The 264,536-nt window shown below is 40.2% G+C and overlaps 12 protein-coding genes and 1 long non-coding RNA gene across 22 annotated transcripts; 8 read left to right on the forward strand and 5 right to left on the reverse strand.

Annotated features, from left to right (window-relative positions):
* Nucleotides 1-205: 205 nt before the first annotated feature.
* zc4h2 (zinc finger, C4H2 domain containing) lies at nucleotides 206-7,846 on the reverse strand. 2 transcript variants are annotated; one of them, XM_035431728.1, is made up of 6 exons: nucleotides 7,692-7,846; nucleotides 6,836-6,848; nucleotides 6,465-6,623; nucleotides 5,146-5,318; nucleotides 4,464-4,626; nucleotides 206-3,191 (listed from the first exon to the last, which is right to left on the reverse strand). In XM_035431728.1, exons 1-6 carry the CDS (start codon nucleotides 7,829-7,831, stop codon nucleotides 3,078-3,080), a joined length of 762 nt encoding a protein of 253 aa, XP_035287619.1. In that variant the 5' UTR covers nucleotides 7,832-7,846; the 3' UTR covers nucleotides 206-3,077. The 2 variants fall into 2 exon arrangements, with proteins under 2 accessions (XP_035287619.1, XP_035287617.1); XM_035431726.1 differs by lacking the exon at nucleotides 6,836-6,848 and having other exon boundaries at nucleotides 6,465-6,636; nucleotides 7,692-7,844.
* A 171-nt stretch (nucleotides 7,847-8,017) lies between these two features.
* On the forward strand, nucleotides 8,018-34,217 carry zc3h12b (zinc finger CCCH-type containing 12B). Of its 2 annotated transcripts, none has more exons than XM_035434969.1 (6): nucleotides 8,018-8,933; nucleotides 25,037-25,821; nucleotides 25,999-26,138; nucleotides 28,553-28,787; nucleotides 28,996-29,102; nucleotides 29,195-34,217. In XM_035434969.1, the coding sequence occupies exons 1-6, from the start codon at nucleotides 8,733-8,735 to the stop codon at nucleotides 30,616-30,618; spliced, it is 2,892 nt and encodes a 963-aa protein (XP_035290860.1). In that variant the 5' UTR covers nucleotides 8,018-8,732; the 3' UTR covers nucleotides 30,619-34,217. The 2 variants fall into 2 exon arrangements, with proteins under 2 accessions (XP_035290860.1, XP_035290861.1); XM_035434970.1 differs by lacking the exon at nucleotides 8,018-8,933 and adding an exon at nucleotides 21,931-22,059.
* A 1,662-nt stretch (nucleotides 34,218-35,879) lies between these two features.
* Nucleotides 35,880-56,618, reverse strand: las1l (LAS1 like ribosome biogenesis factor). 2 transcript variants are annotated; one of them, XM_035434972.1, is made up of 13 exons: nucleotides 56,480-56,618; nucleotides 53,140-53,265; nucleotides 52,119-52,188; nucleotides 51,780-51,861; nucleotides 50,970-51,140; nucleotides 48,937-48,983; nucleotides 46,854-46,963; nucleotides 44,581-44,669; nucleotides 44,273-44,485; nucleotides 43,896-44,043; nucleotides 42,734-43,074; nucleotides 42,471-42,621; nucleotides 35,880-36,859 (listed from the first exon to the last, which is right to left on the reverse strand). In XM_035434972.1, exons 1-13 carry the CDS (start codon nucleotides 56,506-56,508, stop codon nucleotides 36,769-36,771), a joined length of 1,668 nt encoding a protein of 555 aa, XP_035290863.1. In that variant the 5' UTR covers nucleotides 56,509-56,618; the 3' UTR covers nucleotides 35,880-36,768. The 2 variants fall into 2 exon arrangements, with proteins under 2 accessions (XP_035290863.1, XP_035290862.1); XM_035434971.1 differs by lacking the exon at nucleotides 56,480-56,618 and adding an exon at nucleotides 53,787-54,173.
* Nucleotides 56,619-56,736: 118 nt separating this feature from the next.
* On the forward strand, nucleotides 56,737-85,866 carry msna (moesin a). Of its 2 annotated transcripts, XM_035434973.1 has the most exons (13): nucleotides 56,737-57,010; nucleotides 68,823-68,906; nucleotides 72,968-73,063; nucleotides 73,604-73,878; nucleotides 74,802-74,885; nucleotides 77,245-77,391; nucleotides 77,731-77,827; nucleotides 78,020-78,183; nucleotides 78,948-79,078; nucleotides 79,554-79,714; nucleotides 80,355-80,447; nucleotides 81,955-82,185; nucleotides 84,242-85,866. In XM_035434973.1, the coding sequence occupies exons 1-13, from the start codon at nucleotides 56,999-57,001 to the stop codon at nucleotides 84,404-84,406; spliced, it is 1,740 nt and encodes a 579-aa protein (XP_035290864.1). In that variant the 5' UTR covers nucleotides 56,737-56,998; the 3' UTR covers nucleotides 84,407-85,866. The 2 variants fall into 2 exon arrangements, with proteins under 2 accessions (XP_035290864.1, XP_035290865.1); XM_035434974.1 differs by lacking the exons at nucleotides 56,737-57,010; nucleotides 72,968-73,063; nucleotides 73,604-73,878 and having other exon boundaries at nucleotides 68,848-68,906.
* A 3,239-nt stretch (nucleotides 85,867-89,105) lies between these two features.
* On the forward strand, nucleotides 89,106-95,133 carry fdx1b (ferredoxin 1b). Its single transcript, XM_035432584.1, has 4 exons — nucleotides 89,106-89,309; nucleotides 90,493-90,620; nucleotides 94,228-94,357; nucleotides 94,683-95,133. The coding sequence occupies exons 1-4, from the start codon at nucleotides 89,137-89,139 to the stop codon at nucleotides 94,780-94,782; spliced, it is 531 nt and encodes a 176-aa protein (XP_035288475.1). The 5' UTR covers nucleotides 89,106-89,136; the 3' UTR covers nucleotides 94,783-95,133.
* A 5,764-nt stretch (nucleotides 95,134-100,897) lies between these two features.
* Nucleotides 100,898-121,196, reverse strand: arhgap20b (Rho GTPase activating protein 20b). The gene is made up of 15 exons (XM_035432358.1): nucleotides 120,822-121,196; nucleotides 116,326-116,408; nucleotides 114,073-114,237; nucleotides 113,664-113,813; nucleotides 113,295-113,336; nucleotides 113,021-113,105; nucleotides 112,779-112,856; nucleotides 112,371-112,437; nucleotides 111,266-111,448; nucleotides 109,114-109,286; nucleotides 107,859-108,020; nucleotides 106,828-106,937; nucleotides 106,101-106,290; nucleotides 105,306-105,420; nucleotides 100,898-105,214 (listed from the first exon to the last, which is right to left on the reverse strand). Exons 1-15 carry the CDS (start codon nucleotides 120,900-120,902, stop codon nucleotides 103,647-103,649), a joined length of 3,252 nt encoding a protein of 1,083 aa, XP_035288249.1. The 5' UTR covers nucleotides 120,903-121,196; the 3' UTR covers nucleotides 100,898-103,646.
* A 15,024-nt stretch (nucleotides 121,197-136,220) lies between these two features.
* LOC118235262 lies at nucleotides 136,221-137,343 on the forward strand. Its single transcript, XR_004766817.1, has 2 exons — nucleotides 136,221-136,350; nucleotides 136,578-137,343. It is a non-coding gene; the product is annotated as an uncharacterized LOC118235262 (long non-coding RNA).
* Nucleotides 137,344-157,767: 20,424 nt separating this feature from the next.
* gpr83 (G protein-coupled receptor 83) lies at nucleotides 157,768-162,779 on the forward strand. The gene is made up of 5 exons (XM_035432142.1): nucleotides 157,768-158,040; nucleotides 158,223-158,774; nucleotides 159,088-159,213; nucleotides 159,469-159,602; nucleotides 160,379-162,779. Exons 2-5 carry the CDS (start codon nucleotides 158,376-158,378, stop codon nucleotides 160,995-160,997), a joined length of 1,278 nt encoding a protein of 425 aa, XP_035288033.1. The 5' UTR covers nucleotides 157,768-158,040; nucleotides 158,223-158,375; the 3' UTR covers nucleotides 160,998-162,779.
* A 35,013-nt stretch (nucleotides 162,780-197,792) lies between these two features.
* On the forward strand, nucleotides 197,793-207,836 carry LOC118236226 (cationic amino acid transporter 3-like). Its single transcript, XM_035434423.1, has 12 exons — nucleotides 197,793-197,977; nucleotides 201,941-202,388; nucleotides 202,835-202,996; nucleotides 203,102-203,273; nucleotides 203,777-203,895; nucleotides 204,271-204,493; nucleotides 204,852-204,991; nucleotides 205,081-205,183; nucleotides 205,601-205,833; nucleotides 206,364-206,530; nucleotides 206,953-207,061; nucleotides 207,652-207,836. Exons 2-12 carry the CDS (start codon nucleotides 202,022-202,024, stop codon nucleotides 207,795-207,797), a joined length of 1,941 nt encoding a protein of 646 aa, XP_035290314.1. The 5' UTR covers nucleotides 197,793-197,977; nucleotides 201,941-202,021; the 3' UTR covers nucleotides 207,798-207,836.
* A 5,897-nt stretch (nucleotides 207,837-213,733) lies between these two features.
* On the reverse strand, nucleotides 213,734-222,421 carry LOC118235521 (sorting nexin-12-like). Of its 3 annotated transcripts, XM_035432951.1 has the most exons (6): nucleotides 222,170-222,421; nucleotides 220,186-220,281; nucleotides 219,267-219,391; nucleotides 218,617-218,707; nucleotides 218,162-218,172; nucleotides 213,734-216,301 (listed from the first exon to the last, which is right to left on the reverse strand). In XM_035432951.1, exons 1-5 carry the CDS (start codon nucleotides 222,332-222,334, stop codon nucleotides 218,167-218,169), a joined length of 483 nt encoding a protein of 160 aa, XP_035288842.1. In that variant the 5' UTR covers nucleotides 222,335-222,421; the 3' UTR covers nucleotides 213,734-216,301; nucleotides 218,162-218,166. The 3 variants fall into 3 exon arrangements, with proteins under 3 accessions (XP_035288842.1, XP_035288841.1, XP_035288840.1); XM_035432950.1 differs by lacking the exon at nucleotides 218,162-218,172; XM_035432949.1 differs by lacking the exons at nucleotides 213,734-216,301; nucleotides 218,162-218,172 and having other exon boundaries at nucleotides 218,605-218,707.
* A 1,656-nt stretch (nucleotides 222,422-224,077) lies between these two features.
* On the forward strand, nucleotides 224,078-230,326 carry LOC118235519 (forkhead box protein O4-like). Of its 2 annotated transcripts, XM_035432948.1 has the most exons (3): nucleotides 224,078-225,451; nucleotides 225,688-227,087; nucleotides 227,379-230,326. In XM_035432948.1, the coding sequence occupies exons 1-2, from the start codon at nucleotides 225,050-225,052 to the stop codon at nucleotides 227,056-227,058; spliced, it is 1,773 nt and encodes a 590-aa protein (XP_035288839.1). In that variant the 5' UTR covers nucleotides 224,078-225,049; the 3' UTR covers nucleotides 227,059-227,087; nucleotides 227,379-230,326. The 2 variants fall into 2 exon arrangements, with proteins under 2 accessions (XP_035288839.1, XP_035288838.1); XM_035432947.1 differs by having other exon boundaries at nucleotides 225,688-230,326.
* Nucleotides 230,327-239,374: 9,048 nt separating this feature from the next.
* LOC118236490 (cytokine receptor common subunit gamma-like) lies at nucleotides 239,375-256,895 on the reverse strand. Of its 2 annotated transcripts, none has more exons than XM_035434925.1 (8): nucleotides 256,824-256,895; nucleotides 244,463-244,553; nucleotides 243,835-244,010; nucleotides 243,095-243,237; nucleotides 241,927-242,095; nucleotides 241,262-241,367; nucleotides 240,638-240,722; nucleotides 239,375-240,086 (listed from the first exon to the last, which is right to left on the reverse strand). In XM_035434925.1, exons 1-8 carry the CDS (start codon nucleotides 256,882-256,884, stop codon nucleotides 239,859-239,861), a joined length of 1,059 nt encoding a protein of 352 aa, XP_035290816.1. In that variant the 5' UTR covers nucleotides 256,885-256,895; the 3' UTR covers nucleotides 239,375-239,858. The 2 variants fall into 2 exon arrangements, with proteins under 2 accessions (XP_035290816.1, XP_035290815.1); XM_035434924.1 differs by lacking the exon at nucleotides 256,824-256,895 and adding an exon at nucleotides 248,747-249,264.
* Nucleotides 256,896-256,994: 99 nt separating this feature from the next.
* Nucleotides 256,995-262,886, forward strand: cx27.5 (connexin 27.5). Of its 2 annotated transcripts, none has more exons than XM_035434927.1 (2): nucleotides 256,995-257,155; nucleotides 258,698-262,886. In XM_035434927.1, exon 2 carries the CDS (start codon nucleotides 258,712-258,714, stop codon nucleotides 259,429-259,431), a length of 720 nt encoding a protein of 239 aa, XP_035290818.1. In that variant the 5' UTR covers nucleotides 256,995-257,155; nucleotides 258,698-258,711; the 3' UTR covers nucleotides 259,432-262,886. The 2 variants fall into 2 exon arrangements, with proteins under 2 accessions (XP_035290818.1, XP_035290817.1); XM_035434926.1 differs by lacking the exon at nucleotides 256,995-257,155 and adding an exon at nucleotides 258,118-258,239.
* Nucleotides 262,887-264,536: the final 1,650 nt, after the last annotated feature.

A 264,536-nucleotide genomic window follows, 5' to 3' on the forward strand; every position in this document is an offset into this window, starting at 1 on the left:
TTAGAATAATCTTCACCTTTATATTTTAATAATTATTCTATTTTAATTGGCATTTGCTGGTAAATGTCATACCAATGAAGTTGGTTAGTATAAATAAAAATCATACAAATTAATACTTATAAATACAAATACAAATTAATACAAATGAATCCTTTGAAAACCAAGGGCAATCTTGTCACACATAGCAACAAACAATATTAAGTGGTCTGTTTCAAAATGAAAACAAATTCATTTTATTAGGTTCAGAAACAATTACAACATATCCTGGTGAGTGGAGCACAGCACAGATATAAACAAAGCACAGATAACTGAAATACTGTAAACCTGGAAGATTCAGTTTGTACTGAATTAGTTGTTAGAATAATGTCTTTTAGAAGTCTAATTGACAGAAACTGCATTTATTTTATTAAAAAAAGCACAAAGAGCACAATTACATGAAGACATTATGCATACATTAAATAAGGATACCACCGGGATCAGAAAATAACAGGATGGATTGTATATAAAATATAAGCTGCATTGCTCTGGACAGGAGTATTTGCTAAATGCCTAAAATGTAATGTAAATATATTTGGCATTTCAGAAAATGCATATTTCGCTTGAACAGTAACAGGCAATCTGGGTGGGTTTTGCCTATACACCACAACACAGGTAGCCTTCCAGAGTTGAGAGGTGCCAGCAAAACAAATTTGTTTTCATCATCTTTTCCTACCACAATGAATGATAAAGTGTCTTTTTGATTGAGCATTTTATCGACCCTTGCATGGCAACCACATATTGCTTTAGTGATATGTTTGGAGTGAAACTAGGAGGACATTTTCAAATGGCCAGCTGGGGATGTGGCCTTCACAGATAGGCTTCTGTGTATTGTTAGCTTACTTGTAATGAACCTAGAAAATCAACACTGGAAAAAATGGTTTAGTCATAAATTTACTGTATGAACATTATAAATTATATCAATGCTATTAAAAGCAAAACAGGTTTTGGAGCATCAGCATCACTGATTTCTCAACTTCTCATGGGTATATGAACAACATCATGCACACACAGCCTCACTAGTGAGCTAGCGACCTACATATTGAGGCAAGACGTAGGCTGGAGCTTGCACCAGCTAATTAGCCGGCAAAGTTATGCTTTAGCCCAGTTTTCATAGTGCAGTCCGTAAGTATTTGGACAGTGACACAATTTTTGCTGTTTTGTCCCTGTACTGATTACAGAGATTGTGTTGATGATGTGTGTGTGTATATGATTTGTAATCAACCAATTCACATGGTTAAAGAGAACATTCTCAGCTTTTAAGAATATTTTATACACTTTGAATGCATCATGTATTTTTTAGAAATTACAGCTCTTTTTAAACATAGTCCCCACTATTTCAGAGCACCATAATGTTTGGGACATATTAATATTATACAGTAGTTATGTTTAGTATTTTGTTGCATATCCTTTGCATGCAATGGCAACTTGAAGTCTTTGCTGAGTACATTCTCTGGCAATGCTTTTCTAGTTTTTGCCTTTGAATGACACCTTTGTTGCTTTAGCAGTATGTTTGGGATCACTTTCATTGGCTATCAGCAGTAACATCATCAATGAAGACAAGTGAGCCAATACCTGTGGCAGCCATACACTTCCAAACCGTAACACATCCAACACCATGTTTCACAAATGAGGTGGGGGGTGCTTTGGATCTTGGGCAGTTCCTGTTGGCCTCCATACTTTGCTCTTATCATCACTCTGATACAAGTGAATCTTTGTCTCATCCCCCCACAAGACCTTTTTCTACAATTCTGCAGGCTCATTTAGGTACTCCTTCTTAAAATTTAACCCGGCCATCTTGGTTTTTGCAGCTTTGGTTTGCATCTTATAGCGTAGCCTCTATAGCTATGTTTGTGAAGTCTTCAGTGGACAATAATCACTGACACATCCACTCCTGCCACCTGAAGAAGTTTCTGATCTATTGGACAGGTGATTGGGTTCTTTCTTCATTATGGTGAGAACTCTTCAGTCATCAACAGTAGAGGTCTATCTTGGTCTACCAGGCTCTTTGTGGTTACTAAGCTCACCAATGCTCTCTTTCTTCAAAAGGATGTTCTAAACTGTTTATTTTGGTAAGCCTTAGATTTGGCCTCTGTTTGACGGTTTTTTCTTACTTCTTAGCCTCATAATGGCTTCCTTGACTTTCACTGGTACAACTCTGGTCTTCGTGTTGACAAACACAAACAACAGATTCCAAAGGCATTATGAATAGAAATCATAGAAATCAAGACTAGATACTGAAAGCTTATTCCTGCACTAAGGAAGCAAATTAACACACTTGACTAATCAGAAACACCTGTGAAGCCATTTGTCCCAAACATTATGGTGCCCTGAAATGATGGGGGGGACTATGTTTAAAAAAGCTGACATTTCTACATGGTGAAACCAAAATGTATTTAAAAAATATCCTTTAATAAAAGCAGAGAATTTTTAACCACTTGTCAATTATTTGATTGCAAATAATTTGTGGATTACAAAGCCAAAATATGCCTTTGTCCCAAACATTATGGAGCTATATATATATATATATATATATATATATATATATATATATATATATATATATACACACACACACACAGAACACTGGCAAAATAAATATTAGTACTGAACAGTCTTGAAACTTTGAGCAGAAATGGAAACTATTTTGTATTCTATGACAAAATAGAAATAGCATCTTTACATGCACTAGCAATTGGAAAATTAAAAACAAATTTTAAAAGTTTCAAAACAAAACTGTGATTCGCAATTTAAAGCACATGCAAATGTCCAAAAGGCCTTACAAGGTTCACTGAAACACTTGGTACATTGCAGCTGAAACTTATTCTTGGTTGTTCTTTTTTACAGAACCACCCTGAGTGTCCTTTAAAAAGTACGGAAGTTACATGTGTTTCTGAAAAGAAAACACTAAAAAAGCCACTTCCCTTTCTCAAACCTAAGCTTCTCGTTTGTGCTTATGTAACTACACAAAGAAAAGGGTATGTGTATAACGTAACACAGCAAACCAATTTCACCAAACAGAGGTTTGGTTCAGTACCCATTTATTCATCTGGCTTTCTCTTAGGTTTCTTCGGATTTCTGGAGCGACTTTTGGCCTTGCAGAGCGGACATATGGGGGCATTCCGGTGGATTTGTTGGTGACAAGACAGACATGCCTAAAAAAAGTTGGATATTTTTGTCATTAAGAATTTTGTTTTTTTCAACATTACCATTTTGCTTTTCTAATTTATAAGAGCACATTTCAGATTACAAGAAATAATACAAGGCAATATTATACAGTTTTTGACCTTAAGTTTGTATGCACGTCATATTGACATAGGAGCAAATGGTGACCGCAATTTAATTCTCAGAGTGAGCCCTTTTTACCTTTATCAAGTATATACAGCTGTACTGCATGCAATGTATTTCTACAGTAGCTGAAGGATTTCTCAGTGTGTTCTTGCAGTTGTGCTTACAGCACAGAAAAGAAGTCGTGATGCACAACCTTTCATCATTAAAACAGCCTTACTTTTTCCATTCAAACTGATTAGCAGACAAATACACCTCACCACACTTTCATTCTTTTAACAAATCCCCAAATTGGTTTCAAGCACAAGAAGTGCACCGTGATAGCAAAGCCAGTGCTGTAGTTAAATAGCGCTGATCACATTTGAATTTGAGGTTCTCTAATCTTACCAAAATATCTTACTGACTCTTCTCTTGTTAACACAGATTCAGAGACACATACAGATAAAATATGAAAAAGAACTCAAAGCAACTAACATCAAGTAGTTTTAGGAGTACTTTTTAATGAAAAGTACAAACATTACTTTATGAACAAATGGTTAGGAAATAATAACAAATTGAATTAAAATATATTCGGAACAGGAAAAAAGCTTATAATCTCAAATCCCATTATCTGAATGTGACAGACTGTGCACCATTGATGGTTGTCGTAGAGAAGCTCATAACCCAAACAAATTTACAGGTCTGGTAATACCATTCTGCTTAAGGGCTTGCCTTTGAACAGCAAATTAATTGTATAACGTTCCATGTCCCAAAGGTACCATCTGTCTTTTAAAAACCAGAACGTGTTTTTCTCCACACGTAACCCACACTTAATAATCACTGCACTAGACTCCCAAAAATCAAACTGTACCACACATCTTTTTATCTAAAGTCCACAATCCTTCACAAACCAAGAAACACATTTTCGAGTGAAAAACACATTGTGGTTTTGAACCAATATAGCATATAAGAGCAGACTTGAAGTCATGGAAAGCTAGCTATTAGTATTTTCTGGTCAGTATAACACATCAGTAAAAACATAAAGGGATGCTGTCAAACAAGGGTGACCTATTAAGATACAGGACTGTAAAATGAAGCTGCCAATGTGATTTCCGACTGTCCTGGTTTGACCTCATATAGTGCTAACAATGACCACTCACCTTCATTGGTGGAGGTTGCTGTCGGAAAGTGGCAGTCTGTCGGGCATCTTGTTTCCGGGCAACCTGGAGCTGTTGAGCAGCTGCTGCTGCCGCAGCTAGAGACTCTGGAATAGGGGGCTCTGGGGGCTCTGTCTGCCACTCTGCCTTCTGCTTCTCAAAGTAGCTGGACAACCAAGAGGCCAGAGAGCATTACATTTTCATTACAAAGAAAAGCACACGCCTTTTACTTGGGAAGCCACAAGACTTCAGACAGAAGACATCCACACTTACTTAGTTCATCAACGTTAACAGAAAAGCATCTTCTGTACAGAAATGAGATTTATTTAGTAATTACAGTATGTGGTACACACATTTCTGTGTAATGTTTCTGAAATGGATGTCAGACTCACAACTTAGTCTTTCAGAACACATATCTATAAAAATAGAGAGCTCCAGTCTTTTTCTAGTTTGTGCTTAATCCTGAACATTATTATTTTGCAAAGAACAAAACCTGTGCATCACAGGTTTTCCAAAAGCAGAAATATTTTCAAAAATGAGCTCGCGTTACACAACAGCAAAACATATCCCCTGTGTCATCCAGGCGTATTTCACCAATGATAGACAAAGTAATAAAATGATTCAGAAAATAAGGTTAAACCGCAGAAGCCTGAAAGTGAAGATTAGTGCCAAGGTGAAGACGTACTCCAGTGTAAGCTTCTCCTCTTCTTCACACAGGTCTGGCAGTCTCTGTAGGCCTAGGGTCATCCTCAGAGCATCCACATGCTCCTTCAGGGGCTTATACTCCTCGTGAAGACGTCTCGTAGACTCCAGCAGCTTGTTGAGGTCATTCTCCGACTGCTTAATTGTGTTCTCCATCTAGGCCCAACACAAGACAACAAAAACAACAAGTCAGTTTGCCTAATCTGAAAGAAACAAGGTGATGTGGTTATCAGATGTGATTTTAACAACAAACAAACTAGAATGGCTCCTTGGAGATCAATCATAATTTTAAACACTTGCACTGACTGACTGATGCAGGCACTGGGTTTGCATGTACAATTACTGGGTCCTTACTATCCTTGTATAACATGATCTATAGTAATTCCCCTGGAAACAGGATTTCCCTAGCCATATGAACAGCCCCTTTTATGAATGCAGTTCCTAAATAAATAATTATTTTAAAAGTAACAAAACAACACATAAAAAGAGCTACGTATTTGTTTGTCCCTTTCTTTTTGATGCTATGAAGAAAGCTGAACAAAGACGAGGGAGTCTCTCTGTGGGACTCCATTGAGGGGGTACCTATGAAGCACCATGTGAATGGCAGATTGTGCATTATGTTAATACAATGTTATCTGAAGAAAAACATGCTTTTATCATACAAAAATGCCAAGTTACTCACGCATACAATGCACTGCCTACAAGCCATTAATTCAAACATGCAAAATGTTGGCCTGCCATTAAGAGTATTGATTTCAAAATTAGGCCCGGTTAAAAGGAACCATGTTGGCTACCTTAGCTCACACAAATTAAGCAAGATGTATTCCAAAGCAATGCTACCCAAAGTGAATTCTGTCTGTTGAAATGAGGTCAGAAGGTGCAGAAATGAATGTTTTTAAGGGCTGAAAGTCTGTGGTCATAATGGTTATTTCTGTAGAAACCCTGAAGAACTCTCAGTGCTCTATAGGCATGGGGCATGCCGCTCGACCAAGGCGAAACTTGGCGGGATGGCATACCTGCAATCGCAATGGTGCATTAGACATACCATATATTATGGTTCTAGGGTGGTACAAGTCAGCTTATATTTAATGCTTTCTTGGTGTTGCACTAATACTCATTGGTCTGGGAATGTTTGCTCACATAACTTAAATGCATTGACGATCTTTTTCACAATGACTCACCATGGATAAGATCTGCTAAATTAATGTAATAGAATATAACAAATAAAACAGAGCCAGCCTGCAGGTCAGACCCTGTGAGTGGACTTCAACTCCCAGGAACCTCTTGGCTGTCATCACGCACCACATTGATGTCAGCATGGATGAGACGCAATTCCTCCACATGGGCCATCTTCTCCTGCAGCAGCAGGTCCATCTCCTGCTTATACTCCTTCAGGTGCTTCTCCTCTGACTCCAGTGCCTCAAACTCAGTCTTCAGCCTGGATTTAATTTTTTCCATTTGAATGGTCTTGTTTCTGTAGTAGAATACCAAGTGAGAGATCATACTCAGCTGTAAGGACGTCAACTTTCCATTGTAATGTACTTTAAAACCAGCAATTTTTTAAAATTCAAAAATTCAGTTTATGTATTGGACTACTATATAACTTGTCTTAAGGCACTGTTCTAATGCATGGATGAGCCCCATGGTCTGATATAAAATCTGGACCTGAGTTGAATGGTCTTGTTTCTAAGACAGAACACAGTCTGACGACATTGGCAAAGTCTGCCAGCGTCCCCTGCTGGTCAATTGGGCTCCCGCAAATTTCTCTGTTGAGTTGGCCATGAAGCGCCTTCCTATGGCTCGTGGCTGACAGCACAATTAAAAATTAAACATTAGCTGTCAATCTAGCTATATAGACGGCAATTCGAACCCCTATTCATTCAGCACTTGATAATAAATATGTTTTAAAACATAATTAATTCACACAACCCGTCCACTTCATGAAGCAATCCTAGCTACCAAAAGAATACTTGGCTACAGCAAATGGAGGCAATTCCAAAATATAAAAGCTATCTCAGCAAACCATTTATTGTACAAGTAGCAATCTAACAAGCTAGTTTATGCAACAAAGAACGCGAAACAGAACAGCTATGTTTTATACTTTGCTGACTTTGTTTTGGAGAATAGTCTTTCAAGATAGCCACGCAAATAATACTTAAATAATGCAACAATTGCAGATTACTAGTTATCAGAATAGCAATGTCAAAAACACAAATGCACTTAGGTAAGCTTTCGCCAATTTAACTAGCTAGCTAGCCAAACTGACGACAGCTTACCGAAAGCTTACACAGCTAGTTATCACTTTGCATTGCATAGTGGTGAGCTATCATTACCGACAGAATCCAGGCGATTCGTGTCTTTACAAGACTACTGCAAAACTGTTACCATAACAGCAAGCTATAGCTACAAAGTATAATTTTGCTACCTCGCATGCACCACGGCAGTACATCGCCAGTTGGGGAAACTGTTTTTCATACATAGCCTAAATAAAAATAATTTAAACATATTAATGCTTGAAATTATAATTACCTGATTTCCTTTATGTTTTCTAATTTGCACATAATCTCTTGCTCATCCGCCATGATTTCAAATACACACACTAGCCACAAGCCTGCAACAACACAATAGATAGGAGGTCGTAGATGGCTGTAGCAGGAGATTGTGGTCATGTGCAAAATACATAGAATTGTGGTAGCTGCAGTCTAACACAAAAGAACGTCATGCTAATAAAACTACATTTCCCATCTACCACCAGTTTCACTATCGACACATCCTGAAATGACTTAGCCAATCAGAAGAAACCAACCGTCTAAACTCGGTGAGTTACCGAGTAGAGAATTGCACGTGGAGAAAGTGTAATAACAGAAGAACACTAGAGGGTGTATGGAAACCGCGACTGGTCTGTGTCAGAGTACTTCTTGCACTGTCAAACTGCATGCATTTTAACTACTGGCTCTGCCGAATGTAAACGTTTTGCGACAGCTGGACATTGCCAGCGTTTACAATACTAGGGCAATCCAAGTGTTTCGCCATCTCGCTATAGTCTACGTGTTTCGTTCAGTCAAAACGATAGCTAGCTTGCTAATGGTTTACTGACCATCAACTTTTATTTGTATCGCAAGGATGGATAGCAGTGCCTAATTGACGTTGCTAATAATCACGTGTGCGTTATTATATAGCCTGAAATTATATCTAGGGATAGTACATTACAATTGTCTTTGAATAGCCTAGTTGGCAAGTTCATGTGTGTGATGGCCAACTAGTTAGCTGTATTAGTCTATATGTTTGCAGCCGGGTAGATTCAAGAGGACACGAAGTTCTTGTTCGCATGGATATGATTTTGAACTGGCGACAGGGGGCGGCAGACCTGTTGCTAAGATACAGACTGTGGGAGCAGAGTGGGAGGCAGCCAGGATGATGGAGGAAAGGGATGCAGGAGGGTTGCTTTTGCCGTGGTGCCCGGTTAACATATTTTTATAAGTATGTGACCCTTTCAACAAAAAATAAACGGCAACCGTTACTTTGTAAGAGTCGATATTGTGGGCGTCAGTCGCTAATTTATTATAATAAATGGTTTTGGAGCTGGTAGCGCCCGCGAGTGCAGGCCCCTTGCTGCAGCGCTCCATCCCGTATATCGAGCGTGTTTTCCGGGTAAGGGTCAGCCATGGCTCCGGTGAGTCAAACTGCGGCAGTGCCAATGTTGGTGACAGCCGCTGCAGCATAAGAGTGAACATCGAGGAGGGTGAAGGAGGTGACTGCACAAAGGCAAAAGTAAGAATAATCTCTGTTGAATGATGTTCTGTTTGTGTTCTGATGGAAACAGATCTGTTAGCTAGCTTGATAGCTAAATAAGCTTTCTAGCCATATAACTTAACATTTTCAGACGAGGGGACATGCCTGCGTTTGCTACTAGAAAAGCTAGCTAAGTGTTGTTCGGTAAGAACCAGTCTTCATTCATGATCATCACACGGGCTAGCCAACACAACAGTTATAGGTAATCCGCTATTTTCGTTCCAGCGTTCAGTGTAGCTAACGTTAACGTTAGCTAGCTAGCTTGTCAGCAGCATTGACGATTCAAAGTTGGCATGCTTTGTTTTTTGGCAGCGTATTGTTGAAAATAAGTACATTTTAGCATTTGAACATAAGCTATACGTGTCATTTAATGTTGCTGGAATAGACATTGTTCTAGCCACACTGTTACAACTAGTTCTTAATTAGACAGTGGAATGATTATGAGCTTGTATCCTTGGCTACATGGCTAGTTATATTGAATTGAATTATCTCTCCCGACTTTCCAAGAATTCGTTCTTATGAAATGGAAGAAATCAACATATAACGTCACACATTCTAGACGTAAAATATGTTATTTGCAGCGTTCTTAACTTAGCAATACATACCGTATTGCCAGCCAATGTGTGTGAATATAAAAATGTGTTTGTACCCAGCTTTCTCTACACATACCATGGAAACACATGGTTGCAGAACTGCACTCGATATTTCACAGAAATTGCAGTCACAAGTTACAAGCTAAATAAGATTACTTGTACTGTGCGAAAGGGTGTTTTTTTAATTTCACCGGGCAAAATAAATTTACGTTAGCTAGCTAACAAAAAATTCAGTTCACTGGGTACCGTAACACTCTTCAGTGATCCCAAACATAGTACTGCTAAAGCAACAAACTTGTTGTTCAAAGCCAAAAACAGGAAAATTCTTGACTGGCCAACATTCACATTCTGAATACAATTGAACTTGTGTTCCATATGCTGAAGAGAAAACTTAAGGCAACTAGCCCCGAAAGTAGCAATTGCTGAAGATGGCTGCAATACAGGCCTGGCAGGGCATCGCCAGAGAAGATACTCATACTCAGCATCTGGTGATGTCTGTGGGTCACAGACTTCAAGCAGTCATTGACATTGCATACAAAGGATATCCGACAAAGTACTAAACATGACTACTTTCATTTTTATAGCATTAATATGTCCCAAACATTATGGTGCCCTGAAATGAGGGCTATGTATAAAAAGTACTGTAATTTCTGCAGAGTGTAACCAAATTGGATAAAAAATACCCCATAATAAGAGCTGAGAATATATATATACACAACAAAAGTATGTGGACACCTGACACCCACCATCCCATACACAATTATGGCAATTAATATGGACTTGATCCACCCTTTGCTGCTATAACAACCTCCACTCTTCTGGGAAGGCTTTATACTAGATGTTGGATCATTGCTGCTGGGATTTGCTTCCATTCAGCCAGAAGAGCATAAGTGAGGTTGGGCACTGATTGGGCAATTAGGTCTGGCTCGCAGTTTGGTTTTCCAACTGATCCCAGTGGTGTTGGATGGGGTTGAGGTCAGGGCTCTGTGCAGGCCAGTCAAATTATTTCACACCATTCTTGACAAAACCATTTCTATATGGAACTCGCTGTGTGCCCGGGGGCATTGTCATGCTGAAACAGAAAAGAACCTTCCCCAAACTGTTTGGGAAGCACGTAATCGTCTAGAATGTCATTTTATGCTGTAGCATTAAGATTTGCCTTCACTGGAACTAAGGGGCCTTCCCCAAACCATGAAAAACAGCCCCATGATTATATATGATTTTTTTTCATTCTCATGCTCTTTCCCATGTATATCCTTGGATGTACATCAAGAAAATTGTAAAGCTAAACTATTAGTATATACATATGCAGATTCTGACATGGTGAAGCCCACAACCTTCAGTCAAAATGCATAATACTTCAGGGAAAGAACACACTTTAAAACTGGGAATGTTGCTTGTTATTAATGCTGTGATTGCCTGAATGTTGCAGACAGGATATACAGTGCTTTCCATGGATATATCAGCATTTGTCCATTTTCCCTCCTTAGTCATGTGCCATGTTTCCGCAGTGTAGCTACGTTACCAGTGAACTTATGTCATCCAGGATCAATACTGTCGTGTACTCCTGTTCAAATGATAACCGCAAATCCCAGACAATTATGTAATGGTGATGCTTTCTTTTTTCTCATCACAACACAGTATAAGCTACTGTTGCAGTTTATTATTGGAAGCAGTACTGTAGGTGATTTGAGGTTTTCACATTTATTGCAGGTTCAGATTTGTATAGGTGCTTTGTGAGATCTGATCCATGCCGGTGGCTTCCGAAGGGTCAGTCCTGGGTAATCTGTTCCGGTGCTCGGGAGCGACAGGGCTGAGGAACGTACTCTACTTGTTGCTATGAGACAGGCTGCACAAGCCTTTGCATGTGCTCGACAGCTAAGCGGCCTTCCTGGGGTCCTGCCTGTATGGTGGAGGAGGAGAGCAGGGGGCATTTTCTCTTGGTCCTCTGTGCTTTCATCGCACCAGGAAATTCCTGCCCATAGTTTCAAATGAAGTGGCGAGCTTCCTGCAGATACTGCGCACTCCCACATTTTGTTTGGTCTCTGGCCACATGAGCCGTTCCGCAGGGCGGCGGCAAATGGAATGCATGACTCTGCACTCACTGTTTTCAGATCCGCACCTAAAATGCATTGAGAAGGAATTAGAAACATGTTAAGATTACATGAAAACAATGGGGAAACCCAATTGCCGAATTACTCACAGCTTTTTGGCCTGAATAATCTGTAAATTCATTGTATTGCTTGTCTGTCACAGTGATGGAAGACATTTCTTTCCATCATCACAATAGTTCGCTTATTCAGTTTAAATTTATATTAGCCTATAATTTCTTCATATCTTATATTTTCAGATGGTATTTTGTATCACAATAAAAATGCGTTAGACCAGTGTGTTTTTGTAAGATTTCTTGCCAAACATTTGAGCTAGCAAATTCATATTGTTAGCTAGCCGACTAGGGACAGTAACCTATAAACTCAAGTGTTGGTATTTGGCAGACTTATTTTAATTACAGTGCATTTGATGCAATCACTAAAACAATTAATTCTAGACATTATCTGACACAATAATTCATTTAGTTAGCTAAATACATGGCCAAGGATTATATCACTGTTACAATTGTATGAATATTTTCTTCTTTTTTTAATATCTTTTGGCTGATTTATGTTGTCCATTGTTCTTGTAAATTAATCAGTGGTGGATGTTGATGATTAAAAATACTGTTCTGTTAAGGGAAATTCATAGTATATAGAGGTTTAATACATCATCTCAAACATTTGCCACAACACAAATATATTCAATTAAGTAGCCTACAGCTAACGCTATAGGACAAAATAGTCTGTAATTCAATAATTTGTCTGTTTTTTTATAATGCTTCAAAATAGATTTTTGCTTTCCATTTTTCTTGAGATTTTTTGAACCCGGTGTTTTTTTGCAAGAGCGTATTATATGGAGAAAGGCGACAGCCCAGTCAAGTCATCGCTTGGTTTTGTAATTGTACTCCTAACTGAAAATCCTGTTTTTCTTGAACAGGAGTAATCTGGTTCAGGTTCCAGTCGGTGTGATGCATGGTAGCAGTCTTCTTGTTTCATGTCTTGGTATGAAACACCCTGATATGTTTTGCTCTGAGAATTTCTTTGACATCATTTGTTTTCAGTGTTCCTGTTTAAAGAGACCGCTGTGCCTTGGCCACCCATCTGTGTAGCTGAGGGAGGTGTCTAGAACAGTTGGAATATATCCTGCTGTTTACTCAGATCACTCTTTTTTTGTGAGGGCATAGGACCCTAACCATTTTTAAATTATGTGGAAGATATTGCTTATATAACTTTATCTTCTACCCCAGTCACACCCCCAGTTTTACATTTACCAGTGGCCTCAGGGAATAAATGAAATCAGGAGCTGATGAATAATATGATTTTTGGAAATTTGAGTACTTTCTTAAGCTTTAAACTAGTGTTTTATTTCCTCTACACGGAGATGGGTCTGATTTGTTAGGGTGTGGTCTGGGAGAAAGAGGAATGTCCTCTTTCCACAATAAAAAGTGGGACTGATGATTCTTTTGAAAGAAGTTAGTGTGGAATGTCCTTTAGCATTTGCTGGACTGTAGCTTTCAAAATGGCGACAGCTCATATTGCACAATTAATTCACCCATTGTGTATATTCAAAGCCCACAACTTAGGTGCTTACACACAATAACAGTAATCAGTCAGATCATAAAGCTGAAAACCTGCTGCTCACATTGTGCAACAATAATTGGTCGAATATAGGCCTACCGGTCATGTGTCCCACCATTGAAAACATCATGGCAAAAATGTTGTCGAGAGATATGCCTGGCATTGAGCATAAGGTGACCTACTTGTTCTGAAACATCAAAAATGAATGTTTGGTCATTTTGCCGTTTTGGCTCTGTCAGATTCGCCTTTCGGAAAGTCCTGTCACGATTTTGCTCTGCTCACTTGACATGTCATAAATTTATCCGATCGTCCATCAGCTTGTCATGAGGTCTTCAGGGAAGTTGGTGGGGCATCTCTCCCCCTTCTCACACTGCATGTGAAACAATGGTATTCCCATCAGAAACTTTGTCAGCACGGGCAGGACAGGGTTGAAAGCTGGTTGCGTAGCTCTTCCTCATGGAGGAACATAAGCTAGTTAGATATAATTGCAGTAATAGATCACACTAACCGTCCCTAACTTGTCGAAAAGCAGGATGCTCAAAGTGAAATATCTAAGTGGGTTTCCTTTCCATACAAAGCAAATGATAAAGACAAACCTGGTGATAGCATTATTACACCACCCGTTTGCAAAAAATGCTTAAAAGTTTGTCTCATCAAAGTAACAAATCCAGCCTAGTAGGCATGTCATAGTATTTGGCTTAACTGGTGGCATACTGTGTGCCTACACTGTCAATACCTGTATTTTGAAATTACAATTTAAAAATAAAAGTAAAAAAAAAGGTACATCTGCAGAGCTTCAATGTTGACATGTTAAATTAGTATAATCTCATATTCACTTTATACTCGATAACCTCAGATATTGACAGTCCTCAATTAGGCTATTAGGCAAGTGCACATTTTATCAACATTATTTAAAATTGTGGAAACAAATACTCTTTGTTCTTTGCACTCACACTCAGAGAATATTCATTAAACAGTCTTATACACATTGCCTTTATTGCAGGTTGTGCTGAAAGCTAATGTAGTAGCTCTTTACAATGTGATCTCTTTATAAAGGAATGAATGGGAAATGGTTTGGGATTTGGCATTTCTATGCGAATACCTGATTTATGCAATAATCCGTTATGAAATTACGTGAATTAACTTACGCTGTTTATATTGAACTGAGAAATAAAATTCAGAAAAGCCATTAATGTTGTTTAAGGTACAAGTAACACCAGTGACAAAAAGGATGGTGTAAGCATTCTTTGAGTGAATATGTAAAAATAATTTTAATACTGTAAACTGGCATTTGTGAGGATTCATGAAGTTGAAAGGTTAATTGATATTGCACCCCGAGTTTTGAGTGACAAAAATGAAATGCATTTCAAGACATATTACAATTCCAAATACCACTATTCCTGTAGAATAACCCCCCCCCCCCCCCCCCCCCCCCCGGCACTTACAATATATAGCCCTTCAATAAATATTTAAATGGTTCCAATATTTAGCCTACATCTCAATGCATTGTGGTGGTCACTTGTATATTCTAAATGTAGGTAAATATAGGGAGATGGCGTGTCGAGTGGACTGTGACAGTGAAGCCAGACCAAACAAAGTCACTCAAGTCCTGGCGGGACTAACCGACTTTATTTCTGATTTAGCGTGTCAAATGTTTTTAAAGAAATATTTTTGAAAAGTTTACATTTAATTTTATGAGAAATGCTTGGCAATCAGTGGTTTATCATGGTATCATATTTTGTATCGATAATGAGGTTACAAGGCTGGTATCGGTATCAAAGTCAAAATTTTGGTATCGTAACAGCATTAAAAGTAACAGCTTTAGAGATCATGTCTGCAACCACAATTTCACCCCAACCCCCTGGTCCACAATCGCAGTCTCCTTATCCTCATAATCACAGTCGATTACAGGTGATGGTCACATAAAATGTCCTGGAAAATAATGTCTTGAAAAGAATGGGGAACCCTGAATAAATGGTAGAAATATTTTTTGGGAAACGTAACCTTAAACCATTTACAAAGAGGTTCATGTATAAAACCCTTTGATGAATGCATATCCTTCCAGGTGCTTAGTTATGTATGCCTGTTACCTCTTCAGTGTTCACATATAAAGATGCAGGTCTAGAAGACCTTAGAAACCCACTTATTTGTAAGTACAGGCTAATGGTCTCTAACTTAAATTGCTCCTCAAATGTATGTTTTATCTTGCTTTGCCAAGATGCTTGCAACTAGGTAAGAGTAGAGATTAGGCCTGTTTGTTTAGTTTACTCGTTCCTGTATTGCATATCATTTGATGGCATGCTCAAGGGTTTGGTTCCTAAACCTTGGGCTAGGGCCTGCAGTAAATGTTTCTTAATAAATTTAGCTTATATATTTTTCATGCCTTCCATCTTTTTGTTTTCTGTCTTTAGAACAAAAACTTGAATCTGTCTGCACTTTCCTTGTCTACGTGCCGTTAGGATAGGTAACCTAGCAACGGTTATGTTTCTCAGAGGTGTGATTAAACGCTTTCTGATGCATTATTTCATCGGTCAGCTGGACATCAAGTTTGATCCAAGTCGACTCTAAAAATGAGAGAAATGTGCGGCATGCAGTAGCTTATTTCAACCATAACCCAGATGAAAATCATACTTGGATTTTCAGTCATGAATGCTAGGTTTTCAGCCCCAAACCCCAGGGATTGTTTTATTCACATCGTAAAGGAGTTGACTGAAATTATTATACGTGACAGAGGTTCAAGATTTATTCTTTATGCAGTATCACCTGCATACTGGATACAATGAAAGCCTTTTTTTAACCACAGAGCTTCCAGTTGTCCAACGATGGGGTACACTTTAGTTCCTGACCCGTTGGAGTGCATTGATTTTACCCTAGATTTAACATCTCTCCTTAAACACATGAAGTTTGAGAACATGGGTAGATGTATCTGCTTGGTATTTAGTCTGTTCTTTTATGTGGGTTTGGTGTTACATGTGCTGCATCACTCCTGTTATACGACATGCTGTGAAAATCTGCAATTTATCCATCCGCCTGTGTTGATGGTGTTTGTCAGGGCTGCCCTGAGAAAGATAGGCTGTGTTTTGCCAGTTAGTCGTGACTGCTAAAAAGCAGTTAGCTGATGACAAGGCTCCGTTGCTAGGCAACGTATGTCATGGGCTGAGCCTCTTGAAGCTAGATGGTAGTATCCTTCTCTCTGCAAGACAAGGGGAAGCAGTTGTTTCATAAGCATACATCCTGCCCAGTAGATATAATTTAAGTGAGAGTAACGTGTCCCCATGTTGGCCTCTGCATTCAGCTGCTATTATTAGCTTGGTTTATTTTTTAATTAATTTGCGAGTTGAAGGCCTGGCATGTAAAACATTTTTCAGTATTGTGTATCTTAATCATCTCAGAATAGGCATTATATGTGTGTTTTTAAAACTGAAGAAGTGGAGTCTTATTCCCTTAGCAACAGCATTTTAGTTCTGTCGGCTTTAGTTTCGTCCCTCACAAAAATTAGGCAAAGGCCTTACCCTGTGCACAAACCCTATTGAGAAACGAGCGGTAAGCCCCAGCCATATTTGTGTATTTTTATTTGGCTTTTTAAAAACATTTTTATTTCTTATTTATTTATCAATATTTCTTATTTATTTATGCTTTATCTATTTTTGTATGTTTTTGTTGAGTTGTCGTTTTATTTAGTGTGAGGCCATGTATAAGCCCCTCGGGTTTCTTGCCTCTCCCTGCACTATTTCACTGTTTTTGGGTCTCTTCTGTTTCTGATCTGTATTTTATTTGTGCTAAATAAAATAAAATCAAATCAAAAATTTTAAGCATGTCTAAGTACAAAACAACTTTCAGCTCTGACTCAGCTACTTTATTATCTATCTACTATAACATAACAGCCCCAGAAACCATGCTTGCGCATCATTGTTAGTGTTAGCGTGCTATCAGTTATTTCAGATAAAAACGGGGGTTTGCCACATTAATCATGATAAACACAAATCACCATCAATGTATGCAACTTACCTCCTAATTCAAGCTTGTGGATACATAGTATCTATAGCACCTATATCATCTCCACTGTTTTATTATTTGTTAATGTGCTTGCTACACAGAATACGACAAAATCTTGTTTTTAGTGCGATCTGATGTTACCCAATGGCACAAGTGACTCAAGACGTGCTGTTCCTCTGACGACGCGTTTGACCGTAACTAAGCTTGCTCAGCCGAGCTTTTCCTTTCACTCTGACACAGAGTGACACAAGTATCGCTTCCCACAGGGTGGACTCGGTGAGGTCGAGCATTGACAGCTGCAGACAGTAGTGTCGCAGTCAGTATTGTGACATTCCAACTACTGGAATATATTTTACGTTTTGCATGTAGGTGCGGCGACAAAATGTACAGCGGTTCTCACTTGGCTTTAAGGCTCAGGTTCCGATTCTCAGCACCAGTGATTCATTGTTGTTGATTAGCTAAAGAGTTCATGCACCTTGTTCTCAAAGCCTTAATTGGCTGTTGTTTGAAAGGAAACTACAAATACCAACAGACACTGCTGCCCTCCAGAACTGGGGTTTGATACCATTGCTTTAAAGCAATTACACATATGAATGAATGGCATTATGGCACTGGGGCTTGGGAAGCCTGGCATACATCAGATATTACTGATTACTGACTTAATCCTGACTGATGTTAGATACAGACTACCTAATAAAATACTTGTATTCTGATAAGCCTTGTAATAAATAGTTGGCACTGTTCTGGCAAAATTACCGATTTTTCAAATCCAACTTAATTTTAGGAAAGGGTTAACAAGAAGTTTTTTGGCTTTAAGACATTGCTGAGTGTATATTTTCAGGAAGACATGGTACTGAAATAATATTGATTGAAGCTATTTTAAATGCATTCCCTAACAGATTATATGATATGTTAAGGATCTGTGTTTTGGCGCAGTTGAATAATAATTTGTGACCAGAAGACAAAACTTTTTTTCTCATCTGAACTCATCTGGAATAAATGAAATGTACCTTTGTATTTGGAATGACATAACGTGTGCCACCATGACAAAGCATTTACTTGTAATTGCAAATTGTTAGACGATTTGGGTATTTGGATATTTGGCAATGCTGTTTCCTCTGACATTTGGGAATGGTATTTTCAGTGGTAAAGGACTCTTTTGGGTCAGTGAGCAGAAATGGTCAGTCCCTTTTGTTAGACCAACTCTGAATGATATGACTTTTTAGCTTGATATAGAGCTCCAGGGGGTAGAAAGCTCCATATCTGACATTTATTTCCATGAAATGAGAGGTTTCATGTGCAAATGCAATTAGGCAGTGAAATCTGCAAGATCAATTAATTTTTCGTTTTTTTTTTTTTAATTAGAGAACAAGAGTAATTCAGATTCTCTAGATTGTATTTAGTTATTTTGGTAGTATTGTAAAGTCACCGTTCAGCAGTATTTCTGATCCCTCTATAAGGTGGTAAACATCAGAAGCTGATGCCAATGTAAATAGCAGTGACATCCGTGCGATATTCCTGTCATTCAAAACACTGTGATGCTTGGCCTAAATAAATAACACTCAATGAGCTAAATGGAACTGTTTCATGTTTCTTAGATATTCTACTATACTCAAGATATTCAAAGATGTATAAGATTATTAACTGCTTTCTTGTAATAGACGATGTCCCTTTGTATTTTAAATCGCTATGGTTTCACCTCTTCGGAAAAGCCTAATCTGGATGCTTCTGTCGTAAGTATTTGTCGTTCTATTTCTAAACAACCTTTTATGTCCAAGGTCAAATAATAAACCAAATAAAACCAGAATCATAGTAGAGATGTACAATCATGCTCTTGTACAAGTCACAAGCAGTCTTCTTAATGCAGTGCTTCAAGCACTGATGATGGTTTCCTGACCAAAACGTTTGCTGTCTTTCTTTTTGGCACTTTGAGCACTTTTATGTTTTTGCACTTATGATTTGAATAAACAAAGATATTTTTTGGCACATCTTAGCACGTTGGTCGTCATTTAGGGATAAGTTCCCTTCCAATACACAGTGTGCGGGCTCAGCCCCATTAAGGTAATCTTGAACAATAGTAACCATAAATGTAGAAAAAACAGGTTGCTTGTTACCTTTCCAAACAAACAGCCAGATTTTCTAAAACAAGCCAAAAACTTTAACCTTTGACTTCCCATTTTTTTTCAAGTGGCTTCAGGGGGGAAAAAAACCAAGCCCAAAGTCACATATTAGTGGACTAGCCAATGTTCTACTGATAGCTTATGTTGTTCAGCACTGTATGCGCCATTCCTCACATAATGTCCTACATCTAGTGTTCAGCAAATATTGCTTCATACCATGTTTAGAGTTACTGTTTTGTCACGTGATGTTTTTTCACATCCGTGAATTAATTACCTCATTTTTTTTTCCATCCCAAAGTTTTTCTTGAAATGACGCCCATGCAGACTTCCTCTCTTCATGTAGCGTAGTATATTACATTGAGCTAGTAATGATTGCTGTACAAGGAAGGACTGCAATGGCCAGCACTGTGGGAATTAAATTTGTTGACATGTTATTTTCGCGCCTCTTGCGCACTGTCTGTCAGTGTCAACCTGTGTCAAAGATTGGCCAGGGAGAGGGGGTGGGTGCTCCACTGGCTCAGTCCGAGTAATGTGACAAACGAGGCTGAAAAAAAAAAATTCTCCCCTGTCATCTTGAAGGCGTCCCAGGGCTGGTTTCTGATGATCCCAGACATATTTTTTTTATTGTTCCCGGGACTTTGGAACAGAATTAGTCTCAGGCCCTGACTTTTATTTAGATTATACTCTGTGCATTTCAGGTAATCCAGGTAATTTCAGGTAACCCTGTATTGCATGGCTCTATTACATATCAAATGATATACCCTATGTTCTGGAATGTTCTTCAGCTTAATGCTGTTCTACTAGGCTCAGGACCACCAATTAAAATTCTTCCACAAAATCTGGGCCCTCTTCTTTATCTGACGTATGAGGTCAGAAACTTGGGTCATTTTCGATGCAGACATTTACATTACATTTGATAACTTAAAGGCAGCATTTGTTCGAAGGGATAGGCCAACATGGTAAATTCCATCACGAGCAGTTGTGTGTAATTTCCTGTCACAGAGGGAACTGAAAGCAGGATTGGGTATACCTTATTTTCTGTCTCTGTAGATAGAGGGGGAAATAGTTATAGAAAGTAAGAAGCACTCATGTCCAAAGGTAAATATTTGTTTTTGCTGACACAGAAAGAACAATTAAATATTAATGAGCTGTTTTCGAATAGCTGTCTCATATATGGAAGCTTATTTTTGAAAGTCAACAGAATGCCGCTTCCAGAAAATTTCTTATTTTTCTGTTATGAGACGCCCTAAAGGTTTGGTGCCAACTATGCAAAAGGTCAAGGCTTTTCACTGCTTTCATTAAACCTAGAACAAGGATATGCTATAAAGTCATAATTTTTTAAATATTTTTTTTGTTTGTTGCTTTGAAAACTAGATGTAGACGAAGAACTACTACATCAACATTAATGATTTTGGAATCTTTGTGTATAAAAAAGTGTTATTAAAACAACATTTTTTGAATATTGAAAAAAAAAAACACTGAGATGATCACATCTTTATCACCATCTGGTATCTTTTACTGGCCTCCTGTAGGCCCCTGTATAGCTGGTTCCCATCTGGAGAATTGTATGAGGAGTGACATCATTTGAAAATAGTGTTTTATTAAATAGTTTTGGGACCCATGTTTTTGTTTTCTAAAATGATTGATTTACAGTTACCTGGGGATCCTGACCTGCATAGTTACTGATTCTTGATAGCTCTTTGTTCATTAAGCTCCTATCAAGTAGAATCAAGATCTGTTGTTATAGTCTTTGTACTACTGTGTTCATGACTGCTGGGTGATTCCTATTTTTGGTTGTGTTTTTTGGATGCTGTTTTTGACAGTGACTAATTCTTGGTTTTCCTTCTTCTTTTCTTACCACTATTGTTTTATTTTTTTAATATTTGCATTTGTTTGATTAATATTGATCCCGCAAGGGCTCCCCAATTGAGATATTGGCACTGTATAAATATATATAAGCAGTGTGGGATATTAGTACTGTTGTTAACTCTGTGTAGGCTTCATCATTGATGAGGGGTCAAAGTATTTGGCTAGATTAGAGGTGGGCAACAAGGGTCAAATCTGTTTGAGGTTTTCATGCCAACTTCAGGCCTTAATTACTCGATTAGCCCTAACATTTACCCCGTTTGACATTTTAACTACATTTCTTGACAAGTTTCTCAGTATTGCTTGTTCTTGTATCCCTATATGACGCCTTTTACTGAGGTGTAATTTACAAGTGAACCAGTGTTGGTGTATTCAGCCAGTTAGATCATTTAGCCAGGGTAATTGGTGGAAACAAAAGCCTGCATACACACTGGCCCTCCAGGACAAGAATTGCCTACCCCTGTGCTAGATTTTCACCACAATCCCAGGCAGGTTTTTCTTGAGGAGTTTCTCACACCATGCCAAATTGAAGACAAAAGTGCATGTTGGTGTGCAGTTACATAAAATAATGGCCACCACTTGTTTTGTGTTGTGTGATGTTAACAACACATAATACTGAACTTTCGTCATTTTCGGCTAGTAATTTCTTGAATTACTTTTAAGACCAGAGGAGGTGTCACCGGGGCGTGTCGATGGGCTTTCGTCATCATGCTCTGAAAGGGGCGGGCCCGCCGAATGAAAGGCAGCGATACACGTAGGCTACAATAGTAACAGGATGGAATAAACACTAGTAAGATTCATTACACGCCGGTATCACAAGGAGACGTGTGTGTTGCGTTGATCGCATCAACGAGTTCAGGTAAATTACATTTCATTTTTGTAGATACTTTGTGTTCAGTATACATTTGGTAACATTTGTCGACGTTGGGCCTGTAACTAGCATTTTCCCCTTGCCTGGGTCCAGACCTTTGAATCCTGCCCACTGCAGATGGAAATGGAGTGTAACGAGGTGACAATTCTGTCTGATATCAGGCTACTTTCCCCCTTCTTTATAGGTCTATTCGCTAAGACAGTATCTAGCCAAATAGATAGCTAACGTTGACTAACTTAGTTGTTCTTGTGGTTTCGGTAAAATTCTGTTTGGGGATATTGATGCGGCTAAGTTTAGAAGTTAAATGCCTCTATCATTAATATATTTGGGTTTTCTGAAGTATATAAACTTAGGCTACATTAGAAAGGTTTGGACCGTGGTAGTTTGGTTTTGTTGAATCGTGACTCTGATTTTCTTTTGCGGTGTTCATTAAATTCCTACAAAGTGACGTTTCGTCTAGTAAGTTGTTGGTTACACTCACACTGAGTTGCTCATTTAGACGAAGGGAAAGTTGATATCTGCACAGCTGTGGAATAACTGTCGCTTATGAAAGATCGGGTTTTTGTTGATTACTTAATTTGAGAATTTATTTTTTTAGATTCTCAATTTTTGGGAACGCTGTTGACTTTGAAGCGATGCTGTTATTCACGTGTGTTCGTATTTAGTGCTACCACGTTGCATTTTAGGTCTGATTTGTTATAATGTTACGGTACCTCGGTATTTTTGTGTAGATTAAGTTTTCACCAGTGGTGTTAAATCCCTGTCTCTGATTCGTGATGCGGAGTATACAGTCCCGCTTTCTCTTACGGAAGTGCAATGTATATAGCCTATTGTTTCTCGTTATCTTGAGATCACGACTTAACTCGTGATCTCGACTTAAAATGTGTTTTCTCGTGATATCGACTTATTTCTCTCGTGATCTTGACATAACGGAAGTTGTTTTCTCACGATCATCAGATAATTTCTACAGTACATATACACAGTGATTATGTATGCCGGAGTGGGGTTACCAAATGCTACATCACATTAAGATGTATTTTGCTTTGGCCAGGGACTGACACTGGTAGAAATCGCACATCGTTTATCAGTAACAGACAACTTCAGTCCCTGCTCAAAGTAGACTTTCAAGTTGCCTGTTTTGTGATGCGTTATGCCGAAACTTTGCTCACCCTGCATACACAGATAAGCACCATGTGAATCTATAGATGGAGTTATTGCATTTACTGCAGACCTGTCCCGGATACTATTGACATCCTTTCAGATATTTCGATGCATGACTGAGCCTGTACGTAGTAGTAGATGGATGGGGTTTGTACTTATGCAGTTAGATCATATTCACTCTTTCAGTCAAGAACGGTTAACGTTAAACCATTTAAAGTTCATAATTGGGTCAGGTATACCAATTTCCCAACAAAATCCCTGGTGTTTTGTTATTATCTTTTAATTATATATTTGGGACAGTTTGACTTTTGGCCAAAGAAAAAAAAAGCGCAGTGATTGTGTGTGACGACTGGGCATAGCATATGCGCGTTGCCGTGAGGTGGATGAGCACATTTACATTTTACTTTTAGCAGGGACTTACTTAAGGTATGAATCTTGTTGTTTATCAACAATAGACAACTTCCAGGTTTACACCTGAAAGTCTGTCGCTGGTCAGTAAAATCAAGTGCGCTCATACAGTGCAACGTAGCACGCGCTATCCTCAGTCCGTCACTTCACCCATTCAGGTATGTGGTAGAGAGAAAACAACTGAACGGTTTTATGTCTAGATAGCAATCGTCGTGGGCCACTCCAGACTTCCATATTCACTTGATTCAGCTACAATTTTACCACATCGGGATATGTTTGGCAAAATACTTTGAGACTTTGAAAGAGTGGACTAGGATATTGTCTTTGAGTAACTTCAGTTTGTATTAATCTCTATGTTTAGGTTATTACAATGTTAAATTACAGACGCGTATGTCAGAGAAGTCCTGAAGACTAAAGGCAGGTTGTACTAAATGTAACATTGTACACGAAACCAAGAAAGAGAAGTTCAAAGTATTTTGTTAAGTCCCGCTTAGAAACTTTTGATATCATCCTACATGTAATAATCCCCCACTGTCCCAATACCCCACATTGGTTCTGAAAATTTTCATTGAGGCGTCTGTTAAAAATAGATGATTTGTATTCAAATTTTAGGGGGTTTTAACAGTAAAAGCAATTACTTGATTTACCAGGGTTCCAATATCTTTTTATTGGCATGCTTACATTTATGCACATTGCACATTGTGAATTCGCTAATCGTTTCATTGGTTTTGCCAAAAGTAAAAATTTTTTTTTTTTTTTTGCATTTTAGAGAAATGGTTCATTACTCCAGAATGGCTGCTAACCCTATTCGTGGAGATCTACTATCTTGCAGGTTTTCATTTCAACGTTAATTTGGCACACCTGATTCTATGAATTAGCAGCTGAACGAGATCTCTAGCTGTTAAATGAGGTGTGCTTTATTGGTGTTGGAGTAAAAACTTACAAAATGGTAGATCTCAGGGTACAGGGTTGGGCAGCCCTGTTTAAATGAGGACTGTTTATGGTTACACCAGAAAACCTGCTGATGTGTGAATAAACCCTTGGTGGGTCTTGCTCAAAAATGAATTAGACAGAGTATCAGTTATCATCAGCAAATATTAGACACAGTATGAGCTTTGGATTAGTTTTGGTTTTACTGTCAGAATAAAAATACTGGTGAGGAACCTCACAGTTCACCAGTATTAGAGTGATGTGTATGTTTTGCACAAACAAATACTTTGCATATTTGGCCATGCCTTCGAAGGCTTTGAGATCAGTCTCTTGAAAGTAGGTTATGGCTGATATGGTGGGCAGCCTGCCTGTGTGTAATGAACCCTCATGTTACAATAAGGATTAGGGCTGTCACCTAAGGCAATAAGATGGATTTTTCTTGATGTTTTTTTTCTCTCTTTTTCAGGATTATATTGTGTCTCTTATTTCGCCAGCGCACAGAAGGAAGGAGCGGCTAACGTTGGCCCAGCACAAGCAGCTGCTGGCGCTGAAGTCGGCCATCGAATATGACTCGCAGGCCGTGGTGGAGGTGAGGGAGTGCACGGTGGAGATCTCCGGCGGCGAGCGAAACGTGATGACAGCCTGGTCCATGCTGGAGAAGCTGAAAATGGACAAGGGCTCCTCCAGAGAAGACGCCGGCGCGCTGCGAGAGGCCCCGGACGCCAGCGGCGAGTCGGAAGAGGGCAGCAGCTCCGAGTCGGAGGCGGAGCGGGCCGGCGGGAACGGGCGCGAGCCGCTCGTCTCCGCCAAGCCCCACCGGCAGCTGTGCCGCTCGCCCTGCCTGGACCGGCCCAGCTTCTCCCAGAGCAGCACCCTGCAGGAGCCGCGGGCCGACGACGGCAGGGCCGCCGCTGCCGCCGCCGCCTGCAAGGCCGGCGGGGGCCGCGAGTACCAGGCCAAGATGGACTTCGCTCTCAAGCTGGGCTACCCTGGAGAGCAGATCGGGGCCGTTCTGAACAAGCTGGGAGCCAACGCCCTGATCAACGACATCCTGGCTGAGCTGGTAAGACTCGGCAACAAAGGCGAGGGGGAGCCTCAGAGCGGCAGCGGCCCAGCCGCCAATACGCTGGTACCGCGAGGCCCTTGCAGCAAGGAAATCGCCAGCCCCGAAGTGTCCCTGGAAGAGGAGGCGGTGGAAAATTACGACAATCTGAGACCCATCGTCATAGACGGCTCAAACGTGGCGATGAGGTAGGCCTTCAACAGTCTCCTGATTTAAAATAATAATGATGAACACCCAATTAACACATGCGTTACTGAAATGTTCTGTACTGTCAGGACCTGGATGGCACCGTCCCAGTCATCGTTAGGTAGGCAAACTTATCACAAGAAGTGCTTGCAAGTTATTTTGTCATCTTTGTCTTGTAGCCATGGAAACAAAGAGGTATTTTCTTGCCGTGGTATCCAGCTGGCAGTGGATTGGTTCCTGGAGAAAGGACACAAAGACATCACAGTGTTTGTTCCAGCCTGGAGGAAAGAGCAGTCCAGGCCTGATGCCCCCATTACAGGTAATGAAACCTTATTTCCATTTCTTGTACGATCTGTACCTGGAGTAACAGGTACCCTTTCCATATGGGTCAAGACAAAAGTTAAAAAAAAAAATAATAAAAGCACCGTGCATCATTCACACATAGCAAGGGATTAGTGCTCTAGTGCCTGCACAATCATGTGCAGAAATCATCCTTATCCCAGCATGTTACTTTTGCTTGATGCTTGTCTTCTTCTGTGCTGTTTTAACTCAAATACTGTGTGATGGTATGACCATTAATTCAACTGGTTCAGTTTGGTAGCCTATATGCTAACACATAGAGAGTAAATACTTTTGTTTAAGAAAGAAATGCTGATCTGGCTTGAACCATAATACAATTTACCCTCCTTTTTATCTGTCAATAGCCGGTCTTGATTATTCGATTATTTTTATTGGTAGCTAAATTTAATTAACACACATGGCATATAATTTGTTATTAAAACAAGGTTTTTCTCCATTTAAGATTTATTGCTTTATTGAAAAGACAAGTTGAGTGAAACATAATGTTGTAATGTAATTACCTTTGAGTCTCATTTTATAGTCTCTGGATTGTGCTGCGTGCAGTGTCTTATATGTCTTAACGGCATACTATACAGCATTTTTAGCCTTGCTGTGGTCCTGTGTTAACAATCAAAGAAGTCTTCTCCTCCATATTCAACCCCGTCCACTCACCCCCGAGTACCCGACTTTGGCCACCTAGCTAGGCTACCTAAAGCAGTTAGCTAGACAGCTAGAGGTAACGTTACTTACAGGTCCAACAGGAAACAGGCCTGCTCCGTGGCTCTTTCATCTTCAACTTCAGCTGTTACCATTTAAGAAAAGCAATTCCAAGGTTGACTCTGGTTTTTGAACAAGCCCTGTCGGCTTGTCACTTTGCTTTGCTGTGCTGTGCTTCACGTCTGGCATCGCAAGCGCTCTACTTAAACCCGATCCCACAGGCTCAGTAGCAACACCCTCCCCTCCCATCACAGAAAAGAGCGTCACGCTCAGTAATGTCCCGAACACATTTTAGAAGAAAAACAGGCAGAGGATCACGGTTCAGCAAATATGTGCAGATTGAGAGTTATTTTGTGAAAATCCTGCATAGTATGCCTTTAAACAATAATTTTGCACACATTGTGTCCAAAAAATGCAATACTTTGTAGTCAAAGGTGTCATTTTTAAAATTAAGAAACACGTTTATCTCCCTCTTTTTCTCAGCGAGTTCTAGTTTAATATTGGAGCCTGTTTACAGTTTACATAGTATCTTAGAAAAGAAAATGCAGTTAGTCATTCATTCAGTCTGAAAGTTGACACAGGAATTCCTATTGCTCCATGGTGATTGAAGGAAAACCGTCTGCTCTTTTTGTGTACTCTGGTTTGCTTAGCAGAGCTTAAGTACACAAACGGCCATTTGATATGTTTGACATGCAAATTAAGGCTGGGCGATATACCACAAAGATTATTTTATTGTTTATCCTTTATTTTACCAGGGGAGTCCCATTTAGATTTTCATCTTTTTTTCAAGGGAGCCCTGGCCAAGATAAGCAACAAGCAGTCAGTTTATATATAAATCACCACAGATTATACATTCTCCGATAGAAGAAAAACAACTACAAACATATTTTCTTAAGATCTGCAATAACCTCTTAAAATCATCCAGATTTATGTCTTTTTGGAGCTGGTTCATTAAACTGGACTGTTTTACCAAACTAAAGAGCCTGCATGAAATGCTTCTGGAGGAAAAAAATGTAACCACTGTTAACTATTTGGTGTGGATGATAAGGCAGCCAATCAGCACCAAGGTTGTGCAGCGATTATATGATATGTTTTTGTCAATCGCATGGAAGCTACGAGGCAGTCTTATGGCGACATAGCTCAGGAAAGGTATGAGCGCTTGTCTGGCAGTCAGAGGGTTGCCGGTTCGATCCCCCGCCCTGGGCATGTCGAAGTGTCCCTGAGCAAGACACCTGACCCCTAATTGCTCTGGTGAATGCGAGGCATCAACTGTAAAGCGCTTTGGATAAAAGCGCTATATAAATGCAGTCCATTCCATTCCATTCCATTATGGTCACCCAGTAGAGAAGTGATTAGGTTTTTTCCAGAAGAATTTCAAGCAGCCTCTGACGCGTGGTTGTTTACTACCACAGCAAGTATAATTAAAGAGAAAGAGACAAAAATAAAGGCAGTATACACCACAATAGCAACAACCATTATTGCTTTCGATAATTATTGTAGCAGTATATCGCCCAGACCTACTGCAAATTCAGGACACTGACAAATTTTCAAGACTCATATTGAAAAGTGTGGGGAAGGCTTGAAACTTTAACACACCACGTTTAAAAAAAATTTTTTTTTACACTCTACACAACTGTGCTATCTTGATTCTAATACAGAATCTTTACATTTTCTCAGATCAGGAAATCTTGAGAAAGCTGGAGAAGGAGAAGATTCTGGTTTTCACGCCTTCTCGGCGGGTCCAAGGAAGGAGGGTGGTGTGCTATGACGACCGCTTCATCGTCAAGCTGGCCTGTGACTCGGATGGCATCATAGTCTCCAATGACAACTACAGAGACCTCCAGAACGAGAAACCCGAGTGGAAGAGATTTATTGAGGAGCGTCTCCTAATGTACTCCTTTGTGAATGACAAGTGCGTGAGGAGAATTTGCGCCTTAACTACGCATACATGCTCAAGAATGGTATTGCAGATTGACATTTAATCTGGATTCATAATGAAACTTTATTGCATTAGTATATGCTTATTTAAAAGACCATACTCCAACACCATTAAGATGTGACCAGTAAGCAAAGCAGCTTTGATGAATGAAATGGGTTGATGGCATTCATTTTGATTTCAGGTTCATGCCACCAGACGACCCTTTGGGGAGACATGGCCCGAGTTTGGAGAATTTTCTTAGAAAGCACCCAGTTGTTCCAGAGCACAAAAAGCAGCCATGTCCATATGGTAAGTGGATAAAAATAAATCAAAACCATTAACCAGCTCTCATTCCCCACCCCCCCCCCCTTCTGATAACCATGTGAATCATTTTTTCCCAGGAAAAAAATGCACTTATGGACACAAATGCAAGTACTACCACCCCGAGCGAGCCAATCAGCTGCAGAGGTCGGTGGCGGATGAGCTGCGGGCCTTCGCCAAGCTCTCGGCGGTGAAAACGATGAGCGAGGGCGCTCTCGTCAAGTGCGGCACGGGGCCCGCCGCCTCGAGGGGGGAGGGCGGCTCGGAAGCCAAGCGCGTGGCGCCCAAGCGCCAGTCGGACCCCAGCATCCGCTCGGTGGCCTGCGAGCCGGAGGAGAGGCTGTCGGTCGCCCGCAAGCCCGAGGCCAGCTCCGTGCCCTCCCTGGTGTCGGCCCTCAGCGTGCCCACCATGCAGCCCGCCAAGAGCCACGCCGCCGGCGCCCTGAACACCCGCTCGGCCAGCAGCCCCGTGCCCGGCTCCTTGCAGTTTGCCCGCAGCTCCCTGGAGAGCATGTCCAGCGTCCAGTACCCGCCCATCCTGGTCACCAACAGCCACGGCACCTCGGTCAGCTACGGCGAGCAGTTCCCCAAGTACGACTCGGCGGGCGACCACGGCTACTACTCCATGCTGAGCGACTTCTCCAACATGAGCCTGAGCGGCACGCACAACGCCGACAGCTTCTACAGCGTGGAGCACGAGCACGCCGTCTACCAGAGGAACCCCTGCCCCTGCGCCGACCCCTGCCTCAGCCACTCCAACAGCGACTCCTTCTCCTCCTACGGCGACCTGTACCTCAGCTCCGTGGACAGCAGCATGGAGGAGGCCGCGAAGGGGCAGCAGCCCGCCCCTCAGGGCAGGCTGCAGGCCTTCAGCCACGGCTTCCACCACGAGGCCTTGACCAGGGTCCAGAGCTACGGCCCCGAGGAGCCCAAGCAGGCCCCCCGCAAGCAGTCCATCTCCCACCTGGCCCCCCACATCCAGCACCAGGCGGTGGGAGCCAGATCCAGCTGCCCAGGGGACTACCCCCTACCTCAGAACATCCACCCGGGCTCCGTCTCTCAGCCCGGCCGCTCCCTGGGCATGACGCGCATGGACAGCATCTCGGACTCCCGGCTGTACGAGAGCAACCCCATGAGGCAGAGGAGGCCGCCCCTGTGCAGGGAGCAGCACGCCAGCTGGGACCCGCTGCCCTGCGGGACCGAGTCCTACGGCTACCACTCGTACCCCCTGAGCAACAGCCTGATGCAGCCGTGCTGCGAGCGGGTGATGGTGCGGAGCATGCCGGAGAAGATGGAGCAGATCTGGCGGTCCCCCTGGGAAGTCCTGCCCAACGAGCACCAGGAGCGCCACGTCATCCCGGAGCACCAGTACCAGACTTACCGAAACCTCTGCAACATTTTCCCCGCCTACGTGGTGCACTCGGTCATGGAGAAGAACCCGCACATGACGGATCCTCAGCAGCTCGCTGCCGTTATCGTCGCCAAGCTGAGGTCCTGCCGCTAAGTGTTCACTTTCTGAAGGCAAACATCAGCATAATGATATATTTTATGGACAGGAACCACTGTTTTGGGAAGAAAAGATTATGGACAAAGTAGAACATATTATGTATATATTTGTATCCACATGAGCAATGCTGTATACATTTTGTGACTGATTTTAGAAACAATCAGAGGGAAACCTTGAGGAGCATACCTCAGTGCATGGAATATCAACATTTATGGCCTTAGATATAAATGACCTCTCTGTGGCAATGTTGACCACTATCCGTTTTAATGTCGTTGAAGATTTAAGAGGTCACCTTTTTTAAATATTAAGCACTATCCGTGTATGTATGTGTGTATATATATATATATATATATATATATATATATATATATATATATATATATATATATATATATATATATATATATACACATACATACATTTTTTCTCAACAATTTTCCTTACATTACTGCCTTTTTTGGTAGAATTTAGCAAAATGCACACGATCTAAGCCAAACAAACAGCAGAATACACAAACACACGCACACGCACACACACACACACACACACACAGCCATGATTAATCAGTATTTTGAGAGTTCTTTCAAAGCTGCTGAAATAATGCCAAAAAAATCAACTGTGTCAAATAGACACAGAAATTTTATTATTATTTTTGATGCTGATAATGGCTGGAGGCTAGACGTTGCATCAATGTTGAGACATTTCCTTTGGTGTATATCTGACCGCACTGTGTTTAATTATCTTAACAGTGTGTTTGTCTGTGTACAGTTTTGGAGAATCCTTGTGAAAGTGTGCGTTGCTTTTCTCAAGTCTCTCGTGGACCATAATTTGGTACATGAGGAAAAGCCTTCACACAATGGCACTTTGAATGATTTCGAATCTTAATGAGTTGATAGTGTGTAGTTATTTGGGTGTGGTGATGTACTCAGCAGAATGCCACAGAAGGCATTTATTTCCTTATTGATGCTGCAGGACAAGCACCACCCTTTGTACATTAACATATTTAAATCTCTGAATGTTAACTGCCCGAAGGCTCTCGGGCCAAGACTTGTTCACTTCAAGTTTTTTTATTCATGAAAGTGGAGAAGGCCTTTTATGGCCTTTTGTGTCTTCATGAGAAGGTGTGACACACTGCCTAACTGTTTCTTCATGGGAAACACTCAGAATGTGAGGCTGCCGTCAGGGTTGTTTCTGGCATTTGGCTAATGGTTTGCATGCTGCCATTTCCCTCTTTGGTTTCGTACCACTTTCTCCGGCCCAGAAAAGCATGGGTAAATCAGTTACGCATGTAACAAGATGGTAGATTGTGATATGAATAAGTAACAATTGTGGGACACCCCTCAAATATGGCACCCATAGAACATTCCATCAAAGCTGCTGTTGAAGCCAGTTAGCAGTGGTGAAGTGGCTAATCACAACCATTTTGGAATTTCACCAGAGATGCTGTAGAGCAGGGATGTAAAACTCAAGTCTCAATGTTGTTGGTGAATGGTATTAGCAGAGTCAGGAAATAATTTCTCATTTGTATTGTTCATGATTTTTCCTAAGTCTAGATGAAAATATACAAGTAGTTACCAAGACTGCTCATGTTTTGGACTTGATTAAGCCCCTATACTATTGAAACTAAAGCTTCCAACAGTGACTGGAACTTGCCACATCAAAAACCAGCAGTGTAATCTCCATGTCGATAAATGAAAAAAAAACAAAAAAAAACTCTTTGTATCACAGTCTATCCAATTGTTTCCTTGTGTCATTGATTTACTGTGAAATTCTTTCAAACCCCTTGGGGTTTTTATGGAACAACCAGTATCTTCAACAGTGACCGCAACCCCTTCAGGATGGTTCTTGTTATTTTGAAAATCACTTACATTTCTTCTGTGTAGTACATAAACTTTCTATATGTTCATTTGGTTTAGGATGATTACATGATGTAAACTGCATGCTTTATATAATCTGCCTTTCTGGAATCAAACTGGGAAGTATTCTGGTTTGTCTCCTGTCCAAGCATTAACATTTTCGATTTTGTTTCAATGCAGCAAACAGCAAAGCCTCAAATGTCTAGAAATGACCTTTGTTTGTTGATACAAATTGTATCTATTTCTTGATTGTAAAAAAAAAGAGAAAACATGTACAGAATCAAAAATAGAATAATTTTATTTAAAAGAAAAATGCCATAATGTTTGTGACACTGTGTGTCACTGGGAGTAGCCCATGGGTATGTACCATTTCTAACTGGGCACAGTAGTTTATAGACATGGACTCTTTGTTGTGCTACACGAAAAGTGCACAGATCTCTTGTGCATAGTTGTAAGCATTATTGTGTCCTGTGTATTTAATGAAAGTTACAACTGAAAGGAAGCTGTACAGTGACAGTGCTTTTAAAGTGTGTTGCTATGCTAGACGCATCTCCTTTTGATGCCGGTGCGGTAGGCCAAGCTGTACTGGCCAAGCTGGTCATATTCTGGCTATATTGCTACCCTAGTGCCCCCCCCCCCCCCCCCCAACCCCTTACACATACACACACACACACACACACACACACACATTTTCAGTGGTGTCTCTCGTCCACTGCCGGTTATTCTAAAGGCAGTTGATTGGGCATCCAGTCATATTGGGCTTGGGTTACCGCACCGTGCTGGAGAACAAAATTATATTTATTGAAAGTGTTTCACTTGCGATCTGCCACTTTCCTCTGGCATATATTCTCGCCTTAAGTGTAATTTATTTGAAAGCTTTCTGGATCGACTTCTTTCCAGTTGACATTTTAGATTGGAATGGGTGTATGAACTGTAGCCGAAGGTCTTGGTCAGTTGTACAACTGACTGGAAGGACCCACATTTTCAGCACGTTTTTCCAATATGATTGAAATGCTCTCTTGAATTGTTATAAACTTTTATGTAAACACGGTTGTTTATCTACTAAGGGCATATCCTTAAAGATATTGTATTTTTGGATCCTTTAACCGAGTGAAGCTGGCAGACTGATCAATTATCTGGTAGTAAATGCACATACATTTTTTTATCTGCAGTTTGACCCATCAGTGTAATTAATATACCGGCTCACTCCCAACAGGAAAAAGAAAAAAAAAACAAAAAAAAAAACTATTTTCTTCAAGTTTGTGTACTTTTGTACATTCAGTATAGCGGTTCTCAGGTAATACAAGATGTGACAAATGAAGCTTCACTGACTTTGTTCTTGACATTTCCTGATTTCAATGAAAATTGCTCTTTCAAAGTCAGATTTGTGAATCTGTGCAGATCTCTTGCGTCAGAAGATGTGTTGAATCGTCTTGTGTTGTGGTTATACTATGTTAAGGGTTTTAGGAGTGAGTTGACTATTTTAGTCTTGTGTTGTTATGATTCGCAGTAGTTTGTTTTATTCTTTGTTGAATGAAACACATTGCTTTTTAAATTATTTTAAATGACAAAAACCAAGCATATTAATGACCAAAAAAAAAAAACTAAAAAAAAAACTAAAAAAAAAAAAAAAAAAAAAACCTCAACTCTTTGGGTCTGTTGACTCAAACAAAATGTAAGTCTCAATGACAAAGTGTGTCTTTCTTGAAATAAAGCCAAAATGTGATGTTTGTACAGCAATTTCAATGTGTGCAAAATAGTGTTATGTTGACCTTCTACCGTATGTATATGGCATGTGTTAGTACGAGTACATTTTCAGGACAGCCGTGTCTTCCAAATCTGGCTGGGTTCACCTATACCACCTCAATTTACTGAATGGGAAGGACAGTGAGAAATGTGAACCAGCTGTATGTTGGTGGTTACACTCGTCCATTACAGGTATTGCCACTATAGTCTACAAATCCCAGGTCAAATGGCTGCTCACTTAGTTTTTACAGGAGTATCAGAGACTAGAACCAGAACTCGGTTTTTCAACGCAGAAACTGGTACAAATATGCAATTGAATTTTATTATATATTATGGAGGTTTTGAACCATTGAAGTTTGGTAGTTGCTAGTATACTTTTTTTTTAAGGAAGTTGGCCATTCAGAATTACTGCTGTGGTATTTTGTCACGATGGTATGACTGAACTCTCACATTTAATGTGATATCACCATAAACTCCCAAATCAAGTTCCTTTTTTGAGTACTGGAAGTAGCAATACATGAAGAATTCAGAAAATGCTTCACTTTAATTTGTAATTTCTGTTGACCACCACCATGTAAATAACTGAATTACAGATTCAAGCAAAGGAGGCAGAGTGTATGTAGTGAACTCCAACGTGAACACCTGCTTAAGATGGCGAAGTATAACCAAACAGCAACTACCACACAGTTGTGGCCCAAATGTGAAACAAATATCACCGTATGTATAATGAAAAACAGGCCTGGCTCCCCGTAATTATAGGTAGCATGGCAGCAAGAGACCTCTGTGACTTTAAAACGAGTTATTGTTAGAGTGTGTTTGGCAGGAGTTTCAGGTAACCAAGGCTGTGTCAGAATCTGCGCACTTGCCTACTACTGAGTATGCTAGTTGAGTATACTTTTTTAAAAAGCTGTTAAGTACGTGAAATTTCTGAAAATACAGAGTACGTAAAGACACCCTGATGAAATACTTATTTCCATGTTTTCCACAAGTATATTCAGGAGCGTACTATTCAGGAAATAAAAGAACACTTCAGTCCCTTAAATATGTTGTGCAGCTTGACATCGTATTCCATCAAACAAACACTGATGATTACGGGAAATTTGAATGTATGTGGTTTGTTTACTTTTTCTGGTACATTGTTAAGACCTCTCACTGTGGTAGCCAACACTGTTCCTGGAGATCTACCGTCCTGTAGGTTCCAATCTTAACAAAGCACACCTAATTAAACAGCCAGAGATCCTGAGCTAGTCAGGTGTGCCAAATTAGGGTTTAAATGAAAACCTTACAGGACGACAGATCTCCAGGAACAGGGTTGGTTACTTTTGTACGTAGATTTGGACAAAAGCGTTTGCTAAATAAATGTATTGTAATGGTTACCACTAGTTTACAGAGTAACATCAAAATGGCTTGTTGCCTATAGCTGAATCTGAGTGTAAACTACACAGATGCGGGACAATTTATGACTCCTATAGTGCAGTTAGAATAGTATGGTGGTATTTTTCACATACTGCCTCATGCACTAAATAATACACAGCATGCTTAGTAGACAGTATGTACTTTGAAGACACAGTTATGAGGCTGATTTGGACACAGCCAATGGCTTTATAATAATGGTTAGTTTTCTTGTTCACTGCCTGTATCAGAGATGACCAAAGGTATGTAAAAAATTGTTTATTTAACCTTGGGTATTTAAACAAGAATGCTGCACAGCTTAATTCTTTTCCCTCTTTCCACATCAAAAAGCCTTCTAATTGACAAAATAAATATTAATTTAATTTGTTTCTAGACAGCATGTATTGTTTTCAGACAGCTGGAATTAAATTAGATATCTATCTTGTGGTAAATTAAACTTTCATGTGATTAGTTTGCTGCTGAAAATGTTTAACTGTGAATCAGAATATTTTGAGTACTGATGACAAAAAGTGCTTGGAAGGAAATATTAAGATTTCAGTCAAACACCATGACTGCTTACAATACACAGAACCTTTTGGAATTTACATGAACTAAGGTAAAGTGGATGTATTGCTAATGCTGAAAATGTACTACTTTTTTAACCACCAAGAGAATATTTTATTGCAATGTAATTAAAGTGCACACATGGTGATGTGCACTGTGCATTTTCAAATTCTGTAGTTTGATTCTCAGAGGTATTCCAACATGAAGACAGTTCAGGTCTGGAATTACTACTAGGAGAAAGATAACATTTATTACCCTGCAACAATAGCTTGGACAAAACTGTTCAACTGTATGAATTTGTGAATTATTATAGCTTCAACAATACAGCGATGTTGTTTTTTCTTTACAGCACCCTCAATTTATTTATTTTTATTTTTACACAACTACACCTGTTTCTTTCCAACAGCCCTCTTGAATTACACAAAAGAAGTTATTTCACAAAAAAATGTATATTAACAATGTAGTCACTACTGTAAATGCAAACTAAAGGCCTGTCTTCAACAGTTTTCTTGAAGTACATCTCTGGGTAGCCAAGCCGGACACAAAAATGAGGATTTAAAAATGTGCGATAAAGTGACAAAGCTGCCATTCAAAACAACTGTAGGCCAGACTTGAGTTTGCTGAGGTCGCTGTGTGTCCAGAGTGGGCCATCTGAGCCAGGTCGGTGAGGTCCGGGGGTGCTATGGGAACAAAACACAGCGGTTAAAACGAGGTAAGAAAAGTCTTTTGCAGGATTTTATAACATAATATTAACCGCAGTTCCATTTAAACAGATTGGTGCTCTTTGTTGCATTCAAATATTTTCACTTTGTTTGATGCTCATAATAATGTCATGTTGTAGGACCCCAGACTAAAGGCTAAATTTATGCAGTGATTAAAGAAAAAAATTCTAACACATCTCCCAGATGCTGTTTGTCAGTGAATGAAACAACGCATTATTGGGTTGCGTACTTCGTGTAAATTTTTTTTTTAATCCACTGTACATTTAAAATGTACTGAAAGTCATCACGTAAGTATCCATTTTATTTCTATCAGAATCAGTTTATTTCTATCAGTTTACCTAAAATTTTAAATGACCTCTATTTGCAGCTATCCTTATTCCCAGACAACATATTTGACTGACTCTAGCTTACTCCACTACAAACATGGCTCCCTTTGTCCCCCTCTGCCCGGCGGCCATAAACCTGCCCCCTGCCCTTGGGACCTGGTGGTTGTTTACTGAAAATCTTTTGTTCTTCATTTTCTTTAATGCATCCCAATTTTTCTTCACAAAAAACATTCCCCCGAGCTTTCAAAAGGGTTCTCTTTTCACGAAATTGAACAAGCGTTTTATGACAACGTTTTCCTCGCTCACAACTTGCTCAATTTTGATGATCTTATGCAAGAGGATTGCTTTGGTTATTCAGTCGAATTCCCCCAGCTTATCTGACAGCTATGAATTCCTTTTAAACTTAAGATTAATATTAAAGATAAGATTTTCTTTCTACACAAGCTCATCTGAAACCCTTTGTTTCCTCTGGGAACTCCGCTTACCATAACTTGCCCAACATTACCGATGATCCGCTTTCTCAGGTGATTCACATTCTTTGTCTGTCCCTTATATTTTTGCCAGTTTCATCTTACTACAGTCAATCACTGATTTCAAACCAAAAGGCTTACAGGCCTTCTTAGAACAGTGGTTTAGAACATTTCACCACAGGCAGTTTGATTAGTCAGAGGTGGGAACAAGGAGTGCATTAGGCCACCACTAACCAAAATGATGGTGGAAATGCTCACATATTTACACTGCCAGTAATGAGATGCTATGCCAAATTCACTTGGTTACTTATTGTGGACCTTATTAAACAGGATACAAACTGTTTTGAAAGTAAGGAAATTACCTTCCTGGCATGGAAATTGTATGAGCTAAAGGCTACAATTCAGACTTGATTTTCATAACAGTGGATGGCAGATTATGCAATTCAAAATTTATAAATAAATGACCTGTGACACACCAGGGGAAGTGCCAGTCAGATTTAGTTCAGCCCAAGCAGTGCTGTCCAAACAAACTTTTAGCCATTTGCCACTTCATCTAGCATAGTGCAATTGTCTGGGCTAAAGTCATTTACATCTGTTTTTAAATGCCTTTTCCTGTTTTTCTGTGCAATTTGGAATGCCCAGTTATGCTCATGATGTAACGCTCTAGAACTAGAACAGTGCCGTAACATAATGCACAAGAACAGGGCCAGAACAGCTACCAGACCACAGGGCCCATCAAGCAGTACAGCAGTGCCATAACAGATAGCAGATCGTGGGGCCCATCCATGCACTACAACATTGCCATGACAGATCCAAACAATCAGGCCCATACATGCACTGGGCAGTATCATAAAAGACACCAGACCATGGGGCCCCATTGAAAAAGTACCGCAGTACCAAAAATTTTAAATGGTACTATACCAGAATTTTGCTAAATTCAATACTTTCCGCGAACAGGACTCGTTCAAGAACTGCAGTTAACCTTGGAATTGCTTTTCCTTGACGGTGTCAGCTGAATTTGCCAAGGCGAAGAAAACCGACATGGAGTTGGCCTGCTGTCTGTTGGAGCAGTAAGTAATGTTACCTTTACCTATCCAGCCAGCCGCATTAATTAGCAAGATGACTAAAGTCGGCTACTCGAGGTGAGTGGGCAGGGTTGAAGACTGAGGAGGAGACTTAATTTATTGTAAACACAGGAGCACAGCAAGGCTAAAAAAATCATGTATAGTATGCCTTTAAGGTATTTTGATGGTTTAACAAGTGCAGTGCTGTTGTTCACAAAGTGCTCACATCTTAACTGTATTTCTAATTTTGTGTGTCAGATATTTTGTTAAATATTTTTGAAAAGATATGTGAAGTTTACATTTCATTTTATGAAATTCTCGGATATCTCGGTTTTCACAGTAAAGACACACTTCTAAATTAAATATCTGCATCATCTAAAGTAGGGACACCAATACTGTTCCTGGAGATTTGGAGATGGCACATCTGGTTCTACTAATCAGCAGCTCAATGAGATCTCTAGCTGTTGAATGAGGTGTGCTTTGTTAGGGTTGGAGTGAAAACCTACAGGACAGGAGATCACCAGGAACAACGTTTGGGAGCCTTGATCTAAAGTTTTTTTTTTTTTTTAATCTTTAAAACCCCATACGATCATCCACTGTTCCAAATCATCCTTTGCAGTTATGGTTGCACCACTAGTTTTTAGTTTGAACCATATGCATGTCATTTGATTTGATTCTATTTTAACATGCATAGATCAGTTAATCATTATCATTATGATGATTGAATGATAGGTTCGAGAGTGCTGCATTTCAGAAAGGTAGCTGTCACCTGGCAAAGTCAAATTGCATTTAATAGTTTTCTTCCCAGCGTCTGCTTTCAAACTGGTTACACAGGAAACCCAAATTAAAGTACCAATATCAAAATGAGAGGCAATCGACATTTGCCTGTTCAGCCATTTTCTCATGAATCTGTAGAGTAAAATAAATATTCACAACATATAAAAATATGGAGGTTTGTATGAGAACAGCTAAATTTCCCCTCCACCCTGTGATGGACTGTATGAACAGGAATACAGGAAGCTTTGTTATCAAAGAGGAACATGACGTTTCTAAAGGTTTTAACTTTTGTCATATCAGGTTTCTGTGATGAACACAGTTCCCATAGTAACAGTAGCAATATAGCTGGTCCTCACTCTCCTGAAAGGTATGTAAAATCTGTATTTCCAACTGCCAACGGGCTTTTTTACCCCAGTGGAAACGCACCAAGATGACACCTGTGTCTGCAAACGAATGGACACACAATTATCCTACTGTGCCTTTGGCATACTCAGATTTGCATGAAGACAAACTGCTTGGAAAATAGTGTGGCTTGGTTAAATAATTAGATCAGGCATCGCATCACAGGAATGCACGATGACTCCTAACAGGTCGGGGAAGGCCAGATCCCCATGATGGGAAATGTCTCCAAGCAGAATCTCACCCAAGCTCAGGTGAATTGAGTTAACTCCAGCAAATCTCATTACTTTTTCATCTGAGAGGAAGTGAGGAACAAAGCATATAATGATTACATCATTGCATGCTGTTACTTTAGATTAGGATAACTGGAAAAGGGACTGCACACGAAGAGATAAAAGAGTGTAGATTCAGTTATGAAATGTGTGTGAGGGGGTGTCACGGATTTCACTCATGCTGAAAGGCACTTTTGAAGGAATCATAAAATGAAACATTTACTCTTTAAAGCACCTGAAACTGAGTTCCCCTTTGATCCACCGAGTTTACAGAAGAACCTGAATAATTTAAGTTCAGTTAGAACAACCATTGGAACCTGGCCAAGTTAATCTAAGCTCTGAAATCGAAAACCTGTTTAATGTGGTCCTAAACTTGCTGTGAACTTCCCACTTGAATTTCCACTCAGGAATCTCATCTCATGTGACCCTACCCGACTGGAAGGGACTTTGGGTTACATCGTCAGACATCGAGGCCCGTCGAGGGCAGCCCACGTGGCCGAAAAAGCTTCTGGTTGCTTTGTGATTTTTGGGGGGGAAACAGCTGCTAGTCGCGGTCTGAGTTTAACTTCCCCTTTCCTGCAGCCGAAGCACCCGCGTGAATGGAAACGCGAAGGCACGTGACGCCAATACGGGTTCCTCCTGCGGAGGACGTGGGCCGCAGAGAGACCTGCTGATGGGTGCGTGACTATGAGTCGCACGGCGCGGGGATTCCAGAGGGGCGCGCGGCGGGTCGACGAAAGCGGCTCGGGGCGCTGGCGAGGGGGCGGGGAGCGCCAACGCTCCGCTTCGCCTCGCCAAGAAGAGAACGAGGGCCGCGTCTCCTCCGCGTCACCTTACGAGACTCTCGGCAAAAACCTGTTCTGCACTGGCCACCACACCACTGAAACCAGATCATAACGAGCACCGGGGGTGTGTCACAAGGAGGCAAATTCACCCGTCCCCCCCCCAAGTTCCAAAAATAGAGAATCTACAGAGCAACTGTAATAGAAGGTAAACTCCTCTGATTCAGATCTGTAGCTGGGGCCTGCGTCTTTATTTCCTAAATCTTATTAAAATATGATAATTTTACTCGACAATCGGATAAAAAGTTTTAACAGTATCTCCAATTTCTGACATGAATACTAGTCATGTGACCAGGAGTTGGCACTTGGGTCTTTATAAAAACAAATTAGTATGTACAGCTAGGCAGCCCAAGTAAAAAGAGTCAATAAGCTCTTCAGAAAATGTTCAGTGTTTCTAATAAGCTATGTTAAGAAGATGTGCCTTTTTAAGTGATAGTCAGCTTCTTTTTCCATTATAATGAATCAGATAATATACGGGGAACATACTTTGAGTGGAATTTTGTTATCTAAATTCATCATGATTGCTATTTGAATTGAATGGGCTAGTCACCTTCACATGTTTAAAAGTGATGTCACGTGGACAAAGGGTTGACCCCAGTAAACTACTAATCCCAGCCTTCATTATGTTCGTTCTAACATCCATTGCTCTCTCTGGGTATTCCATAAGCTCCTGTCACTGGAGGCTGTCCAACATGAATGTGAAGTTGACAATTCCCTCCTCCTTCCGATGTGTTCATCTGCCTGACATTAGTCAGACTGAAAATGAAATGGCCAGACATGGAAAGAGGAAGTATTCTGAAAAACATGGCCTGCCAGGATTCTGCATCGAGCATGCATAGACACTGGTTCCTTCTTCCCCCTACACGCAGTTGGATTATATTTCAATTCCGGCTTCATTATAACATTTTTCCCTGTGTACCCATTTAAGGGCTCTTTGATGTGACAGTATAGTATAACAAAAAAATGGAAAGCTTATCACTACAAAGGACAACTTTTAGAAATGCAACACATACCTCAAAATCAGCTTATTCATCAAACCAATCTATAATGTTATAGTGCTACATTTAGATCATTTTAACAGTAAAGGTTTTTGTATATGCACATGCTGCATTAAATTCATTAATTCATTTGTCATGTATAAATCGTGGAAAGATGTAAAAAAACCCATAAAATACATCAATTTAATGCAGCATGTGCATATACAACAAAAGCCTTTACTGTTCAAATGATCAAAACGTAGTACTATAGCATCATAGTTATATTTATATTTAATTTATATAATTCATGTATAAATTGTCGAAAGTTGAAAAAAAAACATAAAATTGTTATTTTAGGGTGATGTGGCCTTTCAGCAGCAAGCTTTCTGTGTGGGGCACTTACCCAAATTTCTCAGGGCAGGGTAGAGTGGGAGGCACTTACCATGTGTACACGCTGTGCTGGGCAGACTTGTCCAGGTCCAAGTGCTGGTCGAGCACCGACAGGGTGGAGTAGCTGTCCACCATCAGGCAAGAGGGGTCCTCGGACTGCCCCGGCACCTTCCCCAGGGGGAAGTCCTTCCACTTCACGTTGTCTGTTAAAACACGCAGGGAAGAAAGCCGCGTCGATGTCCAGGAGAACCGCGTGCCGAGTCAGCTTCGGGCCAAGCAGAGCCCGTTAGCCCGTGGGCGGGCGCCCCGACTCACCTGCGCACACCTGCCAGGGCGAGCCCCGGAGGGCGGCTGCCCTCTCCAGCAGGACGTTGGGGCTCAGCTTCTCCTGGAGGTCCTCGGCCACTTCCTCCGAAGGGAGCTGGGGCAGGGACTGGGGCGGGCGGGGCCCCGCGCCGAGGGAGGGGTCGCCGCCGGCGCGCTCCGACTCCCGCCGCATCCTCTTGCGCAGGCCTTCCAGCGTGTAGACGGGCGTGTCCCTCCGCCCCCCGTCGGGGGAGCGGCCGGGGTCGCCGCCCTGCGTGTAGATGCAGCACAGGCGGTGGAGCTTCTGCTGGGTGTCCTGGGGTAAGGGAGGCTCCATGTCCACCAGGATCCTGCCGGGACAGACAGCACCGCTTCCTTCAGATTTCCCAAAGGCAAACTAGAATCCATTAGGCAGCGTGCGTCTCCAACCAATGTGCGTTTAAAAGGGAAAGGGTTACACAAGCCTAACCACCGAGGTTCACAGGAGACGAGATACAGAACACAAATCTGAAGCCGAGGACTGGACCCTACTGCTCTCCTCACGCCCTGTAAGCTGACACCTGCACCATGACACCAGAAATGAGAAGTTAGACGACGCTGAAAGGTTAAATTGCAGCTTAGCGCGTCATGAACTAAAAACTAATTATTCAGCATCATATATTTGTCAGCTAAATCCCTTATCCTGATCCGCCTTTTGCTGAGCTGTAGCTCGTTGCAGTTAGGGGGTCACACAGCGAGACTGTAATGCAGCGCTTACAGACAATCGCTTTCTGCCTGCACTGTTCGGCACATGCTTCCAGGAGGCGTTGGGGCCGATTCACCCCGGGGACTTAACGGACTGCCACATGAAGGAAACGCTGAAATCCGCAGCGAGTCAAGCTGCCCTATGACTCATGCCTCCACGTGAACTTAAGAGAGGCCAGCGGCCGCCTTCTCTTCCCCCATGGGGCTACGCCAAAGCTAGATAAACAGTCTCAGTAAGACGGTCTGTATCTTACACCGAAATAACTCACTGACTAAGCACGTGAATGGCGGTTCTACCACACAAAAAAACCAAGATGCTTCATCTATCCCCCGAGGGCGCACATGCCTCTTCTGTAAATGCATCTTTTTTCTTTTGAACAGAAAGGAAGTGACACGTTATGGCGCGCAAACAGAAAAAAGCACTTACTGCTGGAGGAGGTGTGGCGTGGCCACACATGGTGCTTGCAGGCAGACTGTTAAAAGCTTCTGCCATGGCAGTGGTACGGGCTTCACAAAAATCTTGTCTTTGAGCCTTGCCTTCCTCTGACATTTCGATTCATTCGGATTCCTTTCTCCTATGGATATAGATGTTCGATCGATCAGTGAACAAACATGCACTCAGATGATGGTCTGCTACAGAATTTGAGTCTTATAAGCTAGTCTTACACCAACTCATCAGCTCATCTGAAGTAAATCTTAACCAGGCCCTATGGGTAGATAATGCAAGTGCTCAAACTGCATCAATTGGCCTGAGCTTCAAAGGCACGCCTGACCTCAACAGAATCATAACAGGCCTTGTCGTACTGTGACTGTGACGGTTGCAATCCAAGATCTCGGAGATCCATCCAGCAATGTAGTGAGTCCTGTGCCGGGAGGTCTCTTCCGACAGCTGCAGCTCCATGAACAGCCTCTCCACGAAGACCTGGATGAAGGCCTGAGACGTGAGGGTCTTCAGCAGCGGCAGCCAGAACCGCAGAAAGACCAGGGGGATGCAGGGGGTCGTGGGGTCGTCGTCGCCTGGAACACCATCACAACCAGGCGGGCAAAGTTTCAGCACATTCGTCACAGTGCTTATGCAGTCGTTAATTTAGGCGGGGGGAGGAAAAACTCACCATCGATAGAATCAATGTCCAGGGACTCCAGCTGCTCTGCAGTGGGGACCAAAAATCCATCCGAAAGCAACACATCCATCAGAACATCACTGGGGAGGGGGGAGGGGTGTAAAAAAATTAATCAAGTGGCAGTCCAGTTTCTAGTCATAAACCATCCTATTTAAAATAAGAAAGGGAAGAACACAATCCAAACTCATGGTGCAGGCACAGGAACTACTATTAAAAAGGGAAAATGAAGTTTAAGATTATCCTCTCTGACAAAAGTTGACTTTAATGCAATCTGACAGTTCATCCTCAGCTTCCAGCTGCATGTTACGACCTCAACCAAGCTGTTGGGAACCAGAAGCGGTACCGAGATGTCCAGTTATTTCCTACGGCTAACGCATTAGAAGCACAAGCTTTACCCCAAGGCTACTCACGCGAGCGGAGGCATGTCAACAGTCAGAGAAAAAGGACAAGAGACCATAACCCCAAAGTGCAAAGAAAACAAAAGAAAGAGAATGGCTGGGGGGTCCAAAGTAATAAACGGAAACACAAAGAAGTCGAGCCAGCCTAAAATAGGCAGTCGGGCCCACAAAATAACAAAAATATAACAATTCTAATATTTTAGCACAACACTACAGTCACAATTTCTAGGATATTTACAAAATGTATAGAATTTTCCAGCGTTAGTTAACACAAAAAGCAAATGCTAAATCACAAGCCTCTTTCCTCGGTGAAAAAAAAAAGAAAAAAAAAAAAGATTCAGATAATGCGCCAATCGCAAACCCAATTGCTCAGCTGACCGTTGTGTCATAGATCTCTTCCTGCACGCGTCGGCTACCCGTAACACTGCAGCTGACACCAAACAGCGTCGACCGCCTCGCTCTCAAAGCCCTGATGCGAGTGGTGCTTCCACTTCAGGGAGCGACGCAGAACGAGACGAAGGAACCCAACAGCCAGCTGAACCGCTCGGGTTGCGAGATGGATGCAGTTCTGAAGGCATAGCATCAATGTTACTAATGGAGGGAACAAATTATGCCCGCAGATTTAATAAACAGCAGATGTAATGGGAAATGACCCGCTCTGTTTAATCACTCGAGTCTCCCCGCTCCAGGCACCGGGCCGGCCTTCCCATCTCCTCTGCACCCGCTGCCACGGAGACGAGGGAGGTGGGCGGCGGCTTATTCTGAAGGTCTGAAGCAACGCCTACGCGCAAGACATTCCCCGTGTTCGAGGTCATCGCAGGATTTCGACAGAACAGCACATTTTTTTCAGCACGACCGAGAGAGAGAGAGAGAGGGAGAGCCAGAGAGAATGAGAGAGAGAGAGAGAGAGAGAGAGAGAGAGAGAGAGGGAGAGAGAGAGAGAGCCAGAGAGAATGAGAGTGGGAAACCTTTCACTGGCTGAATGAGTAGAAACAAAAAATGTTCTAAACCTGGCACAGCAAAGTGCTTTTAAGCATGTTCAAGCAACGTTTTTTTAAGGACAAGGAACATGTACATAATGGGCCTCAAAAGTGACAAACCACGCTCCTCACCAGTAACCACATAGAAAATACCTATTTACTCCCACGGCCTTGCCCACAATGCACAGAAATGAATTTCCTGCCACAGGGGTGAGAAAGGAAAAAGTCCGATCCCCTTTCATGACGGCTCCGCTTCGGCAGACAGAATGACCGCGCCGTCTCCTGCCCTGAAAGATGGAGGCTCCGCTCGCCCCCGGCAGACGCGGAGAGTGCCGGCGTGGCGCAGCTCTCCGTTCCGCCGCACGGCCAGCGCAGTCGGGCGGAGGCCGCGTTCGGCGCGAGCGCGCAAGCGTGAGCGCGGGGTCCGCGTGGGCGTCAAACGCGCCGGGGATTCCCCAAAGTGAGTGAGCGGCGGCTCCGGGGGCCGTGGCGCGTGGGCGTGCGCGTATCAAAAATACATCAATCATTACCAATTTAAAAAAGCCATTTTCAGGCATACTACGCATACACAATTTAGATTTTTATTTTTTATCACAGCTATGTGCAATGTATCATGGGAAGCTTTACGTTTCTTACTTTAAAACTTTAGGTAAATTACTGCGGACACGTCACAGGTTTTAGGGGTTCATATTCATTTTTTTTTCAGGGTTAATTACTGTTATAACAGAAACACGAAGATGTGAATTTACACAGAAAAACCACCAAACACTTCCTTTTTTTGCTTTTGTTTTTTTTATGAAGAACATAACCCTTTGTCCAACAAAACCTGCATCAGCTGAGGAATGGCTTGCGGAAAAACCATCAGTGATGACGCACAGGCACTAACCTGGAGTCCACCGGAAAGGCTTTAATTTGAATGAGGATCCCGCCCAGGTCTGAGGAACGATTGAACCATGCCTGCTTGGATTTGTTCTCTTTGTGCAGTCCATCAAAGGCCTTGGAACAGAGCAGGAAGTTCAAATAACCAATCAAATACATCCATGGAAAAATGATTAAATCACACGTAGACACAATGATTAAAGAGTCATATTCTGGCACCACCTGTGTATTCACAAATTTCACTCTGGCCGAGTGCTTGGGCCTCCTAATCACTACTTCGCGTATCACAGTTCTAAAGACTAATCGACAAAAAGGATGATAAAGATCTACGGGCTGAAATCTGTCCAATCCCACACAAAAAAAAAAACAAAGACTGTACAAATTATCAAGCCATATATGACACATTTATCGCTCCATTTACTGCACGCTGCTAGAAGAATTAACACAAGTTTGGGTGGTCAATGTTTTCCAAAAAGCATACTTGCACTGACTAATATTAGTCCCAAATTGTATAACTGGTCACATGTCTGTGCCGACTGCCAAACGATTTCTGGGTTTGGAGTGTCTACAGAGATACCTAGAGGATAACCGGAGAACTTCAGCTAGACAGCCCAGATAGTCAGATGCTCACAATTCTCTCTAGGTCATAGGCATCTGTACAACAGACTAGTAACCACATGGTCTATAATAAATTCTTCACAAAGAGCATTTGGTATACATTACTAGGGTTTTTTTTTTTGCCATAACAAAAAATCCACTGTTAATCCTTTTATTATTTAAAAGGTACATTACATCATAAGGACTTGTATCCAAAGCATGCTAGTTCTTCTCGTCTGTGCCCATAAAAGAATGCTAACACACAGCATATCTGCACTTTATTACAAGAATGCAGCACGAAGGGGTCCATCACTGTCACCGTGTCACTAAAACCACAGTGCTCCAGAGCTTCACTGTCCGTCTGCACCAACTAGAGGTACGAATCGGCTAGCGACACACTGGTAGGAGCGCTCCCTAACAGGGCGCACACAGGACTTCTGCGTAAGAAAAGGCAATGTTGCTGTGCGTGCATTTCCCTGCTGGCCTGCGTCACTGCAGGGGGAAAAAAAAGAAAAAAAAAGAAAAGCAGGACAGCCTCCGATGAGAAATCTCCTCACTCGGCTTCCACTCACGCTCACCCACACAGCTCAGTGGCGTCAGCGGGGAGGCTGGGATAACGAGACAACTACAAGTTAAAAATATCGCACCCGGCCGAAAGGCTCGGCTATTAGGGGGTTACATCGGGCTGGATGACTCTAATTAGGCACCTTTGAAAACTCTATCTGACACAGGCCCTAATTGTGCTGTCATGTGAAATATGGCTAATATTGGCTAGCTCTGCCTAAACAACTGAGGAAAGCTCATAGCCTCCCTATAAAGAAGGGCTGTATGAATGTATCCTCCGCTCCCCCTGAATTAAGTCCACCTGAACCTCGGGGGGACACGGTGTGAGTCAATGTGGCCGCTGGCTACCATCCCTGCAAAGCTTTAAAAAGCAGTGACAACAGCTGGGCACCAATCACAAAACAACGTGGTTGCTTTCTTTCCCCACCGCAAGGCAACTGTGGTGGGCTACAGGGGTTGGGCAACCAGTAGGGGGGCGGAGTTCCAAGAGATAAAACTCATCAGAAGCCATGGATCTCAGGCTGACTAATTAGTACATGTACATTTTAGAACTAGCACGACAAAATGCTCCTTGGTGTCATTTCTGAGTGAGAGCCACCACGTACAGATGCCCGTCATCTATTTTTGTACACTTATGTTCCACTAAAAACAATTTACAACAGGGAAATTCATGTATGCCACTCTGCATGAGAGCCTCTGCTAAATAGCCTAAATGTAATGCAAAGTCACAGTTTGCTTTATTGTATTCAAGCTCACTCTGATAGCAGTTTCCCGTCTCAGCAGCTATGCCTTACATGCATTATGCTTCAATGACACCTGGTGTTGGATTTATGTATTTTCACCAGGAACCCAGACAGAGCAACGAAACAAATCACAGGGAGAGCAGATAACACAGATAACGGTCAAAAATATTGTAAAAAGTGAATTACCTGAAACTGTTCTTTCTCATAGGAAATCAGCAATCTTCTGGCTTTTTCTGAGAAGAAAAGCAAAGACTTCTCTTAAATACAGCTGGAACTACAAGCCTCCATAGCACTGGCCGAAGTGTTGAATTGTGTTAGGCTATTTATTTATCCGTGAGACTCAGATTTGGGACTTGCATTTGCCAGTTTCACCAAATGTACAACAAATCTAATAAAAAAGGGTTTGCTGGCTAGTTGGAAAATATGATTATAATTTTATGGGGGTATCATTCTATTTTGGAGAAATCTGTATTCAAAAATAACTGCTGGACATAACAGAACAAAATGGAAAACTGTTCATTTTAATTGCATAGTACTACCACCAATCAATAAAACATGTTCACTGTGATTGGAGCACATACAGTGAGCTCCATAATGTATGGGACAAAGACAGACATTTTTTTTTCTTCTTCTTTCCCTTGCTTTGGCTCTGTACTCCACAATTTTAGATTAGGAACCCAAACAACAAAAACGTGTGCTAAAGTACGCATTCTCAGCTTTTTATTTATTTTATACACTTAAGTTTCACCATGTAGGAATCACATCACTTTTTATCAGTGTAGTCCCTGACACATCCACACGTGCCTCCTGAAGAGTGCTTCTGATCTTTCAGACAAGCATTTGCGGGTTTTTCTTTATTATGCAGAGAATTCTTCAGTGATCAACTATAGAGATCTTCCTTAGCCTACCAGGCCGTTTGCAATTACTGAGCTCACCAGTGCTATCTTTTTTCTTATTGATGTACCAAACAGTTGATTTAGGTAAGCCTGTCTGAGCCTCATAAAGGCTTCCTTGACTTTTATTGGCACAACTCTGGTCCTCATGTTGACAAATGCCAATAAAAGACTCCAAAGGCAATCAAAAGCCTAGAATCAAGACTAGAGCACTCTTATACCTGTTGAAAGTGAAAACAGCGGACTAATCAGAAACATCCAAGAAATTACAATTTGTTACAAATATGAAATGGGGAGACTATGTATAAAAAGGGCTGTAATTTCTACACGAAGAACCCAAAGTGTATAAAAATACCTGCTAATAAAAATGAGAATGAGCACTTGAACACAAGTGGAGTAGAAAGCAAAATCAAGAAAAAGATATCTTCCCAAACATTAGGAAGTCACTGTACTTCCACCCAACCCCATCTGTGCTGCATATCAGCATTTTATAACATTCATATGTCTGTACTTAGGTACGCATGGGTACAGTAACTGGCAACAGGCTAACAACCTTGTTCGGTTTAAACCCACAATGAGGATGTCTGCACTTTTCCCTGGCTAGCAATCCCAGCAAGCTAGCATGCTATAACAAAACTAAACGATCCGTTAGTTGCAAAAAGACTGTTTATGATTACATACATTTGGATTCCTTGACATACACACACAACACAGTAGCCGAAAAACCCTTCACTTGTGAGTTTTATCGATATCTCCCGAAATATTTCTTGAGCTCTCTTGCCGTTCATTGGAGACAAAGAGATTCTGCGTGTTTAACCTGAAATACGTTGTTCACGCTCGATGAATCTACCTAAACAGTATGTGTTACATTTTACCCCGTGTTAGGTTTTGCCCGCTCGCCCCAAAAGTAGTAAAGACAATTGGTCAGTTAAGGTGACTTCACCAGCACTCCTTACATTATGAACACATGGAATAAAGCACTGACCAGTACTAGTAACAACAACCTTCTTTCGATCGACTTACTTGACTCACCACCTACTATGAGGACTGTGGACAACATTACTCTCTTCCCATAGTGTTTTCTACATTATGTATTGTCCAGTGCACATCACCAGAAAAGAGCTACAATTCAAATGCCTCCGTTATGGTATCACAATCAACCCAGTACCAATATCCTTGCTGAGAACTTAGGTGAATTACCACTTACACCCAGTACCAATATTCTGGGTGAAAACTGAGGCCCATTACACTTCTTGATGTCATATCTGAAAGCAGCCCTGAATAATCTGGATAAACCATTTGGTAGCAATTAGAGAACAAGCTTACGGTGGGCTTCTCTTTTTCTTTGTCTCACAGTGAACTCATCTTCCTGCCCAAGCCCATCCTCATCTTGTTCCTCTTCAGACTCTGACTCGGAGTCCCAGTGTTCAGCAAGTTGGCTACCCAGCTGCCTGGACCAGTATTCCTGCTGTAGCCACTCAAGAACAAACTGACATCCTGTGAGAAGACAAAACAATAGCAATTACCTGTGTGAGACTCTGTGTTTCACAGACCATGTCCTCCAATATTCGGTCTTCTATAATAATAGACATGCAACTGTTGTTTTTTTCAAAATAATCTTTACATAATAAATAATGACATAGGATGAACAATTGATCTAATTAAATGCAAGTGTTCAATGCTCAACACATTTGTATTTTCTCATTTACAGAGATAAAAGATTCCAGAAATTCTAGAAATAAGGTTGACAACCCCCTTCCAATTAGTCACGTCAAATGACTTCATGCAACAGAAACTGAGGCAAGAATGGGCAGCAGTTTTTAGTTAAGAATTGGGAACTAGGGTATAATCAGAGACCCGAAAGGTCCATTTCCTGTAAAAACCTGCTGTTCCACCCTATAACACTGCCATCCAGCCAAACTGCTTCAGTATATTTATATCATAACTGAACATGTAAAAACATTACGCGTAATGTAAAACTGCACAACATAGAAGCATTTAAGCAGCCAATCAACATCTACATTGTTAGTGATCAACTTCTGACGGCTGCACACCAAAGTGCAGCCTAGCATTGGGATGGGAAGACATGACACGTACAAACAGAACGTTTTATTTAGAAAAGCTGGACTAGTTCACCTTTACGGCACCATTTTAAGGTGGGGAGCCTGCGGTGAGTTATGTCATGCCTGAGGTTGACAATCCACTCAGGAATGTTCAGCTGGAAAAAGACAAGGCAACTGCTAGGTTACTGTTCACACCAACAAAATATTTTCCTGAAAAAGTAACCACTAATAATCAGATTTACACTATGATCAGATATAACAGTATTTCATTGTCACTGATGCAGATGTGAAATGCTTGAAATGCGTCAGGTTTATCATTTCAGGGAGCGAAGTAAAATCAACAGGAGTTCAATAGTCATATTAATCATAGAACGCTGACATCAAGTGATTTCTTAACATTTACAGGACATACCTTATTGGCCAAACGTCTCAGAGGAGCAGCTACTTTCCTCTGTTTCCTTTCAGTGATTAAATTAACAAACCTAAAATGCAAGCAGATTTACAAAAACCTCTGAAGACTGAAGAGATCACATCACATCTTCCAACTGCATACATGGCTATTTATTTTGCTCAATATAAATAAATTAAAAATAATACAAATCATTGTTTTTTTAAAATGACTAGTATTATCACATCATCATTATAATCTTAGTTTCATTGCAAAATATTGATTTTCACAGCTATTGAGATATTTTAACTATATATATCAGAGTGTTTTCAAATGCTTCATGGTAAAAACAGAAGTCAAAGTTATTTAGAAAAGTTTTAAGTAGCATAGCAGCAAGAAAACTAATTTTCACAAATTATGGAATTTTTGCTTTAGAATTTTTCATTATTTTTGGTATTCCCAAAATAATTTTAAAAGGAACCTTGAAATGAACTTCCATGTCAACATGTTATTCCATTAATTTTAAAAAGAGTCCCAGCAGAGCCTTTGTGATAGACTAATCAGCAAAATATGCTCAATTGTCAGGGAAAAAAACAGTAAAAAATAAAAAGAAAAAAACATCAATTTTTAGGGTGAACTATCCCTTTAAAACTTGACTTGGAAGTTCTCTGGGCCCTACACAACAAAAGCTGTGCCAGCCTTATTCTTCAACATAATTTGGGAAAACATAAAACCAAACACTCCAAAAAATGCCTTCTGTGTGGAGAAGAGGTAATGTGACATAACCTCTCTAAAGAAAATCTGTACAAAGAATGCACAGTACTGTACATGAGATGACTACATTTAATCCACAAGTGAAGGAGTGCAAAACTCTCAACCAGTTTTCAAAAACGTGTCAGACACTTCCACTGGTTCATCAGCACAATAAAAGCATCATGTAATGAAAGTGAATTACATTATATAATTTACAAAGAAACAGAACAGCTAAATATGTTTTCACGTTACTGTTTGTTTTAAAATGGAACAAAACGACACGAATCCCCACCTTACAAGCGCTGTTCCGTAGAGCAGGACCAGATCATCTGTTTCTAGGTGTCCTGAACGATCAAGTACCTGACATCGCACCAGGTCTGCAGTGCTTTCCACAGCTACAGGAGTACTATTTCCAAACCTTGAAAAAAAAAAAAAAGACTCAGTTTTCCAAGTAAAGCTTTGTCCAAGTCGAATTGCAATGTGTAACACATGATGAATAAAAAAAACAAGGTTTTTGACTTTGTATTATTAGGAACTTTATCACGAGTTATTTTAATCATTACTTTCTGTGTCTTTATGACTTTCAGGTGGCCATGAATTATGAACCTGATTGATTGTATTGTTTACAGTATAGAATACATACTTACAAAACATATAGACCGGACGAGCAAGTAACTACAGCTGGTAACCTAGCTATATTGCTTGCTATATAATAAACAAGATCACATCCATTACTAACACCTACAGTCAGTAGTAGCTAGCTAACCGCACAACTATGTCAACGATAGCTGGATAGCTAGCTGGCACATCACCTGTGTATGCTTACCGGTAGTCGAAATGAGCTAATCAGCAAATGTGGCTACCTACATGTATAAGAACGAGAAGCCGATCTAGACGTATTTTCTAACTACGTCCAAGTACTGTGCTCGAGTTGCTCACCTGCCTTTCCACGCAGAGATTCTGTGCAATGCAAATTTTTGTAAAGCACAATCCTTCGAGTACAAATATTCAAGAATCTGGTCCCACTCTGCTTTGTTAATCCATGCGACAACATGGGCAGACTTTTCGAATGATTTTCTTTTCATGTTCAACTAATAGTACCCAGTTAAAACGAAACAATGTATCAAACTCTACGGGAAATGCTAGAAAGTCGTTCTTCAGACTGAATAGCAACAATAACAAGCAAGTCGGATATCATGTAAACTAACGTTAGTACTAGTACCATAGACTGTGACTAGTACAAATCATGCTAACGTTAACCCACGCCCCGCGATTCGCGGTGCAGTGTCTAAAGCAGTCCTACCTACACGCTGAAATTCAAAGAAAGGTTCCGCGTGCACCCGAAAGCTGATATCACGTATTAGCAAGGATTTCACTGAATCTCCAACGTTTTCGTCATAAGTAACTCACGGTCAGCCACATCTCCATACATATGTAAAAACACAGTTCCTAAAATGTGTCTCCGTACCACATGACTAATTGCGAAATGCTACCAAGTAGCTAGGCTGACCAAAATTTAACACAAGCTAAACATACAGTGATAAAACGTTTTTCTTCTAGTTTGGCCCTCAGATGGCGATTACGCAACAGAATGGACAGCAAAACGGGGCCACATCTCCAACAAATAAAATATACATATTTGTGCGGCAGTGGGGCGTGCATCCCACTGTGTGGCAGTAAGGACCAAGGAAACTGAGCGTTTGTTGGGCTCTGATGCTCTCGAGAATGCTGATAAAAACGACTTTGGGCGTGTTTTGATTTCACATTCTGAAGCTCTCAGGAAGTGTGCCGAAGGCTCTCTCCCACGTTATCAGCAACCCAGTAACCAGAGTTAGATTTTGATCTCGCATATAGCTGTGGGACCTGTATAAACTCCCTGCTCCTGCAGTCCATTTTTGTTGATCAGTGAATATATCTAACTACGTGCTTGCTGAAATGAATCTTTTGGATTATTGTTATCAAAATAAATCTGCAATCTCACAATCCGAGCAGAATTTGGTCATTCAGATTGTGTGTAGTCTACAATCCATGTGTAGAATTTTGGGAGGTGTCATAAATGGATACTAATATCAAGATGGAAATAAAATTGAAAATACAGTGCAAAAATGCTAAAATGTAAGCATTGATAGTAAAGCTGTGTCAAGTTGTAAACAGAGACTGGTATGGAAAGATGTTTTATAATTTATTGATAAAAACCAAAATGCACCGCACAAATGAAAACACTACCTCTGACCTTGTTATTGACATTGATTTAGGCTACTAAACAACGTTCCTCTTCATATCCATCTTTACCCTCCCCAGTAAGCAGTTTGCTGTATAAACATGTGTAGTGCACACCCATTCCATCAACCACATAATGCATTATGCATGCTATAAAAAGGCTGATATCACTGATCATTTTTTTTTTTTTTTTAACATTTTCATATCAATGTGAGCTTGTGTGGAGACCAGGAAACCGCATATATGCGTGGTAGGACCATCTCATCTTCCTGTCCATGTTTGTGTAGCTTTATATTGTCCATGAGGATGCATCGGCTGACAGAGAAGCAGTTAGCCTCAGACAGTACTGGACAATATCAAGCGTCTGGTATACCTGTGCAGATGCAGCTAATATGAAAACATCAATTCTAAATGGCTTTGAATACACATGGTGTCAGCCACATTAACTTGAATGCAACTAGTAAGAACACAGTATTCCCTTGTATTGGCACTTGTGAAATTACTAGCATATGCATTTAAGATTAGATCAAATGAAAGAAAAGGCAGCATAGATCATAGATTTCTGCAAAATGAATGGAAAGCCTGGTAAGCCCGGAGGTACAAGGAAACATTCTTAAAAGTGTACAATTGTACTGATGGTACGGTACTTTTAAGGCTAGAATAACAGGAAATTACTAAGTATTTACCCTGTCTTGGCTATCTGCTTCGGACTTAAAAAAAAAAAAAAAAATGTAGAAAAGAACCACAAGGGCTTATTTAAAATGGGAAAAAAAAATTATGCTAACCTATTTATATTTGTCCAGTAAAATAAAATAATAGGGCATTTTGGGAATAGTTTTACTCAAAGTTTAAATCACCAGAAAACCTATTTGTATTTTACATATTAATAATGATTAAAAATGGAAGCAGCAACAAAAAATGTGCATTATAAAATGTCTTTGGAACAGTACATGATAAAGGACGGAACCTATTCACTCATCAGTTGTCCAGTACTTATACCTGTGTTTGCCCCAGTAAGAACTCCTGACCTGCTCCTTTAACTTGCATGTAGGTCATCACCCATCTGTGCAACAATCAAGGGGTTTTGATTTCAAAAGAACAAGGTTGAGAATATGTATTGACAATTACTGTAACATCCCCCAATGTATCTAGTGGCTCCCCACTCAGTGCTAAGGTACTGTTGTTGTTTGACCGAGGGTAAATGAAGGCTGACTAAGATAGATCTGGCACATCCAATGTGTTTGCTCTCCACTCCAGTAACCTACAGCTAAGTTATGGCATCCTTGAACGGATCGTGCACCCTCTAGCCTGCAGTAGCCTAAAATATTTCTATGTTTTTCGACCATAGTTGTGACTAACGATAATAGTAGACACTGGGTTAATGTAAAACTGAAATAACAAGAAAGACTAACCATGGGAATTTTGATGACTGGTCGCCCATTTTGTTTACAATGATGTTGCACCTCAGGAACTAAAATCAGGTTTCTTGGACTAAGATTTTACGTAGACGGCGGGACGGAGAGGTAACCCGTGGTAATTCTAAAAGTAAAGGAATTTCTGGCCGGTGGCTCATGTTAAACTGAAATTTGACAAAGGCACAAAGGGTCATCGAAAATGCAGGCGGAGTCTGCTGAAAACTGGGCTCTTCAGTATGTCTTCATTTACTGGGTGTGGTTTTCAGACAGAGTTCCGTTAACAGGAAATCAGGCTTTAGATTCAGTCATTGCGGACCAACGTAACTCTGGCGATATTAGAGGATTTTTATATTTAAAAGAAAAGACTTCCAGGAAAACTCAAAGATTACTTTTTTGCTGATCGTGACGGTCAATTTTATGTCCCCGTAGTTTATCTGATGGAAAAAAGTTTTTGTTGAAAGTTTCCATTGAATCGCTACATTTCTGAAATCTTTGACCTGACAAACCGACTGAAAAATGCCGAAAACGGTGAGTAGCCTATCCTTTTACGTGGTGCATGTAATAATTTTTAAAAAACAATAGCCTGTTTTGTCAGCATTAAAATGTTAGCGTTTTGTAGCTGTACAACCGTGCAGACTGTGGACAACTCTGATGGGACATCTTAACATCATATTTCTACACTAATTTAAACTTTACTAATTTCAAGTTGTATGTTGGCAGATAGGAATTGAAACCATGTCTTCATAACCACAGTGGCCCATAGCCTTCTATTCTATTAAATTAATCATATTTTGAGAACGCTGTGAGTATATTAATTTCTTAAACAAACGTTAATGTAGTAGGATAGTGAGTTACACATTATAACGTACCTACAGAAACGTGTATGGGGCGGCCTCAAAGAGTAGGGTACAATTCAAGTAGCATCATACATTTTGGGATACAGTTGTTCTAGTTAATGCAAAATGATGGATTCTAATGTCCATGTTTCACACTGCCTCACCGAAGGGCAACAAATGTTGCCACGGACATTTTACCATAGGGAGGACAAAGACTAGCCTAGTTGTAGCATACTCTGCATTCAGTGTAATAGCGCTACTGCTGTTTGTTGCGTAGGCTTGAAACCGTTATTCTGTGTTAATCCATGCGCCTCAAAGTCCTCTATTCTGAAACGTGATTGGCTGCTGAAGCTGCTTCCCTACAGTTGAATGGTCTGCGCAGTGTCAGTTTACCAACCTAATTTTCAGACTAGGCCTGCAATTTAGCCCGCTTTTCGTGTCATGCAAAATTCTAAGAGCTTCAGCTTCCTGTGTCATTGTGATGCAGATTTTTTATTCATTTGAATGGTTATTTCTTCTGCTTCACGGGGACGATCAATTTTGGGGACTATCACTTTCATTTTAAACTTGTGGATCTATCATATCTGCGAACATTTATGAAATAAATGCTAGTAATCGATATTTAAAAATTACTCTTTAAGTTTCTCTATACCTCTTTATCCAATGCAAGAGACCATCACATTTTTCTGTGCTGGTGTAGCAGAGGCCTCCTACTGACTGTGTCCTGTTGCAAGTCCTAAAATCATCTTAATTTTTAAGTAGTAGCCTACATTTATTTTAGGTTATTGCAGATATTTTTAGATGAACTATATGCCTGTTGATTAAGGCAATGAATTAATTATATATTGAAATGTTTGATAAAGTGTAGGCCTGTATTTGTTGTATAACCAATCCCATTCGTTTCCATACTGGTTTCCTGTATGGACTCCTGTGTATGGAACAGAGGTGAACAGGGTGAATCCACATTAGTAGGTTTACTTCATTTATGAAAAATCATTATCAAATATGTGTGAGTAATAACGGTTTTCAATGCTGCCTTTTTATGCTCCAGTCCTCTTGAATTACAGAAGTTTCCACCCCACTTACATAATATCTTTGCCCATAAAGTAGTTAATCTATGAATGTGAGAAATCAGAATGCTCCGTCTTCACTTTTGGCGTTGATTCAAATTCCCAAGAAACTTCAGTCGAATGACTCAAGGATTCTGGGTCTACGTCAGCTCCCTGATGACTCCTTCCTGGCTCTCAGTCGCTAGACGTTGCCTCTGACTGCCTTATTTGGCCTTAAAGAGCACAGGCTGCCCCCTACTCCATCCTGTCTCTGCCGCCTGTTGCTTTGCTATTATCGCCAGTCTTGAAAGTTTGAAGCACTTACCCTCTCAGCTGGGATAGAAGTCTTCTACTGCAGTGTACCTTACATCCTCTCAGATTTACATGTTCTTAGAATCAGTGATGCATGGGTTTCAATTTGCTGAACATCTTGAGCCTTTAAGATTAAACTGACCACCCTTTACTGTGACATTAATAACCATGTGATTATTTCTGTTTCAGAAAACAGATGTGGCCTTGTGCGAAACTTGTATGTCTGATGTGCTTTTTAAAGTTTTTCATTTAGGATACATTTTCCTTATTTGTACAGCATTTTATGTAGTGTAGTTGTTGGAAAGAACTCATTCTCGTGTGAGACCTTTTATGGTTTCCTTACTGTTACTGTTCTCCACAAATTACCTTTATATTTTCAGACTTGTTTCCCACAAGAGTCCGTTCTGTAGAGCATAACTGAAATTATGTCAGAGCTTTGGCCAGACTGTTGATTAACACTTTGAGGGGACATCCTGCTAATTGAAATATTAACTCAAAATAAGAAATTCAAAACAAAAATCCACTATCACAGTAATATTACAAATATTAGATTCTCTAACCAGCAATGTAGAATAAACTTTTATTTACAAACTGTCGAAACAGGAGTATAGAAAACAAGTAATATGTCAATAATGGGATTTTTTCCTTTTGGCATGAAATGTATTTTTATAAGCACCTTGCATCTATCTGCTTTTAGGTTTATGGGAGACAAATTTACTCTTTAAAGGGAAATTCCAACGCAAAACAAAATTAACATCATTTAACAAATGAAGGCGTAACTGATTAAGTCCCTTTTACTGGCTGGCCAAAGCATGTTAATATCTGTCATGAAAGGTTCAAATTTGGCAGAGGTGTACCGTGTACGTCATAATGACATACATGTTCCCTTTCTCATTTTTGAAAAAACTACAATGGGCGGATAATTTGAATTTGGAAATACCGCCTCCTTACCTCCATACTAAGCAAAGGGGGCATTGACTGAGCTAACAGACGGTCGCTTGGTATGTTCAGTGGTCTCGCCTGAACATTCTCCTCAAAATCATCTGGGCGAAAGTGCCTGCGACACATATAGGCCTATAGCATTCCCAATTGCAGTCAGCCTTTGGTTTTGCTCACCCTCATTATACTAGTTTTGTAAATTTATTCCTTCATCCACATTAAGCCCTTGCTATTTGTCACACTACAGCAAAGTGGCATTTTCTTTTCAGCAGAATTTAAGGACGAAAGTAATCTGAACTAAACACCATAAACCTAGACTTTCTTTACTAGCTAGCTTGCTAGTGAGTAGAAGAAAAGCTTCCAGTCCAAGTAGGAATGCTTAGCCTCTACGTTTCTTATTCAGTAGAAGTGGAAACGTGTTGCTGGCATTGTCTGATGCCTGCCAATAGACTTTAAGCGCCCCCCAGATTGCAGTCTATAGTAAAGCAGGTGCCTGGAGCATGCACAGTACTTTGGGTCTGTATCTCTACACACTACCGGTAGAGAGTTGGCTAAGAGCTCATTTTATTCAGGACAACTGCTCTTCTGCAAATGAAAGAAAAGCCCTTGGTGGAATTCCCCTTTTAAAGTGAGGGCTAAAACATCCAGTCCTTGAGTCAATAAGGGTAGCTATAATTAAGGTAAAATAATTTTCTAATTGTAAAAAGTGCATGTTTATTTATTTTCAGTTGGAGCAGATGGTTGCTTACAGTGTCCTTACCAGTCAAAACAAACACAGAACACATGAATGGACACAACAGTGATTAGAACTCAACTGAAATTAATTAAATCAAACGTCTCTCCTTACCCTTCCAGTCAAGTCAGTTTTTTAACACTTTTAAACCTGTGATCCTCTTTGGTATGTGTAAGGTCTAGAGCACTTGGTTGTGTCCTGGGGACTGTCTGCCATACTGTGAAAGGGGCAGTGTTATTTCAGATCAGCAGAGTTTATAATTATTTTTGCTTTTTCTGTCATATAGCACTTGATTCTCTCACTCTACATTCAGCTGCTTGAGGTATTTGCACAGTAAAGCTGAGCACAAGGGAGAGTTTGTAAACAAAGAAGGTATATCAGTTGAAGTCAGTCAGATTACTGGAATGCTGAAGAGGATTAATTTGATTATTTGAGTACTGTCATCTGCATTTAATTGGATGCTCAAGGGTTTATGTGTTTGCTTGCCACACTCTTTCCTGAAACCCTTGGTTTGAAGTAGGATAAAAGACAAAATAAGTGAGATTCAAGAGGAATTCTGCCACTACACCTAACAAATGAAGAGGTCAATCTAAAAACACTATGGAAGGAAACATTTTCTGAGGCTGAGAGAAGAGATACTCAGAAAGCAGGCCCCTTTTTGACAAAAAATGAAAGCAAAAAGGCAACTGAAAAACAGATTACACAATCAAGTGGTGTGGAAAGGGCAGTGGTATGTGAGAGATTAAATACCTCTCCAAGCACACACAGCAAAGCACAGATTAACAGTTTGTAATAAACTAAGCTGCAGGCGGTAGCCTGTGTGAAAGGGTAAACTATCCTGGTTTTTCACATAAATGGAGGGTAACTGTGCAGCAGGTCTGAAATTCATCTTCCTCCCTCCTGAAGTTGAACTAGTGAGTTGTTTGTTATTATGTACACGTGTGTCTCTACAGTCGTCTGTGAGCATGTTTGTGTGTGTGTGTGTGAGCTCAAAGGAATTTTTCTATAGATTGTGAGCATGAGTTTGTGGTGTTGGTCTCAGACCAGACACCATCTAAGGTTCACTATTTTGCATGGTGGGGTCCTAGAACAGCTAATCTTTTTCATAGTTATAATGGAAAAAAGCGCTAATGAGGACAAGGAATTTTGATTATGCTATTAAATTAAAAGCTGTGGTATGGGGGTTTTATAAAGTTGTATAGTAAATAAGTTGGGGAAAAGGCACACTGAGTTCTGCATTTTGACTCACTGCTCAGAACATGTGTGATTTCAGCATGTTCCGTCTTTCCATGGCCATTCCATGACAGTCTTGTGCACTTTGTGATTTGTTTCTGTTATAGAGAATGTGAATGTTGAGGCAGATATTTCAGTCAAAGGTTGTGCAGCTATGGTCATTTTACAACTTACATTTCAGTTTCGTACTGAACTCTTCCTATTGCAAAATATTGTTATAGCCACACCTGTTTTTCTACTTCGTGTTATGCAGTTCCCGTTATGATGTGTAATTGGGCATTCTGTTCTGCGGTATTGTGCTATTCGTTAAGTACAGTGTCCTCCAAATAAAATGTTGTGCAGTAGAAATACCTCAGTTCTCAATAAACTTTTCCACAGTTTAGGATCAGGTTCATTGGATAAATATATGTGTTAAATAGCCAGCTTATTGTTTAAATATATTTTCTTTATAAACACGACAAAGAACTGAAATACCAGCATAGTCACATGATTGGATTTGCTTAAGTTGGTTTCCATTTGAAACAGAATTGCTTGAGAGAAAAGTAATCTTAGGATTTGGCAAAAGACAAAAGTTCTGTATCCAGGTTATCATAGTGATTGAAATCATAATTTAGTGTTTCAAGTATAAATTAATTGCTGATTTACACTCAAATGTAATGACTTTAAAAGGAAACTTTGTTTCTCATTCACAGTTTCATTGGTTGATGTAATATAATTAATGTGTTCATAAATGGTTAAAAACAAAGCTGTGGATTTATTCTTTAGCTCTTCATATATCGCAGTTCCACATACCATTGTTGGTATTACAGAACATCAAACACAGCTGTGTTTTGCAAATTGTAGTATGTCCAGCATTTAAAATGTACAGTTAGTGAATGAAAAATGCTGGACATACTACAATTTGCAAAACACAGCTGTGTTTGATGTTCTGTAATACCAACAATGGTATGTGGAACTGCGATATATGAAGAGCTAAAGAATAAATCCACAGCTTTGTTTTTAACCATTTATGAACACATTAATTATATTACATCAACCAATGAAACTATCTTATTGGGTACAATGAGGTTATCTAATAGAGTATATCATGTATATGCCATGCCAATGCGATGGTGATATTACAGTTTACTGCTGTTGAGGGAGAAAGACACTATTCCACAGACAGTGAATCATCAGTTGTGCATAGAAAAAAAAACTGATCTCACACTTAGTTCATTAAAATGGAAAATTCTGTTTCAGGCATCATTACACAATATCTGTTGAGTTCAGATCTGGTGACTGTAATGGTCACCATTGGCAACTGCTCATGCTCAGTTGGCAAAGGCACCTCTTTCTGCAGGAAATAAATCTGAGGTGAAGATGATCACTCAGAGCGATTAAGTAAGGACTGACATTGACCTTGAAGTCCGAGTGTATGAGAGCACCAAAACATGCCAGGGAAATGTGCCCCACACCATTACACAACAACTGGAAGCTTTTACTGTTAGAATGCTTTTACATTTTATGTCCACTACTTGTATGTATTCAACAACAGTTCTCTTGCCAATTATGGGGTAAATGAAAGTACATTAAAATCTGCATGGATATAGACCCTAAATTGCCATTAAAATGAAAACAACAGCTTTAAGCAGATAGATAAGACATTTATATGGAGATGGTAATTCATCTTCCCCATCTACATGGGCACATTTTTTTGCATTTGAACTCACTACTTCCCAAAACCTTTTTCATCATCATTTTCCAAAAAACTAAAACGTGAATCCATAACTTTAATTTTGATATGAACATCACACTTAGTGAATGTTAATTAGAGATTAGAACACATCCTTTGTTGCCCACTATTTTTGTAAAGTTCAGATTTTTATATATTATATATTATTGTAGTGTGTTGGTCTAGGTCTAAATGTAATTCCTCTGTAAACTAATGTCAGTATTGTATTTCATATCAGACTCAATGACGTTGCAGTTTACATTTTGCAGTACTAGAAAAAGTAGCTGTGAAAAGCAGTTAAACAGAACTATGAAAGCACAGGAAGACATTATTTAAATTTTATTCTAGTCATATGTGGGCCGTTGTCAACACAGCACCTTGTGTGTTGTTATGGAAACCTGGCAATGCCTTGGCTGGTAAACTCATTAGGATTGGTTTTTGTTGCTTAAGTGGACTTGAAAGACCTTACACCTGTAGAAGAGAACGTGAGTCGTTGAGGCAAGAGGTAGTCAACTGTTGGTCAATAAATTGTGGTCATATTTGTGGCCCACTGAAAAGTTCTTGTTTCACAGTTGTGCTAAGAATAACTTGTGAGAAACACCCTGAGCACTGGCCTCAATGAGATCCACCCTTACAGGCGTAACTACTTTGGTCTTGGTTCCCTTTTCATGTTGAAATGAATTATTTTTACCAGTAAAAGTCACAACCGGGCAGCAGTTGACAGGCAGCTAGGGATCTGCTGGCTTCAACAGTTTGGGTGTCTGAATTGCAGAGCATTATGTTCAAGACGTCTGCTCTCAGAGTTAAGAGAGGGCACGTTATGACTGGGGCATTCACAGTGCAGACTGTACGAGCTGACTCGCGGCAGAGATTAGATTTTCAGGGAACAGTTTTTTGATTTTTTTGATTTTCAGGGAACAGTTTTTATTTGTTTTCATTGGGTGATAACATTTATTTTTAATAGTATTTTGGAACTTTTATTTTCCACAATTCAGTTGAGTGATTAGAAATCTGTCCGATTGGTTAGTAGGTTTTTTTTTTTTTAACATCCGTGTCCATTATTTGAAGAACAGATTAAACAACAGTTCCCTCTGGTTCATAAAACTGTTCCCTTTGGCAGGTTCCTTATGGAAAGTTCACTATAGTGTAGTTCACTTTACTGTATGATAAACAAGCTGCATTTGTCTTCAGCAATTTTCTTATTTAGGTTTGCCTTTTACTACATTGAATGAGCCAGAAGGTTTATGTTATATAATAAAAAGGGAATTAATTCATTGTACATATTTAATTTATACCAGATATAAAAGTAAAAATTGTAGGACCTGAAATGTCTGCGACAGCTTTCAACATGCAGTTTTCAAGGTCAGAAATGCCTAAAAGACCAGTGGTTATGCTAGTCCGTGGAATTCTGCCTCTCTGGAACACTAATTCACTTGCAGTCTGATATAATGAATTATTTCTGGTAATATGTCATGATATGCGTACTTACAATAATAGCACAATAAATGTAAGTTGTTCATAATTTTATTATGACACTTGTAAAAGAAGCAGAATGGAATAGAGGGATTAGCGAGATGAAATAAACTACAATCAATATTTTGGCTTTCTGATCAAAACAAATTTTTGCCACACAGGCTACTAATATTAAAATACCCTTGAAGTGATTTATGTTTTAATTTACTCATATTGAGCAATCCAGCTTGAGCATGACATTCAATTTTTCATTCAAATTTAAGAACCTTCTCTCTGAATCTCGCACAAAAACCAACGGCTGTGTTACTATGATCAATAAACAACAGAAATGTCAGACGCTGAAAGACAGTTGGGTCAAAGAAACAGGAGTAATTGTTTTGTGGTTCAAGTCTAGGTCATCACTCGCTGTAATCTCGAAAGGAGAACAACCTCAGAATATCTACGCTTATAGAACGCAGTGCATTTTTTTGCCTACATTTTTTGTTTTTTTTCTGCGTAAAAAACGCGACCACTGAAGGAACTTTGTGGTTAATCCATACCTGCAGTCCTAAATGCATTTGATGTCACCAGACCTGTAAACCAGACTGTACCCTAGAAGCCATTGGCCATGAATTACAATCACGCAACAGCCCGTGCCAAAGAGGCCTGTATCCTTGCTTCTTTCTTTTTTTGCTTTGAAGAGGATACATCAGTACAAACCAGGACAGCGGTGATCCCTCTGTAGCACTGCTTGGGCTGGTGAGGCCCAAACTGGGGAGGAGCATGCCAAGAGAAGCCCTGGCATCGTGGCCCTTTGCTAGACTGCCGCTGGTGACAGGAAGTGGCGCTGTAACAAGTGGCCTGGATAGCGAGCGCAGGCTGCTGACACGTAGAGAAAGGAACGCAGGCTCTAATCAGGCACACAGCTGTGACATAATGCACGCCATTATGGCTCTGTGGGGGCGCGGCCCCGTCTGCTCGCATATTTCCCATAATGTACGGGCTAATTGTGTGTCACTGGGGACAGGACAAAAGATGTTGCATTATGAGACTCTGTTTGGGGCATAATTTGTATAGATAGTGCAGTGGCGGGAGTGGCGTTTGAAAGAGGATGCATGCTGTTCTCTGCTGTTGGACTGCTGTCATCCTTGTGCACTGGCTTCGCTTCTTACAAATTTGATCTTATTGAAGCACAAATGTACCAATTGAAACAAAGAATACAGTTGTTAAAAGAATGTAATCAGATTGAAAGTTCACATATCTAGATATCCAGAATAGGAGAGTTGACATTTAATTTGTCTGTAATGAGCTTAATTACCAGAAGGGAAACTAAAATGATGAAATGCTGTGTAATCCAGTGTGACTCAAAATGCAGGGATGGAATTTAAATAAATGTATCTTTCAGATGGCCCTCCACATTTGTTCAGTCGTGTATTTCTAGCCAAATAAGCACTGAGGATTTGCATAGCCGTTAAGAATGGGCAGCTCTTTTTCAGGCCCAGAGGCCTAGTTTCAAGAGGATGTGGTGACTTCCTGTTGTAGAATCACACGTTTTGCAATGGAGGAGATGACAGAAGCATTTTCATGTAACTGTCCCTCAACGTGTAAGAGTCACAGTCAGTTTAGCAGAATTCGTAGACATTGCAAAACTGCAAATGCCCTAGTTTTCCAGTAATTGTTCTGAAGGTATATGTAAACCATTTGCACATTTTTAAATTTTGTTTATGGTCAAAAATGGATGCTTGCCAAGTCCCATGTAGCTTTAGCAGTGACCCCGTTGTTATTCATGTGAATTTACCAGTAGTATTGTATGCACAAGACAATTTCACATTCTTTGTGAGAGTGGGTATTTCTGAAACATCGTTTAGCATACAATGGGAAACATTGCTTTCCAAGAGACTGCACCCAAGTGAGTTTCCTGTGCTCCTACTGGATTGGAAGAAACAAAACCCTGTTAAGCTCTGTCAGAGCCAGAGCCATTTTAGCAACAGATAGTCCTTAAAAATTAGCAAGTGCTTATAACTTCCTTGGAAGTCAGGTAAATACAGTAGGAAAAGAAGAATTAACTTTATGTAACAGTTGATGACTGTAGGAAGCATAACAAATGTCTGTGAGTATTTGCTTCTTTACTTTGTGCTGTTTTGTGGAGGCAGTCCTTGCTGAGGAATATTGTGCTCTGTTGATGGTGGGCTTGATTTGTAAATGAGAATCCAGTTTTTTATTTTGTTTATTTCATTAGTGATGTGGGAGCTTCAGTGATTTGATTGCAAACATTGAGGTTATCTCAGTTTTCATTCACACTGACCTTTATCTTGTTATTGTGACTAGCTTTCCTCATTCGGTAGTTTTTGTTACAGATTTTGCAAATAGAAAATCCATCGCAGTGAAATATATAAAATACTGTATACAGCCTGCATGCCTTTATTATAGTTAAGATCGAACATAGACAGCATGTATATTCCAATTTATATACATTTCAAATGGATGCTTTCTCTGTAAACTGGCACATAACGCTAATATATTTTTATGCGATACTTAAAGCATACACATCATGAGTCCTTCAATCTCAAATACAGAGTATGATTTAGTTTCACCTGTGCTCAGTAAGCCTTACTTAATGTGCTTTATCTTATTTATTGTTTCAAACACAGACTTGGAGTTTTCTGAAGGATAAATAAGTAGCTGGCAGATTAATGTATACCTTCACAATGTTCAGTTATACATATGTGCATTCTGGAGTTTGTCAATTGTGAAAATGGATTTTAAATCTGCATCGCGTTCAAAAAATCACTGATTATTTTAGGAAATAATTATTGGGTTTTATTGGGGGGAGGGGGTGGCAGTAGACCATTATTCACCTTTATCTAGTAAGAATTGTAAGATTAGGCAGGTTTCCGTACCAGGCACAGAAAACACTCATTTTATCTCGTACAGAAGTTTACCGTGTCCAACCCTCTCTGTGCGAGAGTTTATGAATAAAGATACAGACCTTCAAATAAAGTTTTATTTTCATATTCCAGAAATGGTATTACGTTGGCAGAAGCATCATTTTTTGCAAACATTTATGGGTACAAATAGGACTTCTTTTTAAAAACCTAACTCAATACGACAGGTTGTACTGTTGTACTGTGATTGAATAAAATGATTGTTACTCAATCCTTAGTCGCTCAGGGCTCAGGACAGTGCATTATTCTGTTTGGATTGAATGTCCCTGATCATTTTGGACTGCATCATGAATCCATTTTCTCTTTAAATGTCTTGCACCATATAATTAAGTTGCATTGCTGTGCAGTCCGGAGATGCACACCATCGTGACCTTTATCTTTCAGTGTAACAGGCGCACATTTCTAACGCACGTATATGTAATCTTGTTAAGTGGTGTTATTATGCCAATTTGCAGTTAAATCTCTAAAGTAACCCGCTGTAGTTCCATTTTTCCATAAATGTGCTTTGTCTCGCAAATGTAGCTGTCTTACATAACTGCTTTTATGTGCACTTTAATGTGCACTTCATTCAGTCAGTACTTTCTGAAACCTGCTTCTGACTCCACCCTCAAAGGCAGCGATTGTTATTGAGGATCATGGGCTATAAGCTCTGTGTGGCTTACAGCCTATTAATGTCTAGAACTGTTAACCTGGCAGCTTGGCTCCCAAATAAAAATGCATAGTTATGTCACTACTGAAACATAATAATTACACATTCATTTTTTTTTGTTTTGAAATGCAGATACAAATTATCCACACATAATTGTAGCTGGTAATATTTTATTTGCACAAAAGATAGAAGTATAGCAGTTTTTTCACAGTTGCATTTATGGTTAGTTATATTTTTCACTACTCCATCTAAAATCCATGTGGTCATTTAATAGACAGTTTAGTAGAACACATCTTAAAGCACAGTCACGACCCAGAGCCACAATACAACTGCCGTTGACAGCCAATGACTGAAGGACTGCTTTGTGATCCAGTGTGTACATGGATAGGACCAAACACTTTTAAAGCTTACGTACATGGCACTGTTGAGCATTATTAATATCCTCTTATTATTTGTCATTCACTATTTGTTTTGTCAACAGATCAGCGTGCGTGTTACCACCATGGATGCAGAGCTGGAGTTTGCCATCCAGCCGAACACAACAGGCAAACAGCTCTTTGATCAGGTATGTACTGTGTACTGGTGTACTATATATCCTTAAACATGCACAGTTATTTAATTAATATATGAAGACATGTTGTAGTGCTGACTGTTTCCAATAATGTTTTACATCAGTGCATTTTTTTCTTTTCAGATTTAATGCATTTCACAGAGAGGGGTCACAATGGCATAGCACAATAATGCCTAATAATCCCTTATGAGTTCCTTTACATTTAAATTCTTGTAATCCTTTCGTTTTATAATGAATTCAGTTTTCATTGTGTTTTGCCTGGATCCCAGACTCAGGGATTGTTTGTAATCAAACAAGACCAGGTCAAAACCTAGTATATGGCTGGACTTCTCCGGCTGACCAATGGTGTAACTTCATCACTCACTCAGTCACTCAGTCACAGACATTCGCGTTTGTAGGGCTGGCCCCACTGTTGCAGTCCAGCCAACATTTCTCATGTGGTTAAAGTGCACGTTCTCATCTTTTATTTAAGGGTATTCTTATACATTAGTTTCACCATGTAGAAATAACGGCACTTATTGTACGTATTCCCCCCCCATTTCAGGGCACCATAACGTTTGGGACATATTAATGTTATCAGGGCTGTAGTGGAAGGTAAACTCAAGTAATTGCCATTCATCCATCTTTTTAAAAAGTTTCCTATTTTCCATTTAAGAGCGTTGATTAACCTTTCACATTGTTGCAGTTTCCCACAAAGTTAATTCAAGTTGAACACTGCATTACATTAGGATGCTGAAACAGCAACTCCAGTGGCAGATTATGTCAGTACCTTCAGGCTTCAGCCTCCTTCCTCTGTTCATTTGGGCCTGTTATGGTTTGTCTACGTTTACTAAACTCCATGCAAAAGATACAGCTGTTATCAAAAGAACTAGGGAGACAAGCCGCCTCTACCACAGATGAATGAATGAATCATTGCATTTATATAGCACTTCTCCGAAGGCTCAAAGTGCTTTACAGTGATGAGTGGGAACTCACCTCACCAATCTCCAATCTGCAGCACCCACCTGGGTGATATCATATACGTTGTAGATCTACAATCGCTACCAATCAAATCTGTCCCGAGTTTTCCGCTTCAGTTTGTAGTCCTAAAACCTGAAAGTGAGTTAGCATAATTGAACCATGGGCTCCCTGGAAAATGCTGGAAAATGCGCTATATAAATGCAGTCTATTTACCATTTGCTTATACTAATAGCCATACAGCCTGATTTTCAGTGACCCCAAAATAAGTTTTACTTGTGTTGATTGAAAGAACGGGAGTCGTAAAATGATTGTTTTTCTCGTAAAGCATATTTAGCCTGAGGTAGTCATGCAGATGTGAGTACTGTTGTGAGTCACTTTCAAAACCCCAAAGTATCTGTGTTACTGTGTGCCAAACAGGAGCCGGAACGCCGTTAAAATGAGTAGCAGCAGTCTCAGGGCACATTAGGGCGGGGACAGAAATCTGCAGCTGTTTTTTGCAGAACTGCAGAACTTTTGCTCGCTTGCTGTCGCTCCCCCAGGTCCTTGTTTAACTGCTTACTCACTGGTGGCCGTACTTCTCATGCGCTAAAAGGCCTGCTTTGTTCGGGGAAGTGATTCGTTGACTGGCCTCTCACCCCTCCCACGCCCCGTGCTGCACAGTCAGGGGGGAGTCCAAGTGACTCTCTATCTCACTACCTTTTGACCTCCTCGGCGGCCATGCCTCATTACACCTCAGGGCGGGTTTTTTTTTTCTTCAGCCTTGTGCAGGACGCACAAACACTAAATGCGTTTAGAAGGTTTCATTTGAACCCGAGATGTCCACTGGGCATTGCCCAATCCAATTCGTGGATGGAAAAGTAGTCTTGTTTAATAAAGTTGGACTTGTCCAAAAAAAAAAAAAAAAAAAGAAGTGAAATTTCCTGTGAGAAGTGGAAGTGGTTTGCTTTCTGAGCCCTGCCCAGGGTTGTAAGAAGCGGATGACGCCTCGTTCCGCCTGCTGCGCCCCCGGGGCCTGCGAGGCGCATGCTCGCGTCGCCATGGAGACAGAGTAGAGCCTCTCGAGAGCAGTTTGCTCTGCCAACGTAAACATGCTGGGCAGGACTCCCCGAAAATATTTAGTGCAGGAGAAGTCGTCTGTCTCGGGCTATTATGCCTGTGTGTGGGATGGACTCGGTCTGCCATATGTGACCCTGTCACCAGTGTTTAGAGAGCTGTTTAGACTCCCAGGAGTGCTTAAGCACCCTCTGTTTTCTGTGTGCATTGGCCATTGCCTGGACAGTGCTTCTGAGAGAACTGCTCCGCTGTTCGCCTAGCACCACCAGAGCTTTCTGTAGAGACCTTCAGTGCACACGTGGCCGGTCTCACCTCATTGGCCGCAAAGCACTGGCCCTGGGGTCCGTCGTCGAAGGCCTTGCAGCATAAGTGCATTCCAGTTTGCAGGAGGGGAGACCCTAAAGTGGCTGTACTGATTGCACAAATGTAGCACATTTAGCCAGAGAGACCAGGACGGCGTGTGGGCCTCTGTGTGCGGCAGAACTCAGCACAGGCGGTCAGAGGAAATAATAAGAGCCCACCGAACCCAACGCTGTTTGTAAACGTTCGCGGTAACAACGGCCCCGCCCTCATTGGAGAGCATTGTGTTCTTCCTTGCTGGGCCAAACATCAGTCCCAGTGCGGGAGTGTGGATAGCCTCGTCTGCCATTGCTAGATAAGATTGTGTTTTGATGAATGCAGAGAATGCCCCCCTCCCCCACCAGGATGTTCAGTGATAGAACTTATTGTGTTTCGTTTGTACTCTCTCTCTCTGTCTCTCTCTGTCTCTCATAGTGAATTTTACACTAAGTACTGTTGGCAGATATATAAATGGTTCTTACCTCCAAACCAAAACATCTAAAACACTGTACAAACTTACTGAATACATCCAGGAGCACAACGTTTGCGTTTGAGAATGGACTTGGCTTGGCTCATTCAAAACTTTACCCCTGCATGACAGCTGAAGTAGTTAATCATATAATAGAGCATAACATTAGATTACCCTCTGACCGCAAGTCTTATACTACTGTCACATCAATTTTGTGAATGAGTACTAGTTTGTGGGCAGGCTCAGTTCTTACCGTGTTACTGGTATACAGGCGCTATCCTTTCCACATGTCTGGCGTATCGATGCATTCGACGCATGAGCGCTCTACCGTTTCCGGAAACCTGGTCTCAGAAACTTCAACAAGGGGAGGAATGGAGGCCGAGCTGAGATCAGAAGGTCAGGAGAGACAATGGCACGCGAAGCCGAGTCAGGACCAGAAAGGGGAGGTAGACAGGTCCTGGCAGTCAGCCAGGACACAATCACAGTCCAGTCTCTGTTTTATTCCATAAATAACACATTGTTCCCACTCAGGGAAACTCATTTTGTAACTTCAGTGGGCTCACATACTGAGAGACATTAATCATATATACGCCCCACCCCACGTCACCCACATGCGCACATATTGGAATACCACTGAATGGATTGCACCATGACTACTGAAATTGTGTGCGCTGTGCTTGTAAGGTCCCATTCATCCTATGCTAGGGAACCTCTGTAATGGCCTTCTAGTTATTGATCCCTGCATCACTGCTACAGAGATGAAGTTGTATTTCAATGCCGGCTTTGGTCATTTAATCATGTCTGCCAAGTCTGTGATCTGCAGCTAAGTGACAACTGGCATTGTTACAGAATTAATTTGTTTTCCCCCAGAGCCCTGTGGATTTCTTTAGTCGGTATGTTGAATTATGTTGGTGAGATATTTTCAGGGGTATTGTAGGACTGTTCAAATGTATGGAGTTTGACTGTTAGCAGTTTATGTGTTTAACAGTTTAACAGCTGGTGCAGTACACATGTTGGTTTAAAAACCATGTATTCCTCTGGAATCTACTCTCAGCTGAGCCTCGATCCCCGACCCCTCCTTCTGACACCCACCTCTGCGTTCTTCTCAGACCATCCTGCCATTTTAAAGAGCGAAACCAAGTGTTACTTTCATGTAAAAAAAAATGCATACATAGCAACATGTTTCTGCTTAATTTGTTGATCTTACAAAATGGCTGTGATGTTCTGATTCAAGGTGGTGAAGACCATTGGCCTCAGAGAAGTGTGGTTCTTCGGACTGCAGTACCAGGACACCAAGGGCTTCTCCACATGGCTCAAGCTCAATAAGAAGGTGAGTCCTGTGGCACTTCCCCCAGGCCATCGCTTCAGCCTTAACGAAACGTGCTTTAGCAGTTCAAGGATACTCAAAGCTGGCCCTTGATTTAGACCATGGCCAATGTGTGAGTGGGATCTCGGGCCGTTGCACATTTAATCATCTATCAGGTGGAAAGGGAAATCAGCAGCGCTACTGGCTCCTAGTGCTAAATTTGACTATCTGAGCCAGAGATCTCAAACTCAAATCCTGCAGGGCTGCAGTGTCTGCTGGCTTTTGGTGCATTCTCACACTTAAGTGTTTAATATAAGTCATTGATCAGCTGAAAAGTGTCCACACCTTTTTTTCCAAGACTTAAATTTGCAGCTGACTGAAAGGAAACCACAAAAAAAACCAAGAGCTTGTCCCACCTGATCTAAGTAGTTGATGATAGCATGGCTATCAAAATCATGGCCTGCTGTGACTGGTTCCCTGCCCTTGCCTGAGGCCTTAAACCTTTGGTGAAGGCACCTTGCTCTGAATGCTGCGTGGGTCCATAAGACGATCTGTCCTTCTCAGGTGACAGCCCAGGACGTTCGGAAGGAGAGCCCCCTGCTGTTCAAGTTCCGGGCCAAGTTCTACCCCGAGGACGTGTCAGAGGAGCTGATCCAGGAGGCCACGCAAAGGCTGTTCTTCCTGCAGGTGAAGGAGGGCATCCTCAACGACGACATCTACTGCCCGCCCGAGACCGCCGTGCTGCTGGCCTCCTACGCCGTCCAGGCCAAATACGGGGACTACAACAAGGACTCCCACACCACCGGATACCTGTCCAGTGACAAGCTGCTCCCCCAAAGGTACGCCCCTCAGGGCCAATCCAGCAGTGCGGTGCTTCTTAAACTCGGTCTTGGGGCCCCTCGTGTTTGTCAGTTTTTCACAGTTGCAGTCGCTTACGATTGTAGCAAGCCGTTAATTATTCTTAATCGGACACTTTTTATGTAAATGAAGGGCTGATACAGTTTCTCCACATTGTTTACTTTGTCTTTACCTTTCATCCACGGCTGGGCGATAATACTGAAAAAAATTATCCAGTTTATTCGCTGTAGTACATTGTGACGGTTTTCGCAGATATAGGCTAATACATTGTGGCAGTCTTTTTAATTGTAGAACATTGTGATGGTTCATTCAGATATAGTACATTGTGAACTTTTTTTAGATATGGTACATTGTGACAGCCTTTTTAGATGTGGTACACTAGTACATTGTGAAGTTTATGAATATACAGTACATTGTGAACTTTTTTAGATATAGTACATTGTGACAGCCTTTTTAGATGTGATTCACGAGTACATTGTGAAGTTCTAAAGATGTAGTACATTGGGATTTTTTTTTAGATGTGGCTCACGAGTACATTGTGAAGTTCTAAAGATGTAGTACATTGGGATGTTTTTTTAGATGTGGTTCACGAGTACATTGTGAAGTTCTAAAGATGTACATTGGGATGTTTTTTTAGATGTGGTTCACGAGTACATTGTGAAGATCTAAAGATGTAGTACATTGGGATGTTTTTTTAGATGTGGTTCACGAGTACATTGTGAAGTTTATAAAGATGTAGTACATAGGGATGTTTTTTTAGATGTGGTTCATGAGTACATTGTGAAGTTCTAAAGATGTAGTACATTGGGATGTTTTTTTAGATGTGGTTCACGAGTACATTGTGAAGTTTATAAAGATGTAGTACATTGGGATGTTTTTTAGATGTGGTACACTGTGTTCTCAGAGTGCTGGAGCAGCACAAGCTGAACAAGGAGCAGTGGGAGGAGAGGATCCAAGTGTGGCACGAAGAGCATAAAGGCATGATCAGGTACGTCCCCCTTTCACTCCAAACATACCTGCCTCACCCTTTAATACAGTACGTATTTACCTCACTATTTCACAGAGAACATACCTGCCTCAGCCTTTAATACAGTATGTATTTACCTCACTATTTCATAGAGAACATACCTGCCTCACCCTTTAATACAGTACGTATCTACCTCAGTATTTCATAGAGAACATACCTGCCTCACCCTTTAATATAGTACGTATCTACCTCACTATTTCATAGAGAACATACCTGCCTCAGCCTTTAATACAGTACGTGTTTACTTCACTCTTTCATACAGAACATACCTGTCACAGTCTTTCATATGCCAGGTATACAGAAGTAATGGAAGTAATTTAATCATACTATATACTTGACAGAGTCCATTTGTTGATAGTCGCTGTCATAATGGGTGAAGAGTTATAAATCAGGGTTCCCACTCGTCCTGGAAAACCTTGAAAACCTGGAAATGTATCGACTATTTTTCCAGTCATGGAAAACACCTGGAAAATGAGAAAATTTACAAAATGTCCTGGAAATATTTGTGTGGTCCTGGAAAATTGTAGGTTAGGCTATAAGTCAAGCTATTAAACAGTATATTTAGAGCTAAGATTGCATATGTTTCTGTATTTTTCTCAGCTGAGATTACACGGCAGCACAAAGTTTTGAATGGTTATGGTACTTACACATTGCCCCCCCACCCCCCGCCCCATCCACCACCCGCTTTGGGCTACCATTGTCCATGTTTCATGTCTGTAAGTCATGGAAATTGCCCTTGAAAAGTCCTGGAAAATAATTTCCTAAAATGAGTGGGAACCCTGTAAATGAAGAGATAGAACTTCTCTGCGTGCCACTAGAGGGCAATGTCTACATATCTTTCAGTGAAGTGTGCGCATGGAGAATGTCTAAAATATCTTCCTTCTCCTTGCATTAGCAATAGAGTGTACCAGGGTGTCACACTAGTGTACGCAATGTCCAGTTGGGTTGAAATTGTAGTGGGGGATGGCATGTACATTTTGCCAACTTCTTGCATGTTTACATTTCACAGCAAGATACTTTAAGATTGGAGGAAATTAAGTTGGACCATTCAGTCAAATCTTGGCAAGAGTATTTTGAAATGATTAAAAAACACCAACAACAAATAAAGTCACTCACTATATCAAGTCAACTTTATTTGTTTATTTACCTAGACACATTTTCCCTTAGCTTATATAGCAAGGCCGCTAAAATGTAGAAACGTTGAAATTGATACAGTTGTGTCCTTTATTTCAAGAAAATAATCTTGCAACAAATAGTTTTCCGTTCTTAATTAAATCAGGTTGCTGTGGGTGCAGAAATCACCTTCAATTTCTGCACCCACGGTAACCTAATTTCATGCTGAATCTGCTTTATGCTCACCGGTAGAAGGTAGTAGTGTTACTTTTCGGCTTGTGTTCTCAGTCTGTGCTTTTTGAATAGGATGTCTGCCCTGTGTTTATGTCATAGCTAGCAGTACCCCTTTGATCTCTCCCTTTTTTAATAACCAAACTGTGCCCTCAGCTGAACCATCACTGATGTGAAATAACAAATAACCGCATTATGTGTTTGAAGCATCCTTCTTGTATTGAAAAATTTGATTGGGTTTTGATATAAAACCTGCCATGATGCCATCACCTCCATGGGAGCTGATGAATATTAATTCAGTTGCTTTATGGATGCTCTGAAATGATATTTTTGCCCAGTATGCATCTAAATGGCACTGAATGTCACAGAAATGTATCAACCAGAAAAGTTTATTAAATTCATTCATTTGAGTGGCGTAGTGTTAAAAAGGCACACCACTGAACTTTTCTTTGGTTACTTCCATTAATAAGGTAAAACGTCTCACTGGTAAAAAATATATATATATATAACTAGTGTTCGTTTTTATTTGTCTATCTCTGACTCGTATCTGAGTGAGTTTGGCTTGTGGGCCGCCGTGTGGAAATAAGTAACAGGCAGCATCACATGCATCAGAGGAGAGTGCACGCGTGTCTACACTCTCAAACATTAGCAGAGGGAATCAGTGAGCACAGACGTCGCCAACATGATTTCGCGTCTTGAAAGGGGGAGAAGCATAAAAGCTTCTTTTTTTTTCAGTGGTGCTGTAGCATTGTCTCTTCTGTGAAGGCACCTAGGGTGAGCAAAGTAGTAGTGCTTATATCATTCAAAGCATTACTCAGCCCCAAGTAGAGAATGTTAAAGAAAAGACATTCAAATGATTATTTTGTTTTGAAGGAATTATGTAAAATCCTAACTGTACGGTAAATTAAAGCATTAATTTTCTGAGCGCATCTGTAGGGCTCTCTGTAACTCTCTGTCTTTTCGTTGTTCTTCACAGAGAGGACTCTATGATGGAGTACCTCAAGATCGCTCAAGACCTCGAGATGTATGGCGTCAACTACTTCAGCATCAAGAACAAGAAAGGATCAGAGCTTTGGCTGGGAGTGGACGCGCTGGGGCTCAACATTTACGAACAGAGCGACAAGTAAGGCCAGCCGCCCAAATCATCCGTCCGGTTCCCATGGACACCGAGATGCAGTTTCCTCTGCAGAGGGAGTAAAAGTGGGCCAGCCTTTCTTCTTCCTTTTTTCGTCAAAGCGCTGGAAGAACAGCAATAATTGATGACTGCGTTTGCTCCCTAATCTCTGTAGCTCCGGTCTGTACAGAATGGCTCTAATGACAGCCTGATGTATCGTTTAAATAAAGGCTGTCAAGTGCGGGCTACGTGCCTCAGTGTAACATGGCATTCTTTTTAGTTCCATGAATCAGACGCCTTATTTTACACTTATTTTAATTTGGGCCTCACTTCAATTTTCTTTTACAGGATGACACCTAAAATTGGATTCCCTTGGAGTGAAATTAGAAATATTTCCTTCAACGACAAGAAGTTCGTCATAAAACCAATTGACAAGAAAGCACCGGTACGTAAAAAAAAAAAATCTCAATCAGCAAGTTAACCCTTCATAAGTTAACAAAGTTAATTAGACATTTGACACTTGTAGTGATCTGTTATAGTGAATGGCTGGGCTACACCGTAACTCCATGCTGCTGTGAACGGGAATGGGCTCCTGTAGTACGTTTGTTGAAAGGCTGACTCACATCTGGCTCTGCAGGACTTTGTGTTCTACGCGCCGCGTCTCCGCATCAACAAGCGCATCCTGGCCCTGTGCATGGGCAACCACGAGCTGTACATGCGCCGCCGCAAGCCCGACACCATCGAGGTGCAGCAGATGAAGGCTCAGGCCCGCGAGGAGAAGAACCACAAGAAGATGGAGAGGTCAGTGCGAAACGCGCGGGAGGGTTAGACGACGCGACACGGTGTTTCACAGCACGGGGCATTTTTGAGAGCGCGTGTTACAGGCGCACTGTTGCCGACTCTCCCCTACGGTCCAGTGATAGCTGAACTTAAAATGGAGTGGCCAGCTCTGCACAGAAACCTTTGCTGGCTGCACCAGTGGGGGGGCCTACTCTGAGCTATTATAAGCCGCTGCTCTTAGTGATTGCACTTTATGGTTCCTTATTAAAAATAGCCGGTGTGAACACAGTACCTTCTCTTAGAATGTCTATCAGATAAATAAATAAATAACTTTTTTATGTTTCTTAAGAAAAGAGAAAACGTGAAAACTGGACTCATGTAAAGTATATGGTTGAACCTTCTCACCCCAACCAGAGAGCCCTTACAATACTGATTGATATGTGTTTGGTCTTGCAACCTTTGATTTTTTCATTTTTTGAAGAACCATCATATGGTTTCAGATACTCTTGAAAACTGCTGTTGTGGAATTACCTTTTCCAATAGGAAAGACAGAGACAGAGAATAAGGCTGCAATAATATGTGGTCAAGCTTAGTTTCCAGTGACTCTAAGGTTGTAAGGTAGTTCTAAGATTGAGTCAACAGTGCAGCAGGGATAAGGCCTTTGTACTTCTGTTTAGATTGCAGGAGCGCTGTAGAGGGAGTTTGACAATGATAGGAAGAAGCTGTCATTGACAGTGTTATTTGCCTCTCTGTTGATCAAGCAGGCTTTTCTCCTCCTCTCATAGGGCGCTGCTGGAAAACGAGAAGAAGAAGAGGGAGATTGCGGAGAAGGAAAAGGAAAAGATCGAGAAGGAAAAGATCGAGCTAATGGAGAGACTGAAGCAGATAGAAGAGCAAACAAAAAAAGCTCAGCAAGGTGGGAGTCCAGACAGCCTGTTCCAGCCCACACAACTCCCCGGCTGTTTCACTTAAAATGATTTGGCAGTAGAAAATGCTAAGGTGTGATTTTTAGATTTGTTTTAAAGGAGCAGCCCTAGCAGTGGCCATGTGCCTCCCACTCACTGACTGTAGCAGATATATGCAGCCGACGACTGACCGTGTGTGCCTGTGTGTGTGTACTTGTGTGTGTGTGCGTGCATGCATGTGTGTGTGTGTGTACTTATTTGTGTGTGTGTGTGTGTGTGTGTGTGTGTACGTGCATGTATGTGTACTTGCGTGTGTGTGTGTGTGTATTTGTGTATTTATTTGTGTGTGTGTGTGTATGTGTACTTGCGTGCATGTGTGTGTACTTGTGTGTGTCTGTGTGTATTTGTGTATTTATTTGTGTGTGTGCGTGTGTACTTGCATGCATGTGTGCATGTGTGTACAAATTTACAAATGTGTGTAAATAGAATTGGAGGAGCAGACCAAGCGGGCCCTTGAGCTGGAGAAGGAGCGTAAGTGCGCTACGGAGGAGGCGGAACGACTGGAGAAGGAGCGCAGGATGGCAGAGGAGGCCAAAGCTGCTCTGCTGCAGCAGTCTGAGAGCCAGATGAAGAATCAGGAGCACCTGGTACACTGCACTTTATTACGTCCTCCTTTAACTTTATTACGTTCCTCCTTAACCAGCAGAGCCTGTTAGTATGAGGACATGGTTGATCACTTGCAGTGAGCAGTTTGAGGTTCTCATTTTATTAAATAGTATTATAATTATTATAATCATATGTAAAACTAACTGTTGTGGTATTTTTATGTCTCATTTTTGTCAGGATGCTGCTACAAAACTAAATTCCCAAAACCAAAAAAAGTAAATTTTACATATTTTGTGTGTTTTAATGTGATCTGTAAGTTATATATATTTTGAATGCAATTGTAATGCTCACAAACACCAGCAGAGGTAAGTGTAGCCTAGAGAAAACAGGAAGACTGCTTACGTACATCCAGAAATCAAGGAATATTTCCCTGAGGTAGAGACCCCTGATGTGCGGTCCTCTCCACAGGAAATTTTGATTGAGTTCTTAACTGCTAACATTTAAAATCATGGCTTGAAAGGACAAATGGCAAAAAAAGATGATGGAGTGGACGGGATTATCAGCATGGGTTCAGCTACCATGGGGTTCAGTCATGATTTTTCAAGCACTTATCTCATTTTTAAAACGCGTCTCGTCTGCCTTTCCATCGGGGACGTCTCATTGGATGCCATTTCTCCACAGGCCACTGAACTAGCTGAGCTGACCTCCAAGATCTCCCTCTTGGAGGATGCGAAGAAGAAGAAGGACGAAGAAGCCGCCGAGTGGCAGAATAAGGTGACCAATCTCCAAACATGTCACCACCATATATTACATTACATTACATTACATTACAGGCATTTAGCAGACACTCTTATCCAGAGCGACTTACATAATATTTTATATATAACCAGCTTAGGCAAAAGCTTGTTCCTCATCATCATCTCATTGTCGTCTCATTGTAAAATACAGATGAATTCTAAATTAAAATAGAAAATTCTAATTTTAAAATAGAATGAAAAGGCTTCCCCTTTCAGTTCTCCCTGTTTTGTATTTGTATATCACTCCTTGCTGGAACAGAATGCTTAATAAATGGACGAGGCCAGAAATGACCTCTGAACTCCCTCCAGAGGTGGTCAGAGGTCGTGCTGGGTGCCTCCCGGCCGCTTAAGGGTCGGTTTCGCTGTTCCACTGCGGCCGGAAGATCCTGTTTGCCCCGGGAGGACATCTGGTGTCCCATTCTGAGACTTTTCACATGCCCCCGAAAGCATGCTGCTCTGACTGGCCAGTCCCACATGTCCTGTCATTGTGTTTGCTTGAGTAAACACTGATATGTGTGCCCCGTTGCCTGGGGCTGTGGCTGTCTGGTGCCCTGTCACACTGCAGCCCAGTACCCTGCCACACTAGAACAGTGCTCAGCCCTTCAGATAACTACGCAGCTGTGCTATTCTGCAAAAGTGTCCAAAGCAATACAATTTATGTAGAGGTGGGTTTTAACAACAGCACTACCTGTTTGAATCCTGATACAGTCACTGTGAGTTGTAGCTGGGGGCTCAAGAATTAGAGGTGTAATTTCTATGGATGGGTTCCCTTTTTGTCAAGATTTTTGTAGCGGTTTATCTAATTCAGGATTGAGAAGTTCTTGTGTGTGGGCCTGTTTACCCTGGCTCAATTGGCTAATTAGCTCTATGCACCAATGGCAGTTCACCAAATTAGACCACGGTGAAAATCAGTACACAAAAACAGGTGTCAGTTGTCATTCCTGAGCTCATCAGTCAATGCAGCTAAAACATCCGATTTTACATATGATTCATGTAGTTAAATAATTAAGGGCAGGGGGCTGCTGGATGGCTCATCTGGTTAAGGCACTACCCTGTGGCGCGTGAATGAGCCTTACGCCCTCAGATTGAATTCGGGACAGACCGTGCCATTGCGGAATGGCCTATAGCTCTATAGGGCAACACGGAATTGGCGATAGCATCATCCAGGGTACGGGAGGGTAAATTCAGCTGGGGGTCAGTGTAAAGCATTATCTAGCGACCCCCCGCTGGTCAATCTGGTGCCAGGGGACTGCATGCGAAAGCCACATATGAAAGGTCTTCCTCCAACTCTAATCTGCGCAAGCTTGGCTGTAAACTCCCGAATCAGCAGCAGGGCTCGCAGCATGAACCCAAAATGCAGCTGGAGACAGTTGGCCGTTCCAAATTGGGGTGGGGCTCAGCAGAAATTGCCGTGGACTTTGGAAACAGGTAGGGTCCCTCCTTGGCCAGCCCTTCTGTAACGGTACGGTCATTACTCGTTACAGGCCATCATGGTGCAGGAGGACCTGGAGAAGACCAAAGACGAGCTGAAGAGCAAGGTGATGGCGGCCCACGTGCAAGAGACGGTCCAGCCGGAGAACGAGCACGACGAGAACGACGAGAGCAGCGCGGAGGCCAGCGCCGAGCTCACGTCCGCCGCGTCGTACAAAGACCGCAGCGAAGAGGAGCGCATGACCGAGACTGAGAAGAACGAGCGAGTGCAGAAACACCTGCTGGTGAGGGGGCCGCCGTAAATGGAGCAAGTAGAGATTGGTTGGTTTGCAGTGACCGTGTTGTTTTCACCTGAAAATCTGGTGCCGTGTTGTCAAGGTATACGCTTCACATGGTCCTCAAGTTGGACCTATGGCTCATTAGAGAGTAAGAATTGCATATCCTAGGGTTCTAAGGTCCAGTTAGGTCTAGGCCAAATACCCTGGTATCTGTTAAGGCATTGTGCAAGTGTAGTGGTTCCCAGTCTTGGTCCTAGCGCCCTCTATGTATGCTGCTTTTTGTTCCAACTACAATTACAATCCAAGAATTTTAACAAGCTGAATTAATTAGGTGTTTATGTAGGTGCCTTAATTACATGCTTTTTTATGTTTAGAGGGATTATTTACTGACTTATGCCACAATGTTCATATTGTGCTTATTGTGCTATCTTGAAAACAATTGCATAAAAAAGGTTAGAAGATCATGTAACTGATCAAATTAAAGGCTCTTAATTAGGTTGTTGAACATGTGTTTAAATTCTTTTATAAGTTTTTCCTTTAACTTATTTAGACAAAGCAGGTTTGGCTCGTTATCATCTTCTTTCCCAACTAACACAAAACATACTCAAAATGTAACATTGACAAAATATTGCAGTAACATTGTGAGAACGTTTTGTGAAAACGTATTTACACAATGCAGGTTTGGCTTATTATCGTTTGCTTTCCCAACTAACTCAAAACGTTCTCACAATGTAACTGGAATGTTCTGTCAATGTTACATTTTGAGAATGTTTTACGTTAGCTGGGTTGTCTTGAATCCTTCATTGTCTTCCAAATGTTTCTTTTTAGTGGCAATGTGTCCACATCTTAACCACTTATGAGCCTATTGATTCACCTCAATCTGTGATTTGGTCTGTTAAATCATTTTGTTACCTCTTTTATGCAATTCTTTGCTATCTAGCACAATAAGCACTATGTGAACATTTGACTGTAAGAACCTGGCTTAGGCCTACCTCACTCATTTCCCTTGCAGTGCAGTTGCGAACAGGTCACGTACACATATACAAATATGAACATACAGATCATTTTTTCATCTGATGCCAACACGTCTGCATTGGAATACACTGTACGTGTAATTGCACGTTTGCTACCCCGAGTCTTTCCCATTCATCCTCAGAAAATCGAAAGAGGATAACGGCTATAAATGCAACAAGGAAACGTGTATACTTGATTTCCTGTGGTAGGGGTAAAAGTGAATTTGTTTTTTTCTGTGTACCTGATCAACTCCTGACCAAAGTTTGGACGACATTGCAGAGGTATCACTTTTGCTTGCAAATCCTGGTTCGCTTGGTTTGGCGGTATGTGAAAGCAATCTGGACCAGCCAACAAATAAACGTTGTTCCGAACTATGTATTCGGAGTATTAGGTTAAAAAGCACCCTTAGACTCTGGAATACATCATGATTGCTTTCTTTATGCCTCTGCAAGCCATAACAATAATGTATTTTTGTAACAGTTCTGTCCTGATTACTGAACTGTATGATGATGAGGGACTTGAGATGGTGCCCGTCTTTTGTTCTGCATGTTGTGTGCTTCCATCCTACTGCGTGTAACTGTTCAGGAAAACCCGCAATCAATGGAATATGAAACCATTTCATCCAATTACTAATGACTCACCCACTGTATGCAATCATAATTATTTCCATTTGCTATAGTTTATACCTGTTGATTGTGAATAATGGGTTACTTTGCCGTACTGATAACCCCCTTGCAATATCAGCCTGTTGCGTCTATGCAATTGAGGTGAAAATGAAATGCTGAAAATGTACAAAGAACTGTACAAAAATAGTTACCTCTTCAGTTGATGACGTGTTGATATCTCCCCTGAATAATTTCTTTATTGTTTTCCACAAAATACTAAAATATACAGAAAGCTAGCTATAATTTCCTTTTTTGTTTTGAAACTGATGCATGAATCTTTAAGGTTGGAATGAAAAACATTATCAGTGAACTCTGAGACTCCTCTGTGTCGCCCCAATGAGCTACCACTGATCGTCTTTTGAACCGGATGTATCTTCCCCTAGGCCCTGAGCTCGGAGCTGGCCAATGCTCGAGACGAAACCAAGAAAACGCAGAATGACATCATCCACGCCGAGAACGTCCGAGCAGGACGGGACAAGTACAAGACCCTACGGCAGATCCGGTCGGGCAACACCAAGCAGCGCATCGACGAGTTTGAGTGCATGTGATCACCTTCCACGACACCTTCCAAGACACTGCTGGAACCACTGCAGGGGATTCACGACAAGGCCTTTCCATTTCACTGCAAACCTGCCTTAAACAAGCTACTGTTCCTTCTCCAAACAGGGTCAATGTAAGATATCCTACTCCCAAGTCAATAAACTTTCATAATTCCTTCCGAATCCAGAGGACGAACTGCATTGTTAGGTTTTTAGAATAATACCAATATGTTTCAGCATTTCCTTCCCGGCAGTTTTTCATAAGTTGGTCAGTGCTCTCATTCCCAATAAGTTGTGGACTTTTTAGGGTAATGGTTAGTGTGATGTTTGTCCATTCAATATAGTCGTATTAGGTAAGTTAACACCCAGTTCAGGTATTTATATCTTTGTTCATAGAGCAGAAGTTATATTTGGACATGCCAGTTTTAAATGTAAATTTAAATTCTTGGAATGGATACCCATTAACGTGTTATAATTTGTGCATGGCTTTCAGTTTAACCTCAAACACAAATTCCCAGTTTTTAGTTACATTTGATTTAGGTGTTTGAGTAGGGCGCAGACACTAGTCTAACTGCACTGGCCTTAACTGTAGGTTACCAAATTCACCATGTCTTAGAATCGTTATATTATCAAAGGGGATACTTTTTACACAAAGTTATTTGATTTAGTAAGTCATAGATTTGTATGCAATCACATGTAGCAATCAGAATTGAGCAGTTGATCTCAGTTGGTCCAATTACATATAATAATAGCAGGTTTGTTTGTTGCTTGGTGGGCCCTCCACTGTTAGTCAAATCAGCGAATTAAGAAGATGATGTAACAAATTGTACTTATTAGATTTTGCCATATTTTAATTTTAAGCTTTGTTTTTTCATTCTGTTTAAGTTTGTTCTTTTTTTTACTTGGATGGCATGACATTATTTTAATGGCACTCTTTTCCTTTTTTAAAGCTTTGGAAGGCAAACCTTTGCAGTATTATATTCAAAGAGTATCAGAATGGGTAAAACAGTGTTCATTGTTGGAATGTTGCTCTTCTTGTAGTGCCATATACAGAATTTCCAAATGGTCCTTATATTCTGAGTGTATCTGCTATGACTCAGAGCCATGCACCCTAGAAATTAGGAGGTTTTTTTTATATAACAGATCTTTGCAGAATTTTTCATTAATATGAGAAACCGGCTGCTGTAAAGCACACCATTTGTCCTGAGGCTTGCCTCATATTGGTTTATCTTGAATTAAACAACATAAACTCTGTGATTACATAAAAATGGGTGTATTGCTAATGTCAGAGTCCATTTCTAGCTTTTGTTAATTAAATTATGTTTGACCGAAAACCATAATGAAGCATAAATAAGGATGTTGATATTGCATTGCTATTTTAGCACCAAGCAGTGCCTTTCAGCAAAAATACAAGCTGGCTGCTTTAAAAGATTTACATTTCAACTGATAATAAAACTGAAGAAAAAATACTTTTGTATGGGTGAATTATTGCAAGCTTTTATCCTATTACGCACACTGCAATTCTTGGGGTGGGGGTGGGGCCGCAGCAGCAGCCATTGAATTGAATGTGGCATGACAGTGACTGTGCAGAGGATCAGCTGGGGCCTGAAGAGAGAATAGTCAGAGGTCTTATGCAGTTCAGTTAGCGCCATGGATGTCGAATAAAACAGGAAAAAATGATAAAAGGAAGACGCAGATGCGGCTCGAAACATCTGTCACCTTTCACAAGCCAGTAGCTTCTGTGTTCCTTTGGATGGGTTTTGATTCAGATTTTCAGTGTTTCAGAAATGCAATGTTTCCTTTGTGTGTTTTATTCTGTGCAAGTGATTCATATTGCAGAGCATCCTGTGCCTTTTAAAACAGATGAAGTGCAGCATGACAAAAGGAGCCTCTGGCGTGTGCTTTACGTGGCCCTTGTGTGAAGGCATTCCCGATTTGGAAACCTTGATTATGAAGGGCAGACTGCATAGCAATGAGAACCATGACACCTCTTCAACTAGAGGCCATTCAACCAGCCTCCCTTCGTTTTTTTGACTGCTGTGACAGAATTCTCGATGCTGCCACATGACGAGGAATATGGTTTTCTTAAAGAGCTTGTAGCCTTTTAGAATGTCAGGATGACATCACTCAACTACCTGTGCATCATATTCGTATATGCTGTCCTCTATGAATGTCAAAAAATTTAGAAAACAGTAAGTGAACCTGTGAATATATCTATGATGTACAGAATATATATATGGCTTCCTCTTGTCTTTGACTCAAGCACCCAGGTCCGCCCAATAGTTGTCCATCACCTTTGCAGTTCTGTAGTGCAGCGCTGTCTGTGCTGATGTTGGTGACGTCAGCCACCAGTCAGAAGCTCTTGCTTTGGGCTTTGGCAAAAGGCAACAGCCTTGGAAACACCCACAAAAAGCCTTGGCTAAAATATGAGTATGTCCAAATATGCCTTACCACGAGACAACCAACCTGTTTACCTGTAAGTAATGCTGGCCCCACACTAGAGGATAACTGGGCCGATTTTGTGCCCGATTCGCTCTTCCCAACAATCGCGGGGGGGCTCCTGATCCGAGGCTAGTCTGAACCGATTATCTGCCCAAATGATCCTGTAGTGTGAGGGGTTTACAGACATAATCGTAATGTTACCGACTGGATCGGAGTCTCCCCGATCTCGAATCGTAAATATCATAACATGTTTGATATTTACGATTTGAAATCCTGTAGTGTGAAAGGAACAGCAATGGAAGATTGAGCAGAAACCCACAACAGCCAATGAGAGCGAGCTGACCGGGAAGCGTCACCAACCAAATTTATTTTGGCTTGCCTAAACCGAAGAAGTTCTCTGCGGATTATATTGTTTTATGCTCAATGCGGTTAGACAACTGCACGTAGCAACAAAAGTATCAATATTATTGTATTATGTATATATGTAATTATTGTAACGTTGCCGGCAGTGTGGTCTCCATGGAGACGGGGAATCAACTTGCGGAAAAAAAAAAAAGTCCTTGGAATCGCTACTCTGAAATCGTTTAGTATAAACGCCAAGTGTGTGGTCCTGCGTCTTGAATGAATCATCTGGTGTGTGTGTTCTTACGATTAAAATATTAATATTAAAATCGGTTAAATCTGTCTGTGTGTTATGTCTGTGGTCTCCCACGTTTTTAAAATCGGTTAAGATTTGAAAATCCTCTAGTGTGCACCAGGCTTAACATTACCGGCACTATGAAGCTGGCAACAATAAGGACTTTCGTGAGAGTCTGAAATTTTAATATTTAAAGTTCCAACGATAAAACCACTATTACATTCAACAAAATGGAATCAATTAAGCTATGAATAAACTTGTCTTCTTACTATCGCTCACAGTCACTTCTTTGATAGTAAACGCAGGCTAAAAAATCCTGCATAGTAAGCCTTTAAGCTGAGTATAAGCTGATCTTTTTCCCACGTGTGCTATTTTACTAGAGTAAAACAAAACAGTGGTCGGTCATTACTTTTAGGGTTTCAGAACACCTTGTTCTAAAAATTGTACAGTAAGTTTTGTCCCGTCCAATATTAAGTTATGTCCTTCTTTTCATAATGTATACATGACTAAAGAATAATAAATAGAATAATAAATTACAAGACCAAAGTCATTTGAGAATGGAAGTTAGGGAAAATGCATGGATAGTTGGATGTTCTATATCAAACTATTGGTTTTAATATGGGTTCCAATGGCTTGTAATTTGTCATTTCAGTATGCTAAAATGCATTATGGCAAGGGTAGTTTGGAAGCAGAACAGGAAGTTGCATAGAGAAATGGCTGTTATTTGAACTGAAATAATTCTTACATCTGCAAAAAAAAAAACATTTTAGTTTTGTTTGTACTGCAATAAAGATGAACACTATTGAAACATACAGTCTACAGTTCTATATTTGTCTACATTTTCTCATGATGTCAACATTTTTCAAGCTTCAATTTTCTTTATATTATATTTGTAATAATTTATATTTTCCTGCCACAGATGTCATTGGTGTTATTGTATTACTGTGTTAACGTGGCATGGATATGCATGAGAAAGATTAGGTGGTAATATGCTGATTACGTTCTCAGAAGAACAGTGGAAACTTCAAATTTAACCTACGTGCTATGCAATTCGTCATATATTTTTTATCTGATTCCACTCTGATGGCAACATTTTGTTGCTGAGAGAGATGTTTCATAAAACCTTGGATGTGGTATTTCTGTTCCCATAAATTAGCAACAGCTCAAGGTTTCATATCACTACAGTAAGGCTGTGCTCCACCTTCCTGCTCTGTTGTCTTTAGAATGTTGGCTTCTAATTTCAAGCTTCACAAATATTTTTTCTTAAGAATAATAAAAAATAAACATTATTTTGATAAATTACACATTAAACAAGATTAGAATATAATGCCAAAGTGCTTACAATATTGATGTTATACCTTATTATTTTGGCAAAACTTGGTGTCTGATTACTTGAATCCAGCGTAACCAGATTGCGTTGCTGAAGATTTCACTCGCTAATGCACCTAACTGACTGAATGGCATTTTTTACAGAACACTAAAATCATTCGCAAATCCCTGCATAAATGTACAACTGTGTGTGGCCATGTGCTGTTCAGATGAAACTTGGCTGTAGTAATCTCTGCAAAACTTTGACCCTGTCTTGGGGGCCAAGGCTCAGGTGCTTTATCTTTCAGAGGGTCCTCTGTTCAAAGCCGGCTCGAGGACAGATTTGGCCAACATGGCGAGATGTGTACATCTCCAGTCTCTCCTCTCTGGCCTGGCATCCAGAGCCTTGTTCTCTCTTAGTCCTCGGGTCCAGTCGGGTCCCTGCCTCCCCCGGGTACTAGGAGGCCTGCAGAGCAGGGGGTTTGGCTTGTACCACGTCCTGAGCAGCACCTCTGAGGGCAGCAGGTAAGCATTTCAGCTTCCATACTTCTGGCCATTGAATATAAAATAAGAATTTTATACCCTAAATATAACTTGGAACATCTCAGAATTGGAAATTGCCTCAGCAGAATGTGGGCGGTGGGAAAGATAATAAAAATGACAAAAATAATGACTCAACTACATGCAAGTCCTTTTTTTGGATACATAATGACTTAAATACTTGTGCTGGAGATAAGTACTCTGACTAAGTGTGGTTAGGTTGCCAATTCAGAGATTAGTACATAGGGTATGTACTTTTTTTGCTGTTGTTAAAGCGGTACAGCATGTCTATTTTTCAGTGTTATGCACATTCTAACCTGACCTAATTTAATTATATTTAGCGCGTTCCAGAATAAACCACTCATTTCAGTGTTACACAGGTACAGTATGGGCAAATACCTGTATTTGAAATATGTATTAGCACATATGTATTTCATATGTAATAATATATCATATCTACTTACACAAGGTTTATAGTTCTATGCTGCCTGCAATACAATATACCGCCACTGTTTTTATCATTATTATTATTATTATTGTTGTTATTATTATTATTATTATTATTATTATCCCCATTCTCCCCGATTTTGCATGTTTCCTCCGGGTACTCCGATTTCCTCCTGCAGTCCAAAGACAAGCAAGATACAAGATACATTTAGTTTATTTTTGCCCATTCATGCACAGGTGGCTATCTTTGGTCAAAATATTCTCCAATGTTTGGATAGTCCTGATACACTGCTTGCATAGGGGTGAGGTTTTTTTCTGGCTGGAACCAAATCACTAATAAAATAGATATACACATGTCACTGATGTACTTCAGTACACGCTGACTGATAATGCATCAAAGTGAGAATCACCTTAAGTGAGAATTCAGCCCAATTCAGTCAGAATTTTAGCAGGATATATTTACAGCCAGATCAATTAACAAGAAAACTGCTTATGACTGGGGAAAATGATAATATTCAGGGAGTAAGTTAGCTTTGGGAGTTTATTTCTGATGGCTAGATTGAATAGTCAACCCTAAACATTCTAGACTTTTAATTTTTCATCAAGAATGTCTTTATAATACTGTATCAACAAGACGCATTACATTGAAATCATAACTTCAGGTCAATGTGATCCCGCCACCAGGGATGGAAATATTTATTGATATCTGTCTTTATAACAGCCTGCCAGAAGACAATGTAACTCTCCACTTTGTTAATCAAGATGGAGTGAGAACCACCACCTCGGTCACAGAAGGGGTATCTCTGTTAAATGTTGTCATTAACAAGAAGATTGACATCAGTGGCTTTGGTAAGCAGACTCTGTACAGATGCATTTATTGGTTTAAAAACACTTCTTTATTTCTCATTCTTTTGTTCATTCATACGTAGTACTCTTTTAAGTGGTATACACTGCCTGGCCGAAAACAAAGTCGCACACTCTAATATTTAGTTGGACCGCCTTTAGCTTTGATTACGGCACATATTCATCGTGGCATTGTTTCAACAACCTTATGCAACGTCACAACATTTATTTCCGTCCAGAATTGCATTAATTTTTGGCCGAGATCTTGTATTGACGACAGGAGAGTCGAATCACTCCGTAAAGTCTTCTCCAGCACATCCCAAAGACTTTCAATGGGGTTAAGGTCAGGACTCTGTGGTGGCCAATTTATGTATGAAAATGATTCCTCATGCTCCCAGAACCACTCTTTCACAATTTGAGCCCGATGAATCTTGGCATTGTCGTCCTGGAATATGCCCGTGCCGTCTGGGAAGAAAAAATCCATTGATGGGATAACCTGGTCATTCAGTACATTCAGGTACTCAGCTGACTTCATTTTATTGCCACATAACATTGCTGAGCCTAGACCTGACCAATTTAAGCAACCCCAGATCATAACACTGCCTCCAGAGGCTTGTGCAATGGGCACTGTCCAAAAAAATCCATATACCAATACTTTTTTTTGGCCAGGCAGTATATGTTCTACAATGTGTGTATTTAACATACACCAACATACATACAGTCACTGATATACAGGCTAATTATATATGTGATTGTAAAACTGAATTCATGTCACACTATGACATTAAAAGAAAAACATCCTCAATGACATTAAAAATGAAAATGCTGCACTTTGGTAATGGTAAATTGGAAAACATTGCATGCCAGTGGACACACAGAGAACACAACATGTACACAAACATGTTTAGCACAAACATTCCTGTGAGTGAACACACAAAGTGCACAGAACTCACAAATGAGTTCTTGGCAATGATACATCTTACACATGATTTGTTTAATTACAAATTTTTAAAGTAGCATACACCATCCGACTCATTTTTATTCTTAGGGATCTATTTTCTGGGATCAATGGTGCACGGAGAATGTCTCAAAAATAAATAAATAAATGGAACTGATCCACAAATTTACCTTTGATCAACATTCATAATTTCAGAATCTCTGGACAGGTCCAAAATAAATGTACCTAGGTGGCTCTTTGTTTATTACATTTGGAACACAGTAGGGAAACTGCAGAATCATACTTACTTCTAGTAATTGGAGTAACATATAATTCATGATTAATCTTATATTTCATTTCACATGACTTATTTGAACAGCTTATATTTTTAGCATTCAAAAGAATTCTTGTCTACATATGTACCTCTATTTGTACTCCTAACTCTGTTTGGCTGGTTTTATTATTATTAGTTGTTACTTTAACTGTTTGAAAATATTATCATGAATACCGCTTTATGGCATTCGGACCGGCGGATTGGTCTCAGCTGCACCGGCTGGTGGAGAGAGAGCACACGCAGTTGGGCCGCGTTAACTAATAAGCCCAGGCGCTTAAAGGTGTGTTGCTTTCCACAGTTCAGGGCAGAGACTGGGAGCGTACACAGAGAGCACGTTTCTTTATTTAATTTTTGTTTGCATGTTTGTTCGAGCACTACAAGACGAGGAAAGACACTGGTCAACTGAAAAGCGGGCCAGCTACGAGCAGCGCACTGAAAAGTCGTCACTCTGTTTTACTTTCTTTTGTCTTTGTTATTTTAGTTTGTTGTCTTAGTTTATTATTTTTGCCTAGAACCCGTGAGGGGGAAGGATGAAGATCTTCGTTTATTTGATTTCATGTTTGTGTGGGTGCGCTCTCTCTCTCTCCATGCGGCAACCAACGGTGTTTTCTGGAACTGACGCATCTCCCTCCCAGGGGTGTCATGCTGGCGTATGACAAGCTTATTACTTTTTTCCTAGAAGATGCAGCTTGAAGCAATCCTATTTTGGCTAAGGTTCGTTCCAATACATCTTTATACCCTGAGACAGAATTTATGTAACTTCTAACTTGAAGAAAATGAAAGAATTGAGATTGATGCAGATTGAACTCATATTGAAGCTGTACAAATGGCTTCAGTGAGCCTTTATCAAAAAGATCTCTAATATGAAAAATCCAAGCATAATTCCAGCCCTTAAATCCAACATCTAAATAGGATAGCAGGTTCAAGACCGGATGAAGTTGTTTCTACCCCAAAGTGTCTCCTAATTCTCTGCCATGTCTTAAGAATGTTAATAAGAATAAAATAATATTTAATGCTGGGTAATGCTTTTATAATACTAATAAAAGGCAAATCTGAAAGTAAAGCCGTTTCACCACCCATTGCCTCCAAATCGAAGTAATGGGAATCTGATTAATTCCTGATCGAGGTATATGACCATACCATAAGTATCTAGACACCCCTTGGTCTGGGGCTATTTTTCTCGAGTTTTGGCTTGGACCCTTAGTTCCAGTGAAGCAAATCTTAATGCAATGACATTCTAGACTATTCTGTGCTTCAAACTGTTTCAGCATGACCATGTCCCTGAGCTCCATATAGAAATGGTTTCGTCAAGAATGTTGTGGAAGAAAATGACTGGCCTGCACAGAGCCCTGACCTCAACCCAATCCAACACCTTTGGGATCAATTGAAAAGCCAACTGCGAGCCAGGCCCAACTGCCCAGTCAGTGCCTGACCTCACTAATGCTCTTCTGGCTGAACTGCCAGGACGGATATTTTCATTCCAATTGATGAAATGTTTGGGGGGAGAAGGGATGAAATCTGGTGTGCCTACGCATCATCATTAATTCACAATACTGCCACATGACTTACTGAACTGAACAGACCGATCAGCTTTGGAGGTTCAGTAGGGTTGCGACTGTTGCAACAGTTGCAACTTGCATATGTTTCAGGCAACGTTCTCCATGAATATAATTTTGTCTGCAATGGTGTATAACCTGTAATATTTCCAAATTCACACATGAATTTTATTTTTAGGTTTCCTAATGGTATACGGAGATAATTAATGTTAATGCATGTAGCTTGCATGTATGATTTTAACTGCTGTCGCATGAAATGATTGTTCGAGTTGCATTTATTGTCATTCTTATAGTTGATGGGTGTAGGAAAATGAACGGTACACCTCGAGACCACAGTGCAGTATAAGAACAGCAATAAACAATTAGAAAGCTAAATAAATCTAGGAACATGACACAAAAGAAAAAGACAATAAAAGACAAATGCAAAGTATGCATTTTTCCTGATTGGGGGATTTATATCAAAGACAAATTGGACAGCAAATGACCCACAAAAATTAGCTTTTGAATATGTTATGATCTTGCGCATTGCTTGGGAAAGGCCCAAAATGAGCAGCTCGCCATATGCTGGGCTGCGACTTGCGGCATTGTCCTGGTCTGTCCAGGCAGGAGTCACAGGCGCCAATCACAGACTGCCCTCACACTAAAATTGCAGTGCGCTGCTTGATTTTTACTGAAAAGCCATGATGAAAATGCCACTCCACCAGTAGGACAACTTGCCGCAGGCCGGGCACCAGCTGTAAAATAGAACCCTTAATTTGATCTCCTCAATTCATGTCTCTTGTCCAGGAGCCTGTGATGGAACATTAGCCTGCTCCACCTGCCACCTCATTTTTGAAGAAAATGTTTTTGAGAAAATGGACTCCTTGGCAGATGAAGAGGTGGATATGCTGGACCTAGCTTATGGACTGACTAAAACGTATGTCTCCTCTTTACATTTTGGAAATGCTATGGATGTGTGCAACACTGGTGACCTTGAGCGAATGCCTGAAGTATCAAAATGTAATTGCAGTTTAAAGTGGTTTATCGTAACAGTCTGACAGAAATCCCAAGGTTACTTACTATATGTCATTCAAAAACATGTCACAGGCATTGAAGCAGGTGCAAATACTGGCAAAATGAATATTCAGCCATGAGGGCTATGTAAATACACAGGCCATAAATATTAAATGTGGAGGTAGGTTACGATCTTTGGTTGGACGGTGAGTAAAATATTCAGGTCAACAGTGCTCTCTTGTTGCCAGGTCTCGTCTCGGTTGCCAAGTATGTGTACGAAAATGGATGGATGGAATGACTGTGCGAGTGCCAAAGGATGAGAAGATGGCGTCAACAAGGACTCAGTGACTCTTCCAGAATGTGACCTTTATTCTTTGGCACATTTTTAGTCCATTTATGTTGTATTCCAGAATAATGAATACTAAACAGCTACAGAATGTAGTGATTATCTACAACTGACACATGTGCACGACAGCTCACAAATAGATAACATTAACATAATCTTTGAATTAGCAGATATTAGCTATATTCTGCTTAAAACACACAAACACAATGCACAAAAACACACAATCGCACATGCGCACACACACTCACTCACACACACACACACACACACAAACATACATACTGTGTATAAGGGCTGTACTCATTGAATTACAAAAATATTGATAAATAAATGTGATCTTTGTCACAAATGAAGTTGTCTTGTGGAAATCTGTGATTATTTGTTATCACTAATGATATGTGTGCACTCAAATTTCCACTGGGTGGCAATGAATGGCATAAAATAAGACTAATGTGGTCATCCATCACCATGAAACTTGAAGCATTAGACATTTTCCTCTTACACTAGCTTCACTATGTGATAATGCTGACTGTAAAGGGTCAGTACTTTCTACACTCTGCTGACAATCCACTGAACCGAATCGATTTGTCCAGTTTGCTTCTAAATGCTTAGGACACTATCTGTTGTTGCTCACAGAGTGTTTGTTGAACCGTGCAATACCAATAAGGTACGTATACACTCAGTGACCACTTTATTAGGTACACCTGCTTGTTAACACAAACGGTCAGCTCCCACGAACGGTGAATCATGTGACTTCAACACATTGCATAAAGCACACAGACATAGTGAAGAGGTTACATAGACATCCAATGTGCATTTCCACCGATTTCTTTGGGTGAAAAGACCTTGAGAATCAGAGAGGTCAGAGGAGAATGGGCTCAGTCAGTAAAGGCATGAGCCCTAAGAGTCCCAGGTTTCAGTCTACCGTTCTATGATCAGAAGTCCACAGTGGTGTCAACTGTGGGATTTTGCTGGCCTTGGCTTTCCTTTGGATTCTGAATCAGTCATTATATTACATTTATATTTTATTTGGCAGATGCTTTTATCCAATGTGAGGCACAATGGGAGCAATTGCTGCTTTGCAGCCTATTCTTAGTGATTGTGTCCTTGGCTACAGTTGAGTGCAGGTCACATGCATTTCAGCAGACACAGATTGGGTTATTCAAACAGCTACCGGGAAGCCAAGTGTGCCTAATTATAGACATACATATGGCCCTATGATCGTTGAAGAAAAAAAAAAAAAAAAGAATTCAGGTGGAAAGGAAATCCAGGTCTGCATTCACACAGCATCAACATACCTCCCTCTATTAGTAAGTGATAGGTTCCCAGTCCAATCAATTTCAGATTATCCATAACTGTTCCATGGTTTATGTTCAAATTTTACAATCAATTTTAATATACAGTTGAAATACAGTGAATTACTGATTTGCTGGAAAGTGTGTGTTAAAAACGTATAACCACACACCTATGGAAAGTAGCTCCAGTTAAAACAGTCTGATCATCATTATGAATTCATACACTGTATAGCTTCCACTGTAACTGATACCAGCTGTTCTGCATGACATGCAGAATCTAGCTTAAAAAATCTAAATCAAATTTAACTGCAGAAGTTCAAATGTGTGATAAAGAACACTTGTTTTACATTGAGACAAGGAACAGTGTTCATCTTGGTTGGATCAACACTGAGCTAGCTAAGCAGTTTGGTGTATATATGTGCCATATTTGATTAAATTCAGCAAGTGCCCAAGAAATATGTTGTGCAATGTTATTAGGCTATGTTGGCTCTCATCTCATATAGGCACTCAATTGAATGGAGGTTTTATTATGATTTGCTGTGACAGTATAGCTTCAGTTTAGAAGCAATCAGAGTAAATAACTCGCTTGCATGATAAAAAAAACATACTGTGAGACCATTTTGACCCGAGATAAAACTGAATTTTATTGAGTGAAAGCAACCGTAGTGTAACGCTGGCTTGCCACTTGATTAGAACAAGAGAGACTGACTAGAATGAGTGTCTGGTTGCAAGATTGTATCTTTTCAGGCTATTTGCTGGAATCATGAAGTAAAGTTTCCATTGCGTTGAACACAGTACTTGACGGAAAAATGCTTGACGGAAAATCAGTGAGGCAGATTTTACAAAAGGCATACCCCTTTCCTTGAAACTTTACTTAAGAAAGGGGAATTCTTTCCAGGATATTTGAAATTTACGTTGATATTTCTTTCTCCTTTAACTTTCCACTTCTTTCTACATCGAGTCAGTCACTCAGGAAAGCAGCTCACTTCATGAACAAGTAACCATGGAGACGACACATGTAGTGTCGCTGTATGGTCAAATGGGTGGTAGCAGTAAAATTTTTGAGTTGAATTCAGGCCTATACAAAGCACAGACAGGCTGTGATGACCAGAAAATATTGTGAAAATTCATTCCAAAACAGGAGAATTGTGACTCCGGGAGGACACCGGAGGAGGGCAATGAATTTTGAGTCTCCAGGGAAGATCGAAAGGGTTAACAAGTATGGGGAGGGCTCATTTGAAACCCAAAAGTCTTAAGTTGTCATACTGTTTGAGTGGCTTGTTAGGAAACGCCATTCAGACGACCCAATATGCGCCACTGTCAAGAATAATCTCGGATCAGTTGCTTTGCTTCTCTGCCATGTTCTAAGTCAGAGGTGGGCAACGAGGGCCGTATCTGTTTCTGGTTTTCATGCCAACCTCTGACTTTAATTATTTAAGTAGCCGTAACATTTATGCCATCCGACATCATGGCACATTTCTTGATAAGTGCATGAATTTCAGCCAAATACTGTTGTTGTGTCCCTATATTACATTTTACTAATACATTTCGCTAAGTGAACCAGCGTTGGTGTAAAGAGTGAGGTTAGCCAGGTTAATTGGTGGACACAGAAACCTGCGTACACACCGGTCCTCCAGCACCGGAATTGCCCAACCCTATTCAACATGGAGACGTATCGTATTGCGTTCACAATGGCGTCAGAGCTAAAAAACAACTACAGCTTGAATGCAAATGGAGCAGTTTTGGATTACGAAAACATTCACATGGACAAAATAACTAAAGAGGTGCAATTATTCAATGTACAGGAAGTGAAGGCAACGTAAACACATTACATATCGACATTTAAAATGGCTGTTTTGAAAGCTGAAAGGATATATTAGGGTGTAATTAGCGACTGGGGGATGGGGAGGCTCCTTTTGTTTTAATGCCATTTACTGCCCTTATAGTTGATAAGGTAATGAGTGGCGTTGTTGACCAGAGTGTGAACTTGCACCTACTATGTTTCAATAAATTGTGAATTTTTCCTGTCCCCATTCTGTGGGTGGTACTGCCCATATCACATGCGTACAAGGAGACATTTAAAAAACAAATAAAAATGTTTTAATTTTCAGGGTCAACTGTGTTTTATTCATGGTGCAACTGGGATACTGGTGATGACATTTCTAAGTGCTTAGCACTCAATACGACATCAGAATATGAAATAAGTCCATTACATTTTTCATTGATTCAGAAATACTCTTTGGACATTTGTACAGGAATATACTATAGGATTTTAACAATAAAAATTAAAGAGTGAAAAGGCCTTCAATATCTCTCCAGCAATACAGTATATATATTTAACAGTGCTAAATTGTTGGCCTTAAATTGCACGAGCGGATTACTCATGAACCAGTCACTTTTAGTGACTGGTTCATGAGATTTTAATTACTAGTCTCGCATAGACACTGAAATTAGTAGTTTTTTATTATATGCTATTATTAGCCTATAATTATATAGGCTTCTGGGTTTCCGCTGGTAATAATCAGCCATGGTGCTGCTCCAGCAAGATTTAACGTACCATGGTAACATAAATCCCACAAAATAAAAAAAAGGTTAATTGGTATCGCTGACAACACTCAATACAACTTTCTGAAAAATAATCTGACCACCAACACATGACATGCCACTGTCATTTATGATACGGTATACACTGTATATCATCGGAAGTTTGGGGGAAAAAAAAGCCTACTCTCGTGCACCTCATCACTCTGGCTGTGTTGGCGACCCAATGTAGCAACAATGATCAATTGGGGTGGCAGACAAGCCCCACTGGGATGGCAGGTATGCCATCCTGCCAAGTTAACACCTTGGCATGCCCCATACCTATACAGCACAGAGAGTCCGGCACTTTTCAGGGTTTCCTACAGAAATATCCACAATGACCACTGACTGTCAGCCCTTAAAAACATTAATTTCTGTACCTTCTGACCTCATGTCAACAGACAAAATTCACAAACAACTTAACACATCCACACAATAAAGCCCCAAATATAGGTTTATTATAGATTTAGAATTTTTTCCTTCATCCTGTTTCCTGTGATCCGGGCCCACAAAGAATATGCCTCCCGTCTGGACATTTAGCTACATCAGCCAATAAAAGCATAGGATACACACACAGATTTGACATACAGTATATACAGTGCACATGTTTACAAGAAAACTTCACCAGTAGTTCTTCTAGTTACTTGTTAAATTATTAATTATTGCCAACAAAATTGAAACTATAGCTTTTTGCAAATGTATAATGTTTGCGAAAAACTAATTTATATTTCTGAAATCCAAATATACACCCACACTTTAGACAGTTTAGCTTTTGGAGTTCAACGTTAGCTACCTTGCTAATGAGTCGACAGACACAGTGTATAATGTCAGTACAGACAGCTCCGAAATTAAGCATCAAAATCTATGTTGCGATTTGGTCTGGTAGGTAACATTGCCGGTCGTATGGAAACCGGCGCAAGATAATAACTTTGCACCAAGTATATCGATTTTTTTAACGTGAGAACGGTCAAATTCACCGCTGTGTTGTTTCTACTGTGAGCTGTTTTTCAACTCGGCTACTGTAGCTAGCCTACAATTCCACTGCCACATTTCTAACTTAATGTTAGGTAGCCCTATAGATCCTTTACCAACATACAAACAATTGGTAGTCTGTTATGTGCACAATGTCCCTATTTAAAAAATATGTCAGTTTCATTTATTTGTCAGACATGGTAAAGGAAAAATGATTGAATCCATCGCTATGTGTTTCTTTCAGCTAGAATGTATGTGTTTGTATGTATTTATGTGTATGCATTTCTCTCTCATAGTCTACATTTATTTGCATTACTATTATCAACAAACATAGTACAAAAAGAAAATATTGGGTAGCATTGCTATGGAATACTGCTTGTTTAATTTGTGTGAGCTAAGATAGGTAATACTGTTTGTTGTAACTTGGCCTGACTTTGACATGAATGCTTTTAATGGCAGGCCTAGATTTTGCAAGTTTGAATGAATGACTCACAGACAATGTTTTGTATGCTTGGGCAACCTGGGGTTTTTGTACATTGAAGGCCATGTTAGGTCCAAGAAACTGTCAGTAAGTCCAGCCTGTAGAGTTTATGCTGCAAAAAAATGTAGACCTTTGGAAATGAATGCTTAACACTGCAATCCACCAACCCCTGCTTAGAGACGGTTGCTATACAGTATTTCCTCTGACATCTAGGTAACCACTTGCCTACAATTCACTGGTAAACGGAACCATATCAATTTCTGATAATAATACAGATAGAGCTAACACTCTTGTCAGGAAAATATGTTAGTCGAGTTTACTTCTCCGTGTATAGTAAAAGTTTTTGCATTAATTAGCAGTTAGCATGAGAACCATGTGGCTTTACAACAACAGTAATTAGCATATTCTGTTTTCAGAAGTCCTTTTGAAATAAGGGTTTAAGTGCTTTATTTCCAAAATATTTCTTCCTGGTGGGAAATGCCCCCGGACCCCCGCTAGCATTTACATTTACGCATTCAGTTTCGAAATCATTCCTACACCCCCGCATTGAAAACGTGTTTTTCTTCAGATAATCAATATACAGTATGAATATGAATAGCCTACTGAAAGCAATCAATCACTGACAATAGAATGATTAAACAATTAATATTTGATTTCTCTATGATTTTAGTAATGCAATTTAATGTTGCAAAAAAGTAATGCAATGCAATTCAACACTGTAAAAAAGTGAAATTATCATTAGTATTCTAATTAATAATTAGTTGAAGTAGTTTAAACAGGCTCTGAAACTAATGCAAATCAAAAGTGGTTTATTCACCGAGGTACAAGTTTATATGAAACAAAATAAACTGCTACAGTAGAAACAAACATGATTACCATTACCCAAGGATGACAACAGCAGTCTTAACATGCGGTATTCTAAGGTCTGGAACAGAACGTCCAATAGCCGATCCATACTTGTAGTGCTCTCACATACAGGCCTATTGGTAACGTTAGCTACTTTGCTAGTTATAGTAGTTACCTAACTTCATGTACCTAGCTATTCCAGTCTAGCAAGGCCAACTAAGGAAAACTTAAAATAAAATTAAAAATTAAAAAAGAGTGAAAAACGAATTAGAAACTCATTTCAATATTGCAATTCAACTGTATGGAGAGAGATTAGTCTCGATATTATTGAAAATGCATGTGTCACGATCCATAATGAAGAGAAGTCACAATTCTGTTTTCCAATCCAAAAACAAATATCTTTCAACTTATGTCTTGTAAATTGTCATTTAAACAAAATGTGCACTGGTTTGTACAAATGCATACATATTAGTGAATACATATTTTCCCGTTTGCACAAATTCCTCATACCTTGTGCATGAAAACCTAAATTTTTAAAATTTATTTTGTGACTTTTCTCTCGCAGTTTGCCCACTCCGATCTGGCTCCAATCCACAAACAAGCTACCGATCCACACACAGCTACCGATCCATACACAAAGAGTGTTACATGTTGTAGTCCTAAAACACAGAAGTGGGTTTGCATTTTTGAGCCAGGGTTCCCTTGGCAGATTTATCTGGTAATGCACAAGTCCTCCACCACAGAAGAAGACAACCAGCTATTTGTGTGTGCATCGGAATATTTGTGTTCGGATCACAGTGCACAAACTGCGAGAGTAAAAAGGAATCTCACAGACTTACATCACTGAATGCACACGTTTCTTGATCTGCTAATGCAGATTCAACACGTCACAAGCAAATTATACATTTGAGAATGTCAAAGTATGAGGTATTTGTGCCAAAGGGAAAATATGTATTCACAAATATGCATGCATTTGTATCATGTACAAATCAGTGCACATTCATTTAAATGACCATTGACAAGACAAGCTGAGAGATATGTGTTTGCAGACAGTGAAACACATTTGTGACTTGACTCTTATTTATGGATCATGATACATGCATTTGTCAATAAATTCAGACTGATCTGTCTCCGTACAACTGCGCCCCCTTGCTGGCTATCTTGTAAAATTATTAGATTTAAAATGCTTCATAAATTACATCAGTTACTTTCATATAGCAATGCCCAACTGTTGATACCAAGGAGGCTAAATACAGTTTAATACCACAGAAGTGGGCTGTGTCTGTGACACCGGAAGTTGGTACCAGGAAAGCCATTTTCCCTATCCATGTTTTGGTAATAACAATCATAGAAAAACAACATGCCACACCAGCTTTTTACCTCCAAGACATTGTTACAACAGTGAAGAAGTACTGAATGGTGAAAACAACCTCCAAAGTGGCATCATTTTTGACACAAGACCATAGTTCGTTTTTTTGTCTTATGAGAAACTACATATGCATACAAGGAGCATTCTACCCCTTACAGTAGTAGTTAGCTGTCCCTGATAGTAACTGCACTCCTCGACATGCCCTGAATTATGGGTTTCACCCCTGTTAATGCTCTTGCTGTCATGCTTTTAAAAAAAAAAGTTATTGTAATAGCCATAGCATTAGCTAGCTAGATTAGGACATGGCTTGGCTGAAATGCAAGAAAGGGAAGTTGTTGCATGGAAATGTAGTCCACTTGCATACTATGGGCAGTAAAGATGTTTAATTCAGTGAAAATAAAAACTACCAAATGACTGACATGACTATTAGACGACCTGCTTGTTTTGTATTGTGGTGAACTCATAGGCGTAATGAAGACACGTTACTTGTATTTATGGACTTTGTAAATGGCAATGGCAAATAACAGGGACAATTGCACTTCCTGGTAACAGAAGACACACCCACTTTTGTTGTCTATGAAGCTGTAGAAGCAGAAAACTTTGAGGAGATGTGATGGGTAGTGAATAATTTCATGTATGAATGGTAGAGGCGGATTGCTTCTCTAGTTTTTTTTTATAACAGCTGTATCTTTGCATGGAGTTTACTAAATGCATACTGTAACAGACCCTGATGAATGGACAGAGGATACTGAAGCCTGGAGGTAATGACATAATTTGCCACCGGAGTCCCTGTTTCAACATCCTAATGTAATGTAGTATTCATCTTGATATAACTTTGTGGAAAACTGCAAAAATGTGAATGGTTAATCAACGCTCTTAAATGGATAATAGGTGAGTAAATGCTCTGCCTCTTTTTAAAAAGATGGATAAATGGCGTTTACCTGTGTTTACTCTCCACTACAGCCCTGGTTTGCATAGCACACCATAATATAATTTTTTGTGAGTTTGTGCTCTTGAAAATTAACTTGTGACAGAATTACAGACAACTGAAATAGTCAAACAAAGGTGGCACAAAGGTGGCATTTGCATTAATTATTCTGTTTCTGCTTCACTCATAATCTGACATTATAAACAAATGCTTCACAATTCCTTAATGGATTAGTTTTCGTACACCTCATTGAATACTGTAATGTTTTCATTGAATGTTTTCTACTTAAATCAGTAAAAACTCAGTCACAATGTCAGTACAGTCAGACAAATACTCTTCTTCATATGGTACTTTTACAAAACCATACTTTAGTTCCCCTATAAGTCCCTTGTTTGTCATTCTAATTTGATTCTTGCCAGCTCTTTTTCCACAGCTTTTGCATCTGTAAGGCAGTTCTTACTTTCGCTGTGGCTGAAATATTCCTTCACTGTATTTCGGACAGCTGCCGGCAGTCTTATTGTAATTGTGTGACGTATGGAGTTAGGAGCCTTACTGTGGGTTTTGGATGTCGTTGGCAAGGAAGAACCGCACTCAGTTAAATGTTCAGGCGTTGGGTCTCCCTCACAATCAATTTTCCCCTGCTTACACTGCTCCTTAGAGCGTTCAGGCTGCCTGGTCACAACTGACTGCAAAACCAAAGGAATATCCTGGCCATAAAACACAGACTGGGGTATTTGAACCTGTACGGCTGGACATTTTGCCCCTGAGCCATTTGAAGGTCCCGCATCTGCATTGAACACCTTCATGGAAAAGTCATGCCCTTCTGTGATTTGGGAGGCTTGCTTTTTCTCCACCATTGTGTTGGAGCCCATGTAGAATGTGATTTTGGTCCTCTTTATGGTCTCCTTCTTGGGCTCCAAGCTGTTAGATTTACAGGGCCTTGTCAGCTGTATGTGTCTGATGGACATCTCCTTGCTTTGACATTTTTGCTCAGATGTTTCAGACAGTTTATTGGGCAGGTGCATCTGGACTTCTGTTGCCTCAGATTGACTGTCATTCACCTCCTCTATGGTAGGCTGAGATCTAGGATTCTCATTCTCATGCAGCTCAGCCCAGTGGCTCTCAAGACAGCTGGGCTGCCTGCGACCAGACTCTGCATATGGACTGCTGTTACCATCAAGAGCTTCAACGCCAAATGTGCTGTTTTCCTCATCCTTTTCATTATATTCATCACACCAGCCTAAATCCCAAGGCTCGCGTTCCGTGAAGGCTGGTAATGTCCTGTTCCAGTCCATGGAGTACCCGCCTGCTTCGTCAGGGGTCAAGGGTCTGATTTTTGCAGAGGGTCCCAACAAAAAGGGCATGGAGGTTGAGTTGGCAGAACTGAACACAGAGTCTGAGCAGTATGAGAAGGCACTGTCCAGAGAGCTCAAAGAAGAAGCTGACGGCGAGGTGGCTGTGGAGGACAAGCTGGAAAAGCTAGACCTGTTGGACAGGCTTGGCCCGTGGGTGGAATGCTTGAACCTGGAAGGGATCTGAGGCGACCTCCAGAAAGTGTATTTGGACCTGCCGCCCCTGGTGGTCTCAACGCTCAGCTTGTGCCTGTGCTGGGTCCCATCAACCCTACCACGCATCACAGCGGCGTCGCAGCTAGACTGGCGGGCGACAGGGATGTGGAGCTGTGGAAGGAGCGGAGAACCCTGGCAGACGCTAGGCTCCGAGGAGCAGCGGTCCCGGGAGGACTCGATGCCCTGTATCCCAGTCAGGGAGCTGACGGAGCTACTGGAGAAGGAGGATATGTCATCCACGTGCCCACGGCCATAGATACCGTCTTTGATCAGGTTTAGCTTTTTAAATGGGTCCATCTCATCCACCTGGCCCTTCTCAGTATGGTTTAATCCTCTCAGCCTCTCCTGCTCTGAATCAAACTCATCTGAGGAGTACAGTTGATGGAAGGAATCATCTGAAAAGCAGACAGATACACCAGGTCAAACAGTGCCAAAAGTTGAGATGCTGTAAAGCTTGTTTTCCATTATTATAAATGCAGAATGTACCTATGGAATCCTCAACAGCTCCTTCACCACTGTTTAGATGAGTAAACAGAGATTCGATGTCATTGCCAAAAATGGAGGGCGAGTTTTCAATTAGGAACTGGATTAGACCGGCAACCTAGTTCGAAACAAAAAGAAGACCATCAGTAATGCTGCCCCAAAATCAACATGGATAATGCTGACCAAACAAAAAAACATTCCTTAGTATGGAATGAAGCTATAAAAACTTAATGCTATTTATGGCAGCATTCAGTGTAGTCAGTATTGGTGCTCACAGAAATTCAGATGTGCTGAACTGTTTATGGCGATGCATCTGTATTTCAGTGCACGTTTCCAGTGAAATCCCCAACACGCCCTACTGCAATTAATTTACAAGTTCCCCGGCTCTGCAGAGCATTCTGCTTTTCTCCAGGGACTGTTTACTATCTCCGGAATTCAGTTCCTCACTTGATTAAACTCTGCAAAGTACGGTAACACTGGTGGGAAAACTCAAGCATGCATCTCTAAAACAACAAAGAAACCAAACACAGTGGAGGATTCTGGAGGAAGCATTTCCCTATCTGAATTTCATTTATCTTACATTATGCAGCATTCATTTAGCAGAATCCAAACAGGCTTGTGATTATCAATTGTGCCAAGCCTGACAAACAATATATCCAGACCAGCGAGTGAAGACAAATCTTCATAAAAGCACAAATGTGAGTTAACTATGCTAACCAAAAACGAAAGTGGCATATTATTTTCAGCAGCACCAAAGACAGTCCTGAATTGTGGAAAGGGAGGTCTGGTCAGCTGTACCTTTTGTATGGATTTGCTCTCTTCCTCGGGCCCTGTGGGTACAGGAAGCCATAGCATGTTGGGGGCGATGCAGAGGGCCAAGTTAAAAGCGTTCATCTGGTTTTCCTCTGACTTCTCTTGTATGGTGTAAAGGAGACCAAAGAGGTGGCGCAGCAGGGTGACATTGGCATCAGGGAGCTCATCCAACAGCCTGTCAGTGACAGCAAGGCGTTAAATTACATACCCTCACTTTAATGTTAGCATAGTATTCACCACTGCATTAACGTATTCTACTTCAATAAGTATGTGGATACAAATGCTTATATCTGGAAACAGAATGTATGTGTGTTAAATGAGGACCATGTACGTATGAGGGATATATACTCCTTTTTGTTCTGTAATAACTCAATGTGTGCCCTCCTGTCATATATTTTGATGGAAAATCCAACAAAAAATATAGCAACAAAAATACCCACAATTTTAATAAAACATTATTCACAATTATTATAATGATAAATAATAATAAAAAATATTGAGAATGGGTAACTTGTTACATATTATGCAATTAAAAAACTGGGGGGACAGGCCGAGACAGAAGTTGAAAGTTGTGAAAATAAGGACTGTATGAAAATGCCATCTTAGAAAGGTGGTTGACAAATTTAATCCTTATCAATTTAACTTTAACATAATATTAAGGGAACTTTTAGTCGTCTGCACTAAACGTTTTGCTTGAGAGAACATTCCGCACCTTGTTATTTCTTTAATCTTCTCATCTGTATTATCAATTTCCATAACCTCCATCCATTTGGAATACAGTTCCGTGGTCAGAATACTTCCTGGGAGGTTGCGCAAAAAATCCTATAGATTAAAAACAATGTTGGCTGAAAACAATGTTTACATGATTTTCATGTATAACATCCTAAATGGGAAGAATATGATGTACTGAGAGAAATATTCAGTTTATTTTGTCAATGTACAGCTTGGCAGCTCACTTTCTAATCAAGTCTCCTAAATAGGGGATGCCAGGTGGCCCATCTAAATTATGACACTGTTCCATTGCATGGATGGGCCCTGTGGTCGGGCATTGAATCCGGACTGTGCCAGGACCAACTGTGGCAGGCAGCCTGCACAATGATGCATAATTGCCTCTGGTGTTGCCCGGGGATAGAGAAGGTTTGAGCCACTCAAGAAGGTACCTCATTGCTCATCAGTAATTCCCACTGGTGAATTTGGCTCCTGAAAGTTATCCCATTAACATTACATTACATTACAGGCATTTAGCAGACGCTCTTATCCAGAGCGACTTACACAACTTACATAGCATTTTTACATTGTATCCATTTATACAGCTGGATATATACTGAAGCAATGCAGGTTAAGTACCTTGCTCAAGGGTACAACGGCAGTGTCCTTACCCGGGAATCGAACCTGCGACCTTTCGGTTACAAGCGCAGTTCCTTACCCACTGTGCCACACTCCGTCCATTAAGACATACGTGGAGTGTCTTCATGTGACTTGTGTCTGTGAGCTGCCTTGTGAACTGTTTTATGATAAGCACCACCTGACATCATGTGCATGGGAGGAAAGAACTACGGATGCAAGAATTACGGTATTGCAAGAACTATGGATGTGGACCAATAGGTGTGGCTACACTGTTAGAAGGACACAGCTGTGATGCAACACCAGGTCTACTTGGCAAGAACACAACAAAACACAGCAGTGTCATTTGACATAATCCAAAAATGTAAATACAAAAGAGAGATTTTCCAAAAGCCTTACAGTGACTACAGAGGCGGCCACAAACACAGACTCCCCGTCCAAATGAACTGCATCTCCTGCATTCAGCCTCTCCTTCAGTTCTTTACACGTCTTGGCATTAGCAGAGCGTCTGAAAATCCCTCTTGTTGCTGGGCCTTCCTGGTACAGTAGAAACAGCATGTCCTTGAGAGAGAGTGGATAAGAAGTTAATAAACACAGTGCAATCTAAAGAATATAATGTATTCTGCTTTTTTTTTTTACTCTTTAAGGGTAAGACTACAATATGTTCCAGTCATATGTAATTAGAATTTTCTTAACCAAACATTATAATGCTGATGTAACAATCACTTCTAGTATTTGAAAACAATAGAATTATAGATTGCTGACTTAGAATTTTGAAAAAACTGTCCAAACAAACCTACTCTTCCAAGGGTTGATATTGGACTGGAATTTGTATTCTAAGGACAAGCTTTGTATTAAATTGAGATTGGGATTGATTGTGAGACATGGATTCATCTGATAACATCTGAGCATTGATTTTTTTAACCTCTTTGAATATTATTGATATTGATATTATTGAATATTATTGATATTCAGAACAAAGATTTGTGATGCAATGAGCTGCAACATTCTAAAACTCCACCTCCACCTCCTCTCTGCAACATTCCAAAACAGTTTAATCACATTGTGAATCTTTGGTCTGAACTGGGCTTATAAAAATATCTCTTTAGGAACTCATTCAAGGTGATTACATTCAAAATTCATGTTTTGCATATTTCTCCTTCATAATGTATAGTCAGCTTTTATACAGCACCCGAGGAGGGCATGACCACGCTGATTATGTGACTCACTCTCTAACCTCTACACCACCACACCACGCACACCTCAGTCAGGTTCCAAATCCATTACCCTTCTACAACTGTCAGTTAAATACAGTTGTTGCATTTTCATTGAAAAAAGTAGTGCTTGCATTTAATTGAGTGTCAAAATGTTAATTGATTAAAGGTGAATATGCAGAAAATTATCAACTATAATTATGTGAGAGACTAACAGTTCGGTCCCATGAACCACACATTTAATTAATGCTGGTCAGCACCCCAGGTTTCCTCATAACAAAAGGGAAGGGCCATGACCTCTGTGAACTGCGAAACAAAGAAGTTTGAGTCACATTTAAATTACACTCTTGCTGGGTATTAAAATTGGTGTTGCTCAAAAATATCAATGGAATTGCTGTGTGTCAAGTCAATAGTAGAATGAGAGACAGCATGCATCTCACCATTATTGGTTTAGGCAGGTTTCCGTTTTGACAGATTGAGGGCAGCGAGTGGCCAAATAACCTTTGGGGAGTGGTGGGAAAATCTGATTGGTTGCTGGACTGGCTGCCATTTCCTCGTCTCAGTGCCCAGTCTATTAGAGACTTCTTCCTCTTAAAATGTTTCTGAAAGGAATCTGAAAACAACATTTATGCAGTAAAGCACTTCAGATATTTACAGAAAATACATAAGTACATTTTTAAGATAAATGGTATAATTGTAACCCTTCTGTTCAGTTCAGGTCTAATTGACCTGTTTAAATGTTTAGTAAAAGATGAATGACAGTATTGAGAGATGTATTTCATAACCAGTAACCAGTAAACCAGTGTAAATATGGTTCTTGTTTTCTGTTTCTCTTGTTCCTCATCTGTATTATTTGCTTTATGTCTTTTAATCTATATGGTATCTTTGAATATATAAAGATGAAAAATAATTGAGAATGCCATTTTAAAACAATAAATATCAATAATCTCCTGCATGAAAACGATTCATTTAAAATTTTCACAGATAAACGTGATTTGTTTTCGTGAATTATTAAAAAAATATGATCTATTTTTATCTGTTATTTATTTATTAACCTTCACAAAAAATGAACACTTTCATTGTTATATGTGATCTAAAAAAATGAATGTAATGTAATCTAGCAGAGGTAAATGGCAACCAGTAACCATATAAAATAGATATTGTATATATTATTTGGAATTGAGATTAAAAAAATATATGCTTTGAGTATTTTTTGCATAAATGTTTTAAAATCCAGGTAAAGTCCACATTCTATTTGACCCAGGCTAACAGTTTCACATCTGCTAAAAGTAAACAGAACACAAAGAGTTAAAGAAGAATGTATTGCACACAACTGTTGTCTGTAGAAAATTCTCAATTTTCAATTATTCCATCCACATCTATTTTAAATTCAAGAGAATTTAATGTCACAACACATACACTTCACATACCAATTTAGTGTTTTTACTTTTTTATGATTTTCCACAAGCAAGACTAGCATATGCTTGAAAAAAGTCAAATTGACATAATTACAGGAAGGGTAACAGTGATAATGTTTGTGGAACTAACTGTACTAGCGTGACAGGAAGTTGTTTGCTATCTTCATTCTAAATTACGTCTTCCTTCAGGTTTAGATAATGCTTTCCATTTGAGAAAAACCAAACGTATGCATCTTTGAGGAAGGACATAAACTTCACCAGAATAATGCTGCAATATAATATAATATATATATAAAAAAATAAAAATATAATGTATATAGAAAGTTATACATAATAATTAAGCATTTCAAGTTATTTTGTTTTTTCTTGAAAGTTACTGATCCCAATTATTCATTTACTGCAATAAACAGAACTAAAAAATGTTCTCACATAAAATTGGCTTTCAAGCTAGATTTCTTCCAACTCAACTCTAATTTAATGTGCATATATTTACATATTGCTTGGTATCTGAAATTGTTTCAGATAGCTGATTGTGCCATAATGACATTTAATTAATTGTCTAGTTCACAAATATGCATTCAATTGGATTATTTTCAACATTGCATAGATCATCTGCTTCTATATTGAAATATGATTTAAGAAGATTAGTTTCTTCTGCAACATTTTGAAGTCTGGGGTGTTCTGTTTACTTACACTAACACCCAGCCAAGCTTATGCAATCATTGAAGTGTTAATTCAGAATCTGTAATTTAATTTTGCATGGATAGAAACTGATGCCTTGCACAAGCAGTATCCAGAGAAATATTACTCGTATTTTGTAATAAATCTCCTTTTCCAAAATGAGGCACTGCCACTTTCTGCCTGTCCTAGTCTCACTGTTGACAATGTTCATGAGGCTAATTAAAAAGCCACATTATGCAGCAGTATAACATTACAACCATGCACCTGCACCTATGAAATAAAAGATTTATTTGTATATGCTTTTTGTTAACATTTCCTGAACACCACATTTGCTTTTCCCATAATCCATGTGCGACTCAAGTGCCACTGGTTGGGAATCGCTCACTGGCACAGGTTGTGTTTTCACATGTCTGAAAACATTGGCAATTTAAGTAACCGAAATGCCGGGGCCCATTTTTTTTCAGGATAACAATTCGGCAACGGGTTAATGCACCTGCTCGGACGTGGCTGTGCACGGCTGCTTTAAGCCTGAGAATGAACTGGATGTGGCGTCCCTTGGGCAGCTGGTCCAAGTACAGCGTTCCGTCAGGGCTCAGGACATTATCGTTAGCTAAGTAGGACTGGCCTACCGCGTCCCGCAGGGAGTTCATTATGATGCTGAAGGGGTGCTCGTGTCCTGGAAAACAAAATTTGTGTGGAGCCCTAATTAGGCTGTGTCCCGGAGATATCCTCGCTTCACATTATGACAGCTCTGTGCATGCCAGCTCAAGAGAAACAACCATAAAATGGCAGGACAGGTGACCTTTCTAGACACTGTTCTGTGGGAAAGGATTGGCATTAAAGCATGAAAAATATTTTATAGTCTCTTCTCACTCAGAAATGTCCTTTCACTACTATCCCGACAAGCTCTATTAGTAGATAATGAGTTCCTCCTTGCATTACTCACCCATTATTTGAATGCTTTTTTTTAGGCAGCTGTATTCAGCAGCCAGTGAAGGACTGGAACAACATCATGCTTTCTATTGAAATACCATTAATTCTGCCTCTAACCTGAACCCTCTGATTCTTTTTTCATTATAAATGGCCATTGCCAAGAATCTAGGTTAATGCAAGTAATGACAGAATATAATTCAGGCTCTAGTTCTTATTTGATTATATTGCTTTGTTCAGATTAGTTTTGTGTCTCCTTAAAAACCTAATCTAATTTCAGACAGAACTGTGTGACCGTTCTTCAAATGTATTTCCATCAAGCTTTGCCTTAATTTTTTCAAGCAATGCTTTGAGACTATGTGGCTGTTCTCAGGGACATGAACACTCAGACATTCATCTCAGATGTGCATAAGCTTAAAATAATTTAACCTTAAATCCTCTTGGCTTTCAGGGTATATGCCTTTCTTCATGAGAACCTTGCCTGTTACAATATTAATTCCTAATGACCTCCAGATAAGGGCACTGGGAATTGAGGATTTGCAATGCTAAATACGTTATGTCCTGGGCTACTTGATAGAGACAGAGAAAGGCTGTAGATCATACAAAACAGTAGCTAGAAACAACGGAGGTACTTTACTACAGAGAAAAGGCCTGTCACATTCTCTCACCAATGAGTGGGTATGGCACTTCCTCTTTCCCTGAAATTACCCAGAGATGGTAGTCAGTCGGACTGCCCTGCGGGAAGAGGAAATGTCAATTATTTTCACAGGGGGAAAGGAACTGGGCAGTAACACAGCCAGGTCACAGATGTGCCAGAGGACAGGAAATTCCTTCTGGAAAACTTAAACAGTCACCAATGGTTCTATGTTCAGGAATGACAAATATCTTATTGAAAGTTTGCTGAGGACTGTTATGTATGACAGAAAGATCATCAAGGTCTAATTTGGCATGAGTTTGTTACACCGACAATTTTCATTGTGCTTTGAAATTTTTTTATAAGTTGAGTTTAAGCGAACAAAAATATATCCTTTAAAGTGGGATACAGAATTGATATAGCATTATGGCCAATTACTCACTGAAATTCCAAGCTGCTGGACAGTGGTCTGTATAACTTTCTCAGCAGCGTCATTGTTACACACTTGTACAGTCGTTGTCTGAGAGGAATTGTAAAAGAACAACAATGGAAAATAGAGGTGAATGAATCACAGAGGCAAGGAAAGATATTAATTTATTAATCAGTAAATGGAATAAAGCAATTACAATATGTCTGAAGTATTAATTCATATTTAGTATAAAAGCAGAAATAGATGTCACGTACTGATAAACTGTTTCCAGCACTCAGCACCATCATTTTCAAGGCAATTTTATGGGGATATTCATCCTCTTTTGATTTGGCGATGTGCCTGTGTGGAGACGTATCGAATGGACATATTATTTGTTGTTCTACACCACGTTAAAATGCTCTTTATTGACCCTTCATTCATAACAGTAAATCTAAACAGGTTGTGCAACAAACAAAAATGAAATAAAATATGAAATGCCAGCGCATTTAAATATGCCAACATGGAGACATTAATAATTTTCCTTCTTACCATTGCAAAGCAGAAAGCCACTTCTCCATTACTTCAGAGGAACTGAAAAGTGATAGGGTATTGCCTCATTAACTCATACTGATGTAAAATGTGATTTAATAGTTTAACAGTAGTTACATATCCACAATTGATTACCTGAAATAAAATACATTTTTTCAGTCTCTGTGATCGAATAATTGAATTTCCCAGATTACATGTACAGATGAGACATCTTTACTCAACTTTCAATTAACTTGTTAATTAACAATGCATTCAACTCAATAATCCACATGTTGACAAAAGACCGTATACTGAAATATTTATCTCATTGTCAGTTGTTCATTACTATTGCCCACATTTTTAAATTAGAATTTTTGGGTCAAATTGTACCTGAAAGTGACTACGCAGTTGGTGGTTGGCCAGCCAATGACAAACGAGTTCTTTGAATTCAGTTTTCTGTTGGTGACTTCCTCCACACAGAAAGCCAGCCACATCTCACACAGCCTCACTCGTTGCTTCAGCTTCAAACTGGAGGAAGACCTAAACCCAGACCATCCACAGGAAGTAATCAGCAATGCATCTGGGGACATGCTCTGAATCATTTTAATTAAAGAATGATGCTGGATGAGGTAGAGCACATGATGGTGACTATATGCAGTAGTATTAATACTTCACGGGAGGTTTTCTTTTCTAAGTGGCATAATAATTATGCTAATATTGATTTGTCAGTTGACTAACAAATCATGTCTTTAAAGCCTATAATTTAGCCTCTAAGGAAAGCATGTAGCCAAAAACTCACTTAGCCTTGGCAATGACGAGAGTGTCACTAAAGAGGAGTAGGTGTCTCTCCAGGGTCTTTAGTCCTGTGGTCAGGTGCACACACTCTTCTGTGATGAAGGATGAGGTCTCAGAGGCAAAGGCCTGGATGAGGCTGCTGTTCCTGGAAAGGTCCGGAACTCCATCCCTGTGTGTGGAAATCACATAATAGGCATTCAGTGCTCCTCTGCCATCTCATTCTGACTTTACCATCTGTCCCATTCTCCTGCCAAAATCCTTCCTTTGGGGCTAGGGCCCTTTTTATCACCATATTTTTAATTTAATTTCTTGTGGAGGTTGGTTTTTTGAACAGGCAGCTCTCTCAATTTTAACTAAAGCTTGCTCAAAAATAACAAAATTTCACCTGACATACAGAAGAAAAATGTAAACTTTTTAAACTTAGATTTATATTAATGGAGTTCTTTAGAAAATAAGAAGTGCAGCATAATGGCTATGGAAGTGGACTTGTAACATCTTGTAACCTGAAGGTAGTAAATTTGACACCCTGGTGGGGGAAAATTAACCTGAATTGCTTCAGTAAATACCAAGCTGTATAAATGGATACTATGTTAAAAAATGTGTGTAAGTATATCAGGATATAAGCCTGAGCTAATTGCCAATAATATAGTTTTACAAATATCCTCAGATTATAATTCTGTGGCCACTGGACTGATAAAGCAATTCAAGAAAAAGAGATGGTGATCAGAGGAGTATGCCAAAAGTTTTTTTTAAAATTTCCTTTCCAATAAATTAAATATAATAATTCTGAAGAACCACTTTTCCCTTAATCAAGCATAATCTTCTCGGGAGCTTAAATAATTTTTTTAGCTCTGAACAGACACTTAAATTCAACAGCTTAATGTCATAATGAATAGAAGCTATAAGCACACTTTGTAGATGGTGTTTAATTATTTTATGCGGAGCTCTGAGGCTTGAATCTGTAGCATATCACTTTTTCTGTTTCAAGTGCTTAGCAGTTTTATGGTCATCTGCCAGCTCTTTTAGTGCCTGAAGGCCCACTGCTGTGACTGCGTGCGTCAGTATGAAACCTCGCTAGGCATGGAAGAGAGCGTGCCTGACCACTCAGAATGAAGGGATTTATCCTTAAACTCTCGTAAACCTAGAAACAACCCCCCTCCCCTTTTTCTTTTTGGGTTGGGGCTAAGTTAAGAGTTAAGATGGCACAAAGCTTAGAATTCCATGGTCATATCTCACAGACGCTGTTTAGATTTCCCCCTCTCGTTATTTAGTTGCCGTTACCACGATGGAGCAACTCCACGGCCAAATAAAGGCAGGAATTTGATGGAGAACGCAACGTTACCGACCGCAGGGCTGTGCTGGGAAACGTCCCAGGGAGACAGTAAGCTTGAACAGAGCCTAGCGACCGGGGTAAAGTATCCAAAAGCTTAACCTGAACTTCAGCTCTGGGGCAGCGTGAACGTCAGTAGATTGCAGCTAACGCAAAGCATAGCCCTGCTCTGCATCCAACACCTCTACGGTCCGAAGCTTCTCTCTGCCCAGCTCTTTTATAACTTTGCGCCATGTTTGTCCTTCAAGATCTGCTCACATATCCCCCAATCTAGTATTCAAATCGCCTCCATAGAAAATTAATTCAGTGAAGCTCATTAATTGTAGCAATCCTGTCTTTTCATAATAAGGAAATCTTCCAGCAGTTGCACAGCTGTAAGGCAATGACATTAAGACAAGTTCCAGATTTAAGATCAGTTTAAGACAGAGCTGGCAGAACAAAAGTTCAAGTATTACATTTTTTTTTTATGAACTCCAAGCATCTTGCAGTGAAAATATGTTTGAAAATATTCTTCACTTTATTTTTATTGAATGTCCCTTTTATTGTAGGTTTCAGCATGACAAAGGGGACATCATTTTTGTAGAGGGACAAAAATGCATTGCAGGGATTTAGGGTTCTACTGTTAGATCCATATGCTTCCATATTCAATCCACTGTCGGCGAAATTACACTACATTTTATAATAAAAGGTGTTCATGACATTTAATCGAAGGATGCACACATCACCAGTGTATTCAGGATTGTGAACACAAGATCAATATAATTCCACAGAAAACAGGGGAGTTATATGTGGATCAGAGGAGGGATAATGTGGCCGAAAAAAAAAGTGATATACAAATTGTCAACCTTCAATGATACAAAGGGCAAACAAACATGGATAGATACAGCAGACACATGAATGCCAGAAGCACAGTATGTATAGACTGACCTGTTCTGAGACTTGGATTTGGTGAGAGCTTTCGTAATAGCCGTGGGCGTAGACCGTCGCCTCTGAACTGTTGTCTTCATTCTCTGTGGGGGTGGGTAGAAATAAACTGTCAAGGCCCTGTCCGTATCTGCAACATCTTTTATTAAAGTTGAACCTAAAGATCATAAAATGACGTCAGCACATCAGTCCACTGAGAAATATTTAGGTGTTTTTGGTAGGATAAAAGGCATCAGGTCACTGAGATAACAAAGCCCTCTCTACTACATGTTGTTCAACTACATGGCCAGTTGCTCAACTGTTTCCATGATGTGAGACTTAGAAAAAAAGCGGGAGCTTCTATTTCTTACCAAATGAGCTGCATCCCTTGTAGGGTTTCCTGCTTGGAATTTATAAGACAGGACGTGCTGGAAAAAGTCTGAGCCTGATTGACTTTAAGAGATAAGTCTGCTACAAAAACATTTGTCCTTGATGTTGAGCAGGTTTGTGGGTTTGACGTACTTCGCAGCCACAGTTTACTGAAGAGTGCTGGTTTGAAAAGCAGAGATTAAGAGTGCCAGAGATGAATGTGTACCTGGTGACATACAATTGACGCCTCTGAAATTTATATTTAGACAATTAAGAATGGGAATGAGGTGCACATGGTAGATGCAATATCTTGAGGAAACTGAAAACGTTTTGTCTGAAACCAAGAAAGTCTTGATTTCAGACTAACCCCCCAAAATCCAGGTATTGCATGGATTCACCTGTTTTACAACACCAAATTGTGTTTGAACCATGTTGTTAAATAGGCATTTATATATGAATCTGCTCACTGAAACCTATGCCTAACAGTCACTACAACACCCTGTTGGTTTGAAACATTTATTGGATGGATAAGATACTCTCACCGGCCACTTTATTAGGTACACCTATCTAGTACGAGGTAGGAGCCCCTTTTGTCTCCAGAACAACCTGAATTCTTCATGGCATGGATTTAAATGCCATGAGATTTAAGTCCAAGAGATATTAGTCCATATGCACTCAATCACATAATGCATATCCTGAAGATTTTTCAGCCTCACATTCATGCTGCAAACCTCCCATTCCACCTCATCCCAAAGATGTTTTATTGGATTGAGATCTAGGTACTGTGCAGGCCATTTGAGTTAACTGAAATCACTGTCATGTTCGTGGAACTAGCTTGAGATGATGTGTGCTTTGTGAAATGGCGCATTATCCTGCTGGAAGTATCCATTTGAAAAGAGTAGACTGTGGTCATTAAAGGGATTCACGTGGTCAGCAAAAATGCTTATGTATGTTGTGGCATTCAAATGATGCTCAGTTGGTATTAAGGGGCCTAATGCTTGCCAAAAAACATTCACCACTCCATTACACCGCCACCAGTAGCCTCTACTGTTGACACAATGCAGGATGGATCCATGGGTTCTGACCCTACCGTCTGGATGTCACAGCAGAAATCGAGATTCATCAGACCAGGCGATGTTTTTCCAATCTTAAGTTGTCCTGTTTTGGTGATTGCGTCCCCACTGCAGGCTCATCTTCCCATTCTTATCTGACAGGACTGGACCCCATCGTGGTCCTCTGCCATTGTAGCGAATCTGCTTCAAGGTTTGATGTGTTGTGCCGTCAGAGTGTTGTGCCATTCTGCACACCACTGTAGCAAACAGCTCTTATATGAGCATTTGTGGCCTTGCTCTTAGCTTAAACAAGTTTGCTGATTTTCTCATTGATAATTTGTTTGCAGCCACAGGACTGCAGCTCACTGGATGTTTTTTGTTCATCATACCATTCTAGAACATTCTTAATGCTAGAGACTGTAGTGCATGATAATCCCAGGAGGACAGCTGTTTCTGAGATGCTGGGACTGCCACATCTGGCACCAACAATTTTACCTAGGTCAAAGTCACTGAAATCATGCATCTTGCCCATTGTAATGCTTGATTGAACAAAAATGTTTTACTTCCTCACCATGTCTGTGTTTTATATATTGAGTTGCAACCACATGATTCACTGTTTGGAGGAGCAGGCCATTTGCGTCAATGAGCAGGTGTACCTAATAAAGTGGTGAGAGTATATATATATATATATATATATATATATATATTTTTTTTTTTTTTTTTAATTTTAGAAATTCTTCACCGCATTTTTCAAGGACAGGGAAAACATGTTAAAAATTTGTACAAGGGATAAAGCCATCTGTATCCTGGTTGCACTGTGCTGCTGTTTTTCAGGAAACCCTTCCTATCCTGGGCCCATTAGCTCAGGTGGAAAACAACAGCCAGCTGCTTATTGTCTCAAATAACCAAATAATTAATAAAAGAATGCAAGGGAATTTTTGGTGGCTCATTCACTTAAGGCACCGTTCATGCGGATTGGTGGGCCCCATGGACTGGCATTTGTTAAGTTACTTTTTTAAAGTTACTTTTCTAGGGCCCCACGGGCAGCCGCCATGGCGGTGCACAATTGGCTCTATAATCGCCCAGGTATCGGTGGGATTCAGTTAGCAAAGATGACGGTGTCTTATCATGGACCAGCGACCCTTGCTGGTTGATTTTGTGCCTGCAAGTCCACCTCTCAAGCACCTGCACAAGAACGGTCTTCCTCCAACTCATATCTGTGTGAGCCTAAGTTGTCAAACCACATAAGGATGAGAAGCAGCTGCTGAATCTATTGTGGAGGTTTGTAGCAATTAGCACTGATATGCAGTGATATGTATCTGTAATTAGGCATTCCAAGTAGGGCAGAAAAGGGGGAAAAGTTCAACAAGCTATATTGGTAAACACTTACCTGCATGGCAAATGTTGAATAAGCCAATAAACCATGATTACCATACACGCTGCCCTTGTGTGTGCTTACATTGAAAATGTACTCTAATTGCAGAGCTCTTGTTAATGCATGGCGAGTGTCATTTCCCAGCAGATGAGAATTTGACAGGCAGAAGACAAGCAGAAGAGAATTATATGTTCTGGATAATTAAAACTATATCAATTTTACATCTGGGAGAGATGATGACTGTAATTGCTATGCCTACTCAAGCTTGTTATTGTGGCCTGCTATGGCAACAGCCAAGAGGTCATTCAATCATACTTATGAACATCAACCCGCCTATTCCATAAAACAGGTTACAATTAACTGTACACAGAATGGCCCCATATCCCCCAATCATAACCGCAGAAAGGCATGTTCTCCTGAAGATGACGCCAATGCAATATTCTTAGGAATGTTATGTACTTATCCCTCTTTAGTTCCGTCATTTGTGTTTACTCAGTGATGGTCCTTGTTGCTATCACAAAACACAATATTATGTTTAACTTCTCCAACAAGTATTTTATCCCTATAATAAAAGAAAGAATGCTGCTTTCACAGATGAAAATGAAGAGCATTCTGTGGATATTAAAGGTAACATTTACGTGTATTCATGCCAGCTCTGAATTAGCTGGATTTACATTCCCAGAATGAATCCATAAAATATAATGGGGTAAATAGAATATTGTAATGAAATTGTGAGGCAGTGTAGATCAACTAGACAACTAAAATGATTTTTGGTATTAAATGAACTATGGACATTTAGATCTGTTGTTGCTCTGTTCTACCATGGCAAATGTTGTTCAGCTTCTAAGACTAAAGAGATATTAACATTTTATCTGTTAAATTCATCTTAAAAGTCCAAATGGCAGACTATGTTTTTATGCTAAGGTTGAAATAATTCTATAATAAGTATGAAATACCATTCATTTGTTACAATCTGCCAGGCAATCAATAAAATGTGCTTGCATTTCAACAGTCTGTTTACATAGACTGTTGTAAAAAGTCCATACACAAAGGAATCGGGGCATTATACATGCAAACAATTTTTTTAAAAGTGTTTCCTTGTGCTTTCTGAATTCTGAATAATAACAGAAAACCTGTTCTAACCACTGATTCTATCCTTAAGTTACTAGTGCTATCATTCCCAGCAATGGAAATAGTAAATAGTAGTGTCAACTTGATGATTCTAATTGTTCTGTAAAATAAATAAGACAAAGCATCATTCAGCAGATGCAACATTGACACATTCATTTGGTTGTTGCATATGTGTATGCAGACTTGTTGTACAGACAACACAGCCAAACAAGAACTGCACAGTTCGAGACAGTTTAAATGAAAACCTGCACTGTACCTCTCTAATACACTACAAAACATGAAATATTCTGCTGCCAAGCTGTATAGTTCATAGGGGTCAAAGTGACCTTCAGCCATTAAGGTGGAAACATACCATAAAATGACTATTTCCTATATTTTATTTCAAATGTATCTATTTCTCATAATCTATTTAATACAACCTTTTGAGATCACAGCGAAGCCCACCCAGTCGTTGATCGGGGTTCCACTTGCAGAAACTACATAAAACTATAGCTTATTTGCAGCTCGGCTTACTAATCTATCAGTTCTAATAGGAATAGTTTTACAGTATTAATTGCTGTGGGAATATGGTGCATTTTCTGGATTGTACTTGCCTTGTCCCTTTCCTCAATCCGTGACTTTACCTCAGTGGTGTCTTCTTCAGAGAAGGGCTTGCTGTTCTGTTGCGGAGTCATCTTAATATCCAGGAGAATAATCCTAAATGGTTTACCATTATGTTCCAGAAAGTGCTGACAACCAACTCCACAAGACAAATGGGTGAGAAAAAATGAAGGTTTTAGATTGATTTGACCCAGGAAAAGGGGTGAAAGACAGCTTTTTCTGGAGACATAATATGCAGTGATCTCTATTATGAATCTGTTGGTGTAGTGTTCTTAACCAGTGCCCAGACTGCATGTCTCTGAGAGCTCCCTGTGTTCAGCAGTGGGAGACTAGATCGAGCTGTGATCCTCCTCATTGACTAAATAAGGACATCCCAACCTGGTTCCTCTGCCCACTCCAGTCCCCCTGCCTCACAATGCTTAGAGAGACTTAGACAGCCAGTTCCCAGGGTCTTCTCTAAATATATTATGGCTCAACACAGTCCTGCTCCAGTGTTCACCACAGCCCCAATCCACTGGTGCTGATTTAGTATATATTAATCTCTGTTCCAAACCTCTGTGATACAGCCCTGGAGGATTTAGCTGGAATGTCAGGAATGCTTTTACATATTGGTTTGCGTAACACACAGCAATCCACCATTTTCATTATTGTATCCCTTGATTTGTAAACATCTGCCCAAAATGTATTGGGGTGTTTCAATCTGGAGCGAGTTGAGTCTGACCAGGAGGCGACATAGCTCAGGAGGTAAGAGCGGTTGTCTGGCAGTCGGAGGGTTGCCGGTTCGATCCCCACCCGGGGCGTGTCGAAGTGTCCCTGAGCAAGACACCTAACCCCTAACTGCTCTGGTGAATGCGAGGCATCAATTGTAAAGCGCTTTGGATAAAAGCGCTATATAAATGCAGTCCATTTACCATGACCAGCAGAAATATTTCCATTTTTATTTGAACTACAAATCCCATGCCTCTATGGTTAATTCTTTGCACACGAACAGCAAAGCAATAATGCGCAAAACTTTTCCGAGAAAAAACACAAACGTGCTTTTTATTGTAAATCAGGACAAAATGACAAATCTAGGCCAAAGGCTGGGCTCAGATACTTTTTCTTTGCACAATTCTCTTTCAGAGCATGTCAACTTCAGTTAAAAAGCATAAGGTTAACACAGGTTCATTCAATTGCGCTATTTTTGCTAAATATATATATATATGTGTGTCATTATGCAATTTAGCAATTATTGGTATATTGAATAATTTAGTCATTAAAACCATGCCATTAAGTTTTTCCAATACTCCATGCACATTAATAATATTCTTTTTACTTGGAAGTTTCCACTCAGGCAGCATGTAATACAAAGGCCTGGATTCAATCAACAATCAACATCTGTCTTTAACTTTGACTTGTAATTAAATTCATGTGTTTCCATTTTTCGCTGCAGATGCAGATTGGTGCAGCAAGAGTACAATCCTTTTCTGAGAGCTGTGCAGCTTGCACCCGCTGCGTATGGCTCACAGTTCCCAGCCGGTAGCAGATCGAGTTCGGAGCTTCCATCTTACTCTCACCAGAAGTACTCTTGAGTTACAATATGTTATTTTAGTGTTAGAGAAATATTATAATTAATATAAATTATTGCAACGATCAGTTCATTATTGTAAGTTCATTATTGAAATACTGACGTAAATTACAAATGTACAGCCGGTTCTTACATTTCAGCTTTGTTCTAACATGTCCACCATTCTTCTCATTGAGTGGCTGAGGTTTATTGGCCAGCTAACATTTGTTAATTACGACCATACTAAAAAGCAGGGCTTGATATTGCCACCTGCCAAATACGAGTAGAATTCATAAGTGTTGACTTGAATTTGACAGGTGATATTTTTGGTAGTATTTTCTATGAAAAGAATTATTGTAGGTATCTGAAATAGTTAAGACAATTTTTGGTGACTACATGATACAACAATTCCCATGAGCATTGGGTGCACACTGTGTGCTCATCCCATTGGCCATCCACTTCACACTCCACTGCGTGCCATGGGGTTCCTTGCCTCTGCGTCGATTGTTACGGACCATAGGTAGATGCATCGAACTTGAACAACGTATTTCACTTCGCATCTCTTTGTCTCCAATGAACGGCAGGAGAGTTCAATTAATATTTCGTGAGATATTGCCAAAAGTCTGTTTTCGCTATATGCAAGTGAATTTTTCTACCAGAAGTGTTTCTCGGCTATTGTGTGTGCATGTCAAGGAATCAAAATTAAAATATTGCTGGAGATAGATTCATCATTTTTTAATAGAAACAATGAACATCCATTGGCTATGATTGCACACCATGGTGCAGGGTACACCTAACAGTTTTAATAGCTTTAAAAGTTAACTCAAAGTAAGGCAATTCAATACAATTCCATGTTGTATGATACAATCATTCTTTCATTTATTTTTGCTTACATTTATGCTTTTTGTGACCTACCTATATCGGTAAAAATCATAAGACTGTACATTATTCTCCGGTTCCTGTCTAATGTCTGTTTGATCCAAACAGCTGTATCAGTCGATGTCACAAATCACCACGTTGCCTAAAGCTAAAGCTGAGTTAAATAAATGGACAACGATCCAGTCTGAGTTGAACAAATCCAGCCAAACGACTGGCATTCCATATGGCATTGACTGAAGTAATGCACTGTCATGGCTGGTTATGACAGGTGTTATGTCATGCTAATGACAGTTTAATGTTGGCTGAAAAGGTATACAGCTTTTGTTACCCACTCAGAGTGAATTTATTTTTCCTCACTCTGTAAGTGAAAGACAGAATATACTGAAGAAAATTGCGGTCCTAATAGAGTATGATGTCTCATCAGCAAGCTGAAGTGCTGCCGTAAGTACTCTTGAGATAGGTACTTAACCTGAATTATTTCAGTAAATGACTGTAAGTGTAAAAAAAACATGACCTAAAGTTTGATTAAACAAAAATTGAGGTTTAAAAAAGCTTTTTAGATATTTGTTTCCTCTAAGAATGCCTTATAACTCCTACCCCCTGTGAATTTTCCCTCACATAGAGCCCCGTCTCAACTATAATTAGACTTTTATAGCCACTCGGGCACTCTGGACATCTGCTGTCACTTTGTTTACTTACTTATAGTTTCAGACTGTGAAACAGTCCCACTAGCAACATCTGGCATACCGTTAATGCTGGGTATGATGTAATTTCCTTTCCCATTGTTACAGATCAGTTTCTTCCTTCTGTCTATGCAGCTGCACATATTCTTGTATGGTGGAAGAAATCCAAGGGCATAGCTTATGTATCGGTTTGTGATCTGCAATTCAGTGGAAAGCCTCGTTTCACCACTTAACTGAATTAAGTGTGAACAATTTGCATACATATTGCCCTGTGGGTTTTTATTTTCTAGAGATGCTAATGATTGGAGGCTCACCCTGCCCCCGTTAATGGCTCTCTGGAAAGGAAAATATGAAATGAATGAAAAAAGAATGAAGCACAAAGCAGACATAGAATATATTAACTGAGCATCTAACTCCATGTACACACTAAGGATTTTGTTACATGGCTTATTTTGCTATTCTTTATGCCATTTTTATCCTTTTTCCTGCCTATTACATCCTCATAAAACCCACAATACTTAACTTTTCCCATTGGTTTTTGCTAACTAGATAGTCTAAATATATCTAAAATGAGTTGACCTGTGTCAACTTTAGATAACTTAACATTTTCTGGTTAAACATTTAGGCAGATTAGCTGGACTGTTTAGACACCACATGCATCCTATAGAAACTTTAGCATCACAAAACGATTTACAAAAACCCCTCTTTATTTGGCCATTTTGTAATGTTCAATGACTGTTATGCAATGGCACCATACAATGTTACATAAATCTTTGGGAAAAATAATGCATATTAAGTAACCCTTGAAAAGCAATGAATAAATCATGCTGTGCCATTCTCCATCGACGTGGCATATTCTGACTGAGAGTATTTTAGTTATAGAAAAGCTTTTTAAGGATAAATCAATTTAGGGTAACCTAACTGATGTACTCAATATGTTTTCAGCAACGAGAATGGTTCAAACCATTTACAGAAAGGCACAAAGTCAGCAGGGTACTTGTCTAAATGTATCTGATATGCAGTGCTCATTTTCTGTTGCTGCAAATGAGTATGACTTTTCTTCCTGAATTTTATGCAATATAAAAGGACAAGTTGAGGTTTCCTATTCATAATAATATAAAATATTTCATTAAAAATCTCTGAGGGGGGGATGTTATAATTACATTTTAAAAATTAGATTCCTGTTCTGTAATTTGCTATTTCTTACTTTTTCTGCATAGGATAGATGAAAGGTCTTTACTCTTTGTCTTATGAAGACCTGGTAAGTCTGGTCTTGGTCTGCATTTCAGTCTTGGGGGGCGTTCTTGGGGGCTGAAGATATTTTCCAGTCTGGAGAATGGGCTGGGCATTGATCTTGAGGAGTTTGGCCTTGGTGTGGGTCTTGAGAGGCCTGGTCTTGACTCCAACTTTACTATTTAGAGTGACTTTCAAAACCGGGATACATGCAGTGGCGTTATTCCCACATTTGGAATTTGCTATACCTGGAGGATGCACAGCTTGCTTACAAAATGGCAACTTATTTATTTTACGCATATAAAATTGTGACGCACATGTTGTAGCCACTGGGCAGCAGTTAGGGTAGTGTAGTACAACGGTCGATTCCCAGGTAGGACACTGCAATTGTGGCCTTGAGCAGGGTACTTAACCTGAATTGATTCAGTATATATCTGGCTGTATAAATGGGTACTATAAAAATGCAACAATTCCCTCTGGGTCTATTAAAAATGCTTATAATGTAATGTAATATGTGAAGAATTTTAAAGGCTAGTCACAGGACTTTTTGAGAAGACAAAAACTGACTGACATGCTTCACTAAATACACCACATTTCCAAAAGTATGTGGGCACCTGAAAATCACACCCACATGTACTTGATGTTGAACATCTCTTTCCAAAACCCCCTTTGCTGCTGAAACAACCTCGACTCTTCTGGAAAGGCCTTCCAGTAAATTTTAGAACATGGCTGCGGGGATTTGCTTCCATTCAGCCACAAGTGCATTAGTGAGGCTGGGCACTGATGTTGAGCTTAAGGCCTGGCCTGCAGTCAGCATTTCAGTTCATCCTCAATATTTTCGATGGGGTAGAGGTCAGGACTCTGTGCAGGCCAGTCAAGTTCTTCCCCACCAAACTCAGCAAACTATTTCTCTTACTTTGTACACAAGGGCATTGTCATGCTGAAACAGGAAAGGGCCTTCCCCAAATGGATTTTTCTTTTTGACACCAGAGGCTTACTAAACTGTAATTCCTCGAGTAACCACTGGAGTTTGCTAACTTGTCAGAGAATGGCAATCCCTGGTCCCCTGGCTACCAGTGAAGAAGTGCACTTGTATATACGTCCATTTTGCGCGTGTATTTGATGTTTTTATTGGCTGATGTACCCAAATGTCCAATGGGGAGACATATCCTCTGGAGCATTTATGATGATGTAATCAGGCCGGAAAAAGAAGAAGAAGAAGAAGAAGAAGAAGAAGAAGATCCCCTAAGTTTGAGGCTTTATTGTCAATCAATCAATCAATCAATCAATCAATTTTTATTTGTATAGCGCTTTTAACAAAGAAGCTTTGTCACAAAGCAGCTTTACAGAGAACTGGCCCCCAAAGAGTAAGCCTAGGGTAGCTAACATTATTATGATATTATGGTAACTTAGCTGATTTTAACTAACATCATGATAGCTGATATTATAACATTAGTAAAAAGCAGCTTAGCAGCTAAGTTACATTACTTAAAGCAGCTAACATAAAAAAGGTTTGTTAAAAGCAGCATAGTTAAAAGCAGCTAGGCCTGTTATAATGTTAGTTAGCTAGCTAACACTGTTTCTTCAGATGAGTTGTGATATGTAACATTGCTAGCTATGTAGTTTCTACAAGCATGCTATGCCACAGTCAAAAGAAATTAGAGAAGAAATTAGAAAAAAAAGTTGGTGAAATGTATCAGTCTGGAAAGGGTTACAAAGCCATTTCTAAGGCTCGGGGACTCCACCATACCACAGTGAGAGCTATTATCTCCAAATGGAGAACATTTGGATTAGTGGTAATCTTCCCAGGGGTGGCTGGTCTGCCAACATTTTTCCAAGGGCACAGCGAAAACAAATCCAGGAAGCTACAATACGTCTCAGAAGAGCATCCAAAGAACTGCAGGCCTTTCTAGCCTCAGCTAAGGTCAATCAATGTTCTTAACTACAATAAGAAAGTGACTGGGCAAAAATGGGATTCATCGAAGAGTAGCAAGGTGGAAACAATTGCTAGCAAAGAGAAATATTGATTCTCATCTCACATTTGCCAAAAAGCACCTGGATGATCCCCAAGCCTTTAGGGATAATGCTTTATGGACAGATGAGTCAAAAGTGGAACGTTTTGGGTGACATGGGTCCCATTATGTCTGACAGAAAGCAATTAAAGCATTTCACAGCAAGAACAACATGCCAACAGTCAAATATCGTGGTAGTCTGATGGTGTGGGGATGCTTTGCTGCCTCGGGACCTGGACAACTTTTGAAGGAACAATGAATTCTGCTCTGTACAACAGAATTCTTAAGGAGAATGTCTGGTCATCTGCCCGTGAGCTGAAGCATAATTTGGTTATACAGCAAGACAATGATCCAAAACGCTAGTTCACATCTGAATGGCTGAAAAGAAATTAAATTTAAGTTTTGGAGTGACCTAGTCAAAGTCTGGCTTGAATCCAACAGAAATACTGTGGCAGTGTGCAACGAGCAGTTCATGCTTGAAAACCAACCAATTTGTCTGAATTAAAGCAGTTTTGCAAAGAAACATGGGATAAAAATCCTCCACAGTGATGTGAAAGACTGATATCAAATTATCAGAGGTGTTTGGTTGCAGTTATTGCTGCTGAAGGTGGTACAACCAGTTATTCTGTTTAAGGGGCAATTATATTCTCATATGGGTGATATGGGTGTTTCATTAAATGAAGTAATAATTTTTTAAAAATGTGTTTTTTGTTTACTCAGGTTCCCTTTGTCTAATACTGTATTACATTTTGTCTAAAGATCTGAAACAATTCTGTGAGACATTCTGGTTAACTATAAATAGTATTGTAGAAATGCCATAATGCCATTCTTTATTCTGGGATAACCCTGAATTTCAGAAAGGCTGATGGGTGTACCAGGATTGCATCCGGACAATCTGCTCAGGGAAATTCTTACAGCACGGCTGATAACGATATGGATGTCGTGTGTCAATTATTCAAACAGTCTTTCTCATGTGAAATATAGATAAATATTAATTAGGGATGTCTTGTGTGAAATTGTATGCCTTGCTATTTATCACTGTTAATTATTTTGGCTTTTATCCTCACAATTGCTGTGTTCATGCAGTGGGTGAATTTTCGTTATCCTATAACATTTGTGCGCCTTTCCCTTTTAAGCCGTGTGTTATAATGCTACTGATTTAATCTGCCTTTATCTTTTTGCCTATATTTTTTCAAGCCTTGGAAGCTGGTTGAAGTACCCCTGTGATTTTGTTGATTCTGATTCTTCTGTGGAGTGAAAGGTGGCAGTTTGGTGCTCTTGAGCGATTTAAGATTCTAGGTGGATGAGTAAGATTACACTGTCCTCCTACTGAACTGGATACCATGGAGCAAGTTTCATTCATCCATTTTCTAAATTAGTCCAGATCCAAAATCCTGGGCAATCCTGTGTGACTCAAATCCTGTAAAGCTCAGGAAACATTCTCAAAGATATGACATCACAAAATCATAATGATGCACAAATGAACCATTCATCCAGTAGAGGTCACCCTAGGGCTATCTCCATGAAACTGATAGATAAAATTACACTGAAAGTCAGGCATATGGGGTGGCGACGACGACTCTGGTCTCTGCCCCATTGATTTAAAAAAATATATATATATTGTTGCTGTCATTAATTTTCTTTAATTCATTTTTGTAAAATATTTTCTGCACAATGACTGGGTGTCATGAAAAAACACTTTTTCTAGGATGGTGTGCCCTTTTCTCACTTTGAGCACCTGTCCCTTCAAAGGTTTTCTGCCATGGCAAAAGTCATCAACAGTCATCAAGACTGAGTGTCAAGACCTGGTGCAAAAGTCGTATACAAGGATTTGAGGCCCACAATATCCTACAATGCAATGCTGGAAAGTAGAAATTTCCCGGAGAAAATGCATATTTTCTAAAGGAATGGTGGCATCAAGAGGGGAAAATCTTCTGTCTGCTAGGCTGCTAACCACCTCTTAAGATCACTGATGTGCTTAATGCCTGCTATTCATGCAAACAGTCATTGAAATACTGTTCAGCCTCAAGACACATCCAGAAATTTCCAGACAGGTTACAGTTGCACTACAGCTTGTGGACACTTCTCCACTGATCCAAAGAATCCATCGCTTCTTCCCTACTTTTTCTGCATAGATCCTAGTCCGATCCCCAGTAGTCTCTCACCTGGATAATTACCATGCCTCCATCCCACAACCTCGAGGCATGAGGGAATGTGCTCCAGAATCTCCAAAATATCAAAGCTGTGAATAGCAGCTTTGATATTTTACTTAATGGCATTTTTCTGACATTATCAGTTGTTTGCCTGTTACACTTGTTCAGCCCGAGGCAATTGCACACATACCTGTACAGCAATAGGATATTGTGTGAAATCAAATGCTTTTATGTAGGAAAGTCCCCTGCTCTGTGGGTTCCAACAGTACTGCCAGTGTAGCATATAGAAATTGTAGCACAAAGCAATCTAAGAGGATTGGTTTCTTGGAAATTAGGTTCCTCCAAAACACTTCATGTAATGTTGCCTTTACTCTTCAATATCATATGACAAGAATGTAAGCAGTAATGATGGAGGGAAAATATGTCAGTATCTATAATTTTAAGTAAAGATATTGCTGGTGTTTATCATCTTTAATTCAATAAAATATGTTTCACCTTTATAGATTTGTGATTTCTCAGTAATGGAACACAGAGTTTTCCGAGTTCCAGCTTGGTAATGCTTCACCCTGGAGCAGTGAAACAGTCAGATGAATTCCTTTGCCCAACCAACTAGTATTGAGCTAGTCGCCTCTTGTAGAGAACAGAAATTCTGTCTGTTCATTTGTACAATTCCCAGAACATTGGTTTTATTTTTACATATATTGACTAAAATTTAGGGCAGGGTAGGCCCAGGGTAGTGGCTTTTATTTATTTATTTATTTATTTATTTATTTATTTATTTATTTCCTTCATTCCCTAGTTGTGTTGCACTGCCTGTATCTGTCACTGTTTTGTTAATGTTATAGGTTTTGCTGTTTTTTTGTGATGCTGCTGGATGATACCAAAATTTCTTATTGATTTCTTATGATTAATAAAGTACCTCCATTAATGCCCAGTTTGTGTCTTTAAAATGCATACCGGTAATATGTTCACAGTAGCAACAGACAGTGCTATTAAGTGTATTTCTATGCTGGTATAAAAATATTACCTCCTGAAAAATGTGCACCAGTACTTATCACTTATCACTCTGCTTGTGGCAGGAAATGATTAAAGTCACTTTATTTGTTTTTTGACCCATCTAGAACAGCATGAGTAACTGACCAAAAAAAGAAACAGGAAATGGGTGTTGGGAATGAATACGTGATCTGCACAAAAAGTCGTAGTGCTTGTATTGAACACTGCAGTCAAGTGCACTGTTATTAAAATCTAATGAAAAGAATCTGTCCACATCTCAGAGCATGGACGTCGGTAGACACAATGTGTGTAATTATTTAAGTGTAGCTCCATTGTGGCCATTCCATAAACTAGTTATTTTGCAAAAAATGATATTGTATAACTGTTCCTAAATACAATAAAATGGCCTCATTATTATACCTTTATACAAGCTATTATGAAAAAAGACTGTCAGAGAACCATAAAGAATAGATATTTCAGTGGCACAGCTGGTGATTCCCATGTAGAGAGCTCCCATTGTACCCTTGAGCAAAGTACTTAACCTAAATTTCTTCCTTATACAGTATATCCACCTGTATAACTGAATTTATTTTTTACATAGCACGTTCGTAGCAAATTAGCATATTATGTGCCAGCAGTGGTGTCATATTTGGAATATGTGTCTGAATAGAGTCTTGATATTATGCCAGTCCATAGATGCATGTTTTACATCAAAGCATGTTGCAGTTTGGCAGGAAACGTATAGAAAAGAGGAACATGCAATATAAGACCAAGAAGGCACATTGTGCAAGCTCCAACTGAAGTCTCAGGTTAATTGCAGGAACACAGATATTGGTATGCACTGGCTGACCGCACACAACATTTTGAGAGATAGAAAAAAATGGCTAGCAGGGCTAATGAGTGCTTAGTGCTGAATTTCAGCTGCTGTAGGTACATACAGTATTACCTGACTTATGGTTATAAATCTCTATCATCACAGATGGAAGATTAATCCAATTTTATAATTGCATAAATTATGATTGGCCTGTATCATCCATCTGGTCATGTGTGGTCCATTGTTAGAGGTATCCAATCGAAATGACATTATTCTAAACCATTTATGGTTTCTCTGTCTAGATTTAATTTCAGAACCCTGAACAGCCTTATTTTAGTCCTGTAATGTCTGAACAGACCAAAGGCTCTGTCTGTGGAATGGACTTTTCACACAGAACCAAAATAGCACCGGTTGAAAAATGTATGAAATTACAGTTCACTAATTCTCCTTTATGAGTTCTGCATCACATCCTCTCTTTCTGAACTAAACAGATATTAAGGCCCTGGAGAAAAAAAAACAGGCCACAGTGCTTTGTAAGAAACAGGACAATTAAAATTATTGTACAATATATAATTAAAAAAAAAAAAAAATTCTGAAGAACTGGTAAATGTAGTCTATTCAGTTTAGATTTCAAATGAAATTTTTAAATGTAACAAAACAACAGCAACATAATACTTGTACTGCAAGAATACTGCAAGTCTTTTGGAAACCATGGTGTCTACAATTTATGTTTTTACCAGTCAACCATACATCCATTTGGTGAGCTGTCAGTTCCCAGATTTAAAAAAATCAATATAAAACAAAGCATTTAAAACATCACCTTCTAAACACCCTTGGGTAATAGTTTCACAGACAAGTTTCAGTTAATAAATTCTCTGTTAACCCTCCAATCTTTTCCACACTGGTGTTCAGCACTGCAGGTTGGCACAGATTAAATATAATCTTAATCATAATCACAGCAAGAAGGTCCTGGGTTTGAATCCGGCCTGGACCTTTCTATGTAGAGTTTGCATGTTCTCTCCGTGTAGAACCCCCGTGTATATACATACTACATTTCCAGAAGTGTTTGGACACCCCTTCTAATTAGCGATTTTAGCTTTTTCAGCCACACCCATTGCTAACAGGTGCATAAAATCAAGCTCCATTGACAAACATTGGCAGTAGAATGGGTCATACTGAGGAGCGCAGTAACTTTCAATGTGGCACTCTCATAGGATGCCACCTTTCCAACAAGTCGGTTCATCAAATTTCTGCCCTGTCAGAGCTGCTCCAGTCAACTGTCAGTGCTGTTATTGTGAAAAGGAAATGTATAGGAGCAACAACTGCTCAGCCGCAAAGCGGTAGGCCCCACAAGCTCACAGAGCAGGACCACCGAGTGCTGAAGTGTGTAGCACGTAAAAATCATCTTTTCTCAGTTGCAACACTCACTACAGGCCAGACCTTACGCCCAACATCAGTGCCCGACCTCACTAATGCTCTTGTGGAAAATCCATGCAGCCATGTTCCAAAATCTACTGGAAAGCCTTCCTTGAAGAGTGGAGGCTGTTACAGCAGCAAAGGGGGGTCCAACTCCATATTAATGCCCATGGTTTTAGAATGAGATGTTCAACAAGTACACATGGGTGTGATATTCAGGTGTCCACATACTTTTGGAAATATATATATATATATATATATATATATATATATATATATATATATATATATATATATATAAATCAAGGCAAATTATTGGGGTTGCTGGCCAATACAAGCTTATTTGTTATTGTGCTTTGTAGTCCATTTGAACATCAATAGCGTACACCCTTGTACAGTTCACATATTGTAAGTGCAACTGCAATTTCTGTCACACATACGCAGATGGGTAAGGGAAACCAACAAAATACCTCAGACAAATCATTAAGAGTGTAAAATGTGATGATATTTAAAGCAGAGATTTATATCTGGCCTTTAAATGCTGATTTATGAACGTTATTTATGCTTACAAAACCATATTCTGTCCCATTATTTTCTAGCAGATCAAATGAATATGCAGTTCTGATTCATAAACATAAAAACATTCAGGCCTTTTTGTGTTAGCATGTTATTGCTTCAAACAACAGAGTAAAACTTGAAATGAAATGACTGTTTTTGTTAAGCAACACTGTCTAACTCCAAAAAAGCACAGCGGTGGTTATCCAGTTCCTTATTCAGCTGAGTGAGCAACAAGACCGAAATGTGTTGAAATATTAGTTTCACATATTCCCTGTAACATTCAAAATTTCTTCTCACAATTATTCTGCACACATTGGCAAAATGTCATTCATGGCATCCATAAATGCAGACCGTTAAGTAAATTAATACATCACGCATCAAATAAGAAGCACTTTCGTAGCAGGCCTGAAGTATGTATTATGAAACTCAATAATAGGCTATTGCATTCTGAGTAAAACAACTTTTGAAATATCAGTGCATTTACAATTGCAGAATGATGATAAGATGTTTGATTGTTAGGTTATTTAATGGATCAGGTGAGCCCGATTTTCTTTTGGGAAAAACACAAACAGTTTATTTCTTATTTTCTCAAGCGAATTAAGATTCTGGAGGTGCAAAAATACCCCAAACCAAACCAAAAGATGGAAGAATATTTGCTGTCACTCATAAGAATCCTGATAATGACGTGCATATCGGCATCCGTTTCAGCTCCAAAAAAATGTTCATCCATGGTGAGCAACCCTTGTCTTGACAGTAATTGAGCCCAAAATCCCCACTGGGACTTACACTGAAAAAATCTCTTATATAGATTCATCATTTATATCAAAATTTAGTTTTTCTAAAAAAAATTTTAACTATCCTGTGCTTCAATAGATTACAATTCTCAGATTAACTGATGCAGTGTTTTTTATGAAGTGACAGAATAATCAGCAGCTATAAATGGATTAAATATGCTAATCAAAGTAATTAATATTTCACAGGTGGTAATGCTTTTCTATTACTGTTGGGTTTAGAGCATCTTCACCCGAATGCTTTAGAATAAAAGAGAATTGCTACTATCAATCTGTGCAAAACAGGAAACGAAAAACAAAATGGCAACAGCATTATTAAGACTCCCGTCCTGCTTACTGATGAGACCATCATAACAGCTAAATGTTGTGGCCATTTGAATATCATGGCAAAGCATAAAACAGTCAGTTATGTAAAGAATTAATTATGCTCGGCATGTGCAAATATATGAAAACTGTTTACAGCAGGGTGGTGATGCAGTCAGACCATGAAAGAGAGGGTAGAAGCTGAAGTCCTTCATCGTCATACAACTACTCAGTCATTGAGGGGGTAGGGGGGGGTGTACTTATATCATCTCAAAAGAATATTCAGTGTTCAAATTGAATTATAATTTCACTGGCATGTAAGAACAAAAATGACAGCTATCAAGGCACTAGTAATTTCAGTGGACGTGTATATAGCCACTGGAATATAACTCAGCTCATTGTTTTCTGTGACCTTCAGTTCTTCCCTTCATAAACAGGTGGTGCCCCCCAAGCTTCTTAAATGGCTATCACATCTGTTCCCCCCGCCATCTGGCCCCAAGCCGACCTCAGAGACCGAATGGACAGCAGCACTTCGTAGGCCGTGGTTTCTTCGCCTCCGAGCGGGAACACCCAAAACAGATGTGTCAAAAAACAACACGTGTCATTTATAACACATCCCCATATCTAGTTAAGGACAACACATTTTGTGTTACTTTCAACACAGTATGTGTTAAAATGTCTTCCTTCGTAACAGATAAATTGCATATTTGTAACACAAAAGTAGTAACTCATTTTGACACAAAATGTAACACAAAAAGTGTGTTGGATATTAACATGTTCTTTTTGAGAGTAAACCAATTTACAAATCCCTCACACCTGTGCCTAAATAAGAAATATTTTAAAAATTCATATAAAGGTAGCATACAGTATTTAATCTTTTTTTCCCGCACAGTTTATATTGTATATGTGACTACTGTGCTTTGAGTAATTATATCTAATTATAATATATGTAATTACATCTACTTACATTGCATAATCAATAATCTCGCATCTGCTCAAATTGCCTCAATGAAATCTTTCTTTTATAGTCATAGAAATAATACATTCAAACTTACAGATTTCAACTTATGAAAATAAAATTATTTGAGAAAAATTTGTTCAATCATGGAACAGTCATGGTGTTCAGATGCAGTGAGCAATGAATCATCTGCACTATGACAAAACAAACATTCGGTATCAGGTTTTAATACAGAACCATTCGATTATCTTTCAGATTACAGAATTTGGATGATAAAAAATGTCATGTCAATGGTAGAGAAAAAACACACTAGGCAACTGAAAGAGTAAAAGACATTTGAATCCAAGGGCCATGCACAATGGGTAGCATTTTTTCTGTCTTCTAACCTGGAGCCTCTGAAAGATGCTACACAGTAAAGACATGTGTTCTGACAAATTGTGGGAATATAAAAACTACCTGTTTATGCCTTTGGGCTTTCTATGGGTGTATGAACACATAAAGTGCTCATCTACTGAATTACAATTCAATTACGCTACAAATTGTACCTATTACAACTAGTTTATGAAGTAATGGTTATGGAAGCAGGCTGCTATGAAACCAGACTTGTAACGAAAATGAGGTTTTTCTATTGTGAGTACTTTTCCTCATTGGAACATTGTACCGCATGAGTACCTATGTGCTGTAAAATATTCTTTCAATGCATCTTCACTGCACAGGCTGCCACTGATAAAAAAAACTATGACCAAAAATACATATGTAAACCACAGTAACACTGTGCTGGTCTAAAACCCCAGACCTGTTGGAGTGCAGTGCATTTGAATTCATAGGTTTTGACTTGTTTGTTTGACAGGGGTTTGTTTCCTTTGTTTCGAAAAACAAATAGGTATGTTCTCACTGTAATGGCCTTGGAAATTCAAACGGCAAAATCTATCTGCTGTATTTCACAATGTGGCGTTCTGTCACTGGCTTGCAGATACTTCCTGCCTGATAACCTCACAGTTATCTTCCTCCTTTTCAACTTCCCGTTTGTGATGCCTAGCCCTATTAATTATCGGATGTACAGCCGTCTTACACTCAATTTGCTCTGCTCTGCTGCAAGACAATGCACGTCTCTACTGCATGATCCTTGTGCTCAAGGAAAATGTGCCGTGGAACCATTTCACCCAATGGCATCGTCCCTCAGGTATGTATGCAGGTGGCTGCATGTAATCCCAGTACATGTAGCACATCTCTTCGCTTTTTCTGTATATTTCCATCTAATCAAACAGAAATGCTTGATAAAAGTTTAAATAACATTTCAGGCGCTTTTAAACTGATAATGGTAACTGATATGTTGTTGTTGTACACTGTTGTGTCTGTTTTTAGATGATGGGCTAGAAAATGTTGCTATATTTTCTTTCCGACTTTTAGGTCCAGAATCGCTGCTGAGAATGAAGGCCCCCCACTTAGTGTATTTGACAAGCTGAGTGGGACACTCGGTATGGTAGGGTGTCAGTTTGTCAAATACCCCAAGTGAGAGGTCACTAATCTCCAAGACCGTCTCCAAGTTCACGCAACGATGCGGAAGAAGACTTTGCAGTCACAATCCCCAACCCTGTGCTTGTGATCTGAGGGTACTGTAAGTCTAAATCAGGGTTTGGGTGGTGTTACCACACCCTTCTTCGCCATATTAATTCCACTGAATTGTTCCAAAGAAACAGCTTTGTGATTAATTTCATGAATTGCACATTAATTCGAATTGCTCAGATCACCTTAGATGACGCTGACACAAGGAAGGGTCTTTGTAATACGGTTGTGTATCGGCAGTGCACTGTACTTGCAAAGCACTACGGCAATGGATTTTGAGTGGCTTGCATTTTACCTGAAGAAACTGATCATGGTAAAACAGTTCAGTTAATCATTTTGGAGATGACTGCGTGTATGTGTGTGTGTGTGTGTATTGTCATGCCCCACTTGCAGTTTTACCCATTACCTGGTATGTTCTGCCTGCTTTGACTGTGCTAATAGTGGAGGTGAGGTTGAGCTAATTTGGAGAGATTTAATGTATCTAGTCAGCAGGCTATATAGCCCTGAATGGAATGTACATTGCATATATGTATGCTGTTTATAATAAATACAAATAAAAATGTTGAAATGATATATTTTGAAGAATAAAACATGTTTAAAGTCTGTAAAATCTTTGTCTAAGACTGAAATTGTCATTTATCAATAGAATGTAGTCAACCAGGATGACCAACTATGACACATTTTAAACTATAACAAGACCATTTTGCAGTCTACTTTTCTAAAATGTAAGTGCAACTATTTCTGTAAAAACTAGAATAATGTGCTTACAGTTCCTTGTCCACATTTTGTATGGCAGACCAAACCTAATTTTAAAATGACTTGGCAGCTAAAATCCATTAGGCATTGTACATCATGACAAAATTGTGTGAATAATTGATTGAGACCACATGCAAACCGAGAAACCTGAGTAATCATGGCAATGAGAAAATGAATTTGTTCACAATGACACATGCGTGAAATGCTTTTAATTGCCAAATTCATAGTGATTAATGTACTGTATAATTTAGTCTGAAAAGAAAATGGCTTTGCATTGGTAGCATACAAAATGGTGACCTTCATTAAAATGATTCTGTTAGTCAGCAAGAGCCAAAAGGCACAAAACCATGACCAAGTGACAGTTGGCCATTTCTTCACAGCATGACATACTCAAGGCTATCTTCAAAAAGTGCTTCTCTTCACTTCCCCTTGCTGAGTTTTGAGTAAGAGAGGATGTGTGCTATCTTGTGATCAGATGGCTATATATGGAGAATGTGTCACTGCAGAAAGTAGCATAGCAACATATCTCATACTTTTCTATATTTGTATGGGCCCCAATAGCTTTTGGAGCTCACAAATGACATAAATTAATTATCTGTAATATATTGACATTATTTATATGGACAACCATATTTTTGTGTACTGTATTATATCATTGTTCTTCCAACAAAACTTATTCTGCATATTCACTGAAGAGTGCTCATTAGTAACCTCTCCGATTACCTAAAATGGCCGTTCTTAGCCTCAGTCCTGAGGACTGCGCATGCAGGTTTTCGTCCTAGTCAATCTCTTGATCAGTAGTCTATAGATTCCTGAAAATGTATTTCAGTTTTATCGCAACTGTGTGGTTAACCTTATTTTAACACAATACAAGTTTTGACTTGTTGCAACTTGCTGTCAGTAAACTCCATTCATTTTAAGCAGATGGTTTCAGGATTCCACACTACACACACCAAATAGGACCCCACCGACTTCGCCAGTCAGTCTGTACGTGAATCAATTAAAATGGAACCTCTTTCAATCGGAATTATTTGCCAAATAGTATAAACAGCAAAGAATACGGAAGCATTATTTGGTCTGACTGATTGAAATTCCTTGTATGTGATGGTGAATATAGGATGTTTTTTTAAGGAATACATAGCTATTTCTGGCTAAATGTAGCTTTAAGAGGGTAAATTGTCCATTCAATAGAAAGTAAAAGCATCTAATTAAGAAAAATTAGCAGCTTATTACAATACAGAGTTATTACTATGGATGGAACAAAAACCAGCACACATAGTGGATCCCGAGGGCCGAGGTTGAGAAACACTAATCTTCATTGCACACAAAAACTATGAGGGCCAAAGAAAAACATACATACGTTTTTTTTTTTTAAAAGAAGATGAATTATCCCTTTCATGTAAGATTTTTGTGAAGGTCTGGACATCATAAGTGGACTCTTCCTACTATTAATTAAACTGATCAAACAGGATATACCACTGTTTTTTTTTTCTTTTTTTTCTGTGGTGCCTATTTAATTGGGATGGCAGGTATGCCATTCGCCAAGTTACAGCTTTTGCATTGCCTCCTTCTTTAGTTACATCTGCCAATAACAACAACTGACCTTGAAAGTAGCCATTTGCAGGATACACTGGCAAAATGGACATATAAGGTAATGCACTAGTGATGCTATTTCAGCCTAAAACTTTGTGGTCATCATTTTTGTTTTGTGAGAAAGCTAGTAAGCTTGCTTTCACAGCAGTATAATCTCTGTGGGGAAACTCATTTACATTTCTGAAATTAATTCACTATTACTTCACCTGCAAACTGCACATAATATTGTTTCATGACTAGGGAAGTGTATCGTTTATATTTTGATGATTCCCATGTTAAAACGATAAGTTTTGAAATGTACGGTGCCTGAGCTGGTAGTCTAAATTATTTGAGACACAATGCCATTAAAGAACGTCTTTTCATTGCAAAGGCACGTCCCATTTTGACTAAAATACAGCCACACTTTTCATAGTTTTGCTTGTGGCATTTTGACTGGGTTTAACATTAGCTAGCTTGCTAAATGTACAAAGCAAGTGCAACATTACTGATGAAAACTGCACTGAAATGAAAACCACCAAAATCTCTGTTGCAATTCAGTCCTGCAAGTAGGCCTACCAGTTGTATGGGATCCGATGCCATAGTGCTTCCAGGTTTTACTACCCAACCCTAGTCATGACGCTACATGACTACAAGGTATGACCTAAAACAGGGTTGGGTATCATTTAGATTTTATCGATTCCAATTACCAATTCGATTCTGCTTATCGACTTCGGTTTTTATCAAATCCTGTTTCCCATTTTTGTCATATTGTTTGAGTGCAAAAAGAAACCAAAATGTCTTGTACACAAAACACACTTTTATTTTCAGCAGATTTAGACCAATAAAAGGAGTATCATTTTGGACAAAAGTAAAACAAAGTCAAATTAAATAAAGAAAAATAAATGAGTTCCCACTCACTATGAGAAATGCTCAACATTAAAATTTACAGCAGCTGGAAAGGAATGTAACCCCTTCACAATAAACCTGGTCACCACTCGGTGACAGTTATTTCATATAAACAGAGTATAACTATTATCTTATCATGCATAAGACGTTCACTGTTTTACTTTTTTTAACCTGCGTCCGAGGCGATAAAACTAGTTTTAGCTGAATCTGGGGCGTTATGACTGTGACAGGGGACATCTAAAACGGTTCACTCTTTGCGTATTATTATCCCATGCTTTGTCATATTCAACGTACTTCCTCCCTTACATGATATTATTTTGGCACGGGGAATACATTTTGTTCAGGTGTGTAGAGTGCTGGATGTTAAATTGCGGTGAAATTTAGGGAGGTTGATTTCAGAGCCTGGGGCAGTCAGAGTCCAGTTTTTTTCTGAGGGCTCATACTTTATTAATATCTCTCAGGATGTGAAGGAAATTTAACCAAATATGAACAAAACTGTTCTAAAAAACTTGAATGCTGCACATTTAACGCAAGTAGCATTTTCAAAGACGGTGAATATACTACATTCATCCTACATTAAATGGAAACACTAAAAATGCATGTAATTATCCTTGTTGTACTGGCTATATTTATCTATAAGTAGATTGTCATTCAAATGTAATTACCAAATGCAAAAGGACATAGAACTGCATTCCAATGCCCTTGTTTAATTTCACTTGATTTATTAAAATCATAACCCTGTGCACACCAGAATCAAGTTTTTTTTTAATTATTTTTTTATTATTTTTGTTAGATTCAAAATGGAAAATGTTAATAAGAAGGTTAAGCTTTACAGAAATCAATTAAGCCCAAAAACCCACTAAGATTAACATGAATAATAAAATGGGTGGAAGGGTGATGCAGTGGATAGCACTGTTGTCTTACAGCATGATGGTCTCCCTGTGTTTATGTGGGTTTCCTCCCACAGTCCAAAAACATGCAGGTTAGTCTCTCAATTGTCCATAGGTTAGAGGTATGAGTGTTGCCCAGTGCATGCTGCGATAGGCTTGCAACCTTGGCCAGGAATAAGCAGGTTAGATAATGGATGGATGATATTAAAACACTATTCACATTTACAATCAAACATTTTTTTTTTAAATCTAGAGACCAATTTCAACAAAATAAATCTTGTCAGGGAACAAAAAACATTTAATGTGGATTTGGGGCACCATGTGTGGTCAGTGCTGCCCAGTGCCATAGACTCAAGACTCCCCATTATCTATAAAAATCTTATAAATATTTTTATTTGCACATTTTTGCTTTTATGAATCTGGAAAGTGACTGGAAAGAAAACAGGGATTAACATGTCTTTTGGGGCGAAAAAAGGTACTTGATATTAGTAGTGTGAGTCATGCTTTCTGCAAGCACTTACTGTATTTTCCCAGGTGACATGATGTATTTTCCTGAACTCAATTTGACAGCAAATCCCCTTTAAAAGGAATAAACCACTTCACAAGTTTGCAAGCAGCAATTAAAGTGAAAAAGAAGAGAAATCCTGTTACTTGTGTAATCAACTTTACTGCCTGGGGACCACCTTAGAAGTTTAAAACAATCTGCTGTGAATGGGCTCACCAAAGCAGCGCCCCACTGTTGATTGGCAAGAGTCACACTCTATCAATGTACAAAGGATGTGTGAACTTCCAGTTCATTTCCCTTCATAAATATGTTCTATGGCAAACAGTCACTTTCATAGATTACCTGCATAGGGCACTATATGCCTGAAAAATGGATGGAAAATCCAAATCTTTATAGACATGCAAAAAACAGACATAGGGTGGCAGTGTAGCATAATGGCTAGGGAACCAGGCTTGCTCTAAGGTCATAGGGTTGATTCTCTGGTTTGGTACTACTGTGTACAAATGAGCCAGACACATAACCTGAATTGCTTAAAATCTGACTGTATGCAAACATTGTAGGCTGTATAAGTGTCTCTGGATGACAGCATCTGCTAAAGGCCTGAAATGTAAATGCACATACAATAGAATATATACACACATACCATGTACTGCAGAAATATAATTTTCATCCCTGAAGCCAGTATCACACATTGTTTTGTTCACTGCAACATCTACTGCATACACAGGTAGACATTTCTGACCATGTGATTGAGAGGCACGTGACCAGTGTTTCAACCCTTGCATGCACATCAGTATAGCCTCTTTAATATCAGACATTCTGAGATAAACGGCAAAGGTGCATCACCACTTATACCATTGTAGGACAGTTTACAGACAGGCGCCCCTTATCAGACATCTAAAGAAAAACGCATCAGTGAATTGACAGGAAGTCAGCAGGTGTGACAAAGAAACAGTGCTCAATTGCAAAGCATTTTACTGGTTCAGTATTGTGTAAAACTTGGGTTCTCCACAATACAGTGTCATCATGTTTTGTATTGTTGGACAGCCGTTGTTGTGAGGAACAAGCTGGTGTCTCAGTTACAAAGGTTAACGTGTGTGATATGCTGACAGGAATAGCGCAAGTAGGATAATTGATGTACTGTTTTGTTTTAGGATGGTATCCTTGTTTGATGACTTGGGGTTTGACTTTGTGGGGGGAGATACCAACCAATTATATGATAGAGAAAACAGATCATTAAAACATGTCTGTTTTAACAAACCTCACAAGTAGGCTCCAAGGAAAGCTGGAGATATAAATACATTGGTGTGGTGATCAAATGGTGCAAAAGTATAATCAGTCTGATAATGAATCAGTCTCATAAAATTAATTATTAAATCATGAGTACAAATTTCAATATTAAATATTAAAATAATTACTAATTATGTAACAACATACTAAGTTCTTTGAGGTGTTAGGCTCCGGCATTTATCTAAATAAATCAGACCCACAAAGAGGTTTAATAAAATCTAATACATTAAACAAACAAACATCTTAAACTGAAATCCCAAAAGACTAAATAAGGGAGAATATGGAAAGGGGGACTAGAGTGTTGTGTGTGTGTGTGGTCATGTGTGTGCTCATCAGCACACATGGTGCAGGAGAGAACAAAGCTCCTCTGATGGAACAAACTATGAATCACCTTTTAGCATGTGGTGCTAAATATGGCCTGGAAACCAGGGGAGTAGCGTGTACAAAGGGCTACTGAAGTTAAATCAAGCTAATCTCAGTGCAATCTTGGCACTCTAAATATGAGACCATATATCGAATGAGTATACATTAGTGCTGGAGAGATTGCATGCACAGATCTTGGTTAAAAGGAAAGCGGATTGTAAGCTAGCGTTAGTAAGTAAGAGTATATACATACGTTAACTAGCTATGTGGAGCTAGCTGGCTATAGCTAACAAACAAGTGATGTGATATAATCTAAACACAACATTACATACAATCAATAACAGACTTATTTGAAAACAAAGAACATACAGAAGTTTCCTCTGCAGGAGTGCAGATGGGTCGGCATCTGTGCTTCATGGCTTGTTGATCCAAGGAAACTGACCTGGGCAGCGTGCTAGGGAAATGGTACTGGTTGGCTGTCACAGGAAGGTATACATGTAGACTGCACACGTGTGCTTGTTGCTATGTTTCAGAATGATGGATTCAATTCCTTTAGCTAACTTGCAGTACAACACGTTTACTTGGAGTTATAAACTGCTGGTCATGGCTATAACGAGAGAGATAGTTTGTCTCTCTGCATGTTCCTTAGCCTCTGCAGGCCTTCACTCTGTCTTTTCCCCGATACGGTTAGCTAGGCTAGTAATTTTCACTTTGCATTTTCACACTGCACAGGAGTGGAAGATTAGTGCAGGCTTTATCAATTGTTTATTGGAGCTTTGTTTGTTTTTTCGGCGAATGCTTGCATAAGAAACACTGCAGTCGTGACAAAAGGGTACTATATCATTGTAAATCTTTTTTCCTCCTTGTGGACTCTCACCCTGTTGGGATCAGGGTGAGCTCTGTATGTGTGTCTGATTGTGAGGCTGTTGGTGAAAGTTCACACTTCCCTGGGAAATTCCTTTGTAAGCTTTGATAATAAATAAAAGGGGTGCTGGGATGCTGTGCCTCATTTCATGCATATGCATATTACAGCAGCCAACTGATCACAAGACTGATTTACAGAGAGCCAGGCAGCTGAGTGCAGGTCAGAGCACACAGCAAAGTAAAACCAAGTGGCTTGATTGTTTCTAAGTGACTTTAGTGTGTGTGATAAGTAACCATTATGAACACATTTTGTTCATAGAAGCTCTTTAAAAGGACACAATTTGACTGAAATACAGGGCTAAGTCAAGAATTTCAGGGGATTTGGTCATTTTGGTACAAATGTGCTCTTTATTTCAAGCTTGGACCATGTCTGAACTGTATGTAATTTTGGAGATAATGGAGTTTATTTAAGATGGGGGGTTTCTTTCAAAAAGCCATGGGTTTAAGGGGCTAACCTGGCATTATTTTTGACTGTTACCACTGCACACTGAACAGTTTCAGGGTCCCAACATAAACATATAAGTCAGAATATCTACACCCCATAGTCACTCATCCATACTAGTGCTGCAGCAAGATACACAATTGTATTAATTCAGACTACACACATCAGAGGCACATCTGCATCTACCAAGATAGATAGTGATCCATATAGAGCCACACTACTGGCAGATCACTTGCAGTCTCCTTCTATGCATAACTGTCAGCAAAGGGGTTAAAACATTATTTTGGAGTCAGATAACATTAAATGAATCCTGTTCCCGTAGCACCAGGTAAGTCTACACGCATTCCTTTGCCATTCAGATACTCCCGCTGTTTGGTGTATCTGAGGGGTTTCTTCCACCATCAAGTTTTAATTTTTAATAATTTTTGCTAAGTCCCTTTGTCTATACAGTCATATTGACTTCTGCTGAAAAAGTTATATGCACTAACAAAAAACACCTCAAATCAAGTAAAAACACAAAGTATGCACATAAATAATACATACAGGTATATAATAAATGAATGAGGTCTTTTTTGACACTTCAAGGAAACAAGTTTAGCAGCCATTACATTTTCTTTTGATTAAAACTTTATGATTAATGAAAATCCAGCAGCAATTGAACAACTGACAGGAATAGTATTTAGCAACAAGAATGTACCAGCAAACAAAAAGAGAAGGAAAGGGTACTTGCACAACATGTACTGTATAAAGTCAACCTACACAATAACCACAAAAATAACTAAGCCCAGTCATGCAGATTCTTCCTAAATTATAAAATATTAGCTTCTGCTATAGAAAAAGTTTGACTTGGTGGTTGGGAAGCCTCTGGAGAGCAGGCATTAGTGGGTGGAGAAGCAACCCCTGGTAAGACTTCTGGTGCGACCCCTGTCCGAGACAATGGGCCTCCTCTCCTGGCCCAATGTAACAGGACAGCACTTCATCAGCTCTGCAGCTAGTTCAGTGGATCTGTACATGTTGTACATCAACAAAGCACCTTGCCTTAGCAAGTACTGTTTATAGAAATCCATTATTCCTGGTCTGAAGCCATGTGATGTTTATTTGAAATGCTTCTTACCAAATATTGTCACTAATGTATTGATACAAAACATTCAAAGAAGTTGTTGAGAAATTCAACCATGCACTCCAAAAGAAATGTGAACATAGGAATTGAGTGATTGCTGTGCTGCCAGAGTGGAGCACAGCTGCCACTGCAGGGGATTAGAATTAATAGAGGGAGGATGGGTATAAGAAGGCAAAATAAGCTCAGGGACATCCAGTGGGAAAGGGAAGGGGTTTCTTCGTGTGACGAACATGATTATAGTGATTTGCTGTTGTGGCCTGCTACGTGGTGCTCTTGTGTGCACTTCTATTTGTATTCTGTTTTTTTGCCAGAGCAAGTGGAGCATGTTTGTATTTGTGCAGGATTGGGGTAAATAAGATGACAGCTGACCTGACACCAATCTAGTGGTGGAAGGAAGAGCTGGGACCTGTAAAGCAAGCAAGAGGGCCTTTTGTTTTTTTGTTTTTTTGCATATTCATGTTGTACATCTGTACCTGTTTCGATTAATTATAAACCTACAGAGTCTGTCCGTCTGTCATTTTATCCCGACTAACACTATGTATGGGGTGGGGGTGGGGGGGGGGGGGGTGAGGAGGAACTGGGGAACGTAATTCCTGTTTTTTTTTTTTATATACACCTTGTCTTTGTTCTGGAGTGATGACACCTTGTCTGTAAATGCACAAATTGAATTAAAAAAAAAAAAAGAGGGCCTGTGAGCAATAGTGGCAGCAGCAGAACCCCAGGACCAGTTTTGGGCATGACAGGAACGAGATTCCTGCTGATGTAAGGAATGTGCTCATTGTGAATCATCCTGTGGTGTGTATTTTTGGCACTAGGGCTCAGATCAAGCCAGAACCAGCGGTAAGGGCATACTGGAAGCTGGAGAATCCATGGGACTCGACAACGTGGGCTGCTGACGCTGACAGTAACAAGCTGGCAGTGAAGTTGCCTGGTGTTCAATCAATCAATTAATCTAATTTTATTTATATGTATAGCACATATCATATGGCAATTGCAGCTCAATGTGCTTTACATAAAATGAGAGTAAAAGGAAAGGAATGAGGGCATAAAGGAAGAAAAAATAAAAAGATAAAAGACTAAAAGCAATAAAAAAGCAATTGTACAGTGTAATGAAACTAAAATTACTACATCAATTAAAATCAAGAGGTTCATTTGTTTTACAATGTGACCAAACAAATCTGCAATTTGGCAGCAATAAATATTGAATTTGTCCTTCCATGAAGGATGAGTTCACATGGCATTCAGGACATCACCTGAGTTAACATTTAGACCATCAAATCAAAATAATATGATTCTACAGACCACTGAGCTAACGCTGAGGTCTATTGACCCCCAAGCTAACCAGCTCTTGTCTTAGGTCACAATTTAAGACAAGTAATTCAAATGAACAAGTCTCTCCTCGAGTCTGCTCTCTCTCATCCTTGATACAGAGGATAACCATAAAATCATAGTAAAATCAAAGAGTAAAATAAAAGAACAATTAGAAAAGTTATTAGTCTTAAGTAAAATAAAAGTAAAATAAGAAATTAAAAATAAATCAAAAAACAAAAAATTGAATGAAGGTGGAAAAAGCAATGTTAAAAAAGTTTCGTTTTGAAACTTTGAACAGATTCTGCTTCTCTTAAATCCTTTGGGAGGTTGTTCCAGAGTTTTGGCCCATAGTGGCTAAACTGCCAGTTATCAGCATAACTAGGGAACTGTATTCCATATCTCCTGATAACATGACCAAGGGGGAGCATATATAGGTTGAAGACACTTGGACCTAAGATGGAGCCCTGTGGTACACTGCAGGTGTTGTCAGATGCCTTGGACAGGTGGTCACCAATGTGAATATACAATGTCTTTTCAGTTAAGGCAGTTAAATACCAATCCAGTCTTCTACATGGTCAATTGTATCAAAGGTCACTGAAAGGTCTAGCAATGCAAGCACAGAAAGTTTTCTGGAGTCAGCAATCATACGTAGATAATTTAGTACTCCAGTTAATGTGGTTTCTGTGCTATGGTGGGGACGAAAATCAGATTTAAATTTCTTTAGGGTGTTATTATTTGATAGGAAATCATTTAGTTGTTGGATGACTGCTTTTTTAAGTATCTTACTAAGAAGAGGGTGATTGGAGTTGGGCCTGTAATTGCTTAGAATAGAGGCATCTATTTTTAGTATTAGGTTAGGTTTTTTAGTATTGGTTTTGCTATGTCTATCTTCAGAGGGGATGGAAATATATGGGGGGATTATTGTCTCAAAAATAAATAAATAAATAAATGTAGCTGATCCAAAAATAAATGCGGCCAATTCACAAATGAATGCAACGTTGCTATGTTAGCTTGCTTACTGTAGGCCCTGAACAAACACTCATTTTAAAACATACTGTAACTATCCTAGACGGGGCTTGTGTCATTATAGTGTAATTATATAATTAGTATAATTATGCTACAATCTTATTGAGCATGGCACAATCTAATGAGGAAAAACAGTCAAAGACATCAGCTGTTCAGAGGGGACAGCAGTGCATGGATTTACAAGGTGGTGGTGTCAATGATTATTATGGTTTGTGTCAATGAGTTTGGCAAAGTGAGTTTGGCTTCCTTGTACACAATTATTTTAAGTAGACAGCTGCTCTCTACAAATATCATTTTTTGATCTGGAGTCATATTTTTTCTCCATTTATATTCCGCTTTTTGTGACACTTGTATGTCAGTTAAATTATTACTGTTGTAGTCTGTATTTCCCGGTCACTTGTCTCCCCAGTACTGTCTGTGTCTGTGTTCCCTGAGCTGCTTCACTCCCCTGTATTTGTGTGATTTCACTATTCGGGTGGTTCCGGGTTTTCGTGGTTTCCCCCCCTTCCTTCCAGTCTCGTTTTTACTTACTTCCTACTTATTTCTAGTTTTACTAATTTCTACTAATCCTTACTAACTTATAGATTGTAAAGTACTAACCTCATTAATATACTAACATGTGAATATTACTAATGGACTAACACACATTAGTTTTGGGTTTTTGATAGTTTAGATCACTATACTAATACATTAACCAGTCTCCCCTTTTCCATGCTGCGCTGTAGCTCCGCCCCTTTTCTTTCTAGCCTGCTCTAACGCTGAGTTCTGCAATTGCCTGCACCTGTCTCTTGCTCTGACTGCACCTCTCTCTCTCTGCACGCGTTTTTACCTGCTTAACCCAGGCCGTCTATTATCATTGTCGTCTATGTGATTCCAGTCCGCGTTTTGTCAGTCCCGTCATTTTATTAGTTATCCTAATGTTCTTCACCTGGATGTTGTTTGTTACTCCGCCCTCACTCACTTACCCCTCCTTGATTGTTACCTTCCCCAGTGTATAAATTTCAGTCTTTTCCACCAGCTCATGGTCAGAACGTTGATCGAATTCATTGTGCCGATATTTAGTAAGCCTTTGTTTATCGAGATTCCTGAGACACCCCTTCTGAACGACTTCGAGTTTGCCTGCCCCTTTTTGGTTTGTTTGCTTCTGGTTTGACCTTTGCTTTGCTTTGACTTCTCTTTTGCCTGTCCCTTTGTACCTTCGCCGCTCTGATCTCCTGGTTTTTGATTTTTTGCCTGTTTATCACAATTCTTTTGGAAACTCGATTCGGCACCGTCCTTTCTCTGATTACCTGGCTTCGAACCTCGGACTGAATAAAGACAACGTTTTTTGGATTTCCCTCGTCTGCGTTTGGGTCCTTGCACAGTACATCACAATTTCTTAGTTCCTCGATAGTGGCACCCATTTAACTTTGATCTTTTTGAGTTTAAGTGAGGCAACATGATCAATTGTTGTCTAACACTGTGATAGTTATCTTTCATCACAGGAAACAGGATATGTATACCTTGAAAAATCATTAATGGATGGCATTTAAATTTATGGTGTGAAAATGTGTCTTATTACAATGTGCTCAGAGTTGTCCTGCTTACTGTCTCAAAAGCAGTTAAAAAATATACAGTGATCAGAAAAAGAAATGTCACAGACAGATGTGATCTCTGTCTTAAGCCCTTTTGTAATCAAGAATGTATGACCAAGCCTATGGGTGGGTTTAGAAACACGTTGACTAAAAACCATTGAATTCAATAGCCCAAAAAAGTCTGAGGTCTTGGTATTGGAGTCTATATAGAGATTAAACTCCGCAATTGTGACCATATCAAAGCTGTTGTGAATAATTGATTAACATCTATTAAAAACACAGGGCAGAGTTTAGGTGGTCAGTCACATGTAATAGTACAGCATGGTGGGCAAATGAATCAAAGTTCTAAAATAAGACAGCCTTGCATCCTACAGAGTCAGAGCATAAGGTGCTAGCCCCACTCAGTGGCTGGAGATTTACAATGTAGCCATGTTTCCGTTAGGAACAAGCAATCAACCATGTTATCAGTTATAAGATCATGTATAAGAAAGGTTTAGCCTGATAGTGACCTAATATTCCAAAGTTCCATTTTTAAGTAGAGGGGTTCATGAGAAGCAGACTTAGGCTTGGTGAAAGAGATTTCCACAAGGTTATCCTTGTTACAGTGGTTCAATGGTCTCTTGATATGGTGCTGAGAAACGGTTGCTCCTAACTGGAATATATGTCAGGCCAAGGTCACATGAATCAAAAGGAACATTGGGCCCCTGACTGGTGCAGAAACAAGTTGTGTAGCCAGTATGGTGAAGGCAGGGACTCTGATGCAGTCAGTCGATGGCCTTGGATGGATGAGGTGTGTTTTTTGTTGGCACCGGCTGATATGTCATCGAGTTCCTGGAGCTTTTCCCTCAGGACTCCAGTTGTTTCATTTAGTTGGGGGGGGGATTGAGCCGCGAGTGGGGAGTTCTGTTTCCACTGGCCAATGGATTGGGGGGGCAGATGATTGATGGCTGTAGTAGAGCATGTTAGTACTGAGCAGCCGTGTTCCAATTTTGTTTGGATGTGGGCCATCAGCTCTGAAAAGGTCTCTGTGCTCCCAAAATAGATAGAATTTTTCAATAAAGTTCAGTTTGTGAGCAGTGCATGAAGAGCTAAGCCAGTTGTTCATGCTCACTGAACCAGTTTATTCCACGTGCAGTTGTGGGAGTAGAACCTGAAATATGCACTTGAGCTGATGATTGCCTGAGAGTACTAAATAAATTGATAAAATCCCATTTTAGTAATTCAGACTGGTTTTGGAATGTCATTCAAGCCTATGTGTACAATGATTTTCTCAAGCATTGAGTGATTTACTAGCATTTGTGAGATTTGAAGAGATACATCATTTACTGTGGCCCCAGGAAAACAGATACATTTTACCATTTCACCTCTGGCATTCCTGATTATGGAGTCACCTAGGATTAAAATCTGGGGCAATTCCAAGGCAGTTGAGGCAGCTGAACAATCCATACACCTGTCACTGTGTCAAAAAAGGGTTGCTGGTGGTGTTTGTATTATGGTGTTTTGGGGCAGTGTTCCCTGGCGATGCTGGCCTCAGAGTGCTGTTTTGCAGCTGGCTAGGCTACGGAGGATGACCGTCGACATGCTCCTTGTGTGTTGGAGCCGTATGGCCCTCTCTTACGTTCCTGAAGGTTCAACAATCTTCTGTATTATCGAGAGGTAGCGAGTGCACTCATGGGAGGAAGGTGAGTTGTGCGGTGACATTTTTGCTGTAATTTGAAGAGAACACCTCCAACAGACTTCAAATGCTAGCTTGCTAGCATGGGCTCTGGTGTCCCAGAATTTTTTACATCCTGTTGGCCAGTTCTGGTGTTCTGTAGAGTAAGGTTGTGCCCATTGACGATAAATTGAGGGATCGGTGATCACCATGACATGAGGGATCGGCGATCTGTACAGGTAGCCAATGTTTTGATTTTAAAAAAATAATTATGCATATATAGTTAAGAAAAAAGGAAAAAGAACCTTGTGTTCAGCATGTTATCAGGAGGTTTTGGTCTAGCAAGATACAAATCAAACAACATGATAGCCAGCAAAGGAATTGGTATTTCAATTTCAATTACTGGTACAATATTCTTGGACTGCACACTCAAAAAGAAGAAAAGAAGACTTCATGAAATTAAAGACTTCTATTGTTTAATTGCAAGTTAGGAGGCGAACAATGTGTTTTGCTGTCACTTCAGCAGGTTCGCTCCTAGCCACCAGTGCTCAAAGGGGCTGGCCGCTTAGTTACAAAACAGACTATATTTAAAAATAACATGGCATTATCTTGCACCATGTTCACTGTCTAATTTAGATAATACTGTAAGACCTGAAATTGAATTAGCAAATGATTTGAATGATTGATTCCTAATCATTGGCTGAGTGGGCTGGTGCGCATTCTAAGTCAATGATTAATGACAATGGCTTGCGACTTTAAAATGTTGTGACATAGCAACGGTGCTGCTCTGTACATATTTTTTAGAGGCTGGATAAATTGAACCAGAATGCTCATTCCTCTGTCAAATTCACTCCCATTTGGCACAATGACAGCACTACATATAATGAGTCTAATCAGACTACTACGCTAAATGTTACTTATTGGTAATAACATTATCATCCACCAAAGCTAGCACAAGTCTACATCTACACCTACTGGTATTACCTATGAACTATTTGTGAACAAATGACAGTAGGTCTCCTATGATATGGTGTTTGAATAAACATAGCCTAGCTGGAAGACTTACAAATTATCACTAGCTTTCAGTCATGCAAATGAGTCTACATGGGTGAGGGTGACAAATTCAATGTTTTTTCTAGTGGTAGACTGTGTATACATATAGATTAATCGCTTTATGCATTAAAAACGGATGTGCAACAACATACTATCAGACATCTAACTCACCATTTGGCCTGTTCTCGGCCCTGAAGGAAGCGTCAAAACGCTCAGCCATTGTGGTCTGGAGATAATATTGGGGGGGGGGGGTGTTAGCCATCAAGTGTCAAGGTCAAGTGTCTCTTCTGCACAGTAGCTCACAAACATGACCACAACAGCCAAAGCTGTTCCTCCCAAAGATATCTCAAAATATTAATATTTATTGTCACCATAATGCTTAACAGGAGAGGGTCAATTTCCCTATAACCGTAAAAAGTTAAGTTGCATTGTAAATTGACCTAAACCAATAATAATATATAAAAGGGAAGAAAGCAGTAATCCCCTCTGATCATTAAGTAACATGCACAGGCCAGGAGACAGCCCTGTCTTTCTCTAGATAAAATGTACCATTTCAACCTGGCAAGAAGTCAGTTTTTAACTGTTAGTTAGAAGTGGGCGTCTGAGACCTGCATCTAGGTCTGCCATTCTAAATTTAATCTATGGTCATTTTGGAATATGGCAAGAACCAGATATCCACATAGCTTCCCATTGCATATTAAAGTTTTGGAAATATGTTCAATAATGTATTCTTGAATACGAGCTATCATAAATTCATCATTCCATAAATATTTATTCCATAAATAATGAAAACAACCAGGACTTTGTGGTTTCCTCAGAATTTCTGTCCCCACTGTATCTGTTTGATCTACTTGAGAAATTTAACTAGCCATGCTTTATATTGATCATCATTGCTACACAGCCGGAGTGATGAAGTGCAGGGGATTGGACAAGCTTTTTTCCCCCAAACTTCAGATAATATATAGTGCATATGGTATCATAAATGACAGTTTGGAGTTCTCATACATTTTGGTGGTAAGATTATTTTTAAGAAAGTTGTGTTGAGTGTTGTCAATGATGACAATTAAACTTTTTTGTTACCGTGGCGCACTAAATCTTGCTGTGGCACAGTTCCACGGGTGATCATTACCAGCAGAAAACCAGAAGCCTATATAATTATACCCTAATAATAGCATATAATAAAAAGTACTCATGTGAATGACTAGGCTAGACTAGTAATTAAAATTGCAAACTGCAAAAGTGATCCGTTCATGAGAAACCCATTCTAAGTTCTCTGGCGAGGAAGGCTCGGTCTTCCTCTCTGGGGGGGGGGTGGGGGGTGGGGGGGGGGGGATGGCGGGGGGGATGGAGGCGGCACAAAAGAACAGAGGGATACCTCCTTTGGTTACACAAGGAAGTGGCAGGCTTGGGACCTCACATTCTGGCAGCTGAGCAGGGCGGCCTGAGAGCTGGATATAGAATTACGGTGAAGAGATGAGTCAGTCTGCTATGTTTCCCGCTTGCAGGCATCTAGGCCACTTGCAGTTACACCCCCATTGGGAGAGCGGGAGAAGGATGAGGTGCAGGTGGAGATGTGGCAAGAGGTCCAGGACCAGATGGCCACATTTCTTAAGACCCAGCTAATGGAGCTGTGACAGCAGTGTTTGCACTGCTGGAAGATGGGAGTGAAGTTGCCTATTTTGGGATTACTATCCATTCCCAGAGACTCCACTGCTGCTGATTGATGGACATGAATGCCAGAAGGGACGGTTAAGCAACTGACTGTGACCAAGTTTAATCATGGCATTCTAAGCACTGAAAGCAGAGAAGGATGTATCAGCCTTTTGTTCATGGATGACTGAACTACGCGTGAGAAAACTGCCCTAGATAAACTTGTGTCCCTACTGATGACAAAGTCCAAGATTACAATCGAATTATAACATGCAAATCTGGATTCCCAATTAACCTCTTTGTTATTGGTTGATTATTTTCAAATTAAAAAGCTGTAAAATTGTACCTCTCAGTGCTTCAGTCACATCTACTTTTACCTTCACATTAATAAAAGGTTGTGCACAGATCTCAAGGAGAAACAGCTCAGAGACAAAACTGACTAGCTGACTTACTGACAACAGAACAATCTTAATATAGTCAGTAGTCAGTGAATAACCCGCTATTAGTTGCTTGCGTTGCTCAAGTGTTGAAGCTACACTTCCCTCTTTGGCACTGCTGGGAGCAGTACTCACTTGCAGCCAAATTAGGTTATTCAGCCGCACAGAATGGTCTGCCACTACACAAATGCGTCCAACACGTAAAATTTGTCTTTCTCCTTTGTTCAGAAAAAGGACATGTATGCACGCACAGATGCATGTGCTAAGCACACACACACACTCACGCACGCACACCATACAAACTCTCATACTTTCTCCTAGTTCACTTCCCCAGTTAGATTAGTGTGTATATGTTCTGAATTTTTATGTTTGTTTAATAAATTAAACCTGGTGTCTATTTTGAGGTTACAAATTAGTCTTTCCAAGAACTCCATCCTTCACGTTATTTATTAAATCTTTGATTTAATTCTATTTGACCATTAACATTGGTTATTTTAATTATCAATTGAAATTTGAAATTCATGGTTAGATATTTTAGATAATAGTAATTTTATGAGACTAATTATGTATTGCAATTATACTGCTACAAAAATTGGTGCATTGTGAGGTTTGTTGAAACAGACACATTTTAATTATCTATTCTCACTATAATTACTAGAGGTATATTCCCTACTGCTCTGTACCCCAGCACAGCGGACTTGAAATGAAACGATTAATGTGAGGTTAAAAATGTTGACAGAGGTGCAGTTGCATATTTTCAGCAACAAAAAATGTATCAAAAGAGCTTGATTGTTTTGAAAACATTATTTCTATAGATACAATGTAACTAAGGAGATCCAGTCGACAAAACTACATCTAAGTTTCAACGTAACAAAACAGTTTTGCACTGCAACTATACTATGATATCTATAAAGTCAAAGGTATTAGAAGTCCATGATTATTATGTCGGGGTGATGTTTTGTTTGTAGGTTAGAGCGTAATAGGTTGAAATAATATGCAGCGTTAAGTACGCACACTTGACTTTAACTGATTAAACCTAGAGAGATCAATGCTCGATTAGCAATGCCTGAATGCAGAGATTGCACAGTTGTATCTTTGATAGAAGTGATCCTAATGCAAGGCGTGGCTAATATATCCAGTGTCATCTTTCAATATTTCACTTATTGACTTGATATTCTCCTTCATAATTTTCTGGTACAGACCAAAATGAATGATTTCTTCAATAATGGCAAGCCGTCCAGGTCCTGAGGCATCAAAGAATCCCCGCACCATAACACTACTACCACCACCATGTGCGACTGTTGGTGTGTTCTTAATGTGAAATGCTGTATTTGTCACGGTATGGGTAGGGGGGACCCAAACGCAGAGGGAAAAAAAAAAAAACACAAACTCAAAAGGGAAAATTAACAAAGACTTTATTAACACGACAGGCAAACAAGTAGGGAACAGAGAAGGCCACGAAGGGCAAATACACAAACTCAAAAAATATCTAATGAAACAGGAACTCAAAAACACAGGCAGGGCAGACACAAACACAAACAGGTCACAAACACAGGCAGGTACATACGGTCGGCGCAAACATACGTAGGAAACAAACACAGGAACAAAGGAAATGCAGAAACTCCAAAAAAACACTAGAAAACCAAGACATGGGCAGGAACACATGGGGCAGAGGCTTACGCACAAACAATCTGCCATAACCACAAGGATCCAGCACCTGAGTCAAGGGAGGGGGAAACTTAAATAGAACAGACACTGACGAGACACAGGAGGGCACCATGAACAATCAGGCCACAGAGAGGGAAGGGAAAACGAGATAATAAAGAACCAATAATGAGACAATTGAAAACAATCATACAATTAACACAGGGGGAGCAGGACACAAAACAGAAGTGCCGCCATCTGGCGGCCCAACAGGGGAAACGCAGACAGGAACACAGGACCATGACAGTATTTGCTTTACACCAGAAATAATGGCACCCGTGTCATTCATGAAGTTCCACTTTTGACTCACCTGTCCATACAACATCCCAAAAGGCTTGGGGATCATCCAGGTACTTTTTTGCAAATGTGAGATGAGCATTGATGTTTCTCTTGGTTATAAGTGGTTTCTGCCTTGCTATTTTCCCATGAATCCCATTTCTGCCCAGTCATGAATACTGATCTTAGCTGAGGCTAGACAGGCATGCAATTCTTTGAATGTTCTCCTGGGATATTTTTTGACTTCATGGATGAGTTGTTGCTGGGCTCTTGGAGAAATTCTGGAAGGCCGACCACTCCTGGGAAGAATCATCACTGTTCCAAGTATTCTCCATTTGGAGATAACGGCTCTCACTGTGGTTTGGTATAGTCCCCCAGCCTTAGAAATATCTTTGTTACCCTTTCCAGACATACATGATACATCTCCTCTTGAATTTCCTTTGATCGTGGCATAGTGTGCTTGTAGAAGCATTGTGGTGACTGCTTCATACTGATGGTAAGGTTGAGTGAGGTTTAGATTCAACAGGTTTGGCTGCAATCAAGTCTGGCTGTGTTCAATCTGTTGAATCTAATTATCAATTCAATTTAGTTAATTGGTTGATTGAGGAAATAAGGGTACAATTATTTTTTCACATGGGTGATATGGGTGTTTGATAACATTTTTCATTAAATAAATGAAAATTGTCTTGTGTTTACTCAGTTTCCCTTCATGAAATATTACATTTTGTCTAAAGATCTGAAACCATTCAGTGTGACAAATATGCAAAAATAGAGGAAATCAGGAAGGGGGCAAATACTTATTCACTGCACTGTTAGTGTTTTCACTGTGATTTTCTGACATATTAAATCCATAATGTAACTTACTATACTATCTGGCCCATGTATTTATCATTCATGATGTAACTCCCAATTTAACTTCTATGTTGTCCTATTTTTCATGTACTATATACTCATTATTATAAGCTTTTTTAATGTTTAATGTGTGTAGAACCCATGTGTTTCTTTTGCTTTTCCAATTATCCTAAGGTGCAATATTTTTTAATTCAAACTTCACAGTTTTCTCCACAATTTGGGCCAGTTGAACATTACAGTTGTGTCCCCTACATCCAGTTTAAGGAAGGACCAGTGCTCCCAAAGCATGCAGACTACTCCAGTGCACTTGCATACAAGCCAGGAACAGTTTCTGACACTGTTGGCCACAAGATACGACAGAGTGGTCCTATCTGTTAATAATATATCTTGAAGGTGGGGAAGTGCATTTTAAGCAAAATGAACTGAACTGCGTGTTTCCCCATGTGCCTGTGTCTGAGGAGCGGAGGGAGAGGATGGAAATATAAGTAGTAGGTCACATCCTACACAATCATTTCCTACGTGTCATTTTCTTTAATAAAGTCAAACTCAAAGAACACATCTGACATCGACATTTCTATGAGAGCCTGAGGATGGATTCTCAAAATTAAGCGTCAGGACCGGAAGTATCGATACTTCTGTATCGATCCGCACATCCGTACTAGTTAGCCTACTTTTAATTGATAGAAACCGAAGCCAATGATATATTCAATTTTCTGCCTCTCTTATCAATTAAAATCAGCTACATTCTTTATTTGATTATGAATGGAAGGAAACAGTGTTTCTTTTTTTTCTGCAGAATCGAAGCACTTGTTAGCAGGTTACTTTACAAGCCACTAGTCCGTTTGCTGCATGTATTGTATCTTAACGTGTTTTTCGCTACCTCCTTTCAATGTTTAATATAGGCCTAGTTAATATGAAAATGACAGAGGGCTGTATAATTTCCGTGACATTTAACGCGTCCAGCTGGAGAGGGTCCAACTGCTGGCACTGCGGGGACAACGTGTGGGTGAAGTTATTCTGGATATAGCCTAACAATTATGCATATTCGGTGCTGCACTAGGATATAGCACGAGATTGCGCGCGCGATCGCGCGTGTGTGCGCGTCTGATAGAGAGAGAGAGAGAGACAGAGAGAGAGAGAGAGACCTTGTCGCATATTTACAGGGCTGTTTCCCCCCATTTCAGTGAGACTTTCTTTGCGACAGGGACACGAGGACTTCATTTTCCAAAAGAACAAAAGAAGAAAAAAAAAAAGACTTCAAATGACCCCCCTTTATCTCTGCTGTTGCGTCTGCTGTAGGTTAGTCCAGAACGCGTCACAAAGAGTGTTTATGGGGAATGATCACATTTTCTGAAGTTGCTTCCTACAAAATGACGAAATACATTTGGTTGCCTTATGTCTCTGGATCTTTTAAAAAAGATGGCTACATCAATTCATCAGATATTTATTCAAATTTCTACGATTTTCCAAATCATTCTTCGTTTTGGAATTTTACTCTAGATGAAGGAATATATGATAACGGGACCAAATATGAAACCGAATCACAGAACCCTACAGTAAAGGCTTTGCTTATTGTGGCTTATTCTGTTATTATCGTCATTTCACTGTTTGGAAACATTTTGGTCTGTCACGTTGTTTTGAAAAATAAGCGGATGCATTCTGTAACAAGTTTGTTCATTGTGAATTTGGCAATTGCTGACATAATGATCACCCTTCTGAACACCCCTTTTACTCTGGTAAGTTGTTATCTGAAATTAAGATTCTATGAACCTGTTATATTATTGAAAAGCATTTCTTGGAGATATCTTTCAATTAATGGTGGCTTATCGCTTAACCAGCGAGAGGTAGCCTCCTACGCAGGCAACTGCCGCATATGTTGTAGAATCGGAATCATTCTAAATGCACAGAAACATGTGGATACATTTCAGTTAATTTAGTAACTGATGTGTTGCTTTACATTATTATTTTATAATTCGTTGGACGAAAATTTCAGATTGATCTGATTGAAATGAATATTAGTGCAATCTGCTTTTATTTATTCTTTTTCAGGTAAGGTTTGTCAACAGTACGTGGGTTTTTGGGAAACTGATGTGCCATGTCAGTCGCTTCGCACAGTACTGTTCAGTTCATGTGTCAGTGCTGACCCTCGCAGCCATCGCAATTGATCGTCATCAAGTAAGTGCCGCATTTCGAATAGTTGCAAGAGATGACGAAGGAATGTAGTTTATAATCATTCAAATGTCATTGTTTGTGTAATTATACATTGACTGTATACTTAAAAAACGGTTCGCCTTTGAACAGCGACAACTCTAAGACAGGATGTACTGAAACATGATATGACTAACCATGTAGGCTGTACAAGTTGGAAATGCTAATTGCAATATATTACCACTTGGTGCGGGCAGTTAGAGAGTATAATTTTATTTGCAGGTCATCATGCACCCCCTGAAACGGAGGATGTCTATGTTGAGTGGATTTATCTGTATCGCCGTGATCTGGGTAACAGCCTCGTGTTTCTCGTTACCGCATGCAATCTATCAGAAGCTCTTCCGCTTTGAATTCGGGTAAGAAATGTGCTGCCTTCCAGTCAGTTCTGCCAAATACATAATCAGAGCGACTAGATGCACCGATATTTATCATAGATCACACTCTCTTCACCTTAATTCCATTACCTTTATCTTCTTACAGAATGAGTTAGGCTATGCCATATGAAAAATTATGGGTATCAGTAGGCTACTGTGGTGTCGCCATTCAGTGAAAATTAGAATCGACTTGCCATTAGACATTATACATTTATTGATCTGTTTAAAAAGTGATAGATGGTTCACATGTGGGAACAGACATTGTATAGCCTGTTTTTGGTGAAATCTCTTTATTTTACTTGTGTGTCCCATCTCCAAAACAGTATGCAAATATTTAAAGAAAATTTTACTCCTCAATACAACTAGCTCATCACAATTCTAACTCTCTCCTGTTCACCTGTTAGCTATTCATTATCCCATCTACCCAGAAGAATAGCTCACCTTCTGTGAATGTAGACTGGCTAGTTGTTTTTCTATATTATCAGTTGTGCCCCATTCATCAAGAGTCAGAATGATATCTGATATTCATTTAACATTTTGAGAGCACGATCAAGAAACCAGAATGCATGGTTCAATCATGACACCAATGTATGTTCTTTTAGAACTCCTGACTGCCCACCATCTTACCTTACATCTGGTTTGAGTGTCACAGGTTCAAAACGAACCGTTATCATTATGCGTACAAATGTCCTCCACTGCTTCTTTCTTTTGATTGCTGTAAAATGCTTATAACCAGCGCTCTTTCTTTGCTTTCAAAGTTACAAAAAGGTTAGAATGGTGTGTCTGCACAGCTTCCCTCAGCCTGCCGATTTGTTCTGGAAGTACTTGGATCTGGCCACGTTTGCACTTCTGTATGTTCTGCCATTGACAATAATCTCTGCGGCCTACATCGTTGTGGCTAAGAAGCTGTGGATGAGGAACACAATAGGAGACGTGACCATGGAGCAGTACTTTGCCCAGCGGCGCAAGAAGAAGACCACCTTAAAGATGCTGATGCTGGTGGTGGTGGTCTTTGCAGTCTGCTGGTTCCCTCTTAACTGCTATGTGATTCTGGTTTCCAGCAAAGCCATTGTCACCAACAACGCCCTGTACTTCACTTTCCACTGGTTCGCCATGAGCAGCACTTGCTACAACCCCTTCATTTACTGCTGGCTGAATGACAGCTTCCGCTCGGAGCTCAGGTCCCTGCTCTGCATGTGTCGAGGGTTGCAGCACGTCCATACCCAGGCTATGCCCAGTGCCTCCCCACCTTTTCGGAATGCATGGGTGGAGAGTGTAAGTGCTGAAAACCAAACGCTGCAGCACGGAATCAAGTCTACCCTTAGCTCAGGGAAAACAGACATCTTCATTGTGGAGCCAATCGTAGCTGTTTCCTAGAGACAGAGCAGTCCGAGGGGACCTTAACAGTTGTGTCGACGGTCAGCAGTTCCATTGAATTCACCCTGGAGTGTGTTCTCAACCTGCAAGTTGTTGTAAAAAATGTACATTTGTTCTTCTCTCCATTTTGTTATATGAGGTGATATTTACATTTTGTTGTATTTCACAAAGTTATTTAATTGCTTTCTCAGACATGAACATGTGTATGTTTTATTTAAAGAAAGAGTTAGCCTCTTTATTTTAACTGAATTTGTAACAATTCAGTCACTGAATTCATATCGCAGTTATCATCTGTCTGGACATTTACATGCCACTTAATGTCCAGTCATTATTGTTTTTGAACTACTGATTGTAAAAAGGGGATAAAAACACATGCATCATCTGCATCCCTCCTTTGCTTTCCAGTGCAACATTTTGTTGATTCTAAACAGCTGTACTGTACAAGTTTACCGTATATATCCCCATCTGTTTGCCTTCCAAAGCTGTTGCCGTATTACATTCCACATAGGTATATTATTAACCTGTCAGTTTTTCATAAATAACTGTTTACATTTTAATTTTAAAACTTTCAGAATATATATTTGTTTTTCTGGTCTTGATAAATACAAATCGTTTACAATATGGCAGCAGCAGGAATCATGTAGCCGGTGATTATTATTTTGCTGACTTAAGTAGGTAGGTAGTCATCGTGCAATTGTAGCAAAACCTTTTTTAATTTCAAAATGATTTCATTTTTCATAAACTGCAATTACCTGTCATCAGGTACCACATAATAAAGGCAGAATGAGGTGAAGTACCACTGTGAGGACATTTCAAATAATGAAATGAACCAGGGTTGAAAAGCACAAGTTGAAAGAAATGATTGGCCACATACAATTTACATGTTACAAAAAATAAAAACATGTAAAAACCACACCAACCACAAACTCAATTATAGTACTGTATGTGTAGCTGGAGGACACAGGGAAGAAGACAGTTCAATTGTCCGATGCACTGATGTTGATTAAAGCTTTGAATATAAGTATTAGTGAACCTTATGCTTTTGGAGCATCACCATAGCTGCATTTCTGCAGTACGAAGTGAAAAGTCTTTAACATTCACCAACATGGTAATTGGCTGTGACCGAAGAGCTTAGCAAAGAATCGGAGCAATGGCAGAGCTAGGCATTAATATATCAATAATATTATACACCACACACATAGTCACCATGTGTATGCTGTAGAATGTGTGAATTACATCTGACAGTGAACCGTAGCCAAAATGCTCTAATTGAAATGGTAGTGAATGAGATAATATACATCAGAGTCAAACATACTTAGGGCAGACCTGGTGCACCACAACCATAGCTGTGTGCTTCTGGTATATTCTTTGGCATTCTGTACAGCATAGCACAAAAAAGTTTATGCATATTATTTGTTCTAAAAGTATTATTGTGGAGAACAGCAGATATTTCACTAAACAACTAAAAGATTTCAGCAGAAACTAAAATACTGAATGCTGAAGCCTTTTCATTTTCATATTCTGACAATAAAGCATAAAACTTAAACTTAAAATGACATTTTGCCATTTAATTTTGTGGAGAAGGTGATTTTGAAAATACTCTATAGAATCGTTGTGCAAATGAGGTAGAAGTGAATGTAATTATGAAGCTGCATTAAACTGTTTATAAAGGCATTCTTGTCAACCAGTTAGATTTTAAAAAATGTTTTTGTTCTCCATGCTTGGTACTACGGTTTGGAATATTTAAAGACAAAAACACATCATTAAAATAGCTGATTCTCAGCAGATTCTGTAAGATTCTTTAAATGCAAAAAAATGTGTTTTGGTGAAGAAAACATCATTTTTTTCTGTTCTATGAAATTGGTACTTAAAGGAGTACCATGGTGATTTTCACACTTTCTCGGTTTTATGTGCTATTTGCACAAGAGGCATTGAAGAAACACAACGAGTAAAGTATTAAATATGTCGGTTCTGTATTTTTGGAGAAATATGCGTTTTAAATTTATCGTCCTATTTTCAACCGGTTGAGAAAGTAGTCAACTTGGTGCGTCACAAACACAGTAACCACTCCCCTTTCCACGCCCCGTAAACCCATGGATAACTCGAGACCCATAGTTTGCGCCGCTGGCTTACAGGCAAGACAATGCAAATATTTGACTAACGTTAGGTTCACTTAAATTAGAGTGCCTTTTAAGGACTATTAGATTATTTCTGGTTATATTCATTTAGCTAGCTAGGTAGTTTGCTTTCATAAGGCAATATTATCGATAATGTTAGCTAGCTGGTTTGCTTTTATGAGGACTTTATAGTTGTGCTTTTATCTTAACTTGGCTAGCTAGATAGCAAAAATTATAATTGGATATAAGTCAACGTCCTTACCTTAGCTATCTATCGATACTTGATATACTACTAAGCTAGCTAGCTTGTGAAAAGTCTCCCAAAAAGAGCGCGTATCATGGGGGTAGCTATGGTAATGGGGCACGGTCTGTCAATCATAGCTAACTGATAGTTCTCATTACCACGCCCAGACGGTTCGGGTGAACTTTTATAGTGGGAAATTTAGGCTTAGAAAAATACATTTTAAAGTACATTGAAATGACTGAATAATAAAAAAAATTATGCACATTTGTTTTGTTGTTGCCTAAAGACAACTGGGTGTCACGTTCAACCACCATGTTACTCCTTTAAGGTTGCATCACTGATCTTGGCCAGAGATTATGACGAAGCATTCGGAATTAGGTGGAAAACGGGAAAATCAGAAACCACATAATGAATGATGCTGATTTTCCTTTCAAATGGTTATCCTCAGCAGAGTTCTTCAACTTCATAGCTCAGGTTTATTTTTAGGTTTGTCAGAAGGCATCAGGGCTGTACAGTAAAGATTAATCACGGCATCTCCTGGTCCTGCAGAGAAACTCATGGTTACTTTAATATAACTTACTGGCAGCTGAACTGCATTTCACTGTACAGTGAAGTACTGTTAAATTTTACAGTCTGCAAAATAGGCACTTTATTATACAATAATGAATTTTTGTGATACTGTTATCTAAAGCTACAGTTGTTTACAGCAACATCAATGGTATATATAGGTTCTAGTACAATGTAAACCGAATGAAGAGTGAGCATTTCCATAACAATATCAGCATGGTCTTTCATGGGTCATTAAAGTTACACTTCTGACAAGGTATTTAAAGGCATATTATGCAACATTTTAGCCTTGCTGTGATCCTGTGTTTACAATAAAAGAAGTCTCCTTCATTTTCAACCCCGCCTACTCACCTCCAAGAACCCTAATTCGGCCATCTAGCGAAGCTACCTAAAGTAGCTAGCTGGACAACCAGAGGTAACGTTACTTACAGGTTTAACAGAAAACATGGCAAGTTGCCAACTCACATGTCACTTTTCATCCCCATTGTGTACTTCAGGTGTCACCGTTGAGGAAAAGCTATTCCAAGGTTGACTGTTTTTTTGGATGAGCATGTCGACTTGTCGTTTCACTGTACTTGTTCTTCTTTATTTCCGACATTTCAGTAGCTAGCTACAAATGCTCCGCTGAAACCTGATCCCAAACCACAGGCTCTGTAGCCACACCCCCCACACAGAAAAACGTGCCTAGAAACATCCCAAACACATTTTAGAAGAAGAAATACAGGCAGAGGAGCATGGATTCAACAAATGTGCACAAAGACAAAGATTGCCGGTACATCGTAGATAAAAACGGTTATTTTATTATATTTTTAATGTAAGAATCCTGCATAGTATGCCTTTGAAATAAACTTGTTTGCTGTGCAGAAATTTGTGTCAACTGCTAACATTTCAAATGATGAGGCACTGTTGAACTATGAAACTTTTACCAATATCTTACATAAAAACTCATCCTTAACACGCAAGTATGAATTGTCAATAAAAACAAATGAAATGCTTGTTTCTTATCATAAACAAATCCAATATACTGAAAAACAGTTACATGGTTCAATCTTTGAATTTACAAATTTCATGACAGATGTGTTGCTCAAGTAACAAGTGAAAATATTATCCTGTATGTGTATATTGACCGATTCCTTTGTGCTAAAAATGTAGAATTAAAAAAAATGTTCCCTGTACTAAATGTGATGTGTGCATAGTGTTTTCTATTGTGTTCAGTACACGTTGATACAATTGAAAGAATTGCAAGTACTTCCTGTAAGTGACATATCTCACAGTATTAGGTTAAGTGGGTTTTGACAGAACTGACTCTTGGAATAACACAGATTTTGCAATGTTCTTTAGAGGGGAATGCTGACATGTCAGCACAATCACTCATGCATTTGGCAGTCAGTGCGCAGTTTCCTTGACACTAGGTGCTGAATCATGTTACTGTAAGGATGTCATAGGAATTACGTGCAGTTGCTTTCAAAAGATATGTTGATGTTTTAGTTGGCTTTTCACAGCCTACTGGGTAAAAATATCCACTTCAATGAATAAGGATTTTGTCACCATTGCATATTATGTAACAAAATCTAGATGATTTAAAAGATTATGTGGTAATATGTATCACATTCTTTTCATCTTGTGGTTACAATTTCTAAATAAACCTATTGTTTTTCCAACATCAAGATACTCAATTTCGGAATGGTCTCGTGGTTTTTTCCATGCCATTTTGCTGTGCCACAATTAATTAATTAGGAATGCTTGATTCAGTGAATGGTTTACTGAATCAAGCATTCCTAATTAATTTATTGTGGCACAGCAAAATGACATGGAAAAAACCCCCACAAGAATATCCTCGCGACTAAGAATCGCTCCTGAGATGGGGTTCAAACTTGGTATGAGCGACAGTTGTATTCTGTTGCTATAATTTGTTTTGTCAAAGTTTAAGAACAAACTCACAAGTTTACCTTATAGGTTCCTGATAGAGGTATTTTTATTTCCATGCAATAGACCCACTTGAGGATGACGTGAATCCAACATGTATACTCTTGTTTTGATGTGTTGTTTTTGCTGTTCATGTAATAAAATACAAACTTTACCATTTGTATATTCTATTTACTATTAGACTTACTGTTGGGATATAACCATTGTTTTAATGGCAATACAGAACCTATAGTTATTCTCAAACTGTGTTCGTTACATTGGGATTTCTGTCACGTTTGTTTTGTCACCTGCTTCAATAGATTGCAATCATTCAGTTAATTGCAAAATAATAACAACAATAATAATAATATATCACAGTAGTAATATATGTTATATGTTAATTTTTTTTTTATTCTTGAATGTATTATTGTTGTGCATATTTTTTTTTTTTTTTGACTTGGTTGCAGTGTCATCAAAATAAATGTTTTATTGATAATTAAATTCACTGTGATCATATTTTGTCTGTGATGACCCAGCTTGTGCTGTTATCAGAAATGCAAAAGGCTACAGTGATTCTCTTGTTGTCACAGATGCATTGAGAAAGGTGTTAGTTATTTGGGGCGCATAATTTTTGAGCACCACAATGCAGCACAGAGGTCTGTGACACACTGTGACACTTTTGATGACTTATCGGATGATCAACATTACTTGTCTCATCTCTTGGTGGGTTTGGTATCACAGTTCCCATTAGAATGTATGCGCTTGGTGTGCTTGGGGACAGTGAGGAAGCTTCTCTTTCTCTGGGTAAGAGGACCACTGAGGACAAGAGTAGGCAGTGCTGAAGTCAGGAACATATCAGATGAACATCAGAGGAATATCAGATGACGTATAGTTTTGAAGCTTTTAAACGTAAGATGACAAATTAATATCGGAGTTTCGCTTGGGTTCAAAGTCTAGGTAACGTTACCGCTGATGTACTCTCATCTACGTAGCCCTAGCCTCGCCAGCCCTGTTTGCAGTGGCAGCATGCAACAGGAGGCAGGGAAGACAGCTGTCCTGATTGGTTATTAAGATTCAGGCATGGTGAAATTTGGAGTGGCTGGTTTCAGAGCCTGGGACAGTCAGAGAGACCATATTTGTTTGGTCTGGTTGGGCAGCAGTGTAGCATAGTGAGTAAGGAACTGGGCGTGTAACTGAATGGTCATAGGTTCGATCCCAGGAATTGTTATACCCTTGAGCAAGGTACTTAACCCATATATATCCATTTGTATTAAATGGATGCGGTGTAAAAAAAAAAATCTTTTAATTAAAAAATTGCTTAAGTCGCTCTGGATAAGAGCGTCTGCTAAATTAATGTAATGGCTGTGAACAAAATTTAACCAAATATGAACAAAAGGGTTCTTACAGCAAACTTACACACTGCACCTTTAAGTAAGGACGTCAAGGCATAAGGGGGCTTGATAATGTGTCCTGCTTCCCTTTTGAAAATTGGTCTGCAAGCCCAGTCAGCCTTCAGAGCAGGTAATTTGGCGCCACTCTGAGAAAGATGCAAGAGCCCCAGAAGGGAAGCAGAGCACTATATCTCACAATGAAAGACTGGAAAATACACAACAATGGCCCTGTCCCACGCAATCTCATAGTTCATCGAAAATATGGCACAATGCACAGCCAGCACTTCTCACTATAGTTATCCTGTGGAAATAACTGTGCAACTCAGCAATAAGACGGTGAGAAGGAAGATCTGTGAGTGGTTTCTGGGGCCTTCAGGAACAGAACAGATTATTTCTCCTATCCACTGTCATCATCTGAACTGGTCATCTACCACCAGTCCAGATTGATTGAATCCAGTAAAAAAATGTGGTCTGGTAATACATGCTCCTTCCATGCAAGGGTGGCTTGTCATGCCTCTTCTTGACTTGTAGTCTACAAAAATAAACTTTAAAGTTAAATTGAAGATGAAAATATTTTTGAGTCATTAGACAAAAGATATCTCAAGTTGGCAGAACTGATTAGTAGCACAATTATTGCTGTCTCATTGGTGGCTGGGGGTGGGGAAGGGGTGCAAATACCACTCTCTCTCATTGAGAACATACTTGTTGATGTTGGTTATGTAAATTGATAAGCTAATGCAACTAATGGTGTCCGAGTTAACTTTGAGTTACCCTTCTTAAGGCATCAAGTGTCACGTAACAGGTAGGGAGGACCCAAACGCAGAGGAAGGAAAGACAAAACTCAAAAAGGGAAAGTTAACAAAGACTTTACTAACAAAAAAGGCAAACAAGCAGGGAACAGAAAAGGCTACGATGGGCAAAAACACAAGCTCCAAAATATCTAAGAAAAACAGAAAACGAGGAACTCAAAACACGGGCAGGGCAAAACACAGGCAGGCAGAGTACACGGGTAGGTACATACGGTCAGAAACAATTTTATTTTATAGTATGATCCCAATGTTTTCTTGCCGAGATCCCTATTATCCCTATCTTGGCGGATATCCTATTATTATCTTCAATATTATTATCTCAAATAAGTAGCTTCTGGTCACCTTACACTGCACTTGACAGGGTTAAAAAAGCAGCAATTAATGTTGAACTCCCAAACCCTGAGTCATGTAGCACTCGCACTGTTAAAATATTGAAATCAAAAGGTGAAGAGATAAATTGTCAATTATGTCTGGCAATTGAATATGCTAGGGAATCTCATTTTCCTCAACTAATCGCTGATTTGACCTTTACCCTGCCATTATCTGGCTAGCCCTGAACAATGCTATTTGCCAACCGTATTCTTACTACCTATTTTCCTCATTTGTACATTTTGTTGTATTGTGTGTCTTTGTTGTATTGGTATACAGATTCATATCATAAGGCCTACAAATTCTATGTTTGTGCAAAAAAGGAAGAGCCTTAAAAAACTTGAAAATGGACCACTGAAGATAAAGAGAAAGTCTTTCTTATACAATAATGAAAAAGGGTTTTTGCTTGACATGCTGTCAGATCATTTAGTGATCCAAGTAATTGAGTTCACATGTTACTATAGGTAGAGGAAACAGCATTGGGACACTTCAGTAAAGTTGCTGACTTATATGTCAAGTGTGTGACCAAAGCTGATATTATAATGAATGGTTCTCAATTTTACTGCAAGTTTGTATTCATCAGTTTACCTGTAGTTGCTAAGTTAGGAGATGTCAGCAGGAGATGTAGGAATGCAATCTGTGATATTGAAATATAACTTCCATTATTTAAAAAAAAAAAAAGAGATATTCAAAAGCTGAGCTGGTATATCTTTTAACATAGTCATGTTTAGTCTCTATGGAAAGACTGTAAGACAATTAATCTTGATCTTTGATAATAATATCATGGGGCTTGGTCCTGCTTCCAATAACATAAGGCAACTTTAATACACATATTTGTCGGTTTTCAGATAAGACAGTCCCTGTCTACAACCACACCCCCACACTTCTCACTTCACCAAATCAGCACAACCAGGTTGCCCCACTATCTTTCAATCATGCCATCTCCCCCATCATTTAAAATGCAGACTTTTCTTTATCTGGTTAGTCAAAGTCAGGAGGAAGAAAGTAGTTCTTGGGGGGGCTTAACATCCGTCAGCAAAATTTGTTGCGCTGGACATTTTGGGGTGCATATCTGCTGTTGCTATCTGAGGAATCAGAACCTTGCATCGGTGCCTGGTGTTTAGTGTGGACAGGATCTGACATTTCTATGTTACAGCACGCCTAGAATTTTTATATTTTCACTTTACATTTACACTATTTGAAATATTTGGTTGTCTTTCAGTTTTTGGACTTTGATTTTGGTCCCCTGGCTGCTACAGAGAGGTGCATGAAAGGCCAATGATGAGGCTCCAGGAGGACATAATCAAAATCCATTTCCTGAGACCTCTGGATCCAGCTCTTAGGAAGACGTGTCCATTGGACCCAAACCCAGAACACAAGGGCTACTGGGGAATTAGATAATGAAGACTAGTGCTTCTGGCAGAAGGTGGAGTTGAGAAGCCAACCTTCAGTTTGTGAGCACCCTTGACATAATCCTTCCCATCAAGCATGCAAGGAGCAGCAGTCAAGACATTATGTGAGGACGCCAAAAGACCACAAAAAGTGTGTTTGAGGTACAGACTCCAGTAGAAAAAGGGTAGTCAAGACGAAAGTGGTCACCACTATATATTGAAACGTCCATTGGCTCCGTAGAGCTGCCGCTTGTGGATCCTGTGCTGTGTAGCATGAACTGGGTGTGTTCTCCCAGCTACAGGCAGAATAGCAGGGCTGTCTTTCGTGTTTTTTACATCCACAGTCAACGTGCAAGATCCAACAGCTGGGCTCTCGCTCCCCCTGGTGGTAGCAGCTACGACTGCAGTAGGTGGTAAATATGAGGCTGATGCTGATGGTGTGGAGGTCATATGCAGGGATAGCAAAAGGGGTTAAATGAGCAGGAGTTGCAGGGGGGAGGACTAGAGTAAAGCCTTTGCAACACTCAGCTGTGCGGGCATGGCTGGAAGCACACCAACCTAAAATCATAGCCAGAGAAATGGGTACACAAGTGATCAATAAGGGTATATGTTTGGATTACACAGACAACCATTTTAAACATCGTAAGACATTCGACTTAAAAAACTGAAATCGAAAGGTTATTCAAAGCTCCACTGTAAGCTGGCAAACGGAACACAAAGAGGAACAAGATAGTTTACCTCTCTACCCTGAGTTAATGAGTTGTCAGGTATCCCACAAATCTATGTGATTGTTTGAGGATTTGTTGCATCTAAATATGTGATGAAAAACATTTTTTTTAAACATATGGAGTGATATAATCTGTCCCACCTCCCCTCATGTCTGGAATATTTATAAAAAATGGCCGTGCTTCTATTAGCTTAGTAATATGTTATTTGAAAGTAGGTAGACAGACTGTAACATGCATGTGGCTATTAATAATGGTCCCATCCTGGCACACAACTTTGAGGTGGTGAAAATGTATAGGTGTACTCTATGTACATAGAGGTATGTATATCCCCCATATATTTTTAATAATGCTCTTGGGTAAGAAGAGGTCATGCAGCAGTGTACCATGTGTAGCTTTTGTACTTTGTCTTCTCTGTTTAACTTTCAGCTGCATAGCTGAACTCATGCATTAATTCAAAATTGGGTTATTGAACTATGAAAAGGAGCTTTTCCCTTAGGATAGAACACTGTTTCATTATATTTTCCTGAGAAAGTTTTTTTTTTTTGTTAATTGCCGACAATCTATAACTTACTAGAGACCAGACATTTGACACTGCAGAGAGGGGACACAGTTCCTTCATAATTATTCAGTTAGGAAAGCCCTGGCTGTGGCACATTGTACCTTTGAATTGCTATTTACATCTAATCCCTACAATGGTAATCAAATGCAGAATCATTGATCCAACCAGTGACATCATTCAACGTGATGGATTGAGTATCTGCAATAAATGGTCAATTGAATATGAAAATGTATCAACTAGACCAGAGTCCCTTTTTACCATACATTTGTGAGTACTGGGCGCCATTTTGGATCAACAGGTCACATGATCACAACTGGACAAACTTGTCACATAGTGACTGGGTGCAGTGCCTCACTTCCTGTCCTATTAATGTGCATTCCCTTCTCTGTACCTCTGTCTTTGCTGCTGTCCTCTTTCCTGCTTGCCATGCCATTTAAAGGAGATGCGTGCATGGCACGGTCTCTCGGAACAACTAGGACTAAACCCCATTTTTTGGCAATCATTAGTTAGCAAGCAAGCCAGCTTCGTTCCATTCCACGCAAATCATTATGCCATTTTGCATGTGTATCCAATGTTGATATTGGCTGATGTAGCTAAATGTCCAATGGGGATAATTATTTTTTGTTGTGTGGTGTCAGGAAGGGATGTGGGTGAGTAGAGTTGGCCCTATACACTGGCAGTGTGGCAGCTGAAGCTCATTCTAATTAGCTCAGCTGCTACCATTGCCTAATAATTGGGCCTTATGAAAAGGCTGTGCTCCAAAGGGGGGATGTTTTTCCAGGTGATACTGCTGGGTGTTGGAGCTCAGGTTTTTGCATGTGGACTTGATGCACTTATTATTCAATGAGAATTTAGCTTTTTTGTGTTCCGGGCCAAATAAATGGCTATTAGCCAATTTGCCTCCTTTTCGTATTGTTTCTGTCTGTTTACCACATGATGCAGTGATCATCCCCAGCCCTGCATCACAATGGGCCTGGATGTAATTGGCAGGAAGGAGTAAAATGCTAAATCCCCTAAGTTTGCGCTTTATTGTGAGGATGTGTGAGGTTGTTTGTGAATTATGTCTGTTTACAGAATGTAATGTTCTTAAGAGGTGAGAGTCTGTGGTCATTGTAGTTATTTCTGTATGAAGCCCTGAGGTGCCAAACTCTCTGCTGTATAGGAATGGGGCATGCTGCCCTGCCAAGGCGTAACCTGACACGATGGCATCCCAATGGTCACATGACTTCCTAGTGTTGGTGTAGCTAGTCCAGGATTGGACTGGGAAATAGCCAGTTAGGTTCCTTTCTTTTTGCATAAGGGAATAAGTTTTGCATAAGGCCCACCATTTGTGTATAAAAAGTGTGTGCACCCAGTGTTCGCAGCCAATTCTACAATTCCAAGCTTGTTTGAAGCTGCATTTACACACGTGTTAATAAACAAGCACAATGGCTCAATGCAGTGTCCTTTGCTGAAATAGTTAAAATATGATATGATATGCCATGTCATTTCCTAATCACATTTTCCTAAGGAACAAAAAACAGATCTCACTGTTCTTAAACTATGCACATAATAATTGTGGCCTCACAGAGGGCAAAAAAATAAATAAATAAATAAATAAAAAAAAAATATATATATTGCTAAAAGTTAAAAGGTATCACAAAAACTGCTTATTCCCTGAGCATACAGATTGTTTTTAGTCTCTCCTTCTTTGCAGACCACTGCTCAAAGTGAAGTTGGCAATTATTGCCTATTTTTAGCAAAATAAAATGCTTCAGATTAATGCAGAACTGCTGCTTTCATCTGAGCAGTTTCCTCTTCTTGTGTGAGATAGGGGCTAGAACTGGGAGGCTGGTTGACAGTCGTGGTGATCTCCCAACACCTCCATCTTGCTGTAGAACTGGAAATGCATTTCTCTCTCTTGCCTGTATTACAGTTATTGCCTGTTACTTTTTTGTAAGCTTCCTTGAGGGCTGCCTATTTTCAGGCAGCTTTATCTGGCACAAAACTCAGCTTGAAGTGGTCAGACAGCGTAGCAGCCATCTCCTTCCACATTAACTTCATTGAATCCTTCTCCAACTTCACCCTGGTGTTCAATTTCTAGGGAGCTCACCACCAACCACTTCCAGCTGCTGCCTCATTGGATTGATGAGAAGGAAAGTTTGCTCTTGGTTAAAACTGTCATTAAGAGGTAGCAGTGAACTGGCTGCACTTTTACTTGTACAGGCAATCTCTTTGTCCCGCTGCACTGCGCATCCTGCTTCTTGAACTCAGCACCCTTTAACCCTAAATAAACATTGTTACATCTTGTGTGCCAGTGTGCATTGCGTGTTTTTTTTTTTTTTTGGTTCCACTCTCTTCTTGCTATATTTCTGCCGTCTTCGACCCAATATTTCATGCTGCATTTTCCATTGACCATTTTGCATTCTGTTGCGTTACCACCTGTTCTGTTCAGTGTTCGCTTTAGCATTATTAATTTACTCTCCACCCTTTCTGCCTCTTATTTTCAGTGAGCTGCACTAGTCCCCCGCTTCCCCTGCCTAATTCAACCTGAACTCCTGTAGATTTCCGTCTGCCTTTCTGTCTCTCTTCTGCTCCTTTGACATCTTTAATACTGGCTTCAAAAACAAGCAAGTATTCCTGCTGTGCCTTGGCCTCTCAAACAGTTTCAGTAGCGATCATTCTTTCTCAGTGATGTATTCCCTCAAGTCAGTCCAACACAATTTAATACCTAGTCTACTCAAATACCTACTCAAAATTGTAATCCACAACATGCTGCTGTCCTTCAGCGTAGCCATGAAAATAGTTTTTTATTGAAAGGTCCAGCAAACTCAGTTCTTTGCAGATGTGTTTTTTAAATACATTTTTGCATTCACAAATATCCAAGGGATATTTTAAAGTGATTCAGGTGACGAAGACCGAAATGGTCAAAACGTTGTCACTGCTCATGGATTTTGGTTAAATAAAAATCACTTGGGAGCATAATAGCAGTGTGCTGGTAGTATTTTCTTATTTTACAACTGGATTGTAAACTTGAAAGAAATATTAAGAACACAATCAATTATCGCTTATGGGGAATATAACCACAATTTGAATCCAGTTGTCTGGACCTTTAAAAACTATCTATGAGTTATTTCTTATTACCTCTGCCGAAAGGGTTCATCGGGGTTATGTTTTTGCCCCATTCCATCTGTCTGTCTTTTAGCAAGATACTTCCAAAAGCTGTGAACAAATTTGTGTAAAACCCGTGGAAAGCTCATGGGGCACGGAAGAAAATTTCACACTGATTAGCCAAAGGGGGACGTGTCAGTGGGCGGGGCTTTTCACAAGCAGGCATATAATTTGAACCGACAGATCTCATGCCTGATTTGAGATAGTCATGAAAATGCGTGCATCTCCTCATGCAAAGGGCATGGAAGAAATTAACCTTTTCTCAACACCCGACATGTGGAACTAGCATATCTTGACAACTGTATAGTGTTGGTATAGTATTTGCTCTACTGAGTGCCATCTTCTAGTCTTACAGTTGCTTTTAGTCTGCATCTTGAAAAACATGAAACCCTTGGGTCTGGTGACAGCTTCCTTCACCTCTGCAAAAATGTACCATGCATAGCTAATGTCAGTGTACACCAAGAGCTCCTGTGTTCAACATGGTTCTCCGCATGGTGAAAATGAAAGAGGCACTTGCAGCAGGCCTCTGCCTCATTCTCTCTCCACCATTTCAAACACAGGTTCATCTTAATGTGTCGTGAGCATTCACTGAGTGTTACGATGGCAGATTGAACGTCACAGCTGTTTTCCCCAACACTACTGTCCCTCTCTGTATGTAAGCCATACATTTTGCAGACCAAATTGTTCAACATTGGCAGAAAAACAGTATCATTGTGAATGTTCACATGGGAGAAACTGGGGTACATCATCCCACATCTAGGAGGGAAACAAATAAAAGTTCACTGGCCTCTGAAAGAATGCAGGCACATTTCGCATCAATGAGTAACAAATCCACCGCAAGGTCCAACGTGGAAAGCCCAAATATTTACTAGAGATCCTGTGGTGAACAGTTCAATTCAGCCAAGGCATGCTGTCACTTCCCTGTGGGCTGTTTTGAAGTGCTCAGCCCCTTCACTTATCAGGTGGGCTTAGATAGTCCATAGAGACATAATAATAATAAATAGAGACATAATTCCTTAACTCACTTAGAATTTACAATTACAGCAGAGTGCATTCCCAGCATCCAGGTATCTATATGCAATAGTGGCCCACATTTCAAGCATCTTTGTGGCAATGTCTCTTTAAAACGCATGTATAACATGAGTTTTCTTGTACATATCAATTTACACACAAATACGCTATGGGTTAGTAGGGCACACTTCGGTTCCTTCTATAATGTGATCACAGCTGCTACAATGTTATCAGAGACATTCTGATAGGGTTATTTGTTGTTGCCTAGTAACGTAGCAGAAACTGTGAATGACAAAGGTAGGATTCCATCTGATGTGTTCTTGGCCACACACCCTGTGGAATGGCTCGATTCTGAACCACCCAGAGAGTGAAATGTCCTCTAATAGGTGTGATTTCTCCTGTCAGTACATACAAAATGACCAAACAGACATCACGTCAGAACAGCGACAGAATTTATGTATTCTATTGATCTTAAAAGACATACCTTTAAGGTGAGAAAAGTTCAAAATTGTCAGTCTGTCTCCAGAAAAAAATGCAGGCTATCAAATAGAATTTTAAAAAATAATTCTGAACTGGTTTTTAAAAAAGGCAACTTATGATATTTATAAAAATACAGAAACTGATCCTAGGAGCAAATTGTCATTGAGTGCATGCCAAATGCCAATCAAGACTGTTCTTTCTCTGAAAAGTCTGGAAAGTGAAACCAATCAGTCAGTACTACAAGCATTTTTCATTTTATTTGTTTTAACTTTATTTTAGCAGTTAGTCTCACTGAGATTTAAAATATTTTTGCAAGAGAGACCTGGCCAGGAAAAGCAGCACATACAGTTTCAGAAAATGTTCAACATAAAAAATTAAAATATAATAGCAAAAGATTATATAAATAATAATTTTCAAAATGTCAATTTAAATATTTGTTAAGCACCTAATTTGAACATTGAAGAGTGGAGAGAAATTTGAATTTGGACATAAAAGATATAATTACCTAATGATTAAAACACTGACATCCACCCATTTAATTTACTTCCTTTAACCTAGCTCCAAACTCATTCAATGTCACAAGCTCCTTAAGCTTCATGCCTTTTTGAAGTTCATTCCAATTTGAAGGAGCAGAGAACTTAAAAGCTTTTTCTCCCAACTCAGTACAGGCCTTCGGTAATGGCAGCAAGTGTCTTGCATGCGTAAACTGTCAATTTCATTAGTTTGGTGATTAATGTTGGGTAAATACCTTAGATAAGATGGAAGCTGTCTCAGTATAGCCTTCTATATGTACCAGTGAGTTAATCTACATATACAGTAGATAGAGCTGGCCATTTCACTTTCATATAAAGAGTGCAGTGATCTGTAAGACCTTTACACTTTGTAATGAATCTAAGTGCACCTGCCTCATTGAATCAGCACTGGTTTAGCTCTCTAAATGGCATCAGACAAAGTAAGCTGGAGAGGGTGACATTACTGAGTAGTCCCCAGTTTGGGGACATAGGAGTGGAATCTCTGCTGTTTGCAGATGACGTCATTCTCTTGGTCTCATCGTACCGTGACCTTCGATGCGCACTAGAGCGGTTTGCAACCCTGTGTCACACTCTCACTGAGTGTGACACAGTCGAGATGAGGATCATCACCTCCAAGTCTGTGGGCATTGTCCTCTCCTGGAAAAAAAGGGTTTACCCCCTTCAAGTAAGGGGGGAGCAACTGCCCCAGGTGGAGGAGTTCAAGTATCTTGGGATCTTATTCACAAGTGAGGGAAAACGGGATTAAGAGATCAACTGCCGTCTAGGTGCAGCGGCCACAGTAATGTGGGCATTGTGTCAAATGGTAGTGGTGAAGAAGGAGCTGAGCCGAAAGGCAAAGCTCTCGATTTACCAGTCAATCTTCGTCCCTACTCTCGCCTATGGTCCCGAGGTATGGGTAGTGACCGAAAGAGCGAGACTGTGAATACAGGGGTTTCTCCGTAGGGTGGCAGGGCTTACTCTCCTTGATAGGGTGAGGAGCTCAGCTGTCCAGGAGGACCTCAAAGTAGAGCCGCTGCTCCTCCGCATTGAAAGGAGTAAGTTGCGATGGTTCGAGCATCTGATAAGGATGGTTCCTGATGGCCTCCCTCTGGCTGGCATGGCCACTGGGGAGGAAACCCAGGGGGAGACCTAGGACACGGTGGCGGGATTATATATATGCTCTGCTTGCCCTTTTGCCACCGCAACCCTGATCTGGACTAAGCGGTTAGAAAATGGGTGGATGGATGAACGATTGAAATTCCCACTTAAAAATTATCCAATTTCATGAGTCAAATTCACAGCTGATTTGTAGTGAAATATGATTATGTTATGATTTACAGCAAAGCACAGTTTTGGATAGATTTGGAGACACAGATCCTGGATGTCAGAGTACTTCTGGTCACCCATTGTAAACCTGCCCGTGTTTCCCCTGCTTAGCTTCCCACTGTTGTTACAGTGTCCTGTTCCCTGTGTGTCTGGTTGTTTAGCTTGTTCACTTGTTCGTTGTTTCTATTATTGTATTATCGGTCGATTCGTTTTCCCCATCTGTACGTCATTAGTCATTAGTCTCAGCTGATTGTTCTCTGTATTTCAGTTCGATGTTTGCTCTGTCTTTTCTTAGTTTTCAGTGCCCTCATATGTATCCTCAACCTTGTTTCATGCACTTGCATGTGGTGATTCCAGGTTTATTGTCTCCCATGTTTGTTAGCTTTCTTCTTGAGTGTTCTCTGTGTTAATGGTTTTGTTTCCCAGTGTTAGTATCTCATGTTCTGTCTCATTTGTAATTTTGTTTTTTCTTTATGAAAATTTTCTTGTTTGCTTATTCCCCATCTGGAGTAATGTTCTGCATTTGGGTGAAAACGGACACCAGGGTACACTGCATACTTTCTGCTTCATAGATCTTTAACAGTTCTGCAAATCACCCTCTGATTTTGCACACTTGTTTTATGTTCTTCCAATTGTTGAGGAGTTTATGATCTAGAACATGTATAGTTTTACCTGTTTTGTATATCTCTTAGTATCTCATTTCAAACTAAAGGAAAACAACGTGATAACTGCATTTGTCGCACTTTCTTTCTACCTAAACAATATTAACTAATCTGTGGTGAATGGTACAAGTGTCCTGCTTCATGTAAGTCATTTTCCAAGTCTCTGTGATGTTCACACCTGGAGTTATAAAGCCTTAAATAGAACACTCCATAAATGGGCGAGGATTGGTCAGATTTGGCATTTGCGCAGAAGGGGTTTACGAGGCCAGCCAGTCCAACTGAAACCCAATGGGCCAGATATGAGGCATCAACACCCTTAATGGTACTTTTAACCACACTGATAACTCTTTAATTAGAAACTTATTTTTGATATCCATATTCAGCTAACAAAACACAAATTCTCTGCAAATTCTGAAAATTTCACTTCATGTGATGTCAAAGCAAACGGGGGACATCAGCCTTCTTCCAACAACCAGCATCAGTTTGGGAACGGCCCGAGAAAAAAATAAATATTTTAAATATCTGTTATCACTCTTAAAAAGCAGGCATGAAACTGAATCTGACCTTGATAACAATCTGCACTTGTCATGCAGTAGTTTGGTCATTATGATTGGGGATAGTGCTTGATAAGAAAATTGCTACCAGGCCAAAAGCAGCTCTTTTTCTCTAATTTTCCTGTTTTCTTTCCACAGCTACTTCAGACACAGAGAGGTCATATTAAACATGAAATAGTATCTCTCATGTCACAGTTGTTTTAATTGGGTAATTCTGTTTCTGTACATTACCCTGGTCCAGTTAGCTGTTCACAGTGATGCCAGATTAGATATGATAAATAGGAGAGAATATAAATCGGAGTGTTAGTAAGAAATTCAGATGATAACATCATCTTTGGATATGGCCAGAATTGCATAAGTGGCCATTTCATTACAGTCTTCATCAGTGCAGGAGTGCTTGGAATTCATTCCAATTCTAATAACCAAATTATAGGAGTAAGCACAGTGGTTACAGCAACCAATCGCATTTAAACAGAGATAAGAGAAAAATGAAAAATAAGGGATCCTTGAGAGGATTGACAGTTTATATCCAGTATTCATGCTACATACACCTTGGTACTGAGTACTATACTTGTGTTTCAGAACCTGTAGCCCCCTGCTACTCTCCCTTCTGGTTTCAGAGGTCTGGGGACTTGTTTTTAGCTTGCGAGAAACTCAGAGGTCGAAGACGTGTTCCAGCACGTTTAAATGGCATAGGCCTGAGCACCGAGTTCCAGCATCTCAGAAAATCATAAGTCCAGTGACATCATACCTTGCACCAATCTCACAGGTTTAGACATCGGTTCCACATGGGGCAGATAGTCTCCAGACATATTGTAGCCTGTGGCTGCACTCTCAGAGGGCTGGAGAATTGTGTCTACCATGGAAATCATAGGTTCAGTGACATTACGTTGGGCTTAGTATTCAGAGTACTAGTGACCACCTATACCGGCCACAATCTCTTTAGATTTATAAACGTGGTTCCCCCAAAACAGATTTCATCAGATTGTCCCCACGCTGTTGAAAACAGCACAGAGCCTGTCCAGCGTTAACTGGCAGAGTGGATTAAGGAACTGGTAGACACTGTCAAGGAGTTACATAGTGGCGCAGGGTGTGTTTGAGTGTTAACTGATTCAGATTCAGTCCTGTGTATGATGGTTTTCGTTCCAACCACAATTGCAATCCCAGAATTGTAACAAACTGTTCATTTTTATTGATTAGGTGCTTCGCTAAGCACCTTGATTAGTAGGATCAGGTGTGTTACTGTTTGGTTGAAACAAAAGCCAACATTTGCACTGGCCCTTTCTGGATAAGATTGGGAACGCCTGCTCTAAAACATGAAATCACTTAATCAAGAAAAATGAGCAGCTTGTTACAATTCTGGGATTGCAATTGTGGTTGGAACAAAAACCAGCATACACAGTGGTCCCCCAGGACTGAGTTTGAGAACAATTGTGCTATAGGATAATAGGTTGTGTGTATGTTCTTAAAATGACAAAGTTGGGTTACTGACAGAGTCTGCTCTTCTAAAGAAACATCTGTTCCTGTGTACCATGCCCTGAACAAAACAATTTTTAGAGGACATTAGAAGAAGAATTGTAGAAATGCATAAAGCTGGAAAAGGCTATAAAAGCATTTCTAAAGGCCTGGATCAATCCATAATAAGACAAGTTGTCTACAAATGGAGGAAATTCAGTAATGCTGCTGCTCTCCCTAGGAGCGGGCATTCTGCTAAGATCACAGCAGGAGTGTAGTCTGCAATGCTGAAGCAGCTCAAAAAGAACCCTGGGGTAACAGAAATTGACCTGAAGAAATCTCTTGAACTTGCTAAAGTCTCTGTTCATGTATCCACTATAAGAAAAACACTGAACAAGAATGGTATTCATGGGAGGACACCACAGAGGAAACCACTGCTCTCCAAAAGACATTGATATATCAAGTTTGCAAAAGACTGCCTGGATGTTCCACGATGCTTCCGGGACAACGTTCTATGGACAGATGAGACAAAAATGGCAGTTTTTGGCAGAAATGCACCCTGCTATTTTTAGAGGGAAAAACCACTGCTCACCAACACCAAAACCTCATCCCAGCTGTGAAGCATGGTGAAGGAGGCATCATGGTTTGGGGCTGCTTTTGTGCCTCAGGGCCTGAACAGCTTGCAATCATTGAGGGAACAAAGAATTCAAAATTATATCAAGAAATCTGTTACCGGAAGCTTTTAATATATATAGACCTGTGAGTTTTAACACTTTCAAACAGTGTATTGCATTACATTTCACCTTTAAAAAAAAACAGAATGAATGAAAATAAACCCAGCCTGTGTGACTTTACATGCTGGTCTGGGAATGTTGTTAGCTGGGTCGTTCACTATTCAGCCCTTCCAGGAATCTGCGGTAAAAACAAATGTATTCCATGGTGGATTTATAAAAATTATGTTTTATTCTGCAATCATTTAAAAATATGTTAAAGATGATGTTAGCCAACCTTAAATCACCTAAGGTAATATGGCACAATAACTGCCTTCTTATGAGCTAGCCTGTGTTTGGTTTAAACGGAAGCATGGTGCAAGAGTCTCCACACTATCAATATACCTGTATTGTGGAATTACAATTTCAAAATAAACTTAAAGTAAATAAATAAAAGTGCATTTTTTGAAGTGTAATCAAGTTTTGCAAACCTGCCTGTACTGCAGAGTTGGTTATTGTTCTTATTTTATTTTTTGCCCTGATAATCAGCACAACCTCATAAAAATACATCCCAACGACTTTTTACTTGTGTTGTGCTTGTCCACCACAGGACAGTGGCATGTATTTTCGAATGGGACACCTGAGCTCAACCTGAGCCCAATTGAACAACTATGGGAGATTTTGGACTGACATGTTAGACAGCACTCTCCGCCACCATCATCAAAAACACCAAATGAGGGACCATGTTTTGGAATAGTAGTGTTTGAAGGCGGTAGTGTAGTATAATGGCTAAGGATCTGGCCATCTGTCCACAAATACATATGTGTGTGTATATATATATATATTTTTTTTTTGTTTTTTTCAAAATACATCATTAATTAAAAGAATCATCAATACTTTCGAAGAAGAAAGTGTCTGATAAAATACATATACTGTATGTACATGCATACAAGTCCTGATCTCAGAAATGAACTTGTCTCCTGCTTTGAGCTTGATAAGGGCATCCAGTTGGGTACTAAAACATGTGTGTAGGACAGGGAGTTGGGAAAGAATAATTTTTCTGGTGTCTTGTTCTGTGAGGACACAAGCCCAAAGTAGTCATTGTCTTTATTCCTTCTGCAAACAAGCAAACAACTTTCAAATAGTGCATTTCACAATTATTGCCATGACAGTGTCAGATTCAAAGAGAAATGGGTGCCTTTATGTCAGACTATTTGGTGTATTACTTTAGGCACAAGTTCTGCCAAATTGTCATGTCAATCTCTACCTCAAACAAGGTCTTCTCACCAAATGTTTGTCAGAGTTACAGACCAAAACAACTGACCTGATCACATACACATATTAAACTTTTAATATAATTTGTGTTATTTGTTGAAAGTTCATGTACATTTTCAATTATTGTAGGCAATGCCACAGCCATCCTTGCCACAAATCTAAAACCGCAGTAGAAAACTGTGACTGCAAAAGTTTGAGACCAAACAGCTCTAGTTTGAAATAATCATTGTTTGCCCTTAATAGATAGAAACAGGCATACAGTTAATAAACATATTTTTCATCTATTTCCAGAAGCAATAGCTGAACTGTTTGGTAATTGTGGTCTTTCAAAAACATTTGAAAGTGCAGTGTAGCAGGGGGAGCTCAGCTAGTCGGCTAGTGAAGCACAGTAAATGTGCGGTAAAGTGAAGGTCTCGTAGCAGGTAACTATGACAACCCTCAGATTTAGAAACAACAAGGCTGCCTTCAGCTTACTGGTGACATGTTTGCTTAAGAAAATCTCTGGACGAGTGAGAGGCCAAGGTTGAAATTCCACCTTGGACAAATCTCTAACTTGTTCATTATACAACCACAAGTTTCACTCGAAACTGAAATTATTCCCCACTGCCATTAAATTGTATTGTTTAGAGATACAGATCAGGCAATACAGTATTTGAATATTTATAGAAAACCCCAACACTAAAATCATTTGAAATTGGCTCCATGTTCTGCTGCCATCTGCAAGTAATTTGCATTCATTTAGATTTCCTTGCCTTGTGGAGCCTGTTGAGTCTATCTTAGTATAAAAAAGTCCCAGAAGAGAAGTCAAGTCCCCCCTCTCTCTCTCTCTCTCTCTCTCTCATCATTACAAGCATGCATGTGTAATGGGGGAGGGGGGGGGGGGGGTATTCACACTGGCCTTGCGAATATTACATTGCAATCACCAATCATATTCAAATCATATTCAGCCAGAGCCTTTCTGGAAATACCAATGGCCTGTTCAGTGAATTTATTGCAATTTATTTACAAATGCATTTCACAAAAAGGGTCTAATCATCACTTTCATAACTTAATGCAGTGCCCTCCAAAAGTATGGAAATGGTACAGTGAAATTTGTTGTTTTTGCTTGTTACAAGGATGGTCGATATATTAAAGTCCATATTATGTCCCAGTGTTGAGATGCCCTGACCCAGGGATGCCATATGGAGGCAATTTATATCATGTGTATCTGTGTCTCCATCAGAACACTCCAAAATTGCACCTTACAATACCATGAAATGAAAGCTGATTGTCTGTAGTTTTGTCTCATATTCATATTTTGATCACAAATTGAAATGCCTTAAGTGCATAGCAAAAATAATACATTTCACTCTAATGTTCCCATATGCTTGTAGGGCAAGAAATTATTCCGATGCTGTGTTCGAATTCAATGAAACGTAGAAACCCGCTGCCCCCAGTTGACCTCACTTCACATGGGTTAAACCCCACTATGACCCGAATAAATGATTATCGCCATCTTGAGCACTGTTTCTCCAAGCCACTTGCGACAATGTTTTTCTGACATCAGAGGGAATGAACATAGAAGAAAAAGACATTGAAATGTTCTTTGCCTTGATTATTTAGAAAAGGACATTGAAATGTTCTTTGCCTTGATTATTTAAAAAATAACAAAATAAAGTGCTTTCCGTGTGATTGAGATAGAAAAAGGCCTTGATCATCTGGCTCCTCCCACCTGGCTGCCCCCTGTGCCATGGTGATGGGCAGAAAAGAGAAAAGGCTCTGATCTGCCAACAGATGGCCACAGATTTTAGCTCAGTTTGCCCTTTTGTTTCCTTTGTTGGAGCACCAAGTTTCCCTTTGAGCATGAACAGAGACATGGCCACTGCCACTGTAGCATCCTTACGGGAATGCCCTATCTTTTCTCTCTTGTAGACAACACACAGGCATCACTCATAAGGAACCGATTTTTGTATATCACATCACTCTGAAGTCTGCAGAGTCAATGGTATAATGTGTGTCGCGGATGAATATGGAAATACATTGTAGGGCCTTTGGGGAAGGTTCAGAAGCAGGTTGAGAACTCAGCAGAAATATGGAGATTGAGGATAAGGGCATGTTATGTTTAGACTGATATGAAGCCCAAGCAGAACACAAAATGGACCAGCAGGGCCTTTTGCAGAATCCAGATGTTTGGTGAATGTTGACTCACATGATATAGCATGTGAAAATGTTTATTTGGAGTAGAGAGATCAGGGAATGTGGATTGTTGAAGGAATGTGAACAATTGCACTGATATTACCCCAGATAGCCTTGCTTTTGCTATTTTTCCTCTCTTAAGGTGAACTTGCACCTCACAGCTCAAAGATAGGACGGGAAACTGCCTTATTGACTAACTAGCTTTAGATTAGAGGTTTGCACAGGTCTGAAATTGAAGCCTGAACCCAGCCTGTACCCAAGATCTTGAGACCTGATCCTACCAAGCCAGACTGGTCCTGCCATATTTGAAATCTGAGCCCAACCCGAAACCAAAATCGCTCACAGATGTGGTTTTACAATGGTAAGCTCGGCTGCTATGCGCTTGAGTTATAGCAGTAATTATCATACTGCAATTGGCTATATTTTATTTCCTTATGGAACAGTTAACAGTAGCTACACAGCTTAGCAAGGCAGGGCAGCCCATCAGCAGAGTGGAGTGATAGTCTAATAAACCGCTTGTCTTACAGATTAGGAGCGATCAAGCACTGCACACGTTCAATTTTTGTCAGCTGGCTTACCAGATCCGTTTGCTCTAACCTACATATCCTACATAACTCGTGCCTTCACTGCCAGCAAAGTTTCTGCTATTTCTTGGAAGGTATCTGTAAGTTTTGTGGGACTCTTGCTATCACAGATCAAAATAGCATTGCAATCCCTACGCTGTACATGACCAATGAGTTTTTTATCTGTAGTCGCAACAGGGTCATGTTTCCCCAACAAAGCTGTTCCCAACTCAGGTTCTCCCTTTGCAAATTTTCATTTAATTTAATCCACTGCAAAGTTAGAGTCTCACACACATGGACTAGAAAGTGTGTGCATGTGCAAAATGAGTTCAAATAAGTTTCTTCTAATACAAATACATTTAAAACCTTAAACAATAATTAATTTTCACTTACTAGACTCGGGTAAGGTTGCTCTACCTCTACTTTAGACCCAGTCTGACCCAGTCGTGATATTTTCAAATCAGACCTGTCTCTGTCTGACTGTCTACACTATTGAATTGCATGTGGCCCTTTGGATTCAGACACGTTGCATTTTGAAATACCACAGGTGTGCAAAATGAAGAGACATACGCAGTGATGTATAAGTATGACAAGAGGGAGCACTCACTGCCATCTGGGTGTGAGTCAGCTCAAAGGGGGGGGGGGGGGGGGGGGGGCTGTATCTGTTTCTGCATTTCATGCCAATTTCTGTAATTAATATTTTATTTACTTCTGACATTTCAGCAATCTTTATTTATAGGTTAATGAAAGCCTAAAACTGCTTTTATGTCCACATGTGAATTTTTATTGCGTCTAATGTACATGTGAACTGACATTGGTGTACAGAGCTAATTAGCTAATTGAGGTCAGGTAATTGATTGAAGCAACCACCTGTCTGCACCCCAGCTCTCCAAGAACTGAGCTGTCTAGTTCTGTTTTAGAAGGAGACAGACCAGACAAACACTAGAGCTTAAGAAGATGACAAACAGTGTGCATGCAAGCAGTATGGATCTGGCTAACTATATCGGAACACCAAGTACATTAATTCAGGTGAAAATATTTCTGTGGATGGGTGAAAATCTAGACTAGGGGTGTCCAGTCTTATCCGCAAAGGGCTGATGTGGGCTCTGGTTTTTGTTTTAGCCCAGCACTGTGACATATGATTTAACTAATTAATTAATTGTGGTCTTCAATAAAGAATCCAGGACTCCAGGCATCTTTGCGCCCCTGCACCCTGACCTATACACAAGTAAGACTCCCAGCATGGGCTAACATTGAACTGAACCCTTATTCACTTCAATGACAGTGATATTTCTTGATTCAGATGTCATAAGCAGGCAAAATGCCTTGCCTGCAGATTTACTCTACCATGACAAAAACAGAACAGAAATCAGTGAAAAAGCTGCGATTAGGTACCTACTGAAGCTTGGCACAGGCTGTAAAATACCAGTAAAAACAGTTCAGGAATACAACACTGCCGTTTTGTGGTCAGAGACAGGATTGACTTTGTGAGTCAGTGACCGTGTTTCCATGCACAGCCTAATTTTGTGAACTGACAGTGTATGACAATGCATAGACCACACTTAAACAGGCATAAATAGGTGGTAACAACTTTTCCCGTTGATTACCTTATAATGTTATAGATATGGATTGAAGGAATAAATGTGGACCATATTTTATTTGTTAATAATTTTTAGTTTTTCAGAAATAAGCTATGCCAATGATCTGGTAGTGAACTGTCAGCATATGCAAATCCATGCTAATGCACTTAAACAGCAGCAACAATTCCTGGAAACAGAATTACATGATTATACTGTACAATAAAAATGTATATATTGATAAAATCTATTCCCCTGTTATTTGATAACATCATAATTTCTTTTTTGCAGTGATCAGTATCCTAACTGGATTGGTATGGCTAGGCCACACCTAAGCAGCAGCAACAATTGCTGAGAGCCACATTATTTACTCAGTAAACAGTACTTTACTGTATTACTTCAATTAAAAATGACAATGTTTGGATCATTTTATTCATGTTTCTTTTACTCCATCGGAACATTTAATATGGTGGCTTGCAAAATTTGCCAGCTTCACAGAACAGACATATTACATAACACTACATTTAGATGTTTTTTGCAGACTGGCTAAATAATGTAAATATACTGTAGTGGCAGAAGTATAAGTAATGGTAGAAGGACATTGTTTTACTCTGTTGTGGTTGGACAATAAGTGGTTCGTGTTAGTGGTGTTGTGCTGTATGTTATCTCAGAAACATTTTCAGACTGAAATTATAACACGTAGTAGTATGATTTGTCCACTAGTCGGTGCCCAACAGGTTGTTACTGGACAGGCTCTCATATTTTCTGGGTCCACTTTGCTTCTGTTTTTCAGTGTGGCCTCTTTCAGAAACCATCTGATTTTGTTATGGACTTCTTATATATTAAACACTGTAGACTTTCCCCACACTGTATTTTTTTTTTTTTTTTTAGCAATTGTGCTAAGGAATATGTTTATTTTGAAAAATGCGTTTAGTTTGGATCATACACCATTCCATGGATGCCAGCTGATGACTTGCAGATTTGGATCATACATACTTGTGAAGATTCTTTCCAACTGATTGAGATACTCTAGTATTTAAAAGGGGGTGTGATGTAACATACACAGGCAATATAGTACTAATAATTTCATAAAATTGAAGGATGTTTAATGCTCTTAACCATCCATATTATATCAGAAATAACTTGTTGTCAAAAAAGTGATATATTAACCTACATTGTCATGTGTATCTTAGTATGTTAGTTGTCCGTGTTTGATACTGCTGACCTTAACACACATACTATACAGGACTTTTACCTTGAAAATGTTATAAAATAACCATACTACAGCATATCTATGATGCACTGGCAAACTTTTTCATTATGCACTTTCAACAGAATTTTTAAAACTTTACCCGTTTATTTTAAAATGTGTTTGGAATATTTCTGAGCATGGCACGCTTTCTGTGTGGGGAGTGGGTGTGGCCACCGAGCCCGTTTCAGCAACGGATCAGATTTCAGCAGTGTTTGCTGCAAGCTAGTTAGTTGTGGCAATGGCGGAGGCAAAGGCCAGATACAGTGAGACAAAAAGACAAGCAGACCAGGCTTGTTCAAAAACTAGTTAACCTTGGAATTGCTTTTCCTCTGTGATGTCAGCTAAAGTTTCCAGAGCAGATGAAAAGCGATGCATTGTTGGCTTGTTATCCAGCTAGCTATGTTAGGTAGCTAGATGACTGAAGTCAGGTGGTGAGGGTAAGTGAGTGGAGTTGAAAACAGAGGAGGATTCTTCTTCGATTGTAAACACAGGTCCGCAGCAAGGCTAAAAAAAATCCTGCATAGTATACCTTAAACACAATTGCCTTAAGGGGACAAATAGTTGTATTGTATTGTATTCTACTGTATGACCTCACTCTCATTAAGCATCTGTGCATAGTTGCAGGGATTCTCAACCCTGATCCTTGAGAGCTGCTGGGATTACTGCTTTTCATTGTTACCCAGCACTTAATTGATCAATTAAAGCTATTAATTTAAAAAAAGTTAATTTGTTACAAATCTTGAGACTGTATTTGACAACCAATTATGGGTATAATTTGTCAGTGCAAAGCAACTTCGGTTTATAATTTTATTCCTAAACTGTATAAATTGTACCATATTGAATTAAGACAATGTAACGGTACGGGTGCTGGGACCCAGGCGCAGAGTGGAAAAAAAAAAAACACGAAACTCAAAAGGGAAAATAATTAACAAAGACTTTACTTACAGAAAGGAAGGCAAGCAAACAGGGAACAGAAAGGACACGAAGGGCAAAAACACAAACTCAAAAAATATCTAAATAAAACGGAAAACAAGAGGAACTCACAAACATGGGCAGGGCAGAACACAGGCAGGTAGAGGACAAGGGCAGGTCAAACAAAACAGGCAGGTATAATCGGTTTTCAAACAGAATTCAGGAACAAACACAAGGCAGGTACACGAAAGTCAGGAACAAACACAAGGAACCAGCACCCGAGTCAAGGGAACAGAGAACTTAAATAGACAGGGGTAACAAGACACAGGTGAACTCAAAAAGCAATCAAACCAAAAGGAGGGGATAAGACACAGGTGGGAACAATGATGGGATAACGAGACAATGAAACAATCATACAATTAACAGGGGGGGAGCAGGACACAAAACAGAAGTGCCGCCATCTGGCGGCCCAACAGGGGAAACAGACAGGAAAACAGGACCATGACAGTACCCCCCCCCCAAGGGACGGCTCCTGACGTCCCAGGAGGCCGACCCGGGGAGGGAGTCAACAGAGGGTGGGGGCTAGAGACAGGACAAGACTCAGGACTGGACAGGACAGGAACAAGACGAGAACAAGACTCGGGGCTGGACTGGGCAGGACAGGAACAAAACAAGAACAAGACTCGGGGCTGGAGGGGAACTTGGGGCTGGACAGGAACTCGGGGCTGGATGGGAACTCGGGGCTGGACGGGAACTCGGGGCTGGAAACAGGAACTCAGGAAACCAGGGGGGACTTGGACAGGGGCAAGGCAGACATACAGGACTGGACTGGGGCGAGGTGGACACAGGACAGCAACGAGACGGGGCACGACAACACTGGACTGGGTTGGACAAGACTGAGGGGGAAACAGACTGCCAGATACTGGCACAATAGGGAGACCTAAAAAGACAGACACAGGGACAAGCAGGCAGGGAGGCACACGGCGACACCGATGGACACACAAAGGGACAGGCAGACAGGGAAGGCGAGGGGGGAACCCAACAACTGACATAGGGACTGACACACAGGCAAACAAGACAAAACACACGCGGACTGGCACACAGACAGACAGGCAGACAGGCGGGCAAACACGTTGGCCGATGGGCTGACGGCCTGGGGGGCAGACAAACAGGCCAACAAACTGGCTGACACACATACGGGTAGACTAACAGACAAACAGGCGGGCAGACAATTAGACAGGGGGGCCGGGGAACACACGGACACACGGTTGGGAGGACAGACACCAAAGGGAGAATGGACACCAGGGGGAGCGACGAGACCGGGGGAGGGATGACCACTGGGGGGAGCGACGAGACCGGGGGAGGGACGACCACTGGGGGGAGCGACGAGACCGGGGGAGGGACGACCACTGGGGGAAGGACGAACACCGGGGGAGGGACGACCACTGGGGGGAGCGACGACACCAGGGGAAGGACGAACGCCAGGGGGAGCACGAACGCTAGGGGGCAAGGCAGGTGGCTTAGCCTGCGGGGCGGCCAGAGCAGTCTGCGGCGGCCCCTGCGGGACAACAGATGGAACCGTTGTCCTCTCCGGGGCTCTGGACGGCTCTGGAGGCCTCTCCGGAGCTCTGGACGGCTCCGGAGGCCCCCCCGGGACTCGAGGCGGATGCGGAGGCCCCCCTGGGGCTTGAGGCGGCTCCGGAGGCCCCCCCGGGGCTCGAGGCGCAAGTAAAGCCCGAAACTTGGGTGTAGCAGGCGGCCTCCGCGGAAGGGTCAGAGCAGGCGGGGCCTCCGGGGCTCGAGGCGGCTCTGGGGGCCTCTCCGGGGCTCGAGGCGGATCTGGGGGCCTCTCCGGGGCTCGAGGCGGATCTGGGGGCCTCTCCGGGGCTCGAGGCGGATCTGGGGGCCTCTCCGGGGCTCGAGGCGGATCTGGGGGCCTCTCCGGGGCTCGAGGCGGATCTGGGGGCCTCTCCGGGGCTCGAGGCGGATCTGGGGGCCTCTCCGGGGCTCGAGGCGGATCTGGGAGCCTCTCCGGGGCTCGAGGCGGATCTGGGAGCCTCTCCGGGGCTCCAGGTGGCTCTGGGGGCCCCTCCGGGACTTGGGGCAGAGCAGGCCGTGAAGGCCCCTCCGGGACTTGAGGCAGAGCAGGCCGTGAAGGCCGCTCCGGGACTTGAGGCAGAGCAGGCCGTGAAGGCCGCTCCGGGACTTGAGGCAGAGCAGGCCGTGAAGGCCGCTCCGGGACTTGAGGCAGAGCAGGCCGTGAAGGCCGCTCCGGGACTTGAGGCAGAGCAGGCCGTGAAGGCCGCTCCGGGACTTGAGGCAGAGCAGGCCGTGAAGGCCGCTCCGGGACTTGAGGCGGAGCAGGCCGTGAAGGCCGCTCCGGGACTTGAGGCGGAGCAGGCCGTGAAGGCCCTTCCTGGACTTGGGGTGGAGCAGGCCGAGGGCCCTGCCGTCTGGGCTGGGCAGGGGACAGGAACACAGACCACAGCTGTAGGGAACCCGGCTGGGCAGCCGGACGGGACCGGCGGGACCCCCGCGGGCCGGACCCTGGAAAGATCGCCAGTCGAGACCCTTCAAATGACGCAGGGCCGGGAACCGCTGGCTGGGCAGCTGGAGGTCTGGCCGACCGGGAGGCAGCCCGACCACGGCGCCTCCGTGACCGTCCGCCCCGGGCGCTGGGAAGCTCAAGGGCGAGGGACTCCCAGTCGCTGGGTGGCGAGTCCTCCGGGTCACTCCACCACCCCGGTGGCATGATAAACAAAAAAAAAAAAAAAAAACTCTGCTGGGTCCCAAACTGGCTGGTTCCTTCTGTAACGGTACGGGTGCTGGGACCCAGGCGCAGAGTGGAAAAAAAAAAACACGAAACTCAAAAGGGAGAAAATTAACAAAGACTTTACTTACAGAAAGGAAGGCAAACAAACAGGGAACAGAAAAGGACACGAAGGGCAAAAACACAAACTCAAAAAATCTAAATAAGGCAAGCAAACAGGGAACAGAAAGGACACGAAGGGCAAAAACACAAACTCAAAAAATATCTAAATAAAACGGAAAACAAGAGGAACTCACAAACATGGGCAGGGCAGAACACAGGCAGGTAGAGGACAAGGGCAAGTCAAACAAAACAGGCAGGTATAATCGGTTTTCAAACAGAATTCAGGAACAAACACAAGGCAGGTACACGAAAGTCAGGAAACAAACACAAGGAACCAGCACCCGAGTCAAGGGAACAGAGAACTTAAATAGACAGGGGTAACAAGACACAGGTGGACTCAAAAAGCAATCAAACCAAAAGGAGGGGATAAGACACAGGTGGGAACAATGATGGGATAACGAGACAATGAAACAATCATACAATTAACAGGGGGGGAGCAGGACACAAAACAGAAGTGCCGCCATCTGGCGGCCCAACAGGGGAAACACAGACAGGAAAACAGGACCATGACAGACAAATTCTGAGGTTTGCTTTCAAGCAAATTTCTGATATCATATATGCAGATAACTATTAAGTGATGTCTAATCTACTTTCGTCTTTAAATCTAATTTAATTTAATCTAAGTTAATTTGCAACTTCCAATAAAATATTACACAATAGTCTCTAGGACCATGACAGGGAAATATGGGTCCAACAGGAATGAGATTTGGAATTTAGTAAGGTTCCTGAGGTAACCAGCATATACAAACAGGCTTTTTAAAGCTTGAATATGTTTAGGAGCTGAATATGCCACAGAAAAGGTATTGTTTCTCTCTCATATGACAGCTCTGATGTAAGGGAGAAATGTTACTTTTCATGCGACGCATTACTGTACATGTGAAAGTAAGTGACTGAAGGCTGCTAGGAAGATTTATTGGAGTGGAAATGGTTTGTGAAATGTGCTGGCTGTTAGAATCTGAAAAATCTTTGTATAACAAGACTCACAAGTTCTGCTTTTGTTTCTAAACCTTTGCTTATTCAGTGTCAGCTTGCAGAATGGGCCCTCCATGCTAGGGAAAGATGAGAGAGGGTTTGTTTGGTTAGCACTGAAAATTTTATACAGCAGATTAAGTTGTCAAATGGAAAGTTCAAACTTGTTTTCAGTTGTGAAGACCTTTTTTCTTTGAAGTCACATTGGTAATGTTGACCTTTCTTTTGAAGTGGAAGTCAGTTCAGGAGCTTCTCTATACCAGACAAAGGAGAGGAAAGTAACTGTGGAGTCATGTGACCACCATTGCGACTTGTTTTATAATGGGGTCAGTACACTGGAGTCTGTAATGGCTGCAACTCTTTAGAAAGGCACTGGGTGCAAAAATTCCTCATTTGTGTTTATTCTGTTAATCTGGGAAACAAAAGCTGCAGCAGATAGTGTGCAGAAACCATGGGGCCAGCTGTCTTTTGCAGCCAAAAGCTCCTGAAAGTTGCTCGGGTCAGTGTCTCCATGTGTAAGCCTCTTTCTTTAGAAACAGACTGAATGAACTCCACCAGGCATATGCACTCTTCCATGTACGTACATTCAGATATGCTGCAGAATTAAAATGAATAAAGACAGCCAGAACCGTCCATAGTCAGCCCATTGGATAATGGGCTTTGACTTTCACGTTTTGAGATTTGCAGTTGGTGGAATGCTGTGTCTATGTTATCAATTTAGGGCATGGGTGACAGACTGATTCATTTAAGTGAGTAATTAGCTGAAGAATCCACACACACAGTTTCCTAATCCTAAATTAGAAAACTACAGGTTCCAAAATTTTAATAATGCCAATAGAAAAACCTAAATTCACTGCAGCCCTTCAGGACTTGGGTTTGACACCATGTCTCATCAACTTGGGCATTTTTTCTTCTTTTACTATACTCATATGTACACATGATTATTTCTCTACCTGTGTGTACATGACAATGTCTGTTAAGCACTTTGTGTTGACTCGGTCAGAAAAAGTGCTATATAAATTTGAATGACTTGACTTGACTTGGCATTAATTGCAGTTGATTTTCTCTGCTATCCTGAATTTCTTGTGAATATATTTCTCAAATATTGTGTTTTCACAATGTATTTTATTGTGTTTAGGGGCACAGATCATCTCTTTCATGTCTGAGCAGACTGGATAAATCTGGCTTCCGTCTTTTACATCTTAAGTGGAAGCATTAGGAGACTATTTTACAGGGGACTCCCTATAAATAGAGACAGCTGCTTGGCCCTGCCATAGATCCCTTGCCACTTGAGGATTGCAGCCTGCATGAACTGTGTACTTTTCCACTGCAATGACTGTCGAGCTCAGCTGATGGATATGAACTGAAAAGAAGTAATGTGCAGAAGCATGTACTTATGCTAGACTGGGTGGCACTACCTCCTAGAGTTCATTTTGTCTGACCTCCCCAACTATTTCAAAACAGCTTTCACTTCTTAGAGCATGCACATGTTTGTTTGGCATGTGTACACTCTTACTGTACATTTCCTAAGGAAATACCACACCTTGGATAAACATACCCCCTATAACATTAAGAGAGCCTAAAATAGTCCTATAATAATAATAATAATCATCATCATCATCATCATCATCATAATAATAGATGTTTTTATTTGCATCTCCACTCAATTAGGAGAGCTTGAGAGGTCTTCCCCCATCTTTTATATTTTCCTGTTTCTCTCCCTAAAATTAAGGGGCACCCACATGTAATCAAGAAAGCATGAGATATAATGCTGCTTGAGGTCTGACAACCAAGTAGGAGTTGGTGGTACTCCAGTGACGGGCTGGACCATCTGATCAAGGGCCACCTAACAGGAGGCCACCTCCTGACTCTCCATCCCAGCCTTGGGGTCTGGTCCCTCCTACACGCCTTCCAGTAGAAGAATAAGCTAGAATTTCTGCTCACACAACAATGAGGTAGGGAGGGTATCTCCCCATGACAGGTAGGACCCCCTGGTCAAGGGTAACCTAAGAGGAAGCGAACCCTCCCACTGCTCTCCCAAACACCTCCAAACACCGAGTGTAAACTTGAACAAAGCCCATCATATGTATGAACAACGGAGTGTGTGTGTGTGTGTGTGTGTGTGAGCGTGCGCATCCTGGTGTGTGACGGTTTTTCCAATAATTACTGCAGTTATAAGATATGATGCATGCTTTCAATGCATCATATGGAAAGGGGAAGGGGTGAGGAAGTGGGTTTTTATGTCAGGCTTGCACCTACCCTGAGAGTGTGAATGTGGGGGAGGAGGTGTAAGCTGTACGAGTGACAGATAGAACACACTCTGTCTATCTGAATTGAGTTCTATCAGAAAAGTTGTTGTTGTTCAGCCAAATTTTATCGTAGGAACTTGTACTTTGCCATAGACTTATCTAAATATTATCCATACCAACATTGTTGTGTGCTGGATGTAAACGTACATCTGCAATAATGATTTGAAGATTGCAAATCTGAAGTACTGATGTAGTACCACCTTGGGTGATATGTGAACAAAATGTGATATACATGATCTACACGGGTACCTTTTCAATTTGAATATTTCTAAACTTTGAACAGAGGCTGGGTTTAGTGTTCCAATATCTTTTACACAATTTTTGCATATTCACATTTGATTATCTTTAGGACTCATGAACTGAGGCGGACGTACTTCTCAGGACTGTTGGAAGGAAGCTTTCTGAGGGTTTCCATACAATTTCATACAATTTGACTTTATGGAGCTTATGCAAATGAGTATTTTGAAAAAAGCACCCCCTACAGGCCATATTGCACTGTAACACTGCAAGCCTGAGCCTGCTCTTTAACACTTTGGCTGTCTATCATCCCCTGAAGTATCGCTGCAATCGGCATACATTTGTGGCCATATGCCTGTTTTGGGTGAGGTTGGCCATTTTTTTTGCTAAACTGAAAGTACAGTCCTGCAGCCTTCTTTGGACATATCAAAATTGTCTTCGCAATTTAATACAGGAATGTGCGGTACATCATGCATGCCTAATTTGGTGAGACTTGGGAAAACACTGCAAAAGTCTGTTTTGCAAAAAATTCAAAATGCTGGAAAATCTAATATGTCAGACACTATGGACTCTATAAAATTATTTGTTGAGTATGATGAAGTAAACTTGTGGAAGAAATTTGGTGCAAATACGTGAAACGGAATGGGCGTAATAATTTTTTCAATGTTGCAATTTTGCAGGTACAGCTGCAGCATCATAGAGTCAGCTGCATGCATGTCATGCATAAAAAATTTGCATCCATACTGGACGTGCCTGCAAACTTTTGTGAGTTTGTGAAAATGAGAAAAGGGTGAAAATGTAGTGAGAGGCAGACTAAAAATCGAAGAAGAATCCTAACCAAAACAATAGGCGTCCTATGCACCCTTGGTGCTTGGCCCTCGAATAATCTTAGCAGAACCAATAAGGGTCCTCTGCACCCTTGGTGCTTGGCATCCAAATGATTCTACCTTCAGAAATAAAACGTATTCTGTAGAGATTAAAGAGAATGCTTTTTAATGCAAATTGCGATGTTCGGCTTCAAAAGATTAAACCCTCCCAGGCCTCATTCACGCGTACTGTACATATTAGATTATGGGCTAGTTGACACTTGGTGACTACAGAACCTGCACAATAAAGATTATTCATATTTTTCTCCCCACAACGAAGCCAGAAGCCCCTAATTTTACAAGCTGTATTCCAAAGCAATGCTATCCAATGTTTCATTAATTGTTTTATGCTTTGAATAGTAACAAAACAAAAAAACAAAACAAAAAAAAATAAATAAATAACAGGACAATAACCAGGCCGTGAACACCCAAATAGCACGAGGTACAAAAAAATATTGATAATTATTTTTAGACTGGTTTTTAGACTGGTTTTCAATTATAATTTTTATAAGAAAGAGTTGAACACACACACACACACACATTTAAACACATTTATGTTTTGTTCTGCACACAGTGATTATGTTTTGCTTTGTTTGTACACTGATGTTCCACTTCTGCAATATGTTTCACATTTATGTATGGTGCCTATGTTATGTCTACGTATGTTCTCACTAAGTGCACAAAGTAAGAAAAAATAACAATTCTCCATATTTTCTCATGCACAAGCCTATTTAATTTATGATCTAAAAACTGTGGTCAGTTGTCCTGCTGATCATCTTTATGCGACCCGCATTCGAAAAAGTTACTATCAAATATTTGACTATCAATTGCCTAATTAATTTGTTGGGCGCAAAAAATGTAACGTCTCTTGAGAACGAAGAGTAACAGTACGAAAGTAATGTATCGGTTGTAAAACAGCGTATGCCTAATGTTGTAATGTTCCTGGTATAGTCAAAAGGATTTTTTTTTTAATGTCACAGCGCAGAAACTGCCTCAAGGAAAAATAATTGCCATAGCACAATGGCTGTATGTTTCCACTGATAATATTTGAGGTGTGTCAAGCGCACTGGTGGGCCACTTACGTATAGAGGGTATGCACATGACGTCACCGCATGAGTGACAGCGTTCCCATTCAGCTTGAATGCCGCTAAGACACAGAAAACATCTAAAATGGGAAAGCTGGTGTGCGATTGACTGTACAAATAGATTCAATAAGAAATCGGAGCTATCTTTTTGCAGATTGCCGAAAGCTAAAGAAAAGAGAAGCAGATGGATCACTGCAATTCGCAGAAACAACTGGAATCCAGGCACCGAAACGTGGATTTGCGGTTGTCATTTTGTGTCAGGTAGGCTATGTTGGATTTTTGGGTAAAATCATACCTTAAGTTATGTAGCCTACTGTATTGACTACTCATCAATTAAATATTTAGCATCTTTCATTTATATTCTGTGTAACTGTAAATTTTTAGTCAGCATTTATTAAAAAACATCCACGATGATGAGCCTTGTGTTCTACAAACAAAGGTATGTTAAACAAAGGTAGGTAAACAAATAAATTATTAAGGTATGATTTTACCCAAAAATCCAGCATACCTGACACAAAATAACAACCGCAAATCCACGTTTCAGTGCCTGGATTCCAGTTGTTTCTGCGAATAGCAGCGATGCATTTGCTTCTCTTTTCTTTAGCTTTCGGTAGTCTGTAAAAAGATAGCTCCGATTTCTTGTTGAATGTCCACGGACCACTGGTTCTTTGGTAAGTTGACTGAGGGGGCGTGTTCCGGTGGGAAAGTGACGTCAATGCATACCGTCTATTGGTTACATCAGTGTCAACACACGTCACGTTTCCGCCCAACCTTAAACCTAGAGCTTTTTCCGAGCATCGTGTTTCATTTCCTGACCGGTCGGGCTTGGGTGCTGTGGGCTGCCTTCCATCTCTTTGACTGCTTTACTGGATACGTTCGTCTCACAAGGTAAACAATATATTATATTGTGCGTTGAAGCATCTCTCTTGAAGAAATGAGTGTCAGATAACATCTCGTATTGGCAGTTTATGTCGAGTGATACTTCTAGATAGCTACCGTAAGGGTATCTGGTTCAGTAAATGCTGATGCAATTCTGGTCGTGAGTGTGATCATAGCCAGCCGGATATCATTTGCATTAGTTGTCTAACTTAACCTATCTAGGCTTGAAATGTGGATTCAGCATTTGGCAAGCTAGGTAAGTCAACTAGCGTAAATTGTAAACTCATATTTTCGAGGCACTTTGCGAGTTAACAGCTAGCTAAGATAGTTCAGTTCATTCAGCGGAGAAATGCGTGGTTGCATCATCTTGCGATGTTGCCAGTTTTGTCTGTTTGAAGTCGGTAGATAATTTTATCCAACGCATGTCATCGAGCTAGATACATTGGTTGTGTGCTAACTATGTTTGGAAGCTTGCTATCTGGTCAACGTTATGGTGAGAACTATAGTTGGATAACGGCAGTCACCAGCTTCGGTGGTTAGCTAAATATAGCATTAAATAGTAAGGATTTGTACAGTAACTGAGGTACCTAGCCCTTTAGCTACGGATTACAGTGAGCGAGCGTTACTAGCCATTCTTGGTGCTTGTTTTTTTCATTTCGGTTAGGTAACCGAGCACATGGCATGGGATGCACTGAAAGTCACGACAGTAGAGGGTTTTGTTTTGGAAAACAAACGTGAGTAGACCTGGTTTCATCGTGTGAGGGCCACCCAAAAATTTTCTCTTGGGATATTTAAATCTTTATCTTCACGACAACCAAGCAGTATTCGTTGCTAACAAATTAAAAGGCCGTATTTAATTGTTACCACCGTTTTTAGTTATTTAGCCGCCACTAAGTTACTGTAGTTTCCCGCCTAATTATGTTGACTAAATTACTGCTGTTGAAAGTCTGGGTAATATTTAGTGGGAAACTTCCTAGCTAATCAAAATGTTACAAACCTCCTTTTCGAAAACCTTGAGATTTTTTTAAAGTTACAATCTCGAAGCTTTCCGTTTCGTTCTCTTTGTCGGTATCAATGGCGAGAAGCAGTAACCGCAGGTGTGTTTTTGGACCTCACTTGCCATAGATCCAACCGGATCCAACCAGTGTCGCCTGTGTGACGTCAGCCACGCCAACTATAACGCTTACTTTTTACTGAATAAAAAATGATTGTTATAAAAGTAACGTTATGTACATACTCATTCATAGTCTAACATTAGGGTAACTTAAGCTGTCTTTACACTGCCGAGCCGGGTTAAAATGCTGTAGCAGACCTGGGGTAGAATTAGTGATGATCAATTTCCACAAACGTTCTTTATCCACTTTTTGCCCGGTATGAACATCTTTACACTGCAGAGAAGAATTCGCGGGATTCGCTGTGGCTCGTGCAGTTATGTATCTCGTGCACAACGAACAGTCTTTTTATTTTGGGTATGTCATTTTCTGGCTTGTTTTTAAAAAGGGGATTGCTACAGAAGGGGTTAACGTGCATGAATTACACGTTTTCCTAGAAATAAAAAATGTTTGTGGTTTTATGTCAGTTTAAGGCTGGTTTGATTTTAGAGGCATTTACATTCACTGCCTCTACCTCTGCCATTCCACAGTGATGATTTTATGCAGAAGATCTGCAAATGATCCCCAGGTTGGAACTTGATGCTCTAATTGGCTCCACGTTGAAAGTTTCTTTGTCAATGGCTGAACTTGATTCAGGGGGGTGCTCCTGCATTGTACATTCATGACCAAATAACACACTTTGAAAATTACCTTATTACACTCCATCTTTCTTGTAGTCCGCTATACACATCATGGGCCTTTACTCCACCCCTGTAAATGTGGATGTGTAGATGTGGGTGATTATTTGAACTGTAAAGGAAGTGGTTTACTGTGGCCTAATGGCTGTGGAGGAGGAGGTGGTCCAGCACAGCTTTGTGTTGGGACAGATGAGCTAGGAAGCAGTATGACTAACAAAAGATGGATGACTCGCAAGGGAGTCGCCCATCCATTGAAGTGAAGTCACAAAGCCGTATAAATAAACACAGCCAAGCTACGGAGAAATGATAACCACAAAGTCAAGATGAGTGTATGGAGAAACACTATAAGAAGTTTAGGTCTGTGAGGTAGGATGGAATTCTATTAGTGTCTGTTACAGTGTGGATTTTTTCATTTTTTTGGGTGGGGAGGGGGCTTGCTGATCTCAGCCATCGTCCTGGTCAGGGACTACCCCAGACCGTAGTGTGTCGGTTGAGTGTTTACTGATTAGAGCCCAGCTCTGAATCCTGAGCACAGGTGTGCGTCATCTTGTGTGCTTTCTCGTGGGAAAGTGCTGGCCTGGGACACATGGCAGTAACCTTGTGGAACTGGAAACGCTCGTTCTTGCTGTGGCCGTGTCCAGATTATGGAAGTGTGTGTCTGAGGCCTTGAGCGGCTAAGAGCATTGTGTTCTGGGCACATGGTGCGTGGGAGGAGTGGCCCTGGGTCACCTGGGTGATCTGTACTAATCTCCTCGTGATCACGAGGACTGTTGGGCGGTTGTTCAGGGGCTGCGCTCCAAACTGTGAGCTGTACAGTTACAGTGTCCTTCTGCAGTCTGGCGAAGTAGCAAAAATGTAAGGGGGGGGGTGTTGGCCGGCCAAACCAGTCCTAATTGTCAAAAGCATTTTCACACATTGAATGGTTTAACCGGTTGTAAGAAATGCACTACCATAACCTTGAATGGAGAGGAAGTGCTGCTGGATTATGCATCGTATGTAGCCTACTTGTTTTCATGCGAGGGCCAGCACGGTGTTGGTAGCTCACGTTACAACCCTGCCAGCGCTAAATGTCAGGAACTAAAATGACTTCTCTGAGTAGGGGCTCGAGTCTAGAGACGAGGCGGCAAGACTGCAGCTGATCGAGTAACGAGTGAAAGCTTCTGAAAATGTAAAGCTTTATTGCTCATGCCTCACCTTCTCACTTCTGCAGATGCTGTGAATGAAAATGGAGGTTTGCCCTCTCTTCTGCATTGTAACCTGGATTAGAGCTCTGTGTGTTAGTGTAAAGTACAGGAGTTGTTTCTCTACCATTTACTCCAATGAACATTAGCCTCTGCAAGCAGAATTAAAGAACATGAGTGATCCTTTAATGCTAGTCTCTTATAGTGTTCATGTATCAACACAATAGAACTTTGTTTACTTTTTTTCAAATGTATAAAAGAGAAAGTAATAGTTTCCCTTTGTATAATTTCTGAATACAAGAGGTGAGGTTGTTTTAAGTTGGGCAACTTCATTTGTTCAGAACCACTCAGAATAGGGTGTGTAGTTGTGACACCCTGTAATGTGTCATTGCGTAGATATCATTCTTATCCTTGGGTTTTTGGCAGGTACATTTGGTAGGAATCCACCCGTATCATTGTGTGTCAGTAGTTAGGTAAGCAGAGCCGATCTGGACGTGGGTGAACCTATTGTTGAATCTGCTCAACATAAAGGCTTTGAGTCAAGTTGGCTGGCCTGCCTGGCAGAAGAATGCACTCCTTCTGTTCACATAATCACACCAATCCAGGGTATTTTGGGACTCGGGATTACTGTGGAAAGGGATTACCAACGTATTTCACTTTTCACTGTAGTATTGTAGTATTCTGTTCTTTACTATTTTTTGGTAATTCCTGTGAACATGATGTTAATGCCTCCAGATGTTTTACGTGACATGAAAACAAAAATAAATAAAATGAAAATTTCGAGGGCATTCCCCCCCCCCCCTCCCAATATCTGATTTTTGAGGACATATCTGAACATAAGAAACACAATTCCACCCTAGTGTATTAGGTTAGAGAGACGTATCCTATTTTCGTAGGATGGAGTAATATCTGTCACTTCCTCAATTGGTGCATTTATGCTAACATTCATCATCTGTCTCTTCCACACACACCCCCCCCCCCCCCCCCCCCCCCTTGCTCCAGGTACCCAGATTCACTCTTGCTCCTGTTCTTCGCACCAGTTGATTGTTCTGTAGCAGTACGTTTTCCCTCAAAACTCCCGCCATGGTTGAAAAGATGTCGTCCTTCGGCAAGATGCTGCTCCGCCGCCGCATGCTGGACCTCTCCCAGGAGGAGACCCGCTTTTTCCGCTGCCTGACCACGCTGGACCTCATCGCCCTGGGCGTGGGCTCGACGCTCGGCGCCGGCGTCTACGTGCTCGCCGGCGAGGTGGCCAGGGAGAAGGCTGGCCCCGCCATCGTCCTCTGCTTCTTAATCGCGGCGCTGTCCTCCGTCCTGGCCGGCCTGTGCTACGCCGAGTTCGGGGCCCGCGTGCCCAAGACGGGCTCCGCCTACCTTTACAGCTACGTGACGGTGGGCGAGATCTGGGCCTTCATCACCGGCTGGAACCTCATCCTCTCCTATGTCATTGGTGAGTGGGCGAGGCTGGGGTTGTGGCAGGGTGTGCAGTCTTGCTTGCGCTGCACTTTATTTTAGCACTGCATGACATATTACACATTAGCACTCGCCAATTAAACCCCCGCGTACACATACCCATAGTAGTGCATAAGTATTTTTGGATGGTGCTTATTCTGGAAGTCTGGGCTTGATTTCAGAGCGGTTACAGTCACAGAAAATCTCTGCTTCTTAACACGAGTGGCACAAGTTCATGGAACTGCATGTTATGGCCCAATATACTGAGAATCACAGTTCAAATTCATAACGAGTGAGATTAAAATGCATCGAGAACCCCCTCCAAGCTAGCTGCTAATCTATGTGGGCTGCAAAAGACCTACTTGAGAAAAGAGTTGAGATGAAGATTGGGTTTCTTTCAGCTCTGAACCTTTGATAATCTTCCAACCGTCGTCCTTCCCTCAGGTACCGCAAGTGTGGCTCGTGCGTGGAGCTCCACTTTCGATAATCTGGTGGAGCAGAAGATCTCCATCTTCTTCAAGGCCTCCATGTCTATGAGCGTTCCTGGGAAAGTGTTGGCGGATTACCCAGACCTTTTTGCCCTCATCCTGGTGCTTCTGCTCACTGGTGAGGACCTCTCCCAAAATCACAGCTTCTAACTCTCAGGCCTGCCACATTGTTTCCACATCATGACAGCGCTGAAATAACGGTGACGTTCCTCTCCTCACTCAGGACTGCTGGCCTTTGGCGTGAGCGAGTCGGCGTTGGTGAACAAGATTTTCACCGGAATCAACCTGGTGGTGCTGGGCTTCGTCATCATCTCCGGCTTTGTGAAAGGAGACTCCGCCAACTGGAACCTCACAGTGGAGGACTTCATGAACAGCACCAATGTCACCAATCCAGAGTAAGTTCTGCTGGGAAAAAAGACTCCCATTTTTTATTTTAACAGCCATTTAGCAGACGCTCTTATCCAGAGCGACCTACGCGACCTTTTATACATTTTTTTTTTTTAACATTGTATCCATTTTATGCAGCTGGATATATACTAAAGCAATGCAGGTTAAGTACTTTGCTCAAGGGTACAACGGCAGTGTCCTACCCAGGAATCGAACCAATGACCTTTCGGTTACAAACTCAGTTTTTTACCCACTATACATTACATTACATTACATTACAGGCATTTAGCAGACGCTCTTATCCAGAGCGACGTACAACAAAGTGTATGACCATAACCAGGAACAAGTATGACGAAAACCCTAGAGAGAAGTACCGGTCCAAGTACAGGGAACAACCGCATAGTTCACTATGCCAATTAATTGAACAGTCACTGCGGCCTTCCTCTCTCTCTCTCTCTCATCATGTTCCCTCATTCTCACTTGTTCTTTCTCTTGTGCTGTTTTTCCTCAGGACCATAGCGAGCATGTTTGGAAGCGGTGGCTTCGCTCCATTTGGCTTTAAAGGGATCCTGTCAGGCGCCGCCACCTGCTTCTATGCTTTTGTGGGGTTCGACTGCATCGCCACCACAAGTACGTCTATGACGCTAGTTCAGGAGATGCCCAATCGGTGTATTTGTAATTTTTTTTGTTTTGATGTTTATTTGAAGCCCTTGCAGAAAGAAAAATACATTCTTTCATAGTTTTTCAAGCTTTGTCACAATTTCATTGTACATTACTATATTTGTTAATTTTCTCACTTAAAGGATTTTCCATTTCTGCAGTTGGTTTTCTCATATTCCCACAGATTATAATTCAGGATAGTGGCAACATAGTTACTGAAGTGCAAGATTGCATATATAAACTGAGTTGTGCTGTAGATGTAATAGTTTTTTGCGCAAAATGGCATTGCTGTTTCCATGTTGTAGCATTTGAGCTAACCTGACCCTTCCCACCCCCCTTCTTTAGGTGAGGAGGCGAAGAACCCCATGCGCTCCATCCCCATCGGCATCGTGGCCTCCCTGCTCATCTGCTTCTTTGCCTACTTCGGCGTGTCTGCCGCCCTCACCCTCATGATGCCGTACTACAGCCTGAACACCCAGAGCCCTCTGCCTGAGGCCTTCAGCCACGTGGGCTGGGGTCCTGCCCGCTACATCGTGGCCGTGGGCTCGCTCTGCGCCCTTTCCACCAGGTCAGTGTGTGTGCGTGTGTGCGCGTGTGCATTTGCATTACGTTACGTTACAGGACATTTGGCAGATGCTTTTATCCAAAGCGACGTACAATGAGTGCACACCAAAGGTCATTGGAACAACTACAAAACACAGGTCCGATAAAGTACAATATTCATTTTGTTACAGTTGTTCATAGCCACGAACACATTAAGTCCATCTCACACAATGAGCATTACTCTGACCTAACCTATGCTAAGTCAAACTAGGAGGCATTACACGCTACAGCATCAAGACTATGAGCGTTTGCGTGTGGTTGTGCGCGGCGCCGCCGCGGGCGCTTCTCGGCGACTAACGCGGTTTCTCCTTCGGTCCCCCCAGTCTGCTGGGCTCCATGTTCCCCATGCCCCGGGTCATCTACGCCATGGCGGAGGACGGCCTGCTCTTCCGCTTCCTGTCCCGCATGAACGAGAAGACCAAGACCCCCATGCTGGCCACCATCGTGTCCGGTTTCGTGGCGGGTAAGGCCCCGACCGGACGAACGCGCGGAGACAAGCGCAAACGGACGCATCGATGGTGGACTAACCTCATCCCTCTCCCTCCCCCACAGCTCTGATGGCTTTTCTCTTTGATTTGGCTGCTTTGGTGGACCTGATGTCAATCGGGACCCTGTTGGCCTACTCCTTGGTCGCAGTGTGTGTGCTCATCCTAAGGTCAGTGAAATTCAGACGATATGCAGTGCACACATGAATGCCAAACACGGCGTGCACACTGAATTCTTGATACAGAGCCACACTTGTAAATATGTCTGCGTGCAAGTACAGGCACAGAAATCAAATGTGACGCACACACACAGACACACGGGCAAACTGGTTTAAAGGAGTCTTGCTAATGCTTTCAGTTATGTTGGCTCCAAGTGTAGCTGGCAGCTTAGGGTTTGATCTGTGTAGTTCCAGCGTAAATGTGGTGAATGTGCTCACCCTGGGAAACAGTGGCTCAGACGATCCACTTCTTTTCTAAATCCAACCTGACCACAATGGGACTTTTTGTTGGTGATTCAGAACGCCGTTGGGACGGTAAACGCACTTCCTTAATGTTTAACCGTCCGTCTCTCTGTCTCTCTGGACCAGGTACCAGCCAGGCAGCCTGAATTCTGCCAGTCAGAGCGAGAAGCTGGTGGAACTGATCGGGGAGGAGAAGGTTGCCATGACGGCGGGAGACAGCACCGACGAGGACAGCCCCGAGCTGGAGAGCCGCCGCCCCCTGAAGGAGAGGTTCTCCTGGAGGCTCCTGCTGAACCCCATCTGCGATTCCCCGACCAAGACCTCGGGCACCATCGTATACGTCACCACGGCGATCATCTGTGAGTGCACCACTTCCATGACTCTCATTTTGACATCACACTGATTCCAGAAATCCTCACTGGCAACACCTTTAATGGTCTCTGTCTTCACCATTAAAGATGTCACATACAGTCCATGTGCAGCACTGGGCCATGAGGTACATTATTATATTATCGGTGTATCATGTAATATATCAGCTTTGAGGTTATTTTATGCTTCAGGTTACTTTCAGTTATTGCGGTTGTCTAGAGGGAAGTTTTACTATTCCGTTTTTGATGCGATTAATGCAATTTTTGCTTCTATTGTATGCACTTTTTTCATTGGAAGTTGCCCTGGATAAGGGCACTTGGTAAATGAACAAAACGTAATATCTCAATGTGCATTCATCCAGCCTGCACTAAAGTGAAAGTCTTTCATATGTGAACAAACTTTTGCAGGCAGAGGGTCACAAACAACTGCGATGGCTGTGGTTTTAAATCTATCTTGCCTCTTCAGTAGGTGCTATGTAGGGCTGTGAATACTAAAATGCTCTCTCTCCTCTCTCTCGCAGCTGTGCTCTTCACAGTTCTGTGTATGGTTCTGGCGGTGTGGCCAGCTGAGCTGTTGGATGGGCAGCCGGGCCCGCTGGTTGCGTGTGTGCTGCTGATTGTGCTTTCCGTATTCTGCACGGCCATCATCTGGAGGCAGCCCGAGAGCAAGGAGGCTCTCACCTTCAAGGTGCGTGAACGAGCGATTGCTCAATTAACTGCCAAGTAGCAACAAAAACCAGCAGACCGTACAGCTGTCCGGGCCCAGGGTCACAGACGTCTGTTCTAAGGGGGAGGGTTTAGGGGCCATTACATTACATTACATTTATTTGGCAGATGCCTTTATCCAAAGCGATGCACAATAAGTGCATACCGAAGGTCGTTGGAACAACTACGAAACACAGGTCCGATAAGGTACAATACTCATTTTGTAACCGTTCTTCATTGCCCTGAACACATTAAGTCCAGTTCACATAGCGTAGGTTAGGAGGCACAACGAGCTACATCAGAGTACTTTGTATCATTATCTTGAACTCTGCATGAGTACTCACTGACATTGGGTGTGGTTTGATGGAGAAATAACCTTTTTGTTCTCTCTCTGTCTCTCCGCAGGTACCTCTGCTCCCTCTGCTACCCTTGGTGAGCATCTTCATTAACGTCTACCTCATGATGCAACTGGACCTGGCCACCTGGTGTCGATTTGCCGTGTGGATGGTCATTGGTGAGTGGGCTTCCTATGAGAAACGATCTCCGCCTCCTCCCAGCCTCGTCCGTTCACAACGTGTTGCTGTCTCAGGCTCCACCTTCTCCATTCCCTGCCCCTCCCAGCCTTGTTCATTCAGGACATGTTGCTGTCTCAGGCTCCACATTCTCCATTCCCTGCCCCTCCCAGCCTTGTTCATTCAGGACATGTTGCTGTCTCAGGCTCCACATTCTCCATTCCCTGCCCCTCCCAGCCTTGTTCATTCAGGACATTTTTCTGTCTCAGGCTCCACATTCTCCATTCCCTGCCCCTCCCAGCCTTGTTCATTCAGGACATGTTGCTGTCTCAGGCTCCACATTCTCCATTCCCTGCCCCCTCCCAGCCTCGTCCGTTCAGGACATGTTGCTGTCTCAGGCTTCGCATTCTCTTAATTACACGCCCTGATACACCGTTTAACTGACTTCCTGTGTCCTTCTGTCCAAGTAATACATAAAACCTTTAACTTCTAAGGCTCCTGTTCCTCCTTATCATTAGTTCAGTCTGATTTGCCAATATTGCAATGCTTTTAATTTTGACCACTAAACACATTTCCTCTCTTGTCCCCCCAGGCTTCTTAATTTATTTTGCCTACGGTATGTGGCACAGCATGGATGGCGCCAGTGGTTCTTCCCAAAAGTATGAGCCAGCCCTCCAATCAAAGACCCCCATCTATCTAGGGCGGGATGAAAGTGAAGTGGAAGCAATGACACCCTGAAAGTATGGAGGGGGAGAGGACCCCCCCCCCCCCCCCCCCAAAAAAAAAAAAAAAAAACAAGAACAGTATCCTGTAGCTTGAAGACAAGAGTTCAGTAGGACCAGCATTAGGGAGGACAATCGAAAAATTTATTTCCGGAAATTAACATAAGTATTGTGATTAAAATACCAGTTCAGCCTTAAATTAACGTATTGTGAACAGCGATCGTACATATATGGAATATTAATGTGATATATTGGCTGTTTTGTGGCCTTTTAGCTCGCACTTTCCCAAAATTCCATCAATGATAAGATCGGGACTCCGACGGCACCGAAAACCGATAGATTTCACTGAACATTCGACTGTTTACATTTATGGGGTTCTGAACCAGTGACATCATAATAACTCTTACTGGTTGATTTTACGCGGTCATTTATGGCAGTTGGTTCTCTTAGAATTCTGACTGATAGCTAGGTCAGTATTTTCACTGGACACTTGATACATCCCGACTTATAACTTCAAAGTCCCAAGTCATTTGTGAATGGTTTAAATGGATTTTGAAAGTAGACACTTCATGCTACAAGCATGCTAAGGGATTTGAGTGTGCTGTGAAGTTTAGGTAGCAAACAACAAGGCTGAATCCTTCTGACGTAATTTACAGAGCGACTATATGCTCAGATCGCCTAGTTTCACTCACTACGGCCAAGCGGAATCGATAAGGTTTCAGAAAATATATAACTTTTAAAGATTTAATTCAATCTTCTACTGGGACTTTTGCCGTTTATAGAGGGTGTGACAGAAAATTTCGGTGCCGCTGACTATAATCGAATGTTTTTCACATTTACCGTTCGATTGACCAAGTACCATTCAAAGTACATTTTTATGGGTTAGTACTGTCAGATTGTGCTAGCTACTTCACATTAACCCTGTACAGCGACCAATAAGGGCTAACAGCACAGTACCACTTAATTCTAGTAACTTCTATCACCACTGTAATTAACTAAAAAAAGGTAGCAAACGACCTTTTCTGTGAGAAATGTATTGTCAAGCTCACGCGCATACACTGCTGGCGACATTCTAAAGCTTCGTTTTGCCCTCCCTACCAGCATCATTCCTGCTGTCTCTGCACCATCTGTCGAGTGCGTTTTGCTTTTGCGTTTAACATGTATTTTAATGTTGGACACTCCCAAAGGTTGATTAGAAAAAAAGGCTTTTAAAACACATGAAGAGAATTTTAACTAAGACCAAAAATGTATTTATTTAAAAAAAGACAGCATTGCTGGTGTCCCAGGTGTGACTCCCCAGGGTACCCCGAGGGCTTGGGCTTTCCGCTCTGTCAGAAGCGGATGGGTGTTCATGTGCCTGTGAGTCCAAAACCAGTATTGCCCCTTACCTGTATATTATTGCTGAAAGTACATTGCCAAGCCACACCAGGGAGACCTTGAAGCTTAAAACGTATCTGTCCTCGCACAATTTCCCTTGAGGACCTGACAATCTTATCTCTGTCTCCCTGTCGAGAGTTGATGTATTTATTTTTATCGAGCGAGTATTCAAAAGTAATAAGAAATTACTTGAACAATTTTGTATAGCAGTATTTTTGAAGGTTACATTTTCTGCTATGTCCTCTTTTTGTTTACAAGAGAGTACGGAGACTCGCATGTGTATAGTTTTAAATGCATAAACAGCATAGCTAAGTGAAGGAAAAAAAGTGATAAATGCTATCACACTTGCAGCAGTAGAAATGGAATAATGGTTAGATAAAAATGCTGTTTTTAGTTTCTGGTGTGCATCTGTGTACCAGGACTTTGTTTTAATAGTGCAAGGTACATGAATTAAGGTGTATAGGATATTTTTGCAACGTGATATATAATCTTAAATATATCAAAGCATCTGGCTGTTAACTCCTAGTTGTCATGTAAATGTATGTCATTGTGTTTGGGGTCAGGGGCTTTCAGGAGTTAATGGATTCGTGTCATATGTAAGGAAGGCCCTGAAGTGAACAGGGCACTCACTGTTGTAATTTTGTTGTTCTTGTACAGTTTCAGTCATTAATGGAAGATCATGGCCCTTGCTGTGTCAACTTCGCGTAAATATCGATAATTTCCTGTATGTATATAGTGCCTGTATATTTTAAGACTAATATTGTGATGCTTTTCTGAAATGTGGCAGTAGGAATCTTTGTTCTCCAAATAGCTTTGGGCTTGTCAGCACTCACATATTCTTTAGATATAAATATTTGTGAAAAGGTTCTGGTCTTCTCACAAACCATTTTAGTTTCCATTGAAACGGACTGTACTTTAACAGCTTGGCTGTTTAAAAATCTGTTAGCGATCTCGTAGATACTGCTGAATTTTTGTTACTTTAGTGATGTTACGTTCAAGTTGGGATAAAATTCTTTCTATTTATTTATTTTTTCTTTCCATTCCTGGGATGGAAGTAACCAGTCGAGCGAAGGTTTTTTCCCCCCGCTACCTGAGCAAACCTCTGGAAGTGGATGTGCCTTTCATTAGGATTCTGGGAAAGCACTAGTCTGAGTGTACTTACAGGAAATTGAGTACCTGGGTTTTTCTACCCGATGTTGCAAAGGCTTGTGTTGGAAACCGTTTAGTAGATCAGATTTGTTTAACATGCTTAAACTTGCCTTCTCTTTAAAGACGCGTACAAAATGTTTGGCTAATGTAATTGTCGTTTAACTTTTCAGACCATGAATATATAAATACCACAAACCCCTAAAGTACATTTTTATAATTTATTTTTTTTCGCCCAATTCAGAAATAAAATGGACGTGACACTATTGTACAATCAAGCTTAAAAAGCATACTTGCAGGTTCTGATTGAGACATTTATAACACATTGTGTTACCAGAAATGTTGAGATCTTATTCAGCAGATATCTGTACAACTGCCAGTACAGTGACAGTGCTTCAACTTTGAAAGCCTCCTTTAGTCTTTTTTATTCTGTAAATATGTGTATGTGTTCAGTTTAAATGTATTCCTTTTCTAATAAAATATTTACTTTTAATTGTTTTACTCTTACTCTTATGGAGTTTTGCTTCTGAAACTTAAACACTTTTTGACATGTGATGGTGGATTTCAATCAATGTCAGTATGAGGTATCAAAATAATTAACTGTGTGGGTTAACCAAAAACTGAAAAAAGAGGAAAATTAGTAATAATATTCCCAATTCATGATGGCAGCCGGTCAACCAAATGCAATAACTAACCCTACCTCCAAAACAACCTCACCATTAGCCCTAATTCTAATTCTAACTAGATCAAATCGCAGCCCTAGAAATCATCTCAAATATGCATTTTTTTCTATGATGGATAAAGAAGTATTAAGAAATAAAAGTGCAGAAGCACAACTAAATGTGTCTTAAGTCATATGAAAAATGTATTTCACTGAAAAAATTGCAAAACGCACAAGGATATAGTGCTCTGCACCATAAGTTGCCAAATGTCTTTTTTAATTCCAATGAAGTCTGGTCCTGTATCCTGCAGATCATACATATCCATACTGTATAGCATAAATCTGTATCCTAGATCTGTATCCCTTTTTCTATGCTAATTTTTTTTGCTTATGCTAATATACCCCGGTTTTTCAAGAGGACAACCTGGCCACAGTACCACTGGAGCATATTGGTGTACACTGTATATTGGTTTCATTTTAAACATGTCTTATTGACTGATGGCATTAGGGTTCAACATTTCACAGCAGAGGAAGTCTATAACTGTAAATAGAGTACACTAAATAAATGTGGGGGGAAAAAAATTCTATTCAAAGTTTTTATAGAATTTATATTAAGATAATGTGAACCTTTAACGCAGTCCTCATAGACATTTAAATAGATATAGTGGGTTCTTCCACACACCCCCACCCTCAGACCCCTCAGCGGTGAATAGACGACTAATCCAGGATAATTTTGGTGGATCTAGAAAAAAATGCCAGGAATGGACCCCAAATCTTAAAGAACTTTTGTTCAGATGCATGCATTGTGTATCAAATCTTTTCTAGTCTTAGACATAGAACTACATATTTAAGCCAACAAGAGTCTGTGGCCTCCTTCCACTTGAGTAGTACTGCCTGTGTAAGGCTAAAAGACAGGCAAGAACATTCCGACCTACAGCATGCAATTGCAGTTCCTCTGGGACAAGCCCCAAAAGGTATGTAAGAGGTTGGGCTTGATTAACAGGTTCAGAATGGAAGAGTGTAAAATACTTCCTTCCAAATTTGTCCTAATTTGAGGCAAAGCCGATACATATGGAAATGTGGATACATTTTGGCTAGTTTCCTTTTAGGGATATGGATACAATGGACCCCTTTGAACTGGATAAGAGAGTGTCTAGCGCACATGGATGAGGAATGAATTGAAGCTAATATTGAATCCTGTTTCAATGTGGTCTTAATCGCGGACAGAGCAGGACATTGTAACACTGTAACACATAATGAGTTAGAGGTTTTCCAGGGTCTGAGGGAGGATTTGAACCTGGGTCTGTCACTTGTCCAAAGGTCCCATAGGCAAATGCACTATCCAGTGAGCAACTAGTGAAGTGTATGCCGGGGCTGTTACATTAAAAAAAAAAAAAAAAAGCACTTCTATATATGTCCATTTTGAGGGTGTATCTAATGTTTGTATCATGCATATATAACTAGACGGAAGCACGCCCTCAGCCAACCTAAGCGGTGAAGCCCCGGAAGTAAGCTTGTACTGCGCATGTCTTCGTTCTGGCAAAAAACTGAGCTCCCCATTAAAGTAAATGGGGAATATCAGACTTTCAAAGGCAAAATAAAACTTCACCGATGGTATTTTGAAACTCAATTACGTTTCATATGAAAAGCAGATTGAAATATATGTATTGTGTAGTAAAATATGAACATGTTAATAAATATTTTTCCATGACTTCTGGACCAAAACAACCATAGTTGCTGCACATAATGAAATTTATGATCACAAAAAATGGACCGATGAGGTTTTCTTTGGTTAAACCACCTCGGATTTCTAAACTGAAATCAATGGACAGCAAGCTCTTTTGCCCTCAACAGTTCTGAACATGCGCAGTAGAGGCTGTTTACCGATATTTCCTCGGCTTCACCGCTTGGCCATTCCTACCCTCTCCAGTTCTTATGTGCGCTCTATGGTTAGTATTGGCTGATGTAACTAAAAGTCCAATGCGGAGACGTATTCTTTGTGGGCCTGAAGCATTTGTGATGATGTAATCTGAAAGAAAAACCGCAAAATCCCCTAAGCTTGGGGATTTATTGTGTGAATGTGTGAAGTTGTTTGTGAATTCTGTCTCTTGAAATGAGGTCAGAAGGTACAGAAATGAAAGTTTTTTTGGCTGAGAGTCTGGTCATTGTGGTTTTTTTCTGTAGGGAACCCTGAGAAGTGCCAAACTCTCGGTGCTGTATAGGTATGGGGCATGCCACCCCGCCCAGGCGTAACTTGGCGGGATGGCATACCTGCCATTCCAATACTTTAAACTGCAGAGCGGGCAGGTTGATGGGCGGGCAGGGAATGACTGGTTGAAATTCAGCAAAAGCCCAGCCCAGCCACTACATTATCTACCAACCAGGAGACCCTAACTGAGCACGCCCTCTTTCCACCACTGATGATTATACTGACATAATATTAAGCCGACAGCACCTTGCAGAGCTTTGACCTGACTTAAACTCAGAAATCTGTCACTACTGTTTAATTTTTTTTTTAAACCAAGTAGCTAATTTTGACAGACAACAGTGGCCAATATGCAGGGTGAGCAAGCAATGAAAAATGGAATTACGATTTACAGGTGGGTTCTGAGACCAAGGAAACCTTTACAAATCTCAATATAAAACATCAAAATGTTAGGCTAAATTCACAATATTTTGAGGATCACTAAGCGTCACCATAAAAAATGTCATGTATATTTGAAAGTCAACAACTTAAATACAAAGTCATTTTTTCATAGACACATTTCTTCATTTTCACAGTGGTTTAATAAGAACATGATTATCTGACGTTACATTCCTCACAGCAGATATGAACACGAACATAAAAAAGACATGGCAGCAGTTATGTATACAGAAAGCTGCTGAATAATATACAATGATAAAGCAAAGTTGTGTTACACAATGATAGAGCAAAGTCGTGTTGATATAAAATCTTCAGTCTGCTATTTGAAAGCAACCGTTTAATGGGAACATACAGAACAGGAAGACATGGTCCATCTCATTGGTGCGTGCTACTTTGTATCTTACATTGTCATTAGCAAACATTTTTATTTTTAAAGGGAATGCCCAACAATATCATTGTAATGGTCCATCACACCATTGGGAAGACTTTTTGGGAGGGTTTCCATTGTACAAGTGGGAGGGGCCATTTACTGAGAATTGTCTCAAAGGAGGGAGATTGATGGCAGGGCAACTCAACTTCAGGATCTGGGGGTGGAATGTCTGCTATTAGGGGTGGAGTTTTCACTTGATTTAAACTGGACCCTGGAGGTAAAGCCACACATCCTTCAACGAGAAGCAAATTTGTAATGACCTCCATTCATTTTCAATGACAGCTAATTTTTTGCGTTCGCAAGGCATGCTGGGATAGCTGGCTATGCAAGGCAAGCCAGCCAAGTAACTGGAAGGATGGAGAACATGGCCCGACCAATCATATTAAAAAACTGACATGTCAATTGTACCCCACAGACCACAGAAGTGGATGTGTGTTCTGCTACGGAAGTGTAATTGCCCCTGTTATTTGCCATAGGCACTTACAATGTCCTTAAATATAAGCAATGTGTCCATAATACACCTATGTGACCACCATAATGCAAGGCAAGCAAGTCATTTCTGTCATGTCAGCCATTTGGTAGTTTTGTTATATTTTCAGAAAATAAAATGTCTCTACTGGCCATAGTATGCAAGCGGAATACATTTTCATACTGCATCTCCCCTTCCCTTTTATTACTGCCAGAAGCGGCTGATTATGGGAGGCGAGAGTGATGCCAGGTGATCTCGTTGAGGACGTGAGGCTTTACCCTCCTGGCGGGAGGTGCCAACCTGCCCGCACGGATGAAGCGGCGACAGGGGGCAATGCCACACCCTTCCTGGTCTGCTCCGACCATGGGGGTCTGCTCCTGCTCCGAGGGTCCCGGGCGTCCGTAAACGAGCGCGTCCCCTTGCTCCGTGCACTACACTGCCTGACTGCACTAATGAGCTTACTTCCTGAACCAATGAGATCATTTCTGAAATCAAGTGGTGTAGCGCGTGGTTGGAGCCAATACCTGCAGACACTGCAGCCCTCAGTTGAGTAGCACTGATGTGGGATTGCTCTATGTTCAGTTATTTGTGGTGGTATTTTTCTCTCTAAATACCTACATCTCTTTTATGATTAACAGTGTCTCCACAGCAGCAATACTCTGATTGCCATTTGACCCAGTAGATCACAGTTTCTCAAACTCAAACCTGGGCTGCCCTGTGTGTGGAGGTTTTTTTCTTTCCACAATTGCAATCTTGTAACAAACTGTTCTTAATTAGACAATGTATATTGAAATGATTAAGGCCACCATTTGCAAGAAATAGATAGTAATTCCATAAATAATCTTCCTTATTCACATTTCAGGTGTTTTAAGCAGACACAACCAACAATTAATTTGTAAATAAAACAAAGAGCTTTTGATGGGACTGTGGTTACACTTATCCGGTACAATGTCACATGGTTTTAATTATTTTCCAAACAATGACACAAAGTTAAAGTCCAAGCATGCTGCCATTAATCAAGAATGTGTGTGAACCGAGGTGCCAGGCTCAATGGTACAATGGGAACACATATAAAATCTGTTATCAGTGTCCTAACTACTGTGTCCTCAAAGTACATGTCGTCTACTAAGCATACTGCATATACACACACACCCACACACACTCTTAGTGTATGCAAAAAATATCCTCCATACTATTTTCCAACAGTACTGTGGAAGTGTCGCAAAACATTCCGCCCTTGCGGCCAAGCTCGTGTGTTCTTGCTGTTGAAGGAAAACGTCAACGAAGCTGTGCCTCACTTCTATATATATGGGACCAACACTGTTGTTTACTTCCTGAAAAGTATGCTCCCGAATATAGTCAGCAATACCCAGGAAATAAGTATATCATCCTGGGATTTTAAGTACACTACATTTAGAGAAAATTTTGCCCACTTAACTTTCTCATCCAGTGTCCAGAACAACTGTACTGAATAGTAGGCAAGTGCACTGATTTGGACACGGCCTATGTTTTTGGTCAAGATTTTAAAAAATAAAATAAAAAACAAAACAATTTTACCATAGACTAGCAGGCTGTCCACATTCTGTGTTGACTGCAGGATTGAAAAAACAGTGTCTTGCGGAGAACAGGGTGTGCATAAGGCGAGCAGCACCTTATTTACAAAATGTGCACGTAGCTGGGCGAGGCTGGTGGGGTCACCTGCGATGAGGGCAGTATGGGCTTTATCAGGATGAGAAGGCAGTATGGACAGCAAGGATCTGGGCTGAGTGCATCACATCTCTGCATCACTGGGGCTAGATTTAAGATGAAATTAAATCCCATGTCATTTCAATTTGTGTTTCATTATTCTTAGACATTTGCTATAGTTATTAGTTCCTCCTGGCAGTCCCTCCAATATACCTTCAATATAAATTCAGATTATCCTCATATTATGGCTGTTCATTTATCCCACAATAGCAATTAATCATTTGAGACAACATGCTTAGAATCACTTGACCTGTTGCTCCATTCCCCTGAAACACAATGAGAAGCAAACGGGGTGATTCTAAGGCTATCTTAAAAATAATATGTAGCTTGCATAATAGCCTTGTTTGGATCCACTGGAAATGGATGGAAATCCTTTTTAAACAGTACTGCAATTTCTACGTTGAAATTAAACTAGATTGTGCAACTATTTTATGTTCTGATTCAGATAAAATGTAATGACAGCATTTGCAGGAAGCCAGTTGGCCAGTATCATCGAGTCTGCAGTTTATCTACAGAACAGATCAAATGCTGTTCAGGGGAGGGAGGGGCGTTTCAGCCGGCCAGTATGATAGCATCTCATCGAGCACCTGCGCCCCCTGCTGGTTTATCGGGCACTCGAAATTCCTCCTGTTAAGCTGCTCGGGAGGTGTCTTCCTCAGACTCACATCTGCAAGCCCAATTTCAGTGTGTTAAGCAGGAGCTGCAGCTCATATCATGTGCTTTGTAAAGCACAAAGTGTGACTGGGTATTCCAAATTCTAGAGAAAAATTGAAACTTTTATGTATGTAATGAAAAGTAAACTGAGTTGGTCTCAGCGTATGAGGATGTACACCAGCAATGTTTAATGAATACATTAATTAAATTATGCATTAGTGTAAAAATTTAAATATATAATTTGGTAGTAATTTTGTAGTCCTTTAATATACTGAAATACTGTGGATGTGAAATGCATAGAATTCTACTATAAACTGAAATGCATTATGTATAATGTCAAATAATAAACTGTTGGTTACCATAAGAACAACTAAATACTGCAAACCATCTCAATTACAGTACTGTAATGTGGAGCAATAATCCAACATAGAAAAACAGTTAACTACTGCCAAATCAGCTGCAGATACTTTCCTGTTTGTTTTGCAGTGTGTAGTACCGGTCCCCATTACCAATCAAACAGCCCAGCCCAACTCCTCAAGATATCATCATCATGCACTTCTACTTTGTAATACTCTACACGGCTGAAACCCAGACAATCCGTCTTGGAAAAGTATATTTATATGCACCAAAAAACTGTATCTACACTTTTCCTTTTTTCAGAAATGAAAGAAAATATGTTTTTTTGCCAATGCATTCACCAAATTATTTTGACCTTTGAACAGCCTGTTTTGTTACGGCTACAGGAGGAAGCTTTGCTCTGGAATTCATGTGTTCTTGTAGACCCATTATCACAATAGTGGATCTAAGTCCTGGACATATTATACCACAAATTAAAACACAGATTGGCCAGGTTCCAGGTTTCAGCTAGAAAGATGGAGAACAAGCACAGGCGTTCAGAGGAGGTGCCTATGAACACCACCCAGAACCAATTTACATGTCTGTGAGTGTTATTGGGCAGTGGTCGGAGAGAATGTTCCAATATAATGTCAATCTGCAGATTTTCCCAAACATGCAGCTATCTCATGCAACCATAATATGAATGAACGCGGGAGGGAGTCATTAGCAAGTGCAGACAGAATTTGTTTAGATGCCAAGCAAAATAAAACAAACAAAAAAAGAAATCCTCAAATCTGACTGCCCTACATAATTTCATGATCTGCGAATTAAGATTTAATGAGCATGCAAAAAATGGGGTTGCCAGTGCTTTAACCAACAAGCATGATATTGATAAAATAAAACATCAGTAAACTTACTTTATTCATACCTAAAAAAGGAGGGAAAATGTATTCAGAAAAAGTAACCAATGACACGTGAACAGGCATCTTTCTAAGGTGCAGTCTAGTTATGTCGGATCACGACCAATCCTGCAGGCCTTAGCCACTCTACTGAATCTCCTTCTATTTTCATTTTAATATTTATAAAAGATCTCATTTGACATAAACACACACACAGAAATTACAAGTGTGTAAGCAGGTGAGACAGAGAGAGATCCTGACAGGCACAAGAAAATGTTACTCGATGAAAGTGAATTGCATCACTTACAAACTCACATGCACACACTTCGCTCAAAAATAAATGTTCATGTCATTTCTGCATCTCCTGAATGTTAAGGTGAAAGCGAAAAACAAGCAAAGATGTAGTGCATCCCTTCTCCTGCGACCCACCCCCAGCCCAACACCACCTCCGGCCCAGGTTCCTACTGCCGTACTTTTCCGGGAATGTAATTCCGGTCGATACTCTCGTCTTGCAGGAACATGTGCAGGCAGCGCTCGTTCTGGGCCAAGGGGTGCCCTGCAATCCTGGAGTAAGAGAGAGATCAGGTGACTTGTGGGAGACAAAAAAACTGAAGGCTATCTGTGAAGCTGTACTATTCCTGGATCAGTGAGAATTACCAGTTCTGGCCCTGTTTCCCATTTGCTCTGTAGTGAATCTGGCCCCTCTGAGTATTGGTAGATAAGACCAGGTGAAGCAGAGAAGCAGATATATCTTTTTTTTCTTTAGTTTTTCTTCCCGCCTTCAGCCCCTTTGGAGGGCAACTATATGTTCCTTCCAATTTACAGAGATCAAATACTTCCATTCTACCCTGCATTTCCTCTTTATCATAATATTCTTATTCCAGCCTTCAGGCTGATCTCACGGTATCCCATCTATCCTGATATACAAATAATCTAATATTTAACTGTGTAGTTTAGTTCTCAGAAGCATTATGTTTTACTGGTTATATCTTTAAATTCTAAAGACAGCACAAATTTAAACCTGAAAAAAATTTGTTTCGCATTTTCATACTGCTTCACTGCTGTTTGGGTGCGCTCTGAAATCACCCAACAGCACTGAAAATGGCCTCCGTAGCAGATGTACCTGTTGATGAACTGCTCCAAGCCCACCCGTCGCTCCTCTATGAAGGATTCGTCAAAGATGCCCTCATCTCCCCGGAAGGGCAGCTGTCTCTTCAGTGCCTTCCCAGGCAGGGGGGGAACTACAATCTGTGCAAGACAAAAGTTTTTTTAATTCTTTCATTTTCAGTCAAAAGGGAATGCTTCTATGTCAGTGGCAAAGAGCATATTCACACCAGATCACTGTAATTCAAAGAGATTAAGGAATAATGTGCACAAATCAACCTAACCCTTTCAAAAGGTTTAAAAATGAATATTTGACTCACAATTCTGTCTAGAAACCTGCTGCATACCAAACAACTCAAAGCTAGAGGGATCGTTCACATTCTGGGATTCTTAAAATCTAATTTCAGTTTCAGAATATGTTTTATTGGGCTGAGACAGTTTTGTGTGTGTTGTTTTAGATATTTAGAGTTTTTAGATGGCCTGCCAGCTTTTCAATGGCTGCTCTCAAGGGTTTGTGGTCTGAGGCTTGTACAATAACATTGTTTCCAGAGAGGCAGTACATGTGAATAAATTAACTTCATTGCATTTATTGACAGTATAAACATAAATATCAGTTCTTATATTATGCTTCTTTCTTTGAGTTAAGTGGTCTTAGGCTGTATACACTATGGGAAATGGTTCCAACCAAAAATAATAATATGAAATACATTTTTTAAAGAATAATCAAGTAATATACATATGTACAATCTCTAGATGCACAACATTGCTGTACAAGCCACTTTAGACTTGTTTTAAGGGTATTTTCTTCCTTAAGACCACAAATCCCCTAATGCCTCCATACCAGCCACTGCAAAGTCAAGAGGATGTCAGAAATTTATTTGACAATAGTCCAATATTGCTCCATACTGTTTAATATGTAGTTCTGTGCTTTCACTCACCTTACTGTCTCTCTCCAACTCATTCTTTAGCCATTCAAAATCACTGTATCTTCTTCGCACACAAGACTCTTTCAGTTTGAAGATAGGAAGGTTTGTCTGCATAAATAGATAAATAAATAAATGTTAAAAGAAAGGACTGGAATAGCCCTGCAGACAAAGCCTCCAGAACTAATAAAAGTACATTGAAAAAAACAGTTCTGAAACACCTGCTAAGGTGAAGGATTTGGTTTTCTTTGTAAAAGCTGGCAACAATGTTTTACTTCCAAATACATATTTTGGTTTTGTTGTTAAAAAAATGCATTAATAATAATGTGTTTCTTAATACTTTCTACTGGACCAAATGTTCCTGTTTTATGTAAATTGACTCCTGTTGCTCTCAGATGGTTTGACTTGGTCTTTGTTTCTGTGCTTTCAGCAAAAGGCTGTTTGGCAAATGTAAGAACCTGCAAGTCATTAAAACAATTATGTGGTTTCATAGCTGCTTTTATAATAAGTTCTTCGCTAGCCTTGACTGTGTTCAAAGTTTCTGATGTTAATGTGTAAATTCACCCCTTTTTGTTAAAATGATCTTTAACTGATTTTATTTAATCAAACTGTGATCGCTGAATAACAGCATCTGCTAACTTAATGTACTGCAACTGGTGAACGGTCATTTATAACTGTCATTTTAATATCAATTTGGTTCAGAGGAAGATTTGTAGGAATATTTTAGATATATAGTGTGTGCACTTTGTGTATGCAATTGACTTGGCTTTTTAATATTTAAAACATTATTTTAGCTTGTACATATGCTTAGACGTTTGGGGATATTACATTATCTGAAGAAGGCAACATGAGATAAGAAAGATGAAAAAAAAGGCCATGTTACAGGCACTAAAGTGTGGAGTATTTCTTTGGAACAGACCTTGTATAATTTTATTACATTTTGTAGATATACCTATTTTAGGACTTTTAGGACAGATGTATGAAAAGTAACATATGCTTTGTATAATTGAGTAACTCCACTTTATCATGTATAAAACGTTTTGGTGGAGACTTGCTAGTCTGTGTTTCGGAATGAACGTTGAGTTCCCCTGACGTGGGAATGATGACACTAAATCTGATGTAAGGACTACCCGTGAATGTAGCATAAACTACCATAAACTGTCCAAGTTATTTAAACCTTGCCCGCAGCAATGTCCTCGAGATGAAACTACGGATCAATTAGTTATATGATTGTGGACAAACGACAAAATTACATCAATGCAGAGAATATTCACCGTGATTAACTATGATAACTACCTAGCTAGCCAGCTAAGGATTTTGCAATGTAACTAACGTTTCTCAATGCAAACTACTTGCTCCCTTGAAACCAGGGACATAGGACCAACAAGTACTGGGGGTACTGATCAACGTAGATGGACTAAATATGCTACAATTTGGACTGCTAACAGTTAAAAAAATTTAAATAAAAACTACCCAGAGGCACTGTCAAGATTAGTTAAAATGTGAAACTAGCGTTAACAAGGAAGCGTCCACAGCATCAAGCCACCGCCTTAAGTCTGCTTACAAAGTCTAATTTGCTCTCATTTCCGCCCTCGTACACATGTATCTAGCTAACGTTAGCTAAGCAACAGACGTCTGAACATGGGTTACATGTCGTTTGTGCTTTTAAGACAATCAATAGCGAACGGAAGCACACAATTTAGCTTCGTAGCTCATTTGCAAACGTTGGATAGCTGGGCAGTGAGTTAGTTACCTAGTTAACCACTTAAACTAGCCATGTAGCTGCCTAGCTAGGTATCTAGCTAGCTAGCTAATACGAGCTAAAGGAAACTCCATCTAATACACTGTCTTGTTTTACATCTCACCCAGTTATACTTAGGCCGACCACAAATCTATAGTTTGATTTCCTCACTGCCCGGTAACACTAGTAGCCCAGCGTTAGCTTCCTTCAGACGAGCATTAAGGTTAATAACGTTAGCTAGTACACCCAGGCATTTACCCGCATCCGCACTTCATAGGTGGTGAAACGGTTCCGGCCTACTCCAATAGTCTGTGGGTCATAAACGTCGATTTCAAGAAAGTTACTTGGGGGGCCATACGCATCCGTAAGGTCCTGAGGTTTTGAGTTTAACCGGCGAGTATCAGCCACATTGGGTTCAGACATTTTCGGCTATAACTGGGCTGCCTCGGGATCCACAGAGCAAACTTGACGGCTACTGCGAAAACTACAGGGCTGCCCATTGTGAAACCACTACAGCCAATGGAAATCGAGCAATTGCGTAAACTGGAATGCGTAACCAATCACTGGTGATAATATGCTCACTTGCAAAAGGTTTGAAAGATCGGCGAATAATTATGTTTATACTGTAGCCCACTATTTGCGCAACATGCGATGATACATTTGGTGGATATATTTGGTCCAGTGACGAACAAATAGCGAATCTGTATTATATGGAAAAATATATTGGTGGAGGACTATCTGTAGAAACATAAAGGAAAACTAGGTTCCTCCAGATTTTGCGAACAAATGTCCCTTAAATTTGGTACCTTTTAAACCAAATTCATGTGCTATATCATGCCTTTACTAAAACAATCAAGAATGCATTCAGTCATAGTTACTTATCCATATTAACATTAATTTGTAAAAATAAATCAACAAAATATGATGAAATAATCTTTAGCTTTGGGCAGATCGACTAACAAATTCAACCGTACAATTAGTGGGTATTAAAATAATAGCCAAATCCGTTTGTTGTGGACCTACCCACGGAGGTCAGAATGACAGAATCACTAGCAATTCTCCGACGCACCTCTTCAACCAGTGTCTTGGCTCCCTTCCTATTCCCACCCCTTTGTAATCCTATGTAGCTTATTTATAGATCTTATTATGATATTGTAACGATTTCGGTGACGGACAGGCCAAACGGATCTCTAGGTGGATTCATTTATCCACTCATTTATTAAGTAGCGAAGTAGTGAAAGCATCGACAAGCATAGGATTTAAGGAACTGGCCACGCGCCAGCTGTGCGCCCTTTTATACATAGCTTGCGGCCTTTATCCAAATCATTGGGACCTTTCCAGGCGACCGATAACTGGCTGGCTAGACAGATTGCTTCCAGAGCTAGCAACCCACAAACCCGCAAGTAAACACGCACATAAACAGTATTGACAAGCTCTGGTGGCTAAAGCCCCTTCGAAAAAGCCGCAACAATATCATGGTTTATGGTTTAAATTAATGTTAGCTGTTTAAATCTCAGATTTGTATTCTGGTTTTGGGTTATCATAAATTAAAAAGGATTTGCCCCCTCCTGATTTCCTCTATTATCGAATATCTGTCACATCTTTTGAAAATATTTAATCTTAGACAAAGGAAAACACAAACACATTTTAAAAATAATTTCATTTATGTAATGAAAAAATATATCAACTCAGGTTGATGCAGTTATTTTCTGTTTCGTTGTAAATTGCTCTACATTAGAGGGTTCGCTAAATTAATGCAGTGTAATGTAACATGATGCATGCAGCGAGGTCCCCAGTGCAAAAAATTATCAGAAGTTATGCATTATATTACCCTGGGGTGAATTATAGCCTTTGTCATAGCTACTCATATTAGTAGAGCAGGTTTGGCCAATATTTTACATTTTGAGAAAGTATTTCCCTTAAGACTAATACCACTTAAATCCAAAAGGCACCAATACAACATAGAACGAGTTAAAGAATGAAAGCAACAGTGTGTCCTATTTCATTATAAATGTATGGAATGGTAGCCTAATCGTTCCCGTGGATTAAAAATTAGCCCAGTGAACAAGCACAAACAAATTATAATATTATGCATTTTTACATAGGATGTACATTTGACTCTCTTTCCCAGCAGCGCACCTTCGACGCAGGCGCAGTGGGAGTAGTCCCACTGTGGTAAACACGTCAGGAGGGTATCTGAGTCACAACAAAACGGATTGACTGAGGATGTTTTGCTTCTTGGATTCAAGAATACGCAATTGCAATTACCTATTGGACTGACAGCAAATACGACTTCGATCAATATTTAATACAAGGTAGCAGAATGCTTTTCTTTCGATAACTAAATATTACAAAAAATACCTAATGCTACCTAGTATTGAAAAATAACAGGAGTTAGTCCAAATAGCTATAGCTTGCATGTTGTCAGTTTTTATTAGAGAGCCAGGATTGTTTGGTTTGGAACAAGTGGAGACTGTGAAGGAAGTGTGCTCGGTATCGGTGTGGCCTGCTTGTCCGAAGAGCTGTTCGGACAGTGGCGGGGCGCAAAGTGGTGTGGAGAAAACTGGGAGAAAAACAAATACTAAGGAACAGGGACTTGCACTGACTGGTTTATATCGAGCAGTTTCATGTGCTGCGTTTTGCGACATGGGTTTAGCTGCAGTTTGGTGAGTTTGCGGACGTTGTTTGCAGCTAGCTAGACTTCAGATTTCGCAAGCGATTGTGTAACGCTCCACGAAGAATTCCAGAACGACACATTAACAGTTCTGGATGCTGAAGCTTGTACAAAAAAAATATTAGCCTACCTGTCGCTGCGTTAGTGAAGATTGGAGACTAACTGAACATTTCCCCATTATAACTGACACTAAGGTAACTAAGTAAACACTGGGTGGTGACGCTTATTTTAAAGGGAGAGACCGAGCCTAGTGTCATATTTTGTACCTCCTGTTTGCCAGAAAGGCGTTTGTTTAGTCCGCACGTCTGACAGTTAACTAGTAAATGCTATGTTTTGGAATTATTTGTAGCTATATATTTTCAGTCAACAGATGAACGAGCATTATATATAGTAATATACACAAAATTACCACACAGTTGTATCCTTGAAGTAACTAAGTTGTTGTATCAAAACAAAAGAAAGCCATGGAAGAGGATACGGTAGCCCATATTGACCCAGACTTTGAACCTCAGAGTCGACCGAGGTCGTGCACATGGCCGCTACATAGGCCCGACATTCCCATGGTCGCTCATGAGGGGACAGACGACGAGAAATCGACCTCAAGGGCTCCACCAGTCGAAGATAAAGGGGAACTGTCACAATTCCTGACCGAACCCGAAAAAGGGCATGCTTCAGGGGCCACGCAACGAAAGGGCACCTCTAGGCGCAATGCTTGGGGGAATCAGTCGTATGCAGACCTGATCAGCCAGGCCATCGAAAACTCTCCGGAAAAGCGCCTCACCTTGGCCCAAATATATGACAGGATTGTCAACACTGTGCCATACTTCAAAGATAAAGGAGACAGCAACAGTTCAGCTGGATGGAAGGTAAGCATGTATCTCACGCTGCTGGTTCTGGAACATTCCTTCTGAATTTAGACAAAAAGTGCATTTTTTATATAAATTAAATAGGCCTTCACAGTATGCACTCACATGGTAGCACCAGTGAGGCATACGACCATTCAACTGCATGTGAAATGTAAAATGTTAAGTGTGCACAAGAGAATAATTAAGTTATTGTGTGTGTGTGTGTGTTTGTATCCTTTCACCCCCCTCCCCCTCAGAACTCAATCCGTCACAACCTTTCCCTACACAATAAGTTCCTACGAGTCAACAATGAGACGGCCGGTCAGAGCTCCTGGTGGATGCTAAACCCTGAGGGGTCAAAGGGCACGAAGCCACCACGCCGACGTGCAGTCTCCATGGACAACAGCAGCAAGCTTCTCAAGAGCCGCATGCGTGCCAGGCAGACCAAAAAGCAGGCTGGGATGGCGGGGCCAGGAGAAGCGGGCGTCTCTATCCCAGCAGATGGCGCTGTGGACAGCCCCGGTACCTCGCAGCAGTTCTCTAATTGGGAGGTGCAGGGCAGCAACATCTTGTCCCACAGCAACATGGAAGACCTCGACGCGTGGACCAGCATCCGACCCCGCTCCAGCTCCAACGCCAGCACGCTCAGCACGCTCATGCCGGAGCAGGGAGACGAAGACCAGCTGCCGGAGGACGGGTTGTTTGGGGACTACTCAGCGGGTGGCGTGCCTTCCACCCTCACTGAGGCGCTCATGGAGGAACTGGACCTTATTGATGGATTGACGCTGATGGCTGGACAGAGTATAGGGGTCAGTTCCGGGCCTGCGCCCCAGGCCCCTCCCAAACCCCTACACTCCTCTGCAGCCACCCGGCCACCCCAGGTCACCAGCTTTACATCCTTCTCATCACTACAGACCCCCAAGATCCCAGACTCTCCGACCGATGCGCTGTCTTCCATCACACGGCGTGCTGGATCCAACTCCAGCTTTGGCAATGCTCTCTTTAGCCCCCTGACCAGCGGCAGCTCTCAGGAGGCCCGCTTCAGGGCCCATGTGCCTTCCGCTCTGGAAGCGCTGCTCACTTCCGACTCGCCCCCACCCTGTGATATAACAATGACTCTGACAGACCCACTCATGCCCAGCCATGATGGGGCAGGGCCGCTAGGTCCGGGGGTGAAGAATGTCAAGCCAAACTCAGTGACCACCACAACCCTGCAGCCGCGACAGCCATCCCAGTCGCATTTGGGTACATCGGTACCAGGTCAGTCCCAGGATGCCACTCTGCTGACAGCAGTAAAGACCCAGTTTACTCCAAGCCCCAGTGGTCGAAGTGGGGAGATGCTTTTTGGAGACAAGGTATCTCCAGCGAGTGGGAGTGCAGGCTCTAATGAGATGGGACTACTTGGGGGCCTGAGTTGCTTTGCGTCCAGCCAGGACAGGCTGCCTGCTGATCTGGACTTGGACATATTCCCAGAAAACATGGACTGGGATGTGGACTCCTTCATCAACAGTGACTTCATGGATGGAGAAGGCTTCGACTTTAATTTCGACCTTATGGTGCCCACCGGCCAAGGTTACCCAGGCCCGACTACCACTCAGGCATCACCCCGCAGCTGGGTGCCCAGTTAAACTGGCATTACCTATGCAGCTGGATCCAGGTAACTCAGAATCAGTAAGATGATAATGTTGAAGCTAATAACATTATAACCAGTAAAACGGCACAACACATATGTTATGCATGCATCCCTTAACACTCAACTACAAAGATACTGTAAATTATACTCAGTATTGAGTGCATTGAGTGTCATTGATCCCACCCCACCTCCCCTAAAAATCAACTCTTTCTCTCTCCGATTTCACCATTCCGGATCCCTTTTTCCTGAACATACATATCAAAATATAAAGAATTAAATATAGGCCTATTGAATTTTGGCATTTCTTTTTTGCAGGAGACACTTCCCTACACATGCTGTACCTTTGAAATTCATGTTCTGTTTAATAATGGGTATTTTACAAACTTATTTTTGAATATGCAGAGTGAAGTGCAGACAGTGCCCTGGCAATGTACCAAAGAGAAAGAAGGGGTGTAGAATTAAGGGAATTTATTAAAATTCTTAAGTAGCTATATTGAATGATTTGACAAGTTTGATAGCAGTAATGAAAAAATCTAAAAAAGTTTAGCAAAACAGTGATGATTATACACACGTACACGCACACACGTGTGTGTTATCCTCACTACTCATCTCCTGTTCTCTTATGCAGCTTTTGTTAAAAATAACGAGGTAGATGATGCAGGCAGAATAGACACTCTGACCACTCCTATTAGTCATGAAACAGCAGACTTTGATCAGAATACGTGATCAGAATCTCTGGCACTGGGACAGAGAAGTCTTCCTTATTCCCTCAGAATTCAGATAGGCTACATGGAGTGGGATTTAAAGATGTATGACAAAAATTATCATATTTTGATAATTGCACAAAAAACCAAAGAGTATGCAAAATCCTATGGTAGTGGTCATTTGAAAACTACACTCCTTTTGCAAAAATGTAATGGCCTTTATTTTTTTAACAAATCGTCATGTCTGTTTATTGGGCTACCAATGTGACCTTGAAGTGAATATCAGAACGGAACAGGCACGTGTGCATCAGACCTCCAGGACCACCAGGTCCCCCATTTGGAAATCACATACAGTGGTGGTGTACAGCATGAAGAAGGCTCACTAACCTTCAGTTTGCTTCCGGTGTGAACAGAAACATTTAGCATTTATGTCAAAATGCAGATGCTCTTCACATCACTTGTCAGCTTGTTTATATTTGATGTTATGTTTGATGTAGGCCTATTTCCACACAACAATTTCTAAATGAGTTAGAAGTTATTTGTTCTAATATGAAGACATTTTGGGAAATTTGTAAAGGGGACAGTCTTGGGCAATGCTCTTTTCCTCAACGTTGACAAGCTATGACAAGCTATCTGGTTGGTAAGTGTTCTTATGACATGAGGCAATCCTCCATTAAGGTTGTGAAAGTATGTGCTGGACTGTATGACTCTGAACATGCAGAAGAGTGGTTGAATCATAGAAACCCAGGAATCTACAGTATTTGGTAGAAAACATGAGGCTTAGTCATTTCAACATACAGTGCCATGAAAATGTATTTCCCCCCTTCCAGATTTCCTCTGTTGCATATTTGTCACACTGAATGGTTTCAGATCTTAAGAGAAAACGTAATGTTAGACAAAGGGAACCAGAATAAATACAAATCACATTTCTAATGTTATTATTTAATTTATTTAATCTAAAAAGTTATCAAGCACCCATATTACCCATGTGAAAAACTAATTGCCCTATTAGTTGCTTAATCAACCAATTAACCAAATTTAATAGATGATTACTGTAGATTCCACTGATTGAACACAGCCAGGCTTGATTTCAGCCGGCCCTCTTGAATCTGAACCTCAGTCATATTGAACATTGCCATCACAGTTAAGCAGTTACCACAAAGTTTCTAAAAGCATGCTGTGCCACGATCAAAGAAAATTCCAGAAGAGATGGGGAAAAAAGCTTACAAATGGAGAACACTTGGAACAGTGGTGAATCTTTCCAAAGGCAGTGACAACTCAGGATGTCACAAAAAATTTAATAAGAACATCCAAAGAACTATAGGCCTCTAGACTCAGCTAAGGTTGGGTGGTCATGACTACACTCCACAAAAATGGGATCCATGGGAGGGTAGGTAGTGCGGAAACCACTGCTAACCAAGAGAAATATCAATGCTCATTTTACATTTGCAAAAAAAAAAGCACCTGGATCTCCAAGCTTTTTGGGATAATGTAATATGGACAGATGAGTCAAAAGTGGAATTTTTTGCTTGACATGCATCCCATTATGTCTGGCATAAAGCAAATGCAGCATTTCACAGTAAGAACATCATACCAACCGTTAAACATGGTGGTAAAAGGTATATTTTTGTAATGCATAATGTTTAAATGTTTTGTATGAAAGCATGATCAAAGGTACAGTTTATTTTGAACATTTTGCTAAAGTAAATGAAAAGTGGGCAGCTTTGATGGATGTTTACAGTTTAGGGGGTGATAAAAATATGTATTTTAATAATTTGCTTACGTATTCAGCCATTTTCTTTTGTTTTGAATATTTATACATTTAAATACTCAAAAGTGTTGATTACATTAAAAAACCTTTTAGTTGATATATCTTGTTTCTTATTAATAAACCTGAATGCTGGGGAGTTTTACGTTATGAGTCCATTCCATTCATAAGGTTTCAGGCCTTACATTTCATTTTGGTATATTGTAAAACAAATATATGCCTATTCTCAGTAACTCAGGAGTTTTGTGTGTGGATATTGATTGCAAATTGGTTTGCAAGCCCAATACCAACATGGATGACTGTTATTTTCCCAGTACCAAAATGGACGACTGGTAGGCCTATTTGCTGCCAAGAACATCTGGGAACGTAAACAATTTTTTAAGTAATACCTTATGAAATTGTACCATGTACATAAAAAAAGCTGAAGCTTCTTACTATCACTCCATTTTTTTAATGAAAGTAGAATTTTGTTTAGTTAACTTCACCTGTTTATGTAGTAGAATTAACTTTCTCACTTAATGAGTTTTGCTTTTCATTTGAAAAGTGGTACATTGTAGTCTCTCCTTAAGTGAAAATTATCTGTTTTGCTGTGTCATTTTTGTACTTGAGATCGATGTTATGTTTTGTTTTTCTGTTTCACTTTGGGAAAGGGCTGGGCAAATGTATGTAATTGATTCCTTTGATAAATTCAGATTGCTTTTTGTATTATATTTTCATATGAAATTTACGTAATTACCACAGTGTCAGATTTCCAGATTTTGTAAATAAACAGAAATTTTCAGCACATTTAACTGATTTATTTTCATTACTGAACATTTGTATTGCATTGTCTTTTGGCCTTTTACTACTGAACTGGTCAAAACAGAAGTGGATAGAAGACCACCACCTGCAAATACTAATACCTCTGCAATTTCCAACACATTTGGTGTGTCCTTGTTTCTGGGCTTCAAGGAAGGGGGGTAAAGTTGGAGGAAGCTCTGTGTAGCCCACAGAATCTGTGAGCTTTGGAACACCTCACTGAATACCACTATACAATACCACAGAGAGGCACATAGATAACAAGGGGTTCAGTCAGGAGTCCAGAAAATAGAGTGGATGTTAAGAGAGTATAGATGGGTTAAAATCAATCTTTTACATTCAAGAAACAAAGCTTTACTGCTATATGCATATATCAGTGATGTAAAATACTAAGATGCACTACGTTTTCGGCTGTGTGTATACTAGGCCACAAAGGGGCACAAAGGTCCAAGGAGGAATACATCTCTTAAAGCAGTGGTAACCAACCCTGTTCCTGGAGATCTATCGTCCAGTAGATTTTCACACCAGCACTAACAAAGCACACATCATTTAACAGCTAGAGATCACATTGATTAGTAGAATCAGCTGTACCAAATTAGGGTTGAAATGAAAGCCTACAGGGTAGTAGTTCTCCAGGAGCAGGATTACCACTGTCTTAAAGGAATCCTTTCAAAATATAGTATTGGGAAGATCGTGCTGAAAGACAGCAAAGTACGGTTGTATAAATCCCAAATTTTAAACTTTTTGTTTACTAGATGAAACTTCCTTTTAATGCTCTTAATTGCCTATCATTATCATTAAAAAATGTAGTCCACAGATCATAAGCCCTCCAGCTTCAAATTGAATGCACTGTACAAAATCTGAGCATTTACAGTTTCTTTGCATGTCTCACATTTTAGTGTTATGCACACACACGTTCTTGCTCATTCATACATTTACATGGTAAATATTGAATACATTGGCAGTAGCCACGTTTTCAGTCTTACTGCCAGTCACCAGTGCTTTGTCTTTGTTCTTCAGGCTGGGAGAGGAGTTTGGAGGCCAATTTCATCTCTCTGCTCAGTAGAGACTCAAGGACACAAAATAAATCCCCTAAGTGGTTCTGTCCTTTATTCAGCTGCCATTTCCATCTCACTGCGAAGGAAGCGGCAGGATTTTGGCTGGTTTTGTGGTGATGTCACAAAGATGGTCAGGTGACCATCCAAGGAAAACAGCTTGTGATCACTAGCAGAAGCCAAACCGTTTCCATCCACTCTCAGTATACCCATGACTGATAATAAAGTTATTTTCCTCTTGTTCTTTTCAACAGTAATTCAAATACAGTCAAAGTACTTGCACAGCACAGTGAAGGCATACCTGTCCACAGCACAGTGAAGGCATACCTGTCCACAGCACAGTGAAGGTGTACCTGTCTACAGCACAGTGAAGGTGTGCCTGTGTACAGCACAGTGAAGGTGTACCTGTCTACAGCACAGTGAAAGTGTACCTGTCCACAGCACAGTGAAGGTGTACCTGTGTACAGCACAGTGAAGGTGTACCTGTCTACAGCACAGTGAAGGCGTACCTGTCCACAGCACAGTGAAGGCATACCTGTCCACAGCACAGTGAAGGCGTACCTGTGTACAGCACAGTGAAGGTGTACCTGTGAGAGGGTGAGACTGGGAGTTCAGTAGGCATTCTGCACTCCTCTCCCTCTCTTCATGCACTTTGTTCCTTCTCTGTCTGAGGAACGCTGCCTCGTCCCAAGTCCAGAGACTGCAGGGACAGGGGGAAACCTTAGCATTGCACGCTCATTCCACCACCCCCCCCCCCCCCCCCCCCCCCCCGCCATCGCTAGGGCGTGTAGCTGTCAGTCACAGCCCTGTTATCTGCTACCCCAGCCAGGACCAATCCTTCTCCTCCTGTGACTCACCCAACACCATGCTATCCTGTCTGAAGGTATTATGGAAGGTAGGGAGGCAGCCCCATTGCCCTTGGCAGTGTCATAGTAGCAATAGCCCGGGGGATGCCACAGGGGGCCCAGGGGATTGGTGGAGGGTCGCCCTCTGCTCCTGACCCAAAGACAAAGCGGCAGAGGGTGTGGCAGTGAGCTAGTGTCACCATGGCTTACACCAGTTCTGCCAGAGACCAGCACTGCTCACCAGCCTTCAGCAGCTCCTGTATGGGAGGAGCGTGTCACAGTGTTAGACTTGGGCAAGGTAGAGCTGCTCCAGGTACTGCAGGTTTCATTTGTGTGGATGGAAAAAATAACTTCAACACAATTAAAAATTCTTGTTATTATTATGAAATTTATATAGATCTGCGAAATGATAAAACAATTTATAAATGGTTCTGTGCACTTGCGTCATAAAGACATAAAGAGGCACCACGTCACAGCCTATTTTACGAAACCATTAGATGACACGCTATATACTTGCTTTAGACAGTTCTACTGTATTCCCCTATAACACAGCCTCTTCCCAGACCAGTACCTTCACACAACCTGCTACTCAACAACCACAGTTTGTTAAGTTATTCTGTTATTTGGACAAGGTATGTAATATTCTGTGGATGGATCAGGGAAAGTTTGCTTCATCTCACACGCTTAATGGATGACTGAACTTCATGTCCCTACTGTGCAGTCTCTGGCGCCAATCTGTACAACATCTGTACAACACCCACAAACTGCACTTCCTGCGCTTCAAAATGCTTTTCATCACTTTCACTTTCATTATTCACTTCTATCCCAACACAACTTTATTCAACTCTCATATGAAGTAACGCTCACTGAGTTGTAAACTACAAGTATAAGTAAAACTGCATGAAGCATTCATCTTTGAACTGAATCTACATAAGCAGGTTCAACAGGAAAAGTTGCAGGCTGCATTCCAGAAACCTTTCTGTGCCTTGCATTACCCAATGCAAATTTTAAGTAAATTCGAGCCACATGATCTGTTCTTCAGAAATGTTTCCAACTGAAAAAAGGACCAGGAAATTACTTCACAACTTGCCATTTTAATAGGGTTAAAAACACATGTCTTAACAGTGTTACAGGCACCTCAAACTTACACATGCTCCCCTAAAACCATCTGACTAATGTAACCATATTTAATGCGCACAAATAATGTTCCTCAATTACCACACCAGGTCTTTATTGCAACCCTGATGCTTTAGCACATCTGTGGTAGGAAATAAGCTTGGATAATCTGAAGCTGCAGTCAACAACACTTGGGCCAGATGTTTCAGCGGGAGTTGTCCCTTTGAGTAAAGTCCTTATGTACCATGTTCTGTATGGTGAAGGTGAGGATCACTTAAGCAGTAAGAGGTTTATCCCCAGTCACATGCTCAGCTCTCCTGTGACCTAACATTGACACCCCAACCTAAAAACATGTCAACACAGCCCCTCTCCCAGATTTTCTAAGGTAAGGAATGGCATTCACAGACAAGTGTTGAACTGCAGTTTCTCATAGTGCCCAGTAGGTGTCCCACCTCCACAATGTCATAAGGACCACGGGTGAGGACTATAAATAACTCTGGGAGACAGCTGGGAGGGCAGTGGCACAGATAAGAGATAAACATCACCTCCAAGTGAAGGTTACGCTGCCAAAAAGCAGGCCTCCAAAGATCAGACCACCACCCAGGAAAACATATACTCTGCATAGTTCACAGCAGCAAAGGACAGATTCACTTCCCCCTCCACATTTGGTCTTAATTACCTAACTGATGGCACAATGAATAATTTGCTTATTTGTTCCAAGCTTTCACAGATGCTTACTGAATAAGACCAGAGTGGTGTATTGTAGCTCAAAGAACCACACTGCTGCAGATTCTGTTATTTCTCCTTTACCGGCTCTCCTTTGTGATGTTTACACAATATACATATTGAACACTCTGATATAATTTAAATATCAATATTGCATAAGGAAATAAAGTTATAAACATTTACTTACTTAAATGGCCATGAATGTCAAATTGACCATCATTTAGGTACGGAATCCGGGTAACACTACGGAACAGCTCCTGTACGACCGGTACCAATCAGACTAAATCGCAATGCAGATTTCCATCAGACCCCTCCAGCTCATCCAGAATGCTGCAGCTCACCTGATCTATAACCTCCCAAAATATTCTCACATCGCGCCCTTTCTCTCTTGCCTCCACTGGCGCCCTGTTGCAGCTCCCATCAAATTGAAAACCGTGGTGCTAGCCTATTGGGTTGCTGAGGGGACTGCTCTGCTTCAAGATCATTGAACCTTACAGACGAGCTAGACCCCAGCATTCTGTAACCTCCTGGCTCCTCTCCACTGCATGCCTGAACTTCTAGGTTGCTGTTTGTCCTGGCCCCCTGATGGTGGAAATACCTCCCTATCAGTCAGAAGAGCAGAGACACTTCTCACCTTTTACCGCAGACTGAAGTCTCACCTCCTTAAATCATACCTTGGCTCCTCCCCCAATGATCCTGTCTAGCACTTCTGCGAAAGGCTTGACTACTGTGGCAATGATTCATTATTATTGTTTGCACTTCCATCTTATTTTTTGACTGAACTGTAATCTTGGTATTTTGCTAAATTGTACTGTACACTCTTGTATGTGCCCTTACAGGCCTAACTAGTTTACAGTCAATACAGGGTTTTTGCATTTGTGGTTTATGAGTATTTACCTCTCACCTCTAGGGTTAATTTTGCTCTTAACACCGATTTATGCACTTGTTTTCTTGTAAATTAGAACATCTGCCAAATGCCAGTAATGAAATGTACGTATGTAATTACATCTTAGCAGTTTGGAACATTTGAATGGAAGCTCATCCTGACAAAATGTGGAATGTACAGGGGTTGGACAAAATAATGGAAACACCTACCAATATATGAATATCAAGTAACTAATAAAGAGTAGGGCCACCCTTTGCCTTCTGAACTTTGTAAAATGAGATATTGGACCATTCTTCAAGAAAGAAAGCCTCCAGGTCTGAAGGAGGTGGAAATCTACTTTAAACGTTGCACTTCAGAACTTCCAATAAAGGTTAAATAATGTTTAAATCATAGAAGGCATTTGACTTCACCCTGGTGTTCATTAAACCACTCAAATTTGTTTGCCAGTGTGTATATGGGCATTATCATCTTGGAATACGGGGACATCATGGGGGAACAGTTTTATCATAGGATGCACCAGGTCTTATAAAAATGGCTTCATATTCTTTGGCCATTATAGGACCATGCATAGCAATCATCAGACCCAATGACTGCCCATAACATTAACACCATACTTAACTGTTGGAAGCAGACATTGTCAGTTGAAGGATTAATTTGGCTTCCTCTAATCATAAATCTGTCCTGAATCAGGAAAAAACAAAATCATAAAATTTTAATATCATATCAAAAAGATGAACCATATAATTTTTCCATTGCTCAGGGGTCCAGGTTTTGTGCTCCTTACACCAGGTCATGCGTCTTTTGCATTAGGTCCTTGGCGTCCTCAATAACAAGCATTGTTCAGTCTGGTTACCAGACGATGGCCAGCGGCGTCCTTGGCTCCATGCCCCTCCTGAAGAGGATTGCCTGGCAACGGTGTGCGTCTCCTTTCCAGCGCGTCTTCTGACCAGGATCTCTGCAATGGGACAGTGACATTATTATGTCCACCTGTAGGCAAGATAAAAACAAATGCAGAAGTACACAAATCAAAACAAAACAAAGCAGAGGATACAAAAAACAGAAGAATGTAACACCTTGGACACCAGCAGTTTTCAAATGGTGGCCCTGCCATAAATACCAGTGTTGTGAAGCTCACAACATAGTTTTTGCAGACTGGGTCACAATGGTGTTGATTGAGTTTGTTGCTAATTTGTGAGGCCATAGCTTTGATATGTTTTGCAACTATCTAACTATTTGTGATACATGCACTTTCAATTCAGGCATTGACTATTTGACCTCTTTAGAACTCTGTTAGTTGCCGTATTAGAAACTCACATATAACAAAACGGATAGTCAAACCTTTTAGTTGACACATGCTGCTAATTGACCTTCAACTTAATATGACTCACCTGTGTAGCTGCCTTTGTAATTGTGATTCAGTTACAATCCTTTTTCATGTTGCATATCTGCTATTTTGTCCAGTGCTTTATGTGTACTGATGCACCTGTGCCTCACAAAGGCAAAAGTTCTTTGTGACATTTGCTCTACATAACCTTAACTATTTTCTGTTATCACTGCCACTGGATTTCTGGTGGACTACTTGCTGCAAGAGTCATCCGTTCTTGTGGAATGTCACATTTCTTTCAGATTAAATTGCATAATTTTCTTGTGATCAAGGTGAAGTCGCAGTCCAAGCAAAATACTGTTGCTATACGACAAGCTACAAACTGTTTCAGTGTTACCTCCACAGTATTAAGATAGGAAAAATAACTTCAAAAAGTTTTTAATTATTTTCATTGAAATAATGGAAATAATGTTTCAAACAAATAATTCTTATACTTTCTACATCATATTGAAGTACTGTATATATTTGTAGACCCTCGCAGAATCATGACAGAGTATTTGAAATAGCTTTATTAGGTTAACATGTTAATAACACTTTTTTTGTTTGTATACACCATTGAACAGTAACTGCACATTAATTCTTGCATGTTAAAATGGTAAAAGCCTTGAATACATCATAAGCCATAATATGTATTGTCTTACCATAAGAAATAAAACTCAATATTCAACCAATTCTTTTTTCCAGAGTAATTGGATTAATATCAAATAACATTAAGAACATCTAATACATTTCTAAAGTGGAAGATATAATACTGAAAGAAAAAGGTAAACCTAATTTAAAAAATCAAGACCAGTTCCAGTTAAATTAGAATATAAAACAGAACAGGGTTTCAAAACCTAACAATGAAACAACTAACAAACAATGAAATGGCAAAGTTCAATATTTTTTGGAATATACACCTGTAGACATGCAATTTGTCCCTACATTACAGCCTCAAACATTTATATACCATAGAGAAACCTAATCAAGAAAAGTGATGTGTACATCAGTAGATCATAAGAGTATATCAACTCAAAAAAAAAACATTCAGAACAGATCATATTTCAAATCAAACATAACAAGAATAAGTTTTGTCAAATGAAACCAACGGCATGTTGCTGACGTACAGCATATGGCATCTATGTGTAAAAAGACCCCCTTTGGATAAGGATAATAGAGAGGAGTGGGCAGTGGTGGACAGTAACAAAGTACATGTACTTCATTACTGTACCTTTTTCAAGTATCTCTACTTTACTCAAGTGTTTCCATTTGGGAGACTTCTTACTTTCACTTCACTACATTTCAAACCTTAATATCGTACTTTCTACTCCACTACTTTTGTTCGATATCCGTCTGTTACTCGTTACTTTCATGTGGAGAAAATTAATTGTGCAAGAATAGAAAACGGGCTTCACTCCCAAAATATGTTTGAAACTTTCAGAGTGCTGGACCAAAAAGTGGGGCCAGCATTACTAGCTGGCGTTGTTTTCTGCAGTAAGACCTGACCAGAAGCTGCTGCGCACGTGTTGTTTTCAGTCTGGCTTGATTGAGAATTCATTTATTCAGTAGATGAGAGTATAAGCTTTCTAACCATGTATAACATGTCTAATTTTGGTTTTGGAATATAGTTTTATAGGTCAATCGAAGGTTTTCTCATCATCGCATTCACTCTGTGTTAGCAGTCAAAGACGCTGCACCTGACGAAACGTTGTCAACGATTTTTCGTAATTTCTTGGGAAATACTATTATTATTGAGGACTTCTGGGTATGCCTAAGGCATACAGTGGACTCCAGAATTATTGGCACCCTTAATAAAAATGAAGAAAAAAGGCTGCATATAATAAATGACACAGATAATAATCTCTATGTTATGTTCAAACATATGGGAAAACTATATACTTTTATTTCAATAATTTACTCTCACGCTTCATTTGTTTTAAATTAAGTAATCTAATTTTTTCTGAAAACCATAGGTGCTATAATTATTGGCACCCCTAACAATTATTGTAAGTAAAATTAAACAAAATGAAATTGGCAATACAATTTCACTTAATTTAGTTCTAACTTAAAGGAACTATATTGTGTCATTCCATCACTTCCAGTTGCACTAGAGAATAAGGTAATGAGGTAACAAGCACACAAAATCCCTTTGTCATCCATCAACATGGGAAAAGCCAAATAACTGTCAATTCAGAAGAGACCGATGGTAATTCACCGTCACAAGTCTGGTAATGGGCACAAAAAAGACATAAACGGTTAAACATACCACTGTAAGGGCAATAATAAAAAGGTGTAAAACATATGGAATGGTTGCAAATTTGCCAGGAAGAGGAAGCAAGTGCATGGTGTCCCCACGGACGGTGAGGAAGATGGTGAGGGAGGCCATTAATAACCCAAGGATCAGTGTTTAAGAATTGCAGAGATTGGTTTGTTTCTTGCGGTCAACAAGTCTAAAAAAAACATAAAATGGCACCAAGAATCTGGAGCTTGCCAAACCTCATTGGAATTATGACTGGGAGACAGTGCTATTGTCAGATGAGACCAAAATTGAACGTTTTGGCCATACACACCATTGTTTGGCGGCAAAAGAGGAATGCATACAGGAGAAGCACCTCATACCTACGGTCAAATATGGAGGTGGGTCATTGATATTTTGGAGATGTTTTGCTGGCAATGGTCCTGGGGCACTATTTTAATGGCACAATGAATTCAACAAAGTACCAGGAAATTCTGGCAGAAAATTTGGTTGTCTCTGCTAATAAGCCAGAACTTAGGTAGATTGTCCAGCAGGACAATGACTCCAAGCATACATCAAAATCTAAACAGAAATGCTTAAGTGAAATCAACATCCATGATTTCCAATGGACATCTCAGTCTCCAAACTTAAATTCCATCAAAAACCTGTGGTCTGAACTGAAAAGGGGGGGGGGGGGGTCCATAAGTGCAAACCCAAAGATATCAATGATTCTGAAAAGTTCTACATGGAGCAATGGTCAGAAATTCCTCCACATGTGTTCTCTAACCTTTTCACAAATTATAGGAAAAGACGATTTTTTTAGAACCTTTAATAATGTATCAAGTCGCGCTTGATGTGAATAGTCAGGCGCGTCAAAATTCGATATTATTCGCATTTTCGTGTCGTTCATTCGTCACGTCCTTGGTGTGGAAAGACCTTAAGTCGCCAGGAAACCTCAATATGTCTTGATTTGATAGTGAAATATTGGAATTGATGGTGCCTTTGTTCCATTTTTTTAAATTAAACTGTGAATTTGTATTTATACCAGTTTTCACTCTTACATACAGTATGTTAGGAGGTGAACAATTTAGTTTGCCTACTGTATTTTAAAATTGTTTGTCATGTCAGCAACCCCTGACAAACATAACCTAAATATACTAAATAATAGTACTTTTTACTTTTGATACTTAAGTATTTTTAAAAACAGATACTTCTAGTGGAGTAATATTTAGCAAGGGTATCCGTACAGGATTTGTGTACTTCGTCCACCATGAGGAATAGGTTTGCTTTTGGTTTTTTTAAACCAAGCCAGGTGGTGTATTTGCGGGTGAGGAAGGTATGCTGGAATTAGAGGTGGAGCACGATGTGTACAGGCAATCTGATTCATCAAAGAGAACTGGAAGAGAACCCTCTGAACCACTGAGGCTCGTCTGAGGAACGAGGCTGTACTCTTGCACGGGACAGGCAGGCTCAGAGAAGTTGGGCTTGAATCCTGCCACAAAGTCGTGGGAGATATGGAGCCAGTCCTGCAGGACAACAGGGAAAAGATGGGGAGAGTAAGCCGTTGGGAAGATCATTATGCTGCCTTTTGGCACTATCAGTGAGTCACAGAAAGGAAATAATGAAAATGTCAGAAAATTAGAAGTTGGTAGCAACATATGGAAAGGCTGAAAATATACTTTAATTTTCTTGCGCTACATGTATGTGAACTGGTTGCGTCCTGGGCGACACTGATCGCATACTCATCTGCTTACTTTTTGTCTGACTGAAAGTTTAAAAGGTACATCCACTAGGGGGCAGAAAAGGGCTTCTCTTCAAATGATAATGCCATCCTTCCTAGCTGCCTTGCGTCTGCCATGTCACTCGGCACAAAATGTATACTGCCCCTGCGGTTTGCGCGGGTATTGCGCCTTGCAGACACGTAGTGTTCATTTTTGAAGACGTGCACCATGGACACCCTGAATGTCCGCAGGATACGCATGACAGCAATCTTGCGTATGTGTTTTTTGCCTAATTGAAATCAAATATGTTTCCAGCCTAAGGTGTAAAAAAAAAACTAGTAAGAGGTGGGTGTTACCTCCACATTTCCGTTGTAGGTATAAAGAAGCTCATCCAGGGTCTTGCTAGGATTTGGCACAATTGGAATAAGGATGACCCTCAGCCTGTTGACAAAGAGGTGATCAGAGTCAGTGTTCAGTTCAGATACAGCAAATAAGACAACATAAAAAATTCTCTCAGACTGATTTTATGTACTGAATTTCATTAAAAGTAGATTTTGTCTAGTACGGACCACTATCAGTAGTACTAGTTTACAGTACAACCAGGAACAACGGATTGATTTTTGACTATTATCAAACTTCACATACATGAAAGTAATCATTGATAATCATGAAAATTTAACATTTTGCTAATTCTTTTTTTTTTTAGCATTTAGCATTTAGCAAAAAATATGGTACTTTGTGCTTAAGTACAGTATTCCCATACACACGACAAACTACCTCACACATTTGTAAAGTGTGTGGCTGAAATATGTGCAAATTGTGCATATGCAAAATGATACAGTACCTACTTAGTAAATATAAAATATCAGTGTATAGAAAGTCACCACATTTTTACAAAAATACTAATTTGTACTGATTTGTATTTTGACTGGAAAATAACCTTCCATTGTTCTCTTACCAGTATTTTCTGAATAGCCTACCTCTCATTTTGAAACAGGAAACCAACAAAAACTGCGACAAACAGCACACAGCCCACGACTGCTATCACAAATGTCAGCCAGTTCATGGAGTGTCCATCATTTGGTTCTGTGTGTGAGAGAGAGAGAGAGAGAGAGAGAGAGAGAGAGAGAGATGGATATCCAGTCAGCAAGTACTAGACACTGGATGATTTACCTCATTGGTAAATATTTACCTCACTAACCTCATTCTGGCTCAGGAGTGAGCCAATGAGGGAATGTTAGAATGCAGCAATGCAAACCAGTAGTCCAAAGTAAAATGGCAACAATCCTGATTTATGAATGTTTGTCCTGTGCACAATTATGAGGGAAACAATAATATGAGCAGGTTTTTATTTCCATCAATCATCCTGGCTCAGTTAGGTAATTAGTTCAGGTCACTCCTAAGTTAAACAACAGTGAAACATTTCATATAGGAACACAAGAACAGTCTTCAGCTTGAGCTTATTGATAAGCTTAGCTACAAATCACATCAGATTATCCAAATGAATGTCAATTAAATATTCAGATCAGAAATTAACATGAAATCCAGAAACAGATTATTGCAGCCATTAAGCAGATACAGCCCACCCTTTATCTAGGTACCCAATGGCTTTGGTGTAGAGTGAAATGCTCATGCTGGACCTTACCTGTGCTTGTACTATTCCCTTTTATTTCACCCCAGTACACAGGTGTGCTCCAGGCACTCCAGTTGGACCGGAAACAAGAGTCCATCACACGGGTTCTCACTCGGAAAGTATAGCGGTAGTTCTCTGATGGGAAGGGCAGGCTGAAAGACTTGCCAGGTAATTCACCGGTCTGCAAAAATAAAAACATAATGCCAGACAGGGATTTAGAGAGAACAATGCAGTTATGTCATTGCAGAGATGTGATGTTTCCTATGAATGGAATGCCAAATTATCTCTCCCCCGTATACTAATTCTGACTAATCATTGTGTTTTCTAATACCCATCTACAACATTTACAGTGTTATATTTCTGTGTCCTATCTTCCACCCCTCCAGGCCTTTAAACAAAGGCGAATTGCGCAGGAGAGATAACAGATGCAGTTGGGTGGTGAAAAAGACAAAGTTTTATTCTTTAGGCATAATTGTCTAGCAAATTGACATGTAACCAATAGTCGCAATACTGATGCCATCCTGACCAACCACAGTAATAAATTTTAAATATGTCTATAGACTTTGTATAAAAACTCTATGCAACTTGTGTCATCTTTGGGATTAGTAGAAACCTGAGCAGAATTCTGAAACTGTGAAGCTAGTTTCCTCTCCTGAGCTGTTATTGAAATAGCCTGAGCACTGCTCTCCTGACTGACTTGTCAGGAAAAATCCCAAGCTTGGCCTGCAGGCTACATGGCGTGTTTACGGGCATGAAGATTAACTTCACTGCCGTTTCCTTTGCTTCAGCCTTGCCCAGAGCTCTTCTTGACTCAGGAAAAAAACGCCCTGAGATGAGGCAATCTCAAAAAAGCCACCAAACATGTACTGTTCACTGACATCTCTGATCATTTTCCTGTTTTTCAGTTTACTTTATCTGACCATTGGCAGAAGGCTGTGCATAGAATTTCAAAATGTTTCTAGCCCCTTCCTGCACTGTCCATTATTTATTATTATTATTATTATTATTATTATTATTATTATTATTATTATTATTATTATTATTATTATTATTCATGCTATGTCCTCTGTTTTTTAAATAATGAGCGATTAAATAAATAAACTCTAGAACTCTAAACTCTAAAATCTGCTGGACACCAAAGTAATGAAACGAAATGAATGATGAGCCTCTCTTCACTTACTGTTTTCTCCACCTGGTCAGTGTTCTTCCTATAGGACACCTCACTCTCCATACAGTCGCTTGGTGCACTAATATTCCAGTACAGCCACAGCTCAGAGCCACTTTGCCTCTCTACTGACAGATTGTGGGGGGGCATCAGTTTCACTGGAAAGAGGAAAAAGATCAGTTAGATCTTCACTAAATACTGTATATGTCAGGCACACATACATATGGGTGTAGCCCACCAGAAATGTAGCATTGAACAGTGAGAAAGTGCTACCTGAAAGTATTTCCATTTTGATTACCTGTTTTGTAAAGTCCTTAAAATGTAACTGATCAAATAATTAATGTACACCTAAATAGGTCCTTTCAAACACAAACATATTTGTGTTTGTGATTTGCTTGCAGTACCTGGAGACTGTTGCACACTAATACAAAAGCACAGCTCTCTCTCATATTTGTGGTAATTTCTGAAACAGTTTCTGGAAAGGAAAAATGCTACGTAAATACTGACAACCAAAAAAAAAAGCATTAAAAATATAATTTAATGCTCCTTACACATTTTCTGGTTGCCTGCCTCACTCTCCACAGAGGAGCTTGGTGTACTAATTATTCTAGTACCTTAGAGCTACTTTGCATCTGAACTGACAGTTTGTGGGAGGACATCAGTTTCACTGGAAAGAGGATAAAGATCAGATAGATCTGCTCTATGAGAGGAAGTAGGGGGAAATGGTAACAGAACATCTGATAGGACTCTCCTACCCCTATTTTGAAGGTCAATTTCCTGCTCATTCCACGAGAAGCTGTTGTCCAAAGACAGGTTGCTGAAGAGTCGATCAAACTTATTGCCTTTTTCATAAGGTAGCCTGCAGCCCACAGTGTGTGCCCCCTCCTGTAGGTAGGTGGGACACTCTCTGAAGCTGTCTTTGTTCTTCAAACTGTGGATGAATATCCATAACATCAGTTTAATTTACAGACCATGCATACATGAGCACCATGAGCACACACGCAATCATTCTCTCTCTCTCTCTCTCTCTCTCTGATGGTTTTGTTCCATATTTTCTCTCCCTTCAGTGTTCTCTCACTCCCAAATTATTATCTCTCCCCTAGTACCCCCCCCCCCCCTCCCCCCCACTCAGGGATACAAAACAATGGCCAATCTGTTTCAAGATTCCATACTGCTGTTGTTTAATTAGCTACATCATTTTTTATTAGATAAAAAAATCTATATATCAGCTACAACTGTCCAACACAGCAGTCAGTCAGCATTGGCATATACAGTATAGCTGTTTAGAACACAAATCCAGGGAAAGGGGTTGGAACAAAACCACCAGCCCTCCAGGACCAGAGTTGTGACCCCTGTTATACTCAAAGATTTCCAATGACTTGCCTGCTCTGGAAAGTATAGTTGAACTCTGGGATCCCATTTTCACTCCAGCTGCAGTCTATATATTCCAAGTTCATGATTGTACAGCTCACATCTATACAGGGGAACACAAGCAAAGTGTGACACATAATGCATGTAATGAAAGGCAACTAGCACATATAGTAATACAAATACCAACGCTACACAGCACATATGGACAGTAGTGTGTGAGAATAGGAGATGTAACAGCACAGAGAAACTGGTGGAAAAGTATGTGTGTGAAGTAAAAGGTGACTGTGAATGAGGTAATGGTCATAGATGATTGATTGATTTTATTTGGTCTCAAAAACAAACATCAACAATGCATCATACAACACAAAAACAAAATTTAAATCATATCAGCTTAAGAACATGGCAACCAGGGAGTCCAGGATGACCCATAAAGTCGAAAATATATCGACTTATTTCAAATGGGGTCCCATAACCATAGAGCTACAAACTTAAATTAGCGCACACAATTACTCAACTACTGCACTCCAAAATAAAAACAATACCAAAATATAGCCATAAAAAAACACTGTGTTCAAACACTAGTCTGATCAGAGAAATATTTTTTAACTTCACATTTAAAACAATTCAAGTTATTTGTACTCCTGATATCGTTTGGCAAGCCATTCCTATATTTGATGCCGCAGTAATAAAATGTTGTATTGCACTTTCCAGTAATGGATGGTACCCGTAAATGTAATTTACTATTTCTGGTATGGTATTGATGGTAACTACTGATTCGCTCAAAGTGATTAAGCATGTATGGAACAGTCTTATTGTAGAATATCTTATGAACACGTGAAAGCTGCAGCAGTTTCACTTTGATTTCAACATTAATATAGCCAATCGTATCAAGCTCATTTTTCCTGACACAATCTTGTGGATTAAGGTTCAAAATGAAAGGGACTGTCTTATTCTAGACAATTTGTAGTAGCTTGATCAAGAAAACTTGCATTTCGGTATAAAAATTTCAAACAACCATTTATTTTAGTAATAGTTGCATGAGCCATGGATTTACCACTAAGGTCGTTTTCAAGTAAGCATCCAAGATATTTAACATTTGTTTTGTTTTCTATTTCTTTACCATGGAACATCACTTTAAATTCACTGCCTTTATCTCTAAGTCATTTATGGGTTCCAAAGAGAATAAATTCAGTTTTATCAGGATGAATGGATAATTTATTGTCGATGAACCATTGGTTACAGAGCTGGAGATTATGAGTAAGTATTTTGGCAATAACCTTTGACTCTTTCCCATAAACAATCAGAACTGTATCATCAGCATACATGAGAACTTTACAATTTACGCTAGAAGATAAATCATTTATATAACACAGAAATAATGTTGGGCCCAAGATGCTTCCTTGGGGAACACCGCAATCAATGCTGAGTGGCAATGAGTGGACCCCATTTACCTCAACAACTTGCTTCCTGTTACTGAGATAGGACCTAAACCACATAATTGAATTAGGATTAGCACCTGTTTCTTTAAGTTTATTGCAAAGGATAGCATGGTTAACAGTATCGAAGGCTTTTTGCACATCGACAAGAACCATTCCAGTGAGATTGCCTTTGCTCACTTCAGTTTTGATGTCATCTTGCAAGTTTATAAGGCTAGTGTCTGTTGAGTAATTGCCCCTAAAACCAGATTGATGATTGTTGAGAATGTCATTGACTACAAGAAAATCATGTAGTTGATCATTTACAACAGATTCGAGGATCTTAGACACACATGGTAAAATACTAATAGGACAATAATTCCCTACCACATTCCTACTCTTCTTTATGTACAGGGGTTTAACCTTAGCATGTTTAAAGTCATCAGGGAAAACCTCGGACTTAATTGAGATGTTAATAATGCTGGTAATAGGGATCTTTAAAACTGATGAATCATCCTTCAAAAATTTTGCAGGAATGAAGTCGAGTCCAGTACCCTTATTGGGGTTTAACTTGTCTAATCTTTCAAAAATATTGTCTTCTTCAACAATATTGATAAAGAAGCTGTTAGGTTGCACTTTCTTTTCCTTATAAAAAGTTTTTAAATTATGCGAAGAAGTACTAAAGAGACCTTTACCAACAGGAAGCTTATTTACAAGTGAAGTAGCAATACTTGCAAAAAAGGAATTCATTAAGTTGGCTACCTGAAAAGGTTTGTGATATAAATTATCATTTGCTTCAAGAACAATTTTAGCAGAAGCGGTTTTAGGTTTTTTAAATCCCAAACTATTTAAGTGTTTCCACAGTTTCTTCGAATCATTTTTGCATTCATTAACTTTATTTTGGAAATAATTAGACTTTGCTTTCTTAATGTCCCTCTGAATCTTATTTCTAAGTTTGCTATATTTATTGAAGACATCTTACTTTTGTCTTTCCTAAAAGAGTAAAAATATTTATCATGTTGGTAAATGTTATTTAAAATTTCATTATTCATCCAAGGTTCAGTATGACATTTTAGCCTAATCTCTTTGATAGGAGCAATTTCATCAAGTTTTTCTAAAAACAATTAAATTCTCCCCAAGCATGATTTACATTAGTGCTATTAACAATATTTGACCAATCAGTCTTCTGAAGACATTTTAACAACACATCTATTGTGTTATCTATCTATAACGCATAGATCTAATCTTTATGGTATTGTGGATGTTTACTTTAACTTTTGTCACTTTCCTGGTACAGTATATAGCAGCATTATCGCTTAGGCCTGTGTTGAGTGTGCCGGATTGGCAAACATGATCAGTTGAATTACAGAGGATGTGATCCAGTAAAGAAGATGAATTCTTAACAGAGCATATGGCAGATTCAATAATCTGCGATAGACCATACATATTTAACATGCTTTCATACTTTCTTAGCAGACTTGAACCTCGATGCTTGAAATTGATGTTAAAATCACCAAGAAAGTAAGACTGAACATTGCGAAAGTGCTACCTGAAATTGCCTCCCTTTTGACTACCTGCTTTGTAGAAGGCTTTAAAATGTAACTAATCAAATTATTAATGTACATCGAAATTGGTCATTTTAAACAAATATCAATATGTGTTTGCAATTAGCATGCATTATGTGTACACTGCTGCACAAACAGAAAACAACAGCTCGCTCTCATGATATTTGTGGTACTTTCCGGAACAGTTTCTGGAAAGGTCAACTGCTACGTAGATACTAATGTTCAAATGGGCCAACAACAATGTATATGACAAAATGGCCACCATAGAAAAATGACGACAGATGAAAAATAGAATTAAATGCTCCTACATATTTTGTGGTTCTCTAAGTATTTTTTCTTTTGCTGTACAGTTTTCTTCATTTCAAATTAATGGTGTACTAGGTTTGACACACGTGTAAAACAGAAATGAAATAATGCGTACAGTCGGACATTACACATAAAGGTGTTGAGCCTTATATTGGTATGAAGGACAAATGTTTTTAACTCAGCAATAAAGCTCAAGAGATAACTTTACACGACACAAAATTAAATTGGTAGGCAGTGATAGAAAGCGCACCACCTGTAACATGCCAATAGATAAAAATGCAATGAAAAATTTCCGAGGTATATTTCCAACCTTTACAGAGCTGTAAGGCTTTCTCAGTGGAAGCAATGTTACTCTATATTCAACAAACACATGTATTTAAGACACAGACTTATAACTCCCCATATGCTTTATCATTTATCATCTTTGAAGTGTGTAGCTATAGCCCAGTGGTCTCAATACCTACCAGAATATTTGGAAATGACACGTTTCACATTTAATTTGATCACTGATAAAACACCTTTAGCTAATGAAAAAATATTAAATATATTTGAAAGCATTTTCATTCAGAATACATCATGGTGAGCATACCAACACCAGTAAACCAAATCATCAAATAAATTAAATAAATGATTTGAAAGATATGTCCACAAAAAAAGTATATCTTAATCGCATATGATGATGCATATACCTTTAAAATGGCTAAAGCTACATCTGACTTCCTGCTAATCGGCTGCCACAAAAAGGGGCCTCATCAAGGAAAGTGAAACTTGCTAAGAGTCTTGTTCTATCCACAATTTTATTGATTTAAAATGCAACAAATATAGATCAAACAAGTAAACAAGCCTTAAAGTCGAACATCCGGTTCTCTCATAACCTGACTGGTGTTGAAGGACCTCCACCCAAGAGCACCAGATGTGGCAAGTGGCCATGTTGAAATGTTACAATTTGTCAGTAAAGTAAATCCATCAAATTGATAATATATCCTCAAAAACCCAAGGGCTGTACTCACTGGGCACAGCGCAGGTCACGTATCCCAGGGAGAAGAAAAAGAAGACAAATCCCAAAAGCATCTTGAGAGGAGTGAGCGGACCTTCAGAAACACGAGGTAAAACTGCGCTGTGTGTATGTCTCTTCCTTTCTGAATATCACACTTCCTCCCAACAGAATGTCAGGAAGACCACATTTGTCTTTGTCCTTGTACCTGGACTAACTATCACTACTCTGCAGGGAACACCCAATCCAGGATTGCTGACATCACTTGTATCCTTCTATCTTGTTCCTCTTGTACTTTCATGTTACACTCGTATCTCCATCCAGCACTTATATTAAACGTGTATCATTAACTTGATGTTGTAGCTTGTCGTCAGCTACGTCCTCAGAAAGTCTGACTTAACATAACTTTCTGACCTAGCCTATGCTTACTGTGTGAACCAGACTTGGTGTTCATGGCTATGCATTACTGCTACATAATGAGCATTGTACCTTTTCGGACCTGTGTTTTGAAGTTGTGCCAATGACCTTCGGTATGCACTTAGAGTAAGCATTGGATAAAAGTGTCTGCCAGATAAATGTAATGTCATGTATGCGCCAAGATTTTATATTTACATAAAGACAGATTATCTGGTTAAGCACAATTGTCATTATTATTTGTGTGGGTCACAATGTGTTCCACAACATATTTCTGCGATATACATGTATTCTATTTTGTTATAAACAGTGGTTTAGTGGACATATACATGGAAGGCACAGTATATAAAATCAAGACAATAATTGATTACACCAATAAACATTCATATTTCCTCACCATGAGACTGTACGGTATGTCAATTGTGTGTGTGTGTGCGTGTATATGTGTGTGTGTGTGTGGCAGATGTTGTAGCATAAAGTGTGGCATGTGTGGAAGAGAATGAACATCCTGTAAAGCACCTCACACCGAGTAGCAATTTGAAGGCTGAGGTTTTGTACTTTCTGTTACTTCCAACTCACCCCATAACCAGTCCCTTAGTGCATACACATACAGTTGAAGTCGGAAGTTTACATACACTTAGGTTGAAGTCATTAAAACTCATTTTAAACCACTCCACAGATTTCATGTTAGCAAACTGTAGTGTTGGGAAGTCAAGTCAGTTAGGACATCTACTTTGTGCATGACACAAGTAATTTTTCCAACAATTGTTTACAGACAGATTATTATTATAATCAGATTATTATTATTTCACTTTTAATTCACTTTAAGTCACGATTCCAGTGGGTCAGAAGTTTACATACACTAAGTTGACTGTGCCTTTAAACAGCTTGGAAAATTCCAGATGATGTTATGGCTTTAGAAACTTCTGATAGGCTAATTGACATTATTTGAGTCAATTGGAGGTGTACTTGTGGATGTATTTTAAGGCCTACCTTCAAACTCAGTGCCTGTTTGCTTGACATCATGGGAAAATCAAAAGAAATCAGCCAAGACCTCAGAAAGAAAATTGTGGACATCCACAAGTCTGGTTCATCCTTGGGAGTAATTTCCAAACGCCTGAAGGTACACTATAGGGCCGACGTAGCTCAGGAGGTAAGAGCGGTTGTCTAGCAGTCGGAGGGTTGCTGGTTTGATCCCCCGCCCTGGGCGTGTCAAAGTGTCCCTGAGCAAGACACCTAACCCCTAATTACCAAAGAGCTGATTGGTACCTTGCATGGCAGCCTTTCACCGTTGGTGGGTGAATGAGAGGCATCAATTGTAAAGCGCTTTGGATAAAAGCGCTATATAAATGCAGTCCATTTACCATTTACCATTTGAAGGTAACATGTTTGTCTGTACAAACAATAGTATGTGTGGTGTATTTGTGTTTAAAAACAAATTGAAGTATGGGGTCATGTTGAGTTGAAGGGGGCCGTTTTGTTGGTCACTCTCTTTTTATTGGTTAAAATGTAGCTTAAAGGGTAGTCTGCCGCTAAGGTAAGGGCGAGTTCAGTGTTAATGAGGCAGCCAAAACAGAAAGAGATATATGTGTGCACGAAGAAGAAAAAATTAAGTGAGTTGCTTTAAAAAGTTAATCGGTATCGGAGTCATTGATTTAAAAGAACTCTGCATCTCAGGATGTAACAGTACGCAAATATAAGCACCATGGGACCATTCAGCCATCATACCGCTCAGGAAGGAGACACGTTCTGTCTCCTAGAGATGAACGTGCTTTGATGCGAAAAGTGCAAATCAATCCCAGAACAACAGGACCTTGTGAAGATGCTGGAGGGAACAGATACAAAAGTATCTATATCCACAGTAAAACGAGTCCTATATCGACATAACCTGAAAGGCTGCTCAGCTAGGAAGAAGTCACTACTCCAAAACCGCCATAAAAAAAGCCAGACTACAGTTTACAACTGCACATGGGGACAGACTTTATGGAGAAATATCCTCTGGTCTGATTTAAACAAAACTTTAACTGTTTGGCCATAATGACCATTGTTATGTTTGAAGGAAAAAGGGTGAGGCTTGCAAGCCAAAGAACACCATCCCAACCATGAAGCACGGGGGTGCAGCATCATGTTGTGGGGGTGCTTTGCTGCAGGAGGGACTGGTGCACTTCATAAAATAGAGGGCATCATGAATAAGGAAAATTATGTGGATATATTGAAGCAACATCTCAAGACATCAGCCAGGAAGTTAAAGCTTGGTTGCAAATGGCTCTTCCAAATGGACAATGACCCAAAGCATACTTTCAAAGTTGTGGCAAGATGGCTTAAGGACAACAAAGTCAAGGTATTGGAGTGGCCATCACAAAGTCCTGACCTTAATCCAATCAAAAATTTGTGGGCAGAACTGAAAAAGCATGTGCGAGCAAGGAGGCCTACAAACCTGACTCAGTTACACCAGTTCTGTCAGGAGGAATGGGCCAAAATTCCAGAAACTTATTGTGAGAAGCTTGTGGAAGGCTACCCAAAACGTTTGGCCCAAGTTAAACAATTTAAAGGCAATGTTACCAAATACTAACAGAGTGTATGTAAACTTCTGACCCACTGGGAATGTGATGAAAGAAATAAAAGCTGAAATCATTCTCTATTATTCTGACATTTCACATTCTTAAAATAAAGTTGTGATCCTAACTCACCTAAGACAGGGAATATTTACTAGGATTAAATGTCACGAATTGTGAAAAACTGGGTTTAAATGGATTTGTATGTAAACTTTCGACGTCAAATGTACATGCCTGCACATCCACGTGCACACACATGCATGCACCTCAGTTACAAAACTATATTTTCCCTTGTATACTTTTTAATTAAATAAACCTCAAACTTTCATATCATGACTTTATTTTAAACCAGAAGCACACAAAATCAAGACAAATGATAAAGCCTGAAACATTCTTACACCCAGAAGGAGTTTTGCAAGTGGCTTAAAGTCTCCATACATTTAATGAATAAGTAATGCTGTAATTGCTTAATTGCGTTTTATTTCACCAATGGCAAAACAATCTGCACATTATTTTACGAAACACAGCACTATATGCAGGTAAAACTTGTCACACTAACTTTACCACCATCAGAACCTGTGACTGATCTGTCGCCCACAAACTTACAGGAAACACTAAAACAGATCATGGAGGGAGAGATAAAGGCAAACTGACTAAAGTACACGCAGCTCATACCTATACACCACTGAGAGTTTGAGACTTTTCAGTGTTTCCTAAGAAACAACCACAACGACAACAGATACTCAGTCCACAAAAACATTAAGTTCTGTACCTTCTAAGCCTATCTAAACAGACTGAACTCACAAAAAAACTTCACACTTACTCAACATAAAGCCCCAAACTTGGGTTATTCTGCATTTCTTCTACTTCTTTTTCCTGCCGATTACATCAACACAAATGCTGTGGTAACACTATCAAAAATTCTTCCCATAGGACATTTAGCTACATAAACCAATAACATAATCTCATCCTGAAATTTGCCAATTGCAGGACATTTGATACAGCTATTTGGTGGGAGAGTCATATGACTTTGCTGCAATAGATACCTGAAGCTAGCCTAAGTGAAGATGCAAAAATAAAAAAATAAAATCAAGAATGATTTGATATGTTTGTGATATGTTCATGGTTATGTTACAAAAATTTTTTGTACACTTATGACCCAAACGATTGAATGAATGCAACTATTGCTGTGTTTTTGAAAGAGAAGTGATTCCAACAGTCTGCAAAATGACATTATGAAGCTACCAATATAGACAGCTAGAGCTATATATCTAGTTGTTTTGTTGGTTCCTGAGCTTCATCTTTGGGGTGTCGGCAGGGTTGAGAATGGAAGAGGATACATTTTTGATTGTAAACACAGGAGCAAAGCGAGGGAAGAAATCCTGCATAGTATTCCTTTCCTGCCATTTTTTTCTAGATTCAACTATCCAGCACACAAAAGAAGGAATAATGGTGTTGAATCAAGGTTCTAATTAACTAATAAATAAACCCTCCCCCCCTTCCCTACACATATACACACACACACACACCTACTCTCAAACTCTTCTACCTGTTCTCTCTCCATGGTGTTCTACCATATGGATGACCTTGCGCTGCTGCTGACATATCTGTCACCGGGAGTCCACTTCTTGCCAAATGATCTCATTCTCCCCGCAGGACACTGATGGGTGAAAGTATACCAATATAGTGTGGTCTGAGCTTTATAGAATTTTTGAATTTCACGGCTGCTTCAGCAGGACAAAGTCAAGCACTCAAGTCAGCATTTTCAACCCAGAGCAGATCAAAACCACATCCTCCTCTCATAACAGTTTTAAAGTGTTGCACAACCATGCTTTACCTTTAAGCTCATCCGTTTGGAGTCAGACTTGTCCTGGCAACTCTTCACATGGCCAAGCTGTAGCAGAACCTGTGACACGTCAGTAACTCCTGCCTGAGTGGTTGAGCGATTTTGAGGGGCTCGCACATATTGAGCTGTCGAACAAAGCCAGCCATCTTTCTGTGCTTAAAACAGAGTGGCAGGATTTCTTTGAGGGAGGAAATGTCAAAATAGGGGAGAATGCTGATTTTAGAAGTGTGTTCTACAATGTATTAGAAACCACATTTGAAATGTCCTTGTTACAATGAGGCACCTTTTTCTTCCATAAAATCCTGTAGCTAGCCGACAACCTGCTCCGGCTCTCAATTCTCAGAGCGTGCCCCCAGGGTGCTCAGTGGTTTACGCACAGAACTGTGGGTTCACATCACTGCTCTGTATTTACTGGCTTACCATGATCCTTCACGTTTAGGTACCCATTGCGCATGCGTTTGTGGCAAAAAGCCCCATAGTCAAACATGGCAGCCTCCATGAATTGGCGCCATGTGCCAATGAGCAGCTGTCATAGGGATCCATGGAATCGGTAAGCGGAAGCTGTATCCAGTTCTTGCATATCTCAATGTTCATACCCCAATGAACAGCTCCCAAAGGAATCCATGGAACCAGTGAGCGGAAGCTGTCTCCAGTTCTTGTATCTGTTTCATGTGACATCACTGTAAAACTGTGTTGCTATCTTCCTGACCGAGAAAATCAAAATGCCTATTTGCAGCGCAGTTGGGTGCAACAACAGTCAACGTACAAATAATAGTGATGCTTCTCATCTGTGGATTTCCAAAATGCAAAGAATGTGAGGACCCCCAAACCTTCTGCCACCCCACATGTTACAAATTAAGGAACCATTGTTGCTAAAACATTGACATGGTAAAATGGTTTATAGGATAGAATCATGTGTTTTAACACTTAAAAATGGTGTATCGTGTGACCAGATTGATAGAAAATTTCACCATAAAAAAACAGAATAAATGCAAATGTGACTTAAGGGGATGATCTAAATTTTGACTGAGGAGGAAACCTGTAAAATGAAAATCAAGAACTGCCAAACCTCACAGTTGAATTTGGAAACTAACTCATTTCACCACTATATGTATATATGTATTCTGGATGTATAATGTGTGATTTGTTGGTTAATAAAACTGCTGGTTTAATTGAAAAATTTGCATGTACTTATTAAAAGCTTTCGTCTCCATTGAGCCTGCAGAGGGCAATGCAGTACACACCTTTACTGGACACCGATGAAAGACTGTACAGTGTGGCTGTAACCACAGTTACACTGGTGTGGGAGTATGCTGTTTAAGTTTGCAACACATGCACTGAATGAGGCATTTGGAAAATCTACCACTGTGTGTAGAATAGCAAGGTAACTACTGGATATAATTTCTCCCTTTTGTGTGATTTTGGTTGTTTTATTGTATAGTCACAGCTAATTTAGTTTTGAACAGTTCAGTAAAAAAGAAGGTTCATAGTTACAGCTTGGTGGCACAGATCCCATACCCGTATAGCATTTCAGGGTTTCCTAAAGTGAACACACAGCATTTGTGTGGGAGGGGGGATAACTACAAGCACTTTAGAAACTTCATATTATTAAATGGTAGCATTTGGTCTTATTGTACCAATAAAAGGCTGTGCAATCTCTGGATCAAGTGTTAGCGCACACAAACAGTGGCCAGTTTTTCTTGCTGCTCCGCCATTTGTTTTCCATGGACTGTAAATCTTTGTGTTTGCTTACTCCGGTGGGGGCGGGAGAATCAAATGCTTGAATAAACTGAGGAATAACTTCCAGCCAAGGAGGTAGGCTTTCGGCCCTCTGACGACTACAGATGGTACAGTGACCCTGCTTGACGTATGTTTGAGGTCACAGGGCAGCTGGACTGAATCACAGGCCAGGACATTCGACTGAGTGTGAGCCATATTCAAAGTGGAATTGGCTCATGCATTAGAGAGCTCTACGAACAATACAGCTGGTCATTCATGAGGCTGACAGTCCCATTAAACATAATTCACTCCCTTGCCACATTTAAGTTAACAATCTAACCCAGAAGAAGCGAGACAGAGTCCCAACACATTGTCAAATTATGAACATCAAGATAGTTTGCACAATAAAACCCACTACTTAACCCCTGCTTGAACAGAGCATTTGGTTGAGTTTACAGTTCATGCATTTATATTACACTCCATTACATTTAAACAGCAGGTTTCCTCAGTTATGCATTGACTTTTGCGTTGGTATGTAATATAGCATTATGTTTTAACAATTACCTTACTTATTGTCTAGCTATTATCCTAATGCAATATAAACTTAAAACACAATAATTTAATGAAATAAGAATATTTTAAAAATTAAACATTATATTAAGTTCACTATTTCTCTTTTTCTCTCTTCATTTTGGACTTGCATTTTTAGCAATTGCTTCTTGCACTGTGCATGCCTGTGTGCCATCTGTAAATCCTAAGAGACGTATGGCTTAATCTACTTGAAATTTAGGGTGACCAATTCAGTTATTTGGCAACCAATAGTTTGCTAATGGTCTGTGGTGAAGTTTGGCTGTTTTGTTATAATGCAGTTTAGAGGCTACGAAAATGCAATAATGGAAAATTTATTTGATTTTTATTTCATGTGGCCTCAATTTCTGATAAACTCAAATGAAAATGTTGATTAAAGTTTTTCCATAAATTACTGTCTTTAAATGTGTGGCTCACTGGCATTTTGCTTTGTCTCTGCACTTCTTCTGGTAGGAAATGGGAATAGTTTTCAGGCAATAGAATTGGAGAAGATTCTTCCAAATGCCATTTTAATGCAATTTACTGTCGTCAGAAGTGTTGCGTTCTAGCTAAATAGCTACGTTCTTGTCATAATAAAGAACGTAGCTATTTTGTTAGTGGCCAATGTTTGTCAACATTTTCTAAGTGATAACCCAGTCTCTGGTCCACATAGTGTTGAATTACATACATAATATATATTAAGCTAAACTCACTAAGAACAGAAACACCCAGGCAATATGCTTTTCAGCATTTGGTTCAAAAGCCCTTTTAAAATAAATAAATAAAAAATAATAGTTCATGTCTCAATCAGCCTTGCACATCTCTTAATAAACAGACACATTAATGGTAAATTGGTTATTACAAAATCATTATATTTGATACAAATTATTAAATGTAAATATTTGACATACTCTCCATCCCAGCCTTATGGAAGTCATTTTTGTTTGTTTTTATTTTTTACTCTAACTTGCGTCAAAACAACCTCCACTTACCCCGTTGTCCTCGGCACAATGAATAATAGAGGAAAGCTTTTTTGTGTCCACACAGATTCATTCTTTTGCCGAGGGTAGGCGGAAATCAAGGGGTTTGATCTGAATTCTAAAGAGTCTTGTTAGCTGCTGTGAAAGCCACCATTGTATGTAAATAGTTTATATAAGAGCATATGACTTCTACAGTGCAGGGTAGTGGCTAGTGTCAGGGAATTCATTAGCAATTTCCAAAGGCCTGGACTTCTAGTCAGCTGAGCCTCTGAGTATTAACTGCTTACTACACTGATGTTAATCCACCCTTTTCTGGACATATTTGTGCTCCACTTCAACTGAAGGTAAATTGTTTCTTTTAAATGTGTAAAAAATAGCTGTCAACAAGAGAGGGGGGGAATCAGTGGTGGTTTCTGTTCAGCAAAATACTTTATCACAGTGGACCATACACGTCAATGAAAAGCTGGCCTCATTGCATGGTTTATTTAACACAGAGACTTGCTTTTACATTTTAAGAGATTATTCCACAAACTGTCAAATAGAATACTCTTTTGGAAGTACAGATTATTGTTGTATAGGAAGATTTGTGAGTATATGATTCAACATCTTCAATGCTCCTTGCTTTTCATTTGAGTCTATTCAATCTATTCAGTAATTACTCATGCTAATATGGTTTTTGGGTCAAAATTAAGGTGTATGGATTTTCTTTTTCACTTTGAATAACAGGGTGAGGAAGGAGAGTCAACAGTTTTGTTTCAAATCCTGCACTTCAACTCATAATCCAAAGTTACTGCATTCTGCACTTGGTTATGAGGCTACTGTTAGCTGCGGCTCCTCATACTTCTCTGACCTCGACAACATTATGTCTGGATTTGACTATTATAAGTCACCACTTCAGTGAGTTGAAACAAACTGATATCATAGCTGATGCCCATATGTCATTTTTGAATGAAATTATGTATTATGCATGTGTGTGTGTGTGTGTGTGTGTAAATGTATATACATATGTACACATGCACAAATACATGGATTGAAATCCTGCAATCTTATTATAAATTTTAGAAATGCAAATATTTAAATTGATATCTAGGTCATACTGTTGACCCCATGCTATAAAATGAGGCCAAACCATTTGGTACACCTCAGGTCTGCAGTATGGAGGGGGGGGGGGGGGCGTTGCAACCCATATGACATTCTAGTCATGTGGTACACCTATGCGCCTGCCATTGGCTCGGGTAAAGTGGGCCACGTGACCCCCTACGTGGTGACTGGCCATCACCTCGCGCTTTAAAACTGCCTGCTGATGACGGGACGGGTAGAGCGATTGGGTTCTCAGTTGGGCGCGTCTCGATGTCCAGGCTACGCCAGCAGGTCGACGTTGTCTCCCGACCTGGGTGCCTATGCCTCTTACACCTCCTGCTGAGCCTGGTAATCTGCCTTTCTGTAAATTCTGCAGATTACACCACTTCACACAGATCAGGTGCAAATGAAGCACTGGGATTTCTGAATTTCACACCTGTCGGCTAGCTATGTGATGAAAATAGAAGCATTACGAGGATTACGGATCTCTATTAACTACTCGAACGCCTTGAGTTCAGAGTACCGTAGTAATAATGGGTAAATATATTGGCGGGTCTTGCAGAGTACGGAAGAGTAACTGCAAATTGATCAACTTCAAAAAACAATAAACCACTTTATAATATGGACATAACCTTGGAAATGAACAGGCAAGATGCATGTAGATTTTAATCTAGTATAATTGAGATCTTTTTATATATTCTGATACTATACAATATACAAATTTGTCTGAATTGAACATATGTTGATGTTGCCTTTGTCGGTGTTTATCTGGGTATGCAAACTTTGCTAAATGTTCTTTCTTATAGACCTGGAATCGAAAATGAACTGGGCGTCCTTTTATGCCGTTATAAGCGGCGTAAATAGGCACTCCACTGGCATCGGCCGCATCTGGCTCTCCGTCCTCTTCATCTTCCGCATCCTGGTCCTGGTGGTGGCGGCCGAGAGCGCCTGGGGCGACGAGAAGGCCGGCTTCACCTGCAACACCCAGCAGCCCGGCTGCGACAGCGTCTGCTACGACCAGTTCTTCCCCATCTCGCACATCCGCCTGTGGGCCCTGCAGCTCATCCTGGTCTCCACCCCTGCCCTCCTGGTGGCCATGCATGTGGCTCACCGCCGCCACATCGACAAAAAGATCCTCAAGCTGTCCGGGAGGGGCAGCCCCAAGGACCTGGAGCAGATCAAGAGCCACAAGTTCAAGATCACCGGCGCTCTATGGTGGACGTACATGATCAGCCTTGTATTTCGCGTCCTCTTCGAGGTTGGGTTCATGTACATCTTCTACATGATCTACCCGGGCTACAAAATGTTTCGTCTCGTCAAGTGCGACTCCTACCCCTGCCCCAACACGGTGGACTGCTTCGTGTCCCGTCCCACTGAAAAGACTATCTTCACCGTCTTCATGCTGGCGGTTTCCGGGGTGTGTATCCTGCTCAACATCGCTGAGGCGCTGTATCTAGTGGGAAGGGCATGCAGCAGGCACTTCCAGAATGCTGAGGACTCACCCATGGGAGCTTGGATCACCAAGAAGCTTTGCTTTTAGCTAAAAAAGCCCTCCAGCCCTCCAGCCCTCGCTACTAACAAGGCTTAACCGGCTCCCGGCATTGGTCCGGACACACCATGGCAATAACTTCATTCATTTATTTTATGCCTGCCCTGCTGTTGGAATATTTTACCAGAGGAAATACTTTATACATTCAGGTATGGACAGGTAAAGAAAACTTGAAATCATACTGCAACTTACAGTATCATCTATTAATGTGTTTACTTTATTGATTTTAATTATTTATTTTTTATTTATGTATTTATTTTTGCATTGAAAAGGCCCCAAACAAGATGTTTCCAATGCTTCACAAATATCGGCAACCACCAGCGTAAGACTTAGGGGCAAAAGTATAACTGACTTGCAGTTCACTGTGTGGGTTGTAGAGGGGACAGTCTGGAATGCAGGGAACCAAGGACTCAAAAGCTCTAAAAACTCAAGAGTGTTTTTAGTGGTGCCTATAACAATAGACTGTTTCTTTTGAAATTTGAGGTGTGTTCATTTTTATTTGAACATGCCTAAAGTATGGAAATATTCCAATGACTAGATTCAACTAAACTATGTCAATGTGCTATGAGACCAGTTTTTTATCCTTGAACCAAAAAAGGAAGCCTCTGCCTTAACCTCTGACAAAAGTCTGAAAACAGCCGAGGTGCTGGATATTACAGAATTAGAAGGTTGTGTAAAGGAAAAAATACTATACTTCATTAAAAGCCTTTCTGTCCATTGTATTTATATAAGCACAGGAAAGGAAATGTGTGTGTGTTATTGCGCTGATAGAAAACATGGATGACCCTAAGAGACTCATTTTCCGCTGAACTAGAGTGCCACCTACATGTGCCTGCAAAAATGTTTATGTTTTCATGCGATCCCTCCCCTGCCTTCACCTTCAGCCATATCTTACCACAGATTTAGCAGTAGTGATCCTCTGCCCTTTGGTGCCACTGAGCAGATATACAAATCAAAGCCTTGACACATTGGGCGTCCATTTCAGGGAAGGGGGTCAGAGCTAAGCAACCTATTTAGAACAAAATCCACAAAGGAAAATATCTAACGCGTCAGTTGCCACAAGGAAATAGCAAGCTACCCAGTGCAATACCTTGGATGTAAATAGATTAGAGCCCTCTAAAAGTCCAGGTGTGTTCACCTGAAGTATATTTGATTCTGCTTTAACTCATTTATGAATCACCCATCTCATATCTTAATATCTCAATGGTCATTTCAGCCATTCATTTAAATAATACAACATTCATTGCTCATAATAATCTATGGCTTAAAAGTGTATAGGTTATTATGTGGTTAAATCTGCAATATGGAAAGGAAGGATCCATTACTCTAGATTACAGTTTATATTTTGAATTTGTCTATTTGCTTTATAGAAACATTGTGGGGTGTAACCAGAAAAAAAGAAGTGCTTCAAAATAATTGTCTTTCAATTATTGATATCATAAGGTGATTTTAACGTCCCCCACCCATATGTTGATTGTAATAAGATGGCAAAATTGAACTCTAACATAATTTCCAATGTTATTGGCAATAATAATTGACTGAACATTTACTTTTAACTATTCACTGAAGGTCAGAATTTTAAAATAATCTTCCCAAAGTTATTTTTTGCGATTGTTCAGAGCCCCGGAATATACATGATTCAGAGGTGCGTATGTCTTCCCTTCGGTAAATAACTTAAACCAAACGGGTGATTTATTTAACTGTAAATCTGTGTTGATCAGCAAAGACAAAATACCTCCATGTTCATCTTTTAAACCATGCATTTTCATATGATACACTTATGATTGAATGGACTGTATAATACAATAATGTAAACCCTGGAATATGTAACCAGTGATTTCATATGTATCATTAACTACCGTTATTAGTTTCAAAAGTCATGTTTTTATCTTATTTTGATGGAATGTACATTATTTAATAAATTAATTTGTGACATGGTATAAACAGTTCTATTTTCCTGTAATTTGCTCTAGCTTGACAGTAATTAGCAGGAAATTAGGACATTTTTGGAAGACATTAACAGTCTGAAGAAATGGTGGTCTCTCATTGCACAACATGGCAATGGTCTGACCCAGTGGAGAATTCACAAAACCTATAATGAATGATGGATGTACATCGAACACTGGCACAACAGTTTTACAGCACAGACAGAACATTAAATTGTCAGTATATTTCAACATTCAGTGAAGTAACAGAGAAATGTGAATCAAATCAGTAATGAGAAAGGAAATACAGTTCAGTCTACAAGATCACAAATGTCTAAAGGCTGTCTGGATTTTGTACCTTAAATGAGTTTGCAGTATGGATGTAGAAAAACTCCCGCTAAATTCTATCCCAGGCTTGATAAGGATTGCCATACAGAACTTCAGAATTACGAACAGCACAATAATGAATGTCCAAATTTGGATCAAACTGGATCAATTCTGGGATACAGAAGGAAAAATATTTCCCAGTTTAATATGAAGCTATGCCAAAACCTACAGGTCAGTTGTTACAAATTCTGTCGATGCTGAGAGAAGTATCTTGCTAAGCAAGCTTTTATGCATCAATGTCAATCCATGAAAGAAGAGACAGCAACTGACAATGATTACTTTTGACAACAGAAATTAGAGCTCATGACTTTATCGCTTTATCTAATGCATTGAACCTAACACAAGTGTCAACAAGTATAGACATTGCTCTCTCATTCTCCTCTGGATTAAGTGGCATTTGAATGATTACCTAAAATGGTTGCGACAATTTTAACTGAATGACTGTTTGACTTGTGGCTTGAAATAGAGGTTCTGTCGACCTCTTGGTGCTGGAGGACTGAAATGCATGTGAAATAAAAAACTGGATTATTCCACTGGGTCCTAAACCTGACTTCATCCATGTTATGCTGTAATGAATATTTTGCTGCACGGGAAGAAATTTTCTACAGTTAGTGTATTTTAAGACAAAATAAAATTCAATTCTACCTTCTCTGGTGGGACTGTGTCCCAGTGTTTAGTAAATGAAAGTCAAATATTTTAAAATATTAAAGTTTAAACTAATAAAGTTTAAAATAATTAAAATAAAATAATGCAGTGTTATCAGTATTGAATTATGGTACTTAATTGTAAAAGATGTCCACAGGAGACATTCACATTCAGAAGTCTGATTCATCTTTTCAAATATTTTCTAGTTGTAAAAAAATACAGGACCACATAACCATTATAAGATGCATCTTTGTACGACAACGTAATGGAAAATTATAGACAATTCCTAGAAGTATATGCATGATTAATTGAAAGGTAAATGTTTTTTTTTTCAGTGTTTTATCAGTGCTGATAAATGCCTCTGTATAACGTGCTGTCAAGGTTTAAAAATGCAAAAATGTTATGCAGTCTAAAAAGTGTTATTAAAATATTAAATATTGTAAAAAATAAAAAACAATAAAAAAACAAAACAAATGATCAGTGGAACAATGATCTGTGAAGGACCTTCTGACTAAGCAGAGAAGTTACTACGTTTCCCTTAAACATCTGATTACATGTTGTACATTTTTTTATCCTGTAAAATAGTGCAAGGACTTATTGAAGTCACGTGCAAATTAATGGTCACACATGCAAATTAATGGTCATGACTTGACAATGGCGGCAAAACAATAAGTTGTTGCTGTTAAACTTGTTTACACAAGAAAAGTTAATCAGAGCGATCAAAGCAACAATGATGTTAACAGTTCCACCAACAGATAACGTTATGTACACATACAGTAAAATGCATATCATATAAACTGTATATCCATACACACATTACCATCCCCTAGAAATTCAAGTCAATATGTAATTACTGTCTAATTATTTGTCTAATTAAATTTAGTACTCATGGGATCACCACAGTGTACCCTAGAGTGGTAAACTTAAATTGTATTAAACCTCATTAAAATTGCATGTGTGGTGTATGGTGTTGACAGTACTTAAAAACAGTGCAAAACAACAATTGTTTCACAGACTGATACACATAGTGAAATTTACAATCACAAAAAATTGATGAGGTTTTCTTAAATCACCTTGGTTTTCTATACTGGAACATTCACGCTTTTGTATTTGCATTTGTTTTTTGTCACTGTGTATTAACTGTATTTGTTGACGTGTTTTCCAATTTGCATTTGTGTTGAGATAAATTTGGGTTGCTTTGAATTCTTGGCCACTGTAAGTTACAGATAAGAACGCTCAGTTTCAGTATGAATGGAGTGTGTGTAACCGAAAACTTCCTCTATCATACTCTGGACATTTAGAAAATTTCCCACAGCATGTCTGGAGTCAATTCCATTTTCAATTTAGTCAATACTCAATTAACTGGAATTAAATGTATAAACATTACAGACATATTCTGATTCCTGAACTGAATTGCAATGAATTTTGTGACTGAATTGAGAATGGAACTGACTCCAACCCTGGTCTTGAGTATACATAAAATATTCCTTGCCGTGGTCAAGATGAAGGTTATGGTCCCTTAACCAGCCACAAGGGGGCAGCACAAACACGCTCCCTCTAACTTTGTGTCGGAAGGCACATACATCTTATAGTGTGAAAGAGACCTTAGGTCAGACTGTGAGGCATTGCAGTTGCTCCATCACACATGCAGCTACACACAGCACACACAGACTCTTTACCTAACCTTCTGAACTCTGAATTATTTTGGTACGTCCCCCATCCCGTCCAGCCATCTGTGGGAACATTTACAGTTCAGAACCACGGGGCAGGCCTGTCAGGGCTTTACAGAATTAGGCTTCTTGCATAGTTCCAGGTTATGAATAACGTGGCCTTGGGTGGTGTCAGCACCCTTATGACCCTAAAATACTGGGCCCCAGGACAGCGGCACCCTGCTGTGGCAAACAGGGGCACACCAGGGACGAGAGACCTTTTCAGGCACAAAGACATGGGGCCCATTTATTGTGGAATCCTACGGCAAAACAAGACAAGAATACATACCGTAACAAAGGGTACAGTTGGAATATATCCTAATATGCATAATTTACATACAATTTTTAAATGGACCAATACTAAGATTCACAGTTGTCAGATCGAAAAGAGCGATGTGATATGAATATGGTTATTATACATTCTGCTCTG

The sequence above is a fragment of the Anguilla anguilla genome, chromosome 9 (assembly GCF_013347855.1).
Source record: "Anguilla anguilla isolate fAngAng1 chromosome 9, fAngAng1.pri, whole genome shotgun sequence".
Classification (NCBI taxonomy): Eukaryota; Metazoa; Chordata; class Actinopteri; order Anguilliformes; family Anguillidae; genus Anguilla; species Anguilla anguilla.

Bases quoted from the DNA above. Each gene is read 5' to 3' on its own strand.
- gpr83 (XM_035432142.1), top strand. From the start codon at position 158,376: ATGATCACATTTTCTGAAGTTGCTTCCTACAAAATGACGAAATACATT. The intron at 158,775-159,087 runs GTAAGTTGTTAT...ATTCTTTTTCAG, and splicing joins TGAACACCCCTTTTACTCTG to GTAAGGTTTGTCAACAGTAC. The intron at 159,214-159,468 runs GTAAGTGCCGCA...TTTTATTTGCAG, and splicing joins TCGCAATTGATCGTCATCAA to GTCATCATGCACCCCCTGAA.
- zc4h2 (XM_035431728.1), bottom strand. From the start codon at position 7,831: ATGACCACAATCTCCTGCTACAGCCATCTACGACCTCCTATCTATTGT. The intron at 5,319-6,464 runs GTGCGTGATGAC...TGTTGGGCCTAG, and splicing joins TCCATGCTGACATCAATGTG to ATGGAGAACACAATTAAGCA. The intron at 3,192-4,463 runs GTGAGTGGTCAT...AACTTTTTTTAG, and splicing joins AGCAACCTCCACCAATGAAG to GCATGTCTGTCTTGTCACCA.
- las1l (XM_035434971.1), bottom strand. From the start codon at position 53,932: ATGAAAAGAAAATCATTCGAAAAGTCTGCCCATGTTGTCGCATGGATT. The intron at 52,189-53,139 runs GTGGGGATTCGT...CTTGCATTTTAG, and splicing joins TACGGAACAGCGCTTGTAAG to GTTTGTTAATTTAATCACTG. The intron at 44,670-46,853 runs GTTAGTGCCTGT...CCCCCTCCCCAG, and splicing joins GCCTTTCCGGTGGACTCCAG to TGATGTTCTGATGGATGTGT.
- LOC118236226 (XM_035434423.1), top strand. From the start codon at position 202,022: ATGGTTGAAAAGATGTCGTCCTTCGGCAAGATGCTGCTCCGCCGCCGC. The intron at 205,834-206,363 runs GTGAGTGCACCA...TCTCTCTCGCAG, and splicing joins CGTCACCACGGCGATCATCT to CTGTGCTCTTCACAGTTCTG. The intron at 207,062-207,651 runs GTGAGTGGGCTT...TTGTCCCCCCAG, and splicing joins TGCCGTGTGGATGGTCATTG to GCTTCTTAATTTATTTTGCC.
- LOC118236490 (XM_035434925.1), bottom strand. From the start codon at position 256,884: ATGAATCTGTGTGGACACAAAAAAGCTTTCCTCTATTATTCATTGTGC. The intron at 241,368-241,926 runs GTAAGGTCCAGC...TCTCACACACAG, and splicing joins AGGGAATAGTACAAGCACAG to AACCAAATGATGGACACTCC. The intron at 240,723-241,261 runs GTAGGCTATTCA...CTTTGTCAACAG, and splicing joins TTCCTGTTTCAAAATGAGAG to GCTGAGGGTCATCCTTATTC.
- fdx1b (XM_035432584.1), top strand. From the start codon at position 89,137: ATGGCGAGATGTGTACATCTCCAGTCTCTCCTCTCTGGCCTGGCATCC. The intron at 89,310-90,492 runs GTAAGCATTTCA...TCTTTATAACAG, and splicing joins AGCACCTCTGAGGGCAGCAG to CCTGCCAGAAGACAATGTAA. The intron at 90,621-94,227 runs GTAAGCAGACTC...TCTCTTGTCCAG, and splicing joins GATTGACATCAGTGGCTTTG to GAGCCTGTGATGGAACATTA.
- msna (XM_035434973.1), top strand. The intron at 78,184-78,947 runs GTCAGTGCGAAA...CTCCTCTCATAG, and splicing joins AACCACAAGAAGATGGAGAG to GGCGCTGCTGGAAAACGAGA. The intron at 79,079-79,553 runs GTGGGAGTCCAG...GTGTGTAAATAG, and splicing joins AACAAAAAAAGCTCAGCAAG to AATTGGAGGAGCAGACCAAG.
- arhgap20b (XM_035432358.1), bottom strand. From the start codon at position 120,902: ATGACTCCGCAACAGAACAGCAAGCCCTTCTCTGAAGAAGACACCACT. The intron at 116,409-120,821 runs GCAAGTACAATC...CCACCCCCACAG, and splicing joins GGATTGAGGAAAGGGACAAG to AGAATGAAGACAACAGTTCA. The intron at 112,438-112,778 runs GTGAGTAATTGG...CTCTTCCCGCAG, and splicing joins TCCAGCAGCTTGGAATTTCA to GGCAGTCCGACTGACTACCA.
- LOC118235521 (XM_035432949.1), bottom strand. From the start codon at position 222,334: ATGTCTGAACCCAATGTGGCTGATACTCGCCGGTTAAACTCAAAACCT. The intron at 220,282-222,169 runs GTAAATGCCTGG...CTATTTATGCAG, and splicing joins CCTATGAAGTGCGGATGCGG to ACAAACCTTCCTATCTTCAA. The intron at 219,392-220,185 runs GTGAGTGAAAGC...TGTCTTGCACAG, and splicing joins AGTTGGAGAGAGACAGTAAG to ATTGTAGTTCCCCCCCTGCC.
- LOC118235519 (XM_035432947.1), top strand. From the start codon at position 225,050: ATGGAAGAGGATACGGTAGCCCATATTGACCCAGACTTTGAACCTCAG. The intron at 225,452-225,687 runs GTAAGCATGTAT...CCTCCCCCTCAG, and splicing joins ACAGTTCAGCTGGATGGAAG to AACTCAATCCGTCACAACCT.
- zc3h12b (XM_035434969.1), top strand. From the start codon at position 8,733: ATGGTTTTGGAGCTGGTAGCGCCCGCGAGTGCAGGCCCCTTGCTGCAG. The intron at 8,934-25,036 runs GTAAGAATAATC...TCTCTTTTTCAG, and splicing joins GTGACTGCACAAAGGCAAAA to GATTATATTGTGTCTCTTAT. The intron at 29,103-29,194 runs GTAAGTGGATAA...ATTTTTTCCCAG, and splicing joins AAAGCAGCCATGTCCATATG to GAAAAAAATGCACTTATGGA.
- cx27.5 (XM_035434926.1), top strand. From the start codon at position 258,212: ATGCCTCTTACACCTCCTGCTGAGCCTG. The intron at 258,240-258,697 runs GTAATCTGCCTT...TCTTTCTTATAG, and splicing joins TACACCTCCTGCTGAGCCTG to ACCTGGAATCGAAAATGAAC.